Genomic DNA, 288358 nt, shown 5'->3' with positions numbered 1-288358 from the left:
CAGGCAGCATCTCTGTAGAAAATGGATAGGTGATGTTTCTGGTACGGACCCTTCTTCATATGTATCTAGAAATATATAAAGGAGGTAGTTCGAGGCATGCGGATGGTGCATGTTGGCCGGCATGGGCAAGTTGGGCTGAAAGCTCTGAATTCCACATTGTATGACTATGACTCTATGACCACCCATCTTCTCCTCGACTCCTTCCTGACACTCCCCAATCACCTTGTCAAAATTACTTCCATCCTACCCCGATCATCTACATGACTGCCTACGCAACCAACCTCACTATTGGAAAATCTGAGGTAAAGCTTAATCTGCAAATCCTTTATTTAAAGCATCAGCAAACACCAGTAACCTATATCTGGGCACAGATTTCTAACTTATGATAGATGGTCTTAAACATACCCTGAACCCACATATAAACTACATTGCTTGCCCTGGTACAGTGGCACGCACAGTGGTAGAGTTGGTGTCTCACAGCGCCAGAGATCTGGGTTCGATCCTGACTGCAGGTGCCATCTGTACGGAGTTTGCACGTTCTCCCTGTGACTGCGTGGGTTTCCTCCGGGCGCCCCCGTTTCCTCCCACATTCCAAAGACATGCAGTTAACCTACCTGCATACAGGTACTTCAGCTATAACATGATAGTGACATTCATAAGAAGCCTCGTGTTGTGGAAAATCATTTTATAAAAATAATTATAGAGGTGGGGAAGAGTTTCAGACTTGGAATAACAACGTTTTTTCTGACATGATTTTTAAAATAAATGAGCCCATTCCAGTGCTGTACTGTTCCATGTTTGTATTTGCCCGGTTGTACGTGGACAAGGCACATCTGGGCAATAGTCCATATTTTTGGATGGACTCCAGGGTTGTAACTGTACTGAAACAAGTTGGAGAGCAGGAGAGGAGTGAAGGTGAGAGGTCCATTTTAAATATCTGAACTGATCCCTGGCAGCTGTAACAATCTGCCACATGAAACCTGCCATAATCTCCCTTATGAGCGATTAACGTCACCATGAGTGGCAGATCAGGGAGGATTTGTGTTGCTGCTCTTGGCTGGAGTTCCTTCCGCATGCGCTGGGATCTTCGCTGGCATAGAGAACTCTGTCAGGAACTGAAACAATCAGAGGAGCAGAAATTATCAGCACTTGCAAAGCAGCTTTGGTCCACACCAAACAGATTGAGAGCAGCTTGGCCTTTCGGGACTCAGCTGCTCAGAAAACATCTCTGCTGGTGGAAACAGCAGGAAGTGGATGGTGGCCAGAGGGTGGTGAATCTGTGGAATTCATCACCACAGATAGCTGTGGAGGCCAAGACAATGTATTTTTTTTAAGCGTCAGATTCCTTGATTAATAAGGGTATCAAGGGTTGTGGGAAGAAGACAGGAGAATAGGGTTGAGAGTGAACCTCCCTATTATTCATTCATTTACAAACCTATATTGTTCAATCATAATTACCCCTGAACTGAAAAGGATGTTAAGAGTCAGTCACATTGATGGGAAGATGGGAAGAAAGTGCTTGAGAAACTCAGTGTGTCAGGCAGCATCTCTGGAGAAAATGGATTGCTGACTTTTTGGGTCAGGACCCTTCTTCAGACTGATTGTAAGGGGAGTAAAGAAAGCTTGGAGAAAGAAGGGGTAGGACAAAGCCCAGCAGATAATAGTTTTATACTGGGTAGCAAAGTGGCACAGCAGTAGAGTTGCTGCCTTACAGCACCAGAGCCCCAAGTTTGATCCTGACAACGGGTGCTCCAGTTTCCTCCCACATCCAAAGACAAGTTTGTAGGTTAATTGGCTTCTGTAAAATTGTAAATTGTCCCTAGTGTGTAAGATAGTGCTGGTGTATGGAGTAATCACTGGTCGGCGCAGATTTGGTGGGTCGAGGGGCAAGTTTCCGTGCTGTATCTCTAAAAGTCTAAAGTTTAGAGGTGAAGAGGGTCTTGATATTGATGGCAGACACAAATTGCTGGAGTAACTCAGCAGATCTTTGGAGAAAAGGAATAGGTGAAATTTCTGGTCGGAACCCTTCATCAGACTCCGTCTTGACAATATCTTGACATCGATGGGTTCATGGAAAGACTGTGCAAGAATAATAGATTCCCATACCTGAAGGTTTGGCTAAAATTCAACCGCAAAAAAAGCATTCTGCTGTTCAATTGATATTCCAGGTAGAGATAAATGAATGGTTTTATTATTTACTTTGATAGTTTATTGGACAATTGTTGGAGGCAGTGGAGAAAGCATTTCAGCTCTGGGTGGTTGGAGGTGGGAGGTTAAATGATGAAATCTCCACAGACATCCCACCAGAGAAGCCAACTTTATGCCAGAGGCAAATGATGAAGTAGGAGGCAATTTGCCCTGTCCATAATGATTATGGATGGATAGCTGCTATGTGTTCACAAAGGGGAAACCTTCCCGTAATCAGTCAGAGTGAATGTTTAAAACAAAATAAATCAAGATGAATTAAGTGCTTCAAGAATTAAATTGAGGAATTGATGATTAGTATTAAGTTTCAGGCTTTGATTTGTGTTAAACACTGACCAACATGGATGTGGAGAGGATGTTTCCACTAGTGGGAGAGTTTAGGACCAGAGGTCATAGCCTCAGAATTAAAGGACGTTCCTTGAGGAAGGCGCTGAGGAGGAATTTATTTAGTCAGAGGGTGGTGAATCGGTGGAATTATTTGCCACAGAAGGCTGTGGGAGGCAAGTCAATGGATATTTTTAAGGCATAAATAGATAGATTCGTGATTAGTATGGGTGTCATGGGTTATGGGGAGAGGGCAGGTGAATGGGGTTAGGAGGGAGAGAAAGATCAGCCATGATTGAATGGTAGAATAGACTTGATGGGCTGACTGGCCTATTCTGCTCCTCTCACTTTTGACCTCATGAGCACAATGAGGAAAAGGTCCAGGTTCTCTGATGCATTTTTGAACCGTGGAAAGCCACAGGATATTGACTATTTTAATTCAATTCCAGCTGTTCAATTGTTCATTTAGTTTAGAAATACAGCGTGGAAATAGGCCCTTTGACCCGCCAACCAGCAATCCCCGCACATTAGCACTATCCTACACACTCTAGGGTCAATCTTAAATTTATACCAAGCCAATTAACCTACAAACCTGTACATCTATGGTGTGTGGGAGGAAACCAAAGATATTGGAGAAAACCCATGCAGGTTACAGGGAGAAGATGCAAACTCCATGCAAACAAGCACCCGTAGTCAGGATTGAACCCGGGTCTCTGGTGCTGTATGGAAGTAGCTCTACCACCATGCCAACATGTCCCATAGAAACATAGAAAATAGGTGCAGGAGGAGGCCATTCGGCTCTTCGAGCCAGTACCGCCATTCATTGTGATCATGGCTGATCGTCCCCAATCAATAACTCGTGCCTGCCTTCTCCCCATATCCCTTGACTCCACTAGCCCCAAGAGCTCTATTTAACTCTCTCTTAAGTCCATCCAGTGATTTGGCCTCCACTGCCCTCTGTGGCGGGGAATTCCATAAATTCACACCTCTCTGGGTGAAATTTTATTTCTCACCTCAGTCTTAAATGACCTCCCCTTTATTCTAAGACTGAGGCCCCTGGTTCTGGACTCGCCCAACATTGGGAACATTTTTCCTGCATCTAGCTTGTCCAGTCCTTTTATAATTTTATATGGTTCTATAAGATACCCCCTCATCCTTCTAAACTCCAGTGAATACAAGCCTAGTCTTTCCAATCTTTCCTCATATGACAGTCCAGCCATCCCAGGGATCAATCTCGTGAACCTACGCTGCACTGCCTCAATCACAAGGATGTCCTTCCTCAAATTAAGAGGCCAAAACTGTACACAATACTCCAGATGTGGTCTCACCAGAGCCCTACACAACTGCAGAAGAACCTCTTTACTCCTATACTGAAATCCTGAACTCCTATACTGAAATCCTTAGTCCCCCGCCTAACATGTTTCTGCTTACTCTTTATAAAACTTTGCTTTTTTTTTGGTTTGGGTACGAGTTTAGTTTATTGTCATGTATACCGAGGTACAGTGAAGAGCTTGTGTTGCATTCTAACCAGTCAGTGAAAAGACTATACATAATTGCAATCAAGCTGTACACAGTGTACAGATACATGATAGAGTAATGTTTAGTGAGAGATCTAGTCCAGTAAAGTCCAATTAAAGTTGGTCTGAAGGTCTCCAGTGAGGTAGATAGTACTCTAGTTGTTGATAGATTGGTTCGGTTACCTGATAACAGCTAGGAAGAAACTGTCCTTGAATCTGGAGATGTACGTGTTTATGTAGGAGTAGGAGGTAAAGGGGGAGGTCAATGTTTTAAGACTGGGTGCGAAGAAGGAAGAAGACAATGGTTTAAAGTGTTAATGGAATAGCTTCTTCCCAACAACCACCAGGCTCTTGAACACTAAACACTAACTAAACAATGAACTATGGACTGTCTTTGATTATACTAAGGACTTTGGGGTTTTTGCACTGGTATTGGGGTTATTAATTTATTCTTTTTTGTTTATTATTTATTTTTTATGAGTATTTACAGGCGTGCAGTACTGCTGAAAATTAAGAATTTAATTGTTCTGTTATAGGTACATTTGACAGTTAAACACTCTTGGCTTGACTCTTGGGTTTGGTAGATTTGGCAAAAGTGGTCGAGGGGTAAAAATGTGGAGGTAGGAGGAGGTGAGAATTAAGAGTTGCTGGAGGGAAAGGTGGGCAAAGGGAAGGAAATGGATGAATGACATAGAGTAAAGGGTCAGGTAAAATGGGAAGAGAAACAAAATGTAAATATCATTAGGCTGGACCAAGATGTTACCAGGGACACAAGGGTTTGGTTTATGAGGAAACGTTGAAAAGTCTGGAACTTATATCACCGGGACATAAGAGGATGAGAAAGTGACCTTATAGAGGTACACAAAATCATGAGAAGCGTAGACTAGGTGAATGGTCATAACCTTTTTTACAGGGTAGAGCAGCCCAGAACTAGAGGTCATAGGTTGAAGGTGAGAGGGAAAGATTTAAAAGAGACCCCAGGGGCAATTTCTTCATGCAGAGGTTGGCGGGTATATGGAACAAGTTGTCATTGTTTAAAAGATATTTAACAGATGCATGGATAGGAAAGGTTTAGTGGAGTATAGGCAGGCAAATGAGACCAGCTCAGTTATAAAACCTGTTTGGCATGGACGCGTTGGGCCGAAGGGCCTTTCTCCGTGCTGTATTATTCCTCCATGACCCTAAATAAGGCCAAATCCCAACTAATATCATCTGTTGGAAATGCAGAAGGAAGTTCCCTGCAATGCCCTTCTCTGTCATTTTGTGGAGATTATTCGTGCACGGAAATCATTGTAGGTGAATTATTGAAGTCACGTACAGACACGATCTAACGTGACAAACAATGGAGGAGATTGTGTGCACCGGGAGAGAAGATCAAATATCAACATTTAGCTAAAATATAAGATAAGAAAGCTTGACTTTTTAAAGGAGGTCCTCCCACCTGTTTCTCAGTGGCTGCAGATGGCGTATCTGATGGAGGGTCAGGTTTTGTATTGTACAGAACAGCAGGCTCATGAGGAGAGAAATGTCAGCTTCTAAATCACAACAGCAATTACATCCTCCAAGGAATTATTCAAACCCATTTCAGCATGGTGCCTCGATGTGACTGTAACCTTTAAAATAAGCATCTCCAGATGTAAAAGTGTTTAACCCCTTTTCTCCCAGCATGCAATCTAACTCATCTTTAGGAGGGGAATCTACTTGTGTTCATTTTTGGTTTAGTTTACTTTAGAGATACAGCATGGAAACAGGTCCTTCGGGCCACTGAGTCCACATCAACCTGTGTGCTAATTCTATGTTATTCCACTTTCTCATCCACTCCCTATACATTCAGGGACAGTTTCTTCCCAGCTATTATCAGACAACTGAATAACTAGAGAGCAGTCCTGAGCTATTATCTACCTGATTATAAACCCTTGGACTACCTTTGATTTACTGGACTTTATCTTGCACTTAACATTATTCATGTTATTCCCTTTATCATGTATGTATCTGTACACTGTGGATGGCTCGACTGGAATCATGTATTGTCTTTCCGTCGAATGGTTAGCACACAATAAAACCTTTTCACTGTACACATGACAATAAACTAAACTCAAACTCAAAAGAACTCAATCAACCCACAAACATGCACGTCTTTGTAATGTGGAGGAAATCGGAGCCCTCGGAGAAAACCCATTCGGTCACAGGGATAACATGCAAACCCCATATTCAGGATTGAACACAGGTCTCTGTCGCTGTGAGGCAACAGCTCTACCTGCTGCGCCACTGTGCCAGGTGCAAGGTGGAAACATGGGTGAAATACTAGATTTCTCTTGGGTGGAAGAATTTCATTGCTCCAACCCCTAGCTCAGTTGGAATAAGCAGAGACACTCAGCAATTCCCAGCGAGCATGACGCACAGGGAATAGTGACATGTACCACGGAGCTCATGTTGGTAATAAACTAGGAAACTGCTAACACAAATGTAGGTTTTTGCTGCCTCTTGGGATTCGGATGTCTTCAAGGCTTCCTGCACAGTCACAGCCAATCAAGATGTAGACGAAAATCAAAGGCGTATAATTCACAACAAAATCTGATGGATGTAAACACTTCTTTTCAAAGCGGAGGCAGGGGAATTATTCCCAGGGCCGATTGTCCATACTTCTCCCTCAGCTAAGAATCACTAAAACAAACGACTTAAATAATCTTTGCCGTCTCCGTGCAAATCAGCTGCTGAATTCTTAGCAGAATTGCCATCATGTTTCAATCCACTCCTTAGATGTCCTGAAGTGATAGAAACTGCTGTGCAAATGGGAGAATTTTCCCTTTGAACCAAAATACAGACAACTAAAACATTTCCAAAGGCCACAATTACATCAACCGAAAGGTTAATTGAAAAGAGTGTTGCAGATAAGTGTGGCAGTAACGAGCAAAGCTTATTTTAGTTTAGAGAACAGTCATGGGACTGCCAAAGACTATTAGACTATTAAAACATGCTCAAGGACAGGTTGTAAAAGACTTGCGGAGAGGAGCTGAGATAATAAATGAGCATTTTACAACATCCTTCACTCTTCAAGTTAATGTTCAAGTGACAGAATTAAAGAGTGTTGTTAATAATAAAACTCGGAATGTTAAAATAGATGAATTAACAATTTTAGAAAATACTAGAAACCTTGACACAAATAGGGCTGCCAAGCTGAATGAAATATGCAATGAGAAATGGGGCACGTGCTCCATGAGGTTCCTGCCCAAACCTTAATAGCTCCTTGGAGTCTGGGCCTTTGCCCTCACACGGAAAGATGTTTCGTATAGTCAGTATCTTTAAAAGGGAAATTAAGAAGGGTCTGGGTGACCATAGGCTCATTATTCCAATGTCAGGTAAATGCGAGGTACATAAGCAAATGATCAGAGATGTAATCTAAATACAGGGAGAAGGACATAAGGGACACATAATCGGAAAGGTTATATCTTGCTAAATCGCTGGTGGTGGGGGGGGGAGGGGAGGGGAGGGGAGGGGAGGGGGGGGAGGAGGGGTGGGGGAAGCATTAAAAAGTCAAGCTTTCTTATCTTATATTTTAGCTAAATGTTGATATATGATCTTCTCTCCCGGTGCTCACGATCTCCTCCATCGTTTGTTACATTAGATTGTGTCTGTATGTGACCTCAATAATTCACCTACAAATGATTTCCGTGCACAAATCATCTACACAAAATGGCAGGGAAGGGCATTGCAGGGAACTTCCTTCTGCATTTCCAACACACATGATATTTGTTGGGATTAGGCCTTCTAAAGAAGGTATGCAAACAGGCTTCTCCGTGGATGGTCGCCTTGTCGTGGTGGAGAAGCTTGTGTGGTCCTGGGATCCTGAGAGCGATGCCGTCTGGAGCTATGCTCCTGGAAGGGCCACCCATGGCGGTAAGATCAAGGGAGAGGCCCCTGACAACGAGCAATCCAACCAAGACCTCAACGTTGGACAGGCGGAGGATGATGGCTGACTTTAGTGGAGCGTCACACCGGCTGGGAAGGCGGATGACGGCTGTAGCAGAAAAGGGTCTCCGGTCGTCTTGGACTCCATGCCATTGGATCCTGACCCAGATCTGTCAAGAACCGTGTGGTGGCTGTCTGTGCACCAGTCTCCCCACGATAAACAAAGTCACACACAGGCATCCTCCCAAAAGAGGACAGTCATACTTGTTTCGAGTGACTGCCAATGATGACGATGATGATGCAAACAGGAGAGGAAAGAAACCTGGATGTTTTTGAAAAGATATTACGCTGGACACTTCCAATACAAGAATGAAGCCTGTGGTACTGGAGGCAATCTTGTGCGCCTAATTTAGCATTGGCAGGACGCCACTGGTATAAGGTCAAGTTAAGCTTATTGTTGTTGGAACAAGTTCAGTGAGGTATAGGTACAATGAAATCTGGTGTGTGGATATGACTCCATCTAGAAGTTTGTATGGATTAATGATATATTTGCTGGATTTGGCATGGGAGGCCTGGTGCTCGGCTGGCCCGGGCACAGTTCCAAGAAGCCAAGCGTGTGGGCCACAGTATGGAGTCATACAGCATGGAAACATGTCCTTTGGCCCAACTTGCCCATGCTAACCAACATGCACCATCTTCACTAGCCCCATCTACACTAGTCCCACTGGCCTGTTTTCGGCCCTTATCCTTCTAAACCTATCGTTTCCATGTACCTGTCCAAATGTCTTTTAAACATTGTGATAGCAGCTGCCTCAACTACCTCCTCTGGCAGCTGGTTCCATACAGCCTTTTGTGTAAAAAGGGTTGCCCCCCAGGTTCCTATTAAATCCTTCCCCCTTCACCTTAATTAGTTTAACCAAGTATCATGTTCAGCACAGAAATGGTGGGCCAAAGGACCTGATCCTGTGCAGTACTTACTATGTTCCATATATCAAAGTTTGCCAATGATAGAGTGAAAGTTAGTAGCACAAAATATATAACTTTATAATGAGACAATGATGCAGAACTGTGGTAGATCAACCTCAAAACTGGTATTTGGGAGGTCATGCATTGTGGAATATGAAAGAATAGATCTAAGAACTTTCAAGAGATGCATCTGGTAGAACTGCTGCCTCACAATGCCAGCCACTTGGGTTCCATCCTGAACTCAAAGTGCTGTCTATGTTGAGTTTGCACGTTCTCCCTGTGACTGCTCTGGGTGCTCTGGTTTCCTCCCACATCCCAAAGACGTGTAGGTTTGTGGGTTAATTTGCCTCTGTAAAAAATGAATTTGTATGGAAGTGGATGAGAAAGTGGGATCAGATAGAACTAGTGCAATCAGGTGATCGATGGCCGCTGTCATCTGGTTGGACAGAATGGCCAGTTTCCATGCTATATCTCTAAACTAATCTAAACTAAATAAAAAAGCTGGAAGCAGAGATGGTCAAAGGAAATTATAGATCCATGTTCACACATCATTGAAATGTAGTAAGTTTAGTTTAGTTTAGTTTAGTTTAGTTTAGTTTAGTTTAGTTTTAGAGGTAAAGCATGGAAACAAGCCTTTCATTTCATATAAACATAGAAACAGAAAAATAGCTGCAGGAACAGGCCAAACGGCCCTTCGAGCCAGCACCACCATTCAATATGTTCATGGCTGATCATCTAAAATCAGTACCCTGTTCCTGCTTTTTTCCCCATATCCCTTGATTCCTTTAGCCCGAATATCTAACCCTCTTTCTTGAAAACATCCAATGTATTGGACTCCACCGGCTTCTGTGGCAGAGAATCCCACAGATTCACAATTGTCAGTCCCGCCATCCGGGGAATTAACCTGGTGAACCTACGCTGCACTCCCTCAATAGCAATAATGTCTTTCCTCAAATTAGGAGACCAAAACATGCACACAATACTCGAGGTGCAATCTCACCAGGGCCCTGTACAACTGGAGTAGGACCTCCTTGCTCCTAAACTCAAATCCTTTCGCAATGAATGCCAACATGCCATTAGCTTTCTTCACAGCCTGCTGTACCTGCATGCTCACTTTCAGTGTTTAAGAGTGAACTGATATACAGAAAAGCTGGAGAAACTCAGCGGGTGCAGCAGCATCTATGGAGCCAGGTGCCTCCTTCGCTGCATAGATGCTGCTGCACCCGCTGAGTTTTCCAGCCTAACTTTCAGTGACTGATATACAAGCACACCCAGGTCTCTTTGCATCTCCCCTTTTCCTAATCTGACACCATTCAGATAATAATCTACCTTCCTGTTCTCGCCACTAAAGTGGATAACCTCACATTTATCCACATTATACTGCATCTGCCATGCATCTGCCCACTCCCCCAACCTATCCAAGTCACCCTGCAGCCTCATAGCATCCTCCTCGCAACTCACACTGTCACCCAGTTTAGTGTCATCTGCAAACTTGGAGATGTCACATTTAATTTCTTTGTCTAAATTGTTAATATATTGTAAATAACTGGGGTCCCAGCACCGAGCCTTGCAACATCCCACTAGTCACTGCCTGCCATTCTGAAAAGGACCCATTAATTCACACTCTTAGCTTCCTGTCTGCCAACCAGTTCTCTATCCAAGATTAGTCAAGCATGATTTCCCCTTCATAAATCCATGATGGTTTTCAAAATGCACTGCTATAACATCTTTAATTATGGACTCAAGCATCTTCCCCACTACCAATGTAAGACTACGGTCTATAATTCCCCGTTTTCTCTCTCCCTACTTTCTTAAAAAATTGAGTTACATTGGCTACTCTCCAGTCCACAGGGACTGATCCAGAGTCGAGAGAACATTGGAAAATGATCACCAATGCATCCACAATTTCTAGGGCCACATCCTTGAGTACCCTGGCATATCAGACTGGTGTGTAGGCCCTGGAAATGTATCTCCCTCACTCCCAACAGTTTACCTAACACCATTTCCTGACTAATGTGGATTCCCTTCAGTTCCTTACTCCCATTTGATCCTTGCTCCCCTAGTATTTCTGGGAGATTGTTTGTGTCTTCCTTAGTGAAGACAGAGCCAAAGTACTTGTTTAACTGTTCTGCCATTACCTTGTTTCCCATTATAAATTCACCCGTCTCTGACTAAAAGGGACCTAATTTGTCCACTAATCTTTTCCTTATTACATATCTAAAGAAGTCTTTATATTCCCCGCAAGCTTTCTTTCATGCTCTTTTTTCTCTCTCTTAATTAACCCCTTTGTCCTCCTCTGTTGAGTTCTAAATTTCTCCCAGTACTCCAGTTTGCTGCTTCCTCTGGCCAATTATATGCCTTAACACTTGGATTTAACACTATCCTTGATTTCCCTCATTAGCCACGGTTGAGCCGTTCCCCGTTTTATTTTTTTGCCAGTCTGGGATGAACAATTTTTGGAGTTCGTCCATGCGGTCTTTAAATCTTTGTCATTGCATCTCCACCATCAACCCTTTAAGTATAATTTGCCAGTCTAACCTAATCAATTCCCGTCTCATACCTTCAAAGCCTCCTTCTTTAAGTTCAGGACCCCAGACTCTGTGTTAACCGTGTCACTCTCCATCTTAATGCAGAATTCCACCATATTATGATCACTGTTGCCAAAGGGGCTTTGCTCAACAAGATTGCTAACTAATCCTTCCTCATTACACAATACCCAGTCTAGGATGACCTGCCCTCTAGTCGGTTCCTCTACATATTGGTTTAAAAAACCTTCCCGTATACATTTAATGTCCATGCCAATCGTTGATGACCCATTGACACTAGTACGATGCTTTCCCACTTTTTCATCCACTCCCGACAAACTAGGGGCAATTTACAGTGGCCAACTGACCTGCAAACCTGCACATCATTGGCATGTGGGAGGATACTCATGCAGTCACAGGGAGAACGTGCAAACACTGCACAGACAGCACCCAAGGTCAGGATTGAACCCGAGTCTCTGGCGCTGCGAGCCAGCAGCTCGACCAGTTGCGCCATTGTGCCGCCCAAAATTCAAACACATTGTTATCCCTTACGAACAGAAGTTCTGCTCCTGTTATGTAAAGCCCTGTGTAAACCATATCTGTAACAATGGGGTTGCCAAGAATCCACAGGATAGATTATCAGTAGTGATTAGTTAAACAATAAATCTATCCCCTGGAATTTATATGGCTTGGATAATTTAGATGAAGCTGTAGCATTACAAGAGAAAATGACAGGATAAAGTAAGAAAACACAGTTTGCACTTGTCAAGGTGCTTCAGGCACAAGGTTATAGCCTTAATATCAGAGCTAAGATATTTAGTATAAAGTTAGGGATCATATTTTATACTGGTAGAATTGTAGAACACTTGCTCAGAAAATGTCAGCTGAATTAATCATTTAAAGACTGCGATTGATAGATATTTACAAGCCAAATGTTTTAAAGGGGATGGACGGGGATGAGTAAATTGTGTTAATATACAGATCAGTCATGATCTCATTGATGTGGAAAATAGGCTGCCAGGACTGCACAGTCTGCTCCTTGCGGCTATTTCCCAATGCAACGTACGAACCACCATCTTCCCCGTTGGCATCCTCAGAGCCTGTGTTCTGGGCTGGGCTTTTCCATTATTTTTCCATGCCATTGGGGAAAATCATTTAGAGTCATAGTGTCATACAGCATGGAAACAGCCCCTTCAGCCCAACTTGCCCACACCAATCAATATATCCCATCTACTCTACTCCCACATGCCAACGTTTGGATCATATCCCTCCAAACCTATCCTATCCATTTAGCTTTCTAAATGTTTCTTAAATGGTGTGATAGCATCTGTGTCAACTACCTCCTCCGGCAGCATGTTCCATACACCCACCACACTTTGTGTAAAATAGTTAGCCCTCGTTCCCATTAAATCCTCCCCCCCATCCCCTCTCCTTAAACCCATGTCCTCTGGTTCTCGATTCCCCTACTCTAGGCAAGAGACTCCACCGTTTATCTATTCCTCTCATGATTTTATACACCTCTATAAAATTGCCCCTCATCCTCCTGTGCTCCAAGGAATAGAGTCTTCGCCTGCTCAACCCCTCCCTATGTCTCAGGTCCTCAACTGACTCTATGGCTCCATGACTCTATGACTCTATAGCAGGGGTTCATGCCAGCTACCCTCACCTAGAGCCCTGCCACTGCAGACAATAGGGCAGTGGCTTGAGCCAACTTCCTGAGTCAGAGGCATCCCACCATTTAGAGTGACATACTGACCTCAACGAGTGCTTTCATTCCTGCAGGTTAGGAAAGGCACTAGAGCAACTGCTGATGCTGAAAACCTGACAGAAAGATTATAAATGCCGGAAATAACTCAGCAAGTCAGGCAGCATCCGAGGAGAGAGAAACAGAGTCAATGCTATATGTCAAAGACTTGACATTTTTATGTAGGAAGGAACTGGAAACACTGGTTTACACCGTAGATAGGCACAAAATGCGGGAGTAACCCAGCAGATCAGGTAGCATCTCTGGAGAAAAGGAATAGGTGACATTTCAGATTGAGACCCTTCCTCAGACCTTTTTGTACCTGGGCCAAGAAATAACATAGAACATAGAACAGTACAGCACAGGAAGAGGCCCATCATCTACAATGTCTGTGCCAAGCATGATGCCAGGACCAACTGTATCTGCCTGCACATAATCCATATCCCTCCATTCCCTGCATATGCGCGTGCCTATCCAAAGGTCTCTTAAATGCCACTGTCATATCTCCCCACCCCCCACCCCTACCGGCAGTGCATTCCAGGTCTCCCCTCAACTTCCAGTGTTCCAGAGAGAATAAATGCAATTCTGTCCAACCTCTCCCTAATATCCCCTATTCCAGGCAACATTTTGGTGAACCTTCTCTGCATCCTTTGCAAAGCCTCCATATCCTTCCTGTATTGCGGCGATCAGAACTGCACCCAATTCTCCAAATGCAGCCCAACCTAAGTCGTCTAAAGTTGTACCATGACTTCCTGACTTGGTGTCCCAACCTATGAAGTCAAGCATCTCATATGTCTTCTTTGCCATTCTAGCTACTTGCATTGCCTCGTTCATGGAGTTATGGACTGTTAGGGGATATGAGGAGAAGGCAGGAACGGGGTACTGATTGTGGATGATCAGCCATGATCACATTGAATGGACATCCAGCACCTATTGTCTATTGTCTATTGACCCCATAGAAATTTTTTTTTAAACGGTCAAGAAAGTTGAGCTCCCTCGTGTTACCCTGCCTATTTAGTTTAGTTCAGTTTACTTTGGCTTTGCTTAACTTAGCTTAGTCTAGCTTAGTTTAGTTTTATTTTGTTTTGTTTAGTTTAGTTTAGTTTAGTTTAGTTTAGTTTAGTTTAGTTTAGTTTAGTTTAGTTTAGTTTAGTTTAGTTTAGTTTAGCTTATTGGCATGTGTACCGAGGTACAATGAATGGCTTCTTGTTGCATGCTATCCAATCAGTGGAAAGTCTATACAAGATTACAATTGAGCCTTCCACAGTGTACAGGTAATCTCGATCCATTTCAATCACACTAACCTAACACCTCCCAAATAAATTGGTTGGTGTCATAATACTGAACATGCAGGATGACAAGATGTGTTTTGCTCTGTCTGCTGTACCATTGTGCCACCCTTAATGAATGGGCTTTATAGTTTTTATTGACCTTTGTCGAGGAATAGAGGAAATGAGGAATAGAGAAGGTTCATAGGATCGATGGCTAGGGTGATACTGATGAAAGACTGAAGCCCGGAGCAGCTAGTGATGGTGAAACAGTGGCTGTCAAACATTGCTTGCCTCAGAACCTAATCCTGGAGCTTGCGAGAGGCAACAAGTAACAAGGAGCTGGTGGAGCTTTCATTTAAAAAAGCTGTAAGGCCTTTGACAAGCTTCCCCAAACATTCAAACCACGTCCATGCACTGAATGCTCCTGTGGCTTCCATGGATATCAATCGCTGAGGAGAAAAGGGCATGAAAGATGGAATAGAGCTCCTTGAAGTAGATGTGAGAAGTGAGAAATGATTTTGACACAAAGGATTCTGAGTAATGAGAGGATTTGAGAGATCATGTAGAAAAGAAAACTTCACAGAGATATGAAGAAACTGCCCTTGGTAATAGAGTGACTATATTTTTAAATACTTTTTTCAGTTTCATTTTAGTTTAGTTTAGTTTAGGTTAGTTTAGTGATACAGCGCTGAAACAGGCCGTTCGGCCCACTGAGTCCGCCCTGTTCATTCGCACTAGCCTACACATTAGAGACACGTTACAATTTTTACCGAAGCCAATTAATCTACAAACCTGTGCGTCTTTGGAATACAGGAGGAAATCAGAGCTCCCGGAGAAAACCCACGGCGCCACAGCAAGAATATACAAACTCCGTACCGACAGCACCCATCGTCAGGATCGAACCAGGTCTCTGTAACTGTAAGGCATAAATTATAGCACTACGCCACCATACCGCCCTTTAGGGAGCCAATTCAAACTTGAAGAATATGAAGAACCAAGGAGCTGCAGATGCCAATTTACAAAAAAAGACAAAAAGTGCTGGAGTAACTCAGCAGGTCAGCAGCATCTCTGGAGAACATGGATAGGTAACGTTTCAGGTCAGGTCCCTTGTTCAGACTACTTATAGGGGGGACAGGGAGAAAGCTGGAAGAGAAGAGGGGCAGGACAAAGCCTGGCAGTTGACAGGCGGATAGGGGGTGGGGGGGGGAGTTGACTGGCAGATAGCTGGACAAAGGGTAGAGATTTAAAAAAAACCTGAAGATGTGAGCAAAAGAATTGCTGAGTAGTGAATTATGAATGCTGGGGGAAGGAATGTAGGTGAAAGAGGAGGAATATGTGCGAGTCCAGGTGGGGGACCTGGGAGATAGTGAAGAATGTGATGCTGTAAACCAAAATGGACTAAAGAAAACAAACAAACTCCTTCCTAAGCACAGTTTAATGTCTAAATTAATAGGGCAGCACAGTGGCGTACCTTACAATGCCAGAGACCTGGGTTTCGATCCTGACTATGGGTGCTGTCCATGGGAAGACCTCCCTGTGACCGTGTGGGTTTTCTCCAGGTGCTCTGGTTTCCTCTCACATTCCAAGGTCATGCAGGTTTGGAGGTTAATTAGCTTCTGTAAATTGTCCCTCGTGTGTAGGATAGAATTAGTGTAGGGGGATCGTGGGCGGCGCGGACTCGGAGGGGTGAATGACCTGTTTCCGTGCTGTATATCTAAAATTACATTAAAACAAAAGCATTTGGTGTGCTTTTTCTAGCGTAAGTAATGAAAGAGTTAAAGGATGTTGATGTTTCTCTGTGCAGTTTGTATTCTACCAGCAACCCATGTGCAGACATCCATCTGTGTGAGACACCTTCCCTGACTGAATTGATATCATCAGTAATCATTACCATAATTAGAATGGCAGGGGCACATATGTTTCAGATAGTGTGGATAATAAACGGGAGACGGCAATGCAAAGGCAGTTTAGTTGCAGTGCGACAAAAGTGTACCTTTGGGAGTCACTTGTCAATTCAAAATTGAAAAACTGGAGCAGGAACCAAGCTGAACTGCTCTGCTACATTATCATGCCAGAGATACACATTAAGCATCAAATTGCAGCCTAAAACTCAGAACTTTACTTCAAAAGCTACTGCCAAGATCATGCATCTGAGCATTGAAAATAAAGAACTGTTAAGACATTAAAAGATGAACACAAAAAGCTGGAGTAACTGGGCAGGTCAGGCAGCATCTCTGGAGGTATGGGTGACATTTGAGGACGAGACCCTTCTTCAGCCAGCCTGGAAATTCAGACGCATCATTCCTGTTTTTATGCACAATTGTAAAGCAAATGAGATTTTTGAAAGAAATTAGGACTTTATAACTCCTGTAGCGTTCAGTGAAACTTTGATTCAGGCAGACGAAAGACACAGAGCAGCAGCATGTGGCACGGTGGCGCAGTGGTAGAATTGCTGCTCTACATCACCAGAGACCCGGGTTCGATCCTGACTACAGGTGCTGTCTGTATGGAGTTTGCACATTCTCCCCATGACCGTGTGGGTCTTCTCCAGGTGCTCCGGTTTCCTTCCACATAGCAAAGATGCAGAGGTTTGTAGGTTAATTGGCTTCTGTAAAAAATAGTAAATAGTCATTGGTGTGTAGGGTAGTGCTAATGTGCGGGGTGATCGCAGGTCACGTGGACTCAGTGGATCGAAGGGCCTGTGTCACACTGTATCTCTAAAGTCTAAAGACTAAAGTAATTGACAATGAAGAACTGATAAGACATTAGCCTGGAGAGTCAGACACATCGTGCCTGTTTTCATGCACAATTATAAAGCAAATTTGACTGCTGAAAGTAATGAGGACTTTATAACTCGAGAAGTGCCCAGCGAAACTTTCATTCAGGCAGATGAAGGAAACAGAGCAGTAGGGACATTAGTCATTGCACAACATATCAAGTCAAGTCAAGTCAAGTCACGAGATGTGCAGTGAAATACAGGTGCTATATTAGAATACTAATTCCATGAGGTACAAATAAAATAATATAAATAGTTTAGTTTAGTTTATTATTGTCACGCATACCGAGGTACAGTGAAAAGCTTTTTGTTGCGAGCTATCCAGTCAGATGAAATACTATACATGATTACAATCAAGCCACACACAGTGTACAGATACAGGGTAAAGGATCAGTCTTAATATTTGTAGCTTTGTGGGCACCCTATGCGTGACGACTCCTTGCAGACTTGTGTATTGTACGCAAAACAAAGAATTTCACTGTACCAAGTACACGTGACAATAAAGCATTAATTATTCAATCAATCAATTCCCCCCCCCCCCCCACTTCACCTGTTGTATCCTGGTGTAAATGTGACCAAAGATGGTAAGGATTTGGAGTCATTCTCGGCAGCACTGGACCAAACTGAGTCAGGTTTTCATGGCTAATGTAGTGTGTGCTCGTAAGCGAGAATGAATTTCTTGCCCATTACACAATGCCCTAAAATTGCTTTTTATTTCCATGGTAGTAATCTCTTTATTACACTATTCACATAAGCACTTCCAATTCCCAAGCACAAAATTGCATTCTATGAAATAATAAAGTCAGAAACATACTGCGACAATTCGAGCAGCATTTTTGCCTGCTGAATCTCATTACGCATCAATTTTCGTGCATACTGACAACTAACGTTATTAACATCGCATTCTTCATCCAAATGGCTGCTGACATTTCAGGCTTATTGATCCCCAACTGTATCAGTATTGGCAGTATATTGACCTACTTAACAGATGGAGTGTCTACCTATTTAGCTTATCAGTGAAAAAAATGCAAAGAAAACAGATGAGCAAATCCATTATATTATACTTACTCAACCTTCCACACACTCCTAATGCACACAAATGTAAAAATACACATACAACACAAATGCAAATATACATGCATATGCACATACACAAACATGCAAACATGCAGATGGCAGACACGCAAATAAACATATAATGTGGGCACATGTACATCATCTCACACACATATTCCATATTCTTTTCTTTAGTCAGAGGGTGGTGAATCTGTGGGAATCATTGCCACGGTGGTTGTGGAGGCCAAGTCAATGGGTATTTTAAGGCGCAGATTGACAGATTCTTGATTAGTACTGGTGTCAACAGTTATGGGGAGAAAGCAGGAGAATGGAGTTGAGAGGGAAAGTGAGATCAGCCATGATTAAATGGTGGAGTAGACTTGATGGGCTGAATAGCCTAATTCTACTCCTATCACTTATGAACATGAACTTTTGTATCAGTGGTTTACAAAATAAATGAACAGATATGAAAGTACAGTAAACCCTCATCTCAATGGACCTCTATATAATGGTTAGAGCATGGAAACACAGAGTCTGCTGTGACCACCGATCACCTTTACACTTGCTCTATCCTACACTGCATAGTAGGAATGTGAGGTGTAATTTTTTCATACAAAGGGTTGCGTGTGTATGGAACAAGATGTCAGAGGAGGTAGTCGAGGCAGGGACTATCAGAACATTTAAGAAGCAATTGGATAGGTACATGGATAGGACAGGTTTAGAGGGATATGGGTCAAACGCAGGCAGATGGACCTAGTGTAGATTCAGATTCAGATTCAATTTTAATTGTAATTGTCAGATGAGACATGTTAGTCGATGTGGGCAAGTTGAGCCAAAGGGCCTGTTTCAAAGCTGTATGACTCTATGACTAAATCATCATCAAAACATATTGAAATGTCTGATTGTGGCCCAGTGCTGATTCTATGACTATATGGCACAATGTTTTGGATTTATCTTTCCTCCAACATTGCAAAGACAAAGCCATTGTGACAACCCTAGGGTAGGTTAAATCCAGTACACCTGGAGGAAACCCACGTAGCCACAGGGAGCACCCAAGGCCAGGATCCAACTTGAGTCACTAACACTGTAAGGTAGCAACACTGCCGTGGTACCACTGTGCCATCCCATGGTATCGTGTATTTTGTCTTTTACTGTTTATTGTGTCGTGTATGTTTAATGGCTTTTTTTCTAATCGTAGTGTACATATTAGGAATACTTTATTGTCACATGTGACTAGGCACAGTGAAATTATTTGCTTGCATACCCAATGTATACAATGTATACCCAATTTCAGTTACCGCGGACTTATTCAGTTATAGCAGATAATCAGCAATAACCATCTCTCCCTCCCCCCCCCCCCCCATATGTTTAGTTTAGCGAGGGTTTACTATATTATCATCATGCGACTATGGATCTCATGATTGCCCATTCTCCTAGATGTATTGTGTAGGTTAATTGCTGCTGTTTGGAGGATGTAAGGAACTTCACTTTAATCCAGTTAAGAGCAGCCTGCGAGCAAACTCTGTCCATTTACTTTTCAAATCATGAGTTAAGAAATTGAATGTGACATCTACAAACGCACACAAACACATACACGCACTGCACGCACACAAACATACACACACATTAATACACAGTCATATATCTACCTCTGGAGATTTCTGCTGCATGACTATTCAAACTGGGGCATGAGCATTAGGATGACATTGACAATCTCAGATCCATGCATGGGATGGGGTGCACACAGAAGCCCTGTGTAAGTTCTGGAAGGAGTGCACCACTCCACGAGCTAAGGGCAAAGCTACTGCCTCACAGCACCAGAGACCCAGGTTCGATCCTGATCCCAGGTGCTGTCTGTATGGAGTTTACACGTTCCCCCTTTGACCACTTAGGTTTTCTCCGGGTGCTGTGGTTTCCTCCCACATCCCAATTACGTGCAGGTTTGTAGGTTAATGTTAATGTTAATTGTCCCGAGTGTGTAGGGAGTTAATGAGAAGGTGGAATAACATGGAACTAGTGCGAACAGGTGATCAAGGATTGGCGTGACTCTGTGTACTGAAGGGCCTGTTTTCAAGCTGTATCTTTCCATCAGTTAATCCGTTGTGTACCATCTCTTGTCCCATCTGTGGAAGAGGCCGCAGGTTCCCTCTTTGGCCTCATCAGCCACCTCACGAACCCCTAACCAAAGTAGAAACAAATCATCATTTATCCCAAGAGATTTCCTCCAAAAAAAGAATAATGAGTTTTAAGAAATCCACTTCCTGACAATGGAACTTCAAGGGATTCAAGATTCAAGAGACATTTATTGTCACATGCACCAATTGGTGCAGTGAAATTTGTGGTCACCATACAGCCATACGAATAAAAAAAGAACACAGAACACGATAGTCTTTAAATTAAACATCCCCGCACAGCGGAATCAGTTTCCCACTGTGAGGGAAGGCCCAAAGTTCAGTCATCTTCCTCTTTGATGTTCACCCATGGTCGGGGCCTCCAGAGCCACCCGCAGTCGCTGCTACGGGCGGCTCGATGCTCAGGCTCTCTCGCCGGGATGATGGAATTCCGACCGGAACGGAAGAACACCCTCAGCGGCATGGACTTCCGAATTGGCCACTTCCTACCGGTAACCACGGCTTCCGAAGTCCTCAGGCCGAGCTGGGCGGAGATTCATGCAGGCGGCCCTCGACAAAGGGATCCCAGGACTCCACGGTGTTGAAGTCAGCGCCGCCCGCGCTGGAAGCTCTGCAAACCACAGCTACACGATGTTGAAGCAGCAGGCCCAACACTCTGGAGTTTCAAACGGCGATCCGGATAAGGCATCGCCTGCTCTGCAGTGAATCAAGTGCTGCGCCGCTGCTAAAGCTCTGGTCCGGTCTCCCGGCAGGAAAGGCCTCGCTAATCCAGTTGGTAGGCCATGGGGGGGGGGGGGGGGGGGGGGGGGGGGGGGGGGGGGGGGGGGGGCGAAGACGCGACTCGGAGAATAGTTGCATCCTCGCCAGGAAGTGACTAGGAAACGGTTTCCCCCTTACCCTACCCACCTCCCCCCACATAAAAATACTAGGAAACTCCAACACATACTTTTTAAACAAACTTTAAAAAATTTAAAAGATGGAAAAACAGACAGTCTGTAGGCAGAGGCTGCCATCATGTGGTGCCCCTAGTGTTGAAATTCAGAGGCTGCCATCATGCAACTTACCCTTGATGTTGAAATTCAATCACAAATGAAATAACTATTTTATCATCATTACTTATAAATAACTTGAAGATGAGGAAACTCTATAGGTTCTATTAATGATCAACTGTGCCAAATGTAATTGGATAAATTCTTGAGCAAAACAACAAACAGCTGGAGGAACTCAATGGGTCAGACAGCATCTGTGAAGGCAAATAAAAATGCAATGTTTTGGGTTGGGACCTTTCTTCAGTTTTTGCTCAGGTCGCATCTGCAGTCTCTCCAGGTGATAGAAAATTGGTTGGCAGTCAGGAAACAAAGAGTAGGGATTAACGAGTCCCTTTCAGAATGGTAGGCAGTGACGAGTGGGGTACCGCAAGGCTCGGTGCTGGGACCGCAGCTATTTACAATATAAATCAATGATTTGGATGAAGGGATTCAAAGTAACATTAGCAAATTTGCAGATGACGAAGCTGGGTGGCAGTGTGAACTGTGAGGAGGATGCTATGAGAATACAGGGTGACTTGGACAAGTTGGGGGAGTGGGCAGATGCATGGCAGATGAAGTTTAATGTGGATCAATGTGAGGTTATCCACTTTGGTGTCAAAAACAAGAAGGCAGATTACTATCTAAATGGCGTCAAGTTGGGAAAAGGGGAAGTACAACAGGATCTGGGGGTCCTTGTTCATCAGTCTATGAAAGTAAGCATGCAGATACAGCAGGCAGTGAAGAAAGCGAATGGCATGTTGGCCTTTATAACAAGAGGAGTCGAGTATAGGAGCGAAGAGGTCCTTCTGCCGTTGTACAGGGCCCTAGTGAGACCACACCTGGAGTATTGTGTGCAGTTTTGGTCCCCTAATTTGAGGAAGGACATTCTTGCTATTGAGGGAGTGCAGCGTAGGCTTACAAGGTTAATTCCCGGGATGGCGGGACTGTCGTACGCTAAGAGAATGGAGCAGCTAGGCTTGTATCTGGAGTTTAGAAGGATGAGAGGGGATCTTATTGAAACATATAAGATTGTTAAGGGTTTGGACAAGCTAGAGGCAGGAAACATGTTCCCAATGTTGGGGGAATCCAGAACCAGGGGGCCACAGTTTAAGAATAAGGGGTAAGCCATTTAGAACGTAGATGATGACACACTTTTTCACACAGTGGTGAGTGTGAAATTCTCTGCCTCAGAGAGCGGTGGAGGCCGGTTCTCTGGATACTTTCAAGCGAGAGCTAGATAGGGCTCTTAAAGATAGTGGAGTCAGGGGATATGGGGAGAAGGCAGGAACGGGGTACTGATTGGGGATGATCAGCCATGATAACATTGAATGGTGGTGCTAGCTCGAAGGGCCGAATGGCCTACTCCTGCACCTATTGTCTATTGTCTATTGTCTATTGTCTATTGTCTATTGTCTACTGTCCATTGCTCTGGTTTCCTCCCACATGCCAAAGACATGCAGCTTTGTTGGTTAATTGGCTTGTGTAAATTGGCTCTAGTGTGTAGGATGGAACTGGTGTACAGGTGATTTCTGGTCAGCATGGATTTGTTGGGCTAAAGGACTGTGTCCGCACTATATCTCTAAAAAACGTTTAAAAATCGGGCATCCCTTTGTGCTGACTGTGGAAGAGTCTTCAGTTCCTGCAGTGGCCTCATTAATCATCTCCAAATCCTCTAAACTAGTAAAAGCAACATTCTCAATCCCAAGGGACTGCTTAAGTAGAAAGTGCTTCAAAGGTGAGATGGGCAGAGGTTAAAGGAGCGTTTGCCGGTAAGTTTCTTTACACAGAAGGTGGTGGGTGCCTGGAACTGGATACTGGAACTGGGGTGGTGGTGGAGGCAGATATGATTGTGGCGTTTAAGAGACTCTTTCAGAAAGGCAATGGATATGCTGGGAATTGTGGGAAGGGGATCACCTGCTGGCAGAGGAGATTAGTTTATCTTGGCATTGTGATTGAACATAGACCATAGACCGTTCAGCACAGGATCAGGCCCTTTGGCCCACAGTGTTTGGGCTGAACATGATATCACTATTTGGCACAGACATTGTGGGCTGAGGGTCCTGTTCCTGTGCTGTACTTTTCTATATTCTATGGTCTATGTTATTGCACTGGAATGCAATATTTCATCAAGAGGTGATGATTTAGAACATAGAATAGAATTGTATAGCAGAAGAACAAACCCTATGGCCCATAATGTATTTCCAAACATCATGCCAAGACCATCACTTATTTACCTGAACATAACCCATATCACTCAATTCCCTGCATATGCATATCCCTTTCCAAAAGCCTGTTAAATGCCACTGTTAGATTTGTTTGTACTGCCATTTTAATCCAATGCATTGCCTGTTCACAGTGTTATTATCAAGACAAACACAGATGGGAGACATGTTCCCACTGAAGAACACGTCTGTTTTCAGTTGCCTGCCACGTTAACGATGTTGTTGCAGCAAAGCTCAGTGTAAGATCAACATAACGACATTTCATCTTCTGACAACACCTTAGTCTGAGCCCTCTACATCCAGCACTGACTTCAACAATCTGAGATAACAAGCAAACACAGATTTCACATTTCCAGTTTTCAGAGGTTTGATTTTGATAATCTCAAATAGAATTATTTTGCCTCACTCGTTTGCACCACCCCATGTTTTACCTTCCGTTATTTACTAATCTCCTTACTGCCTCCATTTGCCTTGGTCCATCATCCATTGTCCGTGTTTTCCACTCTATCGCAGAGCTTCCTACATGACAACCCCTTCCTTTGCCCTTCATTCTTCTGTGGGCGCACCAGAGGCACAGTGGTAGTTGCTGCCTTACAGCGCCAGAGATCTGGGTTCGATCCTGACCTTGGCTGCTGCCTTTATGGAGCTTGTACGTTCTCCCCATGACCACGCGGGTTTTCTCTGGGAGCTGCGGTTTCCTCCCACACTCCAAAGACGTACAGGTTTGTACATTAATAGTAAGATTAAATGAGAACTTACCAGTTTGAAGTTTGATCATTATTTTATGAGGAGTAACGTTGAGGGAATACGTGAAGAACCCCGCCAGGACACATGCGTGTCATTCTTCAAAGCAGCGGTGTGAAATCACAGATAACTGTAATGACTAAACATAGTAAGATTAGAGAAGAGATACCAGTTGAGTATATGATCAAGGGTGGGAGCGGAGGGCACGTATTCCCTCAACGTTACTCCTCATAAAATAACGATCAAACTTCAAACTGGTAAGTTCTCATTTAATTTTACTATTTTACTTCATGTGAGTGACTACGTGAAGATTTTAAAGCTCTGTGATTTCATGCTGTGGAAACGAGTCCATGCATCACATCTGCCTTGATTATGGGGAGAATAGAGTTAACATCATTAGACATCAATACGATATTGAGAACCCAACGATAAAAATATTAACACCAATTATTGCCCCTATTTATGGGGTAAATGATATTACAGAACTCAAATTTGTTTCTGCAAATGTTCCAGGTTCAATGATTGGTTTGTTATAAAGTCGTTGGAAAGATTCCTCCGTTGACCATCCTGCTGTCTTGAGGATTTGGTCCATAGGAACGTCCAACTTCATAGCTGCCGATGTAGCTGCAACCCTGGTGGAGTGAGAGTTAAAATGCCAGTGTCTACTCCAGCCTTTATTAGGACCTGTTTTAGCCATCTAGAGATGGTCTGGACCGTCACTGTTTTGAGTGGCTGTTTGTAGCTGATTAAAGTGACATATCTTCCCTCTGATGATCTCAGTATACTCCATATATAATAGTAAGTGTGTTGCAATAGAGACGACCATCTGTCGGGTAGGCCCTGAATTCTGTTTTTAGGCCTGCTGACCCCTGTCTGTTCTGTTTGACTATTTCATTGATGTGAAAAGTTAAATTTCCAGATGAATAATCATGTTGTCCAACCTTTGTTTCTGTTGTGAGTGGACCCTTTGTGCCGTGACCAAGGCCATCAGCATGACTGTTTTCATAGTCAGTTTCTGTAGGGACAGAGCTGTAGCTGAAGACCAGTTTCTTAACATTGTCAGTACAATGCTCACATCCCATATTTGGGAGTACCTGGTTCTTGGGGGATTAATATTAAAATGCCCGTCATGAATTTGGTTCCCAGGGTGTGTCCCAACAGAATGCCGCTCTGTTCCTTGCGACAGGTATGTTGACAGAGCACTTCTGACGCAGTTGATGGCACTATGACTGAGCCTCTCATCGTAATGGAGGCATGCCAGGAATTCCAGAACAGACGGGATGTTCATAGATCTGCGGGTGATGTTTATTGTTGTGACAGTACTTCCCATTTCTTGATGACACCAAGTACTGATTTTTTGGGGGACTGTCTGTGGCCCGCTGAAATAATTCCACATTCGGTCCGTCAGTCCCAGGTGTAGAAGAGGTGCTTTCAACTCTATAAATTAATAGGTTTATATATAATTATGACATGGGTAACTCCCCTTGTAGCGGGAAGAACCAGTAAATTAGGTCTATGATGGATGGTGATGCATGGTTCTAAAACCATGTCGATATCACCGGGACCCATGGTTGAGTAGGCCAATCAGGTACTATCAAAATACCAGACGCGGAGTCTACTGTCCCTAAATATCCCGACTGATGAGGCAGAAGGAGGGATGCATAAATGATCCCCCAAAGCAGCGAAGATGCATCTGTAGCCACTGCCCCAGGTTCTGGTTCCCAAGACATAATTCGATAACTGGTGAGAGCATGGATGTGAATAGGTCGTTATCTGGTGTTCCATACCGTGCTGTTCCAGCAATACATTTTTTATCCAACATCCATACAGTGTTCTAGACTTAGCGTGACCTGTTGTCTGCCACTAAATTCAGTTTACCTGGTAAGTTGGTAGCTGATATCCAAATATCTATCTGGATACACTATTGCCAAATTGTGTTGGCCAGATAGTCACATGATGTCGATATGTTTCCACCCATATGGTTGACATATGCTACCACGGTGGTGTCTAACATACTGGTGATATAACCCAGAACAATATGACTTAAAGCCATGGCATGCACTCACTTCCCCAGGTATTTATGCCCACCATTTGTAATGATGCCTCCTGTGCATTCCATCTCCCCCATAGCTGAAGATGGAATTAGTAGCATCCCAATCCAAGTGCCCATCAGTATGTAGATCCATAGACGGGTAGCTGTCAATGTTTGGATTGGAACAATGCCTAATGTTATGTTTCCACCATTTTAGTACCATAGTGGCCTCTGATGATAGCTTCATAGGTGTGTCAGAATGACCCCCATAATTTTTGAGTGCACACATGATTGCGCTCAGTAATTTGATAATGTAAAGGTCCGATTTATGTGGCTGGAACACAGCCACTAAATGCCAATTATTCTACTACCAGTCTGATGGATGGATTAGTTTACTGCAAGCCTCCATTAAGGCTGTACCCTTTCTTACGGCAAAGTCACTGACATGTGAACTGTGTTAAGGGTGAACCGCAGATGATCCATTGTGTTAAATACATCTGTGGTCCCCTCCAATGAGTACTGTATAGCAAGCATATTTTAATACGATGCTTGCCATGTAGTACCCTAGGATCAATACCTTTGCAGTAACAAAGGTTCCCATCTAGTAATGAATATAAAGTACGAAAGTATTCAAATTAGTCAAATCTATGATGTTGTGGTAACCCCCATCTGTATTATGATAAAGATTTTTGGACACAAATTCCTGTGATTCGTGTTGGTTGTCCTCCATTACTCCTATTTTATTTGGGCACTGTAGTTCAGCATGCGCTTTTGATTATTTCTTTGCCTGTAAGCATGAACATTCAGTTCGGTACATGCTGAACTGGAGGATTATGTTTTGAATAATTCTATGGTATACCCCTATACTTCTGAAATATAAGTGTCGGTGGTAATATATTCTATGCATCCAGATAGAACTGTAATCTCCCACCAACCTCGTAAGGAACCAGACCCACCTTCCTCCATGGTTACTATTAGTAGGATTGTTACTATTTCAGCATCCTCCGTGGTCATTGAGGTGCCGGTGTCTGGATCTGTAGTTGGGTCTGTGTTGAGGGTTAGCGCATTCCCCAGGAAGTAGTTTTTAGACGTTGCTTAATGTGCCCCAGCGTTTCCCTCTATGTCAAGTTCTTTACCTGTTAAGATAAGATGCCTCCAAATTTTAATATTGGAGGTATGGAGGTTCCAGGTTTGCATAGGCCTGCAAATTAGGGTCTAAATCCGCTTGGATGGTACTTCTTCCTAATGCTGTTACTCGTATTGGTAGTTTGCAAAATAAGGCCAGTGCATCCTGGTGATCTAGTGTCATGTCTTTTGTTTATTGTGCGGGCGAACCCGTCCCGCTGTTAGGATTTTAGAGCTTTCTTTCGTTTCAATTCCCTGCCCTGCCATGTTTTCAAATACACTGGTTGATACTGGGAACATCCAGTGTTTTGCAGTTCCCTGATGGTAAGTGTCTTCCAATAGGTTTTCTGCACCCAATGTGTACTATGGGTATGTTCTGCACCCCTGTTCAAGTGCAGCCCAGAATTGACACCCTATACTCCCCTCTGATGAGGGAGAACACTGTGCAGCCCTACAAGAGGTACTGCTGTAGGACTTACTAGCTGCCCCCCCTGTGACTAGTCTCCATCTCCCGGAGCCTGCCACTTACCTGCTCCAACAGCCGCTCCAGCTGGCTCCGATGCTCTCGGGCACCCAACCGGCTCCAATGCACATGGTCACTGGCCATCGCGGCTGCTCCTGAAGCCACTACTCCTGAGGCCGCTCCTGCTCCAGTTCCTGCAGCCAGCCCAGGATTGACCCTCGGTGTTCCCCTCTGATGAGGGAGAAACCCTACACTGTAGTTCAGCATGCGCCCTACACGAGGTACTGCTGTGGGGCTTACTACCTGCCCACTGTGGCTAGCCTCCATCTCCCGGTGCCTGCCACTTTGAGGTATTTCCTCCAGCAGCCGCTCCAACCGGCTCCAATGCTCTCGGGCACTGGCCGTCGCTGCTGCTTTGTTCCCCGATCCTAGCCACTCCAACCGGCTCCAGTGCGCACGGGCACTGGCCGCTCGCGGCTGCTCCTGAAGCCGCTCCAACTGGCCCCAATGCGCATGGGCACTGGACGCTCACGGCTATTCAGAGTCGGACTCCTCGGAGTCAATGACCCTGTTAGTTTTTGCTTCCCTCTCCCGCCCGGCTTGGCCGGTGCGGGAGCGAAGTCGGGAGCGAAGTCAGGCACAGCTGTTCCCATTACGGGAGCTTAGCGTGCCTTTGGCTGCTGCTGCCGCACTGCCCGCAACTCCGCGGTTCTCCCCAGCCAGCTTTCCCGCAGCCTTCGTGGATCCGGTCCATGTCTCCACCTAAAAGGTAAGTGGAAGGAATGCAGAGTCTTCTTACCAGCTGTTCCCGACTTTCAAATTCTAGAACGCAGAGTCTCCTTACCTGCTGTTCCCGGCATTCAAATTTTGCCGCTAATTTTGCCCCTGCTGTGACTCGTTGCAATGCGTGTAACAATATGACACGCATGCGTCCTGGCGGGGTTCTTCATGTAGTCACTCACGTGACTCCGAAGTAAAATTGGCTTCAGTAAAATTGTAAATTGTCCCTAGTGTGTAGGATAGTGTCAGTGTCAGTGTACAGTGATCACTAGTCCGCGTGGACTCGGTGGGTCGAAGGGCCTGTTTGTGACCTGTATCTCCAAACTAAACCAAACTTTCTTTAGTCTCATTTTCCCAGTTCTGGTGAAAACATTATCTCTTTCTCTGATGTCATTTAACATTGTATTGTGCTTCCTGTTTTATTTTACCTCCCTTTGATTCACCTCTGGGTAATGAAAGGTTTTCTCTTTAACCCGCCTTCTTTAATCCAGACAAAAGCGCTCTTGATATCCCCCCAAAAATGTGGCGCCTAGGCCGGGTGAGGTGGCCAATCTTGACCTTGTTGGGAATGGCACTGCCGATCGGCGAGTTGAATTTTCCCCCTGCAGCCGAAGCTTTGGAACTCCGGCCTGGCCAAAGCCGGCAGATACGTTCCCATAGGTGACGTCCTAGGAGGTCTTTGCGTGCCGGTATCTCGGACCCCACCCCGAGGCCGTTACCTCTGTCGGCCCAACAAAATGGGCAAAACGGCAAGATTCTGGAACCAAGGTGGACGGAAAATCGATGGTGTACATCAGGGGTCTCCAAACTATAGCCCGTGGGCCACATCCGGCTTGCCACAAGATTATATCCGGCCCACAGCAAGCTTTAACATGTTCCGTGAGGTGAGCTATTTAGCGGGTTCTGTGGTAATTAGTAGTACGTGACTAATACCCAGGGGTGCAGTACTGCCGGGGCTCACTGGAGCACCGCTCCAGCACCTCTGTAAAACTAAAGCCTAAATAAACAAGGGGAATTTTAACTAGCGGGTGTATGATCGGGGTAACCTGGTTAAAAGAGGGGGAAGGGGATGACCCATCACTAGTGAGGTTCCCTGTAGGAAGGGGGGAGCAGTGGGAGTGAGTGGGTGAGAGGGTGAGTGTGAGGGTGAATGAGTGGGTGGATGAGTGGGTGAGTGGGTGGGTGGGTGAGTGAGTGAGTGAGTGGGTGGGTGAGTGGGTGAGTGAGTGGGGTGAGTGAGTGAGTGAGTGAGTGAGTGAGTGAGTGAGTGAGTGAGTGAGTGAGTGAGTGAGTGAGTGAGTGAGTGAGTGGGTGGGTGAGAGGGTGGGTGAGTGGGTGAGTGGGTGAGTGAGTGAGTGAGTGGGTAGTGAGTGAGTGGGTGAGAGGGTGAGAGGGTGAGCGGGTGGGTGTGTGATTGAGTGAGTGGTTGACATTTCTTTATTTTTTCCTACGGCCCGCAACAATGTGCCAAATATATAATGTGACACTTGTGCTGAAATGTTTGTGGCCCCTGTTGTACATGTACCAATTTCTTCCAATCAAGTCCAAAGGCCTGTGCCCAACTGAAGTCCAACCAGGTCAGAAGGAAGAACTGCCACTGTGTGATGATTGCAAGACTCATTGTTAGTCATTTGGGTGGACTCTTTCATCCTTGTTTTTAATTTAATAAGGGGTCTTCACTAATTAAAGGGATGGATGGAGCTGACTCGGCAATAAACCCAATTCACTCTACAGGCTTCTGAGTGAACAGCTCAATACAAGGCAGGCTCGGTGACTTCTTTATAGCTCTTTGGTTTGCATATTCAAACCTTTCCAAATTCAATCTCCAGTAAGTGGGGAAAGTGCCAACCCTTCATAAAACTGCTATCAGTTTTGTTATTTGTTGCCTGGCTATCATTTTTTGACTGATTTAGATTATGTAGATCATCTCCGTGTGGATAATACAAAGTGCGGCATTAAAGGTGCTTCATAATTTCAGGATAACTCGGTAATAAATCTTTTACGTGAGCGCAATAATATAAAATTAGCTCATTGGAAATAAGTGACTTCAGTAGTGATTCAAATTCCAATTAGCAGCCTGGCAGATAATGGATTCTGCAATTCAGAAGTCTGGGATGGGATGCAGGGTGGCATTCCTGTGGAATGAGTGGCGAGATTCCTGAGGGGCCTAACTTCAGAGTAGATTATCAGAGGAGATGCTAGCCACAGGTCCATCACCGATTTTCCAGCAACTAGTGGTCAGGCACCTCCTTTAATCCGGACAAAATTTACGAGAGTGCGCTTGAAATGCCCCACGGAAGTCTCCCCGAAAATGTGGTGCCTAGGCCGGGTGAGGCAGCCAATCGCGACCTCATCTGGACTTCTGCAGCCAATTGGCAGGGTCGAATTTACCCCTGGCAGCTAGCCTGGGCCAGCAGATCTGTTCCCGTAGCCGACTTCCGAGGCGGACTTTGCGGGCTAGTATCCCACTTCCTCTCCGCCCTAGGTGGACTGTTCCAGTACTGTTGGCCTCTATGAATCCGACAAACTGGATAATCCAGAAAGGCTCTGGAACCAAGGATGACAGAAAATTGGTGGTTAACCTGTAATTGATAACTACTCAGGAACTCCTGAAAAGCACAGAGATATATTCATCCAGTGATCTAATCTCTAATGAAGAGAATTCCAGAGATTTATCATCCTCTGTGCGGATCTTCTATACGTCTTATGTTTATTGACCACACCTCTCATCTTGCCATCTCTTTGTCACCGTGCACTGCGGCATGGTGGTGCAGTGGTAGTGTTGCTGACTTACAGCGCCAGAGACCTGGGTTCAATCCTGACAATGGGTGCTTTCTGTTTGCATTCTATGCACGTGACCTCATGGGTATTTCCTGGGTGTTCCGGTTTCCTCTCTCACTCCAAAGACATACAGGTTTGTGGGTTAATTTGTCACAGAAAAGATCGTAAATTGTCCCTCATGTGTAGGATAGGGCTAGTGTGTGGAAATCGCTGGTCAACGTCGAATCTGTAGGCCGAAGGGACTGTTTCTCTTTCTCTAGAGACCAGAAATTTAAATTATCTTCCGTGGCAAATGGATATCGAAGTGAATAGATCCTGTCGCTCACAGCTATTGTGGCAAATCATATTATTCACAGCTGTGGGATTGCATCAATCATAATTATTGTGATATACCTTATCTGTTCGGTACCAAAGATTAGTATTTTCAAAGATGGATTCTCAGAAATGTATAAGCTTTCTTCATCACATGCCGTCTGCAATAAATTGTCTTAATAACTAATTTATAGTGAGTGCATTATTTTCCAAGTAGCGAGCTTTGTAATTCATGGGTAATAAGGCCAGCCACACACAGGTGAGTTAACGAGTACTATCAATGAGACTCAATAATAAGTACTGGCACTACAAACAAATTAAGTAATGAGCCCTATCCATTACAAGTAGTGAAAGTAATGAACCTTTGACATTGCTGTTGCATGCAACTGTTTATTGTTTTACAATCTTCTGGGTTCTGTCAAAGAGATGTAATAGGTCAGGCACAATAGATAATCCACAAAGGCTCTGAAACGAAGAGTGCTGGAAAATTGGTGGTTGACCTATATGCCATATATGCCAACTAATGTTTGTAAGGCAAACAAATCCTTGCAAGGCTCATGGTAAAGCCATTGTTAACAAATTGCTTTGGGGACTGTTAAGTGCAAGAGGTAGTCTCTTCCAAAGGTAGACACAAAATACTGGAGTAACTCAGCGGGCCAGGCAGCATCTCTGGAGAGAAGGAATGGGTGACGTTTCAGGTTGAGACCCTTCTTCTCGACTTGAAACGTCACCCATTCCTTCTCTCCAGAGATGCTGCCTTTCCCGCAGGGTTACTCCAGCATTTTATGTCTATCTTTGGTTTAAACCTACATCTGAAGTTCCTTCCTACAACGGTAGTCTCTACCAGCAGAATACAACTGCCTTTTAATTGCTGTGCACAAGAAACATTTTTAACAGATCCCTTTGGCCATCCGTTCAGTGGAGAACACATTTAACCAATGCAAATTTGAAGTATATGTTTTCGAAACATAATTAAACTTGGACATCTTTTGTGGGCAAAGTTGTAAATACTGGTTTTAAAAAAACCTCCCAAAGGATATCAAAATCAAGACAAATATTTTTTAAGTAGTTTGATGAAAACTGGAAAATCAGGAGCAGCAAGGCCTGAAAGAAGCAAACTTGGCCACACAGCCTTCAATTCCCTCATCAAAATCTTTGATATACACAGTGAAGAGTAGCGGCCCCATCACCAACCCCTGTGGAACACCCCTAGTCACTGGCAGCTGACCAGAAAAAGCCCCCTTTATTTGCCTCCTGCCATCCAGCCAACTTGCTATCCCTGATTGTATCTTCCATCTGATACCATGGGCTCTCATCTTCTTTAGCAGCCTCACATGCGGCACCTTATCAAAGTCTTCTGTAAATCCAGGTAAACCACATCCACTGACTCTCCTGTGTCTTGCCTGCTATTTACTTGCTCAAAGAAATCCAACAGGTTCATCAGGCAAAATCTCCCTTTCATAAAACCATATCTTCGGCCTATTTTAATGTGTGTTTCTAAGTACTCAGAAACCTCTTCTATTAAAAATCAACTCTAAATCTAATTTTACCAGTTCCACAGTTCTCCACGTTGTTTATCGAGATCACACCTTCCCTAGACCACAATGGACCGTTTGTGGTCAGCCCTGATTTGTCCTGGTCTTTTCACGCCCCTGGCTCTTCACCTTCCCCTCTTCACCCCCTACTTTCAGTCAAAAGAAGGACCCCAACCCAAATCGCTATTCATTCTTTTTCTCCAGAGATGCTGCCTGACCCACCCAGCACATTGTGTCTGAGTTACTCCAGCACATTGTGTCTATTATTGGTATAAACCAGCATCTGCAGTTTTTTGGTTCTCCAGAAATGTGAAAGGCAGATTTCTGGAGAAATCCTGTTCAAAGGGTACAGATAAGAGTCTATGCCAAAATATTTAACCTTGTCACCGTTGTTTAATTAAAAATTCAGTCAGCAAAACAAAATAAAAAGCTTGCAATCAACCCTTCCCTCTTATTTTGTGTTTAAACACTGTATTCCATGCAAACCGTCTAATTAAACACACATGAGAAGGTTGTTTATCACAGTTGTGGATACATCTTGGTTCAGCTTCTTAGTTGATATTAAACTAAACAATATTTGATACATGAGGTTATAACCTAAATAAGGAAGTGGGTCGTCCTCAGCAGATATTCTGCTGTCAACTGTTCACAGTTGACTGTGCCTGAACCCCTCCGTCCGTGGATCATCAACTTCCTGACAGACAGGAAGCAGCATGTGAGGCTGGGAAAGCACATCTCGGACCCGCAGACCCTCAGCATAGGAGCACTATTAAGGCTGCCTACTCTCCCCTCTCCTTTACTCTCTCTACACCAACGACTGCACCTTCACAGACTCCTCTGTCAAGCTTCTCAAGTTTGAGGAAGACACAACCCTGATTGGACTGATCCAGGATGGGGAGGAATCTGCCTACAGACAGGAAGTGACACAGCTGGCATCCTAGTGCCATCACAACGTCCTGGAGCTCAATGCTCTTAAGACAGTGGAATTCATTGGATACTTTAGGAGAGCTCCCCCTCCCCTACCACCACTCACCATCAACACACCACAGTCACAACTGTGGAGTTATTTAAGTTCCTTGGAACCATCATCTCCAAAGACCTTAAATGGGAGTGCACCATCGACTACACAGTCAAAAAGGCCCAACAGAGGATGACAGCTGAGAAAGCACAATCTGCCACAGGCAATGAAGGCCCAGTTTTATACTGCCATCGTGGAGTCTGTCCTCGCCTTCTCCATCATGGTCTGGTTTGGCTCAGCCACCAACCAAGACATCCGGAGGCTGCAGCGCATCATTCGATCAGCCAAGAAGGTTATTGGCTGCAACCTTCCCCCCCATCGACGAACTGTACAATGCAAGGGCCAGGAAGAGAGCGGGTAAGATCATCTCTGACCCCTCTCACCCTGGCCACAAACTCTTTGAAGTACTTCCCTCTGGAAGGCAACTCCGGACTGTCAAAGCTGCCACAGCCAGATATACTGTAAAAACTGCTTTTTTCCCAGAGCAGTAGCTCTACTCAACAGCCAAGTCTGTAGCCTCCTTTTGCTCTGGTATTTTATTTCATTCTTCACGTGTTTAAATAATATAATGTTTTATTATTTTTAATTGTCTATTGTATATTGTGTTGTTACTAGTGAGCAAAGCACCAAGGCAAATTCCTTGTGTGTATACATATTTGACTAATTAAATGTATTCAATTCAATTCAACAGTGTTTGAAGTGAAGGTACACAAAAATGCTGGAGAAATTCAGCGGGTGCAGCAGCATCTATGGAGCGAAGGAAATAGGCAACGTTTTGGGCTGAAACCCTTCTTCAGAATTATGACCTACAGATTTCCAAGGATATGAGGTATGAACATTAGATTGAATATCCTGCCATGACTAAGGTGGTTTTGCACCATAGTTCTCCACAAAAGGATCTGTTTGGGTCTTATTATAATTTCTACTGTGAGCAAAATCTAAATTGGCACAAATGGTTGGTTATATTAATTACCCTTTTACACCAGGAATCAAATAAGTTAGAAAATAAAGTTGAGATATTTGCTTATTATTGTAGATTCATGATTAACACTTACATTGAAACAGGTTACATATAAAGGATTGGCGGACTGAGTTAATTGCCAAAATAAATGGCAAGAGTCACAAAGCAAGTTCCTTGGTGTCCGAGTAATTCAGCATTAAATGCTTGTGGTTGTAAATTTACAGTTAAGGTCCATGTCTGACATTGATTTAAATTAGAATTTGACTCCTAATTTGCTGACAAGTTGAAAGCATTAGAAAGTTGGCCCATTAATGAGATTGAAATGCAAGGGTTGGCAGTTAGCAATGTTTCCTGAACTTGTGCAACTTTGGCTCTGAACACCAAGAAAACAAAAGAGCGCATTGTCGACTTCAGGAGGCACAGCACCGACTTACCCCCCTATACATCAACGGCGAGTGTGTGGAGAGGGTCTACACCTTCCGGTTTCTCGGCATCCTCATCTCCGCTGACATCTCCTGGACAGACAACACGACAGCGGTTATCAAGAAAACTCAGCAGCGGCTGCACTTCCTGAGGGTCCTCAGGAAGCACAACCTGGACTCCAACCTGCTGCTGACCTTCTACCGCTCGTCCATTGAGAGCCTGCTGACATACTGCATTACAGCATGGTATGGCAGCTGCACCATGGCAGACAGGGAGAGGCTTCAGAGGGTAGTTAGGGCAGCACAGAAGATCATTGGATGCCCTCTCCCCTCTCTGATGGACATTTACACCTCCCGCTGCCTCAGCAGGGCGAAGAACATCATCAAGGACAGCTTCCATCCTGCATTTGGCCTGTTCGACCTGCTGCCCTCAGGGAGGCGCTATAGGTGCATCAGAACAAGGACAAACAGATTCAAGAACAGTTGCTTTCCAAAAGCCATAACCTCCCTGAACTCACACATGTATTGACTTCACAGCCAAACCCCCGGACTTCCATCTATCCACCTACTGTAATTTGTACTGTAACTGTACCCATACTGTATATAGGAATCCTATTTATTCACTCTATTCATCCATTGTCTTTTTATAGATATGTATATAGCGCCGCAGAACTGTGCACCTTATCTCCCCCCCCCCCCCCCCCCCCCTTTTGTTTTTGTTTTTGATTAATTACATGTCTGCACTGAGTAGGAGCTGCTTTTAATCTCATTGTACATGTGTACAGTGACAATAAAATGGCATTCATTCATTCATAGTTCATAGAAATTGAGTCCTTCATCTGTTCTGGAATCGCAGACAGTATGTTATATCTTAATGGAGATATCTTAACGACAGTCCGCTATAGTTGAGGAGATGCTGGACATCCTAAGGTGTCTGTAAGTAGATAAATCTCCCAGGCCTGATCAGAAATATTCAAAGACACAGTGAAAAGTTAGAGGAGAAATTGCAGGTGCCCTGGCTGAGATATATGAATCATCGTTATTCATTAGACATGGGTGAGGTGCGAAAGACTGGAGGATGGCTAATGTTGTAGATAGACACAAAATGCTGGAGTAATTCAGTGGGTCAGGCAGCATCTCTGGAGAAAAAGGACGGGTGACATTTAGATGGGTACACAGATAGGAAATGTTTAGAGGGCAACATGCCCATGTGGGCAGGTGGGAAGTGAAGGTGGGGTGTATTGGGCGGCATGGCCAAATTGAGCCGAAGAGCTTATTTCTGTGCTGTATGATTCTATAACCATATAAGGCATGTTAAAGCATGCTGCTAGCAAAGCTTATTGGCAATTGAACATTTCGTGAAAGCAGAAATCACTAAGGAAATCAGACTTTAGTTCAGCGTTCAATACAATCATCCCTCAGCACGGTAAGCAAATTGGGTTCATTGGGCCTCAGCACCCCCTTGTGTAACTAGCTACTGGACTTCCTCACTGACAGACCCCAGTCAGTGCGGGTTGGAAACAACACCTCCAACATCATCTCTCTGAGCACCGGTTCCCCTCAGGGCTGCGTCCTGAGTCCACTGCTGTTTACCCTGATGACCCACGACTGTTGTGCCAGGTTTAGTACAAACCACATCATGAAGTACGCAGATGACGCAACAGTGGTGGGCATTATCCGGGACGACAATGAACTGGCTTACAGGGAGGAGGTGAAACAACTGGTGGACTGGTGCAACACTAAGAATCTGATCCTGAATGGTGACAAAAGAAAGGAGGTCATCGTTTATTTCAGGAGAAACTGGCACAGTCATACACCACTACACACTAATGACATCGATGTGGAGTTGGTCAGTAGGTACTAAGTTACTAGGGGTGCAGATCACGAACAGTCTGACCTGGTCACAAAACATCGCATCACTAGTTAAGAGAACGCAGCAGCGGTTGCACTTTCTGCGCCGGATGCGAAGAGCTCACCTCCCCCATCCCGTCCTCGCCACTTTCTACAGGGGCACCATAGAGAGCATTTTGATCAGCTGCATCACTGTCTGGTTTGGGGACTACAAAGCCTCCGACTGGAAGTCCGTGCAGAGAGTGGTGAGGACGGCTGAAAAAATCATTGTGACTTCTCTACCTTCAATCCGGGACATTGCGTGCCAACGTTGCTTGTCCAAGGCCAACAGCATTATAAAAGACCCCACACATCTCCATCATGGACTGTGCACCCGCTGAGTTTCTCCAGCTTTTCTGTGTAACCCTCCATCATGGACTGTTCACTCTGCTGCCCTCGGGCAAAAGGTATCGCAGTATAAGGAGCAGAACGGCCAGGTTTTGCAACAGCTTCTTCCCCGAGCCATCAGACTCGTGAATTCCATATAATGTGCTGCCACTATTATCTATTTTATCTTTTTATCTATTTTATCTTTTTATCTATTTTATCCTTTTGTTATTTTATGTTGCACAGTGAGCCAGATGCAACAAAATTTTGTTCAGATTTGCATTTGTTGGTGTATTTTTGAATGACAATAAAGTCTTTGATTGATTGATTGATCGAGACAGCATTAACAGAACTGAAATCTAACATTCTGATGAAGACGTGTGGTCTCATTACTATAAGCATTCTCCAGCACTCCTTGAGGTATCCATAATGAAGTCCTTTGCTGTTTACCCGGTAGACCAATCTATAAGGAGGAATGTGGATCTACAAATGCTGGTTTACAAAAGAAGAGACACAAAGTGCTGGAGTAACTCAGTAGCTTAGGCAGCATCTCTGGATAACATGGATAAGTGACGTTTCGAGTCAGGACCCTTCTTCAGACATGTCTTTGCCCTGCTGGGAGTGAATCTTTAGATTATCCATCCAAGGATTTTGTTTAGTTTAATTTAGTTTATTGTCACATGCAGGTACGGTGCAAAGCTTTTGTTACATGCTATCCAGTCAGCAGAAAGACTACACATGATTACAATTGAGCCACCAACTATGTACAGGTACACGATAAATTGAATAATGTTTAGTGCAAGATAAACTCCAGTAAACTCTGATTAAAGATAGTCCATGGGTCTCCAATGAGGTAGATAGTAGCTCAACACCGTTCTCTAGTTGGTAATAGGATGGTCCAGGGGCCTGATAACAGCTGGAAATAAACTCCCTGAATCTGGAGGTGTGTGTTTTCACACTTCTGTGAAAACTCAGCAGTTGAGTATATTTATAACAGATTGATAGATTTTCAGATTTGAAGACTGAAGATGGGTCCCAAACCAAAACGTCACCTATCCATGTTCTCCAGAGAAGCTGCCTGACCCGTTGAGTTCCTCCAGCTCATTGTGTCTCTTTTTATTGATGACTAATGTATAACTTAAATCCAATGCTAGTGATCACTCAGCAAGTTTTGCACAGAAGGAGATAATTCAGTCCATTGTGATGTATCTAACCCTTTGAAAGTGTTTGATTACGCTTACAACTCTGCTCTTTCCCACACATTCATTTTTCATTTTTCTATACTTATCCAATTTGCTTGTGCAATTCTAGGTTATATCTACTTCCACCACCCTTCCAGTTAGGTCATGCAAGGAGAAAGCCATTCCCCAGAGATATATATATTTTAAATCTAAATTATTCATATTAGTTTAGGACCTCTGCAAGCATGAAGACTTTTCATTTACCTATTTATTCATGGGCGACAATTTCTTGTAGAGAGCCTGGAGGGCAAAATAAATGGAGTCAATACAGAAGTAAAAACTGCTGGATAGTGAGAGTTGTGGAAAACAGATGAACTGCTCTGAAACTTGTGACAGGTAACATATCCTGAAGGTCAAATGCACATTGTCAAGGCTTAGTCCCACTAAAAATAACAAATGAATCCCCAACAGAGTAACCTCAAACCTCAGTCACAGCTAGCTGGGACATTTAGCACAAAGGTTCTCTTCCTGTACAAACTATGTACAGTAAAGGTGCAGTGGTGATACCAGTATTACTCTAAGCTACAACTTTTACACTAAGTTTCTTCTACTTAGGCAAAAAGGTACATTAGATTATTGAGTATACACCAACCACAGGGAATGGTGGGGTAAGGATCATTTGCAGGCAGATGAGATTGTCTTGAAGAAGGATCCCGACCTGAAATGTCACCTATCCATGTCCTCCAGAGATGCTACCCAACCCGCTGAGTTACTCCAGCACTTTGTGTGTTTTTCTTTGTGTAAGCTGGCATCTTCAATTCCTTATATTGCTCTTGATCAACTGTCGTTGACCCTGTTTTGTTCTGCCTTTTTCCTACACCCAGTTCCCCCCCACCCCCCTCCCCACCTTCATTCTGAAGAAGGGTTTTAAACCGAAATGTCACCCATCCTTTTTCTCCTGAGACTTGACCCACTACACAGGATTTGGATATTGTCTGATGCTGGTTAAGGTCTTTAGCTGTCCTAACTCAACCCATCACTCTGGATGTGTTCCATTACATGCTCTGTGCACTTTGACTACAGACAGTTAATAAACTAAAAAACCATAAAACAATTATGGGCTTGAAAGGGCCTGAGTTCTGACCAGAGGGAAGATCTGGTGTATATGAGGCACTCCTACTGTTCAAAGGTTTAAAGGTTCAAAGGTCTTTTATTGTCACATGTACCAATTAAGACACAGTGATATTTGTATTACCATACAGCCATAAAAAAAAAAGCAACAAGCCACACAACTACATAAAAGTTAACGTAAACATCCACCACAACGGATTCCACATTCCTCACTGTGACAGAAGGCAATAAAGTCTAATCTTCTTCCCTCATTTTTCTCCCACGGTCGGGGGAGTCGAACCATCCGTCCGGGAGGTCAAAGCCCCCGCGTCAGGGCGATCGAAGCTCCTGCAATTGGAGCTCCCGAAGTCAGTCTCCGGCAGAGGCCGCCAACTCCTCGATGTTAAGCTGCAGTGTGGCTGGAGGTACGATACGGACAAAAATCACATCTCTGTCGAGGTAAGAGATTTTGAAAAGGTTCCCCCAACCAGCCCCCCCACACACATAAAACGTTAAAGAACACAAAAACATACATTTAACACATACTGAAGAAACAACAAAGGAAGGGACAGGATGGTGGTCTGTCAATACAACATCTGCAGTTTTCCACTCAGATTAATATGATTGGAGAATATATGTGCCACAACTTTCCGTAAAGATGATAAAGATCATATTGTAAAAAATGCGACAGATAATTAAAGCAAAGCTACAAACAACATTGGTTACGTTTACTCTCTCCGGTATATAAAATCATGAGGGGAATAGATAATTTGAATGCACTGAGCCTTTTGCCCAGAGTAAGGAAATCAAGACCCAGAGGACTTTGCTTTAAGTTGAGAGGGGAAAAACTTAACAGGAGGGGCAACTTTTTTCACTCAGAGGGTGTTGGGTATATGGAACGGGTGCCAGAGAAGGTAGTTAAGACATGTACTATAACAACATGTACATTTTTTTGGATAGGTACAGGGATAGGAAAGGGATAGGAGTCAAACATAGGTAAATGGCGCTGTCTTAGATGAGCCATCTTGGTTGGCATGGACGAGTTGGGCTGAAGAACCCGTTTCCAGTATTCAGTGCGGCACAGTGGCACAGCAGTAGAGTTGGTGCCTCACAACACCACACACCGAGGTTCGATCCTGACTACAGTTGCTATCTGTGCAGAGTTTGTACGTTCTCCCTGTGACCAAGTGGGTTTTCTCTGGATGCTCTGGTTTCCTCCCACACTCCAAAGACGTGTAGGTTTGTAGGTTAAGTAGCTACTGTAAATTGTCCCTAGTGTGTCAGATAGAACTAGCGTTTGGGTGATCGTTGGTCAGTGCGGACCCGGTGTGCCGAGGGGACCTGTTTCCACACTGTATCTCTAAACTAATCTCAACTAAACTTATCCACAAAAAGGGAGCACCTTGACAATGAACAATGACCAAACCCTGTACAGCGAGCGGCCTAGCTCACTATTTTGTATTTGCCTTATATATAGGTCACAAATCAGGCTATTATTGTACTGCGCTCAAGGGAGGGCTCAAAGGCAGTAAAACCAATACCTTAGCTCAGCTCCTCAGAAACCAGCAACAATTATTTTGATCCTCTCTGACCCTTTCATTGCCCGGGTGACAGTAATGAGCCTTCGTTGGATTTCACTACTTCACAAATCTTTCAAGAAATAGCCCTGTTGCGAGGCAAAAAATGGTAGCAGGCTCTGATGAAGACCCCCAAGGCTTTATCGTTACCAAGGTAGAAATATTTTCTGGACACAAAGTCCTGAGGAATGTATACCATTCACAAACATTACTCCCATTACATCTAAACATAAAAATAAATTGCTAAGGCCTGAAGTACAAATAGGAAAACAAACAGTGCTGAAGTCACAGTGCTGTGAGATATAGATTATCTGATATTGCAAACAATATGTATGTACTGTAACTCTTGACGTTTAGGTTTGATCGCCGGGATTATTGCTGTTCCACTTCAGTGGAGGATCATGGGTCGGGTAGTTATTGAGAGCTGTCCTCTCCTCTTTCATTGTTGGTCTAGTTTAGTTTAGAGATGCAGCGCGGAAACAGGGCCTTCGGCCCACCGAGTCCACGTTGACCAGCGATCCCCGCACACCAACAGTATCCTGCACACACCAGGGACAATTTTCAATTTTACTGAAGCCAATTACGTCTTTGGAGTGTGGGAGAAAACCGGAGGCCCTGGAGAAAACCCATGTAGGTCACGGAGAGAACATACAAACACCGCACAGTCAGCACCTGTAGTCAGGATCGAATCCAGATCTCTGGTGCTGTAATGCCCCTGTCCCACGTGGGAAACTTAGGTAACCTCATGGAAACCTTGGGTCGCGGGCAAGGTCACCAGAGGTTTCCGTTCAGGTTTCCTAAGTGGGACAGGGGCATACGGATGCAACTCTACCACTGTGCCATCGTGCTATTACTGTTTGAGAAGGGATGGATGAATATTCCAGTACCCCGGTAGCTCTCCAATGTATCCCGTGAATCTTACATGATCACTGAGTATTGACTATGGATGTTTACATACAGGGACAATGCTTAGTTAAGGGCCCATCCCACTTTCCCGAGTTAACCATATAACCATATAACAATTCCAGCACGGAAACAGGCCATCTCGGCCCTACAAGTCCGTGCCGAACAACTTTTTTCCCTTAGTGCCACCTGCCTGCACTCATACCATGACCCTCCATTCCCTTCTCATCCATATGCCTATCCAATTTATTTTTAAATGATACCAACGAACCTGCCTCCACCACTTCCACTGGAAGCTCATTCCACACCGCTACCACTCTCTGAGTAAAGAAGTTCCCCCTCATATTACCCCTAAACTTCTGTCCCTTAATTCTGAAGTCATGTCCTCTTGTTTGAATCTTCCCTATTCTCAAAGGGAAAAGCTGGTCCACATCAACTCTGTCTATCCCTCTCATCATTTTAAAGACCTCTATCAAGTCCCCCCTTAACCTTCTGCGCTCCAGAGAATAAAGACCTAACTTATTCAACCTTTCTCTGTAACTTAGTTGTTGTTGAAACCCAGGCAACATTCTAGTAAATCTCCTCTGTACTCTCTCTATTTTGTTGACATCCTTCCTATAATTGGGCGACCAAAATTGTACACCATACTCCAGATTTTGTCTCACCAATGCCTTGTACAATTTTAACATTACATCCCAGCTTCTATACTCAATGCTCTGATTTATAAAGGCTACCATACCAAAAGCTTTCTTTACCACCCTATCTATATGAGATTCCACCTTCAAGGAACTATGCACGGTTATTCCCAGATCCCTCTGTTCAACTGTATTCTTCAATTCCCTACCATTTACCATGTACGTCCTATTTTGATTTGTCCTGCCAAGGTGTAGCACCTCACATTTATCAGCATTAAACTCCATCTGCCATCTTTCAGCCAATTCTTCCAAATGGCCTAAATCATTCTGTAGACTTTGGAAATCCTCTTTATTATCCACAACACCCCCTATCTTGGTATCATCTGCATACTTTCTAATCCAATTTACCACACCTTCATCCAGATCATTGATGTACATGACAAACAACAAAGGACCCAACACAGATCCCTGAGGCACCCCACTAGTCACCTGCCTCCAGCCCGATAAACAGCCATCCACCATTACCCTCTGGCTTCTCCCATTCAGCCGCTGTTGAATCCATCTTGCTATTCCTGCATTTATACCCAACAGTTGAACCTTCTTAACCAACCTTCCATGAGGAACCTTGTCAAAGACCTTACTAAAGTCCATATAGACAACATCCACTGCTTTACCCTCATCAATTGCCCTAGTAACCTCTTCAAAAAATTCAAGAAGATTAGTCAAACATGACCTTCCAGGCACAAATCCATTCTGACTGTTCCTAATCAGACCCTGTTTATCCAGATGCTTATATATATTATCTCTAAGTGTCTTTTCCATTAATTTGCCCACAACTGAAGTCAAACTAACAGGTCTATAATTGCTAGGTTTACTCTTAGAACCCTTTTTAGACAATGGAACAACATGCGCAGTACGCCAATCCTCGGGGACTATTCCCGTTTCTAATGACATTTGAAATATTTCTGTCATAGCCCCGGCTATTTCTACACTAACTTCCCTCAATGTCCTAGGGGATATCCTGTCAGGACCTGGAGACTTATCCACTTTTATATTTTTCAAAAGTGTCAGTACTTCTTTTACTTTGAAACTCATAGTATCCATAGCTACTCTACTAGTTTCCCTTACCTCACATAATTCAATATCCTTCTCCTTGGTGAATACCGAAGAAAATAAATTGTTCAATATCTCCCTCATCTCTTTTGGCTTTGCAGATAGCTGTCCACTCTGTCTCTCTAATGGACCAATTTTATCCCTCGTTATCCTTTTGCTATTAATATAGCTGTAGAAACCCTTTGGATTTACTTTCACCTTACTTGCCAAAGCAACCTCATATCTTCTTTTAGCTTTTCTAATTTATTTCTTAAGATTCTTTTTACATTCCTTATACTCCTCAAGCACCTCATTTACTTCATGCTGCCTATAATTATTGTAGATCTCCCTCTTTTTCTGAACAAGATGTCCAATTTCCCTTTGAAAACCAGGGCTCTTTCCAATTTTTACTGTTTCCTTTCAACCGAACAGGAACATAAAGATTCTGCACTCTTAAAATTTCCCCTTTAAATGTCCTCCATTTCTCTTCTACATCCTTCCCATAAAACAAAATGTCCCAGTTCATTCCTTTTAAATCATTTCGCATCTCATCAAAATTAGCCTTTCTCCAATCAAAAATCTCAACCCTAGGTCCAGTTCTGACCCTCTCCATAATTATATTGAAACTAATGGTATTGTGATCACTGGACCCGAAGTGCTCCCCAACGCATACCTCCGCCACCTGTCCCGTCTCATTTCCTAACAGGAGGTCCAGCACTGCCCCTCCTCTAGTAGGTACCTCAATGTATTGCTGCAAAAAACTATCCTGCACACATTTTACAAACTCCAAACCATCCAGCCCATTTACAGGATGTGTTTCCCAGTCTATGTGTGGAAAGTTGAAATCTCCAACAATCACTACCTTGTGCTTACTACTAATATCTGCTATCTACTTACATATTTGCTCTTCCAATTCTCGATCCCCATTTGGCGGTCTATAATACACCCCTATAAGTGTTGCTACACCTTTCCCAATTCTCAGTTCCACCCAAATAGCCTCCCTAGATGAGCCCTCCAATCTATCCTGCCAAAGCACTGCTGTAATATCTTCCCTGACTAGCAATGCAACACCTCCACCTCTTGCCCCTCCAATTCTATCACACCTGAAGCAACAAAATCCTGGAATATTTAGTTTCCAATCACAGCTCTCCTGCAACCATGTTTCACTGATCGCCACAACATCATACTTCCAGGTGTCTATCCAGACTCTAAACTCATCCACCTTTCTTACAATGCTCCTAGCATTAAAATATGCACATTTAAGAAACCCCCGCCTCTTATTCTCTGTTTATTTCCTTTTTTTTCTTTCTCCTCTTGTGTCCGAGTGCTTCCCTTTTCTGCTTCCTGCCTCCCATTCTGTCTACTAGCTTACTCTATTTTAGTCCCTCACCCCAACCATTCTAGTTTAAAGTCTCCCCAGTAGCCTTTGCAAATTTCCCTCCAGGATATTGGTCCCCCTCGGGTTCAAGTGCAACCCATCCTTTCTGTACAGGTCCCACCTTCCCCAAAAGACGTCCCAATGATCCAGAAACTTGAATCCCTGCCCTCTGCACCAGTCTTTCAGCCACGCATTTATCCTCCACCTCGCTCCATTCCTACTCTCACTGTCGCGTGGCACAGGCAGTAATCCTGAGATTGTTACCTTTTTGGTCCTTTTCCTTAACTCTCCTCCCAACTCCCTAAATCCTCCCTTCAGGACCTCTTCCCTTTTTTTACCTATGTCATTGGTACCTATATGTACCACGACCTCAGGCTCCTCTCCCTCTGATTTCAGGATATCTTGGACGCGTTGAGACACGTCTGAGACCTTGGCACCAGGGAGGCAGACCACCATCCTGGTCTCCCGACTGCGTCCACAGAATCGCCTATCCGACCCCCTAACAATAGAGTCCCCAATTACTATTGCCCTCTTCTTTTTGTCCCTACCTTTCGGAGCAACAGGGCCGGTCTCTGTGCTGGAGGCCCGTCCGCTGTCGCTACCCCCGGGCAGGCTGTCACCCCATCCGTACTCAAACAGGAGTGCTTATTTGTAAGTCATGAGAGTTTCTCATGAATTCTCCCAAGTTTTCCCCTTAATTCAAATTCGGAGAATATCCGTAACGAGTCCTTAGGAAGCTGGCATAACGAGCCGCTACAATATATCCACGGACACCTACGGCCTCCTACCGACTCGTTACGAACATTCTCCAAGTTTGAATCAAGGGGAAAACTCGGGAGAATTTGTGAGTAACTCGGGAAAGTGGGACAGGCCCTTTACTATGATACAGAACCAGCCACAGAATCACAAAGGAGCAGAATTAGGCCATTCGGCTCATCCACGTTTTCTCCGCCATTCATTGCTGGCTGACTTATCTTTCCCTCTCAACCCTTCTCCTGCATGGAAGGGGGGGGTCACCAGGAACAAAGAACATTGTGAACTGTAATTAATATTTTGTAACTTTGTCATTGCCCTATACATGGTGACTCTTTGCATACCTTGTGTATGGTATCCAAAATAAATAATTTCACTGTGACGTGTCATATGTGATAATAAAATGTCAGTCCATCCATGTATGTATGTGTGTATGTCCATGCATGTATGTATATATGTATGTATGTACTGTATGGATGTATGCATGTATATGTACTGTATGGATGTATGCATCACACTGGTGAACCAGCCTTCTGAAGAATGGTTCTGACTAAAAACTTCACCAATTTCTTGTCTCCAGAGATGCTCCTTGACCCATTGAGTTACTCCAGCATGTAGTGTCTACTTTCAGTATAAATCAGCATCTACAGTTCCTCTCTATACATCCCCCAGTTTCCTACTCCTTTCCCTTCCTTCGTAGGTTGCCGTCCATTTTAACTCCCCTTCCCATTCCTTTACCAAACTTTCTGTCCTTGGCCTCCACTGTTGTCAGACTCCTAACAAGGGGATCTCACCTTTTCTAACCATGCATGCGTTCCATTTTCAAAGCCAGTTTCTTTTTGCTGGTGAAACGTCAAGTGCATTGTTAAAGACATAATGGTTCAACGGTTCTTTTATTATCATCAAAGTCAAAGTAACCTTTATTGTCATTCAGACCTTGTGGTCTGAACGAAATGTTGTTGCCCTGCTACATATAGTAAAAATGACAAAAACACACAATAAACACAAATTAACATCCACCACAGTGAGTTCACCAGGCAGCTCCTCACTGTGATGGAAGGCAAAAGTCTTAAGTCTTTGTCATGTATCTTCATCCTTTTTTGCATACAGATCAGTAAGATTATTGCCATACATAAGTACAATCTCCAGTTAAGTACAGAATGCATAAAAACGTGGGCTCAGGTTCATAGACTCGGATTCGATTCTCGAGACCCAGGTTCGATCCTGACTATGTGTGCTGTCTGTACGGAGTTTGTACATTCTCCCCATGACCTCGTGGGTTTATCCTGTGTGCTTCAGCTTCCACCCACACACCAATGACGTACATGTTTGTAATTTAATTGAATTCAGTAAAGATTGTAAATTTTGCCTGGTGTGTGGGATAATGTTACTGTATGTGGATCGCTGGTCAGCGCAGACTCAGTGGCATGAAGAGCCTGTTTCCGCGCTGTATCTCTAAAAGCAGCCCATTAAGTCTATATGCAAGAGTGGCCAGGTTTTGGCACCATTGCAGCTGCAGCCGGCTATAAAGGCCCGTTGCAGGCGTCGCCTCCATTCAGTCGTCATGTGAACTGTCTCCCTGTATTATCAGCCTGTGTGCACAAGGTTGATAGTACTGAGCTAATTCTGCTCCCACCATCATCTATTGCTACAAGTGATGGCTCCCACTGATTGTTGCTGGAAGCTTGTGTCCTTTTCAGGAAGAAGAGGGAAGAAGGAAGAGGAAGAGGAAGAGGAAGAGGAAGAGGAAGAGGAAGAGGAAGAGGAAGAGGAAGAGGAAGAGGAAGAGGAAGGGGAAGAGGAAGAAGAAGAGGAAGAAGAAAATACCCCAACATCTTTCCCATGAAATTCCATCAATCACTGATTTTTTTTTTCTGTTGTGCAACAGCCCTGCCAATCATGGTATAAAAGAGAAGCTCCATCAGTGATTGTGAAAGATACACAACACAATCGTACTTTAATAAACATAGAAATATGGAAAATAGGTGTAGGATGAGGCCATTTGGCCCTTCGAACCTGCACCGCCATTTATTGTGATCTTGGCTGATCATCCATAATCAGTAACCCGTGCCTGCCTTCTACCCATATCCCTTGATTCCGCTAGCCCTTAGAGCTCTATCTAACTCGCTTTTAAACTCATCCAGTGAATTGGCTTCAACTGCCTTCTGTGGCAGAGAATTCCACAAATTCACAACTCTCTGGGTGAAAGTGACACTGTTTTGATTTTTGGAGCTTTGCACCAGGATAATTAATTGTAAATTAGAGGTTGATGGCTTTTGCCAGAAGGTTCTGCTCATGTTCAAATATGTTAATCAAAGGCTCCTAAACTTTCTCCTGAACAATTTGCTGGAATGGTCCCTTTTCCCCCCACTGGTGCCTTTAACTGTATAATCCCCAGTGCAAGGTACACAATTGGACGGGGCTGGTGTAATACTGAGCAAATTGCTTCCATCTGCCTTGCTCTTCAAATGCACCAAAAGAAAACAATTATGTTCACTTGGCATTGTTGCAAATTTCTCTCCTATTTCCCATGATAAGGTTTTCATTTAATGAAACTGGATGAGTGCCTGTGTAAAAGGTGCTAAAAGTTCACAACACTATTGCATACAAAGTCTTCCCGAAACTTGAATCTCAGATATGTCTATGCTTGCAATAATGAGGAACTGCAGATACTGGTATACCAAAGAAAGACAAAACATACTGGAGAAACTCAGCAGGTCAGGCAGCATCATAAAATGTCGCAGTAATTAACCCCGGCATTTTGTGACCATTGACATGCTTACTAATCAAGAACCTATCAATCTCCACTTTAAAAATACCTAATGACTTTACCCAATGATATTGCCTGTGGCAATGAATTCAACAGATTCACCTGCCTCTGGCTAAATAAATTCTTCCTCATCTCCATTCCAAAAGTGCACCCTTTTATTCTGAGGCTATGCCCTCTGGTCTTAGACTCTCTCACTACTGGAAGCAGTGCTTAGCAGGTCGGGACCCTTCCTCGGTAGTTGGCTCAAGATATCAGCATCTGTAGTTATTTGTGTCTTCAGTATTTCAGTTCCCTCTATTCAGCAGGAGGCATAGAGTGCAGTGAATAGTTATGCAGTGCAGTGATATTCATTTATTCTGCTGTTTCCACAGGATTCCTATCTGGAAGGTTAGTAACCTTTGAACCTGGAACTAAATGTTTCCCTTAGCAATATTTTTCCTGCTCCAAGAGTTAAGGGTGATTATAGTATATTCAATCATACATTTTGAAAGTTGTCATAATCAGCAACAAAATAAAATAATTTAACGTTGCTAGATGTATTATCAGACCACTGACCCGAGTTGTTCAGGCCTATTCATCACACTGGATAGCAGAGTATAGATGTTGCACTCTCCTCTTCTCCCGGCTTACTGCAGGCAATCTAAATGTAAAGCAACAGATTTCATGAGGAAGGTGGAACGTAGATGACATAACAGTATAGCACAAGAACAGGCCCTTCAGCCCACAGTCTGTGCTGTACATGATGCATAGACAATCTCTTATCAGCCTGCAAATAATCCATATCCATCCATTCCCTGCATATCCACAAGCCTATCCAAAAGTCTCTTAAATGCCACCATCATATCTGCCTCAACCACCACCACCTCAACCAGCACGTTCCAGGCACTCATCACCCTCTGTGTAAAAAAACTTGTCCCGCACATCTCCGTGAAACTTTCCCACTCTCGTCTTAAACCCATGCTCTCTCGGAATAAACTGGAGGTGAGAAAAGATCAGAAAAAAATCAGGGCCGACAACAGATGACCCCAGGAACGGTGGAGCCCGTAATGACCTGTTGTTGGCTAGGGAAGGTGTAATAACAAGAGGGATACAAGGATGTGACCAGTTGAACAGGTAGGACAACTAGGGTGGAGGAGGGGGGGGGGGGGGGGGGGAGCAGATGAACATGGATAGGTGATGTTTATGGTTGGGTCCATTCTTCAGACTGATTTGTGGGGGGGGGGGGGGAAGAAAACTGGAAGAGAGGAGAGTCAGGACAATGCCTGGCAAGTGATAGGAGGACACAGGTGAGGGGGGCTTTGATATGCAGATGGTTGGGCAAAGGCCAGAACAAAAAGAAACAGAAAGTGTGAGACAAAAGGATTGAAGAGTTGTATATTATGAAGCCATAGAAAGGAATGTAGATGGAAGGGGAGGGGGGGGGAAATAGGTGCAAGTCCAGTGGGGAGCAAGGGATGTGGTGGTGGAAGGTGCGCTGTGGGGGAGAATGGGAAGGATTGTTCGATGTTACCTAAAATTGGAGAATTCAACATTCATACCATTGGGTTGTGAGCTGCCCAAGTGGAATATGAGGTGCTGTTCCTCCAGTTTGCATGTGGCCTCAGGACTGAAAGGTCAGTATAGGAATGGGAAGTTAAGCTGGATTTATCCATATCCATATCCACATCTGCTGACTTTGGATTTCTTTATTGGCATTTGAATTACATGTGCACTATCACTCAAATCAGCAAATATTCACAAATCTGCTTGCAGGTTAAAAGTAAAAACCACAGATATTAGCATTGTGGCATTATGATATTGAATTGTTATATATCAGCATGATCCTCCAGACTTGTATCGAAGGGTTGTAATGACTTGCAGTAGTGTCAGTAATTCACCTGATAGACACAAAATGCTGGAGTAACTCAGCAGGACAGGCAGCAGACTGATCAGTCTGAAGAAGGGTCTCGACCCGAAACGTCACCCATTCCTTCTCTCCAGAGATGCTGCCTGTCCCGCTGAGTTACTCCAGCATTTTGTGTCTACCTTTGGTTTAAACCAGCATCTGCAGTTCATTCCTAAACATTCATTTCATGTTATCCCACGTTCTCATTCATTTCCCTGCACATTGGGGCAATTTTACAGAGGCCAATTAACCTACATACAATGCATGTCTTTTGAATGTGGGAGGAAACCGGAGCATCCACGCATTCATAGGGAACACATGCAAACTCCACACCAACAGCATCATGGTCAGGATCGAACCCAAGTCCCTGGCACTGTAAAGCATTAGCTGAAGATTTCTCCACTATTTCTCAGATTACTTCTTTTTCTGATTTGAAGGTCTAGTCACCGACCAACCATTCCGACATGCTAGCTGTACAACTATAACATTGAGCCACATTATAGTTACACAGTGAACAGCGCACATCAAAGCAGAATACTGCAGTTTTTTGGGGGGGGGGTTCAATTTTTTAGAGATTCAGCACGGAAACAGGCCCTTCCGCACACCGAGTCCGCACCAACCAGCGATACCAGCTCATTAACATTATCTTACACACACACTAGGGACAATTTACACTTATACCAAGCCAATTAACTTACAAACCTGTATGTCATTGTAGTGTGGGAGGATACTGAAGATCTCTGATAAAACCCACACAGGTCACAGGGAAAACGTATAAGCTCCATAAAGACTGTTAAGCACAAAGTGCTGGAGGAACTCAACGGGTCAGGCAGCACCTGTAGAGGGAATAGACAGATGATGCATCGAGTGTGAACCCTTCGTCAGAGTTCTTCCAGAACGTTGTGTTTTGCTCAAGAATCCAGCACCCACAGTTTCTTGTGTTTAGTTTAGTTTAGAGAGACAGCACTGTCAAAGAGCCTTCAGCCCACCGAGTCCACACTGACCAGCACTATCTTACACACTCCAGAATAGCACGGCACACTGGCGCAGAGCTAGAGTTGTCGCATTTATAGTGCCAGAGAATCGGGTTCAATCCTGACTACGAGTGCTGCCTGTATGAAGTTTGTGCGTTCTCAGTATTCTGGTATGAATTTGATTTCTCTAACTTCAAGTAACCCTTGCATTCCCTCTCTCTTTGTCCCTCCCCACCCTAGTCATCCTACTAGTTTCACCATCGTCCTGCTGAGTTTCACTGTTTGTATGCACTCATTATCACCTTCTCCACAGCCAACAATGGACCATCGTGGGCTCCACCTTTTCTTGATCATTGGTGCTGGCTTTGATTTGGTCTTTTCACACCTTTCATTTGATCTTTATACATTGTCATATCTCTAGTTTCCCTTTCCCCTGACTTTCAGTCTGAAGAAGGGTCTCAACCCAAAACATCACCTGTGTTTAAGAAGGAACTGCAGATGCTGGAAAATAGAAGGTACACAAAAATGCTGGAGAAACTCAGCGGGTGCAGCAGCATCTATGGAGCGAATGAGATAGGCAATGTTTCGGGTCGAAACCTGTCACCTATTCCTTTTCGCCAGAGATGCGGCCTGTCCCGCTGAGTATTTTGAGTCTATCTTCAGTGTTTTGTGTCTATCTTCAGTGTTAACCAGCATCTGCAGTCCTTTGCTACACACTCAATATTTATACCACTGGGTTTTGTGGCCACACTATGAGTTGTGTGTGTGTTCTGCAGTGGATTATCCATGCATTGCGAACCAGTACATACATTAGATGCCGGCAACATAATATCCAGGAAAAGGGGGGGGGGGGGGGGGGAGGGGGGGGGGGGGGGGGGGGGTGGGGTACATCAATGTTACACCTACAGTAAATCAAACCGATCGCACCCTGCTGTTTAATTCCCATATATTAACATTGCACCTAGAGTGAATTGTATAGACCACACTAACTCCTGCTGTTACACATAATGCATTAAAATTGCACTTACAGTGGATTCTACAGTCCCCACAGTTCCTGCCATGAAATTGTCGACATTCAACACTAAACCTGCGGTGACTCGTATAGAAAACACTGCCGCCCCCTGTTTCGCTTAATATATATTGTAAAGAGCACCTGCAGTAAAAAAAAGCACAAAGCACAACACTCCCTGCTGTTTAAATCACACACATTAACGTCGATTCTGCAGGGAATCATATATTTCTGCCGTTTAACAAAATACATCAGAGTACATCCGGCAGCCCCTTGCTGTTTATTCTGCATATGACAACATTGCTCCTAGAGTAAACGGAAAAGATCACGGCACGCCACTGCTCAATGTGCTAAGCCGCTTGCAGTATATAGAATGGAGCACACTGCCTCTACCATCGTATTCCCGTACAGAATCTTCACAGCTCCTGTGTATATTGCAGTCCGCATTGCCACCTGCTGTCCATTATTCCCTAATGTCATCCCTGCACCTCCAGTCAGGAGCACAGACCACACACGGTTCCCTTTGTTCCATCCCTAAACGGTGACGTTCCAATGCATGGACCACACCGCCCCCTTTTGTTCGGTCAAAGTTGTGCAGATATTTCTCCTGAAGCAAGATGCACAGTTTCATGCCCATATTAAATCGAGGACCAGAGGACATGGGTTTAAGGTGAAGGGGAAAATATTTAATAGGAATCTGAGGGGTGACCTTTTCACACAAAGGGTGGTGGGTGTATGGAACAAGCTGCCAGAGGAGGTAGTTGAGGCAGAGACTATCCCGACATAACAGTTAGACAGGTACATGGATAGAACAGGTTTGGAGGGATATGGGCCAAACATGGGCAGGTAGGACAGGTGTAGCTGGGACATGTTGGCCGGTGTGAGTAAGTTGGGCCGAAGGGCCTGTTTCCACACTGTATCACTCTGTGACTCTATGAGTGGTGCCTAGACTGGGTGAGGCGACCAATCTCGATCTCATTGTGACTTCCGCGGTTCATCAGCGATTCAAATTTGCACCCTACGGCCAGGACTTAGGAACTGGTAGGACGACTAGGGTGGGGGAGTAGAGGAGAGGGAATGCAGGGCTTGCGTGAAATTAGAGGAATCAACGTTCATACTGCTGGGTTGTAAGCTGCCCAAGCTTATTCTATTAATTTCTTGTTAAGCATGTTAATGTTGCAACTGAATTGAGTTGCACAGTGCAATGCTTCCTTTGGAAAAAGGGCAATGTTATAAAACAAATATTTGTACAAAATGCAATATCCCATTGATTATAAAGGTTCTATATTGATTGGGGTTAATCAACAGTATTCCCATCTTCTAACCATTATTGGGAAAGGATATATTAAAGTTTCAGGAATCAAGCAAATCACTTGCTCGCTGACTTTGACCAAAAGTGTTGTGTGCTTTTGCAAGGAGCTTGAAGGTCTATTGTATCCTCATCCATCGCTGTGATGTCCAGCATCAGACCTACGAGCTGCCCATTGAACCTCTCTGCTCTTCACTCGAAGCCACCAGTGACTCATGATGGCACTTGTATCTACACACTGCTGCGTCCAGGGATACTACCGCAATGTTAGAGGGCACAAGTTCAGTCGCTGATTTTAACTCTTGAGTGAGGTGGTCCATTGGTAGGAAATCTCCTGCTGGGATCCAGTAACCAGCTCAACCTCTGGTGTTCAGCAGAAGCTCACTGATGGAGAAACTTCAAAGGATGTTTTGTTTGAAGGAACTGCAGATGGTAGTTTAAACTGAAGATGGACACAAAAAGCAGGAGTAACTCAACGGGTCAACATATGTACTATGTGTACATATTCTGTTGTGCTGCAGCAAGTAAGAATTTCATTGTCCTATCTGGAACATATGACAATAAAACACTCTTGACTCTTGAGAAAGGGAATAGGTGATGCACCTCGTCAGAGATGCTGTCTGACCTGCTGAGTCCAAAGGGTGTTGCTTGATTGCAAAAAATACACCTATGTAAATCCTTCTCCGATACCACCTGAGCCATTTGTACACATTATTACCCACATAATAAGCCAAAAATGAATTACTGCCTTATGTTTTCCAAATAGTGAATCGCAGGATATTTTAAAAGCTGAAAGGACTTGGTAAGGTTTCCATTTTCTATGGCTCCAGTTCAGACGAATGAGTACGTGGCTTGGATCGTACACTGCCAGCAGATGCCAGCTCGCATGCTTACATTTCCACAAAATCCTCCCTCTGGGCTCCAATAAAAGTTAAATATTTAATAGCATTGACAGACAAAGCGTTGTAAAATTATATGTTTGATTCTGATCTTATAGAAACTTACAAAATTCTTAAGGGGATGGACAGGCTAGATGCAGGAAGATTGCTCCCGATGTTGGGGAAGTCCAGGACAAGGGGTCACAGCTTAAGGATAAGGGGGAAATCCTTTAGGACCGAGATGAGGAAAACATTTTTCCACACAGAGAGTGGTGAATCTCTGGAATTTTCTGCCACAGAAGGTAATTGAGGCCAGTTCATTGGCTATATTTAAGAGGGAGTTAGATGTGGCCCCTGTGGTTAAAGGGATCAGGGGGGTATGGAGAGAAGGCAGGTACAGGATACTGAGTTGGATGATCAGCCATGATCATATTGAATGGCGGTGCAGGCTCGAAGGGCCAAATGGCCTACTCCTGCACCTATTTTCTATGTTTCTATGTTTCTATGTCACATGTGCAACTGCATAGTAAAATTATTTTTACATATTTACACACGTAGGCGCCGCCATGTTTTGTTTCCACAAGTCAAGGACTAGTCAGCCCGCGAGCTTGGTCTACTGAAGTGGATCCCGATCTAGGTAAGCCCCAGGCTCCTACAGGGCCATCCTCTGTCGCCTTCAACTGGAACGGCACGCGAATCAATGTCCCTCTCCTCGCCCGGCCATGTTTGTGTCCCGGGGCGCCTCCTGCAGTCGACCTTGAAGGCATTGGAGGCCTTACCTCGGGGTTATCCTCCTAGCTGCCACCTTCCTCTCAGCTTCCACCCTCTTCACCTTACTTCTCCATTCGCCCTCTGTCTTTCTGCCGTTCTACTGCCCGGATAGCCCCTACTGTCAAGCTTCTAGCCATTAGCTCCCTCCTAGGTAGTACAACCCCATTCCCCCACGCAGTTGCTATCACTTGCCTCTTTAAGACCCTCTTTAAGTTGCCATCCCTCCACCTCAAGTTCAGAGTTGCCAAACTGCCCAAGCCTGTGGCCAATGGAAAGCTCCGAACCACTCCCAGAAAACCTTGGGAGTACTTTCAGTTGTCTACCTTATGATGTTCAACATTGCTAGCTCGCATCAACTCCTGGGGCCCTGCTGGTCGGTCACTGGGTTCCAGCGAATGGTTTCCCACCATGGAGAAGGGACCATCTCACTGAGAAGAGATAACCACATTGAAAACCTACAACGTCCATACACTGTGTCTCCAAACGCACCATCAAACCCACGTTGCAACGAACTGGACAAGAAGACCAGCATGGATGTGGTGGGCTCCTAGTACTTTATACTTCTGTACAACCCAAGACCATGCGTGCAGTTCGGGTCACCCCATTCCAGAAAAGATGTGGAAGCTTTGGAGAGGATACAGAGGAGGATTACCAGAATGCTGCCTGGATGAGAGGGTTTCAGCTACAGGGACAGGTTAGATAGACTTCTTCTCTAGAACATCAGAGGTTGAAGTGAGACAATAGAGGTGTTTAAAATTATGAGAGGCATAGATAGGGTAGACAGTCTGAGGTGGAAACACTAGAAGGCATAGCTATAAGATGAGAGGGGGAAAGTTTAATGGAGATGTGCGGAGCAAATGTTTTACATGGAGAGTTGGGGAGGTCTGGAACACATCGCCAGGGATGGTTGTGGAAGCAGATACAATAGTGGTGTTGAAGCAACTTTTAGATAGGCATATGGGAGTGCAGGGAATAGAGGGATATGGATCATGTGCAGGCAATTGAGATCGGTTTGTTAATCCTGGCTATATTGGAGCAGCTAGGACTTCAAAATGGGGTTAGTTTCAGGGAGATTTGGTCAATTTGTAGTTGCTCTTTGCAGAGCTGGGACAAGCTGGGAAGAGGTGCCAGAGTGTCTTAAGCAAAGAATGGGAAGATCTGCAAACCCTGTCAATTTGGTGCAAAATGCATAGAATGGATTGGATGGCAGCAGACCAGACATACACCTTGTAAATAGTTGTAAATAATGTTGCAGAGTTTGACTTTGCCAAGTGTTGATTGGATGAGGTGTTGAGCCTTGTCTGGGTTTTCTGTAAATCAGGGTAAATGTTTCCTCTCAAAGTCCGTTTTAAATACAATGTATTGAGCTGTTGTATCATTGGGTTAGGGGAATGCCTGTTATGTATGGGGTTAATCGATGTCTGTAATTGGGTTATTGAGAGACCACCCCCATGTGGTTCAGCCCCTCAAGGTCCCGGGACATATAAAAGTCTGTGATCACGAGGCTCAGTGTCGATCTTCTGGAAGAGCGCTCGGAACTGCGTAAACTTCGGGAGCGTCTCGGTCTGAGCGAGGCATAGAGGCCTTGAACAGGCAGACGCGAGGATCGAACCCGCAGTGGGATAGGTACAGTGTTTGAACTGTGACACGCTTTTGGTAAAATAAAATGTATTTGTTTCAAGTGCTTGATTCAGTGTTTTTACTGAAACTAGACTGGGGGGAAGCTTAGAAACGAGCAAATAGCAAGGTCAGCTAGGCATCATGTTCAGCACAAATATTATAGGCTAAATGGCCCGTTCCTATGCTGTGTTGTTCTATGTTTCCTCATCTCTTACTTCTCTAAATAAACAACAAACATGTTCCATAAAATCTCTCTGTTAGTATTATTTTTAATAAAAATCTGCCCTCTGTTGCCTCATCTTCTTCTTACTACAGCCATCTTGTCACCTTGTTTAAAATTATTAAAAAGTAATGAGTAATGTAGAGATTGCTGACCCAAAATTATTTCTAATTTCCTCAGTCTTAGAGTCATAGGCACACAGCACAGAAACAGGACCTTCGGCCCAATTCATCCATGCTAACCAAGATGCCCCAATTGCCAACTGGTCCCATTTCCCTGCATTTGGTCCATATTCCTCTAAACCTGCATCCATATACATGTACAAGTGTCTTAACTTCCACCCACAAAGCATCTCATTTTCATTCTTTGTAACACAATGGAAACTATACTCTTCCTATTCCTTGCATCCACCACGATTGGGATGGAAAAGTGGAAATAGTGATAACGGCGATATCAGTTCCACAAATTTCCTTTTGATTGTGGTCAAGGAAAATTGGGCAGAGTGTGCAGCAAAGCATTAGTTCTCTTACAAACCCACCCACACCAAGATATTTCCTTGTAAAATTTTAATAGCAATCAGAAAAGCAGATTCAGATGTTGATGACAAAGGGCTGGAATACAAAAGGAGACACATGAAACTATAGATGCTGGTTTACAAAAACATACGCAAATTGCTGGAGTAACTCAATGGATCAGGCAGCATCATTGGAGAACATGGATAAATAACGTTTTGGGTCAGGACACTTCTTCAGACTGAAGAATTATACTGAACCGAAACCTCACCTATCTATGTTCACCAGAGATGCTGCCTGACCCATTGAGTTACTCCAGCAGTTTGTGTCTTTCTTGTCTCGGGTATTAAATCTTATAGAGGTATATAAAATCATGAGAGGAATAGATCAGGTAGATGCACAGAGTCTCTTGCCCAGAGTTGGGGAATCAAGAACCAGAGGACATGGGTTTAAATGAAGGGGGAAAGATTTAATAGGGATCTGAGGAGTAACTTTTTCACAGAAAGGGTGGTGGGTGTATGGAACGAGCTGTCAGAGAAGGTAGTTGAGGCAATGTTTAAGAAACAATTAGAAAGGTACACGGAGAGCAGAGGTTTGGAGGGATAAGGGCCAAATGCAAGCAGCTGGGACTAGTATGGATGGGACATATTGGTGTGGGCAAGTTGGGCTCAAGGGCTTGTTTCCATGCTGTATGACTCTATGACTATTAACGATCAGTTAACTGGGGAAATAGTACAGGGGCTTTAAACAATTATTGTGCCAATGTATCCGTTCCTTTGTACACTTTTGTTTATTCAATATATAAAAGCATTAAAGATTGGATTCCTCAGACTGAAGAAGGGTCCCGACCCGAAAGGTCACCTTTCTATGTTTAGGAAGGAAGTGCAGATGCTGGTTTATACAGAGGATAGACACAAAGTGCTGGAGTAACTCAGCGGGTCAGGCAGCATCTCTGGAGAAAAAGGATGGGTGATATTTCGGGTGGGAATCCTTCTTCAGACTGGAGTTCTGATGGGAGTTCTGTGAGATCATCTCTCACTCCTCCCCCTCTGTGATTTCTTCTACTCTCTGGCTCCGTGACCAGGTCACCTATCTATGTTCTCCAGAGATGCTGCTGACCTGCTGAATGACTCCAGCACTCTGCCTCTTGTTTTTGGCTGGAATACCAAAGCAGGGAGTGTTGAATGGAGCCTTGGTGTGACTTCTTTGGAGCAGTGTGCTCTGCTCTGGACACTGAACTACAGGAAGCGCAGGTTCATTGGAATGCAATAATTTGTGGGCACTCTTTGCACAAACTTGGCTATGCTCCCTTCTTTATGAATGATTAGATGTGGTCTGATCCTGGCCTCAAAATGTTAGAATGGTTCCACAGGGTGAATCAGAGAAACCCGATGAAAGGAGCTGAAAGGAGAGTAACCCATTCAGGAACGAAGTCAGGAACTTTTTTTCAGGTAGAGATTCATGGAAACCCCACTCCATAAAAGCTATCGAAACGTTCAAAATACAGATCATTATTGTTGGATCGGAGTTTCCAGGTCAAGAGACTTAAGGGCCTGTCCCCCCACTTAGGTAATTTTTTAGGCGACTGCCGGCGATTGTCATAATCATAGCAGGTCGCCGGAAAACCAGTGACTGGACCCCCCCGACGACAATGTCTATGACAATCTCCAAACAACATACCTCCTAGTCGACGTAAAGCTACAGCAAGCACCCGATAACCGGCAACCCAAGCGTTACGACTTAGGGTGTCCACCTACGACCACACCTACGACAACTTACGACACGTGACAAGCTACGACCCTGTCGGCGACAACTGAAGACAATTCACGTCATTTTGGCCTCCAAAACAATGGAATCACCCAGTTTTGCTATAAAAGGGGTTGTAGGGTGCGGGTTCCAATCATTCTGCATCATGACTATCATGGAGCAACATTAGAGGGTATTACTCTCACAAGAAGAGGAAGCCTCGCTGCTTGCAGCAGCCCCCATTTTGCCAGGTAAAGCCCAAGAAGAGGTCCATGTGGTTGAAGCTCTTGCCCCTGAAGAGACCCAGGTTGGGCCAGTATGACAACCTGATGACTGAGCTCGAGCAAGAAGATGAGACTGCCTTCAGAAACTTCACTAGGCTCCCCCCTGAGCTGTTTCAGGAACAGAAGGCACAGGTGGGTGCTCTCCTGGAGAAAAAGTCCTTCATGAGGAAGACACTGGAACCAGGCCTGCGCCTAGCCATCACCTTCAGCTACCTGGCATCAGGAGACTCCTACAAGAGCCTCCCCTACAGCTCTCCTGTGGCCCACAACACCATCAGCAAGGTTGTCTGAGAGTTCTGTGAGGCCATCATCAATGCTTATGAAAATGAAGTCATGGACTGCCCTAGTACATCAGATGAGTGGAAGAGAGTGGTGCAGGGCTTTGATACCAGATGGAACATCCAGCACACATGTGGGGCAGTGGAAGTCAAACATGTGGCCATCAGGTGTCCACACAAGTTCAATCTACTTCAACTACAAGAAGTTCCATTCCATCGTACTCCTAGCTGTGGTGGAAACTACAACTTCCTGTCTGTGGATGTAGGCGCACCTGGCAGTGTCGCAGATGGTAGGATCTGGAGAGAGACCTCCCTTGGGCAACACTGGAAGAAGGGCAGGCTTTCCTGATGCAGCACCTCTGCCAGGAGAAGACCACCCTGACATCCAGTACACACTGGTTGCTGGTGATGCCTTCCCACTCAGGTCATGGATGATGAAGCCATACCCTCACAGGCAGATGTCAAGGGAGCAGAGGATGTTCAACTACAGGCTTCCAGGGCTATGAGCATCATGGAAAATGCCTTTGGCATTCTCGCCAGCAGATTCAGATGTTTGCTGACTATGATTGAGCAGGGTCCCAAGAATGTGGCGACCATTGTCTACGCAGCATGTCTCCTCCACAACCTGATCTGTACCAGAAGTGCATGGGTGGAAATCCGGGGGTGGGGGGGAACGGGCGCATCCCTTCATGTTTTGAGAGGTGGGGGACAACCCCCCCCCCCCCCCCCCCCCCCCCCCATTTTTTGTAATCTAGATTCCGAAATTCAGTGAAAAAATCTATTAAAATCTCCACTTTCTGGGAGACAGTGGGGGCGTCACTGTTAAGCGCTTGTTAAATGTCTCTATCAACATCGTATTAACATGATGTGTCACCAATTGTGTTCTGACCTTCAAGTATTACTGAAGGTATTCACAGAGAATTTCTTAAAGCTGTCTGATGCGGGTACAATTACCATTAGAACTAATTGGATGTATTGGTGGATGAGAAAGATTTGAACGAGTATCGGATTTAAACGGGACAGGTCATTAGGCTCCGTTCGATCGGGTTTCCTGGCGGCTTGCAGGTAAGTCCCTCATTCAGGTCACTCACATTATTTTGTGTGTTTTTTCAATCTCCCTCTCCCTCTCCCTCTCCCTCTCCCTCTCCCCTCTCCCTCTCCCTCTCCCTCTCCCTCTCCCTCTCCCTCTCCCTATCCCTATCCCTCTCCCTCTCCCTCCCCAACTCTCTACCTCCCTCCCCCTCTCCCTCCCTCCCCCCCTCCCACCCCCTCCCCCCCCCCCTCCCCCTCTCTCTCTCTCCTCCCCCCCCCCCCCCCCCCCCCCCCCCCTTGGTGGCCTTGGGTGTGCGCAGGGCCACCAAGGAATTGTGTCTCCTCCATGTTTTGATAACGATTTCTGCCCCTGGCCATGGTGGAGGGTGGTCACCCTGGAGTGGACAACCAGACAGGCAACATCAAACCAGGCTCATGGAGAACTGGAGGACAGGCTGCACCGATGGTGGCACTGGAAAGATTGCCAAGAAACACCTGCAACAAGAGAGCCAAGAACAAGAGAGACCATCTCTGCACTTACTGCAACTCCGAACTAGGCAGTGTACCATGGCAGAACAGCAAAATCTGAAGACCAGCAGCAAACAGCAAACAGCTCACACCTCAAACAGAAGTCCACCACTCCAGGAAGAGAGTCCACAACATACCACAAGAAAAGGCCCTTTTTCAGGGCCACCCACATCCTCCCAAAAGAGTTAGCTTTTCAATGCAGTACAATGCTTGTGTTTGTGTTTGTTTTATTAATCAAAATATATGAAATATAAATATTTGAAAGTGATGCCATGAGAAACTATTCTGAAATATAATATCTTCATATATCAATTTGCCGTCAAAATGTCAAGCATTTCTTTTATTGATATTGAAACAAACAAAAGTTTTCACAATGAAAGGTTGATAAGAACATACAACAGTGCATACAAAATATTATGATCACATAAAATTTGAAATTAGCCATAATAAATCTGTAAAAGAATCATCACTTTAACAACCAAAAAACCAAAGTCAGCACCGGCGACAACCTACGTCACCTGGCGACAACCTATGACAGCACCTACGTCAGGAGAAGTCAAGCTACGCTCATTGGCGTCAAACCCACTGTCGCCGACTGTCCCCGAAAAATGTTCAACATGTTGAAAATTCAGCGGCGACCAGAAAGACACTACGACTCTTTGGGCGACTGAGGAGACTACTCACGACCATACAGGCGACACCCCGGTGACCATGTGGCAACAGCATAGTTGCCTGTAGTCGCCTAAAAAATCAACTAAGTGGGACATGCCCATAAGAGTCACAAAGCTATCCAGATGGGAAACAGGCCCTTCTGCCCAAATTGCCCATGTTGACCACGTTGGCTAACCAAGCTAGTTCCACTTGCCCACTCCTGACCCATATTCCTCCAAACCCTTTCCTATACGTACCAAGTGTCTACCAATTTTCTAGCACCCTTAGTTCCAGAGCCTTTCTGGATTATCCATTTTGCCAGACCAACAGAGGACATGTCCTCTGAGGGGAGTCCAACGGAATCGGATTGGTCCGCCTAGATCGTCAGAGAGCCAAGATAGCGGACAGCAAAGTCTGCCTCGGAAGTCGGCTATGGGAGCGGATCTGCCGGCTCCGTCCGGACTAGAGTTCCAGAGCCTCGGCCGCAGGGGGGAAATTTGACCCGATGATCGGTCGTAGAAGTCCTGATGAGGTAGAGATCAACCTCACCCAGCCTGGGCACCACAATTTGGGGGGTGGGTGGAGGGGGATTTCAAGTGCACTCTTATAATTTTGTCCAGTTTAAAGAAGGTACCCAACTACCAGTTGACAGTGGACCTGTACATAACTAAATGTCGTGTAAATGTAATTACAACCACCTCTACCACTTCCTCTTGCAGCTTATTCCACACTTACGCACTACCCTCTGTGAGCGAATTACACCTTGGGTCCCTTTTAAATCTTTCTCCTTTCACATTAAACCTATAGATTTGGACTCTCCTATTCTAGAGAACAGACCATGGCTATTCACCTTATCGATGACCCTCAAAAATATATATACCTTTTAGCTTTATTTAGTTTAGTTTAGAGATACAGTGCGGAAACAAACCCTTCAGCCCACTGAGTCCATGCCGACCAGCGATCCCTGCACACTTAAGGGCCTGTCCCACTTGGGCGTCATTTGCACGTAATTTACACGTCACGACGCACAACGCACGCGCATGGTACGTTGTGACATAGGCAGTGACGCGCGATCGCACGCGGCAACCCAGGATTTTTGTATGTCCAAAATCTTCGCGTGCCATCTGCGTGACACCCAAGTGGGACAGGCCCTTAAAACTATCCTACATACACTAGAAACAATTTACAATTTTACAAAGCTAATTAGCCTACAAACCTGTACGTCTTTGGAGTACCTCTCTAGTTAGTTTAGTTTATTGTCATGTGTACCGAGGTAAAGTGAAAAGCTTTCTGTTGCTGCTATCCAGTCAGCGGTAAGACTATACATGATTACAATCAAGCCATCCGCAGTATACAGATAAGGTCGAGATCAGGATAAAGGGAGTAACGTTTAGTGCAAGATAAAGTCCAGTAAAGTCCGATTAAAGATAGCCCGAGTGTCTCCAAAGAGGTAGATGGTAGGTCAGGACTGCTCTCGAGTCTGTGATAGGATGGTTCAGTTGCCTAATGACAGCTGGGAAGAAATTGTCTCTGAATCTGGAGGTGTGCGTTTTCACACTTCTGTACCTGCAGCCTGATGCCAGAGAGGAGAAGAGGGAGTGGTCGAGGTGAGGCTTATCCTTGATTATACTGGTGGCCTTGCCAAGACAGCATAAGTGTAGATGATGTCAATGGAAGGGTGGGTGGTTCGTATGATGGTGTGGGCTGTGTCCACAATTCTGTGCAATTTATTGCGGTCTTGGTTGAAGTTGTTCCCAAACCATACTATGATTCAATGCTTTCTCCGGCGCATCTGTAGAAATTGCTGACAGTTGTTTGGGACACGCTGAACTCACTAAGCCCCTCAAACTCAGATGATCCCTGGAAATTAAAAAAAGACAGTCTATCCAGCCTCCCATATAACACAAACCCCCCCTCAGTCCCTGTAAAATCTCATGAATCTTTTTTGCAACATTTCCAATTTAACAAAATCAGAATATCACAGTATTCAGAATATGGCCTTACCAACTTCTTGCACAGCTGTTTATAGAGAAAGATCAGCAAATTAAATGGAGGTGCGGATTAGGTGCAGATCCTAGAGGATACGGTTTTAAGGTAACCAAAGAGAGATTTAAGACGGATCTCAAGGGCAACTTTTTTCACTCAGAAGGGTAGTCCGTATGTACAATGAGCTGCCAGATAAGGTCTAAAAACAGATACAATTATACCTTCTTTCTAGCAGCTCAACTGCTGGATGATTGGTTTGCTGAATGGTTGGTTGGTCTATGGATGGCTGATGGTCGGTGCAGACTCAGTGGGCCGATGGACATGTTCCCATACTGTACTTCACCTTGACTCTATAATCTGATTAAGGTGCAAGACCACATGGAAAAAAGGTTGAATGGGACTGATAGAGGTTGATCTGGGCTGAATGACTTTAGACTTTAGACTTTAGAGATACAATGCAGAAACAGGCCAGAAACAGCTCACCGTGTCCACAGCAACCGGCAATCACCCCATACTAGCACTACCCTACACACTGTGGGGTAGTGCTAGTATGGCACTGTACAAGTTTACCAAAGCCTAATTTACCTGTAGGTCTCTAGAATGTGGGAGGAAATCGAAGTACCCAGAGAAAACCCAGGAAGAATGTACTAACTCCATATAGATAGCACTCGTAGTCAGGATTGAACCCGGGTCTCAGGTGCTGTAAGGCAGAGATTCTACCGCTGTGCCATTGTGCTGCCTCAGACTTGGGCCGAATGTCCTCACTCTTAGTTGTAAACAGGCTTAAGGTCTCTGTGGGCTACTGTATATTTCACAGATACCTTGCACACATTTAATATCTCACTTTACAGTCTCCAATTATGCTATGTTATGACAAGCTTACGTTATGCCAACATAAGCTTGGCATAACTGTTCTATATTCACTTGATATTACCTTATTTGTGTGTTCGGACGACAAGCGAGAGCTCCAACATCGTGAGCCTTGATCACCTCGACGCAGCAGTTTGACTGCATGACCGCGGGGAGAAGAAGCAAGGAAAAGATAACTTTTTTTTACCTTCCATCACAGTGAGGAGTTGCCTGGAGGAGAGTCACTGTGATGGATGTTTGTGTTTAATTGTGTGTTTTGTTGCTTTTTTACTGTTATGCCTACATGGCAACAACATTTCGTTCAAACTAGTTTTTGAATGACAAATAAAGAAATTCAATTCAATTCAATTCAATATCACTCATATGTACAATCAAATCAAACTCTACCACAATAGGTAGAGCGAAGGCAAAGATACAGAGTGCAGAGTATAGTTCTCAGCATTGTAGCGCATCAGTTCCATTGACAAATTTCAATGTCTCCAATGGGGAAGAGAGTACCCTGGCTTTTGGAAGGACCATTCAGATCAGCCTGATAACGGAGGGGAAGAAGGTGTTCTATTCTCACAAAGAGTGGTTCAAAGACTCATGTAGAAACAAGGAACTGCTGATGCTGGTTTACAAAAAAGGACTCAAAGTGCTGGAATCGGTCGGATACAAAGTGGGTCGGATACTCAGCAGCATATCTGGAGAACATGGATAGACGATGTTTCGGGTCAGGAAACTTCAGACTGAAGTAGGGTCCCAATCCGAAACATCACCTAATCATGTTTTCCAGAAATGCTGCCTGACCCGTTGAGTTATTCCAGCACTTTATGTCCTTCAAAGATGAGTACTCATTTTCACATCAGAGGCAGTGTAGCATCTTGGTGAGCAGTCTTGACTGACTTGCCGGGGTTGTGAAAGCCTTGTGGTTTACAAATGCTGACTTCAGTCTGACTGACTGCAGCCGGCGCTGATCAGTCTGAGAGAGCGTTGTCAAACGGTGGCATCATGTGATTCCAGAAGTACAGAGCTGACTCCTTTTGCATCAACGCAAGAGAAATAGGACTGGGTGCATCTCATCTGCTGAAAAACCCAGACATGGAGTTTTTCACATGGGCTCTGTGGAAGGCTGAGTGTTTTATTAGCACCAGCAGTAGTCAGGGGAATACCACAGTAATTACTGGACATTATCAGTGCCAAAAAAAATCATCTTTTCATGCATTTGTATGCTTGAGAGCGTTTCAGTCACAAGACCAAAATCTTGCTTTTTGTTGCAACAAGGAACTGCAGATGCTAATTTACAAAAGTAGACACAGAGTGCTGGAGTAACTCCGCGGGTCAGGCAGCATCCCGGAAGTACGTGGATTGAGTATGTGGACAATAAGGCTCGAGTAGAAGAGCAGCAGGAAACACAGAGGGGGTGCAGTGAGAGAGGGTCCCACAGAACCTCCGTCAGAGAGAGAGGGTACATATACCTTGAGGAGATTTTACAGTTACGCAGCAGTAGAGTTGTTACCTTACAGCACCAGAGATGCAGGTTTAATCCTGACTATAGGTGTCCTTGAGGCTCTTGAAAGGCGCCCATAAATAAAATGCATTATTATTATTATTATGGGTGCTGTCTGTACAGAGTTTATATGTTCTCCCTGTGACCTCCTGGGTTTTCTCCAGACAGTCCGGTTTCCTCCCACACTCCAAAAACATACAAGTTTGTAGGTTAATTTACTTCTGTAAATTGTAATGTGTCCCTAATGTGTAGGATAGTGCTAGTGTACGGAGTGATCACTGGTTGGCAGGGACTCGGTGGGCCAAAGGGCCTGTTTCTGCGGTGTATCTCTAAATTCTAAAGTCAGTGAGTATAGCAAGAAGAACTACGGATTCGGATTCGTAATTACAACATGTATCTTCTCAAAAGAAACTAGACAAAATCAATTTGCATAGAGAACTATTATCTTAGTCAGTCATTAACAGGTCCTCCAAATCTATTAACCCTCCATTTTTACCTAATCCTACCATAACCTTCTTATTCTCACCACATTCTCACCAGCTGTTATCACCCACCTATACAAAAGGGCAATTAACCAACCAACCCACATAGTTTTAGTGCTGCAAGATTCTGCAGATGCTGGCTGAAACATTGAACAAAATATAAACTGCCAAAGGATCTTATCAGGTCAGTCAGCATCTGTGGAATGAATGAACAGGTGATGTTTTGGGTCCCACACTCCAAAGACGTACGGGTATGTAGGTAATTGGCTTGGTAAATGTAAACATTTTCCCTCAAATGTAAAATAGTGTTAATTTGCGGGGATCGCTGGTCAGCATGGACCCGGTAGGCCGAAGGGCCTGTCTCCACGCTGTATCTCTAAACTAATCTAAAACATACAAACTCGCACATCTGGGAGGACACCGGAGAACCTGGAGGAATCCCTCACGGTCACAGAAAGAGCGTGCAAGCTCCACACAGTCAGCACCCGAGGTCAGGATCAAACCTGGGTCTCTGGTGCTGAGGGGGGGAACCGTGCCGTGTGGAAACTGTGACATCTTTGACGTGGTTACCACCAGTTAGTCCCTCACTATTCACGGTCGGAATTAATCCATTTGGCATGTTGGAAGATTTCAGCTATTATAGGGTAATGATTAAACCAGTCAGTGGTTATGTATGATAAGTATCTCCATCCTTTGCCCGTGATCACTCTCATTCACAGCATTGAATGTCTTTGTGTGTAGCATTTACAATAAGCTCCTGCACCTTAGCTCTTTCTATTGACAGTTCATACATCACTAAGTTCAGCCATGTGTTCACGAATGCACTGAAATATTACTTCATCGCAATTTAATGCCCTTATATGATCCTAGAATGATCATCATAATTGGCAAGGTCCCCACAAGCACTGGTAACTACTAAGAAGTTGATGTGATCACTTCAAATTCAATAATATCACTGAACACTCTGACACAAATGCTCGACCTAAGATATAGACACAAAGAACTGCAAATGCCGGTTAATACACAAAAGGGCACTAAGTGCTCAAGCACCTCAACGGGTCAGGCAGCATCTCTGGAGAGGTGATGTTTCGGGTCGAGACCCTTCCTCAGACTGAAGAAGGGTCTTGAACCGAAATGTCACCTATCATCTGCCTGACCCGCTGCGTTACTCCAGCACTTTGTGTTATTTTGTGCTGGACCAAAGATTCCAAGCTTCACCACAAATATTTCTACCAATCTTAAACATATGGTGCAAGCAAAAGAATGTACCATCCAAGGTGGGTGGCCCTGGTTATAAAAAGCAGCTGAGAATCTTGATACGATATTGAAGGAAATTTTATTTGGGATAGGTTTGGAATGTTAGGGAAGACATTATGACAAATACCTCAGACACACTGCGGCAACACATACCTATCTCTCAAAGGGATCATTTCCAAAATGAGCATATCCAGGCATCTAAAACCACATGACAATTCAATGCCCCAGTGTATGGGAAGGCACAGTGGAGCAACGGTAGAGTTGGTGCTTTCCAGAGCCAGAGACCCGGGTTCGATCCTGACTACGGGTGTTGTCTGTACGGAGTTTGTACGTTCTCCCTGTGACCACGTGAGGTGGGGATGGGACAAAGCCCAGCAAGTGATCAATGGATACAAGTTAGATGGATATGTTAACCTGTTTGACACACCAACTTCACCTGCATTAAAAGTGGGTGTGGGCTGGATGGGGTCAGCTTTGAGATTTATTACAATTCTGGTCTTTAAGATTTAAAGTTATCATCTTGGGTTATGCTGTTATAGGTGCCCAGAATGTGATCTCGTTGTTTAGAGTTGGAACAGGAACATCAGCCCACCGAGACCATGCCGACCAGCGATCATTCGGTACACCAACACTATCCTACATGCTAGGGACAATTTACAATTCTTAGAAGCCAGTTAATCTACAAACCTGGTCATCTTTGTGGTGTGGGAGGAAACCGGAGCACCCGGAGAAAACTCATGCGGTCAAGGAGAGAACGTATAAACTCCGTACAGACATCACCTGAGATCAGGATCGAACCTGGGTCGGTGGAGCCACTGCTGCACCACTGTGCTGTCCCTCAATGCTGGAAGTGAGGGCTGAATAGCAAGGGTGTGACAGGACAGCAGATTAACACCAATGCTGGAAGTAAATCTCATCCATCAGACCCCAGTATATATGGTTTGACACCAACATCTGCACACAACAGTGTATTGTCACAAGGGGCTGTGCCAAGCAGAGATGGTGAATACAAAGAAAAATATACGTCATTCAAAGACAACCACTTTGTCAAATAGATCGATACAGAGAAGGATTTGACTACCCGTATGAAACAAACTCATTCAGGCGAAGATCAGCAAAGATCGCGAGGCACAATATTGCCATTCAAGGAAACATAACATTGGCCAGACCTTACAGCTGCTCCCTATAGCACTTTGTACTGAGTATTCACAGAGTCATAGTCATAGAGTCATACAGCACAGAAACAGGCCCTTCAGCCCAACTAGCCCATGCCAAACAAAATGCCCCTACACTCATCCCGTCCACCCGCGTTTGACCCATATCCTTCTAATCCTTTCCGTTCCATGTACTTGTCCAACTGTCTTTTAAATGTTGTTATTGTACCTGCCTCAACTACATCCTCATTCCTTATACCACCACCCTCTGTGTGAAAAAGTTGCCCCTCAGGTTCCCTATTAAATCTTGCCCCTCTCACCTTAAACTTACGCCCCTATTATTCTTGATTCCCCTACTCTGGGTAAAAGACTGAGCATTCACCCTGTCTATTCCCCTCATGACCCTATACACCTCCATATGAGGACCCCCTCAGCCTCCTGTGTCCCAAGAAATAAAGTTCTAGCCTCTCCAACCTCTCCCCATCCAAAACCATGTTAGCAATGGAACTGGTCTAGGTAGAAATTTAAGTCATTTTCACCAATGGCTGTGATATCTATTCCCCTGTCTAATTTTACAAAGACTTATCTGATTAATTTTATGTGACCACCAGGGGATTTTTGCAACAATAATAACATTTTAACAATCTGAAGAAGGAATCTGACTGGAATTGTTTCCTATCCACATCTTCCAGAGATGCTGCCTTACCCATTGAGTTGGGATCAAGGAAAGAGCATTCACGTCGCAGCCCTGTTTCCACTAATCTTTCCACCACCACGCACAAGAAACGCAAGACAGACACCATTGTGCAGATGCCGAGAAATGTGTTCAGCTCTGGTTGAACAACTTCTAATCTTGTGTGTGGACTCGATAAGAAGAAGAGGACCCATTGAGTTACTCCAGCAGTTTGTGTTCTATGCAAGATGTGCAGTTCCTTGTGACTCCTGTCAACATTTTAACAATGTATTTTCGATTAAATCGATGGATGAAACTGGGGAAACTTGACAAGGATCCATTGTTTTTGGCTACATTTTTTCCTGCCACAAGATTAAATTGTGGCATTATAAAAGAGTTACATCCCAAAGAGAATCACAGGCAGTTCTATTATCTCCAAAAGACTAAATGAATGGAACAACTTTTCTTTTGTAGTCTCTTCAATGTGTTCAGGAAAAAAAGTAGGAATAGTGTAGGGAAAACAGGAACATTAACTTGGAAAAGGCTAACTTGAGGGAGACAGCTTTATAACAATAAGGATCCACAATTTACACGAAGAGTACTCTTGGAATAAATTATCATCCCACTTCAGGATCAAGGAGAAGCAAGACTGCTAACGTGGCTGATTTGACTCACTAAACAATAGGTTTACGACGATGGGGGGGAAAGATTTAACAGGAACCTGAAGGGCAACATTTTTTTACACAAAGGGTGGTCGGTATATGGAACGAGCTGTAGAGGAGCTAGTTGAGGCAGGCAATCACAACGTTCAAGAAAAATAGGTTTAGAGGGATATGGGCCAAACACAGGTGGGTGGGACTAGTGTGGATGAGGCATGTTGGTCGGCATTGTGAAGTTAGGCCGAAGGTTTACACGTTGTATGACTCTATGATTCTATACCAAAGTTATGGGCAAAACAGCAAGTGCTGGAAGAGCTGAGTGGGTCAGGCGGCATCTGGGGAGGAAATATTTTGAGTTGGGCTATCTCTCTTTTTTGGCTTTCTCTCCTCTACTGCAGTCAGTCTGGAGATGGGCACTGATCCAAAACGTCACCAGTCCATTCCCTCCACCGATGCTGCCAGACCCCTGAGTTTCTCCAGCACTTTGTGCTTTGCTTAAGATTCAAATTCCTTTGTGCACACCAAGGTTGTGTTTCTGTCACAGTACCTGTTGATCTCTCTGTTCACCACTGAGGGTGGACTTAGACTTAAAAATTTGAAATGACTTTTGTTTAATTATGTTTAAGTATTTTCACCTGTGTGTCATTATCATTTGTGTTACCTACTGAGCTCGCTATTTAAGTCCTGATGTTGGTCTCTTCATGAGTTCATAGGCCTAGGATCAGAATTAGGCCATTCAGCCCGACAAGTCTACGCTACTGTTCAATCATGGCTGATCTATCTTTCCCTCCCAACCTCATTCTTCTGTCTTCACCCCATAACTCCTGACACCCATACTAATCAATAATCTGTCAATTTCCGATTTAAATATATCTATTGACGTCCTCCACAGCCGTCGGCGGCAATTAATTTCAATGTCTTCTCTCTATCTTTGGTCAGTCTTGGATTTTCTCATGCTGAATCTTGTACCCTTGTTGTTGAGGATGTGTCATTCTGTGGATGGACACAAAGAACTGGAATAACTCAGCGGGCCAGGCAGCATCTTTGGAGAAAAAGGATACATGATGTTTCAGAGTCTTCCTCGTATCCATTCACGCTAGGGTTTTTTAAGCATAATCTGCAGAAGGACCTTTGCACTTTGATAACCAGTTTCACGTTTATCAAAGTCTTTATTTGTCAAGTTTGTTTGCACAGCAATGCAAACAGTTTAATCAAACAACAATTGGTATTAAACTAATATGCTCAGTAGGGAGGTGAATGAAGACAACAAAATAGAAAAGTCCAGTGCCAACACAAGCTGCTCATTTGCCGATGTAGAAAGCTTCCACAGTGCAGTGGGTTTTCTATGAACCAAATATGCATCCTTGTGCACACTGTGAGTAGGTTCTCCTTGTGTGCACATTGGAGATTATTTGTCCCAGCGAGCTGCGTGCTGGTAGTTGAGCCAAGTCGAGAGAGTTTTATTGTCATATGTCCCAAATCGAACTATGAAATTGCAGCAACACAGCAGAATATGTAAACACAGTACTCTAAACAATATAATAAACAAGAAAAAAAGTTCAGTGTGTGTATATACACACATATACATACATACACACAAATACATGTATATATTATATACATTTACACATACACATTAAAACAAATAATTGTCCTGGCAAACAGGCCTATCTCGCCCTTGCGGGCCAACGATGGAGGACCCACCCGCCGCCGACCGAGGACTCTCTCGCCGCAGTCAGAGGACAGAGGATCGCCTTCCGCGGACCGACGACAAAGGACTCACCGATAGACCCAGCTTGCCCACTGTGGACTCTGAACTCGGCCCTGAACCACTGGTGTTGATACCGCACCGCTGAGAGCGAGGGGAGACCCGGGAGTAAGGTAGACCGTCGAGAGTGAGGTGCACCAACGAGGACAATGGGGGGACCCGGCAGGGGGCTGCCGAGAATGAAGGGGTACACGGTGGGGTGGGGTGAGGGGGGAGGCAGTACATAGGGCTGTTTGGTGAACTTTTGTAATTTTGACAGCACCAGTAACGTGGCGACTCGTGATACCATCTCGGTGAGATCAGCTGCACGATTTTACCAGGCTGTATGCAAAACGAAAGTATTTGACTGCACCTAGGTACATGTGACAACACTGTATCATTAAATTAAATAATCATTGAATCAGCAGTGAGAAGGCCTCCAAGCCTGTTGACTGAAGGGCAATAAATACCATGCCGTGAAACCATTATGCCAAAGGTTAACAATAATAGTCAGACTCATCTGTAAGGTAATGACACAGATGCAGCAAAACAGTGACATATTGAAGGCACTTAGGAAAAATAATACATTTCTAGTCTATGCCCAGCAATTTAAACACATTACTCAGAACATTACTTTCATACCATCTATTAATCTGCCAGCTTCTTCGAGAAGTGCCCTTCGCAGATTATTCCCTGCAATATCTTCATTAGTTAGGGCAGAGTTCCTGTCTAGTTTATCAATCACGGCTGACTCCATTGAAACCAAGCCTACACATAGGAACGGTAGCCCTTCACAGCAAAATAAATGTATCTACCAAGACCACAAGCAGTTGCAGAGAGGTGTCGATGTAGCCCAGCCCATCACCACCTACACTTCATGAAAAGCAGCCAACATCATCGAAGAGTTGTCCCACCCCGGTCATTCCTTCTTCTCCCTGCTCCAGTCTGGCAGATGTTGCAGAAACTTGAATGTGTGCACACCACCAGACTCAGGAACAATTTCTTCACCCCTGATATCAGGCTTCTGAACAGCCTTACCATAACCTAGGGTACTGTCTGATTCACCTCTACCCCAATGTGGACATTGGGCTTTGTCTATGGAACTGATGCACTACAATATTAATAACTATATTCTGCACTGTATCTTGATTGACGTTTGACTTGATTGTATTTATGTCTAATATTATCTGATCTGTTTAGAAGCATGCAAAATAAAACAATTTTACTGCACCTCAACACACGACAATAATAAACCAAAACCCAAATGTTTGCATAGTGTGTTTAATTTTGAGCCATTAAATATCACCCTTTCAGAATGAATGGATCACTATTGCAGATAATTAACTTATCTGATTCCTAACATCCTCAGAAGTTTAAAAAGATTTGGTATATTTCCGAATAGTCTAACAAACATTTACAGATGCACTACAGACAACATGCTGACTGGATGCGTCAAGGCCGAGAAGGGCAATTCCAAGTCACAGAAAAGTAAGAAGCTGCAGAGAGTGGTAGACTCAGCCCAGTCCATCACAGGCACAGACCTGCCCAACATTGCAAGCACCGACATGAGACATTAGCTCAAGAAGGCGGAATCTACCATCAAAAATCTTCTCTATCAGGGTCAAGACCTCTTCTCGCTGTTACGATTGGGCAAGAGATACAGAAGCCTGAAGTCCCCAACCACTAGGTTCAGAAACAGCTACTTTCCCACAACTATCAATTTCTTGATCCAACATGCACAACTCTTTCCCTACCTCGACTATACAACAATGAGGAGGCTCATCTCTTCAGCTTCTATGGGCATGGAGCAGGCCTGTCTCGCCCACCGCTGCACCGGGAAACCTGCCTGAAGATGGAAGCTGCCGAGCCCGGCCCCAGCTCGCTCGCGAGGACCCGGGAACCGGATAGTGGAGGGAGGCAGCGACGGGCGAACGCAAGACTTGGGCAGCACGGTGGTACTGCTGTAGCTTTGCTGCCTGACAGCACCAGAGACCCAGGTTCGATCCTGAATACAGGCGCTGTTTGGACGGTATTTGTACACTCTCCCTGTGACGTACGTGGGTTTTCTCCGGTGCTCTGGTTTCATCCCTCACTTCAAAGCCGAACTCAGTGGTCCTAAGGGCCTGTTTCCGTGTTGTAACTCTAAACTAAACTAAACTAAAACTAAACTAAACTAAAAAAAGAACAAAAATCTGAGAAGAGAATGAACTTGGGTCTTACCTTCTGCACCCTCAAAGTCAGCTGTGGGAGGCGTCCCCAGGGCACAAAGGCTGAATGGTGGCCGGGCGCGGAGAGGGACAATGGTTCGATGGCTGATCTGGTTGGAGGAGATGGTGCAACAGGCCCTTATGGCCAGCTGCGGCTTGGATTTTGATCTCAGTGGGCTATTTCTATACACTTTGTACTTAATTTGGGATTATATTTATGTATAGTAATAATTTACTGAACTGTGTGCTAAAACCAATTTCACTGTAACTCGGTACATGTGATAATACAGGAATCGTTGACCATTGAGTAAGTGTCAAGAGTCAAGAGTGATTTATTGTTACATGTACCGAAATGGATCAGTGGAGTGCAAAAGAGCAATAGGAGTGTAAAACAAGTAAAGGATTCTGGAGAAGCGCAGTGGGTCAGGCAGTATCTGTGGAGCAATGTAGACAATCGACTTTTCCTGGACCCTTCATTGAGACTGACTAGATGGCCTCAACCCAACACGTTGACTGTCCATGTCACTTCATAGATGCTTGCTGACCCACTGAGTTCCTCCACATATACTTCTTTATGTGCTACAGATTCCAGCATCTGCAATCTCTTGTGACACCAGGTGAATTACTCCAACTTCAATTCACTACTAATAGGATGCTGCATGTTGGAGGTGGCAGGTTTCAGTAGAAAGATTAAACTGATACTCTAACTAGCCACAGAGAGATGTAACATTTCCCAAGCATTAAACGAATAACAGTCATGGAATTGCACAGCATTCAGCTTAACTCCTCCATACTGACGACATTGCCAATCTACGCTGATCCCATTTGCCCGCAATAGGACACATCCTTTTTCTATCAAAGCACCTGTCCAAATGCCTTATAATTATAGGCAGTTGTAATTATATCTGCCTCTATCACTTCCCCTGGCAGCTCATTCTATATAACAAATTCATAGCAAAAGGATTTGAGTATAGGAGCAGGGAGGTTTTACTGCAGTTGTACAGGGTCTTAGTGAGATCACACCTGGAGTATTGCATACAGTTTTGGTCTCCTAATCTGAGGAAAGACATTCTTGCCATAGAGGGAGTACAGAGAAGGTTCGCCAGACTGATTCCTGGGATGTCAGGACTTTCATATGAAGAAAGACTGGATAGACTCGGTTTGTACTCGCTAGAATTTAGAAGATTGAGGGGGGATCTTATAGAAACTTGCAAAATTCTTAAGGGGTTGGACGGGCTAGATGCAGGAAGCTTGTTCCCGATGTTGGGGAAGTCCAGAACAAGGGGTCACAGTTTAAGGATAAGGGGGAAATCTTTTAGGACTAAGATGAGGAAAACATTTTTCACACAGAGAGTGGTGAATCTCTGGAATTCTCTGCCACAGAAGGTAGTTGAGGCCAGTTCATTGGCTATATTTAAGAGGGAGTTAGATGTGGCCCTTGTGGCTAAAGGGATCAGGGGATATGGAGAGAAGGCAGGTACAGGATACTGAGTTGGATGATCAGCCATGATCATATTGAATGGCGGTGCAGGCTCGAAGGGCCGAATGCCTACTCCTGCACCTATTTTCTATGTTTCTATGTAACCACTATCCTAAAAATGAAGAAGGGTCCTGACCCAAAACATTATCTGTCTATTTCCTCCACAGATGTCACCAGACCCGCTGAATTCTTCCATGTGTTTTGATCGTCACTAACATTTGTGGTTTCTTGCTCCAAGCACATTTTTTAAATCTTTTTAATTAAAATGAAGAAGAGAAATGTGCAGGCCAGCTGAGAAAGTACATGTCAGTCAATTTATTTAAAGCTGTTACATCGAAGAAACAGCAGAATAATTTTGGACAACTGCCTCCCACTAATTGGTCTGAATGAAAAGTTTCACATTGTAACTTCCATCTGTTTCTACTGTACCTGAGAGAGAAAATCTGAATCCAATGGCTCTTGAATAAAACCAGTTATTTAGTTTTTAGTTTTAAAGATACAGCACGGAACCCATTTGTATTCAGCCCACCCAGTCCGTGCCGACCAACCATCTCCCATACACTAATTCTATCCTACATACTAGGGGCAATTTACAGAACTGTCAATTGTCATTGTCAATTGTCAATTTACAGAAGTCAATTAACCTATAAACCCGCACGTGCTTGGAATGTGGGAGGATACCACGCGGTCACGGTAAAGAACGCACAAATTCCGTACAGACAGCACCCTCAGACAGGATTGAACCCGGGTCTCTAGCGCTGTAAGGCAGAAACTTTATTGCTGTGCCACTTCGCCACCCATATATATATATATATATATATACAATTAAGCTGTCCACAGCGCACAGTTAAAGGATAAATGGTACAATATTTAGTGCAAGATATAACAAGAAAAACAGTTGTTCTTATCAGGCACCACATGGCTCGCAGAGCTGTCTGAAATAAGTCATCTTTGACCCTGAGGGATTGTTTGAGAAGAGTTAAGCAAGAGATAAAGTGGGAGCTGGTTTCAGTAAGAATGATATGAACTGTCACTGTGTATCCTATTTTTTAAAGGCTTTCCTAAGGTTGAAGTCCCATTCTACAATGCACACACACACACATTGATGCACATGGATACATATACATGCATATATATAACTTGCAACTGCAAACTTGTGTAATTTTAGCATGCAAAAGAGGTTACCAGAATACCAACAGAATTGCAGGGTGTTACCTATATTCTTAAAGCGAAGAAACAGGCCCTTCGGCCGTCCGAGTCCACGCCGACTAGCGATCACCGCATACATTATCATTATCCTACACACTAGGGACAATTTACAAATTTACCAAAGCCAATTAATCTACAAACCTGTGGAGAAAGGAACTGCAGATGCTGGTTTATACTGATGATAGACACAAAATGCTGGAGTAACTCAGAGAATACCGATAGGTGAATTTTCAGGTCGTGACCTTCTTCAGACTTACAAACCTGTACGTCTTAGGAGTGTGGGAGAAAACTAGAGCACCCAGAGAAAACCCACACAGTCACAGGGAGAACGTAAAAACTCCATACAGACACCACCCTTAGTCAGGATCGAACTTGGGTCTGTGGTGCGCAGAGGAAGCAACTCAACCGCTGCGGCACTGTGCCATCCACTGAATGGACATGCAGGAAATAGAGAGATATTGATCATGTGCACGTGGTGGGAATGATTTGACAGCGTCATGTTCACCATGTACATTGTGGGCTAAAGGGCCTGTTCCTGTGTTGTACTAAGCTTATGTCTATGTTCCTTGTTCTATGCCTGTCCTCTCCTAGGCCTGGGAGCTGTTGTGTCATCTATTAAAAATGAATAGAGAGCTTGTATTTAATATGTTGAGCATTATAAATGTAACAGGAAGAAAAGATCTGCATCAGTTAGCATTGGGATGTTAGTCTTGGATCAACATATCTAAACTCCAAAGGCATCTGGTATAAGCATGTGGACATTTGGAATCTGCGCTTGGATCAGTTTGGCACTGGGGTCAACTGTGACATTGTGAGAAATACTGGCTTTTATTGAATCATGTGTCTAAAATCATGAAGGGAATAGATAATAGATGAGGTGAATGCACTGCGTCTTTTACGGTACGATATGATACAATAGGATAGAACTTTATTTATCCCAAGAGGGAAATTGATCTGCCAACAGTCATAAAAACACATGAAACATGAAATTAAAGTGACGAGCGGAAAGGATTGGGGATTTAGTGCTGACAAATAAAGAACTGGCAAACATAAGGTGAGCAACCTTTTCACATTGAGGGAGGTAAGTATATGGTACAGGCTTCTAGAAGTAGTTGTAGCAGGAACTATAACAACATTCAAAAGACATTTGAACTGGTACATGGATAGGAATGATTTAGAGGCATATCGGCCAAATGTGGGCAGGTGGGACTAGTGTAGATGGGGCATCTTGGTCTGCAAGGTCAAGTTGGGCTGAAGCGCCAGTTTCTGTGCTGTATGGCTGTATGACTCTATGTCTTTGTCTAACTATTAATATTAATCTGCCGATGATTAGTCTCCTAATGACTGTCAGATTGTTTCATGTTTTTACATGTTTTACATGTTTTACATAGAATAGTGAATGCAAGAACAATGTGACCCACAATATCTGTGTCGAACCTGATGCCACGACCATCACTTATCTGTGTCGGAATGAACTGCAGATGCTGGATTATACCGAAGATAGACACAAAATGCTAGAGTAACAGCTTTGCTCTTTCGAGCCTTGTTTAACACTATCAGGAAAACACACTTATGGATATCATATACAGACACTCACCAACTCGGGTAAAGGTTATGTCCAGAGGACCCCTGCGTTAGTCACATCATAAGTTGGAAGACCATGTGGGAACTCCAAGGTGGATACCACAGGGGAGCTCCAACACGGAGACCACGGGGGAGCTCCAACACGGAGACCACGGGGGAGCTCCAACACAGAGACACGGGGGAGCTCCAACACAGAGACCACGGGGGAGCTCCAACACGGAGACCACAGGGGAGCTCCGACACAGAGACCACGGGGGAGCTCCGATGAAGATACCAATGGGGGGGAGCTCTGACATAGAGACCACGAGATAACACCATCATGGACACCACATGGGAGCTCCGACGCGGAGACCATGGGTAGGATCCGACATAGAGACCCAATGGGAGCATCCATGAGTACAGCAGAAATGGCCGCGTGCAACGGCATTAGCACAACACTACCGAGATTACCAAGACACGCAACTCATAAATAAATCAGTGGCCTTAAAGAATTGTTTATATTAGTGGGAGTTTATGTAAATCGCCTATGTCAGGGAGTGCCTGTACCAAACTCCGTTTACCAGTTCCAATTAACTTTATTTCATATGACAGTGTGAAGCAAAGTAAATCATAGTGCATTGCATTGTGAAGTAAAGTTCATTCATCTTGGAGCAATCTCTCACTCACAGAGTCATGCTCTCTAACTCCAAACAGTCTCTTTGCTATCCCAAATGCAAAATCTCATCCATCTGAATGCCTTTAAATAATTTTACCACCATGGATGTTAGGCTCACTGGCCTGTTGTTCCCTGACTTATCCCTGGTAGCAACTTTATGTTGCAGGGAAAAAAAGGGACCGCGACTAGGGTGCTTGGTTTAAGTATAGTTGCGAATACTAATGAACACCAAAGAATATATAACCATATAACCATATAACAATTGCAGCACGGAAACAGGCCATCTCGGCCCTACAAGTCCGTGCCGAACAACTTTTTTTTCCCCTTAGTCCCACCTGCCTGCACTCATACCATAACCCTCCATTCCCTTCTCATCCATATGCCTATCCAATTTATTTTTAAATGATACCAATGAACCTGCCTCCACCACTTCCACTGGAAGCTCATTCCACACCGCTACCACTCTCTGAGTAAAGATGTTCCCCCTCATATTACCCCTAAACTTCTGTCCCTTAATTCTGAAGTCATGTCCTGTTGTTTGAATCTTCCCTATTCTCAAAGGGAAAAGCTTGTCCACATCAACTCTGTCTATCCCTCTCATCATTTTAAAGACCTGTATCAGGTCCCCCCTTAACCTTCTGCGCTCCAGAGAATAAAGACCTAACTTATTAAACCTATCTCTGTAGATATAGATGCTGAAAATGTCAGAAGAGTTGTGTACTTTGTATAGAAATTTGGGTACATTTCTTATTCTCAATAAACTATTCTCATTTAGGGGTGGCGCAGTGGCACGATGGCCAGCGGTAATGTTGCTGCCTTACAGCGCCGGAAACCGCTGACTTTGGGTGCTGTCTGCACGGAGTTTATACGTTCTTTCAGTGACCATGTGGATTTCTCCCACACTCCAAAGACATACAGGTTTGTAGGTTGATTGGCTTTAGTAAAGATTGTGATTGTTCCTAGTGTTGGATTATGCCACTGTTGGGGGATTGCTTGTCGGCATGGACTCGGTGGGCCAAAGTTCATTTTTCACATTGTATCTCAAAAAGTCTAAAAAGTCTAAGAAAAAAAAAGGAAAATATCCTCACTGTTAGCTCACAGAGATGCAAAACTCACTGCCGAGACCCCAACAAAAATGCATTGCAGGAAATCTGAAATAAAAACAGAAAATTTTGAAAATTCTGAAAAAATGCAGCAGTTCAGGCAGCAGCTGTGGAGAGAAACAGCATCAATATATTCAGAAAAACATTAATTCTGTTTATCTTCCCACCAATGTTGTCTGACCTATTAAGTGCTTCCATTTTCTGTTATCAATTATGTTTCTACCAATGCCAGCTCACAATTTCTTACTTTTTTTGCAGAGTAATGCTTAATATTTTATGCTCTGTATTTGATAGTTTCTTGCACAATATCTTTTATTTGCCATATACCACTGGCAAATGAAATATGAGGTGCTGGTCCTCCAATTTGTGTTTGGCCTCACTCTGACAGTGGAGGAGGCTCAGGGCAGAAGGTTTCCCTCCCCCCTAACTCTCGGTCAGAAGAAAGGTCTCAACCCGAAATGTCACCTATTCCTTTTCTCCAGAGATGCTGCCTGACCTGCTGAATTTCTCCAGCAGTGTGTGTCTGTCTTTTATTTTAAGTTTGATCTTGTGTTGAGTTAATTAGCTCCAATGGAATCATTGTCATTTGGTTCTTGGCACTCAATAAGAACATATAATTATCGATCAAAACCTGCATACACCCATTTTCGTCCTTGCTCTACTCTCATCCATGAAATTTTCTCCCTGGGAGTTAACTTTAAATACATTTTTTCAATCATTGAATAAATTCTAGGGTTGGCTGCATTGAAAAGCCTTGTTCATTGATACTTCAGGGCAAGGTGACAAATTGTCACCATGTAAATTAAATCTGTGGCAGGCATTTCTGACTGCTGAAATCTGGCCACATGACCATGGTTTCTCGTGCCAAATTTACAACTCAAATTGGGAAGACGATTTTTAATTGCAGTGAGAAATCTCCGTTACTGGACAGAGAGAGTATGTGGCTTGATTTTTGGTGTGGGTTGGTTTTCTACGGATTCAATATCAAATATTCAAATTGAGGCTTTTCCCAGGGTGGTTTTGTGAGTGAGAATGGTGATAGATGGCTGAAGGCTTTCATCAAAATATCACTTCAAATAGATCACCCTCGTATGTCATGATAGATTAGAGCATGGTATCTTGTCACTTTAAAAACCCTGATTGAATCTTAGCCAGGCTGATGAAAACCATTGGCATGTGGCATTTGTAAGCATCCGAGAGGAAATGATGTTGGGTATGTTCAATTCATGTGGGCGTGGATCCAAAGGACAGATACAGTATATTAAGATGTCAAACATTGAATGAAGAGAACTGAACTGGAAAATTAAAATCTCTCACTGGGACCTGAAGGCCTCATTTGCTTTTGGCTCATGTTGAAGGGTCCTAGTCAAGCAGTTTGAAGAGACATTTACTTCTTGCACTTCATGACTTTCAAATCCTTAATAATGACTTTGGTGGCAACATTTAGAAAATCATTTGATTTTCTGTCGTGTTGGTGACATGGTAAAGTTTAGTTGATGTTGCCCTGATATCTTACTATAATTTTCCTGAATAAAAAATTGGGTAAACGATACCATTCTTCAGATTAATTCATGGGTGTTTTGGGGGATTTGTTCCAATGGGTTACAAAGATCATCAGGGAAGTTTGTAGAAGAGACAGGAATGTCTTCATTACCTGAAACACGTTTACTGATTCACTTTGGCTCCCCGATCAATAGTTTGGGTCCATGGCATCAATAATAGGGCAGCACAGTGGCGCAGCAGTAGAGTTGTAGCCTTACAGCGCCAGAGGCCCAGGTTCAATCCTGACTATGGGTCCCGTCTGCTCGGAGTTTGTACGTTTTCCCAGTGACCGCGTGGGTTTTCTCCTGGTGCTCCGGTTTCCTCCCCCCACACTCCAAAGACCTGCAGGTTTGTAGGTTAATTGGCTTCTGCAAATTATCTCTAGTGTATATGATAGAACTATTATATAGGTGATCGCTGTTCGGCATGGACTCAATGAAACTAAACCAAACTAGTGTGAACAGGTCGGCATGGACTTGTTGAGCTGAAGGACATGTTTCCACCTGTTTCCATGCTGTATCTCTAAACCAAACTAAACAAAACTAAACACTGTGGACACGATTGGCGTGTACTCGGTGGGCTGAAGAACATATTGCCATGTACTATCTCTGAACAAAAAATCTAAACAATACCATTCCGGGCGGGATTGATATGTGGTGAACTTGCACTGTCGACATGAGTCGTTGCCCACGTGCAATGATTTTTTGCACAATGTGAGTGTGGTACGATGCAAACGCCCGAGATCAGAAAGTCAGCCTCAGACCATCCCCAGAGCAAGTATTTCCATTCGAAACAGCCAATCACTCGAATACGCAGTTCAATGCCTTGAGGCAATGAAACATTAAAGAACAGGTGAGGGAATTGAATTCCCTCATTTTTTTTGTTACAGTGCAGCCATGACAAGTTAAAAATTAGCTATATTCATGAGCATGACCCCAGTCAGGTCATGATGAACAGTGGCACTTTGTCCTCTCAGGACTGATCCTTGTCCCTTTTGGGCACTTTTCTTTGCAACCAAGTACAAATAATACCATAATATTATATTAAACAGAGCCTTAACACACACTCTTAGCATATGGCTGAGGAGGCCAAGTCATTAAGGCACAGATTGACAGATTCTCCATTAATAAGGGTGTCAGTGTTTACTGGGAGAAGGCAGGAGAATTGGTTTTGGAGGGAAAGATAGATCAGCCATGATTGAATGGCGGAGTCGACTTAATGGGCCAAATGGCCTAATTCTGCTCCTATAACTTGTGAACATGAACATTGAATTATTACATATTTTCGTCTCAAACGTCCCTTTCCCTTTGATTAATTCACTCTGCTTCTCCATTAATATTTTGACTGAATTATACATGGTCTTTACAATGCATTGATCATTTATTTGGCAACCAGGAAAGGGTAGAAAAGATAGACACAAAATGCTGGTGTAACTCAACGGATCAGACAACATCAGATGCTGCCTGACCCACTGATTTACTCCAGCATTTTGTGTCTAACTTTCGTATAAACCAGCATCAGTGGTTCCTTTTTAATCTATTACTAGAGCAAGTGGGACCCTTTGGGTCCCCACCCTCAACACACGGTTGCAGGGGGGGGGGGGGGGGGGGTGTGGTTACCTGCAGCGTCACACACACACTAACCATCCCCCTTGATATTATATTAATATTATTCATTCACTCCTTCTACCTCATCCCCCACCCTATCCACTTGCGCATACTCCAACTCGCAGGCGCAGCTAGTGAGGGAGAGAGAGAGAGGGAGCGGGCAGAGAGAGAGAGGGGGCAGAGAGAGAGGGCAGAGAGAGAGAGGGAGGGGGCAGAGAGAGAGAGAGAGAGGGAGGGCAGAGAGAGGGAGGGCAGAGAGAGAGGACCCCGAGACCCGAGGACACGACCCGAGGGACCTCAGAGAAAGGACCCGACCCGAGGACCCAACCCGAAAGACACGCCCCCCGAGAACCCGAAAGCTTGGTTCCGTCCCCTCAACGAGGGCAGAGAGGGGGGACGTGGACGGCGAGCGGGGCGAGCGGGACGAGCAGGGCCAGCGTGGCGGCCGGCGAGCGGGGCGGGCCCAACTTGCTCGTTCTTTCTTCATCTTTTAGAGCGGGGGGGGGGGCGGGCAGAGTCTTGAATAATGGGGGGGGAGGAGGGAGAGGTCGGGGGTGACGTCACTCGCAGTGCAAGGAAGAAGGGCATGCAGACCCATCAGCGAAAGACAGTCGTTTTTAAATTCAAAGTTTTGTCCGATTTTTGAACATTTTCAGTAATAACTCGAGAAATAAAGCATGATATTTTTGGGTAAGGCGATTTCGGACTCCACGGGAAATATTTCAACCGGAATATGTAAAGGTTTTACTGTTAGCGCGCCGTTTTTTTGCGAATGTGTGATTATACACAAACACACAAACACACAAATAAATACACATCCAAGATCAAACTTTTAAGTATAATGATAGTCATAGTCATACAGCGTGGAAACAGACCCTTTAACCCAACTTGCCCACCAAGCATGTCCCATCTGCACTAGTCCCACTTGCCTGCATTTGGTCCATATCCCTCTAAACCTAACGTATTTATGTACCTGTCTAAATATTTCTTAAGCACTGTGATAGTACCAGCCTCAACGACATCCTCCAGCTGCCCATTCCTTACACCCATCGCCCATTGTGTAAAAAGATTACCCCTCAGGTTCTTATTAAATCTTCCCCCTATCAGCTTAAACCTGTGTCCCCTTGTTCTCAATTCCCCTCCTCTGAGCAAGAGACTCTGTGCGGTTTCCCGATCTATTCCTCTCACAATTTTGTACACAATGGTAGAAAAGATACAATTATGAAAATAATTAAGTTATGGGATTGAAGACCATCTTGGGGTATATTTGAATGATCAATTCTAGAACACTGTGTCATGGTTGTCAGCAGCACATAAACTTAGATAGGCAAAGGTGAGCATTGCAAGCCATGCCTATGTACAAGATGGGACTATATGTAAGATGGTGCAAGATCGTGGTAACTCTTGGTGTGCTGGTCCCAGAGTAGGATCTACTATCAACCGATACAGTCGCTCTACTATTTCACTTGAGTTTGGCTTGATTAGATTTAAGTATAGCATTTTCTTTTGGGCAGCAGTAGAGTTGTTGCCTCACAGTACCAGGGACCCGGGTTCGATACTGACCTCAGGTGCTGCCTACACGGAGTTTGTACCTTCTCCCTGTGACCGCAGGAGGTTTGTTGGTTAATTGGCATCTATAAATTGCCCCTAGTGTGCAGGATGCAAAACAGGGATAAAATAGAACCAGCGTACTGGTGATAGATGGTTGGCACTGACTCAGTGGGACAAAGTGCATGTTTCACTCTGTATCTCTATAACTAAAAACAAAGACCTAAATTTAAACTAATTTACTTTGTTTCTTTGTCTTCATAGGTCTTGAGCAATATAAATTGACTGCAATTCCTGTAGGATTTTCAGCAGTACCATAGATTTGGTCCTGAGCAATACGCACAGGCAGCCAATGCTTCATCTCCACCTCACGTCAGTCCCATAATGTTAGGCCATGGAATGAAACAATCTGCCCTGTGTCTCTTTGCCAAAACACAGTCTTTCAATTATTTACCTCTAGAAGGCCGCAATGCTTATATCTCTCCCGTTCAAAAGAAACCATTAGACCATTTTTGATATTAAATCATAATCCATACTGCCTCTTTCTGTTTAAAGCTGTATACTTTACGTAGCAGGATCTCCCATGGTCCAGGATAAACCACACTTTGCAAACGTCACAGTTACTGTCCTGGTGGGACGTTAAGTTAAGAAGCTAACCTTTCTTTAGTTTAGTTTAGAGGTAAAGTGTGGAAAGAGGCCCTTTGACCCACTGAGTCCGCACTGACTAGGGATCACCCCTACACTCGTTTTATCCTACACAATAGGGACAATTTACAGAAGTCAATTAACCTAAAAATTTGCACGTTTGGAATGTGGTAGGTAACCGGAGCACTAGGAATTTATTTGTAATAATATATATATATATATATATATATATACAAAACAGGCAATAAATGATACTTTAGCAGAGCTGAGGCTGCTCGGTGCTGGAATCTTACACAAATAGCAAACTGCTGGAGTAACTCAGCAGTTCAGTATGGATACGAACAGTGGAACAGGCAGGTCGGCTAGGGCAGTGGAGGGGTGGTGAGAAGGAAATGCAGGAGTTACTTGAAATTAGATAAATCAATGTTCATACCACTGGGTTGTAAGCTGCCCAAGCGAAATAGGAGGTGATGTTCCTCCAATTTTTGTGTTGCCTCACAAAGGATAGTGGGGATAGCATTTAGTGCAAGATATAGCATTGAAATCCCCAGAGGCAAGATATAGCATTGAAATCCACAGAAGTTAAGGATGTGAGTGAAATGGCTAAACGTGTAGGAAGGAGGTTCATACCGAAGATAGACACGGAATGCTGAAGTAACTCAGCATACAGGCAGCATCTCTGGAGAAAAGGGAATAGGTGAATTGGCTACTGGAATGCTATTGGCAAATGTGCAATACACCCTCACGCCGTGCACAGCGCCGCAGCAGAGCCGTGCAGAGGTCCTTATTACCACTGATAACATTATTTGCTTTGTGCACATGATCTACTCTGGGCGGGATTGTGGTATTTGAAGCTCGCTCCTCCCTTTGTGTCCCGCACGTACACACACACACACACACAGTGTCAAAGATCCTATAGCTCTGCTATAGGATCTTTGCACAGTGTTGTTTCACTTCGCTTTCAGAGCTGCTCGGCCATGCAGCCGCGCTGGGATGCGGCGCTGTTGGTGACAGCGGCTATCTGCTTCCTTCCAGCGGGGTCCGGCATCGGACTTTACTCGCAGAGCGACCAGGTCGCCATCCTCAACCATGCCAATCTGGACGGCATCCTGTACAACTCCAGCACTGCATGGGCAGTGGAGTTCTACGCCTCTTGGTGCGGGCACTGCATAAGCTTCGCCCCGGTGTGGAAAGCGCTGGCGAATGATATCAAAGGTGTGTATTGTTATTTTTGTTTTGATCTAACCCGAAAGCGTGTGAGTGTATGTATGTGAGACAACTGAACTTCCATAGTGAGGGACTTCTGGGTCTCTGCTTGCGCTGTGCGAGCTCTGTGTGAAGAAGGGTCCCAACGCGAAACATCAGCTCTAGACACAAAAAGCTGGAGGAACTCAGCAGGTCAGACAGCATCGCTGGAGAAAGGGAATCGGCGACGTTTCGGGCCGAGACCCTTCAGACTGAGAGGGGAACGGGAAACGGGAGATACAGACGGCGTTGGAGAGACACATAGAGAAACATCCCTCCTCGGATGCTGCCTGTCCCGCTGAGTTCCATCAAAGCAACGTGGGTACCCTCTTCCAACCTCATCCCTCTCCCCATCTTCCTAACTCTGCCCCACCCAACCCCCATGTTTTCCCTCCCCAACCTGTAAGATCTTCAGAACATTTAAGTTTTTTAAAAAGTGGTGTGTTTTACAGCCGCTGCCTCACAGTTCGACCCTGACCTCGGATGCTGTCTTCGTAGAGTTAGCACGTTCTCCCAGGGTTTCCTCCAGGTGTTCCGGTTTCCCCTCACATCCCCAAAATGTGTAGGTTAATTGCCCTCTGCATAATTACCCCGAGTGTGTAGGGAGTGGATGACAAAATGGGATAACGTAGAACTAGTGTAAATGGGTGATCAGCCGTCGGCATTGACTCGGTGGGCAGAAGGGCCTGTTTCCATGTTGAAACAAAGAACTGCTGTTGGTGAACACACAAAAATATAGATGCTAATGGTCTGCAAAGTGCTGGAATAACTCAGCAGACCAAGCAGCATCTCTGGAGAACATGGATCTGGAGAGAAGCGTCTCAACCTGAAACCTCACCTATCCGTGTTCTCCAGAGATACTGCCTGACCCCTGAGGCGCTCCAGCACTTTGCGTCCTGTTTCCATGCTGTAAGTCTCAACTAAACCCAATGAGTCAGGCAGCATCTGTGCAGGGAAATTTACTTTCAAGTTTCGTCAGGTTTTACCGTCTATTTTCTATGTTTCTATTGGTGTTTGTTATTACTCCTGTCCGTAGCCTTTTAGTTGTTTACTTACTCTTGAAGGAAGGCGATGGCTGGAGACCTGCAGCAGTCTGAGACTTGCCTGAAACTGGCAAGAGCTGGAGAGTGGTCTTTGAAAATGGCAGCAACACATGATGCCTCCTGCATGTAGGCTCAGTAGACTGTTTCTATACACTATTTCTGGGGTATGGCAGTACTACTGGACTGTTTGTAAGAAAAATAATTTCACTGTGTTAGCACTGTGCACATACGACAACAAAAGTGCCAGTGAACCATTGACTTGTCATACTGACCAATGATGGATTGACCTAACAGTGTATTTTGCACCGCTTTGTTCCACCACGCTGTGAGCATAGGGGAAAGGATAAAATAAAAGGTAACGTCAGAGGCTCGGATAATTTTCAGAGATGAACTGTCGAGGGATGTCCAATTATTGTTAGTTCAGGAGAGGTTGGGGAGGAAGAAAGGAAATGGTACTCAATTTCCGGTGACTAAGCAACACTGCAAGATGTGAGCACCATTGGGATTTTGTTGCCTCGCTCGTGTGCATTAAAGCCAACACAATAACATCGACTGTTCCAGAGGCTGATATTACAACAACTGTCAGCAAAAACTCATTAGCTGCACTAGCATTGTCCAGAAAGGTCTACATTGTGATGCCACTGCAACATCGGATGACTTCTAGAGTCAATAGTCAAGAGAGTCTGAGAGATAGTTTAGAGATACAGAATGGAAATAGGCCCTTTGGCCCACCGAGTCCGCACTGACCATCGATCACCCGTTCACGCTAGTTCTATCCTACCCACTAGGAACAATTTACAAAGGCCAGTAAGAGAGTTCAGTATTCTGAAAAACACAAGGAATCATGGGATTTGTCAAAGGTCACTTGCTATGAAGAAAAAGCAAACAAAGCGCTGACTGTATAAACTGCGTATAAATTCTTATCTTTATTCATGATTTATGTATAAAAAGACATTGAATCTGAAGAACGGGGATGCCAGGTAGTGGGTAGTGGGGTGTAAGGAAGCGGGAGGGACCAGATGCAAAGGGGGAGAGACTGGACCGGCAGAGAGACATTCTCAGCAGCTGCACTGACACAGACCCACGCCTCATCAGCAGTCGGGATCGAACCCGGGTCCCGGGCGCTGCAAGCGCTGCCGAACCACCACTGGACCGTCCGTGTGTGGCCCCGCCCCCGTAGTGTCCCATCCCCATCCAGGGGGCAGCCAGAGAGGGAGCAGAGGACCCCAGTCTCACAGCCATCACGGAGAAGTGGCAACTCCGCATGCCCTGCCGAGCCAACCGACGGCCCTAGTGGACGGGACAGTGGACCTGAGGAGCGGCGGAGCCAACTCTAGCCCAACCCTGCTCCAACTCCCAAGGAACCTGCTCCCCGACTGCCCAGAAACCGCCAGCCGCTCCCCCAGCCCCACCCTCAGCCGCACCCAGTGGCCACCGGCACGTCTTTGAAGTGTGGGAAGATACTGAAGCACCCGGAGAAAGCCAATGTTGTCACAGAGACAACATACAAACTCCATACAGACAGCACCTGTAGTGACGATTGAACCTGGTTCTCCGGAGCTGTAAGGCAGCAACTCTACTGCTGTGCCACTGGGATTAATTGTCTTATGTACTGTCATTGGAACACAACTAGTACACAACCTCTATAGTCCTTAGTGCAACCAAGACAGTCAATAGAGATTCATATGTAATGAAAAGTACCTGCAGATGCTGGTTAATTTCAATGATAGACACAAATGCTGGAGTAACTCAACGGATCAGGCAGCATCAAGTACATAGTTGAGGTCTGTGTTGTGCAGTGTTGAAGAGCCAGGTGGTTGTTAGAGAGAGGCTATTCTTGAACCTGGTGCACATGGTTTTCAGACCCCTATACTTTCTACCTGATGGCAGGAGTGAAATGAGAGGGTGGCCTGGCTGGTGTAGGGCTTTGATGATATTGGCTACCTTTTTGAGGCAGATTCTCTTATAATTCCTTTCCATGTTGGAGAGGTCAATACCTGTGATGGACTGGGTTGTGGTGCTGTTGAGTTTTCCCAAGCTGTGGGAGGGAAGAAGGGGAACGGAGAGCTCGCTTTAATCTCCTGGGAATTTTAGGAATGTAAATCAATGGTTTTAACACCTTGTGAATGAGACACCAACATATCTTGTGGTATCGTGAGCAAAAAAACAAAGTGCTGGAGCAACTCAGTGGGTCATGCAACAACTGTGGATGGAAAGGGATGAACATTGTTTTAGGTCGGGACCCTTCTTCAGGGTTGGAGTAGGGGGAAGCTGGAAAATAGTGGTTGGAGTGGAAGTGGGGAGGCTGTTCATTGGTATCATTTAAAAATAAATTGGTGGTAGGAATGGAGGTCAAGGCAGGTGGGAAGGGGAAAAAAAATTTGTTCTGCACGGACTTGTAGGGCCGAGATGGCCTGTTTCTGTGCTGTAATTGTTATATGGTTATATGGATGGGTCAAAGCAAGAAGTAACTACAGGTGAGAGGAATGATTGACAATGGTTTGGATTTAGTTTTGTTTGAAGATATAGAGTAGAAACAGGCCCTTCAGCCCATTGTGTTGAGGCCCACCATAGATCACCTGTAGTTCTACGTTATCCCGGTTTCTCATCCTACACACTAGGGACAAATTACAGTAGCCAATTCACCTGCAAACCTGTACGTCTTAGGAATGTGGGTGGAAACTGGAGAAAACCCACACTGTCAGGGGGAGAACGTACAAATTCTGCACAGGTGGTACCCATAGTCAGGATTGAACTTGGGTCGTCGGTGCTTTGAGGCAGCAGCTCTACCGCTGCACCATTGAGCCATGGTGCACAGCTGGGTGGAAATGGTGACAAAGGCTAGAGAGATAAGGAAAGAGGATAAGTGAAATGTAAATCCGTCGGGAGGAATATAGGTGGAAGGGTACGATGAGGAGGGGAAAGAAGGGAGCATAGAAGGGAAATATGGGATTTGGGGGTGAGAGACAAGTGTACAGGGAAGGGGAATGTAGCATGTGACTTGGGTGGTGGTATCGATTGTTAGATAGGAACACTGAGCCCTGTCCATTATACAAATCAACTGAAGGAGCAGGATTCAGTAAGTGCATATGTGCATCCTACAGAAATGGGAAGAGTATCTAGGCATAGAGAGATGTGCTCAGATTCTGGGGTTAGAATTAAATTTACCACTTTGTAATCAGAGAGCAGAAAGTAACAGGATTTTTTATGTAACAACCTTCATAACCTTGGGGCATCTGAATATTTTTGAGTTGCAGTCACAGTTTTGTGCCTGATGATATCTTGGACAAATCGTTCTTACATGGTCTGCTAAACATGAAATAATTCAGAGTTTAATGGCCACACGCTTTCCCTTGAGCCTGTGCATCAGTTAGTAAGATCGTGACTGGTACTGTCTAATAGATTTACTGTCTAATTCCCATGTAAATATATGAAGTAGAAGCAGGAGTTGACCCCTGGAATCTACTCCACCATTCAGTGAGATTGTGGCAGATTATAGGAAAGATGTTGTTAAGCTCGAAAGGGTGCAGAAAAAAATTACAAAGAAATTTCCAGGACTCGAGGACCTGAGCTATAGGGAGAGGTTGAGCAGGTTAGGATTCCATTCCTTGGTGTGCAGAAGGATGCGGGGTGATCTTAGAGAGGAGTACAAGATCTTGAGAGGAATAGATGGGTAAATGCACAGAGTCTTTTACCCAGGATAAGGGGATTGAGAACCCAAGGACATGGGTTTGTGAATGGAGAAATAATTAATAGAAGGGATTTAATAAGTACCTGAGGGGTATCCATATACACTAGTCCTACCTGCCTACGTTAAGCCCATATCCCTCTAAACGTATCCTATCCATGCACCTGTCTAAATGTTTCTTAAACATTGCGATAGTCCCTGCCTCAACTACCTCAAACTTGATTTTTTTTTACATGAAGGGTGGATGGTGTGTGGAATGAGCTGCCGAAGGAGGTAGTTTAGACAGGTATCATCACAACAGGTTTACCTGATTAGACAGGTTTACATGGATAGAATAGGTTTAGTGATATATGGGCCAAATGCAGGCAGGTGGGACATGCCAGATGGGGCATGTTGGATGACAGGAGCAAATTGGGCCAAAGGGCCTGTTTCCACACTATGACGATCTGATTGTAACTTCAATTCTGTATTGCCACCTACCCTCTGTAACCTCCCGGCTCTCAGCCTATCAAGAATATTGTTTCTGCCTTAAAATATGCAAAGGCTCTACTTCCACCAGCTGTGGAGAAAGAGAGATCAAAGCCTCTGGCTGTATCTTAATTGGGGAGTCCTTTCAATTCCCTTTATTTAAAAAAATCCGTCCATCTCTGAAAATATGCAACAATTGACCATCCACAGTTCTATCGAACTAAGTTCCAAAGGTTGAAGTGAAGTTTTTTTTCTTATCTACATTACTAAAAGTCTGATTTTGAACACTTCCTGTTGTTCTGTATATTGATTTTAGAAGAAAGGCTGCCACTTACGGCAGTGATTTTTGGCCATCTTACTCAGAGTCCCCCTCCTCTGCGCAGGACAAGAGGATTTTTCCCATTGATGAAAAATAAAAAAGTTATTAGTGTTTTAAAAATGTTTGAGATTCTCTTTCCTGAAGGCCACACCCCTTCCAGAGGGACTATAAAACCCAGAAGTGTTGAGTGCCTCAGTCTTTGCACGATGGGAGAACGAGAGGGTCATGTCTCTCACTCTGAGCTGTGAATAACACTGAACACATGTCTACTAAACTGTGTGGTTTTATTGACCTGTCATTGCTCTTAATGTGATTTGAAAATATAGTTTGGAAATGCTAAAGCTGTGTTGCCTGTGGTTTGGAAATGCTAAAGCTGTGTTGCCTAATTAAAGTTGCACAGAGTCCAGGGGATATAAGTCCAATTTCACATAGAATGTATTGAAAAGTATTAGCACTGATATGTAGTCAGACACAGTAGCCTAACTTTTACAAAGTTATGTTCAGTAAAATAAGTTGAAGTGAAGTTATACAAGTGGAGATTTAATGAATCGGATGTATTGAAGTAAAACAGTTGTCTCAGGTACCAACAAATATATTCTTCAAGGAACACAAAGTGCTGGAGTAACAAGGGTCAGGCAGCATCTCTATAAAAACGTACAAAATTATTAAGGGGTTGGACAGGCTAGATGCAGGAAGATTGTTCCCGATGTTGGCAAGTCCAGAACAAGGGATCACAGTTTAAGGATAAGGGGGAAGTCTTTTAGGACCGAGATGAGAAAAACATTTTTCACACGGAGAGTGGTGAATCTCTGGAATTCTCTGCCACAGCAGGTAGTTGAGGCCAGTTCATTGGCTATATTTAAGAGGGTGGTAGATGTGGCCCTTGTGGCTTAGGGTATCAGGGGGTATGGAGAGAAGGCAGGTACGGGATACTGAGTTGGATGATCAGCCATGATCATATTGAATGACGGGGCAGGCTCGAAGGGCCGAATGCCTACTCCTGCACCTATTTTCTATGTTCTATGTTTCTATCATGATAGGAGATGTTTTGGGTCGGTACCTTTCTTCAGACTGAGTGGGGAGTGGGTGGGGAAGAGAGAGAGAAAGCTGGAAGAAGGGAACCTTGTTCATCTGAAATGATTGACAGACCATTGGTTTGCTTTCTCATCCAATAGTGCCTTTCCTGACAAGGGAACTATTCACTGCTGTGGATGTGAAACACACAAAAAAGTTGGATGATATCCTCAATTCATCACTTCATGTGTCTTTATACAGAAGATAGACACAAAATATTGGAGTAACTCAGCAGGTCAGATAGCATCTCTGGAGAAGATGGATAAGAAACATTTTAGACAATAGACAATAGGTGCAGGAATAGGCCGTTCCTGCCTTCTCCCCATATCCCTTGACTCCGCTATCTTTATCTCTAAGAGCTCTATCTAACTCTCTCTTGAAAGCATCCAGAGAATTGGCCTCCACTGCTTTCTGAGGCAGAGAATTCCACAGATTCACAACTCTCTGGTGAAAAAGGTTTTCCTCATCTCCATTCTGAATGGACTACCCCTTATTCTTAAACTGTGGCCCCTGGTTCTAGACTCCCCCTACATCGGGAACATGTTTCCTGCCTCTAGCGTGTCCAAACCCTTAATAATATTATATCTTTCAATAAGATTGCCTCTCATCCTTCTAAATTCCAGTGTATACAAGCCCAGTCGCTCCATTATTTCAACATATGAAAGTCCCGCCATCTCGGGAATGAACCTCGTGAACCTACGCTGCACTCCCTCAATAGCAAGAATGTCCTTCCTCAAATTTGGAGACCAAAACTGCACACAATACTTCAGGTGTGGTCTCACTACAGCCCTGTACAACTGCCCACAACAGCCCACTACAGCCCAACTGTAGACGTTCCTCTTTGCTCCTATACTTTTGGGTCAGGACCCTTCTTCATACAGCATTTGGCCAAGTCAACAGCAACCTCACAGTGACAATTAAAAGCTTTCTCTGAAGGATGCCTTGGGTACACACCATCAATGTGCATGTGTAGGAAGGAATTGCAGATGCTGTTAGACGCAAAATGCTGGAGTAACTCAGCAGGGCATGTAGCATCTTTGGAGAAAAGGAACAGGTGACATTTCAGGTCGGAACTTGAAACATCTGAAGAAGGGTTCTGACCCGCAATGTGATGCTGCCTGACCCTTACTTCAGCACTTGTGTCTACCAAGGATATGCATATTTAACGAGTTAAAGGGTAGGTATCACTTATCAACTGTATAATATTCACGAGCTAAGTTGCACGTTCACTATCATCTTTAAGAAATGCTTCTGTAAAGGATGAACAAACAGTGCAGTGTGTACTTAGATTATAGGCTGTATTTGATATCAACATTGGGAGCATGATCTTGATAATTATTGCACAGAGATTAAGTAAATTTAGGTCAAGATGGACACAAAATGCTGGAGTAACTGAGTGGATCAGGCAAAATCTCTGGAGAAAAGGAATAGGTGGCGTTTTGGGTTGAGACCCTTCTTCAGACTGAGAGTCAGGCGAGAGGGAAACGAGAGGTATGAAAAGGTACAGAACAAATCAAATCCGGCACCTCTCAGTCTGAAAAAGGGTCTCGTCCTGAAACGTCGCACATTATTTTTCTCCAGAGATGCTGCCTGACCCGCTGAGTTACTCCAGCATTTTGTGTCTTATCCGTGTATGCTAACATGTGCAGTTCCTACCCACACATCAAATCAGATCAAACCAAGTTTATTGCCATATGCACAAGGATAGAGAGGCACGGGTGTCAAGAAAACTGTGTTTGCAGCAGTATCACAGGCACATCAACTCAGATACATATACCAAAATGAATTATACATAAATTGCCCACAACGCTTCTTAAAGAAAGAAATCTGTGCAAAAGAAACAAGTCATTAGTGCAAAAATAGAAACAAAACCATGTCCATGGTAGTGCAAGAGGTGGGCTGTAGTGTCGCATTGACAAGTTAGGATTAGTATTTTGCAGAAAAAAGGAACGGCAGATGCCTGATTACATTAAAAGACGTAAAGTGCTGGAGTAACTCATTGGGTAGGAGAACTCATCTCTCGAGAACGTGGAAAGGTGATGATTTGGGTTGGGACCCTTCTTCAGAAGTCTGGTTCTGGTAACTGGAAGAGAAGTGGGGACAGACCAAAGTCTGGTAAGTGATAGGTGGACACAAAACGCTGGAGTAACTCAGCGGATCAGGTAGCATCTCTGGAGAGAAGGAATGGGCGACGTTTTGGGTCGAGACCCTTCTTCAGACTGATGTCAGAGGCAGAGGCGGGAGAAAGATAGAATGTAGTTGGAGACAGTAAGACTAGTGGGAGAACTGGGAAGGGGGAGGGGATGGAGAGAGAAAGCAGGGCTATTTGAAGTTAGAGAACTTAATGTTCATACCATTGGGGTGTCAACTACCCAAGCGAAATATGAGATGCTGTTCCTCCAATTTGCGCTGGGCCTCACTAACAATGGAGGAGGCCCAGGACAGAAAGGTCAGATTGGGAATGGGAGTGGGAGTTGAATTTCTGAGCCACCAGGAGATCAGGTAGGTTAAGACGGACTGAGCAGAGGTGTTCAGCTAAACGATCGCTGAGCCTGCGCTTGGTCTCGCCGATGTAGAGAAGTTGACACCTGGAACAGCGGATACAGTAGATGAGGTTGGAGGAGGTGCAGGTGAACCTCTGCCTTACCTGGAAAGACTGTTCGGGTCCTTGGATGATCGAGGGGGGAGGTAAAGGGACAGGCGTTGCATCTACTGCGGTTGCAGGGGAAAGTACCTGGGGAGGGGGTGGTTTGGGTGGGAAGGGACAAGTTGACCAGGGAGTTTTGGAGGGAACGGTCTCTGCGGAAAGCAAAAAGGGGTGGAGATGGGAAGAAATGGCCCGTAGTGGGATCCCGTTGGAGGTGGCAAAAATGTTGGAGAATTATTTGCTTTATGTGATGGCTGATGGGGTGGAAGGTGAGGACAAGGGGGTCTGTCCTTGTTACGAATGGGGGGAGGGGGAGCAAGAGCGGCGCGGCGGGATATCGAGGAGACCCTAGTGAGAGCCTCATCTATAATGGAAGAGGAGAACCCCCGTTTCGTAAAGAATGAGGACATCTCCGATGCCCTGGTATGGAACACCTCATCCTGGGCACAGATGCAGCGAAGACGGAGGAATTGGGAGTAGGAAATAGTCTTTACAGGAAGCAGGGAGGGAATAAGTGTAGTCAAAATAGCTATTGGAGTCAGTGGGTTTGTAGCAGATGTCGGTCAATAGTCTGTTTCCTGTGATTGAGACTGTGAGATCTAGAAACGGTAGGGATATGTCGGAGATGGTCCAAGTGAATTTGAGTGCAGGATGGATATTAGTGGTGAAGTTGATGAAGTCGGTGCGTTCTGCATGGGTGCAGGAGGTAGCACCAATGTAGGTGTCAATGTAGCGGAGGTAGAGTTCAGGGATAGGGCCAGTGTACACCTGCAACAGGGATTGTTCGACATACCCTACAAAGAGTCAGGCATAGCCAGGGCCCATGCCAGTGCCCATTGCTATGCCTTGGATTTGGAGGATGTGGGAGGAGCTGAAAGAGAAGGTGCTGAGGGTAAGGACCAGCTCTGCTAGACGGGAAGAGTATTGGTAGACGAAAATTGGCTGGTTCTGCGTTTTAGGAAGAAACTGTTTTAAGACCCTCCTGGTGGGGGATGGAGGTGTAGAGTGACTGGACATCCATGGTAAAGATGAGGGAGTGGGGGCCTGGAAAACGGAAGTCATTGAGGATGCAGGTGGAAATGGGGAGGTGAGGGGGTGGGGAGAAGAAGGGGAAAGGGAGAATCAATGTCGGACACAGAGAAGAGAGGGGAGTGGGGGAGAGGCAAGGGCGTTGTTTGTAGGTTAGTTGCCTGAAATTTGAGAATTTAATGTTCATATGGTTCATGATTTGAATCTTAAGTTCTAAAGCAGGCTTGCAGGTGCCATATATAGGATTTGTTTGACACTCCGGGGAGAAGTTGCATAGACGTAAATGCTTTGGAAAAGTTATTTGCCACCTATGTGTGGTATTTGACAGCAACAAACGATGACAACCTTGTGATTCGCAGCGTGTTATCACCTCTCAGCCTCAGTTAACTGCAAGCAGAAGACTCTGAAAGCTTCTGTCTCCCATTAACCACCAAACAAATGCCGTCACAACACATTCCAGTCTTCATTTTAATCCCTGCACAAGTCGTGTTGGCTTACGGCAAAATTTGTTTGCCAAAGAGATTCAGAACCAGAAATTCTCCCAGCTGTGTAAATAGCTGAAGCTCCAGAACAGAACCTAACAATTTTTTCAGAATTAGGGACTCAGAGATAGCACTGTCTTTGTTTTACTTAAAATCTGTGATTGTACATAATGCAGAAAATTCTGATATTGCCAATTTCAGGGCAATTTTTATGCGTCACTCCATCTACATTATGTCAGGAGGTCATCTGTTTTGTTTTAGATACATTCCTTGAGTAAACAGTCCGAGGGGTTTGTACACAGGTTCCTCGTGGTTGCGAGGTTAGCTGGCTCTGACTGAAGCTACTTTTGTTCAGATGCGTACAGAAATTGAAACATAGAAAAATAGTTGCAGGAGTAGGCCATTCGGCCTTTCAAGCCTGCACCGCCATTCAATATGATCATGGCTGATCATCGAAAATCAGTACCCCGTTCCTGCTTTTTCCCCATATCCCTTGATTCCTTTAGCCCCAAGAGTTAAATCTAACTTTCTCTTGAAAACATCCAGTGAATTGACCTCCACTGCCTTCTGTGGCAGAGAATTCCACCGATTCACAACTCTCTGGGTGAAAATTTGGTTTCCTCATCTCAGTCCTAAATGGCCTACCCCTTATTCTTAAACTGTGACCCCTGGTTCTGGATTCCCCCAACATCGGTAATTTTTTTCCTGCATCCAGCCTGATCAATCCTTTAAGAATTTTGTTTCTATGCGATGCCCTCTCATCCTTCTAAATTCCAGTGAATACAAGCCCAGTCGACCCATTCTGTCATCATATTGTCAATTTGGTCTACATTTGCTCCAGTTTTCAGAGATGTTTTAGTTTATTCTTATTGTCATGTGCTACAGTGAAATGGGACTACATGATTAATTAGAGTCATAGATAGAGTTATGCAGTGTGGAAACAGGCCCTTCGGCTCAACTTGCCCACATCAACCAATGTGTCCCATCTACACTATTCCCACCATTCTGCATTTATTCAATATCCCCTTAAATCTGTCCTATTCGTGTGCCTGTCTAAATGTTTCTTAAACGTTGTGATAATACCTGCCTCAACTATCTATTCCGGCAGCTCGTTCCATACACCCACCACCCTTTGTGTGAAAAGATTATTCCAAGGGTTCCTATTAAATGTTTTCCCCCCTCATCATAAACATGTCCTCTTGTATTTGATTCCCCTACTCTGGGCAAGAGATTCAGTGGGTGTACCCAATCTATTCCTCTTGTGCTTTTGTAAACCTCTATAAATTCACCCCTCATCTACCTGTGCTCCAAGGAGTCCTAGCCTGCTCAACGTCTCCCTATACCTCAGGCCTTCGAGTCCTGGCAACATCCTCATAACTCTTTTTTGCAGCCTTTCCAGCTTGACAAGTTTAACATCATTAATTGAACGATACAGCAGGTCCTTGATCCACGTTGACTGTCAACCACCCATTCACACTAGTTCTATGTCATTGCATTTTCTCATCCATTCTCTACTCACTAGCAGCAATTAACCTAGAAATCTACATTGAGATGTTGGAGGAAACACTTGGATATGGATAGGATAGGTTTGGTATATGGATAGGATGGGTTTAGAGTCCATCCCTAGGCAAGTGGGACTAGTGTAGATGGGACATATTGGTTGGAGTAGGCAGGTTGGGCAGAAGAGCCTGTTTCCACACAGTACGACTCAATGTCTCTAAGAAACAGGAGCACCCAAAGGAAACACTCCGCTCTCTAGTCTTGTTTAATGCACTTTGTGCAAATTAAACAAGAATAATTCAGCATCTGCCCTTTTGTCCAAACTCCTATTAAAAGCTCTATTTCATCTTAATTTCCCTGTCTTTGTTCAAGCATGTCATTAATAATGATGTGTGTGTGTGTGCGTCCATGTGTATGACCATGTAGAGGAATATTCTCCAATTGCTCTTGGCTGTCACTACCAAGTACAACCAAGTTACTCACAAGGACTTGCAGATGCTGGTAACTTGAGTAAAACCCAGAGTGCTGGCATAACTCAGCATTTCTGTCTCGACCTGAAACGTCACCCATTCTTTCTCCTCAGAGATGCTGCCTGTTCCATTGAGTTACTCCAGCTTTTTGTGTGTATCTTGGGTCAAGTAACATCTATGGAAGGAATCCACAGCCAGATCTGGCTCTATTATTTTTGCACACCTTATTGTGACTCCACAAAGTAAGAGGAGAATGAGACAGAAAATCGCTAACCACTGTAATCTAATGAGCCTCCATTATCACACAAATAATAATGCTATTGGACTCATTCAGCAATACAATCTGTCTGTCAAGGGTACAGAAGTCAAGTATGAAGGCAAGTTGCAAATGGTGCTATCTTGGTTGGGGCATCTTGGCTGGGGCATCTTGGCTGGCATGGACAAGTTGCAAATGGTGCTATCTTGGTTGCGGCATCTTGGCTGGCATGGACAAGTTGAGCCAAAGGGCCTGTTTCTACACTTTACGATTTTGTGACTCTAAATGAAATCAAGAATGTTTGTTACTTGCACTGGGGCCAGTACAATGCAATTCTTACTTCAGTTTTAAAGGCCCATTAAATACAACACAAAAAATAAATATACAATAAACTATAATACAATGAAATGACTATTATTCCAGCGAAAGTAAGGACAGGACATGTCCGGATGGTGAATATCTGAATCTTACTGACCAGCTAGTACTAAATCACAAACTCCATGAATTAATGAAATGTCTAAATTAGGCATTCTGGGCAGACAAGTTAATGGTTCTTGTCGGCAGCTCCTGCAGAGAATACTGTGATAGATTAGTTCACACTGAGGGTGGTGGGTAACATGCAACGAGCTGCTAGAGGAAGTGGTTGAGGCAGGCACAATAACAACATTTTAATGTTTTTCTCCAGAGATGATGCCTGACCCGTTGAGTTACTTCTGCACTTTGTGTCTATCTTCGGTATAAACTAGCATCTGCAGTTCCTTCGTACATATTTAAAAGACACTTGGAAAGGTACATAGATAGGGAAGGTTTAGAGGGATATAGACCAAACCTGGGCAGCTGGGACTAGCTTACACTGACCCGTTCACACTGGTTTTACATTATCCCACATGTTCACCGACTCCCTCCATACAGGATGGCAATTTACACAGACCAGTCAACCTACACGCCCCTACGACTTTGGTATGTGGGAAGAAACCAAAGCGCCTTGAAGAAACCCATGTCATCGCAGGGAGTTCATGCAAACTCCATACAGACAGCACCCATAGTCAGGGTCGAACCTGGGTCTCTGGCGCTGTGAGGTGGCGGTTTTACCAGCAGTGCCTCTGAGCTGCCTTTAAGCTGAAGGGTGAAATAATATATCTCAACATTAAAACATGTCATCAGATCTTGGATATGGTTTTAATAAGCATCAGAACAGAGGAAACACTCTGTTTTTCAATTGGAACTTTAAGCCACAGCAATGATCAGAAATGGAAGTTACCATCATGCAAACTAAGTTCCTTAATTCTCAGTTTTGACCTAACCAAACTTCTTCCTGTTTTAAAATAGTTTTCAAGAGAGAGTTAGATTTAGTTCTTAGGGCTAAGGGAATCAAGGGATATGGGGGGGGGGGGAAAGCCAGAACGGGGTACTGATTTTGGATGATCAGCCATGATCATATTGAATGGCGGGGCTGGCTCAAAGAGCCGAATGGCCTACATTGCAGCTATTTTCTATGTTTGTCTATGTAGCTCTGAAAATTAATGTTATAACAGATATTTTCCATGTTTCTATGTAACCTTGCAGCTGTTCTCATTTCTGCAATTTGCACGTTTTCTTATGAGAGACTTCCTGCTGTTGTGATTGTGGCTTTAGCTGCGTGTGTCCTTTTGCTGCTGCTTGCTTCTAAAATAAATGGCTCTTAAATGATTTTTTTGCGCCTGGTTTAGCATAACCTGATTGTTACTAATGGCACTGTTGCTAGATTTACAAGGCTGAGAAGTAGGGAGATAGGATTGAATCGAACTGAAAGATACAACATGGAAACTGGCCCTTCGGCCAACTCAGTCTATGCTGGCCATCAATCACCTGTTCACACTAGTTCCGCGTTCACATCCACTCTCTACACACTAGGGGCAATTTACAAAGGCCAATTAACCTGCAAACCCGTACGTGTTTGGTATGTGGAAGGAAGCCGGAGCACCCAGGAGGAAACTCAGTCATGCAGTCAGTTTAGTTTACCTTCGGTACAGTTTAGTTTATTGTCACATGTACTGAGGTACAGTGAAAAGCTTTTGTTGGGTGTTAACCAATCAGCAGAAAGACATTACATGAATAGAATCAGGCCATTCACACGGAGAACGTTCATACTCTCCATAAACAGCACCCAAGGTCAGGATCGAACCAGGATCTCTGAAGTTGTGAGGCAGCAGCTACACCCACAACTCTGCAATTTTGTGCAGCTTTGGACAAAACAGTTGCCAAATAAAGTTGTGATGCATCATGACAGAATGCTTTCTACTGTGTTTAGTTTAGTTTAGAGATCCAGTGTGGAAACTCCCCCTGGCCCATCGAGTCCGCTCTATGCTGTTCCATCCTGCACACTAGGGACAATTTACAGAAGCCAAGTAAACTACAAAAGTTTTTGGAGTGTTGGATGAAATTGGAGCACCCGGAGAAAGCCCATGTGGTCACAGTGAAAATGTTCAAACTCCGTACGGACAGCACCTGTGGTCAGGATTGAACCTGCCTCTCTGGCGCTATAAAGGGGCTGTCCCATTGTACGAGCTAATTCAAGAACTCTCCTGAGTTTAAAAAAAAAATCAGACTCGTAGAAGCAGGAAGAATGTACGTAGCGGGTACGTCGGAGCTCTGGACGTCTCTTAGCGGCTCGTATCGCTAACGGCAGGTACTTGGGGAAACGCGGTAAGCTTGTGAAGACTCGTGAAGATTTTTCAACATGTTGAAAAATGTTCACGAGAGCCCAGAGTACCTACGAGCGGTTATTACCATAATTCTCTGAGTTCGAATCAGGGGAAACACGTGAGAACTCTTGAATTAGCTTGTACAGTGGGACAGCCCCTTAAGGCAGCAAATCTACCGCTGCTCCACTGCGCCACGGTGCACTGGAGATGAGAGGAGATAGTGACAAAGGCTAGAGGTGAAAAGAAGACAAGATAAAAAAGAGGAGTGAAATGTAAAGCTGGATGGAGGGATATAGGTGGAAGGGTACAATGAGGGTACATGGACAATGTACAAACTCCGTACAGACAGCGCCCGTAGTCGGAATTGAACCCAGGTCTCTGCTGCTGTTTCATAGTCACGTACCACTTTCCCATTATAACCAGATGCCGTTGAGTCATGTCCTGTGTTATAATCATACATCCGCAAATAGATTGATTTACAAACTGTAACAGAGAAATAAATTGATCTAAACCAGGCTCAAATTAGTTGAATTCTATTTTAAACTGCTGGAGGACATTTTATTACATTGTCCTGCTAATCATATGATAAGCATTGAAGGCTGAAAAGATAAGGGGAGATGTCGGAATAAATGCAATGTTAGTTTTGGTAGTTGACTAGGAAGCCTGTAAACAACAAGAAATATTGCCTATTGCTATTCCTTTCATTTTTAGGCCATAATTGATCTTTAAATATTGCACAATGCATTTTTTGTTTTACCTCCTTCTGGAGTTTGAGTTGATAGGCACATCAACTAACTACGCAATAGTAGCGGGGTGCAGTTGTGGAGTTGCTGCATTGGAGCACCAGAGACCTGGGTTCAATCTAGACTATGGGTGCTGTCCGTGTGGAGTTTGTGCATTCTCCCTGTGACCGTGTGGGTTTTCTCTGGGTGATTCACGGATAGGTGACGCTTTCGGTCCAGACCCTTCTTCAGATTGATTGTAGGGTGGGGAGAGAAGGCTGGAAGATTGGAGGGCTGGAGCAAAGCCTGGCAGGTAATACATTGATACAGGTGAGGAATGGTTTTAGATAGACAGATGGTTTGGCAATAGCTAGAGATGAAAAGACAGAAGCTGTGAGACAAAGGGGTTAAAAATATACAAATTGTGAGGCTGGAGGAAGAAATGTAGGTGGAAGGGGAGGAGGCAAATGTAATATTAAGACCAGTGATGCATATTATCTTCCCAGAAATCCATGGGGTTACAATCCAATTGGGTTACAACGGTGAAATTATGTTTTAAATGCATGTTGAAAGCTACAAAAATTGTATCTCCAACTATTCAAATTGCCTTTGGTGTGACAGAATATCTCACTTCATTAGCAGAGATGTGGCCAATATTGGTCACATATAGGAAGGAACTGCAGATGCTGGTTTACACCAAAGATTGAAACAAAATGCTGGAGAAGCTCAATGGCCAGGCAGCATCTCTGGAGAAAAGGAATAGGCAATATTTCTTTAGAACTGAGAGTCGGGCAAGGAAAACTCGAAGTATAAAAAGGTACAGAACAAAGTGGAGAGGGATGGAGAGAGAGGGAATGCAATTTGGGGGAACACCACCTCATATTTCACTTGGGCAGCTATATGAATTGTGATTTCTCTAATTTCAAGTATCTCTCCCCTCTCCCCCTCCTCACCCCCTCTCCCTCTCCCCTCCTTCCCCCTCTCCTCCCCCTCCCCCTCCCCCTTCCTCTCCCCCTTCCCCTTCTCCCCCCCCCCTTCTCCCCCCCCCCCTCCCTCCCCCCTTCTCCCCCCCCCTTCTCCCTCCCCCCCTTCTCCCTCCCCCCTTCTCCCTCCCCCTTCTCCCTCCCCCCCTCTCCCTCCCCCCTCTCCCTCCCCCCTTCTCCCTCCCCCCCCCTCTCTCCCCCCTTCTCCCTCCCCCCTTCTCCCTCCCCCCCCCTTCTCCCCCCCCTTCTCCCCTCCCCCCTTCTCCCCCCCCCTTCTCCCTCCCCCCCTTCTCTCCCTCCCCCCTTCTCCCTCCCCCCCTTCTCCCTCCCCCCCTTCTCCCTCCCCCCTTCTCCCTCCCCCCTTCTCCCTCCCCCCCTCCCCTCTTTCCCTCCTTCCCTCCCTCCCCCCTCTCCCTCCCTCCCCCCCTTCTCCCTCCCCTCCCTCTCCCCCCCCCCCCCTCCCTCCCCCCCTTCCCCCCCCCTTCTCCCCCCCCCACCCTTCTCCCTGCTACCCTCTCCCTCCCCCCCTTCTCCCTCCCTCCCCCCCTTGCCCTCCCTCTCTTCTCCCCCCAAGTTTTAGTCCCTCTCTAAACAGAACTGACACTTATCACATGATTAACTGAACAATGTAAAAAAAAGTCTTAAAAATAGAATTTGACTCAATTTGACTTTTATGTTCCTTGTTTATTTGCATAGATTAGGACATTTCCTCCCAATGGCAGTGGAATATGAACATAGAGCATAGAACATTGAGACACAGGAACAGTCTCTTCAGCCCAAACTGTGCTGAACATGATACCAAGATAACCTAATCTCCTCAGCCTGCACGTGATCCATATCCCTCTATTCCCAGTATATAATATATAATAATAATAATAATAATAATAATAATAATAATAATAATAATAATAATAATAATAATAAATACTTTATTGATCCCCTCAGGGAAATTCAGATCCATGTGCCGATCTAAAAGCTTGTTGAATGTCACTAATTTTTCTGCCTTGACCACCACCCCTGGCAGTACGTTCCAGGCACCCACCTCTCTCTCTCTGTTTAAAAAAAAATGCCCCGCATATCTCCTTTAAACTTTGCCCTTCACATCCTAAAGCTATGCCTTCTAGTCTTTGATATTTTCACCCTTGAAAAAGGTTCTGACTGTTTATCTATGCTTCTCATAATATTATATACTTCTGATTCCCTTCAACCTCCACCGTTCCAGAGGAAATAATCCAAGTTGGTCAACCTCGCCTTGTAACAAGTAACCCCAAATCCATTCTGGTAAAGCTCTTCTGAATCCTCTCCAAAGCCTCCGCATTCTTCATGTAATGGAGCCAACGGAACAGCACACAATTAAAATGTTCTGACGAATTGTCCTTGTGCAAACCTCTCTAATATAAGTTCAGAACTTGCAGGCCTTCTGCCTCTGTATTGAGCAACTTCCCCTTTGATAGCCCTAATAATCGAACAATCCTAAATCCCACTGGCTTCCCAGGTTTTGAAAGTTTTTCTATTGAAGCTGATTTGCTGGTGGACTGTGGTTTTGCTTTCTTCAGAGAAACGCTGTCACTTCCGCTCCAAAGTTTCTTCGCGGCTTTCCTGTTCATTGAGCTTTAAGCAAGGGTGGGTTTTTTTAGGGAGCTTGATGCAAGAGTTTGTATGGGCAGATGGAAGGAAACTGGGATTTTTGAGGTTGAGTAGATGGTGTGATGGCCAGGACAAGATGTCCTTGCAAAGAATAATGGCAAAAATGGATGCATTATGCCCCTGTCCCACTTAGGAAACCTGAACAGAAACCTCTGGAGACTTTGCGCCCCACCCAAGGTTTCCGTGCGGTTCCCGGAGGTTGCAGGTGGTTGCCGGAGGTTGCAGGTAGGGAGACTGACAAAAACCTCCGGGAATCGCACGGAAACCTTGGGTGGGGCACAAAGTCTCCCGAGGTTTCCGTTCAGGTTTCCTAAGTGTGACGGGCATGAACGTCATAACCATGCTGCTGCTGGAGATTAGCTCCCAGGGTTCCATCCTGACTTCAGGGACAGTGCATGGAGTTTCCATCTTGGTTTAGTTTAAAGGTACAGTGTGGAAACAGGCCCTTCGGCCCATCCAGACCGAGCCGATGAACGATCATCCATTCTATCCCACACGCTAGGGACAACTCACAGAAGCCAATTAACCTACAAACTTGTACATATTTGGAATGCGGAAGTTACCGGAGCAACCGGAGAAAACCCACCCGGTCACATTTCTGACATTAATAATATTCACAGTAAAAGAACCTTGCAGTATCCTGGGGAGAATAATATTTAACTATTATTGCTGAGACGACTGATAAACAATCATCAATATTCCAAGTAGGATCTAGAGACACTGGGGTAACTACATGAAAGATTGGGGAGGATACCGGAATGATAACCAGATTAGAGGATAGTAGCGATGATGAGAGGCTGGACATACTTGAATGGTTTACTCTGCAATGCCAGAGGTTGAGGGGAAAACTGATAGAAGTATATGAAATGATTAGAGGAGGAGTAGAGAGGGTAGACAATCAGAATCCTTTTCCCAGGGTGGAAATATCAAATACTGGAGGGCATAATTCTAAGGTGAGAGGGATAGGTCTTTTTTGCCTGGAATTTGCTGCCAGCGGTGGTGGTGGAGGAGGCAGATACGATCCATGTGCTTTTGGATAGGCACATGGATATACAGGGAATAACGGGACAGGCAGATAGGATCGATTTATCTTGGTATCATGTTCAGTGCAGGTATTGTGGGCCTGTTCCTGTGCGGCACTCTTCTATGTTCCATGTTCTATGATGAAACCAGAACTCAGACATTCAGAAGACACTGAACAAATTGGTTCTTTTTCCTCCAGACAACTAAATATGGAAGAGTGACCCAGTATTTGTTTGCATGACTATCACTAGGCTTCACAGCCAAGCTAGAAAGGATGTCTTGTCAGCTCTATAGCAGTACTGAAGGAAATAATGATGCCAAAGAGTGACAATTGCAAAGGTCAATGTGGGTTTTATAGGAAGTAGCTGATAACACAGATGAATCTGTTTCAGAAATTGTTTCTATCGATTGGAAAAATATTGTAGCTATTTATGGAAAAATGGAGATGCAAATGAGACATTTTGGAGCTGAAAAGGATAGGAAAGAGTAATTTTTAATTAGGAAGAGATGAGAACAGTGGATGTCCAAAGACGGGTAGAGGTCCAAGTATATACATCTTTGAGATGTCCTGGACTAGTACACAGGGCGATCAGAAAGACAAATGGGATTCTAGCCTCTATATTTGCAGGGTTTATTCTTAAGAATCTGGAGCTAGCGAGGAATCTGAAGAGGAATGTTAAATCGGTGGAATCCAGCAGAACATATTGAATGGCAGTGCAGGTTTGAGATGCCTGGCAGCATACTCCTGCTCCTATTTTCTCGTGCACTCGTGTGTATTTAGTTTCTCAGTCTCTTTTTTCTCTCTTTTCTAGTACGATGCTTCTCATTTAAAATACAATTGTTTAAAATTTGGGTTCTTTGCCAACACCAGGTGGAGAGAGGTCTACATTTGGACTACAAGCAAGTCAAAGAGTTATGGGAGCTGATGGGACAATGGACATGAGGCCATGATCGTATTGAAAGGCGGAGCAGGCTCTAGAGGCCGAGTGTTTAAGAAGGAACTGCAGATGCTGGAAAATCGAAGGTAGACAAAAGTGCTGGAGAAACTCAGTGGCCTGAAACGTTGCCTAATTTCCTTCGCTCCATAGATGCTGCTGCACCCGCTGAGTTTCTCCAGCACTTTTGTCTACCTTCGAGTGGCCTGCTCCTGCTACAAATAGTTTAGCAATGCAGAATAGAAATAGGACCTTTGGACCACTAACTCCACGCCAACCATCGATCACCTGTTTGCACTCGTTCTATGTTATCCCACTGACGCATCCATTCCCTACACATTAGGGGCAATTTTACAGAGGTCAACTAATCTACAAACTCGCACATCTTTGGGATATGGAAACCGGAGCACCCAGGAGAAATGCACGTGGTCATAACAAGAATGTACAAACAGAGGTCTGAGGTCAGGTTCGAACCCAGGTGTTGATGCCACCTCTGGCATGCCACTTCCCCCGTTGCTTCAGCTCCAGCTGTCCATGCCACCTCCTCATGTGCCACTCCCAGGCCAGCCCTTCTGCCATCTCCGCTGGCCCACACAGCTTCTTTGGCCGCTTTCAGGCCGTGCCTGCCACTGCTACCACCTCCACCGCAGGCCTTTACCTGCACTCTAGTCGCCCGCAGGGCGTGACCACTGACTCCGCCGATCTTCGCCACTCACCCAGTCACCAGCAGGCCAGGTCCATCAACTCACCTGGATTCCAGGCCTAGTTCTAGACCAAGTGTCTGAAGAAGAGGCCCAACCTGAAACATCACGTATCCACATTCTCCAGGGAAGCTGCCTGACCTGCTGAGTTGCTCCAGCACTTTGTGTCTTTCTTTTTCTAAACCAACATCTGTAGTTCCTTGCTTCTGCAATTCCTTGTTCCTTTTTTATGAACGCAGAATGTATTGACTAGAGAATTCTGCGCTGGTTGTACAAAAAAGAGTGATGGTGTTGTATACCTAAACATAAACTAAACTAAGAGCTCCACCGTGTGGTATTTTACATTTATTCTTTTAAATGTGCTTGAAGCTATCCATGTAGACATCCAGAACCTTTTCCCCTGGATGGAAGTATCAAATACAAGAAGGCATAGCTTTAAATTGAGAGGGACAAAGTTTAAAGGAGATGTGCGGGGAAATAGTTTTTACACACAGGGTGGTGATTGTCTGGAATGCATTGCCGGAGATGATGTTGGAGGCAGATACAACAGTGGCATTCAAGAGACATTTGCATAGGCACATGGATATGCAGGGAATGGAGGGATATGGGTTATGTGCAGGCATATAAGATATGGTCTTGGCTTCATGTTTGGCACAGACATTGTGGGCCAAACGGCCAGTGTATGTGTGGGCCTGTTCTATGTTGTATTCGGCCCTTCAATATCTGCTCTGCCATTTTTTATACATCTTTTACCTCAGTACTATCCTTCACTAAGTCCTTTAATATCTACAGATCTTCACTACTATGCAGTAACTGATCTTTTAGTGATAGATCACGTCTGTCCTTACAACTACAAGCGGCACCAATACTTCACCAACAATTTCCATTTATATAGCATAAACATTCCAAAGAATGACATTAAGCAAAGTAGATTTGACACTGAGCAGCTCAAGGCAATAACGGAGCAGAATATCAAAAGGATGGGCAAAGAGGGGCGTCTAAAAGAGGATAGTGATGAAGATGTTTAAGAACAAAAGACCAGGGCTTAAGACTGGTGAAACCATGGCTACCATTGGTGAACAATTAGTTTAAATTAGTTTAGTTAGAGATACAGAATGGAAACATTGAACATCCACTGAACCCACACTGACCATCAATCACACGTTCACACAAGTTCTCTGTTATTCCACTTTCCCACATGCCACACACTAGGGACAATTTACACAGGTTGGCTAACCAACGCACCCGGGCATATTTTGGATGTGGGAGGAAACCAGAGCCCCTGGAGGAAATCCATGCATTCACAGGGTGAATGTGCAAACTTCACACACACAGACAGCACCCATAGTCAGGATTGTACTTGGGTCTCCGGCACCATGAGGCAGCAGCTCCACCGAACCATCAGAGATAAGAAGTGACAACTTATCATGTGATAGTTAAACCATGGGATGCTTAAGAGACTAAAACAAAGCCATGGGTGAAACAAATGGGACAGCCTAGCTTTTGCCTGGCAGATTTTACATGCATCGTGCTTCGACTGGTTGGAAAGAGCAAGTAACCAGACCTCAAACACTGACTGATCGCATCTGCCTCTCTGCCTCATCATCCATGGGGAAGATGAAAGAGAGAATCTTGCATTTGATTGCCTCATGAAATAAAGTTTCAGGCATAAAAGACCTACAAGGCATATTGTGCTGGGCAGCAATGTGCTGGTGAGATAGGAACTGAGATTAACTCAATGGAGCAGCCATTTTACCTTGGTCTTACATACTAATGCCCTTCATTTGCCCTTGTTCCTCTGAAAACCTGTTCATCCGAGTGTTCTCAAAGGATCTATAAGACAATGAACAATAGGTGCTGGAGTAGGCCATTCGGCCCTTCGAGCCAACAATGCCATTCAATTGGATCATGGCTGATCATCTCCAATCTGTACCCCAATCCTGCCATCTCCCCGTAATCCCTATCTTTAAGAGTCCTCTCTTGAAAATATCCAGAGAACTGGCCTCCATCGCCCACTGAGGCAGATAATTCCACAAACTCACAACTCTCTGTGAGAAAATGTGTTTCCTCGTCTCCGTTCTAAATGTCGCTGCCTCAAAAAGGCAGCCAGCATCATCAGAGTCCCACACCACCCTGGTCATACACTAATTTCCCTCCTTCCATTGGTAAGAAGGTAAAGGAGCCTGTACACTGCAACATCCAGGGACAGCTTCTTCCCTACAACCGTCAGGCTATTCAAGCACTACAACCTCCAAATCGGCTCTGAATTATATAGACATAGTTTAGATATACAGTGCAGGAACAGGCCTTTCAGCCCACTCGGTCCAAGCCGACCAGTGATCACTTGCACTATACAACACGCTAGGTACAATTTACTATTTTTTTACCGAAGCTAATTACCTATAAAAATATGAATGTCTTTGGAGTGTTAGAGGAAACCGGAGCACCCCTTGTGGTCACGAGGTGAACATACAAACTCCGTACAGATGGTACCCATAGCCAGAAGCGAGCCTGGGTATCTGGCGCTATAATGCAGCAACTCTACCACAGTGCCGCCCTGGGGCATTATTTTTGCACTATTATTGTCTATTTATTTTTTGTATTTTTAGAAAAATATATATAGTGAACTTTTTAAAATTGTTTATTGGTTTTATATCTGTTGTGCTGCAGCAAGTAAGAATTTCATTGTTCTATTTTGGGACATATGACAGTAAAACACTCTTGACTCTTTTATCAGAGTGGAGGCCGGCGGTGGGCCTAGCTGTCGTCAACTGCGCCAACGTGAGGAATAGGCAACTGTGTCTGAGGTTTGATGTGAAGTCGTATCCCACGATAAAGGTACGTTTGTTGCAGTATCGATTTACAAGCATTGTTATTAATAGAAAGTAAAAGGGGATATGATTCTGCAAGTGTCAGAGGAATTGATGTCGTAGGTTTGAGTCCAAACATTCTTCAGTTAAACTAAACTTGTTGATAATGACCCATAAACCCAATGTAAAAACTGGTGCTAAATTAGTCATAGACTTGCACAGTACGGAAATAGACCCTTCGCCTAACCGACCAAGATGCCCCATCTAAGCCAGTTCCATTTGCCTCATTTGGCCCATATATCTCAAAACCTTTCTTATTCATGTACCTGTCCAAGTGACTTTTAAATGCTGTTAAAGTACCTGCCTAACGACCTCCACCGGCAGCTCATCCCACATACACACCACCCACTGAGTGAAAAAGTTGCCCTTCAGATTCCTATTACATTTCTCAACTTAAACATATGGTCTCTGGTTTTTGATTCCCCTATTCTGGGTAAAAGACTGTGCCTTCACTTTATCTATTCCCCTCATTATTTTATACCTTTGTAAGTTTACCCCTCAGCCTCCTGTTCTGCAGGGAATAAAAACCTAGCCTGCCCAACCACTCCCTATATCTCAGCCGCTCAAGTCCTGGCAATATCCTTGTAAATCATCTCATACACTCTTTCCAGCTTAAATGTATCCTTCTTATAGCAGGATGAGCAAAAACTGAATGCAGCACTCCAAATGCAGCCTCATCAACATCTTGTATAACTGTCACCTAATGTCCCAACTTCTATACTCAGTAGATGGATACAAAGTGCTGGAGTAACTTAGTGGGTCAGGCAGCATCTCTGGAGAAAAAGATTGGGTGATGTTTTGAGTCGGGACCCTTCTGAGTCTGTAGAAGTGTCCCAACCCAAAACGTCACCCATCCTTTTTCTCGAGAGATGCTACCTGACCTGTTGAGTTACTCCAATACTTTGTATCTATCTTTGGTGTAAACCTGCATCTGCAATTTTTTGTTTTTAGAGTATATATGACTGATGAAGGACAATGTACCAAATGCTTCCTTTACCACAGCATTTACCTGTGACACCACATACAGAGAATAGTGCTAAAATGTGTAGGAAGGGACTGCAGATGCTGGTTTACACAAAAGAGAGACACAAAATGCTGGAGTAACTCAGCAGGTCAGGCAGCATCTCTGGAGAAAAGGAACCGATGAGCCTTCAGGCAGTTTCCAGGTCCCAATGAGCCTTTGGGCAAGGTCCCGCTGTCTTTGGGCTGCAGCGACGGTGTGCATTGAAGGGTGCTACAACCCTGCTGTGGTGATCAAGGATAAGGACAAGATTACTACAACCATCACTATCTCCTCAGTTGCCAGCAGGAGAGTTTTCAACTATGCAGATACATGCTTCACACACAGCGCAAAAGGCTCAGTTTGACTTCTGAAACTCAGCCAACCCCATATTTCCACTCAGTAGGGATAGAGCAATGCTAAACCTTCAATGCTCAGCAGTTAAAATATTGCCTTGAATTTACTCTGTTTATCACCTCATTCCGTCACTCTTCCAGCTTTCCCCATTAGTAATTTGACTGCTAGTGATTATTCTGAATAATGACCATTTTGTTTTTATTACTTAAATCCAGCAAAGTAATGAGCAAATGTTCTGAATAGTTCCTGCAGAGCGCCCTGTTGTGCTGGAATGAAAATTTGGCTGCAACTTGAGAATCTCACCGAACCTCTTGCTCTTGTATGGTCTGTGAATTGTGTGTTTGCAGATTTAAAAATTGACAGAACAGGTTTCCACCTGGAAGTACAAGTATATTGTACAAGGGCAACACAATGGCGCAGTGGTAGAGTTGTTACCTTGCAGAGCCATAGACCCGGGTGATTCTGACTACGGGTGCTGCCTGTAAGGAGTTTGTACGTTCTCCCTGTGACCACATGGGTTTTCTCCAGGTGCTCTGGTTTCCTCCCACGCTCCAAATTCATACCAGTTTGTAGGTTAATTGACTTCAGTAAAAATTGTAAATTGTCCCTAGTGTGTAGGATAGTGCTAGTGAGCGGGGATCGCTGGTGGGTGCGGACTCAGTGGGCTGAAGTGCCTGTTTCTTTGCTGCATCCATCATTCAGTAAAACGGCACATTCAGTACCGGCAGGTAGTATAGGATGCACCAGTCCTAATGTGACAAATCTCATCTTTACTGTTGTTTCATCCATGAGGGTAAGTTGAGCTAGTATTTAACTCAGGATGTCACCAGACCTTTGGGAAATGACCTGACATTCAACAATGCATTGCTTTTGTTTACAGTTGAGTTGCTATGCTGTAACAGTTTGCTACTGATATAGTACTGTTTCATTGCTTCCAGTCACTGCCTTTGTTACAGTTTTGTTTCATCTTTCTTTCAGCTGTTCAAAGCATTTTCTGCACCGTTTTTCAAAGGAGATCCTTACAAAGGTTAGTAACTTTGCATCATCATCTTTTTTCACACTTCACTCCTGCTGCAGTGATTATGACCCATTGCTATGTTGCAAACTTTGCCTGCTTCCTATCAGCTGTTTTTTATGAACCTCCCAACAGTACTTTTACTTGACTTACTAAATAGTGAAAGGCCTGGATAGAGTGGATGTGGAGAGGATGTTTCCACTAGTGAAGAGTCTAGGACCAGAGGCCATAGCCTCAGAATGAAAGGAATGAGGCAGGCAATTCTGAAGAGGACTTATAATGCCCAGATAGAGTGGACGTGGAAAGGAACCTTCCAGTAAAGGGGAAAGTCTTAGACCAGAGGGCACAGCCTCAAAATAAAAGGACGTAACTTTAGAATGGAAATGAGGACAAATTTCTTCAGCCAGTGGGTGGTGAATCTATAGAAACATAGAAACTAGGTGTAGGAATAAAAAAGGAACACAACACATAATGGAATTTAACATAGACATCTCCACACAGCAGAATCAACGTTTCCCACTGTGAGGGAAGGCAATAAAGTCCAGTCATCTTCCTCTTTGCTCACCCATGGACATTCGGCCCTTCGAGCCAGCACCGCCATTCAATATGATCATAGCTGATCATCCAAAATCCAAAATCAGTACCCCATTCCTGCTTTCTCTCCATATCCCTTGATTCCGTTAGTCCTAAGAATTAGCCTGAAGAAGGGTCTTGACCCGAAATGTCACCCATTCCTACTCTCCAGAGATGCTGCCTGTCCCGCTACTCCAGCATTTTGTGTCTACCAGTCCTAAGAGCTATATCTAAATCTCTCTTGAATACATCCAGTGAATTTGCCTCCACTGCCTTCTGTGGCAGAGAATTCCACCACAGATGACCATGGAGGCCAAGACGTCTGATATTTTTATAGCAAAGATTGATAGGCTCTGGATCCGATGAGCGCACCTAGAGTCTGGACATTGCCACTTCATCTCCAGAGTGTGGAAGCTTATTGGGGAGAAGTGAGAAACATGTCTTGAAAATGAGCTGTAAGTGTTCAAGATGTAGGACTAAGCAAAGATGGCTGCATACACCCGGAGCTGTGTTGAGATAGTCATGCAGCCCAGGTTGTTTGGACAACTGAGTCCACACTGACTAACAACCACCCTTGCACATTTATCCTACGCTCCCATTTTATTCCCATCAACCCCCTCAGCTTCTACCACACTTGGGACAATTTACAGAGATCTATTAACCTACTAACCCACATAGCTTGGGTATAGGGAGGAAACCTGCATGGGCGGAAATCCTGAGGGGGGGGGCAGGGGGGGCACGTCCCCTCCATGCTTTGAGAGGTGGGGGACAATCCCCCCCATGTTTTGTAATCTGGATTTTATCAGCCGCTTTCTAAGGGCTGAATCGACCCGTTCGCGGGGCCCTTCAATGCCCGGCGCAGTTTAATATGAAACTGCTGCATCTAGGCGATCGAGGCTTCCGATGTTGAAGCCCCCGCCAGCCGATAAAAACCCCGCGAACGGGCCGATTCAAGCGGACAAAGCTACTGTTACTGGAGTTCGGAGTCAGTCACCAACCAGGTCAGCTTCCAATGTTACCGTCCCCAGGGCCCACGGCCGAAGCCTCACTTGTGCTCGCATGCGAGCACGTGCGTGTGTGTAATGTGCGCATGCGCCTGCGGCCGATCCAAGAAATTGTGCCCCCCCCCCCCCCCATGTTTTGATAGTGATTTCCATGCCTGGAAACCTGGGCACCTGGAGGGAATCCGTAGACTTGACTAGACTCTAGAGATATGGAGCAGAAACAGGCCCTTCAGCCTGAAGAAGGGTCCTGACCCAAAATGTCACCTATCCATTTTCTCCAGAGATGCTACCCCACCCGCTGAGTTCCTCCAGCACTTTGTGTCTTTACTTGTAAACCAGAAATTGCTGTTCCTTGTATCTCCACGATACTTTATTATTCCAAAGGATACATGTACCAAGGCACATCAACAACATTAGGGCAAGGACTATGTTAATGTGTTGCAAATAAAGAAGAATATTTTAAGTATGGTTCATTTTATTAAGTTCAATCCTCTGGCAAAGATAGAATACCTGTGAAGTACGTAACTGGAAAATAAATCCCTCTCAGCCTTCCTTGAAGTAGAGCAGATGTACTAATAGAGAACTGAGTTGGTTTACAAATCTAGCACTTGCCTTCCCATTAGAATCATATTCCTTTGAAATGCCTGCACTGCTAGGGCTGTATGGTCGTGCAGCGGTAGAGTTGCTGCCTTACAGCGCCAGAGACCCAAATTTGTTCTTGACTATGGGTGCTGTCTGTACAGAGTTTGTACGTTCTCCCTGTGACCCGCGTGGGTTTTCTCCGAGGGCTCCGGTTTCCTCCCACACTCCAAAGACGTACATGTTTGTAGGTTACTTGGCTTCAGTGAAGATTGTAAATTGTCCCTAGTGTGTGTAGGATAGTGTTTGTGCATGGGGTGATCGCTGGTCGCATGGACTGGGTGGGCCGAAGGGCCAGTTTCCTCACTGTATACCGAAACAAAATGAAACTGTCATTACCGGGCCTAGTTCACAAGCGCTTGCCTAACTCCAGCTTGTGTGTGTCTGATTCCCAACAGGTTCTGAACGCGGTGTGTTAGAGCTGCGACACAATTTAATTAATTACCTGGAGAATCACGGAGAGAATGAATGGCCCCCATCATGTCCTCCATTGGAGCCAGCCAGGTATGTGCATGATGTCATGGAGTCTGGTAACAGACCCTTCAACCCAACTTGCCCATGCCGACCAACATCTCTAGCTTGAGTCGGCATCTAGTCCATCTAAACTAATCCCACCTGCCTGCATTTGGTCCATATCCCTCCAAACCTAAATGTTTCTTAAATGTTGCAATAGTGCCTGCCTCAACTACCTCCTGTGGCAGCTCTTTCCATACACTCACCACCTCATTCCTTGTTTTTTACCAGGGAAATTCTATCCTTGTTTTATCCCAGGCAGGGGATGAGAGCAGAGGTGTGAGAAATGGATTAAATATTGTCAGTCGTTCTTGTCAATGGCAGAGGGAAACAATGGATCATTGATGACATTTCACCTGTATGGAAAATCTTGTCATTGAAGTTATGTGTTGCTAATAGCAGGACTAAGGGCATACACAAGAGGACAGACCTTATAAACAGAAAGAGAAAATCTGAGCTAAAATCATGGATGAAATGGCCAGATCTGATGCAGATGGGAAAAAAACGACGAGTTGCATAAAATTGGAGAATTTGATATTGAGTCCATAGGGTGTAATGTGTTCAGACAGGAGAGGAAGTTTAGATAGAGAGATACATCATGGCTCACCAAATCCACACTAACCATCACCCATCCATTGACAGTAATCCTTTAATAATCTAATCCAACTTTATTCTCTCCATTAGAACACAAAGTGCTGGAATAACTCAGTGGGTCAGGCAGCATTTCTGGAGGACGTGGAATAGATTTAGATCTGACAACACCCAAGGTTAGGGTCATACCTGGGTCTCTGGCGCTGTGAGGCAGCAGCTCTACCAGCTGTGCCATTGTGTCGCCCTGTGCATGTACAAAAATATATATATATTTTTAATTAAACTCCTCAAGATTGGGGCAGCACAGCGGCTCAGCGATAGAATTGCTGCCTTACAGTGCCAGAGACCTGGGTTCAAACCTGACTACGGTTGCTATCTGTACGGAGTTTGTACATTCTGCGGTGACCGCATGGGTTTTTTCCGGGTGCTCCGGATTCCTCCAACATTCCAAAGACGTGCCGGTTTGTAGGTTAATTGGTTTGCTAAAAAATGTAAATTATCCCTCGTGTATAAGATAGTACTAGTGTACGGGGATTGCAGGTTGGCGCAGACTCGGTGGGCTGAAGGGCCTGTTTCCACACTGTATCTCTAAACTAAACTAAACTAAACTGAAACAAAAATTAGTGGCAAATTAGATTAGCAGTCTGAAGTAAGTTTCCAACTGGTATCGTTGCTTATCCAGCACCTCCAGAAATGTTGCCTGACCCACTGAGTTATCTAGCACTTTGTGTTCTGGGCAAGTTTCCAGAATCTGCACTTCCTTGTATATCTGGATTAGTACCTTTACCACTTCAATGTTCTTGCGACGTCAATTGTCTTTGAAGTATCTTTAATGTCGTGATCAATTACTCACACTTATATTTTCCGATCTTCAAATGCAGTTTGGCAGAGATTCAGAGCTTCTTTGTTGCCAATGACGTCCAGTATCTGGCACTTATCTTTGAAGAGGAGACATCGTACATTGGCCGAGAGGTAAGACGTGTGCCTTTGTCTTTCGACTAGCATACAGTGGCGTAGCGGTAGAGTTGCTGCCTCACAGCGACATAAAGACCTGACTACGGGTGCTGTCTATGCAGTTTGTACATTCTCCTGTGACCATGTGGGTTTTCTCCAGTTGCTCAGGTGTTCTCCAGCATTCTAAAGAAGTGGGGGGTTTGCAGGTTAATTGGCTTCTGTAAATCAGCCCTGGTGTGTAAGATGCAAAAGTGGGATTACATGGAACTGTGCAGGAAGAAACTGCAGATGCTGGTTTATATCAAAGATAGACACAAATTGTTGGAGTAACGCAGCGGGTCAGGCAGCATCGCTGGAGATAAAGAATAGGTGACTATCGGGTCAGAACCATTTGTCATACTGGTAACATGTAACTACTGTGTGGGTAATCAACGTTTGGCCTGGGCTAGGTGGGCTTGAGGGCATGTTTCCATAAAGAAAACCAGACTGCTCCCCACATAATATAAAATAGACACTCCCCGCAATGCGGAGGCTAAGTCATTGGGTATTTTTAAAACAGAAACCATTTGTGTAAAAAAAGGTTGCCCCTCGGGTTCCTACTCAGTCTTTGCCCTCTCACCTTAAACCTATGTCCTCCGGTTCCTGATTCCCCAACTCTGGGTAAAAGACTGTTCATTTACCTTGTCTATTCCTCTCATGATCTTGTACACTCTGTAAGATCACCCTTCATCCTCCTGCGCTTTAAGGAACAGAGACTGAACCTGCTCAACCTCTCCCTATAGCTGTCCCTCGAGTCCCAGCAAAATCCTTGTAAATCCTTCTCTGCACCCGTTCCAGAACAACATCTTTCCAATAACAAGGAGAACAAAACAAAACACAATACTGACAAGTGTTTAAGAAGGAACTGTAGATGTTGGAAAAATCAAAGGTAGACAAAAATGCTGGAGAAACTCAGCGGGTGAGGCAGCATCTATGGAGCGATGGAACAGGTGACGTTTCGGGTCGAGTCCCTTCTTCAGACTGATGGACGTTTCGGGTCTGATCAGTCTGAAGAAGGGTCTCGACCCAAAACACCACCTATTCCTTCGCTCCATAGATGCTGCCTCACCCACTGAGTTTCTCCAGCATTTTTGTCTATCTTCAATGCTGGCAAGTGTCAGACATGTATGACTAGATGGTGCGGTATAGTACAGATAATAATATTTGAAATATTCCATGTATGGGGAATATTACACTTAGCCAGGACTGGTGATTCATCTGCACCAGTTGCTGACTCTAATGCAAACACCCGGTGATGTAATTGTGAACATAGAAACATGCATAGAAACAAACCCCGTTCCTTCTTGAAACACAGAACCTCAAACAGGTTCCCACCTTCACAGATTGGATGATTTTGCTCTTCATTTCATGCAGCAACAGTATTCTTGTTATTTTTCCAGCAATGTAAAAAACAATTAATAGCAAAGGTACACACTATGTATCCACTTAAGCCAAACCACAATAGTCATCACTTAAGCCAAAGTCATATTCACCTCAAATTTATTTCACCTCACCTAGCGCTAATGAGTTGTGAAACCACAAATACCTAATCTAATTTCAGTATCCTGTTTCACAGTACGATGGAACTGTCTTCCTTCCATGCAAGAAAGATTGGTTGTAATTAGACCCCTGTTCTCTACTGCAATGATTTAACAGGACATATCCCCAACAAAAGGACTCAACGTCACTTTGAGAAATGCATTAATTCCCAAAATCAGACAGATTTTGTTTGAAAGTACGTTTTAATCTTTCACATTATATCCAAAACCACTGGAAGATTGCCTCCTGATAACACTAAGCTCAATTGGTGACAGAATTATTTTGCAATGGAGCACGTTAACCTACTATCACTCCGGATGAGGAGAAATGGAACAGCAGCATTTTTCTGTATGATGATACAACCACATGAAGATGCAAGGGAGGTGGGGAAGAATTCGGGAGAAAGAAATTCAGGAGTTTAGCTATTGGAAGAGTGGTCACAGATGGGAACAGACCATAAGACATAGGAGCAGAATTGCGCCCTTTGTCCCATCGCGTCTGCTCCGATATCGATTGTTTTTGGGTCGGGACTCTTCTTAAGACTGATTAACTTAGGGAAGCACAATGGCGCAGCGGTAGATTTGCTGCCTTACAATGTCAGGGATGGGTTCGATCCTGATTACGAGTGCTGTCTGTACGGAGTTTGTCCGTTCTGCCCGCGCCTGTGTGGGTTTTCTCTGGGTGCTCTGGTTTCCTCCCACACTCCAAAGACGTACAGATTGTTAGGTAACTGGCTTCTGTACATTGTAAACTATCCCTAGTGTGTAGGATGGTGCCGGTATACAGGGCTTTTGCTAGCTGGCATAGACTCAGTGGGCTGAAGGACCTGTTTCTACGCTGAATCCAAAGTTCAGAGTAGGTTTACTTTGAGGAAATGTTGCAATGGGGCAGTAAAATGGAGACACAATGGACTGCAGATGCTGGAATCTACAGCAATAAACAAAGCTGTGGAGGGATTCAGAGGGTCAGGCAGAATTGTTGGAGGGAAATGGACAGATGACCCTTCTCACATTGCTGAGAGTGTTCTTTCCCCATGTCACCTGAGTACGCCAGTCAAAACCTACCCAGAGCATTCACATGTGTACCTTGGCCTTGGGGCAGATTGTGCTGTGTATCTTGTGGTGAATGATTCACCACTTGGCTCATCCAAACCTTTCCATCTTCCACAAGTCGCTGGTCAGGGATGTGATGGAACCCTGACATCTGCATGAATAAAGCTCCAATGTCACCGGAGAAGCAGAATACTTAAATATTTTATGTTAATTGTGATTTGTATTTAAATATTGGGGCAGCTAGTCGATCAAAGTAGATTAATTGGCCACTGTAAATTGTCCCAAATGTGTAGGGAGTGGATGTGAAAGTGGGATACCAGAACTACTGTGAATAAATAGGTGATCGATGGTCGGCACGAACATGGTGGGCCGAAGGGCCTGTTTCAATGCTGCATCTCCAGACAGACATGTTGAAACTTGCTGCATTCTATTTGCGGCCCAAGACCCGACACGAGAAAAAATGCTCCAGGCATTCAAAAAGCCCCCCCCCCCTCCCACCCCACCCCCGCCCCCCCCACACACACACCCCAACATAAAATAACAAAAACTACATAAAAACACAGACAGCATGCTCTGGGACTGTGAAAAAAGTGGGCCGAAGGGCCTGTTTCAATGCTGCATCTCCAGACAGACATGTTGAAACTTGCTGCATTCTATTTCCCAAGACCGACACAAAATGCTGGCATAGCTCAGTCGGTCAGGCAGCATCTCTGGAGAAAAAGGATGGGTGGCGTTTTGGGCCGGGACCCTTCCTCACTCTGAAGAAGTGTCCTACATTCTATTTCGTTCTCCCTTCAAACTCACCAGAGGTATATTTCGCACTCCAATTTAACTAAGATGTTGGGGGGGACAAAAACAGAATTTAATTGCATTTGGGTGTTAAACGAAGTAACACCCACAGGTTTGGAAAACCTGATAGCTTGGTACCACCAAAGCTTAAAGGGAGTTGCAATTCATGTTCTCTAGAAATGATGCCTGACCCGCTGAGTTACTCCAGCACTTTGTGTCTATCTAAGCTTCTGACTGATGTCTGCTTGCCCCCACAGGTGACCTTGGACATGCTGCAGTTTGAGAGCATTGCCGTGCGAAGGGTCTTGCCAAGTGAAGAGAGCCTCATGCAGCTGTTGGGTGTACACACACTTCCATCTCTCTACCTGTACTTCAAAGATAACACGCACCAAGCGATCTCCGTGTATGTATAACTCTACTGTCATAAACACAGAACATGCTCTGTATGTCATTGTCCTTGAAAACCTGCGACCATTAAAGGGCCTGTCCCACTTGGCCGTCATTTACGCGACAGGCCGGTAGTGACTGTCGGGTGCGTCATCATGTGTCCGCACAGCCGGCTGGAGCGCGTGACGTCATTTGAAGATAGACTCAAAATGCAGGAGTAACTCAGCGGGAACGGCAGCACCGCCATTCATTGCGATCATGGCTGATTGGCCCCAAACAATAACCCGTGCCTGCCTTCTCCCCATCGATTCCACTAGCCCCTAGAGCTCTATCTAACTCTCTCTTAAATCCATTCGGTGATTTGGCCTCCACTGCCATCTGTGGCAGGGAATTCCACAAATTCACAACTCTCTGGGTGAAAAAGTTTTTCTCACCACAGTCTTAAATGGCCTCTCCTTTATTCTAAGGCTGTGGCCCCTGGTTCTGGACTCGCCCAACATTGGGAACATTTTTCCTGCATCTAGCTTGTCCAGTCCTTTTATAATTTTATATGTTTCTATAAGATCCCCCCTCATCCTTCTAAACTCCAGTGAATACAATCCCAGTCTTTTCAATCTCTCCTCATATGACAGTCCCGCCATCCCAGGGATCAATCTCATGAACCGAAACATCACCCATTGCTTCTCTCCAGAGATGCTGCCGGTCCCGCTGAGTTACTCCTGAATTTTGTGTCTATCTCTAATCGTCTTGGCCTCATTCTGGGAGTAGGAATGGGAGTAGGATTAATGCTAAAGAGCTAAGCGGTAGGGCAGCACAGGGACCAGTGGGCCAATGCGCAGTGTTGAGGTAAACGGGGCTTGTCAGGGTGAATTTGATCAGAGCCAAAGGGACGTATGTGCAAAGAAGCTAAAGTCAAGTGTAAGCTGGTCCCAGGCTGTAGTTTCCCTCTCTGCTGTCTACTGCCACAGATGTCAGGGATAATTGGATAGTGCTGATGATTATCAGAGTGCCAGCCCTTCTGCAGAGCTAGTGGAGTGGAAACTTATTTGGGATTGAGTACGAAACCATCATCCGCACACAGTTGAGCGGAGATCCATAGCCCAGCATATGCCTTTAAGAGGCATATAGATAGCTGGTCCCTGTGTAGATAGTGGGTGGTCTTCAAGATTTCAAAGTTGCAGTGTTCAAACATGTCCCGGTCATAACTAATACGTGACCACGCTGCAAAACTTACTGCTCTGTTAATCCCCTTGGCCAAATCTCCCAAGGAGACAGGTGCCAGGATGTGTTTGACAACAGGCTGCATTTCACCACCACCTCGAAGGGGAGAAAACATTGCCCTCAGCTGTACGCCAGCCCCAGGGGAATCAGGAACCGATGGTGCAAAGGGCTAGCGGCAGTATTCCGTGTCTTACTAACTGTTTAACAAGTTGCCAGTATATTGCTAGCACCGAAAACACTCAGCAGAATCGACTGCAGTGTTTAAACGCTTTCTGTGAATTGATGACTGTACAATGGAAGGTTGCTGGCCTTGTGGCCACCACCTGTGCTGGCAGTGACATCTGCTGATCGGAGGGAGCAGGGCAGAACAGGAAAAAATTGCACTCAGAATTGACCCCATTGGTATTTGCACTGGTCACCAGACGGGGGAGTCAGAGACGGGATCATGGTTTAGTTCAGCTTGGAGATACAGCGTGGAAACAGGCCCTTCAGCCCACCGAGTCAGCGCCGACCAATGATCCCCCTACACTAACACTATCCTACCCACCAGAGGCAGTTTATAATTTGTCCAAGCCGATTAACCTACAAATCTGTATGTCTTTGGAATGTGGGAGGAAACTGGAGCACCCGGATAAATCCCACACGGTTACAGGGAGAACATACAAACTCCATACAGTCAGCGCCTGCAGTCAGGATCGAGCTCTGGTCTCTGGCGCTGTAAGGCAGCAACTCTACCGCTGAGCCACTGTGGATGTTCCAGACTGTTGCATAAAAACAATAGCGATTTCCAGGGTGACTGAATAAGGGAACTTGGTGCGATTGGTGAGCTGAGTGACGAGCAGATGAGATGTTTGCTTTGTGAATGGAGGATTAATGCCAAAGAACTGAGTGGTAGCGCAGCACAGGGGCCAGTGCGCAGTGTTGGGGTAAACGGGGCTTGCCAGGATGAGTTTGATCAGAGCCAAAGGGACGTATGTGCAAAGAAGCTAAAGTCAAGTGTAAGCTGGTCCCAGGCCGTAGTTTCCCTCTCCGCTGTCTCCTGCCACAGATGCCAAGGATAATTGGATAATGCTGATGATTATCAGAGTGCCAGCCCTTCTGCAGAGCTAGTGGAGGGGAAACTTATTTGGGATTGAGTACAAAACCATCATCTGCTCGCAGTTGAGCAGAGATCCATAGCCCAGCATATGCCTTTAAGAGGCATATAGATAGCTGGTCCCTGTAACAGAGCAGTATGTTTTGCAGCGTGGTCACGTATTAGTTATGACCGGGACATGTTTGAGCATTGCATCTTTGCAATCTTGAAGACCACCCAGCTATCTACCTCCTCCCATTGCATCTTAACCCTTTCCACCTATACTTATCTGTTCCTCTCTGGTTCTTTCACCTCTACTTCCTGTTTTCACCATCTTGTATTTCCCTGCATTTTCCTTTTATTTTTTTCCTATCATTTTATTATTTTATAAACTTGTTCTCTTTCTCACACTCAGTTCCAATTAAACATTTTTCATTCCTTCCAGTTCGTTTCTACCAGAGGTCACAGTCTCAGAATAAAAGGACGTGCCTTGATAAAGGAGATAAGGAGTAATTTCTTTAGCCAGAGGGTGGTGAATCTGTGGAATTCATTGCCAAAGACAGCTGTGGAGGTCAGGTCATTGGGTATTTTTAAAGTGGAGATTGATAGGTTCTTGACTAGTGAAGTCTTCAAAGGTTACGGAGAGAGGGCAATATATTGTTGAGAGGAAAAAAATCGATCAACCATGATTGAATGACAGAGTAGATCGATGGGTCGAATGGCCTAAGTCTGCTTCCATGTCTTATAATTGATCCAGAAAAAAATCAGTATACTGTAGTCATAGAGTCATATGTTACACAGCTTAGAAACAGGCCCTTTGGCCCATTGTGAACACGTTGACTAAGAAGTGCCCATGTATACAGATCTCATATACCAATGCTTGTTGCTTGGTCCGCTATGCCTTGGTGAATCAAGTGCCTCTTCCAAATATTTATAAATGCAGTGAGAATACCTGCCCCCATTGGGCGGCGCAGGTGGCAGAGTTGCTGACTCACAGCGCCAGAGAGCCGGGTTCGATCCTGACCTCTGGTGCCGTCAATGTGGAGTTTGCATGTTCTCCCTGTGACCGCATGGGTTTCCTCTGGGTGCTCCAGTTTCCATCCACAGAGCAAAGACATGCCATTTTGTAGGTTAATTGGCCCTCTGTAAATTGCCCCCAGTGTCTAAGGAGTGGATGCATAACTGGGGTAACGTAGAACCAGTATGAATGGGTGATCGATGGTCGGCGTGGCCTCGGTGGGCCATAGGACCCGTTTCCATTATATATCTTACCATTCATTTCCAGACCAATTCACTTCATTCCACTCCACTCCAACCTGCTGAGTGTGTCCAGCACCTCTAGTTTTTATTTCAGATTTTCAACCTCTGCAGCCTTTTATCTCTGTCAGCACTACTATCGACAGGTGGACTTTGCCAGCAGAACAGAGCGGAGAACGGCCCATTGCAAGCTAAAGGACTTGCTTTGTACTGGTGAAGACAAGGGACAAAACTAAATGCTTCTGCCCCTCGGGCTGGTGAGGTGAGATGGTAAATGTTCTTCATGTGACGTTGGCTTTATCTTGAACCATAGGAAAATGGAGACGCGCATCTTCTACACATACTACCTCCGCCGGCTGCCGGGAGTGACGCGAGGAGCTTACAAGCTGATGGTGAACAACTCGGCTGACCAGGCCACAATGGAGCCATGGAAAGACTTCAACAGGTCAGGCCTTTCCAACAAATGTTATGGGGAACTACTGTGGCTACCTCTCAGCAATTTGCCCCAACCACACCAAACCCACACCTTATTCTGTTCCCACTGGGAGAAATTCCAGAATCGTAGTCATACCGCATGGAAATGGGTCCCTCAGCCCACCAAATGGAGGCTGAGGGGTGACCTTACTGAGGTGTACAAGATCATGAGGGTCAGTCTCAGTCTACCCCACGACAGAAGGGGGACGGGTTGTACCGTTACGACAGAAGGCGGAGAAGTTGTACAATTTCGACAGAAGGGGGAGGAGTTATACAGTTGCATAGGAAACATTTACAGAGCTATTGACCAAATGCTGGCAAAAGGGACTCGCCCAATATGCCAATTTAGCCGACATGGTCAAGGTGGGCCGAAGGGTCTGGTTTGGTGCTGTAAAGCTCTATGACTCTAAATCCATGTCATCAAACACCTAATTTACTGTCACTCTACATAAATCCCATTTTATTCTCCCCACATTCTCATTCAGTCAACCCCCTTTGCCCAGATTCTGCCATTTACTTACACACAGAAACATAGAAACCAGGGGTAATCTACTAATTTACTTTTGTAGACCAGAGCATTCTAAGCAAAACCCAAGGTGTTCCAGGGAGAAACTTAACAGAAACAGCAGTAGAGGTCAGGATTGAACCCAGGTTATTGGAGCTGTGAGGCAGTTGTCTCTACCAGTTGTACCATTGCATCATCTGAATGTTAGGGAAGTGAACTGTCAATGGTCAATGATGGTGAGAGCGGAGAAACAGAATTGTAGTATTATAGAGGGTAGCCGGTGGAGGTCATTAGTGGGGAAGATTAATTAACAATGGACATAGAGTGCGAGAGTCATTCAGAGGGCCAGGCAGCATCTCGAGAGAACATGGATTTGGGTTGTGACCCTTCTTCAATTGCAATGGCTGTGCTGTACTGCTCTTTTTGAGCACCAGAGGGAGCTGGTGGACAGTCTCATTTCCACCAGGGGCCACAAGCTGGGTTCTCCCCCCTCTCAGGCCTGCCGTGTCCAGGTTTCATCCTGACTGCGGTGCTGTCTGTACGGCATTCAGATGTTCTCCCTGTGACCACGTGGGTCTCCTTTGCATGCTCCAGTTTCCTCCCACTTCCCAAAGACTGGCGGGTTTGTAAGTTAAATTGGTTCTGTCATCCACTCCCAGTATGTAGGGAGTGGATGAAGTGGGAAAGCATGGAGCTAGTGTGAATGAGTGATTGCTGGTTGGCATGGACTCAGTGGGCCAAAGGGCCTGTTTTGGTGCGATACAGTGTGACTAAATCTATGCCAACCATCAAACATCCCATTTACGCTCGCTGTACACATATCTCATTGTATTCTCTCCACATTCTCATCAAACCCAGATTCAGCCATTTGCTTACGCACCAGGGGCAATTTACAGTACCCGGTCCCTTACCCCCCTCGCTTTCCCCCCCCCCTCAACACGTAACTATGTCCCTCTCTCAGTACAAGATTTAGCTTTATCCGTCCCTCTGTTGCAGAATTGAACTGTACGCCCTTCCACCACTATAAATGGATAACACCCTTCCCACTATTAATGAGCAGCTGCATCTCTCTACACTCTCATGATCTCCGGCTGCACCCTTATCTCCAAGTTGAGCGGGAACTGATTCCTTCGCGGGTGAGGTGATGATGCAGCCTGTTTTGGGGCCATAATAAGATTTTGCTATATTAATATATTTTTGTCTGTGTTCCTCTCTGCAGCTCCAGAGTGTACATGAGTGACCTAGAGTCTGCACTTTACTACTCCCTCAGGATGGAAGTGGGGAAACATCAGAAGCTATCGGGAGACACCCTTACTGCATTGCAACACTTCATCGCTGTTCTCACTAAGGTTGGTCCATCAGTGTTTAGTTTGGTTTAGTTTAGAGATGCAGCCTGGAAGTGGGCCCTTCGACCCACCAAGTCCATGCCGACCAGCGATCACTTGTACACTAGTTCTATCCTACATTGGTTTACACAAAGGACATTGGCCGAGATTAATGTGTTTTGTATGCTGGTGAAGTGAACCGTTTAAAAGGACAAGGCAAACGCCCCCTGAAGGAGTGGATAGAAGGATCCCTCTCTTCTGGAAGGTCCAATACATCTCACCAATAAATCCCTACAAGCCACAGATTAAAACTTCAGTTTGACAATGAAAAGAAAAGGAAGTCATACATTAGAAACATAGAAACATAGAAATTAGGTGCAGGAGTAGGCCATTCGGCCCTTCGAGCCTGCACCGCCATTCAATATGATCATGGCTGATCATCCAACTCAGTATCCCGTACCTGCCTTCTCTCCATACCCTCTGATCCCCTTAGCCACAAGGGCCACATCTAACTCCCTCTTAAATATAGCCAATGAACTGGCCTCAACTACCCTCTGTGGCAGAGAGTTCCAGAGATTCACCACTCTCTGTGTGAAAAAAGTTCTTCTCATCTCGGTTTTAAAGGATTTCCCCTTATCCTTAAGCTGTGACCCCTTGTCCTGGACTTCCCTAACATCGGGAACAATCTTCCTGCATCTAGCCTGTCCAACCCCTTAAGAATTTTGTAAATTTCTATAAGATCCCCTCTCAATCTTCTAAATTCTAGAGAGTATAAACCAAGTCTATCAGTCTTTCTTCATAAGACAGTCCTGCCATCCCAGGAATCAGTCTGGTGAACCGTCTCTGCACTCCCTCTATGGCAATAATGTCCTTCCTCAGATTTGGAGACCAAAACTGTACGCAATACTCCAGGTGTGGTCTCACCAAGACCCTGTACAACTGCAGTAGTACCTCCCTGCTCCTATACTCAAATCCTTTTGCAATGAAAGCTAACATACCATTCGCTTTCTTTACTGCCTGCTGCACCTGCATGCCTACCTTCAATGACTGGTGTACCATGACACCTAGGTCTCGCTGCATCTCCCCCTTTCCCAATCGGCCACCATTTAGATAATAGTCTGCTTTCCCGTTTTTGCCACCAAAATGGATAACCTCACATTTATCCACATTATACTGCATCTGCCAAACATTTGCCCACTCACCCAGCCTATCAAAGTCACCTTGCAGTCTCCTAGCATCCTCTTCACAGCTAACACTGCCCCCCAGCTTAGTGTCATCCGCAAACTTGGAGATATTGCCTTCAATTCCCTCATCCAGATCATTAATATATATTGTAAATAGCTGGGGTCCCAGCACTGAGCCTTGCAGTACCCCACTAGTCACTGACTGCCATTGTGAAAAGGACCCGTTTACTCCTACTCTTTGCTTCCTGTTTGCCAGCCAGTTCTCTATCCACATCAATACTGAACCCCCAATGCCGTGTGCTTTAAGTTTGTATACTAATCTCTTATGTGGGACCATGTCGAAAGCCTTCTGGAAGTCCAGATACACCACATCCACTGGTTCTCCCCTATCCACGCTACTAGTTATGTCCTCTAAATATTCTATAAGATTCGTCATTGCACAGATTACATTGTGTTTAATATCATGTTGAAAGTCAGTATTTGTACCGTTTGAAAGGATTATTTTTATACCTGTATCATCAGATCCATTGTAATGAAAAAGGCAGCATGGTGGTGCAGCGATAGAGTTGCTGCCTCACAGTGCCAGAGAAACGGGTTTGATCCTGAGTACCGATGCTATCTATATGGAGTTTGTACGCTCTCCCTGTGAACGTGTGGGTTTCCTCCGAGTGCTCTGAGTTCCTCCCACGTTCCAAAGACGAGCAGGTTTTGTATGTTAATTGGCTTCGGTAAAAATTGTAAGTTGTACGGGGGGCATCGATGGTCGGCGTGGACCCAGCGGGCGGAAGGGCCTGTTTCAACGCTGCATCTACAATCAAAACTAAACTAAAAAGCTGGACAGACTTGGAGTGTTTTCTCAGGAATGCCAGAGGTTGAGAGGAGACCCAATAGAAACAAATAAAATGAGAGACACAGATGGGGTACAGTCAGAGCGGTTTTCCCAGGGTAGAAAATTTAAATACTGAAGACGCAGCTTTAAGGTAGAAAGGGGCAAAGTTTAAAAGAGATATGCGGGGCAATTTATTTTACACGGAGGGTAGTGAGTGCCTGAAACGCGCAGCCAGGGGTGGTGGCGGAGTGACATCAAATTCAGTTTGAAGAAGGGTTCCGACCCAAAACGTCACCCCATCCTTTTTCTCCAGAGATGCTGCCTGACCTGCTGAGTTACTCCAGCATCTACAGTTCCTTCTTAACCGTGATAAGGGCTTCTCTTTTTGGAAAGATCAGCCTGGATGTTCTTCATTGTTATTTATTGGATAAAGCTGAGAACTCGAGGCAAAAACATGCTTGTTCTGAATTGTTGACAAAATTATGATTTTTTTTATTTTTTTCTCCCTAGCTCTTTCCTGGGCGACCGTTCATTATGAAGGTGCTTCAGATCACCGACACCTGGCTGGCAAATGTTGGCACAGAGAACATCACCTTTCGTGCCCTTACAGATGTGCTGGACAACAAGAATGAAGTAAGCTACCCATCCATGGATCGTATCTGCTCTTGTGATACAGAGAGAGTGGTTGGAAAGTGAAACGCATTCTCACAAGGAGGACTTGTGACAAAAATTATACATGCATGGATTATTCAAATGTCAATATTGCCTTCATTATGAGGCCTTGTATGAGTATGAATTTCATTGCTCATCGGCCACACACTAGGCCTGAACTTGCTGGAGTTTAGAAGGATGAGGGAAGGGGGAGGGGGGGGGGGGGTACACCTCATTGAAACATGGAATAGTGAAAAGCCTGGATAGAGTGGATGCAGAGAAAAATTTTCCAGGAGATTCTAGGATCAGAGGGCACTGCCTTAGAATAAAAGGATGTTTTGTTATCAGATCAGTATTATGTACAATACATGATATATTATAGTGAAAGTGTACATCAGGTAATACTATACATCAATTAGGGCAGGCATTCACAGCGCCAGGGATCTGGGTTTAATCCAGACTTCTAGTGCTGTCCGTGTGGAGTTCTCCCTGTGATGGCGTGGGTTTCCTCCGGGTGCTCCGAATTTTCCCTTCACATCCCAAAAGACCCGTGGGTTTGGATGTTAATTGGCCTTTGTAAATTGCCCCTAATGTGTAGGGAAAGTGGGATAACATAGAACTAGTGTGAAGGACCAGTGGTCAGTGGGCCAAAAGCCTGCTTCCATGCTGTATCTCTAAACTTAACTCAACTTAAGTACAGAAGTGAAGTACAAAAGTGCAGATGTGAACTACAGAACTATGGGGAGAGGGCAGGGGAATGGGGTTGAGAAAGAAAGAAAGACCAGCCATGATTGAATAAATTGAATTTGAGTAAATTTGGTGGGCCTAATTTTGCTCCTAAGACTTATGAACATAAATAGAATCAAGTCAAACTCGTGTACAATAGGTAAAGCAAAGAGGGAGATAGAGTTCAGAATATAGTTCCCACATTGCATTGCACCAGTTCCATATATTGTATATGTTCTGAACGTGTGCAGATCACATTCATTCTTTGCTTGCTTTGCTTTCTAGACATCTGGAGCCATCTTGCCTGACAGAGTGAGTTGGGTGGGTTGCCAAGGCAGTAGACCACACTTCCGAGGATACCCTTGTTCCGTATGGACTCTGTTCCACCTCCTAACAGTGCAGGCTGCAAAGCAGAATGAATCAATGGTACTTGCAGGACAAAGTAAGACTTCATATTTCTTTGTTTAATAGCATCTATCTCTTCTTTTGAAGATGAAGGTGATTGTTGGATTGATTATCACCCTGACAGGTTCATCAGAATAGTTTAGTTTAGAAATACAGTATGGAAATGGGTCCTTCAGCCACTGTCCATTGATCACCTGTTCACACCAGTTCTATGATATTCCACTTTCTTGTCCACTCCGTACACACTAGAGGCCTCAGTGGGCCAAAGGGCCTGTTTCCATGAGGAATGGGGTTGCTCTACAAGCTGGCAAAGACTCGATAGGCCCCTCATATTCCAAAGACGGCAGTTTTGCAGGTTAATTGGCTTCTGTAAATTGACCCTTCTGTGTAGGATAGAACTAGTGTACGGGTGATCATTGGTCGGTGTGGGCTGAATAGCCTGTTTTCACGCAGTATCTCTGAATTAAACTTAAATCTGAAGGTGTGTGTGTGTCTGTCTGTCTGTCTGTCTGTCTGTCTGTCTGTCTGTCTGTCTGTCTGTCTGTCTCTCAGGTTGTTTCCATTGAAATGAGCTCTGCTTGGTTTCCATAGTTGAATGAGAGAGTAACAGAAGAGTGACCATCGGACGGTGGGGGAGTGGGCTACTTGCACCAGGAAACAGGGGAAATTAGACCTTTAAATGAGGAGCCATGGGAATAAGTGAGTGCTCCCAATCTTCTAATACTAACAGAGATAATCTTTCTGAAACCCTACCTCCCCAGGTGTTGAGACTGATCCTCTGGAGGTCCTGCATGCCTTGAGGCAGTACGTCAAGCATTTCTTTGGATGCAGGGTGTGCGCCAGCCATTTTGAAGCCATGGCAGCGGAATCCATGGACCGCGTCAACAGCTTCAACCAGGCTGTCCTGTGGCTGTGGTCTCGTCACAATCATGTCAACAACAGGCTGGCAGGTGAGGAAGAGTCGGCTGGATGGCCAAGCAGGTGATGTTATTATGGACACAAGGGACTACAGATGCTGGTTTACCAAAACAGACACAATGTGCTGGAGTAACTCAGCAGGTCGGACAGCATCTCTGGAGAACAAAGATAGAGTCATACAGGGTGGAGAAATGCTCCGGCCCAACTTGCCAACCAACATGCCCCATCTACCCTAGACCCACTGACCTGCTTTTGGCCCATATTCCTCTAAACGTGTCCTAGTCATATACCTGTCCAATTGCTTCTTAAACGTTGCAATAGTCCCTACCTCAACTACCTCCTCTGGCCGCTCGTTCCATACACCCACCATCCATTGTGTGGAAAAAAAAAGTTACCCTCGGGTTCCTATTAAATCTTTCCCCCTTCACCTTAAACCTATGCCCTCTTAGAAACATAGAAACATAGAAATTAGGTGCAGGAGTAGGCCATTCGGCCCTTCGAGCCTGCACCACCATTCAATATGATCATGGCTGATCATCCAACTCAGTATCCCGTACCTGCCTTCTCTCCATACCCCCTGATCCCCTTAGCCACAAGGGCCACATCTAACTCCCTCTTAAATATAGCCAATGGACTGGCCTCAACTACCCTCTGTGGCAGAGGGTTCCAGAGATTCACCACTCTCTGTGTGAAAAAAGTTCTTCGCATCTCGGTTTTAAAGGATTTCCCCCTTATCCTTAAGCTGTGACCCCTTGTCCTGGACTTCCCCAACATCGGGAACAATCTTCCTGCATCTAGCCTGTCCAACCCCTTAAGAATTTTGTAAGTTTCTATAAGATCCCCTCTCAATCTTCTAAATTCTAGAGAGTATAAACCAAGTCTATCCAGTCCTTCTTCATAAGACAGTCCTGACATCCCAGGAATCAGTCTGGTGAACCGTCTCTGCACTCCCTCTATGGCAATAATGTCCTTCCTCAGATTTGGAGACCAAAACTGTACGCAATACTCCAGGTCTTGTTCCCGATTCCTCCGCTGGTGACGTTTCGGGTCGGGACCCTTCTTCAGACTTGCTGTGTCTCACATTTCTGTCCGTCTGTGCCACCACTGTAGTGAAGGAAGGAAAATCTGTAATTGTACAATCAGTGTCGAACACCTTCAAATACCACAGTGTCACGCAGAGTGCTCCCGGGCCAACTAAACACCTTTGAAGAAAACATGAAGTGTTTGGAGGAACTCGGCAATCTGGCAGCATCTGGGGAGGAAATGGACAGGCGACGTTTCAGCTCGCCACACTTCTTCTGACTTGCATCCAAACAGTTCAATCTGAAAAAGGGTCCCGACCCGAAATGTTGCCTGTCCATTTCCCTCCTCAGGTGCTGCCTCACCTGCTAGGTTACTCCAGCATTTTGTGTTTTGCGCAAGTTTCTCTAGCATCTGCAGTTTTTTGTGTCTCCAGAGTACTCTTGAACCATGCAGATTGTTTGAAAATGCAGCTGCTAATTCATGCACCCAGGAAGAGGCTGGTGTGGGCATCACAAGGCATTTGATTTCCAGTTGGCTTCATGAATGAATATTGAAAGGGTTTTATCAGGATGCACAGGAAACTGCTTGGTGAAAGATCTGAGCCATGTCGGTCAAGTGGAACAGTTTTAACTAAACCCTTGGTAAACTGTTTCATTTGGTGTGTAATCTGCTCCATATTTGGTGCCTGGAATAAAAGGGTTGAGAACAGCTCCCTCAGAAGACTATTCTGGCTAATAAAACCCTCAAATATCCTATTCGTCTTTAAAGAGTTTTCCAAAGATGGGGACCAAATTAATTGTCCTGGCACTTTACAAATGGTGGGATTTCATCCTTCATTGACTCTGAAGCAGTGAAATGGCATCAAACGCCGTCCCTGGGCAGGCTTAGCCTCCACGTGTCATTTAAAACAACTGCCCCTCCCCTCTCTAAACACCAGGTTGAGGGGGCTGAATTAAATGAGCTGTATTCGGGACCCTACACCAGCTACCTGCTGTCTTGCTAAAGCTGTGCTAATCCCCCCACTCTGCAAAGAGTAGACTTGATGGGCTGAATGGCCTAATTCTGCTCCTATAACCTATGAGTAGCTGGAAGATCCCATTGCAAATCGTCACCTATCCTAGGCTTTCAGAAATGCTGCCTGAGCCGCTGAGTAACTCCAGCACTTTGTGTTCTACCACCTAGTGCTGCATAGAAACCATCATAGCAAGCCTTGTATCCGAATACAAATGTGTAAAATGAAGCCTCTGAATCTTGCGTTGCTGAATTGTTTAGTATATTGTTACGTTACCGAGGTACAGTGAAAAGCATTTTTTTTTTTCTTGCATGCAATTCAGTCAGCAGAAAGACTATGCATGATTACAATCAAACAATCAAGTACAGAAGTTGCGAGGTCATGTTGCAATTATATAAGACATTGGTGAGGCTGCATTTGGAGTATTGTGTTCAGTTCTGGGTACCATGTTATATGTAAGATATTGTCGTTGCAAAGGGTGCAGAGAAGATTTAAGAGGATGTTGCCAGGAGTTGAGGGTCTGAGCTATAGGGAAAGGTAGAGCAGGCATGGACTATATTCCTTGGAGCGCAGGGGGATGAGGGGCAAATCTTCTCGAGGTGTATAAAATCATGAGATAAATAGATCAGGTAAACGCACAGAGTCTCTTGCCCAGAGTAGGGGAATAGAGGACCAGAGGACATAGGTTTAAAGTGAAGGGGGAATAGGAATCCAAGGGGTAACTTTTAAGAAATCTCAACATTTAAGAAACAATTCGATAGGTGCATAAATAGGACAAGTTTAGAGGGATATGGACCAAACATAGGCAGGTGGAACTAGTGTAAATGGGACACGTCGGTCGGTGTGGGCAACTGGGGCCGAAGGTCCTGTTTACATGCTGTATGACTAAGCCATCCACAGGATGCGGATACAGGATGAAGGCTATAACTTTTAGTGCAAAGTAAAGTCTGATTAAAGTTCAAGAGTTCTCCAGTGCTTTGCTCTTACATGTACCTATATACAGTGAAATATGTTTTGCTTACATTCCAGTAAAATCATACTGTACCCAACCGCAATTATATGTTAGCAAAAGAATGCAAAGATTCTCATGTAAAAACAGTGAAATTAATCTTAAAGAACGCAAAGAGTCGCCATGTTTGTGGTGTCCGCTTGTATCTTTCAAGTATCAAGTTCTTAAAATTGAATACTGTATATACAATTGAAGTTTTCTTATCCTCGTATTTCCTCAGGTGCTTTAAGTGAGGATCCAAAGTTCCCAAAGCTTCAATGGCCACCTCCTGACATGTGTGTGGAATGTCACATTGATGCCAATGGACACCATATGTGGGCCAAAGATGCGCTGCTGAACTTCCTCCATGGGTATTACTCTCCAGATAACATAGACTACAGTTATCTGGAAGAAGAGGAGGCACTCCTGGAGAGGCAGAAGGCAAGGGAAGGTACTTGGAAGGACCAAGTGAAGCCTGACCCAGAAGAAGAGGAGGAGAAGAAGGAGAAAGGAAAAGACCCAGGCAAGGAAGAAGGAGAAAGCAAGGAGCCACCTACGATGCGTGAAGAACAACGGGTCAACCACACAGTAGTGAGGAGGATCAGGAGTCAGAAGAGGACTTTTGTCAAGTGGAAACGTACAACTAGGATGGAAGTAGATGACATACTTGACCTGGACTCAATCGTGAATGAACAATACAAAAATCAAGCTAAGTCCAGGACTGAAAACAAGAGAACTAACCTGGAGAACAACCGATACCATGGACCCAAATTGCATCTGCAGTCCATTGATGACTCTGATTTTTACGATGTACCTGTGTTTAGAGAGAGGTTGCAGAATTGGGTGGTGGGGAGTAGGCAGCTCTGGGACCAAGTCAGTCCTAAGAAGAAATGGATGAATATGATGGGAGTGAACCTCTCCCACGTGGATACAGGCCTGTGTGTGCTGTTATACTGCTTGTCCGCCCTATGTCTCCTCTCCATGTACCTCTACTTTAGAGTGAAGTTCCGCTGGTGGAAATGGAAATATTGGTTCACTTCTGTCCCTGCTGGTGTACAACATAGCAAGGAAAGGAAGTGGTGAAGTAACGATCCTACAGGCCACAGGGAGTGCAATGATAGATATTTCTGCTGAGATTAATAGATACAGAAGATCTTGCATTAGAAATAATTTAGAATATCAGTAACCTAGCTGGAAAAACACCATTACATTAGGGTCACCTGCGAATTAATTATCATGACGACACTTGATCACAAAATAAGGAATTTCAAATCTAGACGATTTACTAAGTAAAACTTAAAATGGTGGAGTAACCCGGTGGGTCAGGGAATGGATAGGCGACATTTTGGCTCGGGATCCTTCTTCACACTGAGTCTTTCGTTTCTGTCGCTCACATATTCCACCCTGACTTGCTCACTCTAGAAAGGTAAAATACTGAGATTCCAATCTATCTCCCTATGACAATTCTCCATTGATTTTGCAAGGGGCTTCTTTTTGGTAAGGCACTTTGGGACATTTGCACGCCTTAACTCTGAGAATACCACCAAACTCTGCAAAGGGAGACCTAAAATTTGTGCATCTATACCAAATTTATTTTTGAAAGTCTTTGGGCCATATTTAGCTGTTCCCATATTAAGGCACATTGGATCACCCCAGCAAGAGTTGGTGAGAAAAGTAGGCAAGGGGACAGAATCACTGAGATTATCTTTACAGGAGCAGATAGGCTTTAAGGGTGGCACAGTGGTGCAGCGGTAGACCTGCTCTGACTGATGAAGGCCAATGTGCCAAAGGCCTTTTTGACCGCCCTATCTACCTGTGACGCCACCTTCAAGGAACTATGTACCTGCACTACTAGATCCCAGAGCTATACCATCCACGTTGTAGGTCCTACTCTTATTAGTCTTTCCAAAATGCAACACCTCATATTTCACTAATATCAAAAGGAATGCCGATGAAATTACACGTGATAGACACAAAATGCTGGAGTAACTCAGGTCAGGCAGCATCTCTGGAGAGAAGGAATGGGTGAGATCCTTCTTCAGACTCTTCAGCAGAATAATATAATATCTTTTGAGCTGTTAGAACAAGATCCTGGTTCTCATCTCAGGTAAACTTAAAATATTCCTTTGCAATACTCAAAGAAGAAGTCATCATTTCCCACCAACCAATAGATTCTTTTTTTTACATGTGGCCTTTGTTTATTGCCCAATCCTAAATATCCCAGAAATACCACAGACCAAAATACCCCAGAAATACCACACGCATACGGATTTGTAGGTTAATTAGCTGTGTAAAATGGGCGGCATGGACTCAGTAGGCTGATGGGCCTGTTTCCGTGCTGTATCTCCAAAACTAAAACTAAACCTGAGGTTTTTTTTTACAATAATCCAGAAGTTTCACGGCCAAGGCGGATTCCTTACTTACTCTTATCAACTTGTCCTCACCCTCAACAACATCTCTTTTGACTCTTCTCACTTTGTTCAACATGTTCTCCACCCCCATGCCACCCTTGTACCTCTATTCTTCATTTACTATCTCATTACTATTTTGTGAGGAAATTAGTTATCATATCACCACTTCAGAAAGGAGCTTAGTTTAGTTTTAGTTTAGAGATACAACGCAGAAGCAGGCCCGTCAACCCTCTAAAACTAAATGAATCACAACTTCTCTTTCTGGAAGAGAAATTAACCTGTAGTCTCAGTTTGAACTTCAGTACTATTTATTGAATTAATAGTATTATTGTATTAATAGTCTTTCAAGTTCACTTTTACCTTTGGAGTCATAGTCATGCAGCGAGGAAACAGGTAATTTTTGTCCAACTTGCCCAAGCTGACCGACATGCCGCATCTACATTCGTCCCATCTGCTTGCATTTGGCCCGTATCTCTCCAAACCTTTCCTATTCATCTACCTGTCCAAATGTCGTTTTAAAGGTTGGGACTGCATCTGCCTGCACTAATCCTCTGGCAGCACGTTCCACATACCTACCAACCTTTGTGTAAAAAAAAAAAGTCGACCCTCGGATTCCTACTGATTCATTCCCCCATCACCTTAAACTTATGCTCCCTTGTTCTTGATTCCTCTACTCTGGGTAACAGACTCTGTGTTCACCTAATCTATTCCTCTCAGGACCTTATACACATGTGGCACAGTAGGGCAGCGGTAGAGCTTCTGCCTTACAGCGCCAAAGATCCTGGTTCGATCCTGTACGGTTGTCTGTACGGAGTTTATACATTCTCCTCATGACCTGCATTGTTTTCTCCGAGTTCTTTGCTTTTCTCCCACACTCCAACTAGGTTAATTGGCGATATCAATGTAAAATTGTCCCTAGTTTGTGTAGGGTAGTGTTAATGGGTGGGGATCGATGGATTCGGTGGGCCGAAGGGCCTGTTTCCACGTTGTATCTCTAAACTAAACTAAAAACCTTTGTAAACATAGAAACATAGAAAATAGGTGCAGGAGTAGGCCATTCGGCCCTTCAAGCCTGCACCGCCATTTGATATGACCATGGCAGATCATCCAACTCAGTATCCCATCCCTGCCTTCTCTCCATACCCCCTGATCCCTTTAGCCACAAGGGCCACATGAGGAAAATTACCCCTCATCTTCCGATGCTCCAAGGAATCAAATCGTAGCCTGCGCAACCTCTCCCTAAAGCTCAGGCCCTCAAGTCCTACCAACACCCTTGTGAATCTTCTCTGCACTCTGTCCTGCTTTACAACATCCTTCCTATAGCAGGGTGACCAAAACTGAACACAATACACCAAATGTGGCCTCACTAACATCTTGTACAATGGTAACATAACATCCCAATTAGAATAGTCAATAACCTGACTGATGAAGGCCAATGTACCGAAAGCCGACTTCACCATCTTTTCATATTGTTCACATCCAGTATTGAATCTGAATTGTGATGGTATTCTCGCACAAAGCCAACTGAAAATGTTTATAGAGAGCACAGTTGAATATATTAGAGATTCAGAAAGAGCTATGACATTACTGAAGAAATTCAAAACACTATTTGATTACCTACATAAAGGCAGACTTGTTTCATGCCATGTTTAAGTTAAGATACAGTAGTATATAGATGGTCGGTGCATGGCCCAAAATTTGTTTTGAGATATGTTAGTAGCATTTGGCCGACAATTTTGCCTCACTGGCATCTCAAATTATTGTAAGAAAGATAATATTCCCTTTTTGCATTTGAATACAAGTCCTGGAAGGGTGCAATAGCTTGAATGAGCTGGTTGTTTTAGAAATCCTTGAGTGCCATAGAAATAATTAAAATAAAATTATAAATTTTTAACAAGGATCCCAAGGCATGATTATCACTCTATTTTAGAAATGTGAAGAGCTTTATGCCTGCTTTAGGAGCCTCATGGCTTATATGTTATTTGGCAGATATTTGTTTTAATTCTCTTGGTGTATGTAATCAAATTTCCCTATCCTAATGTGGTCAATGAGCTCTTAAACTCTTTAAAATGGCCCCGGTTGTATGTGCTTTTTTTCCTTGCGTTGGCGGCTGTAAAGATAACCGCGGGTTGGGTTTCTAGATGTGATTTCTCTGTCTGTAAAGTAGAATGCAATCAAAAATCAGATGCCAGTATATCCAGTACCTCACTTTTGTCCCGTAATCGGCAATCAGCCCTGGCAAATTCTGCTCATTCTGAACTGTGGGGCAGGGTACATTTCATTTACGACAGGTCTCTATATTGATGCATTATTCATTTTCATTGAGCCATTAGCCTTCCATATAAAGGTATGTTCAGCTATTTTTTTGTCTCTTTATTTGATTATATATTGGTAGTTAATAACAGATATATCTGCCTTTATGTCTTCAATGGTTTTTAATCAATTTTTAATATCTTGAAAAAGTCAATATTTTTACTGGTCTGTGAGAGGAGCTAACAAACCCTTTGCCACGAGTCATCAGAAAACCATACAAGTGGTCCTACCACCTGAGGCATAGTTACTTGTTTAGGAACTGTTTCAGTTCACTGCTTAACCTTGTTGGTAAGTCCGTGCAGCTGTCAGGAAGCATAAAAGATGACCGCGGGTCTGGTAACAGCTGGGGATGAAGGGATTGTGGGGGCTTATTCAAGTCAGTGATCACGACTATTGGTTCATTTATAAAGAAAAATATTGTTTATCCAGGCTGTTTACAGATAATCAGTCTGAAATACATACAGTAGCCGGCATAGGATGAAGTTGAACAAAATGATATTTGAAGTGATCTACCTCATTGTGGAGGAAGGTGAAGAAAATTATACATATGAGCAACAAAATGGGACTTTAATACCTTTAAACAGGAGAGCTTTTGATTATTGAATTAAGCATATTTTCTCGATTGTCTCTTCACCATTCTGCCCACCCTCCTTTTCCTACCACCAGCACCCCCCTCCCCCCCTCCCCCCTCCCTCTACCCCTCTGAAAGCATTGAGTAGTTTTATAGGTGTTGCATGCCTTTAGATACCTCATTGAAATAAACAATTGTTCACAAAGCAAAATACTACAGAAGCAATGGAGTCATGCAGGGAATATGCAGCTGACGAGCCAAATCTGTAGAGAGGAACAATTTAAACATTTCAGGCTGATCTTTCGGCTTTCATTTGGGTTGGCTAACTGCATTAAACATGACACTTAAAGCAAGTTAATGGATCCAGCCTGTCCAACCTAGTGAGTATTTCCAGCATCTTCTGCTTTTACAGCTCTTTTATTTAAAGAATTAGTTCTGGTGTGTCTGTGAAAAGATGTCCTAATTGTGGCACATTCAATTGGCAAGCTGAAAGTCTCCATGTGCAAAGTAACTTCCAACAGTATTCTTTGAGAGTGCTAATACTCATAATGGAACAATTTAAAAAAAACCTGGGGATGCTGGAAGCCTGCAATAAATCAGAAAAAGCTGGAAATATTCAGCATGTCAAGCTTCTAAGGGGAGAATGAGATGACCCTGGCTGACAGGAAAAGCATAAAAGCATAATATTGGAAGGATTAGTGGGAAGCTAGACTGGGAAGCTTTATAAAACCAACAAAAGGCAATAAGGGGAGAAAAGATGAAATATCAAGGTAAGCTAGCCAATAATATAAACACTATCAAATCTGGGTCTCTGGTGCCGCAAGGCAGCAACTCTACCTGTGCCACTCTGCAGCTTAATTATCACAACTAACCTATTACAACAGGATATAGCGATCTGCTTAAATAATGGCAATTCAATATAAAAGAACTCGTCCACTGGAAACAATTCACAATTAAACCAAGCCAATTAACTTACAAACCTGTACGTCTTTGGAGTGTTGGAGGAAACGAGATCCCAGTGAAAACCCGCGCAGAGTTTTGGGGAGAATGTACAAGTTCCGTACAGACAGCATCGAACCTGGGTCTCTGGCATTGTAATGCACCAATCCTACCAATGAACCAACTCGATCAGTGCACTGATCAATACTGCATTTCTTTGTTTTAAAGTGTTACGGTCTGTATGATTGGTTTCTTGTGCAGCATCGGGCAGCACTGCATAGAAATACAGGCCTGAGTCCATTTGAAGTTGTTACTGGCATGCCTGTGTCCTTGCTAGGAACCATTGATTTGCTAAACGCTGACTGCTACACGATGAGTAAAGCTTGATTAAAACATTAAAGTCTAACAAAGGTTGTCCGTTCTGCTGCCCAATAGTCTTTGGCAAAAGGTGGACACAATATCATTTCCGGAGTTTGAGCTTCAAGTGGTTGCTACTGACCACCCATGCATCAGTCAAGGTGCAAAGAAAAACGGCCGGGATACACACCTTCCAAGTTAAACGTGCACACCAAGATTAAGATTCCTATCCCCTAAAAGGACAATTATTATTTGCCAATATATTCAATTAGTTGCTTACGTTTTAATTTTTTGCATTCTGTGGGAAGTCATATTTTTTGGCTACACTATGAATTTAAACGTTCAGTGCTTAGAGTCGTTGTAATACCAAGGGATCAAACCAGGTGGCGCACTACAGCTGAGAATAATAATAATAATAATAATAATAATAATAATAATAATAATAATAATAATAATAATAATAATATCTTTTATTGTCATTGCACATATGTGCAACGAGATTTGGTATGCAGCTTCCATCCGATGTCATAACTTGAACAACTAAGACATTTAGATTTAGATACCCCGAGAAACATGATTTATAAAAAAAACAGTCAAACAGTAAAGCAGTCAAAACAGTCTAAAGTGCAAATGTGTCTGTGCTGGGTCGATGTGCGACGTGACCATCCGAGGGAGACAGTTCATGGGGAGGGGGGACTCAGCAGGGCTGGTTCAGAGCAGCTATAGCTCTGGGGATTAAGCAGTTCCTGAGTCTGGAAGTGCGGGCGTAGAAGGCCTTGTATCGTCTGCTGGAAGGTAGGAGTTCGAACAGTCCATTACAAGGGTGTGAGGGGTCTTTGTGGATGCTGACGACCTTCCTGAGGCACCGTGTGTAGTAAATGCCCTGCAAGGCTGGTAGTTGTGTCCCAATAATCTTCTGCGTACTGTGGACGACACGCTGAAGATAAGGTTGTAATAATGTGTTTTGTATGTGGTAAGGGAAACCTAATTTAATTGGTACCTCACACTTTCACAGTACCAATCTGTTGTGAAAATTGGTGAAATCATGAATAAAATGAAGATTTTGAGTAGAGAGGCCGGGTTGAAAGAAAACTTGAAGGAAGTGTGGAACATTATGTTTAGCCTCACTCCAGGTACTTGTCCCTGTGTGTGGCACAAAGGAGGAGCCACATCTCCTGGGAAGAAATATGCTGAAAAATAAAAATAAAATCTATTCAATTGTTGGTGTATAATAGTGGAAATGGAGGGGTAGTTTTAATGTAGGGTACATTGGACAGCAGAGCATTTGGAAAGTCTATCTAATGTCACCAGAGGGAGGCGGTACAATACCTTTTATTAGTTGGGCCTCGCTTGCATTTCTGAGAAGAAGTTCCAGTGTGATCTCAACATTTTAGGATGGAGGAGGGGGTTGAGAGCTAGCAGTGATGGACAGAAAGTGCTACTGATCTGGAAGCTGAAGGGGAAACAGTAAGTCTAAAAATTTTCAGCAATGATGACTGAGATGGCGACTTAGAGGGATGCTGATTCTTGTCATTTCGTGCTCTTTGCAGTGGTCAGTGGGGTGCCAACCCCCGACAGCGAATTGGCATTGTCATAAGACCTCAAATGGCATGAAATAAAGAGGTCCCTGCCTTTTTTTCTCAGATTGCTGGCTGCAGGATTTGCCCTGCTCTAAGATGGCATAGGGCTCAGCAGTGAATGGTAAGAAGTTTATCATTTTAATTTCACCGAATAATTAGGTGGCAAGTTTAACTTTTTGCCCATAGTATGAGAGGTGCATGTAATATTCTAACATGATGACATGATCTAAAGCTGTGAATCAGATTAATTGAACTATCCAGAGTATGAAAGTACTGTACAATCAAACATTTTTAGGTGTTCCATGCTATTTTTAAACAATTCTCATCAACAATTAAATGCTTTATGAAATACAATAGGAGCTCAGATCATCTCTTCCCACACAGCATGACACCCTATGATGGAATTGGAAATCTTACTTCATATTTGCTCACTTGCTCATACTCAAACTTGCTCACCAATGAATAAAGATCACAGCTCCCTTTCACACTAGGACAAAACTGGCAAAGAACAGCTCCCACCACAAATTGAGCTTCAGGTCCAATGGCTACTGTGACATCCTTCACTCTGCATTGCACCAAGCCCGGTGTGGATGTTGCCACCTACACATTCAGCCCATTCACCCAGAAAGATAGCCCCAGCAATTCCATTGCCTTCCGAATAATGGAATTTATTGACGGAAATTTCGTATTTTGTTGACATGCGATGCTTGTTTTAATGACACTTGTGCAAAAATTGTGCAGGTGAAGCCAGTGCACAACAGATGGTGAGCAAATGGTTGCAGGGCATGGTCAAGGACATTTATTGCTCTCGGGGGAGGGGGAGGGGGGGGGGGGGGGGGGGGGGGGGGGGGGGGGATTGGAGAGCTGTCATTGGCCAGGTACCCAAAATAATTTTCTTTTCTAGCCATGTCTGGTGTGTGGGAGGGGGGTCTGAATCTGAATGATTCTAGATGAACAGAAAAAGGGACATCCTTTCCCAGTGATGGAGGAATTGATCTCGCTCATGGCAGCTATGCTGAGCATTGAATCTTCAGCTCCCTGGGGAATAACTCTTCTTGTTTTGGAAATTAAAACGTGCTTGCGTGGGACAGGATGGGGATAGTTTCATTTGAACAGGAATAAAAATCACCAATTTGTCCTGGACCAGCCACGTCAAAGCAATGGTTCTACTTCTTTAAAAGGTTCAGGATGATTGGCAAGTCCCCAACAACCCTCATCAACTTCTACAGATGCGCCTTAGAATGGATTTTATTGGAATGCATCACTGCATGGTTTGGGAACAGCTCCATCCAAGACTGCAATAAATTGCAGAGACTTGTGGACGCAGCCCAGACCGTTACACAAACCAACTTCCCTTCCATTGACTCCATCTACACTTCACACTGCCTTGGCAAGGCCAACAGCATAATCAAGGACTAGTCTCACCCCAGCCACTCCCTCGTCGCCCTTCTCTGTTTCTTCCCAGCTGTTATCAGGCAACAAAACCATCCTATCACCGTCTAGAGATGATCCTGACCTCCCATCTACCTCACTTTAAACTGTCATTAATCGGACTTTATTGCACTGAACATTATACCATTTATCCTATATCTGTACAATGTGGGCTGCTTGATTGTAAACATGTATAGTCTTCTCGCAGACAAAAATTAAATCTCCCTGTGCCTTGGTATACGTGACAATAATAAACTAAACTAAACTAAGCTAATGTCTCCACAATCTCTAAAGTTACCTTTTTCAGAATCCTGGGGTGTGGTCCACGTGGTCCACATGATATATCCACCTTCAGGCCCTTCAACTTCCCAAACACCTTTTCCTTAATAATACCAACTCCACTAACTTCTCCCCCCTGACTCTCTTGGATTTCTGACACATAGAGCTGGTGTTTTCCGCTGTGAAGACTGATGCAAAAAGCTTATTCAATTTGGCCATCGTTTCTTTATTTCCCATTCGACATCTCCAGTGTCATCATCGAGCAGTAAAATGACAACTTCTCTCACATTGGCATTACTGTCAATAGTCAATAGTCTATTTATTTGTCATTTGGACCCCTGGAAGTCCAAATGAAATGCCGTTTCTGCAGCCATACATTACACACAACTAGACCCCAGACACAACATAATTACATTTTACATAAACATCCATCACATAGCTGTGATGGAAGGCCAAATAAACTTATCTCTCCACTGCACTCGCCCCACCCCGAGGTCAGAGTCAAAGTCAAAGCCCCCGGCTGGCGATGGCGATTGTCCCGCGGCCATTAAAGCCACGCCGGGTGGTGCGAGGTCGCACACCGGGTCTTGGTGTTAAAGACCCCGGTGTGCGTTCGCAGAGTCCCGCGGCCATTCCAAGCCGCGCGGGGCAGTGGTGTTAGGCCCCGCTCCAGGAGCTCTTCGACCCCGCAACTCGGGCGGGAGAAGTCGCCGTTGCAGGAGCCCCGAAAAGCGGTCTCCCTCCAGGGATCCGCGGGCTCCCGGTGCCGCCGTCCACAGACCTGTCGTTGGAGCCTCCGCATCAGCAGCAGCAGCGGCAGCAGCAGCGGCAGCGCTCCTCCACCGCTCCACCCGCTCCGGTCTCGGCCAGCTCCGCGACGGCGACGGTGGAGCGGTCGGAGCACCAGAGTTCCCCGGTCTCTTCCTGTTGGAGGCCGCTCCTCGTTGAGACTGAGAAAAAGTTGGGTCTCATTGGAGAGATCAAAAGTTTCCCCCCCCCTTTATCCCCCCCACCCCTACACACACCCCAACATAAAATAACAAAAACTACATAAAAACACAGACAAAAAATAATAAAAATGCGGACAGGCTGCAGTGGCCGCTGCTGACCAGAGTCGCGCCGCCTACCGTTGAGTAAACATAACTACAGGGGAATGAGGGAGGAGCATCCAAGTTGATTGGAAGGTGACCCTAGCAGGAATCACAGTGGACCACCAAAGGAAAGAGATTGTGGGAGAAATTCGGAACACACAAGAATTATTGATCGCATGGAGGAAAAAAATATGCTATGGGAAGCATTAGGCCACCATGGTTGACAACGGTGGCGTAAAAGCAAAAGAGAAGGTATATAATATGACAATGATTAGTGGAAAGCTAGAAGATTGGGAAGCTTTTAAAATTCAACAGAAAGCAACTAAAAAAGCAATATGAGGGGAAATGACCAAATATGAAGGTAAACTAGCCAATACTATTAAAGAGGATACCTAAAGTTCTTTCAGATATACAAGAAGTAAATGAGAGGCAACGGTGGACATTGGACCGCTGGAAAATGATGCTGGAGAAGTAGTAATGGCGAACAAAAAATGGTGGACAAACTGAATGAGTTTTTTGCGTCAGTCTTCACAATGGAAGACACCAGTAATGTGCCAGAAATTCAAGAGTAGATCAAGCTTTGCCCTCTCCCTTGTAGGCCCCTCTACATACTGCATATATATATATATATATATATATATATATTTATATTTATATTTTTATTTTTATATTTATATTTACATTTATATTTATGAATTTATGAATCTATATAAATACTTGTGTATATATATAAATATATAATATATAAATATTTATATATATAAATACTTATATTTATATATATACATATATATATATATATATACACATATATATATATATATATATATATATATACATATATATATAAATATTAAAATGTATATTTATATTTATTTATATATATATATTATTCATATTTATATCTATCTATTTATATATTTATTTATATATATATATATATATACTCATTATATATGTATTTATATATATTTATTGTATTTTTTTAATATACTTATATATATATTTATGTATATTTATATATATATGTGTGTGTGTGTGTGTGTGTGTATATGTATGTACACGCGCGCGCGCACACACGCACACACATATATATATATATGTAATTTTAAAAAGGATGATTGATATTTTAATATTAGTAGGAAAGAGAGGAAAATTCCGACTACTGTTGGCAAAAGTCTGGAACTTTTAAAATCTTTGTTATTTACCTATGTCATATAATTTACATTTGTAGTTAACCTCAATTAGAAACCAATCACATCCAAACAGAAATAAAGAACTGCAGATGCTGGTTAATGCACAAAGGACACAAAGTGCTGGAGTACTGTAGCTCAGCAGGTCAGGCAGCATCCCTGGAGAATATGGATAAGTGACATTTCTAGTCAAGCCTCTTCTGCAGACTGATTCCCATACATGGTTTCCTGTGATATAACATAAATTCATGCTCTGACATGTGGTCAGTCTTTATTCTATTGAAATTGCAAGAATTACTTTTTGCGATATTTCTTTTGTCCACAAAAGAAGACATTTTATGAAATGATAATGTCTTCTGGTATTTATTGCCTGCAGCTATGCTGATGTGTCACGCATGTTTTCTTAAGGTAAGCATATTTAATTTTGCCTGTGCCCAGCTCATGATGAAGCTTAAGAAATTACGCATAATCTTGCAAATCCTAGCTGCTACTGCACCCGCCAGATTCAAAGTCTAAATCTGTTACTAAGGCTGCAACTGAACACTGTCCGAAAGCAGATGGAAAAGCAGATTGAAGCTGTTCGTGTGGGAGGAGTAAATGGTGCATCTGTTATTAAATAGGTTCCTCACATGACGTTGAAGCATGCCTGCTCCAGCTTGTTAATGAATTCAAAGGCAGGGCTCTACAAGGCATTTTTATGCCAGAATCTTTGTGTTCCCATGAAAGTGGTATAAAGAACGACGTTATGTTTGGTTCCTGAGATGTTTCCAGCCAGCCGGGCATAACTCAATTAAATTGTAAACTGTAATCCATCGATCAAAGCCTGAAATTGGAACATGGTTACAGTTTTCAAAAATATTGAGTTTCTGGTGACAAATGTTTGGATTCCAAATGTCTGGTTTGGGGATAAAACCTGAACCTGTGTTTAGGATGGTGGTATATTTTTTGTTTGTCACTATGGAATATCCATAACTTGCTTAGATTGGCACATTGTGGAAACATAATATCTATTTAATATGATAACCAACTCTCAACTAAACAGTGAAGCTTGCTATTTGTAATATTGGACAATCATAATGCAGTAGCAACTGACCCATTTAGCAGCTAATCTAGTCAGAGTCATACAGCAGAGAAACAGACCTGCACGTCCTTGGAATGTGTGAGGAAACCGGAGCACCCAGAGAAAACACACATGGTCACAGGGAGAACGTGCAAGCTGTATAAAGACAGCATCTGTAGTCAGGATCGAACCCGGGTCTCTGAATGAATGAAGTTTATTGGCCAAGTATTCACATACAAGGAATTTGCCTTGGGGCTCCGCCCGCAAGTGACATCATGACATACAGTGACAGTTAGAAGTGATACATAAAACATTGAACATTAATAATAAAACATTATTGATTAAACATGTTAATTAAATAAAATACCAGAGCAAAAGGAGGCTACAGATTTTGGGTTATTGAGTTGAAAAAAAGCTGTTTTTATGTCTGGCTGTGGCAGCTTTGACCAAAGATCTTATAGTGGAGCAAGATAGACCACTCCTGCTAAATGCAATGGGCTGACGTGTAGTACACAACGGAACGGAACGTGGGTCTTTTTTTCATCCATTTCCGTAACCCGACCCGACCCGACCCGACTCACAGTGTAATCAACGTTGCAGGGGAACAGTTTGTGTTAATAAATTAAAATTCTGAAAATGAGAAGATTTTTACCAAATAACTTTTATTTTTATTTTCACGAGGATGTTTCCTATGGGATCTTTGGTGTGGAGAAGGAAGCCGGTTACGGATATGGGGCCTAAAAGTACCCTTGAATCGTGCCCATGACCGTACTACGTCTTTTTCGTCGAGTGGACTATCTTGCTTGCTATAGGATCTTTGGCTTTGACAGTCCGGATTCGCCTTCCAGAGGGAAGTGATTCAAAGAGTTTGTGTCCAGGGTGAGAGGGGTCAGAGATGATCTTACCCGCTCGCTTCCTGGCCCATGCAGTGTACAGTTCATCAATGGAGGGAAGGATGTGACTGTGGTGTTGTTGATGGTGAGTGGGGTGAGGGGAGGGGGAACTCTCCTAAAGTCTATTATCAATTCAACTGTCTTAACTGTCCTCTGGCGCTGTAAGGCAGCAACTCTACCACTGTGCCACTCTGCCACACTGAAAAAAAGAATTTCAAAGGTTTGTAGGATCATTGGCTTCTATAAATTGTCTCTAGTTTGTCGAACAAAACTTGTATATGGGTGATCACTGGTTGGCATGGACTCAGTGAGCATAGGGGCCTGTTTCCATGCTGTAACTCTAAACTAAACTAAATTAAATTAAACTAAATAAACTAAGCTAAACATACAGTTCAGTAAAGTATGACTATACAAAAGCACAATCTTAGATTAAGTACAAAGTTTATAGAAATTATCTACTGTGACATTAGATAAGATTCACCAGGTTTTGGTGCCTTTTTCAAAGCCCAAGTGCGCAGATGGCCATACAGGCCCGTTGCCCTGGCAACATTGCAGGGTTCGCTGACTAACCAAAGTTGTAGGCACTCTCCACCACTGCTCCACACTCTGTGCTGCTGCAAGCCGTGTCCTGTCCATGCCCTCGTGTTTTGGAGCAGTGCCCGATCTAGTCGAGCCCCAGGCTGCTGTAGGGCCTCCAGCCATCGTCTCGGTGTAGATCCTCACATCGTCCAGTAAACCATCATCTCTCTCCTCGCCTGGCCACCGTTCAACCTTTCCATCACAGCTAACTATCATCTGTTATTTTTTGTAATTATACATGGTTTAATGTTACACACATTTCAAAAACCAAATGAAATCTGGGTTAGCAGGTATAATTTTCACCTACTGTGGATGTGATCAGAATTTATAACCACAGGCCCGGATGATCATTCTCACAGTAGAAGAAAAATTCCTATTACTCAATTGTTTGCAATTACCTTTCCTTGGTTAAGTGATTGCTCGGATAATTCTCCTTCCCTAATATTATGTTGGCTGTACAGCAAAACAAGAGGAATTTGTTCCATTACCACATGATGTTAATGAAGATCCAAATCCTAATGAAATATTTTACTGAGGAGGACAGGTAAAGGGAAACTCGACTGCCAACAGCACCCGCCTTGTTATCATTTTTACTGATCTATTTTTTTTAATTGAATATATAATTTTTTAAACTATTTTTCCACACGTATAGGTTTGCCTCACCTGCCAACGCATAAACTTAAAAATCTGCAGGTTTTCAGATAAGTTCACAATCAATTCACACACAGATTTGAACAGGTTTAGCATTGTCATGATTTCAAAATGGTTAGGCAGAAATGTAAAGGATATGGTTACATTGACATGGAAAAATGGAAGATGAAATGCTCTGAAAAAAAATCTGTCTGTGTTATTCAGTAGGAGACATCTGTGTCCGTCAGCTGCCAATATTCTCTCTTTATGCATACACGATAATTTATTCAGTTTCCCACTGTGTTCTGCCGTTATAGGTAAAAGCTGTTTAGTCACACAGATTCCGAACACAGATTCTTGTGCTTACGCTGATTATTTTTCCTTTTGATATCGGGTTCCTTCATGACATACTGTTTCCAAGTTTCTCGCTACGCAGGCTGGGAGGATTTTATTTCTCTCCATAATCCTTCTGGGGATAATTGTTTATGACGTGACGTCAACAGGATTGATTCCTCTTCAATGGCATAGAGAGCATGCAAGGGAGAGAGAGAGAGAGAGAGGATAGAGAGTGAGAGAGAGAGAGAGAGCGAGAGAGCAGAGAGAGAGAGAGAGAGAGAGGATAGAGATAGAGAGCGAGAGCAGGAGAGAGAGTGAGAGACAGAGAGAGAGAGAGAGAGAGAGAGAGAGAGAGAGAGAAACAAGCAGCAATGTGCACCAGCTTTCTGACAAAAGGACGCAAGGATTAACTGGCTGAATAACACAAGAAATGTGCTGTAACCTAGTTGTTGACATGTAGCCTTGGGAGCGATATGAATGATTAAGTGAAAAAAGCTTTTTACTTAAATTTTTTGGATGCTTGGCCGTTGCCAGCTAGCAGCAAAGGATTCTTTGTTAATCTTACAGTATTAATTTTAACTGCCTGGCTACCAAGTAGGATTATAAAACGGCAAAGTGCGTCACAGGTATGTTTCTGTGTGTGTGTGTCTGTCTGTCTCTCTTTCTGTTTGAATGTTTGTGTCCATGTGTGTGCAATACCAGAGAAAGGTGGGGAGGTGGCTTTTCCCAAGGGGTATTGTGTCAGTTAATGGCAACCATGTGATTAGCAATGGAGCAAAAGCAATTGGCTGAACTAGCAGTTGTGTTGAGCACAGCCAGCTTCCTCTCCCTGCCTTTTTATCAGCATCATTCTGTGATCCTGCAGCTGACAGCAACCGTGGCATCCATGGCCTACACCTGCACCATTTCCGTTCTGTTTTGGCATCTAGAATAGCGAGGGGTTGATGCTGATCTACATTAATTCCTGTTGAATTTATATGTGGTAATTGGCCCCTGCTTTCCTGTGTCTTTCAGGATCTTTCGAGATTGAGGAATGCAATTCTGCCACCATGATGGAAGGTAAGCTTCAGCCTCTTATAATATTTTAAGCCGTCCTTCTAAATTTGCCGACCAGAAGTAAGCAAATGAAGTGTTTTCATTCAAATGCAATTGTATCATGCTGTGAAAAATCAAGCATTTATATTTCAAATTATTTTTATTGTCGTGCGTTGCTTCCTATTATGCTTTGGGCAGCAACTAAAAGCAAATGACCCTTATAGGTCCTTGAAAGACTTGATGTCCTCAGTTTTTTAATGTATCCAATTCTGATGGATATTTATTGCCTACAGGGAAGTTTAACAAGGCTGTTTCAACAGTAGCATTATTAAAACTTCAAAATTGTAGAGATTCCTGTGTGATAATACGTTTCTGGATGAAAATAGTCTGGGCGGTGAATAGTTTAATTACAGATCATACCTCTGATTTAAACAAAGAGCACCAGTAGTTCCATATTCAAATAGGTCTCACAATGAATTAGAAGCTGTGTAAGTATGTAGCGAGGTGATACTTGCAGTAATGTACAGGATATTTATATGCCATTTGTGCAGACAATCAGGCTTGTGTGGCAATAATATATTCTGTTGCATAAGGTGCATTTACTTCATGCCTCCTATGTTCTGTTTGCTAGCTGTCTAAAATCATACATGTTATATGAATTTGAACCATCTGATTGTGTTAATTTGAAGTAGTGAAAAGGATGCAACCTATGAGATTACTTTTTAATTAGGCCTGCTTAGTTTCAGCTTAGTTTCCTTTAAGAATAGTAAGTAAGTAAGTAAGTTTATTGGCCAAGTATTCACATACAAGGAAGTTGCCTTGGTGCTCCGCCCACAAGTAACAACATGACATACAGTGACAGTTACGAATGACTCAGAAAACACTAAACATTAATAATAATAAAACATTAATGATAAAACACCATTGATCAAGCATGTGAACCAACAAAATGCCAGATCAAAGTCACCATAGCCACAGTGGAATAACAGAAATGAAGGTCCCCGAATCCTCTGTATAAGGGCAGTTTGAATGTTTGAAATTTAATGGCCATCTCTGCATGGTTCAGTGAGGTTTAGCAGGCTGACCTCTACCATGCTGAGACCAGGTGCCAACACTCGGACACCTCCTCATACCTCTTTCTCCTTCCCAAAATCTACAAACAGACCCTCTGGTTCTGCCTGTTCCTGCCCATAGAACTCATTTTCAAAATACCTTAGAGTGATACAGCGTGGAAGCAGACCCTTTGGTCCAACTTGCCCTCACCGATCAACGTGTCCCAGCTACATTAGTCCCACCCGCCCGCGTTTGGCCGATATCCCTCTAGACCTGTCCTACCCATGTACCGTGATTCCATCTAATCCCTCCCTTGTCCACTGCCTTCCAGACCACATCTGTGACACCTCACACACCCTTCAACCCTTAATGTCTTTCTGTTTTCAGCCCTCCCCCCTTCTGTTCTCCCTTTAGACAGAGACCCAACCAATTTCCCTCTACTAACACCCTCCCTTGCCTTGTGGATCTTGGCCTCACCCTCAACAACTTGTTATTTGACTCCTCTCACTTTCTCCGTTATAAAGGTGTAACCATGGGCACCCACATGGGCCCAGCTATGCCGGTCCCTTTGTCAGTTATGTTGAACAGTATTTGTTCCACGCATACATTGACACCAGCCCCCCAACTCTTTCTCCATTATGTCAACAACTGCCTCTCGCCCCGACAAATCTCCTTGATTTCATTAACTTTACCACTAACTTCCATACTGCCCTCAAATTCACTTGGACTATCTCTGACTACCTCGCTCCTCTTTCTTGTTCTCACTGTCTCCATCACAGCAACAGACTATCGACTGCCATCTACTACAAACCTATCGACTCCCACAGTTATCTCGTCTACACTTCCTCCTACTCTGCCTCTTGCAAAGACACTGCCCCCACTGCTCTCAATTTCTCCCTCCGCCGCAACTACTCCCTAGATACGACTATCCATACGAGACCATCTGAGATGTCCTCTTTCATTACTAAATGTGCTTTCCCCTTCTCCCCCACCCTCACCCCTCCTCCCCCTCCCCTCCACCCCTCCCCTCTCCCCCCCTCCCCTATCCCCTTCTTCCACTCCCACTCCCTCTCCCCCCTTCCCCCCTATATTTTGCCTTCCCCCTCTCCCCTCTATTTTCCCCCTCCTCTACTCTCCCCCTATCTTCCCTCTCCCCCTTTCCCCTCCTTCTCCCCCTCCCATTTCTTCCCTCATTTCCCACCAGCTCCCCCTCTTTTCTCCCCCTCCTTCCTACCCTCTCCCTTCATCCGTCATCTCCCCTCTCTCTACCCCTCCCCCTCCCTCTTTCCCCCCCTTTCCTGCTCTTCCAATCCCAACCCTCACTTACCCCTTCTTCCCACCTTTCCCATCTCCCCCTCCCCCCTTTACACCTTTCCTATCTCACCTCTGCCTCCCTCCCCCCCCCCCCCCCCCCCCCCACCATTGTGTATGTCCTATAATGAGATTTTCACTAAAGACAGCACCACTGTCAATGGCCTGATGTGGAAAAGAGGCTTTTCCCTGCTTAAAATTAAAATCAAATTAACTAATATAGAAAATATTGTGTGAGGGAAAAAAAATGAGCTTTCAATAGAGGGATAATAAACTGCTCTGTTAGTCCAATAAGATGAACCATTGACAGACAAAATGCTGGAGTAACTCAGCGGGTCAAGCAGCATCTCTGGAGAAAAGGAATTGGTTTCGGGTCGAGATCCTTCTTCAGACTGAGAGTCAGGGGAAAGGGAAACAAGAGATATATACGGTGATATAGAGAGAGAGATAGGCAAATTAATGAAAGATGTGCAAAAAAAGTAAAGATGGTCCATTGTTGGCTGGGGGCTAGGTGATACTGACATGACAATGAAACTCACCAAAGGTCAGTGAAACTAGTACAATGAACAGGGTGGGGGAGGGACGGAGACAGAGGGGATGCAAGGGTCATTTGATATTAGAGAAATCAATATTCATACTGCTGGACTGTAAGTTGCCCAAGCGAAATGTGAGATGCTGTTCCTCCAATTTGCATTTGGCCTCACTCTGACAATGGAGGAGGCCCAGGATATAAAAGTCAGTGTGGGAATGGGATGGGGGGGTTAAAGTGTTTGCCAATCGGGAGATCGCGTAGGCCAAGGCAAACTGAGCTGAACCATTGCATAGTTAGTGTCTTTTCTATGCCATCTGTAATGTAATAAATAAATGTGTGTTTGTTTAATTAAACATTCCGATATTTTAGAATTAAGTAAAAAGTAGTTAAAATATTTCCATGTAACAGTGTTATGGTGGAATTAATCACTTGTTCCTTTTCCACAATTCAGAGGGGTTCTGCAATGCATGAGTGATCTACCTTGTACGATTGTTGTCCAGTAGGTGAAACTGCAAGTTTTACACATTGAGACAAAAAAAATCAATTTTTTTTGGTATTAGTGACATTACCAAAATATTCAATTGCGAAAATGATCCTTTTTCAATGTAATTCTTAATTTTTCAAGATAGCATTTTGGAAGAGAATGGGGTAATTTGGGATAGCCAGCATGGTTTGTGTGTGGCAGGTTGTGTCTCAAGAACTTGATTGGGTGAGGAGGTGACAAAGGAGATTGATGAAGGTAGATATTGTGTGTATGGATTTTAGTAAGGTTTTTAAAGTCCCACATGGTAGGCTGATCCAGAAGATTAAGATGTATAGCATTCGGGATGACTTTGTCATATGGATTTGGAACTGACACACGGAGGGTTGTGGTGGAAGGTAGCTGGAAGTCTGTGACCAGTGAAGTTCTGCAGGGATTTGTTCTGGGACATCTGCTATTTGTGATATCTATATATGGGTGTTTCCGTAAATACACACTCAATTGTTAAACTGAAGGTCTCCAAATTTCCAGGTTATTTTCCTGTTTTTTATGTAATATTCCCATTGTTTCATATCCTGTATTTTAAGTAGTATAGATCATGGTGTATAGCCAAAATAATTAAATGAAGCAAAAATAAATAAATCTGTTTTTACAAAGAAAAATGTGAGATATGTCCCTGTGTTTTCTTGTCTTTTTTGGTGACATTTTTCAAGCAGAATTTCATCAAATACTCAGGCTAATTTATACCTGAAAGATTATATTAATTTTGCAATTAAATAACTCTATATAAGCCAAATTTTGATTATGCTTATGATTTTTCTCATTTATCACCCGATTAGATGGTTTTCTGATGTCCCAATTTTTTGGAGCAGAACGTGAGCAGTGATGCCCTTTTGGTTACGTGTGTAATGTGTCACATGTGAACCGTTTTTATATTCATTGTTTCTTTTTTTTATTGTTTATATTTTGTGTTTAAGGTTTCCTTTGAAATACTTAATAATGAATAGAAGTTACAATCATGAAATAAATATCTAATTTGCTCATCTATTTTAGTGATATCTCATTCTGTAGTCTCTCCCGTTGTCAATGCTATTTATAGCGCTATAACGAGTTTTTTTTTGCACTCGTCATGATATTTTTTATTAATTCAAACAACATGATTACAATGACCCTGGCATGAACTATAGGCCACGTGATGGGTTAGGTGCCGACATTTTGTAAGGCAGCTTTGAAATCAGTAAGTGAGAAATCAGAAATCAGACATATGTCTTATATGTTTTTTTTTTTTTTTCCTTTTTTTTTTTAAATTTGAAAGTATTAAGTTTTGGTCTAAAATTGGTTGATTTTGATCACAAATTAGCTCAAAAGGATCAAAGGTAGGCCCATTTTGAATCCTGTGGTATTTCATTATGATTTAATACATTTCATATTTTGACCACCCATGTCACAGGTTGATGTGAATGGCCTGGTTGTTGCTGTAGATGGATTGGAGAGTAGTTTGCTGACAATACCAAAATTGAAGGAGTTGTAGACAGTGGGGAAGGTTGCCAGAAGATACAGCGGGATATATATCAGCTGCAGAAATGTGTGGAGAAATAGCAAACGCAGTTTAACCAGAGCAAGTGTGAGGTGTTGCACTTTGGGAGGTTGAATGAAAGGAGAGATTATACAGTTACTGGCAAGACCCCAACAGCATTGATGTGCAGCGGGTTCTTAAAGTCCAAGTTCATAGCTCACTAAAGGTGGCAGCACAAGTAGGTAGGGTGGTAGAGAAGGCATATGGTATGCTTGCCTTCTTTGCTAGGAACATTGAATATAAGAGTCAGGAATGCATGTCTATAGGATTTTAGTTAGGCCACATTTAGATTATTATGCACAGTTCTGGTTGCCCCATAACAGGAAAGATGTGGAGGCTTTGGAGAGGGTGCAGAGGAGATTTACGAGAATGCTGCCTAAATTAAAGGGTTTCAACTGCAGGTAGAGGTTGGATAGACTTGGATTGTTTTCTCTGGAATGTCAGAGGTTGAAGAGGCATAGAAAGGGTAGACAGTCAACACCATATTCCCAGGATGGAAATGTCCAGGAGGGCATAGCTGTAAGGTGAGAGGGGAAAAGTTAAATGGAAATATGTGGGGCAGGTTTTATACAGAGGATGACGGGGGCCTGGAACGCAATGTCAGGGGTGGTAGTGGAGGCAGATACAATAGTCACATTTAGAGGCTTTTAAATAGGAACATGGAAGTGCAGGGAATATGGATCATTTGCAGGCAGATGAGATCAGTTCATTTAGACATTATGTTCAGCACAAACATTGTGGGCAGAGGAGCCTGTTTCTGTGGTGCACCGTTCTATGTCCTATCGTGCAGCTTGTTTATGAATTCCATCAGCAATGTGGAGTTTCTATTGAAAAGATCATGCTTAAATTGCATTCCTTTTTTCTGTCCACTTTTGTTTATTCGGCATCTTGGTAGAATTAGCATATGTCCATTATTCCAGTTGAAGTAGATCATCGGACCTCTCGGCTGCATCTGATATGATTTTAGCAGCAGTAGGCCATTCATCCCCTCGACTCCGTTCAACCATATAATACCTTCATTACTGATCAAAATCTGACTGTCCTTCCAGTTTGTCTCAATAATCCGACCATACCATTGGCTTGTAAAAAACTGTTGATTATCATTTCAAATTTATGAATTAAGTGAGTATCTACTGCTTTTTGTGGAAAGACCCTGACATCTGCACCTCCACCATCTTTTGTGTCAAATGCAGCACATTTTGATAAGGTAAGTGCTGCATGCACCTCTTTTCATTGCGGTGAGCAGTGACTAAACACTCCACATTGGAGAGAGACTCAAAAAACTGGAGTAACTCAGCGGGACAGGCAACATCTCTGGAGAGAAGGAATGGGTGACCCTTCGTCAGACTGTGTTTGAAGAAGGGCCTCGACACAAAACGTCACGCACTCCTTCTCACCAGAGATGCTACCTGCCCCGTTGAGTTACTTCAGCTTTTTGCGCATATCTTCGGTTTAAACCAGCATCTGCAGTTCCTTCCTACACATCTCCACATTGGAGACACATTGACTGTAGGAGTAAAAACAGGCCACTGAGACAGGCCCATGAGATGAGGTTACATCTATACCCCATCTCTATTTGCTACCTTAAACTACAGGTCCTTTAACATCATAGCGATGCTAAATAAAATACACGTCTCAGATTTAAGGTTATTAATTAAATTAGCATCAACTGCTATTTGTAGAGAAAACGTACCAGAGTTCCACCATCCATTGTTTAGTTTAGTTTAGAGATACAGCCTGGAAACAGGTCCTTCGGCCCACCGCATCCGCGCTGACCAGTGATCCCCTGACACTAACACTATCCTACACATACTAGGAACAATTTTACCAAGCCAATTAACCTGCAAACCTATACATCTTTGGAATGTGAGAGCTTACCGGAGCACCCGGAGTAAACCCACGCTGGTCAAGGGGACAATGTACAAACGTGCCACACCCTTCTTTGCATGATAGTAAATTTTAATTTTATGAGCATGTCCCCTTGTACAAAGCAACCTCACCAACAGAAAAATAAAAAGAGAACCCTTGCTCAGAAACTCCCTTAAATTACCGTGTAGAATTATTTAATCTAGGGAAATGCAGTGCTAGTTTACATAATCTCTCTTGGAAATCTTGAGCTGATAATATTTTCATCACCATTGCTGCATATCTTCCAGGCCTGTTGATTAGTTGAATCCAAAGATTCCAATGTCATTTCAGGAAGAGTCTGTAAAACAGAATTGTCATTTGGTGGCTTTATATTTGGTGGCAGCTGTTGGCAAATTGATGTTGGTTTGAGAGATGAGATTCAATCATCAATTGAGAGATGATTGAACACCATCGTCATCCTACATGATTACGGAGAATCAATACGCAAACATGTTCCATCTGGCAAATGTAATCCCCATGATATTATTAGATGAGGAAATGTGTAAGGATAGATAATCCGCTCTCCCAATTCAGAAAGAAAATTAAAAGGAAAAGGTCTTTTTGATTATGTCATAGAGCAAGAAAGCAGAGCCTTTCTTCCAATTCATCCAAACTAATCAAAATGCCCGTCTAAGATAGTCCCATTTGGACCATATGTCTCCAAACCTTTCCTATATATATGTACCTGCCCAATAGTTTTTAAATGCTGTTTTTTTTTTTACCTACCTCAATTACCTCCCCTGGCAACACATTCCATAAAGCCACCAACCTCTGAGTGAAAAAGTTTCTCTCAGGTTCCTTAAATCTTTACCTTCTCACCTTAATCCTATGTCCTCTAGTGCTTAATTTCCTTATGCTGGGTAAAAGACTGTGCATTCACCCTATCTATTCCCATGCTCTCTAGAGATCACCCTTGAGCCTCCTGTTCTCCAGAGAAATGAAGTCCTAGCCTGCCCAACCTTTCCATATAGTTCAGGCACTTGAGTCCTGGCAAGATCCTCGTGAATCTTCTCTTTCCAGCTTAATGACATCCTCCTTATAGCAGGGTGACCAAAACTGCTCAAAACTCCAAATGCAGCCTCACCACTGTCTTGTACAACTGTAATATAACCTTCCAACTTCTATATTCAGTACTCTGACTGTTTAAGGCCGATGTACCACAAGCCTTCTTTATCACCCTATCTATCAGTGATGTCTCTTTCAGGGAGCTTTGTACCTGTACTCTTAGATCCCTCTGCTTTACCACATTACCTATTCACTATGAAGGTCCTGCCCTGGTTTGGCCCCCCAACCTCACACCTATCTGCATTAAACTCCATTAGCCATTCCTCAGTCCATTTACCCAGCTGATCAAGACCCTACAATAATTTTTGATAACGATCTTCACTGTCTATAATATCACATACTATAGATGCATCTGCAAAATTACTAACCATGCCTTATCCAAGTTCCGTATCCTCATCCATCCTTATCCTAGTACCGATCACTGAGACACACCACCAGTCATAGGTCTCCAGTCCGATAAATAGCCTTCCACCAACTCAGTTTCCTTGCATGGTCTATTCTGTATCCAGTTAGCTATCTCATGATCCCATGAAGTCTAACCTTCCAGAAGAGCCTACCTACCATGTAGAACTTCATCAAAGGCCTTGCTTAAGTCTATTTTGACAATGTTTATGGCCTTGCCCATCTTGTACATCATGACTATCCAAATGTGTTTTTTATATCCTATCCCTCAGAAAAATAGGATATATTTATTGAGGAAATTACATCATGTATCTGACCAGATCCTCTGGTGTGTGAATTATGCTGAGGGCATAACATCAGGCCTCAGGTGAATCAGAAATGTGCAATCGAATTTCCCAATGCTGTCATCAGAAAATTGTACAAGCATGTTAAAGTTTCAGAGAAATTATTTCTATTAACATTTTACGCTTGAAAAGCGAGCATAAATGGCTCCAATTTCTCAGCAAAAAGGTTTACATCCTGGAAAAAGTAGTGTATTTTCATTCATAAGCTTCTGAGAAACAAATCTGGGAACACATTAAGCATGGTTATCTAACTTCAAACTAGTGTTAAGGGCATTGGAACAATGGGGTAAGGCCATCTTTGGTAGCAACTTGCTCAAGTTGATTGGAGCATGTTGTTAGCAGCAAAATGAATGTCCGGAGAGTGGGCTAATCATTTTTCAAAGTTTGATGATAGAAACATAGAAACATAGAAAATAGGTGCAGGAGTTGGCCATTCCGTCCTTCGAGCCTGCACCGCCATTCAATATGATCATGACTGATCATCCAACTCAGTATCCTGTACCTGCCTTCTCTCCATACCCCCTGATCCCTTTAGCCACAAGGGCCACATCTAACTCCCTCTTAAATATAGCCAATGAACTGGCCTCAACTACCTTCTGCGGGAGAGAATTCCAGAGATTCACCACTCTCTGTGTGAAAAATGTTTTCCTCATCTCGGTCCTAAAAGATTTCCATCTTATCCTTAAACTGTGACCCTTTGTTCTGGACTTCCCCAACATCGGGAACAATCTTCCTGCATCTAGCCTGTCCAACCCCTTAAGAATTTTGTAAGTTTCTATAAGATTCCCCCTCAATTTTCTAAATTCTAGCGAGTACAAACCGAGTCTATCCAGTCTCTCTTCATATGAAAGTCCTGACATCCCAGGAATCAGTCTGGTGAACCTTCTCTGTACTCCCTCTATGGCAAGAATGTCTTTCCTCAGATTAGGAGACCAAAACTATACGCAATACTCCAGGTGTGGTCTCACCAAGACCCTGTACAACTGCAGTAGAACCTCCCTGCTCCTATACTCAAATCCTTTTGCTATGAATATATGATAATTCAGGACATGCCTGTTCCTGTCAGATATGTATTTCTCCTTTACCGTGGAGAAAGGCATGAGGACAGGTGAACTTCAGGAAGTTGATTGAAGTGCCCTGAGGGTAGACAGTATTGCAGAAAGAAATAGAAAAATTGGAATGATTGTACCTTTGAGTTTAGACAGTAAAGTGATTAAAATATTATATCTCCAATATGTAATACTTACTTTAGAGCAGTGAATGAATCAGAGGTGCAACGATTTAAAAAAAGCCAGAGTGGGTTTATGATAGAAAACCTGATAGTGAATATGTTTTATTCTGATGACTAATATCTTTGCACACATCACATGTGAATTAAACTCTGGAGCAAAATTAATCTCGGATGTCTCAGTGCCAGCATGACTTCTAAATCTGGAATCTCTATATCCTGGAAAGTAATCCAACAAGCTTAATTTTACATGTCAATACAGATACTACTAAGTTTGATGTCAGTTGTACCTGATATCATGCTGTTCCTATCTGTTCACTGCAGCACAATTACAGTATGTACGATCAGAGCAGCCCCGCTGAGTCATTAGCCTAACTAAGGTAAGCTCTACAGATCTCACTCATCCCCCAGAGCGAGGGTTCTGAAATCTCCTTGGACACCAATGCAATTATTGCACTTAAAATTTATGGCGAGTTAAATTACAAAAATTGTAATTCTTCCAAGAGATTGATTTCTGTTGAGATTTCAGATTATTGGTAATTCTGATAAATAGTCTTCGACCTGGAAATGTAGCTATTTCTCTTTGCAAATGTGGTCTCTGACCTGCTGAGTGTTTTATACGTTTTCAGTTGTATTACTGATTTCCAGCAGTTTTTTTTAGTTTTAGTAATTTCTTTATTACCCACTGAATTTTGTGTTTATGTCTCTAAAGGACCTGTGTCTATTTTTGCAAATCTATCCTTTGTAAATACTTGAGCATTGGTGCCGGATGTAGAGCGCAGATTGTGTTAGAGGGAACATGAGTGCCCAAGGCATCAGCCTTAAAAAGAGTCATTATAACATATGTGCAGAGAGAAATATGCATTACTGTCAGTGGTACAATGCGGGAATCTGTCATGAAGCTTTGCCTTCCACTCAGAATCACTCCACAGTTCACTCTGCAGAGGCTGTCTCTGCAGGACTGGTATTGGATGAGCCAGTGCAGGCAATGCAGCGCTGAAATGCATGGTTCAGCTCTGCACTCTGGCTGGCAGAGTGAGTTTGGACTATTGTTGACAGCTGGCTGCTTTTGCTCCATGTGTTGACAGTAATCCAGGTCCTACGGTGTCTAGTGTCACAGATGCGCACAACCCACAGCAAGGGTATGTACTTATTAGGCTGGAAAAGCAAGAACACCTATTGTAGTGTATTTTGGGTACTTGGAACTGACTCAAAAGAACTCTCAGATACAGGAGTAAACTAACAAGCTTCTTTATTGCAGGACGCCACCATGAGTCTCCCCTAGCGCATGTGTACCCTCGCACCAGACATAACATATGCTAATTATATTACATACATCACACTTATCATCACTCTGAGGACAACACTACATGGAGCTCCTTTAAAACCTCTCCATGCAGACTGTTTGCTGGAGGTACTCAGCAGGTCGGGCAGCATCTGTGGTTGGAAAGTAATGGTCAACATTTCAGTTCATAGCCCTACATCAGGACTGAGAGTGAGGAGGAGGTGTACAGTATCTCTCATCCCCTCATCTCCACCCCCCTCTTTCTACTCTCAGTCCTGATACAAGATTTTGACCTGAAATGTCGACTATTCTTTTTTACCCACGGATGCTGCACAATCTGTCGAGTTTCTCCAGCAGATTGCTTGTTGATTCCATCAATTGCAGTCTCTCCCAATCTGTTTAAAGTTCTTGTCAGTTTGTTTTCAAATTTTATTTTCTCCCCTTTGTCAACGTCTTATTCACCTGTTTCTGATTTTTAGAATTCTCACACTATTTTTGATACTATTAGCTTCTTTTCAAAGTGACACTATATGTATTTTTCACATTAGCCATCACTATGCTGCCCTCCCTGTATATTTTTTATCCCTCAATAATTGTTAGTGACAGGAGGTTTACTCAACCAAATTGACCCATTGTATCACCAACTGATAACTATATAATTAAAAGTCTCATTTTGACCACTTCTGCGCTGTATATTGATTTTAGAAAAAACGCTACCATATATCGCTAAGAATTTTGACCATCTTACTCACAGTCCTCTTCTGCTGAGCAAGCCCTGAGGGTTTTTCCCCATCAATACAAAAAAGGTTATGAGTGTTTAAAAAAACCTTGAGATCCTCTTGCATGTCAATCACCACGATGAAGCCCTGTCTGTGCTTGAAACTGCAAAGCTTTATTAGGTCTGACTTGTGTTTGGAAGGTATAAATGCTTTATGAGGTCCTACTGTGTTTGGTTCAAAAGTCCCGCACATTTCGAGACTGTGTGTGTGTGTGTGTGTGTGTGTGTGTGTGTGTGTGTGTGTGTGTGTGTGTGTGTGTGTGTGTGTGTGTGTGTGTGTGTGTGTGTGTGTGTGTGCGTGTGTGTGTTTGTGTGTGTGTGTGTGTATAGCTGCCAGCCCAAGAATCCATTCGGCCCACAATGTCCATACTAGCCCTCTGAAAACCAGTCCCTTTGGCCCACAACACCATGCTAGCGCTCCCAAAGCTGGCCAGCAATATTGGAATTGGTGGCGAGGTGGAATATTGCGTTGGGGGACCAGCCCTGTGAAGCTGGGATCCAACGGGTCCCACTTAGTCTAGTTGAGTAATAAAAATGTGAACGATAGAAATTACATGGTGATGGAAAATTAGAAATATTAAACATGGTCTTAGATGGTTAGTTCCTTAAAATACTGTTTTAAAAACTCTCCTGTATGTATTCCATATGCTGAATGGTAGATATTTTTAGTCTGTCACTATGCTGTGTGACATTACAAAATATATTTCATAAATTAAAATTCCAAGCTACTTTTGACAATTTGTGTTGGCAATTGAATGTGTAGTTTCACAATATAACCCATTTTGCATTCTTTTTTTGGATGAGAATGTACTAGAAATTCTCAGTATGTTTGCAGATGACACTAAAGTGGGTGTATCGTAGATAGTGAAGATGATTATCATAAATTACAGCAGGATCTTGATCATTTGGGAAAGTGGGCTGAGGAATGGTTGATGGAATTTAATGCTGCCTGCCCTGTATCTTTTGCTTTTATTGATTTTATTCCACATATTTGAAAGATGCTTTCTTTCAATGTTAACGTGTCATTTTCAAAAGTTTCATGCTTCAACTACATTAAATGTTTGTCATTCATATAACTCTGCGTTAATCTACGTGGTTGAGTGAAATAAACATCCCTTTGATTAGTTTCCTCCCATTTCTACAGTAGATTTTCTCTGCATAAAGCCACTTGAAGCAAAATTGCGAGGCACTATTTGGTTTTCCTTTGCAAAAGTAATAATTAAGTACATATATGCAGTGTGAAATGGGAAAATGCAGGTTATTAAAGCTAAATTTTCAACAGTGTGTAAGAACCATCTCTGGCTGCTTTCTAGGCAGAAAGGCAAAAAATCTAACTCTTCTGCAGGTCTCATTCAAAATGTCAGTGATGATAGTAGGACCATGCCCACCACAGGAAATTTAGCCTTAATCAACAGAGGGAGGAAGGGAGGGGAATTTTTCAGGTTTTACCCTGCTAATCATTATCCAACGAAAGGCCGTTGAGTTCGTGTGAGGGCAGTTTATGTGCCAGCACTCACTGTCGAGAAGAAGTTACTTGGAAAAAGATGGGAGCCGAAAGGAAATATTGTAGAGTTTAAAAAAAGAGTTCTATTTAAGTTTCTGAAGAAGGTAGTTATCAAACTATAAAACGAGCAGCACAGTCGCACAGCTAGTAGAGCTGCTGCCTCACAGTGCCAAAGACCCCGGTTCAATCCTGACCCTGGGTGTGGTCTTTGTGGAGTTTGCACGTTCTCCCTGTGACCTGGAAACTTCCTCCGGGTGCTCCAGTTTCCTTCCACTTACCAAAGACATTGGGTGTGTAGGTTAATTGGCCCATGTAAATTGCCCCTGGAAGTGTATAGAATAGTGTAGAACAGACGATTGGCGGTCAGCGTAGACTCAGCGGGTCGAAGGGCCTGTTTCCATGCTGCATCTCTAAAGTAATCAAACTTATTTATCTGACGTTTAAATTATCATTGATCTTTTTAATTTCCGTTTAATGTCAAGCTTACTTTCTTTGTGTTTAATTAACAGGATTGAAAAAACGTACAAGGAAAGCTTTTGGTATACGGAAGAAAGAAAAAGACACTGATTCAACGCAAGTATTTGGTCTAAACCAATTGTCTTTTGGCAGATTGGGTTGATCCCTCGTGGGATAAACAAGGTGTCACTGCCGGGTTTGTCCCAGCAATGAATTATCACTAGAATCTTGTCAATTTGAGAAAAGCTGTAAAGACATTCACCAGTATTCTTCAGTCTTATTATAATGTGTCTCTGGGCAGCCTAATTGGAGTTCTTGATACGCTATTACCATTAAGTTCAGCAATCGTATTGTAAATAGAGGTGGTGGTTTTGTTGTTTGCCTTATTTTTCTGCTTCAAAGCTATCTTAAAAATGTATTAATTTACCTATGAAAGCTGAGGGGTAATGGGTATTTTATTCAGCACTGCTCACAAAATATCAATGGTCAGAAGTCGAGAACATTGTTTCATTGGAGTGCTTTGAATGGTAGGACTTTGTTACACAATTTACTCAAGTTATTAGTGATGGGTATTTCATGTGATAGGTATGGTCCTGCCATCATCATTTTAAAAGGCAAGTCAGTGGACAGGCTTGGGCAAGTCAACGTCAAGTCAGAGCAGGAGCGGCAGCTTTGAGCGGCAAACCCATTGATTATTTGCGGCATCCAAATTGGTTAACTGAGTAGCTAATTACAAGATGTAATAGGTAGAAAATTGGCTTCATGGAAGGAAGCAGAGAGTGATGGTGGAAGGTTGTTTTGCAGACTGAAGGCCTGTGACTAGTGGTGTGTCTCTCAGGGTTTGGTGCTGGGCCAATTTGGCATCACTATCATTGATTTGGATGAGAACGTATTAGGCATGATGAGTAAGTTTGCAGATGACATTAAAGTGGGTGGTATTGTAGATAGTGAAGATGGTTGTCAAAAAATGCAGCAGGATCTTGATCATTTGGGCAGGTGGGCTGAGGAACAGTTGATGGAATTGAATGCAGAGCAATGTGAGGTGTTACATTTTCGGAAGTCTAACAGGAGCAGGACCTACACAGTGAATGGTAAGGCTCTGGGGGGGGGGGGGGGGGTGTTGTAGAGTAGTGGGATCTAGGAGTGGAGGTACATAGTTCATTGAAAGTGGCATCACAGGTAGGTAGAGTAGTCAAAACGGTTTTTGGCACATTATCCTTCATCAGTCACAGTATTGAATATAAACGTTGGGAGGTCAGTTACAGTTTTATAAGACATTGGTGAAGCCACATTTAAGAGTATTGTGTTCAGTGTTTGGTCACAATGTTATAGGAAAGATGTTGTCAAGCTGGAAAGGGTACATAGAAGATTTACGAGGATGTTGCAAGAACTACGGCCTGAGCTGTAGGGAGAGGTTGAGTAGGCTAGGACTCTATTCCTTGGAGGGCAGGAGGATGATGGTTGATCTTACAGAGGTGTACAAAATCATGCGAGGATTAGATCAGGTAAATGCAGTCTTTTGCCCAGAATAGGGGAATCAAGAACCGGAGGACATTGGATTAAGTTGAGGGGGCAAAGATTTAATAGGATCCTGAGAGATAACTTTTTTTACACAATGGATGGTGGGTATATAGAACAAGCTGCCAGAGGAGATAGTTGAGGCTGGTACCATCATAACATTTAAGAAACATTTGGACATCTACATGGATAGGGTAGATTTAGATGGTTATGTGCCAAGCTCGGGAAGGTGGGCGTAATGTAGGTGGGGCATGTTGATCGGTGTGGCACCTTGGGCCACAGTCCCTGTTTCCAGACTCTATGACTGCTCATCAACACTCCACAGTGCCCAACAGTGAAGGTCCTGCCCCAGTTTGCCTTCCCTAAATGCAGCTGCCTGCAATCTCCTGGCATATTCCCATTGACTAATGGAGTCTAGAGCACAATCTCAACATGATCATCCCTTTTTCTTTCTCTGCTCCATCCATACAGCCTCACTGGATGAAGCATCAGTAATATAGAAGCAAAGAGCTGCAGATACTGGTTTATGTCAATAAGATGGAAACTAAGTGCTGGAGTACACAGCGGGTCAGGCAGCACCTCTGGAGAAAAATAATGGATGGCTTTCGGGTTGAGACCCTTTTTGAGACTGAAAGTTGGGTGTGGGGTGAGGGAGTTTATAGAGCTGGAGGTGAGAAAAGACCAGGACCAATTAGCGCTGGTCAGAAATGATCTCAGGCAGGGGGTGCCTTGTAGGTCTATTGTTGGCTTGGTCAGGTGTGATCTCAGGCAGGAAACAAAGTGCAGAACTGTGGAACTGGTAAAATGACTACAGTAGAGGAAGGGGGCAAGGGGGAAGGGACAGGGCAGTGTAAGTAGAAGTTACTTAGATAATTCAAAGTTCATAATACTGGGTTGGGAAGGGGTTGAAACAGTTTGCAACTGGGAGATCCCATAGGCCGAGGCCGAGGTCTTTAGTGAATCTACCAGGAATGTCATCTTGAAATACTGCGTGGCATTCTCCATAACCAATAAAGCAACACCCTCTGCCTCTTTTATCCCAACTTTATCTTGCCTGTTGCACCTGTGCCCTTGAATGTTAAGTTGCCAGATCTACCCCTCTCTTTGCCAAGTATCCGTAAAGGCTACAACGTCCAAGTCACACATACCTATCCACACCCTGAGGTCTCTGCCTTGTAAATTACAGTAAAATGGTGCAGCTGATAGAGCCATTGCCTCAGTGCTAGAGGCCCAGGCTCGTGTTTGTAGGTTAATTAGCTCTCTAAATTGCCCTTAATGTTTATTGAGTGGATGTGAAGGTGGGATAACATAGAACTAGTGTGAACAGATGAACAATGGTCAGTGTGAACTCCATGGGCCAAACATAGATTGAAGGTGAGAGGGGAAGTTTGGTTCTGGCTTCACAACTGTCACAAATGTTTCCCAGAAATGCCGGGGCACCAAGAATCTAATTAAAATTGGAAATGGAAAGAAATTAATATTAGTAAACAGTGATGGAGAAAATTAATTACATTGAATGCTAATAGATTACTAGAGCCTGATAATCTGCATCCTGGAATACTAACAGAGGCAGCTCCGAATATAGTGCATGCATAACTTCTAAAGTCCGAGAGATTAAGCAATAAAGCTACTTCTTCTCGACCAACAAAACATCACCTATTCCTTTTCTGCAGAGATGCTGGCTGTCATCCTGAGACTCCAGCTTTTTGTGTCTGTTTTCAGTTTAAACCATTATCTGCAGTTCTTCTGTCTACATAGAAAACAACTGAATTTTTGGAAGGTCATATGGGTTCAAGCATATGGGTTTGGGATTAAAAAAAACTCACATGAACTGAAAAGTAAATAAAAGACCAAGTGCAGAGGATAGGAATAAATACAACTTTCTTGTTGTGGCAAGCAAAGACCAGCGGGGTACCACTGGAATCATTACTTATGTTCCAGCTGTTCATAATGTACATCTGTGATTCAGATGAGGGAATCAAATGTAATATTCTTATGTTTCCCAATAACAGGAAATTGGATGGAATTGCGACTTGTAAAAGAATTGCAAAGGGTTTCAAATGGATTTAGACAAGTGTAATATGTGGAAAATACATGTGGATATGGTATAATGTGAATTACCAACTTTGCTAAGAGAAGCAGAAAGGCAGATATTATTAAAATGGTGATCCAAAAAATTGCAGGTTGAAAGCTTGAGAACAACAGAAATTACTGGAGAAACACAGCAGAGAGAAGTCTGAAGAAGGATCCCCACCCAAAATGTTGCATATCTGTTTCCTCCACAAATGCTGCTGACCCGCTGAGTTTAATTTTAATTTTTGTTTACTCCAGCATTTTCTATTATTAAAGTAGTGATAGATTAGAAAATATTAATCTGGTCATATAAGGAAAGATTCAGTTAGCTAGCCACATATTCACTTGAATGAGAAGAGCAGGTAGATAAGGTGGTCAAAGGCTTTTGGCAATGTGGTCTTCATCAGTCAGAGTATTGTATAGGAGTTGGGAGGTCATGTTACAGTTGTACAAGACGTTGGTGAGACCGCATTTAGAATATTGTGTTCAGTTCTGGGCACCATGTTATTAAAGATATTGTCAAGCTTGAAAAGGTTCAGAAAGGATTTACGAGGATGTTACCAGGACTAGAGGGTGTGAGCTTTCGAGAGAGGTTGAGTAGGCTGGGTCTCTATTCCCTGTGTACGAGGATGAAGGGAGATCTTATAGAGGTGTACAAAAGCATCAGAGGAATAGATCGGGCACAGTCTTTTACCCGGAGTTGGGGAATCGAGAACCAGAGGTCATAGGTTCAAGGTGAAGGGGAAAGGATTTAATAGGAATCCGAGGGGTAACTTTTTCACACAGAAGGTGGTGGGTGTATGGAACAAACTGCCAGAGGAGGTAGTTGAGGCTGGGACTATCCCATAATTTAAGAAACAGTTGGACAGGTACATGGATAGGACAGGTTTGGAGGGATATGGATCAAGAGCAAGCATGGGATGAAGGGCCTGTTTCCACACTGTTTATCTTTAGTTTTGTATTGGTGGGGGGGAGGGGGAAACTTTTTTTATCTCTTATCTCGACGGAGATGCAACTTTTTCCATGTCGTATCTCCGTCCACAATGCGGCCTAAGCTTTTCTCACTGAGAGTAGGGAAGATTCAAACAAGGGGACATGACTTACAGAGGAGATTTACTAGAATGTTGCCTGGGTTTCAACAACTAAGTTATAGAGATAGGTTGAATAAGTTAGGTCTTTATTCTCTGGAGCGCAGAAGGTTAAGGGGGGACTTGATAGAGGTCTTTAAAATGATGAGAGGGATAGACAGAGGTGATGTGGACAAGCTTTTCCCTTTGAGAATATGGAAGATTCAAACAAGAGGACATGACTTCAGAATTAAGGGACAGAAGTTTAGGGGTAATATGAGGGGGAACTTCTTTACTCAGAGAGTGGTGGCTGTGTGGAATGAGCTTCCAGTGAAGGTGGTGGAGGCAGGTTTGTTTTTATCATTTAAAAATAAATTGGATAGTTATATGGATGGGAAGGGAATGGAGGGTTATGGTCTGAGCGCAGGTATATGGGACTAGGGGAGATTATGTGTTCGGCATGGACTAGAAGGGTCGAGATGACCTGTTTCCGTGCTGTAATTGTTATATGGTTATATTATATGGTTATAAGCAAGTTGGACTAGTGTAGCTGGCACATTGTTGGCCGGTGTGGGCGAGTTGAGATGAATGGCCTGTTTCCACACTGTTTATCTTTAGTTTTGTGTTGGTGGGGGGTAGGGGGAAACGTTTTTATCTCTTATCTCGACGGAGATGCGACTTTTTCCATGTTGTATCTCCGTCCACACTGCGGCCTAACATCGTGGAGTTGGCGGCCACTTGCTGGGACTTCTAGAGTTCCAACGCAGAGCCTGCAAACTTTAACATCTTGGAGCGGATTATCCCTTTGTCAGGGGACAGCCTTTAGTGCTCCAACATGCGGGAGTTGTGGACTTTAACATCATAGAGCTCGCAGTCCCTGGTTAGCGGCCGACTTCGGGGACTCCAAGCTGCAGGAGTTTCGCCCACCCTGATGCTGGAGCTTAGGCCCCACTGATGCCTTCCATCAGTGGGGAATGTGGAGGAGCTACTGTGGTGGATGTTTATTTCAAAGTTTTATGTAATTGTGTGTCTTGGTACTTTTTTGGTAGAACTGTATGGCAAACCAAATTCCTCAAATGTTGCAAAACATACTTGGTTAATAAATTATGATTATGATTGTGATTATGATGAGAGCAAGACCAAGTCTTAGCAATGGCTCTAAATCCAGTCCTCATTTAATGATTGTTTTTGTCAAATTTAACTAAATTGCAGATTGAGGCAGAATGTTTACCAAGACTTTATATTGAAGACAGACACAAAAGTCTATCTTCGGTGTAAACCAGAATCTTCAGTTCCTTGGTGACTTGGTAGTTGGCCTTAACACCAAGGAAGGTTGGTGTCAGGAGAGGTGGTGGGCGGGCATTCCTCAGAGCAGCCTACAACTGGTTGGACTGATGTGTGAGTTTATGTTGTTTTTGTGATTGAATTTAACAAGTAATCATTGACTGTCACCTTGAATCCAGCTGCGAAAATCAAACAAAATTTGGGCTAAAATAAGTAGGGCATGAATGTTAAATCAGTGAAAATAACACGACTTGTACTTTACTGCCTGGCAATTGGCATCTCCTTAAATTCAGTTGGCACTTGGTCTCTGTAGGTTAATCAACATTTTCTCCAATTATGTGGAGCCATTAAACACCAATGTTGCACAACCAGAACAGATTATTTTCATCTGCTGTGGATGTTTAATGGCTGTGACACAGAGGTGTGAAAGGAGCAAGATCACAAGAGTGCTAGTGCCGGTCTTTTTTTGTACTTGCGAACTGACTGAAGTTTCATAAAATTGTTCACAGTAAAATCACATGGTAGGCAGGCACAACATTTGATGAAAGTTTGTTTATCTCGAGTTTATTGGAAGGTGTTAAAAATTAATCCCCCTGCGAACCCACACTATTACCTAATCTTCCTCCTTTCTTTCTGCTCCAGAGTTAATTATAATGTAACTTCCAAATTAATGCAACTTTTGCCCAGAGTTCCTTGTTTAAATTAGGTTTCCATCCTTGCAGCTGCTGGGGACAACAGAGACATTCTACCCCTCATTGCCTGCTATCTATCCTTTGACATGGTTGACCACACCGTCCTGTTCTATTGTCGTTCAGCTTGATGAGACCACGCTCCCTGACTATGATCTTACCCATCAAGTCTCAGCAATTAGCAACTATGCTCTCAGCTGCCACACCCCGTGGCAATTCTATCTATGTACCTTGCTTGTCCCAGGTATTTCCCAAAACCTTCTCCTTGACCAAATTTTCCTCTGTCTGAGTTCCTGCGAGGTACATAGCATTACTTTAAATGCACCGTATAGATGGACTTCTTGCAGGTGGAAACTATAGCAATCCATATCACAACAGTTCCTCGTTCCCATGTTTCTTTGTTCAAAGACAGTTGGCCAAAGTCAAATGCAAGTAATTACAATAACACTTTGTTCAAAGCGAAGATGTGGAGGTGTCTATACTGCAACTTTTCCACATAATGAATGCCCAAATATCTAGTTTTTCCTAAACCCTCAGAAGCCAGCAAACTGTCAGTATCTACTACTATATATGTTGATATATACTAATATTATAACATCAAACATCAATAATTCTATTTTGAATATGGCACTTTTTGCTTAAAAATACAATGTTCTCTCTTTCCATACAGTGGTTCACCAGACAGAGATGGAAATGTAAGTATTCATTATTGGTTAATGTGTATATTAAATAATCACACCAATATTTGTAACATTGCATTAATAATACAGGTGTCTCTTGGTACATTTGCTGCTCTGTTTCAAATCCAGCCAAAGGTCTCAGCAACAGCAGACTCACTAGATTACAGATTTGTTTCAACAGAAACATTGTTCACTATGAACTTTCCATTGGAAACGAGGCAGCATTTGTGGGAAGAGATAAATATTTCAGAACAATTATTGGGTTTTAAATCTTTTTCCCTTTGACCTGCTTGAGCTTTCCTGTTTTAATTTCAAATTTCCAATATTCGCAATATCACACAAGACGTCAACTCATCCTGTCCCACCCCTCTTCCTAATCTTTATTAAGTATTGACAATCTGCTCTCTACTTTTTCAATCCAGATGAAGGGTCTTAATTCAATATCTTGACTCCCCATTGCCCTCCATAGATGCTGCCTAACTCGTTGAATTTCTCCAGATTTTAGCATCTGCAGTTGGCTTTTATCTCCATTAGGGTGCAAATAAACTGTACCTTACATATGTCCTCTGGTTCTTGATTCCCCTACTCTGGGCAAGAGACTCTGTGCATCTACCCCATCTATTACCCCATCTGCGAGATCAGTGTGGGGAATACTAATATATGTAGTAATTTTCAAATTGAGAAGGTGCTGAGGCTCTTGAACCTCAGGATGAGGTATATGGAGTACTTAGAAGTTCATGATAAAATAGGCCGAAGTCAGCATGGTTTTGTGAAGTGGAGATCTTGCCTGACGAATCTGCTGGAATTTTTGATGAAGTAAATAGGAGGACAGACAAAGGAGAGCCAATGGCTTCAGTTTACCGAGATTTTCAGAAAGCCTTTGATTAGGTGCCACACGTGAAGATGAGAGCCCAAGGTATCAAAGGGCAGATACTAGCATGGATAGCAGGTTGGCCACATGGCAGAAGGCAAGAGTGGCAATAAAGTCAGTCACTCTTTAGTCAGATGGTAGTTAATCTGTGGAACATTACCACAGAGGGCAATGGAGGGCAAGTCAGTGGATATTTTTAAGGCAGAGATAGACAAATTCTTGATCAGAACAGGTGTCAAGGGTTACGGGGAGAAGGCAGGAAAATGGGATAAGGAGACGGAGATCACCCATGATTGAATGGCGGAGTGGACTTGATGGTCCGAATGGTCTAATTCTACTCCTATAACTTGTGAACTTGTGAAAGGGGGCTTTTTCTGGTTGGCTGCCAATGCGGAGTTCAACAGGGATTGGTGCTCAGACTGCTACTCTTCACATTGTATATTAATGATTTGGATGAGGGGATTGAAGGTTTTGTGGCCAGGCTTGCAAATGATATGAAAATAGGTGGAGGGGCAAATAGCGCAGAGAAAAGCAGAGACTCTGCAGAAGGACTTGGACAAGTTGGGAGAGTGGGCAGAGAAGTGGCAGATGAAGTATAAGGTAGCAAAGTGTGTTTGGTAGAAGGAATAAAAGTGTAGACTATTTTCTAAATGGGGAGAGAATCCAGAAATCAGAGGTGCAAAGGGACTTTGGAGTGCTGCTGCAGGATTCCTAAAAAGTTAATTTGCAAGTCAAATCTGTAGTAAAGAATGCAAATTGCTAGCATTTATTTCAAGAGGGCGAAAATACAAAAACAGGGATGTAATGCTGAGGTTCTATAAGGCGCTGGCCAGGCCATATTTGGAGTATTATGAGCAATTTTGGGCCACATATCTGAGGAAGGATTTGTTGGCCCTGGGTTAACATATGATGAGCATTTGACAGCACTGGGCCAGTACTCGCTGGAGTTTAGAAGAATGAAGGGGGACCTCATTGAAACACTGAATAGTGACTGGCTGGGATAGAGTGGATGTGGAGAGGATGTTTTTCACTAGTGGTAGAGTCTAGGACTAGACGTCATAGCCTCAGTATTAGATGTTCCTTTAGGAAGGAGTTGAGGAGGAATTTATTTAGTCAGAGGGTGGTGAATCTGTGGAATTCGTTGCCACATAAGGCTCTGGAGGACGTCAATGGATATTTTTAAGGCAGAGATAGATAGATCCGTGATTAGTACAGGTGTCAAGGGTTATGGGGAGAAGGCAGGTGAATGGGGTTAGGAGGGAGAGATAGATCAGCCATGATTGAATGGCTTAGTAGACGTGATGAACCAAATGGCCTAATTCTGCTCCTATCACTTGTGACCTTGTGACCAAGGCCTGATGGGATCTATCGCAACTTATTGAGGGAGACAAGAGAGGAGATTGCGAGGGCCTTGATGGAAATCTTTTTTTTTTCTCTCACTATAGGCAAGAACCCAGAGGACTGAAAAGTGGCTAATGTTAGATAAATAGAATGTTAGAATACTTTATTGTCACATGTGACAAGTCACAGTGAAATTCTTTGCTTGCATATCTTGCCAAGGTATGTAAATAGTCACCTATAAAGGGCGTTTACAAAGTTATAAACCCCCCCCCCCCCCCCCCTGTGCAAGTTTCCCCTTTGTTCTTCCCCCCTCGCGCACGGTGGTCCCCCCACACCGTGTCCCCCATTGTCCGTTGCTCTTCCCACCACCCTCACGACAGTCCCCCCACGTTGAGTCCTCCTTTGTTCCTTCCCTCGGCAGCGGCGTCCTCACTTCCACGTATCCGTCCTCGTCCATCAGTCGACGCCATCATTGGACCTCTCCACCAATGCCGGGTTCTCTCCGGACGCCTCTGTAGTGCCAACCCAGGCCCAGCTGCTTGCTCCGCCGACCCAGGCAACGATGGCCGCGGGATTGGCCAACCCGCAAGGCGCAGGTAGATAAGGTGGTCAAAAAGTCTTCTGGCACATTGGCCTTCATCAGTCAGTATTGATTATAGAAGTTGGGAGGTTTTGTTGCAGTTGTATAAGACGTTGGTGAGACTGCATTTAGAATATTGTGCTAAGTTCTGGGCACCATGTTATAGGAAAGATAGTTAAGTTTGAAAGGGTTCAGAGAAGATTTATGAGGATGTTGCCAGGACTAGAGGGTGTGAGCTATAGGGAGAGGTTGAGTAGGCTGGGTCTCTATTTGTTGGAGCGCAGGAGGATGAAGGGTGATCCAATAGAGGTGTATAAAATCATGAGGGGAATAGATCGGGTAGATACACAGAGTCTCTTGCCCAGAGAAGGGTAATCGAGGACCAGAGGACATAGGTTCAAAGTGAAGGGAAAAAGGAATCTGAAGGGTAACTTTTTCACACAAAGGGTGGTGCTGTATGGAACAAGCTGCCAGGTGAGGTAGTTGAGGCTGGGACTATCCAAATGTTTAAAACACACAGTTGGACAGGTACATGGATAGGACAAGTTTGGAGGGATATGAACCAAGTAACAGCAGGTGGGACTAGTGAAGCTGGGACATGTTGGCCGGGATGGGCAAGTTGGGCCGAAGGGCCTGTTTCCACACTGTATCACTCTATGACTATATGCCAGAGCTATCTCCTGTCTAAAATGTTCTTCCTCCTTCCTCCAAGCCAATTTTTAATTCCAATTGACTAGCTCACCATCAATTCCATGTGATCTAACCTTCCAGTAGCCTACAATGCTGGATATTGTCAAAGGCCTTGCGAAAGTCCATATCGACAACATTCTCTGCCATGCCCTCCTGATGACCTATTTAAAAACTCCATGAGATTTGTGAAGAATGATTTCCCATGCACAAAGCCATGTTGCCTATCCCCAATCAATCCATGCCTCTCCAAATGTTGATACATCATGTCCCTCCCTCCGAATCCCCTCCAACAATGGGCCGCACGGTGGTGCAGTGGTAGAGTTGCTGCCTTACAGCGGCAGAGACCCGGGTTAGATCCTGCCCATGGGTGCTGCCTGCACAGAGTTTGTACGCTCTCCCCATGACCTGTGTGAGTTTTCTTTGGGATTGCTGGTTTCCGCCCACATTCCAAAGACGTACAGGCTTGTAGTGTTAGGGATCGCTGGTCAGCGTGGACTTAATGGGCTGAAGGGCCTGTTTCCACGTTGTATCTCTAAGTTAAACTAAACTTTCCCAGTACTGACGTAGCTCAATGATGCTGAACTTTAAACTAAAGAATAATAATAAAGATACCAGATCGCAAAAGTTGAAGCAGCTGCATTTCCATCACCCATGATATAATATGTAAGAAAATATATCAGATATATGATATTTTGCACACATCTTCTAATTCCAACCTTCCCTAGACAATAGACAATAGGTGCAGGAGTAGGCCATTCGGCCCTTCGAGCTAGCACCGCCATTCACTGTGATCATGGCTGATCATCCCCAATCAGTACCCCGTTCCTGCCTTCTCCCCATATCCCCTGACTCCGCTATCTTTAAGAGTCTTTAAGCGGATCATTGCTGGAAGGATAGCGTCCAGGATTTATTAGTGAATATACACATCCATGCTGGATAGAGTATGAGAAAACCTATGGACTCGTATGAGTGTCAGATTGAACACAAATCTCACCTGACAGTAACTGTACAGGCAGCTGACCAGTCTTCATTAGTACACCCATGTATGATCCCAAAGCAGTAAATTACAATAGTAAATAAGGAATCACGGTGAATTCAGCAAGCATTTTGAAAAGTATAGCATTCATGAGACAGTATACGCACACCACCCAACAATTAAAAAGACAAATTGAAGCCTTTCCCAATAACCCACCGCATGACAATTAATTGCAAAAATTAAACCAAGTCCACTACTATTTGGTCTTTCTAGTAAACCATAAAGGGCAATGTCTCACACCATTGGATGACAGAACATTTGCTTGTGCCAAAGTTTAAAATACTGAGGCACTCTTCCAATTATCATCAAGTAAGTTGTTCCTCATGAATATAAATTATGCCTGTATTCTGAAAGGCTCTATGAATATTATTCTGTGCTGTGGAGCAAGACTGTACAGTTACTGTAAAATTTGCAATACAGAAAGTACTAATAACTTTTTTATTTCTAATCTCCAACAGAAGAAAACCAACGGTGCTCCAAATGGATTCTATACAGAAATTGACTGGGAGCGATATGTAAGTGTAAACGTCCTTGTTTTGTGCAGCTTTTTTTTTTTTCAAATGCCTTAATTTACTTAAAGGTAAGCATCATCAAAGTGCATTGATTAATCCAATATTATCACCAGCAGCATGGAATCAAAGTGATCTTATATTTTAAATGGTTTTAACAGTGTACACAGTCCAATGTACAAAGTAACACAGACACTTTGAAAGTGTGAAGTTTCAGATCATCTTATTTTTGGGTCTGTGAGAACATAAGAAGGAGATTTATAAATGGAGTGGGAGTGAAATCAGTTTCAAGCTGTTCAAAATGCTACTCTACTTCAGCGCTATCTTATCTTGGGCCTTCTGCTCGGCAGAAGTTGCCTGAACTGCTCCAGTTGAACTCTGTTAGAAGGCTGTTTTCAAGAAAGATTAAGGTAATAACGAGGAACTGCCGATGCTAGTTTATACCAAAAATGGACACAAAATGCTTGAGTAACTCAGCAGGTCAAGCAGCAGCATCTCTAGAGAACATGGATAGGAGATGTTTCGGGTTGGAACCCTCCTATTGTAGGGAGGTGGAAAAGAAAGTTGGAAGAGAGGAGGGTCAGAACGGAGCATGGTCGGTGATGGGTGAACACAGGTGAGGGAGTTATTTAATAGACAGATTGTTGGACAAAGGCCAGAGATAAAGAGACAGGTGTGACCCAAGAGGATAAAGAGTTATGAATTGTTAAGATCAGGGATTGAAAAGTTGTGAATTGTGTATCCATTGCAAATGGTATAATTGGAGGAGGAGGGGAGAAGCAGGTGCAAGGTCAGCCTGCTTTCAGGGGAGGGGAAGGAGTGTTGTGGGTGGGTGGTAGGTGGGGGGAGAAAAGAAGTGCGAAGGGTTCTTAGGGGATAAAGGGAAAGGGTATGGAGGCTGTTGTGTTACTTCAAATTGGAAGATTCAATGTTCTTGCCGTTGGATTGTGAGCTACCCAAGAGGAATGAGAGTCCCTTGCAACCTGTTTCTCTTGCGGTTCACAGACTCGCCAGCCGCCTGCCACTTTTGCAGGCTGGAAGAGTCTGTGTACCACGTGTATATGGAGTGTGTGAGGTTGCAGCCCCTGTTCCATCATCTATAAAGGGGCTGGTCCTGGCTGCACTTCTCACCCACCATCCTCATCTTCAGACACCCTGTGCGAAGGGGAGAGGGTGGGGCCAAGGATGTCCTGGTTGATTTGCTCCTGGGCCTGGCCAAGCTGGCCATCCACGAGTCACGGCACCAGGAAGAAGAGGCCTCTGCCCGAGCCGGCTGCCTGCCCCTTTTCCAGGGTTATGTCCGTGACTGGGTGGTATTAGAGAGGGACTATTTGCTGTCCACGGGCTCCCTGGGGGATTTCCAGGGGGTTGAATGCATCTTCAACAAGGATTGTAAGATAGTTGTATAATAGTTTATCATTTGTCGTGTATTATGGCGGTACTGTATATATTATGTTCATATTTTTAGAAATATTTTTGATTTTAAAAAGAGGAATACGAGATGCTTTTCCTCCAGTTTGCATGTGGCCTCACTCTGACAATGGAGGAGGACCAGGATAGAAAGGTCAGTATGGGAATGGGAAAAGTAGTTAAAATAGTTGGGGGCTGCACTGTGGTGCAGCGGTAAAGTTGCTGCCATACAGCGCCAGAGATCCGGGTTCGATCCTGACTATGGGTGCTCTGGTTTCCTCCCACACTCCAAAGACGTATAGATATGTAGATTAATTGGCTTTGGTAAAGTTGTAAAATTGTCCCTGGGGTGTAGGTTAGTGTTAATGTACAGGGTGATCGTTGGTCAGTGCAGACTCGGTGGGCCGACGGGCCTGTTTCCACACTGAATCTTTAAAATCTAAAGCAACCGGAAGATCCGCTAGGCATTGTCCTTTTAGATATAGAGATACAGCGTGGAAACAGGCCCATTGGCCCACCGAGTCCACAGGTCATTGATCACCCATATGCTAGTTCTATGTTATCTCACTTTTGTATCCAACACATTAAGGGCAATTTTCAAAAGCCAATTAACATACACACATGCACCTCTTTGGAATGTGGGAGGAAACCGGAGCACCGGGAGGAAGTCCAGGCGGTCATAGGGGAGGTACAAACGCCATTCAGACAGCACACATAGTCATGATCAAACACGGGTCTCTGGCGCTATAAGGTAGCAACTCTACCACTGTGCCACTGTATTGAATAGTGAGAGGCTTGGATAAAGTGGATGTGAAGTGGATGTTGCTACTAGTGGGAGAGTCTAGATCTAGAGGTCATATCCTCAGAATTAAAGGATAATCCTTTAGGAAGTAATGAGGAGGAATTTCTTTAGTCAGAGGGTGATGAATCTGTGGAATTCTTTGCCACAGAAAGCTGTGTTAGCCGTCAATGGATATTTTTAAGGCAGAGATAGATTCTTGATTAGTACTGATGTCTGGGGTTATGGGGAGAAGGCAGTGGAATGAGGTTAGGAGGGAAAGATAGATCATCCATGATTGAATGGCGGAGTGGACTTGATGGGCCAAATGGCCTAATTCTGCTCCTATCACTTATGAGAGTCCATGCCAGCCATCAATCACCCGATCATACCAGTTCTATGTCATCCCACTTTCTTTTATTGTCACATGTACCAATTAAAATACAGTGAAATGTGAATTACCATACCATTAACCTAACAACCTGCAGTTCATTTTATTGTGGTAGGAAACCAGAGCACCTGGAAGAAACCCACAGGGAGAACGTACAACCTCCACACCTAGAGTCATAAATTCATACGGCACAGAAACAGGCCCTTCAGCCCAACATATCCTGTCGACAAGATGCCCCAACTACAATAGTTCCACCCGCCCTCATTTAGCAACACTAAAAAGACATTTAGCTGGTACATTGCCTATGCATGTACCTGTCTAAATGTCTTTTTAGTGTTGCTATAGTATCAAAAGTTTCTTGAGCATTAAATGTTGTTATAGTACCATGCTCTTCTAACATGTCAATTTGGTGGAAATGCTTTCAATTATAACTAGCAATTGAATTTAATAACATTTAACAAGGCATGTTTATGGGTAAAGAAAAAAGTAGTATCATACATAGTTTCATGATGAGTCAAACGGTTTAATTCTATATTGTAACATCCTGTGACTTTTGTGATGGTAGTGTAATCGTCACCTGGACGATAATAGATTAATTAAAGGAAGTAAGGATTGACTTAAGGTTTAGGGACAATGTGAGACAGTAAAATTAATCAGCCAAATTAGCTGATTAAATAGCAAATAAAAGTAAGGCTGTGGCGTAGCAGCCTATTGAGAGAGGCTGTGTGGAGGGTAAGTGCTGTGGGGAGGTTAAGTGTGAGTCTTTGGCTCAGAAGTCCTCAGCACAGAGCACAGTGTCTCTTGCCCAGAGTAAGAGAATCAAGAACCAGAGGACATAGGTTTAAGGTGAGGGGGGGAAAGATTTAATAGGAACTGAGGGGTAACCTTTACATACAGAGGATGGTGGTTGTATGGAACGAGCTGCCCGAGAAGTTGGTGAGGCTGATAGTATCACAGGAAGCATTTGAACAGATACATGGATAGGTCAGGTTTAGAGGGATATGGGCCAAACACAGGCAGGTGGGACTAGTGTAGATGGGACATGTTGGTTGGTTTTGTCAAGTTGGGCTGAATGGCCTGTTTCCACACTGTATCACTATGATTCTACGATGTTAAATATTCATAAAGGACCTTGCCTATCTCCTGCGACTCCACAGAGCTGACCACTTTGATTCCTGAGGGGCCTTGTTCTCCCCCATTTTCCCTTTTTCTCAATGAATATAAAATCTTTTGGGATTTTTTTGCTTTTTTGCTTTCCTTTGATTGCCCATCTACTTTTCTTTCTCCTGAGTTTCCGAAACTCCTCCAGGGATGCATTTGATACCAGCTGTCTATACCTACCCTATGTCCCTTTCTTATTCTTGACCAGTGCCTCAAACTTGCTTATACCACCCGCTCTGCCCCTCACTCCAATCGGAACATACAGGTCCTGGACTCTTGTCAGCACCCTTTGTAAATTGCGATGAGAAAGTAACTGAAGTGTCCATGGTGAACCTTTTGGAATGAGTGACTATTGTTCTAATAACTTTAAAATAGTCCGGACGTTCCTTTTCCTTCAAACAACCATCAACTTGCGTCAATCAACTTGAGAGCGTTCCTGTCTAATACCTTCAAAGTTGGCCTTGCCCCAATTTATAATTTAAACTGTGGGCAATCCTGTTTCCAACCATAACTATCTGAAACCTAACAAAACATTGTTTGCTGGTCCCAAAAGACTCATCCACAAACACTTGGGCATCCACAGTGGTGCAGCGGCAGGGTTGGGTACAATCCTGACTTCGGGTGCTGTCTGTACAGAGTTTGTACGTTCTGCCGGTGACCGCGGGGGGTTTTCTCCGAGATCTTCGGTTTCCTCCTACACTCCAAAGACGTACAGGTATGTAGGTTAATTGGCTTGGTGTATGTGTATAATTGGCCCTAGTGTGTGTAGGATTATGTTAATGTGCGGGGATCACTGGTTGGTGTAGACTAGGTGGGCCGAAGTGCCTGTTTCTGTGCTGCATCGCTAAACTAAACTAAAGTAGACTTGCCCCAGCCAAAGTTCCAAGATTAGATTAAGTGTTACCCTCTCCCATATGTAGGGCCCTCTACCATATAACCATATAACAATTACAGCACGGAAATAGGCCATCTCGGCCCTACAAGTCCGTGCCGAACAACTTTTTTTCCCTTAGTCCCACCTGCCTGCACTCATACCATAACCCTCCATTCCCTTCTCATCCATATGCCTATCCAATTTATTTTTAAATGATACCAACGAACCTGCCTCCACCACTTCCACTGGAAGCTCATTCCACACCGCTACCACTCTCTGAGTAAAGAAGTTCCCCCTCATATTACCCCTAAACTTCTGTCCCTTCATTCTGAAGTCATGTCCTCTTGTTTGAATCTTCCCTATTCTCAAAGGGAAAAGCTTGTCCACATCAACTCTGTCTATCTCTCTCATCATTTTAAAGACATCTATCAAGTCCCCCTTTAATCTTCTGCGCTCCAGAGAATAAAGACCTGACTTATTCAACCTATCTCTGTAACTTAGTTGTTGAAACCCAGGCAACATTCTAGTAAATCTCCTCTGTACTCTCTCTATTTTGTTGACATCCTTCCTATAATTGGGCAACCAAAATTGTACACCATACTCCAGATTTGGTCTCACCAATGCCTTGTACAATTTTAACATTACATCCCAGCTTCTATACTCAATGCTCTGATTTATAAAGGCTAGCATAGCAAAAGCTTTCTTTACCACCCTATCTGTATGAGATTCCACCTTCAAGGAACTATGCACGGTTATACCCAGATCCCTCTGTTCAACTGTATTCTTCAATTCCCTACCATTTACCATGTACGTCCTATTTTGATTTGTCCTGCCAAGGTGTAGCACCTCACATTTATCAGCATTAAACTCCATCTGCCATCTTTCAGCCCATTTTTCCAAATGGCCTAAATCACTCTGTAGACTTTGGAAATCCTCTTCATTATCCACAACACCCCCTATCTTGGTATCATCTGCATACTTACTAATCCAATTTACCACACCTTCATCCAGATCATTGATGTACATGACAAACAACAAAGGACCCAACACAGATCCCTGAGGCACCCCACTAGTCACCTGCCTCCAACCCGATAAACAGCCATCCACCATTACCCTCTGGCTTCTACCATTCAGCCACTGTTCTACGTACTCTTTGAGAAAACTTTCCTGAACAATTTGACAAATTCTGCTCCATCTGAACCTTTTTCACTATGACATTCCCAGTCAATATTGGGAAAGTAAAAATCCCCTGCTATAACAACTTTGTTAGCCCTGCAGCTTTTCCTGGCATATTTGCTCTTCTAATTCCCATTGACTATCTGGGGGTCTGTAGTAGATGTGATCATTCATTTCTTATTTCTCAGCTCCACCCATATAGCCTAGCTCGATGAACCACCAGCAATGTCATTTATAACATTGGACCAGAACATTGAATGATTCCAAGAGGAAACCAATCAGAAATTTGGGTGAATAATTGTTTTCCCTTGATGTCATCACAAAGTATGTGAGCAGCAGTACATGAAATGATTTTACCACAGGGTATGACGTAATGCTAAAGGAATGAAGAAAAAGATGTGAGTTCACATTAATACATTGTGGATTTCAGACTGACACCAGGACGTTCTTCACACATTCAAACAACATATGGATTGCTCTAATAAACAGATTGGTGGATGAGAACTTTGTTAGTAATTGTCACATGCATTTCATATTTAATTCCCAAGCATGACATAAGGGAAAATATGTTCGTATATTTTGGGGGGTTTCTGTCTGATAGAATTATTCAGTGTTATTAGCACAGAAATGAGCAAAATCCAAATCTGTGACTGTTTCTGTTATGAATCAACTGATCTGCTCAGTCTCCATGTCCAGTAATGTTATTCTTTTTTAAACAAGTATATAATTATCTTGGAAAAGAGGTCGTAGCCATTAATTTTGATTTGGTAGGTAAAAGGAATAATTTCAAAAATGTGATGACAGCACATGTATGGCTGTTGATGTTGAACAGGATAAGAGACCTAAAGGGTGCAGCAATAGGAAGAATTTATGTAGATTTGGAACAAATCAGCACAAAATTCTTCAATAGAAAGCCTAAAAGTTCCCTATGGTAGGCTGTTCCAGAAGATTAAGATGTGTGGGAATAATAGTGACTTGGTCATATGGATTCAGAACTGGCTTACTTATAGATGAAAGATGGGTTGTGGTTGAAGGACAATATTCTGGCTGGAGGTCAGTTTAAGGATAAGGGGGAAATATTTTAGGACAGAGATGAGAAAAACATTTTTCACACAGAGAGTGGTGATTCTGTGGAATTCTCTGCCACAGAAGGTAGTTGAGGCCAGTTCATTGGCTATATTTAAGAGGGAGTTAGATGTGGCCCTTGTGGCTAAAGGAATCAGGGGGTATGGAGAGAAGGCAGGTACAGGATACTGAGTTGGATGATCAGCCATGATCATATTGAATGGCGGTGCAGCCTCGAAGGGCCGAATGGCCTACTCCTGCAACCTATTTTCTATGTTTCTATCTTTCTATTTCAAACCTTCAGTAAAGAGTCTCCGGTTATTCATCTCCGAGGAATGCAACATTATAGAGTTATGCCTCTGTCCCACTTAGGAAACCTGAACGGAAACCTCTGGAGACTTTGCGCTGCACCCAAGGTTTCCGTGCGGTTCCCGGAGGTTTTTGTCAGTCTCCCTACCTGCTTCCACCACCTGCAACCTCCTGATATATCAACCATATCGAGTGCAATATGATGCTCTTGTATGACATTCAGAGAGAAGTTGCTTGGTTATACCTTCCTGTGCTGTACTCTTCTATATTCTGTTCTGTGATATGTGATATGTGCCTATACATAGAAACATAGAAAATAGGTGCAGGAGTAGGCCATTTGTCCCTTCGAGCTTGATCATCCAGAATCAATACCCCGTTCCTGCTTTCCCCCCATATCCATTGGTTAGTCCTACTCTTTCATGAAATCATCCAGTGAATTGGCCTCCACTGCCTTCTGTGGCAAAGAATTCCACAGATTCACAACTCTCTGGCTGAAAAATCGTTTTCCTCATCTCAGTCCAAAAATGGCCTTCCTTTTATTCCTAAACTGTGACCTCTGGTTCTGGACTCCCCCAACATCGGGAACATTTTTCTTGCATCTAGCCTATCCAATCCCTTAAGAATTTTATATGTTTCTATAGGATCCCCTATCCTATACATATCCAGAAATAAGGGCAGCACAGTGGCACAGTAGTAGTATTGTTGCCTTACAACACCAGAGACCTGGGTTGAACCTGACTACGGGTGCTGTCTATATGGAGTTTGTACATGCACCCTGTGACTGCATGGGTTTTCTCCAAGCGCTCCAGTTTCCTCCTATATTCCAAAGATGTGCAGGTTTGTAGGCTAATTGACTTCTGTAAATTATCTCTCGCATGTACAATAGATCATTGGTCGGCAAAGAATCAGTGGGCCGTAGGGTCTGTCTCCACGCTGTATCTTTAAAAGTAAATCTGAAACTAAAGCTATGGAAAAGATTAACAGGCAAGGTCTCTTTTCTCTGGAAAAATGGAACCCTAAAGGGTAACCATGCAATATATTTTAAATTGGCAACAATTTTGATTGGATGGATAGAGAGAGAATATTCCAGTTGTGGGGGAAAAGTATAATAAGAAGCCATCAATTTAAGCAATCAATTTAAGACAGTTATCAAGCAATCCAGTAGGAAATTCGAAGGGAATGCATTTATCGAATGGGTGGTGATAATGTGCAGCTGGCTACCACAGGAAATAGTTGAGAATATCGACTTAAGTAGAAACTGGACATGCATAAAAGGAGAAATAAACTATTTAAAGTACACCAATTGACAGTAATTGTCCAGATTTGATTAGGTCTGGTTTTGTGAATGATGTTTGTTCGTAATTATTCACATAATCATCGGCTTGAAAAGAGACAATAAACATCCAGCAATGTAAATATTCTTGAATGTTGCCCTGCCTTGTGACCTACCTGAAATATCTATTTCAGTCATACATTTCTTCACATCCCATAAAGTCAATAATATAGGTGAGTTATTTTGCTAATTAAAAATTGTACCTGACAATCTAACTACAAACTTGAAGTAAATATAAAAGTTTGGGAAGTGGAGCCTCCATTGAAATTTCAGTGAAATTAAATATATGGGGAGAGGGGAAATTGAAGAAACTTCCACACATGGACGTGGCCGATGAGGGGGTAGTGGTGGATGTTATCTGCATGGATTTTAGTGAAGCATTTGATAAAGTCCCCATGCTAGGCTGATCCTGAAGATGCACAGGATTAACAGTGACCTGGTCATATGGATTCGGAACTGGCTTACTGACAGAAGACAGAGGATTGTGGAGAAAGGACAAGATTAAAGCCGGAGGTTCGTGAGTTCCGGTCGCCCCATTGCAGGAAAGATGTGGAGGCTTTGGAGCAGGTACAGAGTAGGTTTACAAGTATGTAGCCTGGATTAGGGGTATTAGTGCTAGGAAGAGGTTGGATGCTTGGATTGTTTTCTCTTGAACGTTGGAGGTTGCGGGGAAATCTGATAGAGGTGTATAACATTTTGACTTTGGAAATAGTGCTGAGAGGTTTTACCCAAATGTCACCTGGATTAGTGGGTATTCGCCACAGGAAGAGGTTGGACAGACTTGGATTGTTTTGAATAGAATGCTGGAGGTGTCGGGAGACGTGGTAGAAGTATATATAATTTATGAGAAATATAGTTAGGATGGACAGTCAGAATCTTTTTCCTGGGACGGAAATTCAAATACCAGAGGGCATAGTTTTAGAGTAAGGGCAAAGTTTAAAGGAGACATTTAAAAGTTAAAGTGCGGGGCAACTTTTTAACACAGAGGGTGGAGAGTGACTGGAACACATTGCCAGGATTGGTGGTTCAGGCAGATACAATAATGGCATGTAAGAGGCGTTTAGATAGGCATATAAATATGCAGGGATTGGAGAGATGTACACAGGTAGATAAGAGATATGTCTTGGCATCATGTTCGGCTTAGACATTGTGGGCAGAAGGACCTGTTCTTGTGCTGTACAGTTCTATTGTCTACATGTGACTTCTGCGGACTAGAAAGTAAAAGACGTCAGAAACAGCATTATCTACAAATTCCCTTTCAAGTTTCATGACATTGACTTGGAAATGTATGTCTCTTCCATTATCACCATCATTTTGATTTTCATCCAAATATTGTAACTTGTATTGCTACTGGTATTGACACTAAAATAACATTTAAAAGACATTAGAACAGGTACATGGATAGGAAAGGTTTAGTGGGATAAATGCTAAATGTGGGATAGGTGGGATTAGTGTAAATGGGGCATCACAGACATTGTGGGCCGAAGGGCCTGTCTTTGTGCAGAATTACCCTACTATGGCAGACCATTCACTATGAAGATTACTGCAGTTCAAGGAGAGACATCACCCCACTTCATGAGACAAATAGTAACGGGTATTCAGCGTGGACCCTGGCATCCTGTGAGAGTTTCAAGCAAGAGGCTGAAGCCATGCACTATTGGTAGCTCGTGTTAAAGTTACAGCTACTTTGGTCCACTCATTTTAAATAATGAACAAAACTTGTCCTTCAGCAAAATTACAGGAAATTACCGATAGTTGAATATCTTCCTTACTTTTCATTCTGTTCTTTGTCTGATTTTTCAGAATTCCCCAGAGGTTGACGATGAAGGCTACAGTATCAGGCCAGATGATAAATCAGGTTATATCCTTTAGATTCTTCTGACATCATGTGGCACAGGTGCTGCGTGGTCCACAGCTTGCTTTGACATTTTCCCATTTTTTATCATGGATTTTGGGGATTTGAGATTGTTGAGGGTCACTTGCGATCTTTTTTCCGTTTCATTGAACAAAATGCATTGGAAGATATTATAGTTTTGTTCAACACTTCTGAAGACATTCCATTACAGGTGGACCATCTGTGAAAGTAATTCCAGTTGGAGACTGGCACTGCTTTAAATGCCCAGCCTTGCAATGAAATGTATGATATCAACATTTTAAATATAACATGTGTAGGAAGGAACTGCAAACGCTGGTTTACACTGAAGACAGACACAAAATGCTGGGGTAACTCAGTGGGAGAGGCAGCATCTCTGGAGAGATGGAATGGGTGACATTTTGGGTTGAGACCCTTCTTCAGACTTAAATATAACAGTTTTCTTGTAAGGGTACTATGACAACTTCTTAACATTGGTTATTTTAACACTCCAGCTTATTTTCCCCTTCTGACCTGAAGATATTGATTAAGCATTACACAATATAAGCCCTCGCCAGTAACCTTTCGTATTTATGCCCACAAAAGAACATCATAGGAAAGAGATGTGAAAAAAAACTAAAACGGCCTGAAGCCTATTCTTTCATTCATAGTTAATCCTGTACTTTAAGTCACATCCTCTGATTTATTAAGCTCATATACTGAAAAGTACCTTAATCCCTGCCCATAAAAGTATTGCAGTGTGCTGTTGCCTCCCAGTTGATATCCATCTCAATGCAGTTTCAATCCCTCCATTCAGTTTTCATCCCTCCATTCAGTTTTCCACACCTTAAAGGAACATGGTGTGATACTCTGGATCTGATCATGTTTACTGACTGTAGTATTAACTTATATTGTTATACATGGTTGACCAATCCATTCTCTTCACAAAAAAATGACATCAAGTACAGGAGCACTTTAAGATACATGACATGCTTTAAGAGACATGACATTTTAACATTTCCAGTTTTGTCCAGGACATTTAAAACACCTTCCCTCCTACAGTGTAACATCAAGCAAGTGATCTATTTAGGATCCATTCGTACTCTGCTTCTCTGTATGATCCCTCTTACCCACATTGTCTCTGAGCATGTCGTTTACTCCCACATATACAGTGCATTCAGAAAGTATTCAGACCCCTTCACTTTTTCCACATTTTACTACTTTACAGCCTTATTCTAAAATGGATTAAATTTATTTTTTTAAATCATCAATCTACACACAATGCCCCATAATAAAAAAGCGAAAACAGGTGTTTAGAAATGTTTTCAAAGTAATTAAAAAGATAGAACTGAAATATCTCATTTACATAAGCACAGTGAAGAAGTGAATGGCATGTTTACCTTCATAACAAGAGGAGTTGAGTATCGGAACAAAGAGGTCCTTCTGCAGTTGTACAGGGCCCTGGAGAAACCACACCTGGAGTATTCTGTGCAGTTTTGGTCTCCAAATTTGAGGAAGGACATTCTTGCTATTGAGTGAGTGCTGCGTAGGTTCACGAGCCCTATCTAGCTCTCTCTTGAAAGTATCCAGAGAACCGGCCTCCACTGCCCTCTGGATAGGGCTCTTGAAGATAGCGGAATCAGGGAATATAGGGAGAAGGCATGAAGGGGGTACTGATTGTGAATGTTCAGCCATGATCACATTGAATGGCAGTGCTGGGTTGAAGGGTCGAATGGCCTGCTCTTGCACCTATTGTCTATTATGTTCAAATCCTTTATTCAGTACTTTGTTGAGTACTTTGCCAGCGATTACAGCCTCAAGTCTTCTTGGGTACCACGTTACAATCTTGGCGCACCTGTATTTGGGTAATTTCTCCCATTCTTCTCTGCAGATCCTCTCAAGCTCTGTCAGGTTGGATGGGGACCGTCAATGCACAGCTATTTTCAGGCCCCTCCAGTGATGTTCGATCGGGTTCAAGTCCGGGCTCTGGCTGCGCCACTCAAGAACATTCACAGACTTGTCATGAACCCACTCCTGCATTGTCTTGGTTGTGTGCTTAGGGTCGTTGTCCTGTTGGAAGGTGAACCTCTGCCCCAGTCTGAGGTCCAGAACACTCTGGAGCAGGTTTTCATCAAGGATCTCTGTACTTTGCTGCATTCATCTTTCCCTCGATCCTGACTAGTCTCCCAGTTCCTGCCATTGAAAAACATTCCATCCTTCCGTCTGGCCACTCTACCATAAAGGCCTGATTGGTGGAGTGCTGCAGATATAGTTGTCCTTCTGGAAGGTTCTCCCATCTCCATAGAGAAACTCTGGAGCTCTGTCAGAGTGACCATCGGGTTCTTGGTCACTTCCCTGACCAAGGCCCTTCTTCCTGATTGCTCAGTTTGGCTGGGCAGCCAGCTCTATGAAGAGTCCTGGTGGTTCCAAAGTTCTTCCATTTAAGAATGACGGAGGCCAATATGCTCTTCGGGACCTGCAATGCTGCAGAAATAGTTTTATACCCTTCCCCAGATCTCTGTCTCGCCACAATCCTGTCTTTGAGGTTTACAGACAATTCCTTTGTCTTCATGGCTTGGTTTTTGCTCTGGCATGCATTGTCAACTGTGGGACCTTATATAGACAGGTGTGTGCCTTTCCAGATCATGTACAATCAATTTAATTTACCACTGGTGGACTCCAATCAAGTTGTAGAAACATTTCAAGGATAATCAATGGAAACAGGATGAACCTAAGCTCAATTTTGAGTGTCGTAGCAAGGGGTCTGAATACTTATGTAAATGTGATATTTCAGGGTTTTTTTTAATTACTTTGCAAAAATTTCTAAACACCTGTTTTCGCTTCTTCATTCTGTGGTATTGTGTGTAGATTGATGACAAAACAAAATTAATTTAATCCATTTTAAAATAAGGCTGTAACATTACAAAATGTGGAAAAAGTGAAGGGGTCTGAATACTTTCTGAATGCACTGATCGTGGATGGCAACTAGTTTACCCGGATCAACAAAAAACAATGTGTCGACTGAACTCATGGGGCCAGGCAGCATTTGTGGAAGGAATAGACAAATGACACCAAGGGGAAGGAAAGGTTTAGAGGGTTATGGGTGAAACACGGGCAGGTGGGACTGCTGTGGATGACGCAAAGATGGACACAAAATAACTCACTGGGTCAGGCAGCAATCTCTGGGAAAACAGATAACAGATAGGTGACTGATTGTAGGGTGGGTGGGGGAAGGTTGGTTGGGATGAGCAAGTAATGTCATCTCAGACTGCTGCCATCGTGTTCTTCTTAACCACTAATGCGACTCCCCCCCCCCCCCCCCCCTACTCTTTCACCCCCATCTTTATCTCACCAGTAGCACCTGTACCCTGGAACATTAAGCCGCCCAGCCTGTCCAACCCTTAGCCAGGTTTCCGTTAAGGGTGTAACTTCATTGTCACATGAAGTTATCCCAGTCGTGAGTTACCTTACCCATCAGGCTTATAGCATTGTAATAAATGCAATTGAATCTAAGCCGGGCAAATTGGGCTGAAGGACCTGTTTCCGACTCTGTGAAACAGCATCACAGATTTTAAAAGCATATTTAGCTGTGTAACTGTTCCACTTTGTTTCTATTACAAAAATAATCCTTAACGGCATTTCACCTACCAAAGGGAAACACTTTTACTCATCAAGTGAGTCTGAGTCGGATGAAGACACACGCCGAAAATTTAACATAAAAATTCGTCCGCTCCAGGCTAAAGATGCTGTGACATTGATGGCAGCTTCAGTGGATGAGCTAAAGGTCTCTGTCTGCAACATTTCTCTATCTCCTTCACCATTGGTAAGTACTCTAACTTGTTTCTATCAATCAGCAAAATAGGAAGCTAATCAGAAAAATTCTTAATGTCTGGCTGCATGATTTAGTTAAGTACAAAGTCAACATTTTTATCATTACAATATATTTTCAAAATGTTCAATTTTTATTTTAGACAATGAACATTCATTCTTATTGTTGTCAATTATCTTGAATAAAGCAGTTTGAAACAGGGTTTCTGAGGCTGCTCACTGAACTCAAATAATTGATATCCTAACATTAGAAACATTATATTGATACACATTGAAGAAATGTTAATGACAGGAAAACCATACAACCCTCTCCATGGTGATGATTTTTCATCAGTAAAATACCTTCTCTGATGTACAGAAGTCATATGAGTGGTAGAGACTCCATAAGGTATGCTTGCCTTCATTGGTCAGGTTATTGACTATAAGAGTCAGTCTCTCGTGATTGGTCAAAGACATATGTCAGTATGTCATGATAGGATGCATTTGGAGTGTTGCATGCAGTTCTAGTCTCCCGAACATGGGAAGAATGTGGAGAGGGTGCCGAGGAGGATTAACCTGGTGCCTGGATTAGGTGGGGTATTAGCTGCAAGGAGAGGTTGGATAGATTTGGATTGTTTTCTCTGGAACGCCGGAGGTTGAGGGGGACCTGATAGAAGCATATAAAATTATGAGAGGCATAGATAGGATAGACAGTCTGAACCTTTTACTCAGAATAGTATTATCAAATACTATAGGGCATAGTTTTAAGGTGAGAGGGGAAAAGTTTAAAGGAGATGTGTGGGGCAATTTATTTTTACACACTGGGCGGTGGGGATCAAAGATCCTATAGGATCTTTGGTGGGGATGATGGTGGAGGCAGATATGTGTCCATTTAGAGGCTTTGGATAGGCACATGGATGTGCAGAGAATGGAGGGATATAGATTATAGAAGATAGACACAAAATGCTGGAGACTGGCAGCATCTCTGGAGAGAAGGGTAGGGTGACGTTTCGATTCGAGAACCTTCTTCAGATTTTGTCCAGGCAGATGAGAGTTGGTCTTGGTATTATGTTCAGCACAGACATTGTGGGCCAAAGTTCCTATGCTGTACTGTTCTATTCAATGTATTCAATATATTCAAAGGCATTTGAATAGAAAATCATTCAATTTCAGTTCATTTAATATAAATTGTAACACATTTTCTATTCAAATTTCATGAGCTATTTTGTAAAATGTTTCAGCAGAAAGGCTACATTGAGATTTCATGCAGTGAATTCCACAGTATTCTGCCTCCATGAAGTTTTATAATTGTTGAAACATGAGGCATAAAACATGTTCGTCATGCAAAGCCTGGTATACCAATTTAATTAGATTCTGACCAACCCTTTGACCAAAATCCATTTTCTCCTCCAATCTCCTATTCGACTGCCCAAAAGTCTGCTGATCTTACTCTTAAATAGATTCGGCAACTAAGCACCCACCCACAGCCCCGATAGGTTAAGAATCACAAAGATTCACGACACTCTGCTTTTAAAAAAATCATGGATTCTCTTTTTCCCTCCACTAGGCTGTCTAGAACTATAGATCTACATCCAGTCAGATCCTCAAAACTTTATTGTGTAACTTTAAACTTTATTGTTTAGGTTAACTATTGCCATGGCAACATGATTCTGATTGTATTGCCTTGTTTACAGATTAGAGTTTCACAAATTAAATTATACAGGACCTACAAAACCTACTCTGGATATTGTTTTAGATATAAAGGCAGCTCTCTTGCTTTGAACGTCCCCATTGATTAAAATCCACATTAAAGTGATATTTTGGCGGGTTGAGACGCGAGTCAATTTCCAAAATCAGTTTTATTAACAAAATGACTAAATCAATGGAGTAACACAACCAACACAGCCAATACAAAGGTCATACCACAACGGTGGTCGAGAACGATTGAAGGGGCATCGCCCAGAAAGCTCGCAAACACAAACCTCTCCCCATAGTCACGCGACAGAAACACCTGACCGCAGGGTTCCATTACTTGCGGGCACCAGCAGGTGCCCCTACAATATATTACATGATTTAGTTTGGAACAAAATATAGGTTGTGGAAAAGCTTATAGCCAATACATGTCATAACTAGTGTTGGTATACTATATTTATATTGCACTAGTGCTGTAGAAGCTTCTCCTTGTGTTGGAGGTTCACGTTACAATTTTCCACTGCATGTTTACCTTCAGCTGCTTAATAACTGAGAAAATGATATTTGTGACATGGCATGACATTTATATCGCTCATAAATTTGTGCACCAATACATCGAGTAACAGTTACAATTTTATTTGGCCTTTTATTTGTCGTATGCCTTATTTTTCTTTTGGTTATCCAAAAAAATTATCTCACTATATCATTTTTAAAAAGAAACGGATCTGATAGCTAACTGGATGTCATACAATTTTAATATGACATAAACTATTAGGAATTTTATAAGATAAAGTACCTGTAATTCATTTTTAAAAGCTTTCTTTGTACACAATTTATTCATTTCAAGGGACTAATAAATTGCTGCTGCTCAATGATTGTTCTGGAATGCAGCAGAAAATTGTTTCATTGCATGGACATAGTGAGAAGATATTTTTAAGGCAGATATAGATACTGTAGATGCTTGATTAGTACAGATGTCAGGGGTTATGGGGAGAAGGCAGGAGAATGAGGTTAGGAGGGAGAGATAGATCAGCCATGTTTGAATGGTAGAGTAAATGTTATGGGCCAAATGGCCTAATTCTGCTCCTATCACTTATGACCTTAAGATGGGTAAAAGCATAGCTTACCATCTGATATGCGGAAAAGGTACACAGTCAGTAATTGCCAGATGGCAATGTAAAGGAGTAAATATATTTTATAATTCATCAAACCATTTGATAACATTTTCCTCTATCATTCTTTGGCTGGGTTAATCAAACATAATTCTGAACCATCTTAGCATGTACAATATCTGGCAAATTCACAGATCTTACAAAACTACCCACATTCCAATACATTATTGTTGCTAAGTGGATTAGTGCTATAATATACAAACTCTACTAATGATTATTCAGTATTAATGTCTGAACATGGCTGAATATAGAAGAATATATACTGTATTACTGTTACTGTACTAATATGAGAAGGTTTACTCATGTAGAATAACTGATAATTAATCAAAAACAAAGATATTGACCTTTAATTAAATCATGTTGCTGGAAATGAATGAGTGATTTTTAAATACTGTTTTTAATCAATTATTGAATAGATTACAAAGTAATGTGATTCATATCGCTCATACATCTTAAATCTGTGCACCAATACATTGAGCAACATTTACAATTTAATTTGGCCTTTTATTTGTCATACGCCTTATTTTCCTTTTGGTTATCCAAAATCATTTCACGATATCATTTTTATAAAGGAATCACAATGCTGAGACGGATCTGATAGTTAACTGGATGTCATATAATTATAATCTAAAATATAAAAAATATCTTATAAAATATAAAAAAATAATTACAAATTAACGTTCAATTTATCTTCTTTAAAGTCACGTAATGAGATCTATTTGTGGTTTAACTAAAGGCAGACACCATAATGTCCTGAACTGATATTTTTAAGATTCTCTCATGAAATGTTCATGTGAGCAAATATCATAGCATTTGACAAAACATATTTTCACAAGAATCTAACTCACAGTTATGCCACATGCATTGACACAGTCATGATTTTTATCATGTCGTAAATGGATTGTCTTATCTTTGCATTGTTAGAATGTGAAAACATTTTATAAGACAAAATCTACCATTACTGTTTTATTTTTCTAATAAATGCTTCAATCTTTAGAGGAAAAGTCCGGTAAGAGCAGTTTTCTGTTTTTTTCTAAGTAAACATGCAGGAAAGATTATTTTAATTCTCTTTCATCCACTTTCTATCCACTTTCATGGATCATTTTCAGTTCCGTTGATGAAATATTGATATGAATAAAGTTACTTATAACTGTTCAATCAATATTAATTACCAAGTGATGAGAAGATCCCACGGAATCGAAGCACATCACTGTGCCACATTAAAAGGCTGTTTGATAACATTTCTGGTTTAGGGGTATAAAGAGGATAGTTTTAAGATGAGAGGGGAAATTTTTAAAGGAGAGGGGGGAGGTTTAGTGGTTGAGGTAGATATGATAGTTAAGAACCTTTTTAAGATTGGAATATAGATATTTAATATTTAGATATTTATATCGATAGAATATATAAATATTTAAGAAACGTTTAGATTGGAATATAGATATGCAGGTAATTGAGGGATATGGATTATATGCAGGCAAATAGGATTTTGTCGGTATCATAATTGACATCACTGTCATCATTATCCTGTGGGACACCTCCACCTGTGCAGGTTCTTCATTCAATATTCCCTGTCCTACAATTACCAATTGCACTCTGCATTCCTTGGTGATTAAGGCATCTGTCCCTATCTAGATGGGCACCAGATGTAGAGGCTGCGGGCGCCCGTGTCTTAGCTCTAGGGATCATGGAGCCAAGAGATAATAAACATGCAACTCAGCTGAAACCTTGACATTGCTAAATTTCATCATTGGCTCTTACAGTGAGCCACCCCTCCTTCTATATGTACTAATTCACACTCCCACATTAACATGCCTACATTATATTTAATCCACCACTGTTTAGACTATAAATTGATCTTTTCACATGTGCTGCTTAGATAAAGAATTTTAAAGTAGTGCAGCAGATTTATCTGCATCCTGCTGTACCTGGCCCAGCCTGCTCCAGACAAGAGTTGATTCTCTGTAATGTGAGAGGTGCCACAAGGGGGAGTGTCAAAGTCCGACACCCCATCGCAAGAAATATCTGATGGCCTTTGGCAGCCAGACACCGTCAAAAAGCTTTTGAACAGTTTTTTAATTGTCTTTGATAATCAGGAACACAAAGTCAGCACAGACATATGCAAGTAATTTAAGACTCAAAATTATTTAAAAAGCAACGGCCAGTGACCCTGTTAAAATGAATGGGTTTGTGGTTCGTATGCCAGCCATGGCCAGCTTAAAGCAGTAAAACAAAATGCAAAGTGTGTTTGTCCCTCTGCCTCAGTGTGTCAATGCTCTGCAGCTAGATAGTGGTGCATCCAGTAGTAGTTAGAGGTCAAGTCTGCAGGGATCTGATCTTCAGCTTGTCTCAGACAGCTGTGCAGCGAGGGCAGTGGTGTAACTCCAATGCAAGCTCAGCAGTCAGCAGAAGTTGACCAATGTTTCCCACTGGAACCATGAGTGAAAGGTAAGCACAATTCAGTTCAATGGTTAAAATAGCAAAATATCCATAAAATAGCTAATTACATCCATTGATATTAATTGTATTAAATGCCAACTGGAACTCAATATCTTGTTCATATCAAAATTAGATATAAAATAGTGTTGGTCCCCTGGTGCTTTGCAGAAACGCATCACTTGGCAAATGAGCAAGAAACTTACACCTACCATCTTTTTTAAATTGGGGAAAAAAACTAACCATCCAATTTAAACCTGTCCTTTCTCAACCTATCAAACTAAAATGACATGAATAAGAACACAATCTGCTCTTTTCAGGCACTTTGAATGCAGATGTCAATACATGTGGATTTCTCTGTCCACAGTCATGCAGATTACAAGCAAAACTCTAAACCAAGAATGCAGGAACATAGTAATAACTTTCTATTTAGTAGTTTAAGAGTAGATGTTTTTTCTCCAATACATATCATTAGGATAGAATGTCGTAGGCTAGTAAGTGCAAAAATACATGATCAGTTCTGCATACTAAACACAGACAAGTTGATTAGTAAGTTTGCAAATGAACACCAAGATTGCTGAGATTACGGACTGTGAGGAAAGCTGTCAAGGTACACAGCAGGATATAGATCAGCTAAAGAAATGGGTGGAGAAATGCCAGATAGTGTTTAATCTGAGCAAATGTGAGGTGTTTGCACTTTGGGAGGTCATATGGGAGGGGAAAATGAACAATTAATGGCCCTCAACAGCATTAATGTACAGATTGATCATGGAGTCCAAGTCCACAACTCCCTGGAAGTGGTAACTCAAGTAGATCAAATGGTAAAGAAGACGTCTGGTATGCTTGCCTTCATAGGTCAGGCCATTGAGTATGTCAGGATGTTGTGGTGCAGCTTCATAGAACTTTAGTTGGGACACATTTGGAATATTGCATGCAGTTCTATTGCATGCAATATTGCAGGAAAGATGTGGAGGCTTTGGAAAGGGTGCAGAGGAAATTTGCCAGAATGTTGCCTGGATTAGGGGGGTATTAGCTCTAAGAAGAGGTTGAACAGATGGATTGTTTTCTCTGAAATGCTGGAATTGCAGGGAGATCTGATAGAAAAGTGTATAACATTTGGAGAGACAGAGATAGGGTAGACAATCAGAATTTTTGTTTCTCGGGATGGAAATATCAAATTTTCGAGGACATAATTTTAAGGTGAGATAGGAAAACTTTAAAGAAGGTGTGCGGGGAACCTTTTTACACAAAGGATGGTGAGGGCTTGGAACTTGCTACCATGGTTCATGGTTGAGGCAGATATGATAGTGACTTGTAGGAGGCTTCTGGGTAGGCATATGGGTATAGGATATGTAGGGAATGGATGGTTGTACATTGTGCGCAGGTAGATAAGAGATGGTCATGGTTTCATGTTTGACATGGACATTGTGGGCCAAAGGATCTGTTCTTGCGCTGTACCCTATGCTCTATGTATCAAAATCCATTTTATTGGTATATAAATATTTGGTGTTTTTCAAATAAATTATGACAATGAAGATGTACTAAATTCAACTTGTTCCGCATGTATTTTCTACCATCTGTCCAGCTGATGCATCTGTATGGGAATTCTGTGAGCACCTCAGAAAAATTAAAGTGGAAAGCATGTGATGAGTAGAGGAATGATTCTCCGCCTAGACTCAATGACCAATAGTCAGGAACAATTTTCCTCTCCAACTGACAAAGGGTGCAGTGTTTGTACCTGATCTCAAATTAGCTTGTCAAGAATTAGAGGCTTGTCTTGTACTCTGGTGATTAAATTCATGCCTGTTCTCTTTAATCTTCGACTACAAAAGGTTTGTTCACAAATCTATCACTTTCTGACCAGGTATCTGTTCTCTCTTCCTTTTTGCTGATCACAGAGGCGCAGCCCAGTAAGTACTTCCTTATGTTGTATTTCAGTAACCACAATCCTTCTCATTTTTGTCCATTATTCAGTTTCTTAAGAAACTTGAGAAATCTATTTAATTTGTAAAATGTTGATGTTGAGAAATTCAGTTCTCTCGAGATATTTTAGTTTGAACAAATATTAAAAATATTTACGTAAGTTATCATGCAATAGAAATATTATATTGCTTATTAATGTTTAAAAAGACTATATGAGAGAACTCTCATTTCTTAACATGAGGTGAAATATACAATTATCCAATATGAAAATCTTGCCTATGGAGTTATCAATTAAGTTTTAATCTTAGTGTTCTTTAGTTCTGGATTTCAGTTTGAAAAGTTACTGGTAGATTTGTTCATACAGCATGGAAATATGACTTTCAGCCCATCACAACCGTGCCGACCAACATGCTCCATCTACGCTAGTCCAATTTGCCAACATTTGGCCTGTTCTCTCCATGTACCTGTCCAAATGTTAAATGTTGTCCTTGTATCTGCCTCAACTACTTCCTTGGGCAGCTTGTTCCTTATACCCATCACTCTCAGTGTGGAAAAAAATCCCCTTCAGATTCCCTTTCATTATGCTCTCTTGTTCTTGATTCTCCTACCCTGGGACAAAGACTGTGCAATCACCCTATATTTTCCCCTTATGATTTTACATATTGCCATAAGATTACCCCTCAACTTCCAGCGCCCCAAGGAATAAATTTTTAGCCGAGCCAACTCTCTCACTATATATCAGGTCGTCAAGTCCTGGCAATATCTTCATACAGTATGTCTTCTCTGCACTCATTCCAGCTTAATGCATCTTTCCAATAGCAGGGTGACCAATACTGAATACAATACTCCAAGTGTGGCCTTACCCAACTCCTATACTCAATTCCTTAACCTGAAAGAACTACTTTCCTGCATCCCTAGGTCTATAGTTCCATGAAAGTGGTGACATAGGTAGATAGGGTGGTGAAGAAGACTTTGGTACGCTTGTCTTCTTCAGTCCATGTATTAAATACAAGAGTTAGGCATGATATTACAGTTGCACAAGAAGTTGGTAAGGTTATATTTGGAGTACTGTGTACAGTTCTGCGATCACTCTGCTAATAGAAAGATGTTACTAAACTGGTAAGTGTGCAAAAATGATTACAAGGATGTTACTGGGTCTGGATGGTTTGATTTACAAGGAGAGATTGGATAGGTTAAAACATTTTTCCTTGGGGATAAAAAGGAAATTTTAAGGAAACTGTGATTAAGAGGTGGAAAGGTTTGTGTTGAGAATTCTGGTGTTTTGGTCTTAGTAGCTGAATGGCTGCATGTGGTGGAGCAGTGATGCCCAAGAGGCCAGATATGAAAAAGCACAGATAAATCAGTGGGATGTGGGGATGGAGGTTATGGCACAGATGAGGATGTGGGGTGAGGAAAGATTTCCATGTCCCACCGAGCGATGGGCCTTCGAGCGCACTCTGACAAGCCTTTGGGCGGGTTCCTGGTCACGCTGACCAACAAGCCTTCATCGGGTTCTTGGTCCCGCCAGAGACCAGGGCGGACAAACCGGGCCTACCAGGTGGGTCCTCCATCCAGGGCAGGTGAGTCCTCTCTGGGTAGAAAATCCGAAGGAGTCACAAATCTTTCTCATATTCATCTGAAATGGGCTTGGCCTTATTCAAAAATACTATGCCCTTCTGGTTCTATATAGTTCTCCCTGGAGAGACATTCTCTTAGTATCTACCCTGTCAATCCCCAGCACAAAATCTTGTACTTAAATAAGATGACATCATTGTTATATATACTATTCAGTATAGGCTCTGTCTGTCCAACCGTTCTTCATATGTTTAGCCCCTTCATCACAGAATTTAACCTAACCAACTTTCTCCACACCAACTCCAATGCAAGCACATACATCCTTTACTATGGAAACCCAAACCCCGTTTATTCACCTCATCGCTCCCCAGCCACTGCCATCACCACGCCTCTCCATAACGTTCCACCAAGACTTTTGTACTTTCAAAATCGACATCTCGTACAAAACCCCCTGCAATAAAGACAAATATTCCATTCATCACACTTAGAGTCATAGAGTGATACAATGTGGAAACAGACCCTTCGGCCCAACTTGCCCACACCACCCAACAAATTCCCAGCTACACTAGTCCCACATGCCTGCGCTTGGTCCATATCCCTCCAAACTTGTCCTATCCATCTACCTGTCTAACTGTTTATAAACAATGGGATAGTCCCAGCCTCAACTACCTCCTCTGGCAGCTTGTTCCATACACCCACCACCCTTTGCGTGATATAGTTACCCCTAGGATTCCTATTACTCTGGTCCTCGATTCCCCTACTCTGGGCAAGAGACTGTGCATCTACCCGATCTATTCCTTTCATGATTTTGTAAACTTCTATAAGACCCCCCCCCTCATTCTCCTGCGCTCCAAGGAATAGAGACCCAGCCTACTCAACCTCTCCCTATAATTCACACCCTCTGGTCCTGGCAACATCCTTGTAAATCTTTTCTGGACCCTTTCAAGCTTGACAATATCTTTCCTATAACATGGTGCCCAGAACTGAACACAATATTCTAAATGCGGTCTCACCAACGTCTTATACAACTGCAACATGACATCCCAACTTCTATAATCAATACTCTGACTGATGAAGGCCAAAGTGCCGAAAGCCTTTTTGACCACCTTATCTTCCTGCGACTCGACCTTCAAGGTATCATGCACCTGTACTCCTCGATCTCTCTGCTCTACAACACTACGCAGAGGCCTACCATTTACTGTGTAGGTCCTGCCCTTGTTCGACGTCCCAAAATGCAACACCTCACACCTCTCTGTATTAGATTCCATCAACCATTCCTCTGCCCACCTGGCCAATCGATCCAGATCCTGCTGCAAAACCACTTACTTTTGTATCATCAGCAAACTTGCTAATCTTGCCCTGTATGTTCTCATCCAAATCATTGATGTAGATGACAAACAGTAACGGGTCCAGCACCGAACCCTGAGGCACATCACTAGTCACAGGCCTCCAGTCTGAGAAGCAACCTTCCACCATCACCCTCTGATTCCTCGAATTACTTGCTGGAACTTTATGCACTTCTCGTACTAATTCGCCAGATTTCTCTGTATTACAACATTTTGCAGTCTCATACAGTTTCAATAATACATTGTTTCTTTATTACTCAAAAGTAAATAACCATCATTCATCAAACATTTTCTATCCTATTCTCCTTCTACTAACTTTTGGCCCACTCAGTTAATCTATCTCTACCCTCTACACTACTTGCTAACTCACCCGTCTTTGTATCATCTAAAAAAATATGGCCACAGTACACTTGGCCCTTTCATCCATTCCATTATAGAACATATCTGCAGGAAAGACACAAAACGCTGGAGTAACTCAGCGGGACAGGCAGCATCTCTGGAGAGAAGGAATGGGTGACATTTCAGGTCGAGACCCTTCTTGAGACTGAATGTTATGGGCAAGGGAAACAATGGATATAGACGATGATGTAGAGATATATGGAACAAATGAATGAAAGATATGCAAAATAGTAACAATGATATAGAAAACAGGTCATTGTTAGCTGTAGCTGGGTGTGAATGAAAAGCTGGTGTGACTAGGGTGGGGAAGGGATGGAGAGAGAGGGAATGCCGGGGTTACTTGAAGTTAGAGAAATCAATATTCATATCCCTGTGTTGTAAGTTGCCCAAGTGAAATATGAGATGCTGTTCCTCCAATTTGTGTTCAGCCTCACTCTGACAATGGAGGAGGCCTAAGACAGAAATGTCAGCATGGGAAGGGGAAATTAAAGTGTTCAGCAAGCGGGAGATCAGGTAGGTCCAGGCGGACTGAGAGAAAGTGTTCAGCAAAACGCTCGCCCAGTCTACATTTGGTCTCGCCGATGTATAAGAGTCAACATCTTGAACAATGGATACAGTAGATGAGGTTGGAGGAGGTGCAAGTGAACCTCTGCCTAACCTGAAAGGACTGTTGGGGTCCCTGGACAGAGTCGAGGGGGGGAGGTATAGGAACAGGCGTTGCATCTCCTGTGGTTTCAAGAGAAGGTCTGCAGGACCCGAAGGGTGATAACCTCTGGATTACAACCAATGTCACGTGCTGGTGAGGGTAGCAATAGGATGAAAGGACAGATGATTACGTGGCTGAGGATTTGGTGCAGGGGACAGGGAATCTGAGTTTTGGTTCATTGGGATCTCTTCTGGGGTAGAGGTGACCTGAACGAGAGGGTGGGTTGCATCTAAACTAGAAAGGCACCAACATCCTGCAGGGAAGTTTGCTAGTGCTACTCTGGAGGTTTAATTGGGAGTGGCAGGTGGGTGAGGACCAGAGCAGCAGATCAGTAAATGGTAGGGCTGATGAGAAAGTGGCTACGGCAAGTAAATCTCAATGAAAGGACAATCGGGGAGAGGTTTATGAATATAGAGATAATGAAGAGCTGGTGTGTTTACTTCAATGCATGGAGTGTTGTGGGTAAAGCTGATTTAGAGTTTACATTGGTTCTTGGAATTATGATGCGGCCATAACAGAAACTTGGGTGCAGGGGGGGGACACAACTGGCAGCTCAACTTGCCAGGGTTTCAATGTTTCAGCCATTATAGAGAAGGAGGTAAAGGAAGTGGAAGAGTTGCTTTACTAATCTGGCAGAATATAACGACATACAATCACTTCCTGATCTGTAAATTCTAAATCATGAACAAAGAGAGGGTATGTGTCATGGATATTCTTATCACTAATAACCTGTGCAGTGATGTTTAATTTAGATTCATCCAAGACCACCTGTCTGCATATCTCATTTACATCCTTGGTCCAAACAGAGCTGATCTCCTGAGGTGAGAGTGATTGCTTTTGGTATCAATACAACATTGGCACACCATTGTTTGGGAAAACATTTGGTGGCTGGAGCTGTACCTAACAAGAAAGACGACCAATGTGGTTGTGAAGGCCCATTAGCTCAGCTCTAGTTATTGATGAGGGTTTTCTTGAGACCCATGACTTAGTCCACTGTATGGTCAGGGCACGGTTACACAGACTTCTGTTCCAGTTTTGAACCCTTAGATTCAACCTTCAGCTGCTGTCTGTGGAGTCTGCATGTCTGTTCTCCTCATGATTGTGTGGGTTTTTGCTACTTTCCTTCCACATTGCAGAGATATGCTGGTTGCTAGGTAAACTGATTGCTGCTAATTGCCCCTAATGTAGCGAGGAAGAGGAATCAAGGGGAGGTGATGGTCATGTCAAAGTATGGTTGCCAACTTTCTCACTCCCAAATAAGGGACAAAAGGTCAAAATAATGGACAAATTCCCAATGTCAATTCATTGACCGACTCGGCCATGGCTGGGTGAATGATGAGTTGGCCCAGGTGTTGGACTACACACAAAGTCCAGCCGACAGGCTAACTGGGGAGTTTTAGCCCGGGCACCGGACTTTGCGCCTCCTTAAAACTCCTCAGCTGGCCCGCCGGCTGTACTTTGTGTTCTGCTGCACGCAAAATCCAGCACCCCATCCAAATCATGAACCAATGAACGGCCATGAGAAGGAGGAGTGGTGGTGTCAACGGTAAGCGAAGGTCCAAAGGACGGACAGCTGGCCGGGCTGCCGACCAACAGGTCCACGGGCGAGGCACTGCTGCTGCACTCCATGGGCTGCACTACGTTGGGATGGGTGAGGCCGCGCTCCAACCCGACTGTACCCATATGGACAGTGCCAGTGCCCCTGACAGTACCCGACAAGGGAAGTCCCATATGGGGCAAACCAATTTAGCCCAATATACGGGATGTCCCGACTAATACGAGACAGTTGGCAACCCTATGTGAAACAGAATGTGTTACTGGGAAACAAATGGAATTGACAGAATTGATCTGAGGACCACACAGTGAGCTGAATGCTGTCCTATAGGTTTTGAGAAATACATGAATTTTATGAAACGCCCAATGCCCACATGCAGAACGACATTGGCAACATTCATACATGAGTCAATACGTACTAGGAACGTTCCCATCAAACAAGTTCTAGGCAATGACTTAGAGTCATAGAGATATACAATGTCGAAATAGGCCCTTTGGCACAACTTACCCACACCAACACCAACATGTTCCATCTACACTAGTTCCACCTGCCTGCATTTGGCCCATATCCTTCTAAGCCTATCCTATCCATGTGCCTGTCTAAATGACTTATCAACGTTGTAATAATGATACCTGACTCAACTATCTCCTCTGGCAGCTCATTCCATATACCCACCACCCTTTGTGTAAAATAGGTTGTCCATCAGGTTCTTATTAAATCTATCTCCCTCGCCTTAAACCGATGCCCTCTGGCTCTTGATTCCCCTAGCCTGGGTTAACGACTGTGCATCTGGTCTATTTATTCCTCTCATGATCTTATTCACCTCTATAAGATCACTTTGCATCCTCCTGCACTCCAAGGCATGAAATCCTAGCCTGCTCAACCTCTCCTATAGTTCAGGCCCTTGAGTCCTGGCAACATCCTTGTTAATCTTCCCTGCACCCTTTTCCCGCGTAACAGTATCTTTCCTATAACAGGGTGACCAAAATTGAACACAATACTCCCAATGTGGCTTCACCAAAGGCAACCATGAAATACTAACTACAAAACATTTCTCCAAAAACTTAATCCACAATCTCCTGGAAGGAAAGGAGAATTGGGGAAATCAGAAATCCTCAAGGAATCTGTGCCGACCAATGGTCACCCATACAATAGTTCTATTCTACACACTTTACAGAAGCCAATTTACCTACAAACCTGCACGTCTTTGGAATCGGAGGAGGAAACCGGAGCTCTCAGAGAAAACCCATGGGGTCACAGGGAGAACGGACAAAGTCTGTACAGACAGCACCCGTAGTCAGGGTCGAACCAGGGTCTCTGATGCTGTAAGGCAGCAACTCTACCGCTGCACGACTGTGCTGCCCATTGGGAATCTCTTATCCTGCTCCCAGTGTCTCCACTTAAGCTCTGTTCATGGCCACCAGATCAGTTGATTCCAAATGGAATTTAGCAGGCCTATCTATCGTTTATGTAAGGGGTCAACCAGGTCAATACCTTTTTTCTATTTCTTTCCAGGCAATTATCAAAAGGAACTTATCATGTAAGTATTCATGTTCATTGTCAATAATAATTGAAATTAAATTATGAAAAAGTTAAGTCATGAAGGCAGAACGCATACTGCACTTGCTGAACAGTGGTGAGGGTACTCCTTTGAGAACTTTGGTTTTGAAAGTAGAAGGAAATGCTGAGGAAGTTGTAGAAATCCTAGTAAAAACATAGGGATGTTAAGAGGAGGATCTATATATAGAATGGCATCCTTATATTGGCTGCCTTGTATTAACTTGAAACAAACTAGTTTGGAAGTTCGGGATAAGGGGAGGATCGTTAATTAGAAACACACTTTCATTTTCCTGAGGTACTTTGTTTATTGTTAGTACTTTTGCCTTAAAGTATTTTTTCTATATGGCACGAGCACTACAATAATAAGCAGAATTCTGTATTAGGCTTCTTTCATATTACGTACGATGGAGGATGATTAATTGTTCTTTGCAGCCATGATATGAATAACTGAAGAAAGTCGCAAAGTGAAAATTTTCAAATAGATTGTTCTGTTGTTTATTCAGGTGAAGAAATAGCTCGTCCGAGACGGTCAACGCCTACAACAGAAGTTGTCAGGTATTTTTAGCCAACTGCTTATTCCACTGAGTATTAAACACTAATCATTACCATATATTCATGTGGTCAATTTTAGGTGGTGTGAATGAGAATCCAATTAAGAGGTCCATGAGTTGATAATAAAATTCCATACTCTCTATTCTACAGTCCTTTCAACAAAAATTCACAATACAGAAATAATGATCATAATTTATTAATAGTTCATTTGATCAAATTTCAGAAATGACTCTGTTTTGTCATCATACTAGATATTTTTTCCAGTTAATTTGCAGGGTAAATTTTCAATACTGAATGACCTGAGAATGACACTCTTTTATTTAAACTTTTGTTACCCTTAGTGTTTTGTCTACTGCAGTTTAATGGTACTCATAATCTTACCTGGGTTCTCTTCCCATTGCTCCTGAATTTATATGTGTTCGATAAATTGCTCTTTTTCCTTATGGATTTGTATTGATAAGACCTTTCCTATGTTGATATTTGATTTTATTCATCTCCTCATCTCTAATTTGGGGAAGTCATAGACTGCTGTTAGCAACCAAGCATACCTGAGCAACAAACAAAAGGCTTTAAATAAGGGTGAAGTTCTTAGAGCTTTAATTAAATCTATCCCCTGCAGTTTTGCCTTTCTTCTCTTTGGGGAGATGTCTAGTCTTCACTTCATGACTGCGTAATGTGACATGTTACAGTTACAGTAACTTGTGAACAAACAATATGCAACTAATTACAAATCTAAGACCATCATTCCTTGTAACAGTGTGTCTTGACATAACTCTCACCAGCATACTGCAAGATCCGCATTGGCACTGTGATTTTCAGCAAGATATTATTAGATCTATCTATCTATCTATCTGCCAGAGATTTGCCAGATTGCTGCTAGAATAGAGAGTATTAGGCATAAGGAAAGGTTGGACAAATTGGATTATTTTCTCTGGAGCATCGGGTGGCAGTGGGGACATCTGATAGAAGTACTATATAAAAAATTATAAGAGGTATAACTAGGGTAGACATTTACCCAGTCTTTTACAGAGGGTGGAAATTTCAAATACTAGATGCAAATCTTTATGATGAGAGGGGGAAAGTTTAAAGGAGATGTTGGGATGTTTTTTTTACACTGAGTATGCGAGGTGCCTGGAAAGTGCTGCAAGACATGGCGTGGAAACAGATATGATAGTCCCATTTAAGAGGTTTTTAGATAGGATTATGAATTATGAATGTACAGGGAATGGAGGGATACTTCTGAGTACTTAGAAGCACATGATAAAATGGGTTAAAGTCAGCATGGTTTTGTGCAGGCGAGATCTTGCCTGATCAATCTGTTGGGTTTCTTTGAGAAAGTTAATAGCAGGAAAGACAAAGGAGAGTCACTAGATGGTATTTGCCTGGATTTTTGGAAAGGTGCCACAAGTGAGGCTGCTAAAAAAAGTCCATAGTATTAGAGGGAAGATGCTAGCATGGATAGAAGCTTGGCTTAATGGCAGAAGGCAAAGAGTGGGGGGGAAAAGGAGCTGTTTCTGGTTGGCTGTCAGAGACTAGTGGTGTTCTTCAGAGGGCGGTGCCATTACCCTTCACGTTGTATATCAATAATTTGGATGAGGGAATTGAATGCTTTGTGGTCAAGTTTGCAGATTGCAGATGATATGAAGATAGGCTAAGGGGCATGTAGTGTAGAGAAAGCATGTCTCTGCCGTTTTGGGCCCAATTTATGAGGATGGATGTGCTGCCGTTCGAGAGGGTCCAGAGGATGTTTACGAGAACGATCCTGGGATGATTGGGTTAACATATGATGAGCATTTGACGGCATTGAACCTGCACTCATTGGAGTTTAGACGGATAAGGGGGACCTCATTGAAACTTACTGAATAATGAAAGGTCTGGATAGAGTAGATGTGGGGAGGATGTTCTTACTAGTGGGAGAGTCTTAAACCAGAGAGCAGGGCCTCATAATAAAAGGATGGAGCTTTAGAAAGATGAGGAGAAATTTCTGAAGAATGGTCTCAACCCAAAACGTCACCCATTCCTTCTCTCCAGAAATGCTGCCTGACTAGCTGAGTTACTCAAGCATTTTGTGTCTACTGAGGAATTTCTTTAGTCAGAGGGTGGTGAAGCTGTGGAATTCATTGCCACAAATGGCTGTGGAGGCCAAGTAATTGGATATTTTTAAAGTGGACATTGACAGATTATTTATTAGTAAGAGTGTGAAGGGTTAATGGGAGAAGGCAGAAGAATGGGGTTGAGAGCTAAAGATAGATCAGTCATAACTCAATGGGCCGAATGGCCTACTTTGCTCCTATAAATTATGAACTTGTAAATTTATGATATGGACCATGTGTATGCAGAAGGGATTAGTTTAATTTGGCATCATGTTCAGCACAGACATTGTAGATATTAAAGCCCTATTCATGTGCTAAAAATGAACTGGCGGAGGATGCTGCCTGACCTGTTGAGTTCCCCCAAAAAGTTTTTTTTTGTTGTTCAAGATTCCAGCACCTGTAGTCTCTTTAGTCTCCTCTTCCTGTGCTACACTGTTCTATGTTCCATGTTCCAGATTGAGCAAGATGTGCTGAATCTTTGCTGAGCTGACTTGTATTTCTTCCACTAACCATTTATTTCTTATTTCTTTCCCCTTTTTATTCTCTTCACTTTTCTTTCCCAGTAATACGAAGGGACTAGAGGATGCAGCGTCTCTGATACCTCTCTTTGGCCCACCACTGGAGTCCGCATTTGAAGGCATGAAATCAGAAGGTACTTCTCACACATGCCTGACCTACATTGATTACATGATAATAAAGAACATGGTGGTTATGTTACTGCAGACAGCAGCCTGGTCTATTAATCCAAAGATCAGTCTGAGTTTGACTCCCATTCAACTGTTCCCGATGTTAGGGAAGTCCAGAACAAGGGGTCACAGATTGAGCATAAGGGGGAAATCATTTAGGACCGAGATGAGAAAAACATTTTTCACACAGAGAGTGGTGAATCTCTGGAATTCTCTGCCACAGAAGGTAGTTGCGGCCAGTTCATTGGCTATATTTAAGAGGGAGTTAAATGTGGCCCTTGTGGCTAAATCAGGATCAGGGGGTATGGAGAGAAGGCAGGTACAGGATACTGAGTTGGATGATCAGCCGTGATCATATTGAATGGCGGTGCAGGCTCGAAGGGCCGAATAGCCTACTCCTGCACCTATTTTCTATGTTTCTATATAACTGTTGTTGAATTCAAGTAATTGGTTAAAAACTAGAATAAAATGTTGCACTTGTCATTGATGACCATGAAGCTACTGAATTGTTCCTCAACCTCCTTTGATTCTATAATCAAGGCAAACGGCCTGGGCTGCTGCTAACTAGTATCAACTATTTAACAAAATTGAATATGGGTTTCCTTGCCTGGGGTTTTAAAGCAACAACAATCGCTGATGTGAGAAGCCTGAGCAGTCAGATATTCCCAGCAGATAAGGAGAGGTGGGTTATTAGGAATATTTGAGTCACTCAAATATGTGCATTCTGGAACAATGCAGGGATAACTGCAGGAATCACAACTCGAGGAATTTTGGGGCAACAGACCTGCAACAAAATATAGTTCCTGCAATCTAATGTTTAAAAGCTATATTGTTCATGCTGTATATTTATGCCTTGTGTTATATTTTTTTTGGCTGACTTTGTCCATGCCTTAAAGTTGCAATTGATCAGCCTGAGATCTGGGGGCCATTTCAAGCCACTGAGTCCAAGAGACAATCACCTTTGCCATCACGATCCTTTCCTACAGGAGGTAAGATCATTGTAATCGCATTAATTTTGCATCAAAATCATTGGAACTTGAAAAAAGTATTTGCACTGAATGTATAATTAAACAAATAGACGTAATAAGGAAGAGAACAAGACATGACGGCCCCACTTTTTGATAGTTTTCTTTTACATAGCTGGCATATATGTACTTTGCATCCAAACCGTGCTATGCTGGCTTCAGTTTGGGGACCTGAGAGGTTTTTGGCACCCGACAACATTACCTAGTCACATGGAGAATGCCTCCAAGAAGGGTTTTGTCTCAGGAAATAGGCATTATGAAGCCTATAGTGTGGTGCTAGCTTGTTGCAAAACATGCAAATGATTGATGTGGAAGCAGAATCAAGAATGTTTATGACATTCATGTTTTGCCACCTGACTCCTCAGATTTGAGTGGTCGATTACAAGCCGCAATGGCACAACTGCTCCTTTAAGCGTCTATAGAAATTGAACTTCCCGTCTTCTACACATAGGGAAATGACGGAGAAAGGAGAGGATGACTCCAGTATTTAATTTTCAGCCCTGCCATAATATGAGAAACTCCAGGAAAATGGCTCTGTAAAAGGACAGAACGTTTAACGCAATTGGTGTGAATGAAACCTTCACAGGGAGAATGAGAAAGATATCTGGATCTATACACTCTGCCATAATAATCCAATAAGTGCCTGAACATTATTCAATAAGTAAAGGAGAAACAGAAAAAGAACCAAGTAGTCTTGATCTCAGAAGAAGCCTTTGGTTTCTTCAATCCTCCTCTATATCTTGGCCTTTGAATCTAAATTTGAAGATCTGAACACTCAACAGGAGATGGGGTTTAATAGTTATCAGCCCTTCAATAAGTGGAACTCAATCTGTTCATTAGGTGATGCAAATTTTCACCTCTTGTTTCATCTAAACAATGGAAATCCATATTTAAATCTCCGCTTTTGTTAGTACTTGCTCTTCGGAGTCAAAAGGTGCAGTAAAACTACATTTCCAGGCTTGAACGCTGCGATCTTGTGGATCACGCAATAATTTCCATTTACTTGCTCCAGTGGGTGCAAGACTTTGTTCAGCTCAATAGAATGTCTTGTTTTCCTGAGAACGTGGATATTTTGTATTGATTGTAAATATATTAATATAAATATAAATTCTCTTCAAATGGTGTAAAACTCTGCAAATAATTTTACTTTCATTTCATAAATTGACTTTTATAATTCCGCTTCTAGTACCTCCTCCTTTGCCTCCGAAAAATGTTCCAGCCACACCGCCTCGCACAGGATCCCCCTCAGCAGAGGGTTCAGGTAGGGTTTTGTAGTTCAAGGAATACTGGGCAGCTTGTCATTTACCTATAATGCAGCCACTTCAGTGGAATAGGCATATAGAACAGAAACATCAGCAAATTGGATTGAATACTTATTTCTGTGTTGTAGACGAGGTAACTATAAAATAATAAACAATCAATATGGAAAAAGTTGCTCGGATCAGGGACTGGATCTTTAATTCCAACCTTTTTATGTTTTTCACACTATTTCCAAATCTTTTGACACTTAATCAAGAGTGGCTTCTTTGTATGTTTAATAATTAGCATTGAAGTTTTTTTTTAATTTAATTTAAAGTGACAACCCCTCCTCCCAAGTCCTCATTCAGAAATGTGCTGCTTAGTTTAGAACTTTGTTCTACAGCCCAATACTCCCAGGTTCAGCCGCAGACCTGTTGTGAAGTAGACCTCAGCCAATGCACCAGGGATGCATTCGAGGAGATACTGTCTGTTGAGGACAGATCGGTCGAATAACCTACTGATGCTCAACCTCTTGACTCAGACATCAAGGATGGTCACATGAGCGAATATCACGGGACAGCTAGCAAGGTCCATTAAAGGGAGCATGGTGGGTTTTGTAAGGGAATTATTTTCTTCATTGGAAAGGTGTTTGAGAATTGTCTCATTAGTAATAGGAATTTTGTAGTTGTTTAACATTGAATGTGCATTCTTCAGTTTTATTTTGTGTTTAATCTTGAATACTTTTGACTTCTGCTTTTCTTTTTACTCTTGAATTTTGAACTTAAGACCACGTTAGTCTGAAAGGCACCAAGTCAGACCTTGATGCATCAACGCAGCAACCTTTACCGAACACATCTCATGGGACTATAGGGAATGACCGGGGTGAAGCAGATCCCCAGCCTGACAAACTGTTGTCTATCAGTGACCTGGATGATATTTTTGGCCCAGTTGTGTTTCCCAGATCCGGGGTCGACCTGTCGAAGAACAAGTGGATCAATTTTTCTGATCGACCTCCCAGAGACGATGTTTCACCTACAGTTCCAAGCGAAAAGAGGCCCACCTCGGCCCTGCAGCCAGAGGATGTCCAGAGCGACCTACAGTCCACCGATGCCCCTCCAAGTATTTCTGTGCCCTTCGACCATGATGGGAGTGAGAAAATGAGTTCTGAGCTGGCACTGGTCAAGAGCGAAAAGAGCGAGTCATCCTCCTCCCTGAAAGAGCTCGCTATGGGGCAAAAGAATGTGCCCCCTCCCCCTCCACCTCCTACCTACAGGACAGTGGTATCTTCTCCAGGACCCATTTCAGGCAGTGGAGTATCCGGTGGCAGTGGTACGTGGTGTTTGGCTAAACACTGCACTAGCCAGTCACCAGCAAGAAGCCTTAGTAGCAGCACAAAGGCTTCTCCCTGCTTCTGTCCTGTTGTATTTGTGCTCTTCCATTTTGTGCTAAGCTCTGCTATTTTGTGTTCTTTTGAAAGTGTGCATCTGTAGTGACATTCTCAGAACATCCCCCCGGCATCCATTCTCTCTCCACAACAAGCTTTTACCCTTTTCTTGAAACTGGCCGACAGGTTCTTATGTTGTATACAGAATAAGACACAGTCAGCAGTGTTTTCCAATCTAGCGGCATCACTGAACCAAGAGGAACAAAATAAACCATGTAATTGTATTGAATGGTTCTTTCTAAACCTTAGCTCAAGACTCCTTTTGATCCAAACAACAAATGAGTCGTGGCTGGTCTGGATAAGTGCTACAATTGAACACAATCCCTCTCTCCACTCCACAAGTCATGGATGGGGTTTATTGTTCAAAGATTCCAGCTCCATTATTTTACCCAGTCACCCACACTAACCTGACCCCCTGCCATCTGCTGGGAAACACATCCCCCCCCCCCCCCGCATTGAACCCAACTGAAACACAAGGACAACACCTTGACTAAGATTGAATGTATTGATGAAGAACACAAAGAGCAGATCTCTGTTCAGTATCAAATCAATATTCCAACCATCCCATTGGTATATTGCTGCAATATCAGCAGGAAAACATGGTTGATGTGTTGTATTGTAGGATCATCTGGGCATCAATGGAGATGAAAGATTGCTGATTTATCAATTAAGCTAAAATAGTCAGGTTACATGGAATCATGCAGTCATACAGCATGGAATGGGCCCTTTGGCCCAAATTGTCCATGCCAATGAAGCTGCCCCATCTACACTAGTCCAACCTGTCTGCTTTGGCCCATATCCCTCTAAACCTTTCCTGTCCATTAACCTGTCCAAATGGGTTTTAAATGTTGTTATAGTATCTGCCTCAACAACCTCCTCTGGAAGCTCATTGCATGCACCCATCACCCACTGTGGGAAGAAGCTGCCACTCAGATTCTTATTAAATCATTCCCCTCTCACCTTAAACCTATGTCCTCTGGTTCTTGACTGCCCTAATCTGAGTAAAAGACTATGCATCTACTCTATCTAATCTCCTAATGTTCTCATACAACTCTAAAAGATCTCCCCTCATCCTTCTGCACTCCAAGGAATAAAGTCCTAGCCTGCCCAACCTCTCCCCATAGCTCATGCCCTCAAGTCTTGTTGACATCCCGGTAAATCTACTCTGCATCCTATCCATCTTAACAATATCTTTCCCATAGCAGGGTGAACAATACTGAACACAATACTCCATATATGGCCTTACCAACGTCTTGTACAACTGTAACATATCACATCGGCGTCTATGCTCAATACCTTGCCTGGTGAAGGCTAATGTGCTGAAAGCCTTCTTGACCATCCTATCTACCTGTGACACCACTTTCAAGTAACTATCTATCTACATTCCTAGATCTATCTGCTCTGCAATCTTTACTTATTGGATCACCATCAATATAAGTAGAACATAAGAATCAGAGTACAGCTGAACTTCCTTAAACGCTTGGTGTACAACTGAAATATACCAGCAACGAAAGCTGGGTACCATAGTCAAAGCATTAGCAATACTGTCAATCTGAGAGAGCAGCGAAGATTTTTAAGCGCAAATACTTCACCGTGAAATGACTGTGAATTCTTCAATGAAACATGAGCCGTGCTGACAATGTTATTGTTTTGTCACTCCAATTCAACTCCCTGTCAGCCAATTTCCACCATCTCTTGCAGATCTTTCCTATTGTGTAGTTAGATCACTTATGTATTCAGCTGAGTGCACATTGTTATCATTAGTTTATAACCATAACAAGAGTTATGGCTATAATGCTTTTCGTCCCAATGTTGCTGCTTCCATTTGCCTATATTTGTTTGTATTAATCCAATACTATCAGCCTTCTTTATACAATGCTGAAGGGAAGGGGGAAAAAAATGATGGATCCCTTAGTGAAAAGTTATGAACCATGGATGATAAAATGACCAGTAAATTTATTTGGGTTGAGTTAGCTGTTTGAGTTATTGTACAATTGATTATGGTTTCCTTTAACTGAGAGTGGAAGTCTCAGACACGAGTCTATTTGCTATCCAGTGAATCCTCCCAGAATGATAATGTGGCAATTTTAACCCAGGACATAAATCAAGATTACATTGAGTTAACTGCCTATTATATAGCTCCCGCTTCCACTGGGCAGCTTGAGAAAAAATAACAGGCACAATCATACAGCAAATTCATCTGATTCAGTGCCATTTGTTTTATAATGTCACCTGTAACTCCCTCTGTGCCCCAGTTACAAGTGTGGACAATGGGATTGATGGTGATGCAGTCCACAGTCTGCCAATACTCTGTTTATCTCTCATTGGGAGAGGAGTCTGAGTTTATGACTATTGATATGAGAGATGTGTCCGAGTCACCGCAGTCTAACCTATTCAGGCAGAGTCAGACTCCCAGAGTCAGATGGGCAATTGGGGACTTGTTTTACATTGATGAGATTCAGCTCACAATGTCAGGTTCTAGACTTTGGACCAATATCCGCTGTCAAACTAAGCAGGAAGTTTCTAAGTGGCCAAGAAGAGGCCAAGAAGAGTTCCTTGGAATTCTTGTGGGATGGGAGGAGTAAGAGTTCCTAATTGCCATTATACAATCACTCATTCTATAATCCAATCAGGACTCCTTGGGTCACCACATCTATAGTCTGGACTCTGCCTTCCTATACATGTCCTCTGTCCTGTGTTGACCATATTCCATGCACCTTCTCCTTTGATTCGTAGTTCCTTGTTCTGATTTTAACCCCCTGAAATTTGTAAAATTTTCAAACAATGTCTCCTTATTTTTAGGTTCTTCATCTCCTGCTCGTCCAGCAACACCATCAGGCATAACCTGTAACACTCCTCCCCCTCCACCACCTCGCCCACCATCACGGCCTAAACTGCCTCCTGGAAAGCCTGGAGTAAGTGATATGGTATGTGCTGAAGTGTCACTGGTATTCATTGCAATTGGAATATTACTGAAATGTATCACATCGAGGAAACCACAGAGAGAAGCATAGTTGCTTCATCTAGGGCGGCACGGTGGCGCAGCAGTAGAGTTGCTGCCTTACAGCGCCAGAGGCCTGCGCTCGATCCAGACTATGGGTACTGCCTGTACGGAGTTTGTACGTTTTCTCCCACACTCCAAAGACATACAGGTTTGTGGGCTAATTGGCTTGGTGTAATTGTAAATTGTCCATAGTGTGTCTATGATAGTGTTAATGAGCCGGGATCGTTGGTTGGTGCGGACTCGTGGGCTGAAGGGCCTGTTTCCACACTGTATCTCTGAACTAAACTGTTTAGTCCCTGTCAAAGTCAGACCTATGGAGTCCCGAGGCCTGGACAATAATGCTGTCAAAACTAGGAACTTGTTTAACATTCAACAAGAAAGGTTGGATTATCAATTTCACACAAGAACGTGAACAAAACTCCAATCGAGCTGTCATCTCTGCATTGAGATTGTGCATGCAAGTTTATCTTTGGCATAATTGCCAGTTAAGCTTAGATGAGGTCAGTCTCTGAAATCACGCGTGTCCAAACAGAAATAGCTTTTCATAAACTATGTCGAATTGCTCACATTCACTCACAATTGGCAATTTACTAAGTTTTAGAAAATCACATACTAAAGACCATTAATCAATGGCGCTAGAGAGTTTCAGACTCACAATGACAAAGTTACATATTCCTTACACGATTTTCAAAACTAAACGTATTTTTAATAGCTGTAAGTTAATTTATGTTACTGTAACCCAAAAATACTAAAGCTGTATGCAGCACTGTTTAATATAGTATGATTTATATATAATATAGTATAATAGCACAAGCAATCGCATGTCAATTTCCATGGTGTCCTCCAGTGAAAGTAGCAACTGTTTACTGCAGGGAGGTTGTGTGCAAACAATTTTTTTTGTTACCTATACTGTTTAAATCCAAGACTGCATTTTTTCTACTTGCTAATTTCCAAAGTAACTTTTAAGTGGTTCTCTAGTTCACGATCAAAATTATGATATAAACAATTTGCACAATACAAATAGTAGTCCCTAATTCATTGATTGTGTTATAGACAATTTGCAATGTGGATACATGTGTTATAGCAGAACTACCTGTGCTTTATTTTGTGTTTTCTAATTACAACTTAAAAGACTCACTTAAAATAACAAAAAACAATATATTTGTGACCCAAAAAACTATTTCCTACCCTCTGAGTTCAAATCATGATTATGTAAACTGTCAGGAAAAATTCCTCTTGGATGATGGTGTGGATCAGGCACTATCACATCTGTCACAATCATATTGGCTGTTTCATTGAACAATACAACTGAATATGAGGCAAGGCTGAATGACCACATGAGTCCAGGAATACTTCATCATATTAGGAATCTGGAACGAGATGGATATCACAAATAAAATGGAGCATTGAATACATTTTATTCTGCATTAAAAATGAACCATTTTATTTCTACACTTTATTGAGACACTAAGTGTCTCAAATCCCGACATTTTTAAGTGACTTTTGTAAAACACCATGGCACTGATTTTGTGGTTCGTGACTTGGGACCTCCATGGCCTCATCCTCCATCATTGCAATCTTTTCCCACCGTGGCAATTGTTTCTTCTCCAGTCATGTACTCTGGGCCATTTGCACTTTTAATTTCTCCATTCCCTAGGTGTTTCACTTTCTTTAACTACTCAGAACCAAGCTTTGTGACCAACATGTCTCTTACCCATTCTAAGAGGTTCATCTATGTTTAGGTGTCAACTTATGTTTGTTGCGCTCTTGAAGAGTCTCACAAGACCTTTTACGAGGCTAAAGACCGTACATAAATATTCCTCTGCGCCCGATTGCCCAATTTCAGCCCAGGCAGCAATAGAGGTGTCAGGGGTTACGGGGAGAAGGCAAGAGAATGGGGTTAGGAGGTAGAGATAGATCAGCCATGATTGAATGGCAGAGTAGACTTGATGGGCAGAATGGCCTAGTTTTGCTCCTATCACTTAAGACCTTATGAATAGGAGAGAAAATTGCCCACGTGCTCGTCAATTCAGGGAGGAAAATACTGTCAACATTTTGGTTGTTGTGTCCAGTGATTCCTTGCTTAAAAAAGATGATATTAGGTAAAGATTGAATTTGTTTTTTTATGCCTACTTAAGTGTCATGCAATCTCCCTCTTCCTTGACTCAAAGAAAAAATGCCCTCAATGAAACCTTGGGAGGCAACTAGCATCACAGAGCTGCAGTGTGCTATAAACTATCACCTTCAGGATAGAAAGCAAAATAGAAAACGAATCTAATTTCAAACTAGATTGCGAAGTTCCTAAAATGGATGGTGAATTGTTTATTTTGAAATGTGAAATGATGGTGGTTTACCTGATTTGATTTCTAATCGGCTTTCTTTTGTTTCATGTTTTGCAGTCCAGGTCTTTTAGCCCACCAATCCATTCCTCTAGCCCTCCACCAACAGCACCATTAGCTCGAGCGGAAAGCACTTCCTCCATATCTTCAACTAATTCGCTGAGCGCCGCCACCACGCCTACCGTCGGTAAAGTACTATTCTTAACATTTGATTCCATGTCAGTAGAGCATTAAAGGGTAATATGAGGTGCTGTTCCTCCACTTTGCGCTGGGCCTCACTCTGACAATGGAGGAGGCCCAGGACAGAAAGGTCAGTGTGGAAATGGGAGGGGGAGTTCGGATCCAGCATCTTATACATCCAGCATTTATATAAAGATAAACACGTGACATATCTTTAGCAGAGTCTCAGTAGGATTCCAAGCAAACAATTGAAGTTAGTAGTTACCAAGAAAATCACTCTAATGTGATATCCTGAGCCTCCTCAGACACTGGTGTTCAGATGTGTCAAGGAAGGTCTGGCTGCAACTGCAAATCCTATACTCCCTCTTGCAAACCAGATTTATTGCCCGATCTGTCATATTGTGCAACTGTAGATAAATGACAAATATTCTGCTGCTGTTCCGTAGATTCTCACAGTCCACCTTCATGTCCCACAGTATCAGAGTTAGTAACATCCACGGTTTTATTGGTGAGGAGAACTGTAGAACGTATTAGACTAGTGGGCACTTTCAAAGTTTGGAAAGTGAACAACAGAGGTTACAATCAAAGCTTAACTTTCAGAAAACTTTATTTACAAGTTTGATAAGCATTATCCTAAAATAAATCTTTTTGAAGACTCAAATAGGAATGCAGCTGTGAGGCTGCAGTATTTAGACGTTAGAGATACAGCATGGAAAGTGGCCCTTTTGCCCACCGGGTCCATGCCAACCACCGATAACCCCATGCACTACCACTATCCTACGCACAAGGGACATTTTTCAATTAACAGAAGCCAATTAGCCTACAAACCTATACGTCTTTGGAGTGTGGAAGGGAATCAGAGCACCCAGATTAAACCCATACGGTCACAGGGAGAATGTACAAACTCTCTCCAGATAATACCAGTAGTCAGAATTGAACACAGATCTCTGGCGCCGTAAGGCAGCAACTCTACTGCTGTGCCACTGTGCTGCCAATCTGCATCTCTAACCCTTTTATGCAGCCACCTCGAAGACAGGCAAGTTGGAGGAAGCAGCAGAAATCCATGTGCTGTCTTTATCACTCTTAATCAGTGAACACTATGTTAACATTATCAAATCCTTTCTCATGAGTCTGATAGTCTGACTTTCATGAGTTAAAGGTGGAATTCAAGGATCGGCTTCATGTCAACACAGAATTAATTGAACACAATTCCCAATCCCATTCCCACCTACCCCTATTTCCAATATGAGCTGGGCAAAATGGTCAAAATATCTACCTCACACCTTCTGTGAATAATGGAGTAACAGCGGTCACTGTATTCATTTTTGCTTATTATAAGATGAGACCAAAATGAGCAAATTCATGATTTACAGTAAATTAAACCTTGAAACCATGAAACACTTTGTCTGCTCCTTTACTTAATTATATTTCACTAATATCATCCCAAGTTTGCAACTTACACTAAAATGGAATGTATCGTAGATGACAAAGAGGGTAATCCAAAATTACAGCAGGATATTGATCAGTTGGGTAAGTGAGCAGAGGGGCGGTTCATGGAGTTTAATACAGATAGGTGCGAGGTGTTGGGAAGTCAAACCAGGGTAGGACCTTCACAGTGAATGGTAAAGATCTGGGAAGTGTTGTAGAGCAGAGGGATCTAGGAGTGCAGGTAGATAATTGCTTGAAAATGGCGCCAGGGAGATAGGTGGTTAAGAAGGCGTTTGCCACGTTGTTCTTCATCGGACAGGATTATGAGTAATGAAGTTGGAAAGTTATGTTACAGATGTAAAGGATATTGGTGGGGCTGCGTTTGGAGTATTGTGTTCTGTATTGTGTTCAGTGCAGCTGATAGAGTTGCTGCCTCAAAGTGCCAGGAACACGGGTTCGATCCTGACCTCGGGTGCTGTTTGGGTGGAGTTCTCATATTCTCCCTCTCACCGTCTGGGTTTTATCCTTTGGTTTCCTCCCACATCCCAAAGACGTGCGGATTTCTAGATTAATTGACCCTCTGTAAATTGCCCGAATGTGTAGGAAGTGGATGAGAGTGAGAGAGCATTAAATTAGTGTGAACAGGTGATATATGGTCAGTGTGATATCAGTGGGCTGAAGGGCCTGTTTTCATGCTGCATCCCTAAACTAAACTAAACTAAACTAAGAAGATTTATGAGGATATTGCCTTGCCTGAGCTATAATGAGAGATCGGGAATGATGGGACTTTTTTTGTTGGCGAGCAGGAGGATGAGGGGTGATCTTATTGAGGTGTAGAAGATCATGAGGGGAATAGATAAAATAGATGTACAGTCTTTTCCCCAGAGTTGGGGAATCAAGAACCAGACAACAAGGTTTAAGTTGAGAGAGAATGATTTATCAAGAACCTTGGGGGTAACTTTTTCACCGAACGAGTGGTGTGTATATGAAAGGAGCTGCCAGAAGAGGTAGTTGATGCAGGTACTAGAGCAACATTCGAAAGACATTTGGACTAGTACATGGATAGGAAAGGTTTAGAGGGATGTGAGCCAAACGCAGGCAGGAGGGACTAGTATAGATGGCGCATCTTGGTCGGCATGGGCAAGTTGGGCTGAAGGGCCTATATCCAGTCTGCATGACTCTATGACTCCTTTCTGTTCTGCACTGTCCAATTCTTTCAAGTTGAAAATGTACTCTTCTGTATTAATGTAAATTTGAGATAATTCTCTGTTATCTTTTCATGCTCTCTCCACTCACAGGATAAAATAGGCACAGAAATTCATGTCAAAGTCCATATTTAATTAATTCTGTACTGAGAAAATGATGGCATTATGGAGACTTGAGAAATGGAATTCTTTAGTGTTTCAAATAATCAAACCCAGGACATTGTTGATATATTTAAAGGCAGAATACAGCTTTCTCAATTCAACTGCACAGGTGTAATTTATTTTCCATTTTGAGTCCGGCTTTCATGTGGTCTTTTGAAAAAAAATCCTCAGATAATGGTAAATGCAGCAAACCCTGTCAATGTCATGACTGAACAAGCGATTTCATGTCGAAATCACAGAATTACCTCTCACTCACTTGACCATGAACTGATGAGGAATAGAACTCAATGTTAATCTGTTAAAGTTAGTGGACTGTGAAACAAGATTTACACTTGATCCCATCAGTTTCCTAATGGTTGAGTTACGTGAGAAGCTTTTTTCCTGTATTCAAGAGTAAGGATGGAGAAAAGAGCAGAAAATGGACCTCACCAACTGACATTTAGCTCAAGCTCTTCAAACTGTTTGTAATATGTCTAATTTTAGCTTATCAGCATTATAAAATTAGAATTCCACTCACGGTCATATGGCCATAAACTGGATGGTCAAATCTGTATCAGCAACAATAATTTTGTCTTCGTTCATGATAATGGGAAACTATCAACGTCATTATTATTTTGTTAGGGATTTGTTTTAGTGTTATCATGTGCATGGAGATGTCGTGAAAAAACATTGTTTTGTGTGTTATTCAAGCAAATCATACTATACATGAAAACAATCAAACCATGCATCATGTCGTGCCAAAGATAAAATAAACATTATGCAGGACATAGTGTTACTGTAAAGAATGGATCGACTGGGCTTACATTCACTGGAATTTAGAAGGATGAGAGAGGATCTTATAGAAACATATAAAAATCGTAAGGAATTGGACAGGCTAGATGCAGGATGTTCCCGATGTTGGGGGAGTCCAGAACCAGGGATCACAGTCTAAGAATAAGGGATAGGCCATTTAAGACTGAGATGAGGAAAAACTTTATCACCCAGAGAGTCATGAATCTGTGGAATTCTCTGTTACAGAAGTCAGTGGAGGCCAATTCACTGGTTGTATTCAAGAGGCAGTTAGACATAAAGTAGCTCTTATGGCAAACGGAATCAAGGGATATTGGGATAGCAGGAACGAGGTACTGATTTTGGATGATCAGCCATGATCATATTGAATGACGGTGCTGGCTCAAAGGGCTGAATGACCTACTCCTGCACCTATTTTCTATATTTCTATGTTTCTATCTACTGCTAAAGAGAAAGTGCAGGTTTAATAAATAATCTGGGTTTAATAATCTGGATTTAATAAATAATCTTTCCTCTTCTTTGGTGTCATCTGCAAACATATAAGTGCAGATGTCACCAAAGCAGAATCTGGCTTCCTGTATAAGGAATATAATGAGAGGCTGAGAATGGAGCTTTGCAGGGTACTGGTGTAAAGAATTATAATGGAGGATGTTTTGTTGCCGAACCCTTGCTGATAGCGATTGATGGGCCAGGGAGTTCAGCTACAGAGAATAATTTGTATTATTTATTCTTGGCCTTATACGTACAGTACATGGCATAGTCATGTTTTTCCAGAATTACCCTTCAGTTTCTTAAGAGATTTAACTAATAGAATCTAGATATATTACATAATTTCAACAATTTGTCCATAAATATAATCTACAATAAAAAGTGAAATGCAGTAATGAATTTCAATGAGGTCCACCCTCATCCTTCTAAACTATAGCGAGTACAGGCCCAGTGCCATCAAATGCTCATCATATGTTAACCCACTCATTCCTGGCATTATTCTCGTCAACCTTCTTTAGACCCTCTCCAATACAAGCACATCCTTCCTCAGATATGGGGTCCAAAATGCTCACAATAATCCAAGTACGGTCTGACCAGTATCTTATAAAGCCTCAACATTACAGCCATGTTTTTATATTCTAGTCCTCTTGAAATTTAATGCGAACATTGCATTTGCTTTCCTTACTACTGAAGCAACTGGTAAATTAACCTTTTGGGAATCCTACATCAGCACGTCTGGGTAGTTTCTGATATTCTGTTCAATTTCTCATTGACGAAGCAAACTCCAACAATAGTCATTCACAAAGTAATTACTGCCATAACCATTGTTTCCTTGCAACTCTTCCAACCCATTATGCAGATTACAGGTTTCTAGTAGCTGTCTAAATGAACAAAATGAATAAGCCTGTACTGGCTCAAATCCACTTGACCGTTAACTGATGAGAGTAGAGCTGAGAAGCTCACAAAGTACTTAAAGACAACCTTGTCAATTCAATAACATTGTAGATTCTCTCCTCTTTGCACAGTGATGGGTTGAGTGGTTTGATATCCCCGCTCTGGTTTCCCATATGTTATGAGCGATGGACTTTCTGTGTGACTCACACTATGTCCTTCTCTCTCCCTTGCCTTCAATCCTCCTCTCCCGCTTCATCTCCTAACCATTCAGAGAATGATCAACCCTCCTTGGTATGGTTTGATAGAGGAAAGTTTTATTTGACTTTTGATGGTAAGTAATGTACAATTTATGTCACTTTGCTTTTCCTGGTTTTTCTTCCCTCCTTTTCTGGGGAAGTTGCCTGTCTGTTCCTTTCCTAAGTATCATTCACAAACTATTTAGCATTTTTGTTCTACTAACAGAGCTTAATTATCACTTTTTGGTTTGTGCATTGCAGTGAATGTTTAGAGTTTTAATATTCTTCTGTGAAATACTTATTCATATTCAACAAATAAATCGTGATGAATATTAAGCATATCATTGTTCTGCAGTTAAACATGTCAGTATTAGAATTGGTAGTCTAGTTTTCCTATTCTATAATTAAATCAATGAGGCAGCCTGTACAATTTTTTTCCCTTCCCTCCTTTCATCAAAAGCTATTAAATACTGTATTATTCAAATTAACCTGATTGAACCCAGTGATGATGTCATTTCCTAACAAGCCAATTTCTTAACTGAGCTGCCAACCAGAACATTGACCGACAGAAGGGTGGCACTGTGGTGCAGCGGTAGATTTGCTGCCTTACAGCACCTGCAGCGCCAGAGACTAGGGTTCGATCCCGACTATGGGTTCACTCAGTATGGAGTTTGTACGTTCTCTCCGTGACCACATGGGTTTTTCTCTAAGATCTTCAGTTTCCTCCCTCTCTCCAAAGACTTGGGTTTGTATACTTGGTATAAGTGTAAATTGTCCCTAGTGTGCGTAGGCTTGTGTTAGTGTGCAGACTCGGTGGACCCAAGGGCCTGTTTCTGCGCTGTATCTCTAAACTAAGAAGTGTTCGGAAATTACAAGTGTGATCGTGATGGATATTAAGCTATAGGCTCACCCATGATTTTCTAATGTGCACAACATAGGTTTAAGTTGTGAGGGGCAAGGTTTAATAGGAACCTGAGGGGCAACTGCCAGAGGTGGTAATTGAGGCAGGAACTATAACGGTATAGTTGGACAGGTCTGTGGACGACACTTGGACAGGTCTGTGGACAGGAAAGGTTTCGAGGGATATGGGTCAAACTTGGGCAAATGGACTAGCCTAGGGGCATTTTGGTAAGCATGGATGAGTTGGGCCGAAGGGCCTGTTTTGTGCTGCATGACTGTATAACAGACAGTTCTCACAAAATTGGTTGGGTGTATTGGAGAGTGTTTCAGAGTAGGCATTAAAACCCACTCTAATCATAATTTCAAACAATGGAAATTTATTCAAGAAAGTTCCAAGATCTGCTGTGTTTTATTTTATCTTGCTTCCTGCCGGCCTGTCAGGTTTTTAGAAGCCAATGGTAATTCTGCCATCAGTTCCTCTTCTAGGTATCCAGCATTGTCAGTAAACCCTACATTCTGCCAGCTGGTACACAGTATGATCTCTGGGTATATCCCAGGTGAGCCACACTCTCTCTTGCCTGTGGAAGATGATCAGGAAAATGAATCACAAACACTTTAGTTTTAGAGTTACAGCATGGAAACTGATCCTTCAGCCCACTGAGTCCTCACTGACCATCGATTACTTAGATGTACAAGTTCTATGTTATCCCACTTTCTGATCCACTCCCTACACACTTGGGGCAATTTATGGAGGCCAATTAATCTACAAACACGCACATCTTTCAGATGTGGGTGAAAACCGGAGCGCTTGGAGGAAACCCATGTGGTCACAGGGAGAATGTTGAAATTCCACCCAGACAGCATCTGATCTCAGGCTTGAACTCAGATCTTTGGTGCTGAAACACAGCAGCTCGACCAGCTGCACCACTGTGATCATTTAAAAACTTAGCTCTGATGTTCTGAAGTTTGAGAAGAGGCAAGTCAGCACATGGCAAAGATTACCTGTTGTGATTGTTGTTATTCAGTATTACACTGGTAATCCATCAGCAGAGCTCCTAATACGTTTCATTTTGCTCAAAGTATCCGCTCCAATAGTCAAAGTTGCTTTCACTACAGCAAAGTAAGTTAATGTATATGCCTGATCAATACATACAGCATTATGACCTTTCCTGCTATATTTTATGTTTGATTAATGGAGGAACAACAAAGGTTATCATGGAAAGAAATGTGATTAATTAATTAATTTACTGAATATTCCTGCAAATAGAATTTGCTTGATAAGATTATAAAATTCTTAACTTGAGAATATATATCATAAAATAAATTAATGAAATAAGCACAATTTCAATTATTTATAATTTAATACTCTCGGAAGCCAACTCAAGAATATGAAGTTCAGTATTTTGACTCCTTTCAGTGTTAGTGTTTAATTTTAGTTTTAGAGATACAGCCTAGAAACAGGCCCTTCAGCCCACTGAATCCGCGCGACCAACAATCACCCGTACGCTATTTCTCACACACACACACACACACACACACACACACACACACACACACACACACACACACACACACACACACACACACACACACACACACACACACACACACACACACACACACACACACACACACACACGAGATAATTTACAGAAGCCAATAAACCTATGAACCTGCATGTCTTTGGAATGTGGGAGGAAACCGGAGCACCTGGAGTAAACCCACTCGGTAACAGGGAGAATGTACAGACTCCAGAATGCACAGTACCGATGACAGCATGCACAGGCAGAATGTACAAACACTGTAAAGTCAGCACCCCTATTCAGGATCGAACCCAGATCTCTGCCGTTGTAAAGCAGCAACTCTACCACTGTGTCACACCTGTTTAGTAAAATCTGATTATAAAATAATTTGCATTTATGGTTTATGTACTTACAGCTCCATAGTATTCAGATGTCAATAGAATCTATGGAAAATGAACCATAATGCGTGATCTGTAAAGGAAGGAACTGCAGATGCTGATTTAAAACCGAAGATAGACAGAAAAAGCTGGAGTAGCTCAGCAGGACAGGCAACATCTCTGGAAGCATCTCGACCCAAAATGTCACCCATTCCTTCTCTCCAGAGATGCTGTCTGTCCCGCCAAGTTACTCTGGCATTTTATGTCTATCTTAATGTGTGATAATCGGTCAGCGTGGACTTTGTGAGCCGAAGTCTGGGGTATTTTTTGAACACATGCACGTTTACAGTTGATCATTAGTAAGTATTCAACCGTAGGGATTTTCACACCCAAATCCTTACCCAAAACAAGTAAATGCACAGTTTTAAGATGGAGTTATTGGGTATAAGATTTCTCCAGGATGTTAAAAATGTCTGGAAAGGTTATAATTCCACTGAAATAAAGACATTGAAATTAAGAAATTACACCTATTTTCAGATAATATTTCAGTCAACTTAGAAGTATGAGGGGTTGTAAATTTTCCACTTGACTTCCCTCTCCCTACCAATTCCCCCCACTCTGCAACTCTCTCATCCAACTCTCCCCCCCCCCCTCCCCCCTCACTCTACACCACCTTACCTTACCTTACCTTTCCACCACTGTGGGTGGCATAGCAGTAGATTTGCTGCCTTACAGCTTCAGAGACCTGGGTTCAATTCTGACTATGGGTGCAGTCTGTACGGAGTTTGTATGTTCTCCCTGTGACCGCATAGGTTTCCTCCAGGCACTCTGGTTTTCCCTTACATTCAAAGGATGTGCATGTTTACAGATAAATTGGCTTCTGAAATATTTCCCTAGTGTGTAGGATAGAATTAGTATTCGGCTGATCATTGGTCGGCACAGACTTGAGGGGCCCAAGGGCCTGTTTTCACGCTCTATCTCTAAACTAAACTAAACTAAACATAACACAATGCTTATTGGAGTTGCATGATGTGTTTCTGAGATTATAAATTAAACAAAACTTTGGTCTGTGCTGTTATGTATAAATTGATCAAGCAGAGTCTAGTTGCTCAATTTACACAGCACAGAGCAAAGTTTTGTTTAATTTATAATTTTGTTTAATTTATAGTTACTAGACCATTAAGGTGAGAGGGGCAAAGTTTAAAGGAGATGTGCATGGCAGGTTTTGGACACAGATGGTGAATGCCTGGAACACGCTGCCAGGGGTAGTGATTGAAGTAGATACGTTTGTGGCATTTAAAAGACTTTTGGATAAGCATATGGATAGGCAGGGAATGGAGGGATATGGGTAATGTACAGTTAGATAATTAATGGCCTTGGCATCATGTTTGACACAGACATTGTGGGCCTAAGGTCCTGTACTTGTGCTGTACTGGTCCATATTTTATATTCAATTAAGGGGGCCGCTTTTGCCTACAGTGGTCTTTGAATTACGGAAGATAAATATTTTGGAAGGAACTGCAAATGCTGGTTTACACCGAAGATAGACAAAAAATGCTGGAGTGACTCGATGGACAGGCAGCAGCATCTCAGGATAGAAGGAATGGGTGACGTTTCGGATCGAGACGATTCTTCAGACTTCAGTCCCGCTGAGTTACTCCAGCATTTTGTTCTATCTCAGGGCAATATTGAACATGGCTTCTTAGTCCATTTGGAATTCCAGAAACCCTAGTAGGAAGTAAATGCTAGTATGAAAATGGATGAAGACAGATTGAAATGTGTTGTGTGTAGCCTCACAGATCTGGAGTTACCAATGCCGTTCGAGGTAACAGTTATAGCCGCACAGTTCAAACATTACCCACCGTAAATCAATGACTTTATGAGAGTGAGGCAAGAAAGTAAAGGTTCATTTTTTAAATGAAACTACCTTATTCAATGACATCATCAAAGGGTTTGTTCAGAATGACTGAAGTTCTGTTATTTCCCCATCCAAATCCCTAGTTGGATAAAAAGTAAATGAAAATTGATTTTGGCAACATAATTTCAATTTACACCAGTTTTATTTTACTGTTTGCAAGGCAGTTGATATGCGGATATTAAAACAATATGTTTACATCCTCAGATTCTTAAGGTTTTACAGAAGGAGTATTCAAAGGAATGATTCACTCTCTTTTTCAAATAACTTCACTAATTTTATGTTCTCCCCTATTTTTTAAACCACCCGCATGATTACAGCTACATCAAACTATCTCACTTGTGTGCTGCTCTTTTGCTGTAACTCTGTTTAAATTTGTACCATATAAAGCAAATGGGTTGTAATTGAAAATAAACCAATGCATTTGCTTCCATTGCAGGTGCTTCCCGGGGCCCCAGTCCCCTGACCATGGGTGCACAGGATACACTTCCAGTTGCTGCAGCCTTTACAGAAACTGTCAATGCGTATTTCAAAGGAGCGGATCCAAGCAAGTGAGTGAAATGCTCAAGACTAATTGGTATAAATGTTCAGTAATTGACCACGAGTTACAGCATTGACCAACCAAATATGTAAAAGCAAGATGCGTACTCAAATATTTAATTGTAGCCAATTCAATAATAAACATTGTCCAATAGGTCTCAGTGTTTCTTCATGCAGGAGGATAAAAATCACCAAATGTTAGTACTTGTACAGTAAACCCTCGTTATAACGGACGATAGATGTTGGAATGATGTCCATTATTGCCAATTGTCTGCTATAACTGAGTAAGGTATTATCATTGTATCGTAGTAGAAACAAATAACTGCAGTTGCTGGTTAATACACAAAAGGACACAAAGGAATAACTCAGCAGGTTCGGGAGCATCTCTGGACAACATGGATGGGTGATATTTCGGGTCGAGACCCTTCTTCAGACTTGGTCCAGAACTAGGCCTGGAATCCAGCTGGCAGCCAGGGAAGAGGTGAGGATCAGCGGAGTCAACGGTCAGGGCCCGTGGGCAGCCAGAGTGCAGGCAATGGTTGGCGGTGGTGACGGTGGCTGCTGTGGGCTGGAGGTGGCCAAAGAAGCAGTGTGAGCTGGCAGTGGCAGAAGTAGCTCTGGCCTGGAAGTGGTACGAGCAAGGGGTTGCCGGGGCTGCAAGTGGCCAGTGAGGTGGTGCACGTCAGGAAGCGGCGTGGGGAATATCTAAAAGTGATTAAATAATGCACAAAATCTAACTAGCTTTAAATAATATTAAAAGGCGGTCATCACAAAATATGTTATCAATGCTAACTGTATGAAATTAGATGAGTGTGCATTTCTTGACATGTAACTCATCGCTGAACTCTGCTTGTAAACGATTGGGAGCACATCTCATCTTCACAATGGACCAGATTCTGGATTAGGAGATGGTGTTGAAAGACACTCAGTGCCTTAGAGCTACATCCTGAATCACAGTGGATACTTTCCACCTTCAGGCACAGTGGGCATCATCTCCACCATGTATTGACCCCTGGAGAAATGCAACGAGCATTACCAACCACAACTCGTGGTCTTTTTTTCTTTGACCCCATTAAAGCCAACCAACTGGGAAAGACTGTGGAGTAACATTTTACAAATTTGTCTTGCCACAGAAATGTATCCCCAGATTATGTTTGCATTAAGATGGCATGCATGCAATGATAACGAACAACAGATTCACAACAGAGCTAATTTCAATGCAGATCGGTATTAAGCAAGGTTGTGTTATTACCACACATGTGTTATTTCCCATCCTATTGCTGCACATTCACCAAAGGCTTCCTGCTGGAATACAACTAATCTATAGAGCTAAGGGGACAATGTTCAGACTACATTGCATACTCCAGAACTAAGAGACCACAGCAGTATGCTGTAGATGCTTGTGTTTGCTCACATTTGAGTCATCGTGAGTCCTCTCATGAATCACGAGAGGACTTCCTTTACACTGAATGCCCACAAAAGAAAGGTCCTCTACCAATATTCCTCATTGCACAATATTTTTGAATACTATACTTCCCACCCTTGAACAACCTCTTGCCAAAGTGAGATATTAATGATGAAATTCACCATTGCTCGAGGTGCACCAGCAAACTGTAGTAAAGGATATTTGAAGATTGTTCTCAAACCCAAAACTTATGTTTGACAGGGTAGGGTTCACTGACATAGAAACATAGAAAATAGGTGCAGGAGTAGGTCATTCGGCCCTTCGAGCCTGCACCGCCATTCAATATGATCATGGCTGATCATCCAGCTCAGTATCCCGTACTTGCCTTCTCTCCATACCCCCAAATCCCTTTAGCCACAAGGGCCACATCTAACTCCCTCGTAAATATAGCCAATGAACTGGCCTCAACTACCTTTTGTGGCAGAGAGTTCCAGAGATTCACCACTCTCTGTGTGAAAAATGTTTTTCTCATATCGGTCCTAAAGGATTTCCCCTCTATACTTAAGCTGTGACCCCTTGTCCTGGACTTCCCCAACATCGGGAACAATCTTCCTGCACCTAGCCTGTCCAACCCCTTAAGAATTTTGTTCTATAAGATCCCCCCTCAATCTCCTAAATTCTAACGAGCCGAGTCTATCCAGTCTTTCTTCATAAGACATTCCTGACATCCCAGGAATCAGTCTGGTGAACCTTCTCTGCACTCCCTCTATGGCAATAATGTCCTTCCTCAGATTTGGAGACCAAAACTGTACGCAATACTCCTGGTGTGGTCTCACCAAGACCCTGTACAACTGCAGTAGAACCTTCCTGCTCCTATACTCAAATCCTTTTGCTATGAATGCTAACATACCATTCGCTTTCTTCACTGCCTGCTGCACCTGCATGCCTACTTTCAATGACTGGTGTACCATGACACCCAGGTCTCGTTGCATCTCAGTCAGGTACTGACTACAGGTGCTGACTGTGTAGAGTTTATACATTCTCCTTGTGACCGCGTGGTTTTCTTCGGGTGCTCCGGTTTCCTCCCATATTTCAAGTCAAGTCAAGTCAAGTTTATACACATACGAGATGAAAAGTGAAATGAAAAGTGGCAATGCTCATGGGCTTTGTGCAAAAAGACAAACAAACAAACAACCAAACAAACTACAAACAGAATGGAACAGAATCACATATTCTTTTACATATTAAATATTGTGGGCGGAAGGAAAAAGGGAAAAAAACAGCAATTAAAAAAAAAAGCAGTAGAGTGGTCCAGTAAAGTTAGTCCCTGGAGAGATATTAGTTTACAGTCCTAATGGCCTCTGGGAAGAAACTCCTTCTCAACCTCCCCGTTCTCCAGCATGGCAACGGAGGCGTTTGCCTGAACGTAGCAGCTGGAACAGTCCGTTGCTGGGGTGGAAGGGGTCTCCCATGATTTTATTGGCTCTGGAGTTGGACCTCCTGATGTATAGTTCCTGCAGAGGAGCGAGTGATGTTCCCATAGTGCGTTCGGCCGAGCGCACTACTCTCTGCAGAGCCTTCTTGTCCTGGGCAGAGCAATACCCAAACCAGATTGTAATATTTCCGGACAAGATGCTTTCCACCGCCGCTGAGTTTCTAGAAGCACTGGAGGATCCTCAGAGACACTCTGAATTTCCCCAATTGCCTGAGGTGGTAAAGGCGCTGCCTTGCCTTACTCACCAGTGCTGCAGCGTGTGATGTCCATGTCATATCCTCAGAGATGTGGACTTCCAGGTATTTATAACAGCTCACCCTATCCACAGGATCCCCATTTATCCTCAATGGTGTGTACGTCCTCGGATGATGTGCCCTCCTAAAGACTTGCAGTTTTGTAGGTTAATTGGCTTCTGCAAAATTGCCTCTCATGTGTAGCATGCAACAGTGGAATAACATACAACGTGTGAACGGGTGATCGACATGGACTTGGTGAGCCAAAGGGCTTGCTTCCACACAGTGCCTCTAAAAATTAAATATAGGACAAAAAAAGATACAGAAGCCTGGAGGTTCAAAGATAAAATACTGGTTTTGGAACTTAGCAGCCAAAGCCACAATCGTCAATTACAGCACAATTGATTATAGGGCTGAATAAGGTGTCAACATTGGAAGAATAATCTTGGAAGATTGTAGGGCTGGAGGGTATGAATGGCCACAAGGCTATGTAGGGATTTAAATACAATCTTCTTCTTCTTGCATATGGCGTGCACAGCCTAACGTTGTAGGACAACTTGCTCTATTTCAACCTCCTCCATCCTCATCTATTGCATCCGCTGCGCTAGATGTCAGCTGCTCTACATCGGTGAGACCAAGCGCAGGCTTGGCGATCGCTTCGCCAAACACCTCCACTCGGTTCGCAATAACCAACCTGATCTCCCGGTGGCTCAGCACTTCAACTCCTCCTCCCATTCTGAATCCGACCTTTCAGTCCTGGGCCTCCTCCATGGCCACCGTAAATTGGAGGAGCAGCACCTCATATTTCGCTTGGGCAGTTTGCACCCCAGCGGTATGAACATTAACTTCTCTAATTTCATGTAGTCCTTACCTTCTCCTCCCCTTCGTAGCTCTACCTCTTCCTTTCTTCCTCCACTCCCCCACCCCCCCACCCTTACATCAGTCGGAAGAAGGGTTTCGACCCAAAACGTTGCCTATTTCCTTCGCTCCATAGATGCTGCCTCACCCGCTGAGTTTCTCCAGCATTTTTGTCTTCCTTTGTTCTATTTGATCTTATTTGATTGTGCATGCCGGGTTGATTGCATTCATTGAAACAGGGCGGACCACGTGAAGGTTGCAATCTTCCACCCCTCAAACACAATGAATAAGGATTTTAAAGCTAAGGTATTGCATTAACAAGAGCCTTGTAGGTCACTATGCACTGTCTACCCTATCCATGCTTCTAGTGCTTAGTTTTCCTGCAAAAAACAGCTGACTGGTGTGCACGTTGTTCATGTTAGTGTTCAGCCGTTGGTTTGTTGTGCTGAATGGTCTTCTGTTCTGAAGCATTGATTCAATTTTAGTAAACTGCTTATAACATTATCTAACGAATTATCAATGAGTCAAAAGCGTTGTTTTATTCCACGACTCAAGATTGTCTCTCGTGTTTGCAGCTATTTTTAGTCATTGGATCTTTCAATCATGTTCTCTATCTCGATCCTGTTAATGGATATTTTTTGCACAACTGTTTTATTTTTTGCTTCATTTTGACATCGAGTCTTGTGTTTTAATTAACAGGTGTATTGTGAAGATAACAGGAGAAATGGTTCTGTCATTTCCAGCTGGTATCACAAGGCATTTTGCCAATAACCAGTGCCCCGCAGTTCTCACTTTCTGCATAACAAACTGCAGCAGATTGGAGCATATCTTGCCGAATCCCCAGCTTCTCTGCAGGTAATTTCAGTACAACCCTATTTTCTATCCAGATCAGAAAGCAACTGATTTGTGTACATTAGTACATTGAAACTATTTGTACAAATGATCTATGAGATCCCTTCAATTGATCGATGGTTTGACCAGCATCAAGAAGATCAGTCTTCCCTGTGACTTTGTTTAGTTTAGTTTAGAGATACATCGCGGAAACAGGCCCTTCGTCCCACTGAGTCCGCACCCACCAGCGATCCCCGCACAGTAACACTATCCTACACACACTAGGGAAAATTTTACACATACACCAAGCCAATTAACCTACAAATCTGTACGTCTTTGGAGTGTGGGAGGAAACTGAACATCTCGGAGAAAATCCACGCCGTCACGGGGAGAACGTACAAACGCTGCATAGACAGCACCCGTAGTTGGGATCGAACCCGGGCCTTGGCACTGAATGCGCTGTAAGGCAGCAACACTACCTCTGCGCCACTGTGGCTGCCCTTGTATCATCAAAAAAAACACCACAAATTATTTCTGATTCAGTCAGCCACTGATCTCAATTCCTGATCACAGCTAGAGACCTTCTGCAAGCAATAGACAATAGACAAAAGCAATTGCATTTGCATGAATATTGAATGAAGACAGAAGTAAGATGCCGTCCATTGCCCAGATTTGTGGAAATAGGAATTATCATAGTACAATACAATACAATACAATACAATTTATTTGTCACTTGAACCTCATAGAGGCTCAAGTGAAATGTTGTTTCTGCAGTCATACATACAAGAAAAAAAAGACCCAAGACACAACACAATTTACACAGACATCCATCACAGCGCATCTCCACCTCGCTGTGATGGAAGGCAAAAAAAACGTATCTCTCCCCTGCACTTCCCTCTCCCCCCGATATCAGAGTCAAAGTCAGAGCCCCCGGCGGGCGATAACAATTGTCCCGCGGCCATTAACGCTGCGCCGGGTGATGCAAGGCCGCGCTCCGGGTCTTGTTGTTGGAGCCCCGGGCGGGCGCTAGCAAAGTCCCGCAGCCGTTGAAGCCACGCCGGGCAATGATGTAAGGCCCTGCTCCAGGTCATCCTCGACCCCGCTACTCGGGCGGGAGAAGTCACTGTTGCGGAAGCCCCGAAAAGCGGTCTCCCAGCAGGGACCCACGGGCTCCCGGTGTCACCGTCCACCAGACCTGCGGTTGGAGCCTCCGAATCCCCGGGGTCGGGTCGCAGCAGCTCGCCACCACCGCTCCTCCCGCTCCGGACTCGGCCAGCTCCGTGATGGTGAGTAGGTCCGCAGCTCCGTGACTGGAGCCCCAGGACGTTCCTGCTGGAGGCCGCTCCACAGTGCAGCCCCAATGACAACGAAGACCCGACAGGGAAAGGTCGGGTTCTCCATGCAGGGGAAAAATTTTAAAAGTTTCCCCCCCCACCACCCGCCCCCCCCCACCACACACACACACATACATACACAAAAAAAAAAATAAAAACTACATTCAAACGGGACAAAAAATAACAAAAAGACAGACGGACTGCAGAGGCCGCTGCGACGTGAGTCGCGCCGCCCACCGGAATATTGGGGATATTTAAAGCTATCTTGATTGTAAACGCTAATCCCTAAAAATGAGACGGTAGCCACAAATTGTTTGCCAAATAAAACTGTGTGAAAATGTCAGGGCCTTTTAAACAGTTGTGCACATTAAGTTGCATAACATTAGGAGACATGGGCAAACCATGAACTGCAACGTAATTTATACAATGCTTCATCATGGCTGCGCCCCTAATAGTTTCCATTTCTTTCTTCTATAATTTTGCTGGCAAACTATTATTTTTCTTTCTCTTGTCCAGCAACACTTCTCAACCTGATGCCAAAACAAAAGAATTCTGGGTAAACATGCCGAATCTTATGACTCATTTAAAAAAGGTAGCTGAGCAAAAACCACAGGCTACTTATTACAACGTGGATATGTTAAAGTATCAGGTGAGTGGATACCTGGACATATGGTTTGTCAGATTAAACTCCTGCATTTATCACATTTATTTGTAATTTAAATGATGACCAGCAGTATTTCTGTTCTGCCATCTGCACTACCTTACACATTCTGTCATCACACTCTGCACCAATGATAAAAAGGTTCAAATGTTATCTCTTGCAGACAGTAACTGCCCTGCTGAAGCATTGGTACCTTGAGATTAAGAAGCATGGAAGGTAGAATGAATCCATCCAGTGGTAGTTTTAGGATTCCATGCCTGCAACACATCCTACATACTGTAGATGGAGTTACAATCTGATGCCTTGCAGTCTGTGAAATGCAGGTCCTGTTGTAGCAATGGGCGAACTCTGGGTTCTGTGACCCATGCCATCGGCAGGTGTCTGTAAACTGAACATGGAACATAGAACAATGCAGCACAGGAACGAGCCCTTAAGCCCGAACATGATGCCAAGTTAAACGGATCTCATGTGCCAATACGTGCTCGATATCCCTCTATTCCCTGCACTTCCATGTGACTATCTTTAGACTTCAGAGAAAAAGCGTGGAAACAGGCTCTTCGGCCATCCGAGCCCATGCCAACCGGCAATCACCCCATACACTAGCACAATCCTACACGCTAGGTACAATTTACAATTTACAGAAGCCAATTAACCTACACATCTGTACGTCTTTAGAGTGTTGGAAGAAACCAGGGCACCCGGAGAAAACCCATGCGGTCTCAGGGAGAACGTACAAACTTCATACAGAAAGCACCCATAGTCAAGATCGAACCCAGGTCTCTGGCGCTGTAAAGCAGCAACTCAACCGCTGTGCCGCTCCAAATAGCCTATTGTATCTGCCACCCCTGGCTATATGTTGCAGGCACCCACCACTTGGAATTTAAAAAAGTACCTGGCACATCTGTATTAAAATTTCCCCCTCTCACTGTATAGCTATGCCCTCTAGTGTTGGACATTTACTCCCCTGGGAAAAAGGTTCTAACTCTCTACCTTATCCATGCTTTTCATAATTTTAAATACTTCTACTATGTTGCCCCTCTACCTCTGTGGTTCCAGTGAAAACAATCCAAGTCCATCCAAGTTCTCCGTAGCTGAAAACCTCTAAACCAGGCAGCATTGTGATAAACCTCCTCTGCACCCTTTCCAAAGCCTCCACAACCCTCTCTTAATTGGACGTCCAGAACTGTTCACAATATTCCAAATGCAGCCCAACCAAGTCTGATAAAGCTACATCATGAATTCCTGACATAATCAATAGCCCAAGCAATAAAGACAAGCATAACATATGTCTCCTTTACTGCTCCATCTACATGTGCTACCGCCTTCAATGAGCTATGATTCAATGATCCCTCTGCAAATTAATGCTGTTAAGGGTCTTGCCATTATCTGCATACTCTCCCCTTACATCAACCTCCCAAAGTGCAGGTTTGGGCACTTGGACACAATACCTCACACTTGCTTGGGTTAAACACCATCTGCCATTTCTCCACCCATTTCTGCAGCTGGTCTATATCCCGCTTTATCTTTTAGCAGCATTCCTCATTGACCGCAACTCCACCAATTTTGGGGTTGTCAGCAAACTTACTCACACACCCATCTATATTTACATCAAGGTCATTTATATATCTCACAAACTGCAGAGGTCCCAGCATGGATCCCTGCAGAACTCCACTAGTCACAGACCTCCAGCCAGAATATCTACCTTCCACCACAGCCCTCTGTCTCATATGAATAAGCAAGTTCTAAATCCATACGACCAACTCATTGTGAAATAGACAATAGACAATCGGTGCAGGAGTAGGCCATTCGGCCCTTCGAGCCAGCACCGCCATTCAATGTGATCATGGCTGATCATCCACAATCAGTACCCCGTTCCTGCCTTCTCCCTGTATCCCCTGACTCCGCTATTTTTAAGAGCCCTATCTAGCTCTCTTGAAAGCATGCAGAGAACCTGCCTCCACCACCCTCGAAGGCAAAGAATTCCACAGACTCACCACTCTCTGTGAGAAAAAATGTTTCCTCGTCTCCATTCTAAATGGCTTACTCCTTATTCTTAAACTGTGGCCCCTGGTTCTGGACTCCCCCAATATCGGGAACATGTTTCCTGCCCCTAGCGTGTCCAAACCCCTTAACAATCTTCTATGTTTCAATGAGATACCCTCTCATCCTTCTAAACTCCAAAGTGAACAAGCCCAGCTGCTCCATCTCAAACATCTTCATCTTCTGGATCAGCTTGCCATGAGGGACCTTATCAAAAGCCTTACTAAAATCCATGTACAACATCCACCACCCTACCTTCATCAATCTCCTTCATCACCTCCTCAAAAAACTCAGTCAATTTATTGAGGCACGACCTGTGTGTACAAAGCCATGCTGCCTATCCCTAATCAGCCCATTCTCTTCCAAAAGGGAATAAATCCCACCCTGAAAAATTCTCTCCAATAGTTTCCCTTCCACTGATATGAGGCTCTCCAGCTTAACGTTCCCTGAATTCTCCCTACTTTCCTTCGTAAACAAAGGAACAACATTGGCCACTGTCCAGTTCTCCAGAACCTGGTGCAGTCCAGTCAGACAACTCCTCGATCCAGACACATTGACCCGAGACCTGGCTGTACCGCTCAGTCTTTGTGCCCTGGGGCGCCTTTCATAGCTATTCGCTGCACACTGAGAACCCGCTAAGGGACGGGAAGTTAGACCTCAGTCAGCTCACGACATTGCTGTTTTCCTCCATGTGCCGAATGATGAAGGTCGACGTGCCAAAAGTCTTATTCACTACCCTATCTACCAGTGACGCCACTTTCAGGGAATTATGTACTTGTACTCCAAGATCCCTCTGCTCTAAACATTTCCCAGAACCTGTGTTTGTGAAGTGACCTTCACTGTGAATGTCCTGTCCTGCTTTGACTTCCCAAAATGCAACACCTCACATTTATCTGCATTGAATTCCATTAGCCATTCCTCAGCCCAATAAGCCAGCTGATCAAGATCGTGCCTTAGCATACCAATTGCAGAAATGTAAGTAGAAATGCACTGAATGGTGTCACCAAGTGTTGGTGAATTCTGTGAATTAGTTGATTTATATATCAACAACCAGTGGAGTTATTTTCAGGAAATATCTAGTCTGTTACAATGGAAGGGTTTAAAAGAAAATCAGAAATATTGCATATAAGGTAACTGAATTGATTAATATCTATTTTACACTATTGACATTGGTTTATTATTGTCACGTGTACCGAGATACAATGAAAAACATTAATTTTCATGCTATCCAGGCAAATGTGGTGTCAGTGTGTTCGAACCAGGACAAATTGTTGGTGACATTTCTGCCTGGGAACTTGAAGCTCTCAGACATCTCTATTTCAGCACCATTGATGCTGACTGGAGCATATCACCCATTTCCAATAATCACTAACTGGTCTCTTCATTTTGCTGATATTGAGAGAGAGGTGCTGCCTTGACACCATCATACGAGGTTCCTTATCTCCTTCCTATACTCCATCTCACCGTTGTTTGAAATCTAGCCCACCAGTGGTTTCATCTGTAAACTTGTACATGGTGTTAGAGCAGAATTTGGGTAGACCTGGAGTCAAAATTATCACTATTTGCCTCATTAGCACAATAGCAATTGCATCACAACAACCCGGACAGTTGATGCTGTGCCCTCATCTTTTTGCATTAAACTAGAACCTAGGTGATCAGTAAGGAGGCTGATGTATGCATTTCCAATAAATACGAGCTGTACAATTTATCATATCAGAATGGCAACAAAAGATTGTCGAGGACCTTCTCCAGAAGCCAGGTACAAGATGTTCAAGAAGGAACTGCAGATGCTCAAAAATCGAAGGTAGACAAGAATGTTGGAGAAACTCAGCAAGTGAGGCAACATCTATGGAGCGAAGGAAATAGGCAACGTTTCGGGCCGAAACCCTTCTTCAGACTGATCAGTTATAGATGCTGCCTCACCCACTGAGTTTCTCCAGCATTTTTTTCTACAAACAGGTACAAGATGCTGCGTATGTGGGAAAAAATGAAACTAAAACCTGATCGTTGCCACCTTTGCAAAGTTTGGGTTGGTTGGATTCAGGAAATGCATTCCATCTCAAACCAAAAAGGCAGTCTTTAAAGAATTCAATTAGGACAAAACCTTCAACCTGATCTTTTGATCCAGTGAATAGTCTTGAAACTGAACCTGCATAGATGTTAGAAAATGTTCCCTCCAATTGGCCCATTGACTCTGTGTGTCAGGTTTCTGGTACCGAACGATTACTTGGACAAGAAACAAAAATCTGGGTCTGTGTCACAGTGTTCAAGTGAATACCTTGGGTAAAGAAAGGCGGACATTTGAAAGAGACATTTAATGAGATATAAATACTGAAAATCACATAGAATTAATAACGTCTTTCTTTTCTGAAGGTGTCTTCCCAAGGCCTTCAGTCCACACCGTTGAATCTAGCAGTTAGCTGGCGCTGTGAACCTACTTGCACCGATCTTCGAATAGATTATAAGTATAACGCCGAGGCAATGATCATGCCTGTAGCTCTCAACAATGTCCAGTTCCTCATTCCTGTGGATGGGGGAGTTGCCAAAGTTCAGGCAGTGCTTCCGCCTGCCACCTGGTAAGAGATTTTCTCTGTTCAATCATTGAGTTTGTGTGGGGGATTTGTTGGAAACTTGATTTCCTTATCTAGGCAGAGCATCCTGAGCCTGGAAATTCTTCCCGACAACACAAACCCATGGAAAGCCCTGTCACCACTTCCCATTCCCCAGTGTTGCTCATGTGTGATTCAGATCCTTCCTCTCTAACTGTTCCCAGTCAACCATGCCATTCTCTACCTTTCCTTTTAGATGCTCCACCTTTCCAGCTGATCACTGCTCAACACAGTCTACTAATGCTTGCTCACTCCTTACACTTCCTAACTTGATTATCTCTCCACAATGTCTATTCACCCTGTTCCATATTTACTTCTTCCCACCCTCATCTACAATCCTTCCTTTCTTGTTTGATTTGTTGCACTCTCATCTTACCAAATAAATCTATCGCATGAAACCTTACTTTCCTTGCAACTATTCCACATCCAAAGTTCTATCCAATTAATGTCACTCCTTTGCTTTTCCCTATACCCTGTAACTTCTTCTCCAAAAATAAATTACCCAGTTTCTAGTTTCTAGTTCCGTTATCCCGCTTTCCCATCCACTCCCCACATATTAAGGATAATTGTAATGAGGCCAATTAGCTTACAACCCCGTACATCTTTAGGATGTGAGAGGAAAGCCATGTGGTCACAGGATGACTCAAACTCCACATAGACAGCACCCAGGGTCAGAATCAAACCCAGTTCCCTGGCGCTGTAAAACTTCATCCTTCTAAACTCCAGTGTCTACAGACCCAGACCTTCCTCATATTTTAGCCCAATCATTCTCATAAACTTCCTCTGGACCCTCTCCGACATCAGCACATCCTTACTCAGATAAGGGGCCCAAAACTACTTACAATTATCCAATGCCGCTTCACCAGTGCCTTATGAAGCCTCAGCATTACATCCCTCAAAATGAATGCTCGCATTGCATTTGCCTTCCTTACTGCCAATTGAAACTGCAAATTAACTTTAGGGAGTCCTGCACCAACACTTCCAAGTCCCTTTGCACCTCTGATGTATTGAATCCTTTCCCCATTTGGAACATAGTCAATGCCCGCAATACGTGATGTTCGCAAATACCTTACTCCATGTTGACAACATCCACCACCATACCCTTGCTGATCACTTTCTTCGCCTCCTCAAAAAACTTGATCAAGTTAGTTTGACATGGCCTGCAGCTTGCAATTCTTTGAAAGCCTCAAGGTATCCCTCCTTTGAAGAAACTTCAAGGTGTACAAAGCCATCCTGATCTCTCCTCCTCACAGCATGCCGGTCCTGAACTTTGATCAACATCAGAGAGGTTGGACAATCTTGGGTTGTTTTCTCTCGAGCATCAGAGGCTGAGGGGAGATCTGATAAAAGTATATAAAATGAGGAACATGGAGAGGGCAAATAGACAGACTCTTTTACCCAGGGTGGAAATGTCAAATACTGGAGGGCATACTTTAATGTTCTGTGTTCTATCCAAGAAAGCTGAAATATTAAGAAAATACTGGAAACACTCAACAGGATAGATAGCATCTAAAAAAAAATTAAGACTTCAGGTTGAAATCTTCATCAGAATTGAAAAAGAAAGGAAACTAATTAGTTTTAATGTGCTGAGTGGGTGGTGGTGGAATGGACAGGACAAAAGAAATATCTTTGAATGGATGAGGTCAGAATTACCATACGGTGAAGAATAAATGAAAATGCAGACCACGTCAGATTTAAGATAAATGAGTTGGTGTCTTGCAGAGACAGATGAGGAGCATACATGTGCCAAAACAGCATGGATCTCAACATCTGTGATGAGGACAGTGCCTTGACTATGAACAATCCCAGATGAAGTCTATCCATCCATATCACCTGCTCTGCAACTTAAAACCAATACTTCCTGTTCTGAGGATGGTCTTTGTCCTGAAACATTACCTCTGCTCTCTGTCCATGGATAGTCCCTCACCAGCTGAACATTTAGACAGTTGATGTTTATATCAATGGTATGAGAATAAAATTGTGTCTAACATTTGCTTTTCAAGGAATACCGAACAACATAGGATACTCTGGAAGATCCCAGATTTATCTCAAAAATCTGAAAATGGAGGTATCTTTTTTTAAACTTTTATTAAACATTTTTAAAATATTAATTACAGACTATTTCTGCTCCCAGTGGCCATAGTCATATAGCTATACAGCATAGAAACAGGATATATGGCCCCACTTGTCCATGCTGATCAAATTGGCATTCAGGGCTAGTCCCTTTTGTTCGTATTTAGTTTTAAAATCTTTAAAATCTTCCCATCCATATACAGTAGCTGTCCAAATGTTTTTGTCAGTCATAATTGTGTCACCTGCTACAGCTTCACTGGCTGCTCATTGCAGATACAGACCACCCTCTGACTGAAAAGGTTGCCTCCGAGATCTCTCTTAAATAGAATCGGTGGGCTCTAAACCAAACTAATGAAAATATAATAGAATAGAGTTACCCTTATTTTCAGAAAGTAAGTTTGGCAAATCCATAATTTGAATCAAGAGAAGCCAAAATCTTCTCCTATACTTTACAGGGAGGATCTGAAGTATTCCTCATTCATCACAGATGCTGTGGAATTTAGATTTTTGTTTAGTTTAAAGATACAGCATGGAAACAGGCCCTTCGGCCCACTGATTGATGCTGACCATTTTGCCCTAGTTCTATGTTATCCCACTTACTCATCTATTCCCAACACAATATGGACAATTTTGCAGAAACCATTTAACCTACATCCCAAATGTCTCTGGGATGTGAGAGGAAACCAGAGCACCTGGAGGAAACCCACTTGGTCAAACTCCACACAGAGAGAACCCGGGTGCAGGATTGAACCTGCATCTCCGGCACTGGCACTACCAGCTGTGCTACTGTGTCAACCAGGTGTGTCACTGTCCAGATATGTCAAATAAATTCATAATTACGCTTCACACAATTACAACATTTTTAACTTTATTTCTTCGCAATTTGTTTTTCTTTCCCGCATTTTTATGTATTATCCCCCATGCTAGCTGTGTGTATTGGGAAGGCTATTGATGTGACTCAAGCCTTCACCTGAGTAGAGTGTAAAGTGCAGTTTAGCTGGCCCTTCCTAATGTGTTTGAGTGCTAAGTTCCAGACTTCCCTGTACACAGATTCTTCCATTGTTTCTTTTAGGTGTTGGATCTCTCTTGGCCAGATTTCAGCTGTCAGAAGGCCCAAGTAAACCTGCAACATTGGCTGTCCAGTTCACCAGCGAAGGAAGCACACTCTCTGGTGCTGATATTGAATTGGTTGGAGCAGGTTACAGGTTTTCACTTATCAAAAAGAGATTTGCAGCAGGTAATTTTCAAGATCATTGTATCTTAGAAAAAAAGTAGAATATTGGAACATGGAGCAGTACAGCCCAGAAGGAGCCCATTCAACCCTCGTTCAAGAATTTGGTTCAGTAAGTTAATCTCACACGTGGCCCAAAAATCCACCTGCTGGACTTTTTCAGAGTTCTGCTGGGATTGCGCCCATCTGATTTTTCAGAATCAAAAATAATTCCTCCATTTTTCTCTCGATGCTGTTGCCCGACCTCATTAGAAAATTTGTGTAAGGTCACAGGTGCAGACACGAGTGGCACAGTAGCGGAGCGGTGGAGTTCAGCGCCAATGACTCGGGTTCAATCCTTACTAAGGCTGTTGTCTGTATGGAGTTTGTACATTCTCCCTGCGACTGCGTGGGATTTCTCCAGGGAATTTCAGTTTCCTCCAACATTCCAAAGACGTGCATGTTTGCAGTTTAATTGGCTTCTGTAAATCGTCATAGTGAATAGTATAGGTCGCTGGTCGCCGTGGATTCAGTGGGCCCAGAGGCCTGCTCCTACGTTGTATCTCTAAAACGAAAACAACTCGCTTTCAAATAAAATCCGTAGAAGTGAATCATTTGAAAAGTTAATGTCAGAAAAGACTCCGTAAATCCAATCAGTGAGTAGTGATATATTATTGGAGCACCTGTACCCCATATGGCATGTGGCCACATGAGACTTGGGGTGATGTGCGAAGAAGGGTTTCGGCCCGAAACGTTGCCTATTTCCTTCGCTCCTTAGATGCTGCTGCACCCGCTGCGTTTCTCCAGAACCTTTGTCTACCTTTGATTTTCCAGCATCTGCAGTTCCTTCTTGAGGACTTGGGGTGATATTCTCCAATTTGGATTCATTGTCAACCTTTGCCAAACAAGTTTACAATATTGGAGGGTGGGTGAGTTGAGACGGGAATCTTGGAAGAAAATCCAAGCATCGTGGAGGCTAAGTACGTTTTCTCTGCACCTTCTGGGCCAGCTTAATGCTGAAGTTTACTGTAGGAAGGAGCTGCAGATGCTGGTTTAAACCGAAGATAGACACAAAGCTGGAGTAATTCAGCGGGACTGGCAGTATCTCTCGAGAAAAGGATTGGGTGATGTTTCGGGTCCGGACCCTTCTTCAGACTTGTGGTCTGACAGACAGCACTAGTCTGAAGAAGGGTCTTGACCCAAAACGTCACCCCTTCTCTCCAGTGATGCTGCCAGTCCCGCTGAGTTACTCCAGCTTTTTGTGTCAGTTCTTAATGCTGAAGTTCCTACGGATGGTAATTAATGTGCTGGCAACTAGCTGGTTGGTGCATAGTGAACCACTTACAAGCAGTATTATGTACCTCAGCATGTTTCAACCCCTGTACTGTACAGCACTGGAGGTCAGATAACATTGCTCCTGACCCCTTGTATTGCCACTGGACTCACCCCCACGTCCAAGATGATTCGACAATGTACTGAGCTGAGGAAGCTAAAAACAGTTTTCACCTAGTCCCAGTCTAGCTAGTGTATTGGACAGCTTTGAATTTGACTTAACTTTAGCTGTGGCCTCCAAAACCAGGCCAATATGTAAGTTCCCTCTGCCCTATCAGCTTCCACGGATGAAAATAAAAGATTATACCCAATATTATTTCTAAAATAGATGTGATTTATATTGTACCTGCTTACCTTTTAGAAAATATACATTATTTTAAGGTTTAGAGATGGAAAGGTATTGTATTGGTGTTTGATCGTGGCACTTTTGCTGTATTGATTTATTTGTGCCACATTCCTTTAATTGCATATCAATACTCTTCACTGCTTGTAACTTACTCAAAAATATTAGATAAAGTTGATCCACAATTGGTGGCCAAGGATGGCAGAGCCAGGTACATTCCATCACCGACTCCACTATTAAGCACCAGCCTCTTTCCACCTCGGAAAACCCAGCTTTAGAACAAGAATAATATAATTTGCTGATGGACAGCATAGTGGCGCAGCATAGAGTTGCTGCCTTACAGCGCTTACAGCGCCAGAAACACGGGTTCTATCCCAACTATGGGTGCTGTCTGTACGGAGTTTGTACTTTCTCCCCGTGACAGCGTGGGTTTTTTCCAAGATCTTTGGTTTCCTCCCACACTCCAAAGAAGTACAGGTTTGTAGGTTAATTGGCTTGGTAAATGTAAATTGTCCCTAGTGTGTGCAGGATAGTGTTAATGTGCGGGGATTGCTGGGCAGTGCGGACTCGTTGGGCCGCGCTGTATCTCTAAACTAAATAAGACCCGGACTGGCATTTTAAGTCGGACATGGGCAAATACATGGGGGATTGGACCAAAGATCCTAGCAGAGAGGCGTTCACTCTCTTGCTACGCCTCTCCCTGAAATGTACCATGCTGCCAGCTACCTCAAGTTGAATACTTGTCACTTCGACAGCACATCTGCCTGAATCACATGAGATAGAGACTCCAGTACATCATCCCTTCACCACTGGAACAGGTAGGATAAGTGAAATTAGTACCTCAAAAATGTCAAAGCCGTCATTTCATTGAGACTTCTCTCAATCTCCGAGGTGGCTTCTGAGATTGATAGTCCAAAACAAAACATCAATCCAGAGTTTGCACTAAATTTAGGGAAATCAGTCCAGTGAACTCGCCAGGAGATTCCAAGGCTAAGTGTCGACCCCATGCCCCCTCATCTATATCTAACTATTGGTGCTGTATGTGCGGAGTTTGTACCTTACAAGGTTTCCTCTGGGTTCTCTGGTTTCCAACATTCAAAAAATGTGCAAGTTTGTAGGTTAATTAGCTTCTGTAAATAGGACATAGAACTAGTGAATGGGGTGATCAATAGTCAGCATGGATTTGATGGGTCAAAGGGCCTGTTTCCACGCAGTATCTGTAAACTAAACTATATATCCCTTCCATCTGTGTGGAAACCAGTCATTTTTAACTTAGCTTATTCTCTTCTAAAGGGAAATACATGGCTGACAACTGAAGTCCGCACCTCTGTTTGATGTTACTTACCGGATGGTTTTTAAACACAACTAGGAGTCATGAAGGACTGAACACGCAAAACAAACTTTTATTTTCTAATTTCAAACTGAAGTTCCATGCGGCTAGAACATTTCCAACAACAACTGGAAGTTGGAGTAACACCAGAAGACCTGAACAGTTCTGCAGTATTATTATATGATTGATGTAGCATTGGTAACATTTCGTATTTTACAGTGTAACAAATGTATTTGTAATTTGGTAACCACCTCCCCGTACACTCTTAACTCCAAATGTCTGTATTTCAGCTGCTATAGACATTTCAGAGTCATCATTATTAACCTGTAGGTTATGCCTCTTCAAACATATAGCATTGTATTTGAGTAGAACTGTCTAAGAAAATATACTGTATTCTCTGAATCTTTAGCCCCTGAACTTACCAGTATTGATGCCAGTTGTATCAGCTTTTTTTTGAAATTTTGATTTTGGAAATCTGTCCATCTTGGTATGTCTCAGATAGTGGACAGAGAACAATTTTGCAAACAATGCTACGTTTTAGAGGAATAATGGTAAAGAGAGGGGACCTGTGCAATAATACTGTATAGATCTTTTGTTTCCCCAAACAGAGTCAGGCCAGCTAACCTTTCAGAGAGCAAAATCCAATAACACTGAATTTTATATCATAAAAAAATGAAAAGGGGGTCAGTTAAGGTTGACTTTTCATATGGGACCGAGAAAATGGGTTTTAAGATCATGTATCTTTCAGCTGAAGATTAGTTTATTGTGCAATTCCAGTGTTAACTTTCCAGTCTGGAATGTTATGTCAAGTTTCATGTCAGTGCAAAAAGTTACAACATTCAAACGTGAATAATAGTTCCAGCAGCTTCTTTTGAAAATTGCTTTGGTGATGTGGTTGCAATTTTTACAAGAAAAATACAAAATGATTTGAATGTAAAAAAAATGTTGTAATGTGAAAATAGTGGACATATTATCCACCTTGGGTTTATTTTTAGCCCTCACGTGCACCCAGAAGTGTTTTTCCAATTAATCATGAAATTAATGTACATTTACACATTTGCCAATAATGCATTGTTTTAAAGACCAAGTTCTGCCTCAATACAAAGAAGGTGTGGACCACATACAATAGCTATAAATGTGTAAGTGAACATTTTCTCCCCATGCTCTTGACCGAGCCAAAGAAGATTTGCATAACTTAAATTTAGTACATGGTGGCACCTGAATCTAAGATGGAGTACTATACAGTGTCTGAATATTTATAAAGACAATCATTTCGCATGTACTCCACTAATATATCTTCATCTTTGGTCGCTGAATGACTCTGAAAGAAATATTAATCAAACTGAAATATTTTGAAGAGCAGGGTCAGTACAAAGTTCACTGCCTAAAGGTGGTAAAATGGTGATAGTTTAAATAATTTTTGTGAGCTGGGAACTACATTTTTGGTGGCAACTTCACCCTGCCATTGGGGGCAGCAAGATGCAACAAAGACCTGTTTTGCCCCAAGTCTCAGATGGTAACCTCACTTCAGTTGGCAGCTTGAATACAAGAGACAACATCTCAGAGGCTAGCTAATGTATGGTCACTGGCACACAGAGCAGCAGCAGTGTTGCACTCTCCCTGAACAGGCCAGTAAACCAATTGAGGTCTTGGTGACCTGTGAAGACTACCTGCAGCAGCACCAAAACACAGTCAGCATTCCCAGCACTGGAAGCAGCTGCGTGCATCTACATATTGGATATTCAGCCCACCTACTGAAGATGGTATAAGCTAAACGGTTCTGCTGCTATACTTGAGGCTGAGAACGGGTTTTAAAGGAAACATTTTAATGTTCCCTCAGCATTGATAAGGAAACATTACACACATTGTGGGTATATTTTGGCTGTGAAAGAGAAAGTGGTTGTTCTTTGTATTTTTTTTGCCCATTGGAACACTATTTTGCACAGTTGTGCACTGTGAATGCACTGCTGAGCATTCAAGAAAAATAATCAGACCTGACCATTAATGGCTGTCTTTTGAATTATTGACTTGAATAGTTATTTAGGCACATCAAAGATCTCCCTGGATAAAGGAACTAGTTGCTATAACAGTGCAGATTAGAAGTTTGGATTCTTGGTCTGCGTCAGTCAATCTCAGCAGGACAAAAATGGAAGTGCTAAATTAAGCAGGGAAACATTGGTTAGGGACCTCATGCATGTTTACTATGCAGTGGTATTTATTGGAAAGAGCACATCTACAGATATTGATTGGATCGGGATCATGCTTACTGAATGGTTCTGGTTGTGACGAGAGGTCACTGACCTAAATCATTAATTCTGTTTCTCTCCCTGCAGAGTATTTCCACCATTAAATGCTTTTATCTCATGCTCACTGCCGTACCTCTCATGGTTTAACAGCTTGTCAACATTGATTGTTTGGTCATCCATACTGAAGCACACACACTGAATGGCTACCAGGGGTGTGATACCTTTGGGCCTGTGGAAACATATTCACCTTCAGAAGAAAACTGAAACAAAAATAAGAATAGCTCCATCGATGTTGCGTGCTATTTTGTAAATACTGATTTTTAAAATATAAATATATATACAAATATATATGTCATTTCTTCAGTGGCTGTTTCCCCTGTTGGTCATTGCACATAAATATGAATATGCAATCATGTTTTAATGTATTATGTATTAAACAAATGGTCTGGCCATTTATAAATCAAAAAAATCTAAATTCTATACAGTATGGAAATTGTACTGTAATAATTGTTTAAAATGTTGAATGTCACTTTTTTTGAAACTGAAATAAAGTTTAAAAAATTGTATTGCAGTCCAGGTACAATTTTATTTTTCTTTCGAAAACTGTGTCTGTGCTCAGTGTCAACATAATGCATTCCTGGCTATGGTGGTCGAAGCTTGAGAAAGCCACATGTGTGCAACCTATCAAAGGCTTCTCCTGAAGAAGTCATCATAACTGCACTTTAGCTGAATGGCAAATTCTTGAACATTTAATGCACAATAATATTTTGCAGACAGGTACCAAATAGTGATTCATTGAGTGATTTGCCAAATAGGAAATAGTTTAAATTGTGAACACCATTATTACATTAATTGAGTTAACATTGCTGATCACCTTTTAATGCTTTCCTCGCAGATTCACAAGTGGAGAGGGCTCCAGACAGGTCTGCTCAGTACTTTGGAGGTGAATTATCTGGAAGACAGTTACGGCCTTGGTGTAGAACAGTAGCTGAAAGTAACATGAAAGGCCAGCAATACATAACGTATCCTCAACTTCTGGGGAGGTGAAACTGTCAATAATAAGAGGAATTTGAATGGGCTTACATGCAAATCACAAGCATTTGCAGATGAAGCAATTAACAAAGGAAGCAAAACTACATGTCGTCCTTCATTACAAGAGGATTTGTGTTCAACAGAAAATACATATTTCTGCCAATACATAGAACCCCGCTGAGACAACACCTGAAATATTGTATAGAGGTCTGGTCTCGTTGCTTAAGCAACAAGCTTGATGGAGGAACTGCAGCAAACAGATTGATTCTAGGGATGAGAAGATGGTTCAGTGAAAATAAATTAAGAAGACTGAGCCTTTACTATTCAGGTTTAGAAGAATGATAAGTGATCTCATTGAAAAGCGCAACAATTCTTACAGGGCTTGGGATGATAAATATGGGGAAGATCTTACTTCTGGCTGGCATTTATATAACCAAGGCTTATAGTCTCAAAATGAGGGGTTAGCCATTCTGGACAAAGGAGAGAAGCAATTTATTTAATTATTTGTAATTCTATACCCAAGGAGTAGTAGAGCTCTGCTACTGAGCACATTCAAACCAATAGATGTTTAGATCTTAAGGGGTTACATTGTTTGTGCAGGAAAGCGGCACTAAATTAATAGTTCTGCCATAACTTTATTGAATGGTGGAACAGGAATGAGGGATAAATGACCTACTCCTGCACTGATTTCTTATTTTCTTCTGATACCTGTTGAATATCTGCCAATAACATTGCCATGAATTATTCAGTGATATTTTTGCACAATTAATCAATATATTTTCTTCCAGATGAAACTGGGTTAAAAGCTGAGGGGTAATGGCGAAATTATAAACAGCAGGGGGGCGGGGAGGGGGGGGGAGACTTCAGACGGAATCAAGTTTACATTTATTGTCTGTTCAAAGCAATACTCATTCTCCCCTCGTCAAGGTGATGATCAAAGTTGGATCCAGAATTTGGAAGCAGAGCCCTGAAAGTAAAATCAGGAGTGCATTACAGGTCAATATCATAAAAAACAATTAAATCAAACCACAAAATATAGCGATAGACAATGACTGTTTGAAAATCCTACCTTCTTCAAGAACCATGAGTTCTTCTAAATTCATGATCTTAGATTACAGACATTGTATGGCCAAGAGATTATTTTAAAAAAAAAGGTGAAAACGTACTAAAAAAATGCCCAGCCCTTTTAAGTAACAGGTCCACAGCACTTGCAATTTTACTAGCCCTAACCTTAACTGTGGACACCTGGACAACGAGGATTCCTACGTTAGACTGCTATTTATCGACTGTAGCTCCATCTTCAGAACCATAATCCCATCCTACATGTTTAAGAAAGAACTGCAGATGCTGAAAAATCGAAGGTAGACAAAAAATGCTGGAGAAACTCAGCGGGTGAGGCAGCATCTATGGAGAGAAGGAATAGGTGACGTTTCGGGGCGAGAGGAAGGATCTCGACCCGAAATGTCACATATTCCTTCTCTCCATAGCTGCCTCGCCCGTTGAGTTTCTCCAGCCTTTTTTGTCTACATTCCATCCTACATGGTCAGCCTACATGATTGTGCAAAAGTCTCTAGATTGGGCAGTGAATCCGGAATCCTCAAACTAAGGAGCATCAGATTAAAGAAAAAGAGAATCTTACAATCACATTGGTAATTGCGCGACAAAATACCGCTTTAAGGCGACTACGATCAGCTAAGAGGGCGGGCGTAGACATGGTTGGTTACTATTCATTCATCTCACCATTTCCAGGCGCTGGGATTGGTTGGGTGATGAGAGTCTGTTTTGTTCCGGCAATTGAGATCGCAGCGCGTTGCTAGGGATAGGTGTGGACGAACAATCAACAGTTGCAAACTCTTCTTAACTTCTTGTAAGTTGCTTCTGATGACAAAATTTGCACAAAAGTGCGGTGGTTGGTATTTTTTTTCCTGAACGGTATTAAAGCTAGAGGCAGCCGGTTTCAATATCAAGAATGGATGTTGTACACCTGCGCCTAGCAACTAGGGCAGCGAAAGTGAATTGTGCAGCGGTTGTGTAACATGATGGAACTGCAATCGACTTCAACCACAACTTTAGACCGCCGGCGAGAAATTCGGGGTAGCGCTTGCGTGCGGCTGGTCTACCACTGTTTTATGCAGGAAGGAACTGCCAGTGTGAAGAAGGGTCTCGACCCGAAACGTCACCCATTCCTTCTCTCCAGAGATGCTGCCTGTCCCGTCGAGTGATTCCAGCATTTTGTGTCTGCCCAATGTTTTAGTCTCAACGTTTGCGCTCAACGTCTGTTGTGCTTGTTCGCTTTCACAGGCCGACATTCACAATGGCTCACTGACCCAAACATCCTGAACGACTTTTAACCTAATGGAAGTTTGTACTTGAATTAAAAGTTTTGATCCTGATTTTCTTTTCTCTGTTATGTAGGTTTAAATAGTTGGGGGTCCCTGCGGGGTTCCGTTACCACAGTTATCTCCAATATACTTCCTTGCATCCCGCTTCCTGCGAAGAGTTCATTGCAGTCTCAAAGGTTTATCATTCTCAGTTGCATTTGCTTCATTATCAGTACTTTCCTTGCGCTTGGCTCTGGGATCCCTCTTCCTCAACCATCTTCCTCACTCCATGCCAGGTTGACAGAGCCTGGATCTATTTGCTCTCGGCTCCCTGCTCTGGAATCGAGTTCCCCAGTGCGCGCTCTCCAACCCAGTAACTGCATACTTCACATTTTCCCTCGGCTTCGTTGAGATTCCGCCACCAGACACGTTCCCCTAAACCCTTTCAACATTGCAAGGGACCATACAGTCCACAGCCACTCCCCCTATGATTCGTGCATATAAATCATGACCTGCGATGCCAGTTATTTAGCTCTTCCCTTCTCGCCACTTGAAATCCTCAAGGTCCTTGCAAGTAAAGTCGTTTTTGGCGTGTACATCTGCCACACTGTTGTTGCAGATTGTGAGTTCAATTTGTGTTCAGTCTGTGGAGGTGACCTTGAAGCTTCCGCTTGTCTGCCACTGTATTTTGCCAGGTACACAAAAATGCTGGAGAAACTCAGCGGGTGCAGCAGCATCTATGGAGCGGAGGAAATAGGCAACGTTTCGGCCCGAAACGTTGCCTATTTCCTTCGCTCCATAGATGCTGCTGCACCCGCTGAGTTTCTCCAGCATTTTTGTGTACCTTCGATTTTCCAGCATCTGCAGTTCCTTCTTAAACACTGTATTTTTGCCATCTCACTCCCACTCTGATCTATGTGTCTGTGGCCTCTTGCATTGTGTGATAAGGCAAAAACAAGCTTGAAGATCAGAACCTCGTATTCCATCCTGGGGTACCGTAATCTTCTGAACTCAATTAAATTTTACAACTTCAGCCAAATTGCTTTCCTAAAGACAGACACGAAATGCTGGAGTAACTCAGCGGGACAGGCAGCATCTCTGGAGAAACGGAATGGGTGACGTTTCGGGTCGAGAGCTTTCTTCAGACTTCAATATCTGAATTATCCAATTATTTTATGTTTCCTATCTATAATATTAACTGTTCCCTTGTTCGTATAGCTGGCCTGAACTGAACATATAATGCAACTGCATTTTAGAATCTTTATGTTTATTTATTTATTGTCTCTCTAATTTACCGCATGAATCCATTCATCACATGACATTCTCTCAACAGCCTTGGCCTCCTGCAGGGGGTATTCTCTTTGTTTCATCCACCCCTCCCCCAAGCTTCTGACAATTTAAAACTAACTTGTTTTCTCGCTATCCTAGTTCTGAAGAACTGCTTTTAACTTGAAACCACAACTCTCTTTCTCCTCCCATTTCTCTTTATTCAGGAGAACTACAGATAACAAAGGGTCATGGGCCTGAAACATCAACTCAGTCCCTGACCTGCTTTCCAATATTTTTTATTTCAATTTCAAATGTTCAGCATCTGCTATATTTGTTATTTCAACTGCAGATACTATGCTCATGCAGTCAGCTAGCCGCTCAAATAAACATGACAGATTTATTTGAACTTGTGAGTCCCCTTAGTAGCCCGTATTAAGTGTTTTTACATGAAGCCTAGCTAGTGAAACTTCTAGCTAGTTAACTTCTCTTGGAATTTGTTTTATTTTGTTTCATGATGCAAATTTAAACAACAGATCTTCATTTAATTACTCTTTCTTTTATTTCCCATGTGAGCCTAGAGAATTGCCAGCATTCTATTGTAATACGTTACCTCGGAGCTGAATGCTCTATTTGCTAACAACGCTGCCTATTGTATTCCAAAATACACTAATTTCTGTTATCTCAAATTATTTAATTGGGCTCAATCCTATGTTAGTAGTGTATAGATTCCTAAAATGTCTCAACAGAATTGATACTTTTTGATATCAATGTGTATGTGTTATGTTTGCAGGTGAATATCATCATGTCTGACATTGCAAAAGATAAGGCAGCTCGTTTACTGAAAAGGCGAGGCAGTTTGTCATCACTGAGCAGCCATGGCCTCATTGCAAAGGAGAAAGTGGAGAAGCAAAAGGAGTAAGTCAGATCTTTACATAATTTACTATGGCTCATTAGCTTTTTATGTTACTTTTTCTATTTACTCCAACTTTATTTCGGTTTTCATTGATTCACACAACGAGATGAATAATGTTCATTCAGCATTTAATATTAAACTACTGATACAGTCATAGAGTTTGTGCAACCTGTCACTGGCACATCGGCGACTACTTCCTGAGAAGATTACGGAGATTTGGCATCTACCCCCATTGTTGGCCGTGGGGGTAGATGATAACGAGTTAAACAGACAGTGAAACTAGTAGAGGTCCCAGCACAAATCCCTGTGGAACGCCACTGATCACAGCCTTCCAGCCAGAATATCAACCTTTGACCTTTGCCTTCTATGAATAATCCACTTAGACTATCCCTAACAATCCCGTATTGCCATAAAAATTACAGAAAAAAGACCTACAGCTATTATACTTTGAGAAAGGCCAGTTTATTCAATAGGTTATTATGATCTTATTTGGAACATTGCCATGATAAGTGCAGGGGTAAAATACCTGAAGGGCAATTACTGCCTGGATGTATGGAAATATCTAGTTGTAAATGTTTGTAAATATTTGCCAAGATAGATAAGTACAGTGCAAAGTACAATTAGATGAGTGAGTTAATGTTCTGGAGAAATGAACCTATAAGCGCCAATTTACCTTTACTCCATCCAGATGTTTTTTCTTGTATTCAATGTTTCCGAACAGCAGATAAAATGTCAACTGCGGTGCAATATGCCCTTCATTTCCTCAATCCATTTCACCATTATCTTCTGCATGGGTAAATCCAAATTATATTTGAAAACATTTTTTAAAACATTGTTTAAAACATGGAAATTGTTTATAAAATACGTCCTGTAACTTTGGGCCCCATATTGAGTTGGGCTTACAACAAAAAAAGACAGAGTGCTGGAGTAACTCAATGGGTCATGCAATGTCTCTGGAGGATATGAATAGGCAATGGTTTGGGGTCAGGATTGTTATTCAGACTGATTATAGTAGGGGATAGAAAGTTGGAGGAGCGGTGGCGATGGGGCAAAGCAAGGCAAACGATAGGTTGATAGATGTGAGGGGGGATTGATTGGAAGATGGTTGGACAAAGGTTAGAGATGAAATGGTAAAGGCTATGAGAGAAGAGGCATGATAAAGGAAGAGCCACCCATGTCCCTTCCTCTTGCTGCACACATTTCATGCTCTCTGCACAAGCACTCAAAAGAAGAGGTTCACATCTCCCAAAAGGGATAATCATTATTTGCAACCTGGAGTATGTATGGTAGGCTGCCCTGGTTTCCCCTTTACAGCAGCACCTTTATTCGCAGCATGTATTAGGATTCATGGCTGACCATTTAGCTCATTAATAAGCTTACACAGTCAGTGTTTCTAGCACTGTTGAATTTCCCACATTTATCTCTTCCAACGTAATGCTTGTGCATCAGTGTTCCCAAAGCACAATGATCCCGAAATAATTCTTGTGGTTAAGTTCCTCAAAAAAAATTCAATTTGTATTTGTGCATTATATATTTTTTAAATGTACACATTTTGTTGATATGTATATTTTCCTCCCACATTGCCACCGTGTACACAGCTGCATGAGTACAGTGTCGTATATGGATGATCCGGGCCATCATGATGACAATCCACGGTTGGCACTGCAAATGGAAAATACATATCAGTTAGGTGAGTTCAAGCCTTTCATAAGTTAATCTTGCAAAAACCAGTAAGGCATCAAAGTACAGATTTTAGATGTGTCCTAGCATCATACAGCATTGAAACAGGCCCTTCAGCCCAACTTGTCCATATCGACCAAGATGCCCCATATAAGTTGTCCCATATGCCTGCATTTAACCCATATTCAACAGACCCTTTCCTATACATGTACCTGTAAAATGTCTTTGAAATGATCTTTTAGTACCTACCTTAACTACCTCCTCTGGCAGCTTGTTCCATAAACTCATCATCCTTTAAATGGAAAAAGCAGTCCCTCGGGTTTGTATTAAATCTTGTCCCTCTCATCTTAAACATATCCTCTTTTTTGATTCCCCTATTCTGGGTAAAATACTCTGTGCATTCACCCTATATATTCCTTGCATGATTTAACAGACCTCTATAAGATCATCTCTCAGCCTCCTGTGCTCCAAGGAATACAGTCCTAGCCTGCCAAATCTCTCCCTTTTGACTTCCAAAAAGCAACACCTCGCACTTATCTGCAATGAACTCCATTAGACATTTTTCAACCCACTTGCCCAACAGATCGAGTCTACTGTAATTTTTATTAACTATCTTCACTATCTATGATACCACCTACTTTATTATCATCTGCAAATTTACTAATCATTCCTGTTGTCCCTTCAGTGTTAACTGGGATTTCAGTTTTGACTTGGTTCCCATTAGATAACACAATCTATCCAGCAACAAAGTGGTTCAAAAATAAAGATAATGAGGGAATATGCTTAAAAGTGTAGATTATTACTGATGATTGCACATTCTGAATATTGAATGCAGGCAGTCGGTGCAGGAATGCTTCAACAGTATTTTACAATTTGAAGCTATTGTTCTATTAGTCATTTAGAAGATCAGGAAACATGAAAAGTCACAAAAATGATTGTGGCTATTCACTCGGCATGTGTTCTTCTTTAGTTCAGAATGAAAGTTCTAACACACTTCAACATTGTATCTTGGTCCAAAACAGAATTGCCAATTTGTGCAAGCAATTTTAATTCACGATGGTCTAAAAGCTTCATGGTCTAAAATCAAAAATGTAACTTCCACCCATTTTATGATGCATTAAATAGGAGGAGATGGGAGATTTATTACAGCAATTTCAGGTTCTTTAGCAAAATTATGCTGATTTCAAATCAGCAATACATAAAAGCTCATCTCCAGTCTATCTTGCTTATTCTTAATCTTTCTTTTCTTTGCAGAACCATCAATATATTTTCCAGAGACCATTGTGAGCAATATTCTCAAAGATGTCCTGATGAGCTACTTGCAAGAGGAAAAATACGAACCTGAACTCTGCAGACAAATGACCAAAACTATCTCTGAAGTAAGGGGAATTTAACACTCTGCCTCCCGATCAAACATCTCCTGCCCCTTTACCAATACAACCGTTTACCTCAACTTAAGACACAGTGCTGGAGTAGCTGGACAACGGGTCAAAACATGGATAGGTGATATTTCGGGTTGGAACTTTCCTTCAGACTAATTGCAGGGGGGTTGGGTTGGAGGGGGAAGAAAGCTGGAAGAGAGGTAGGTTAGAAAACGCGCTGCAGGTAATAAGTGAACATAGGCAACGGGGGGACGGGGGAGGGGGGGACGGGTGCTATTGATAAGTAGATTGATGACAAATGTTACAGTTGAGAAAAAGGTGCCACACAAAAGGATTGTAGAGTTGGGAATTGTGAAGCCAGAGGAAGGAATGTAGGTGGAGGGAGAGAGAAGAAATAGGTGCAAATCTAGGTGGTGAACAGGGGATAAGGGGGTGAAAGAAAGGGGATTGAGAGGGCAGGCCCAGGATGAAAAGGTCAGTATGTGAATTGGAAGAGTTCAAATGGTCAGCAACCTGGAGTTTGGTACTGGGCCGACTGAGCACAAGTGTTCGATGAAACTTTGACTCCATAAGATGAACATGGAGGACAGGGAATCACTGGAGAGTACTAATATGCAAGGGCAGTTTGAGATTAAGAAGGAGGAGGTAATAGAGAGAGACATATAGCATGGAAACAAGAGCTGTAACCACTTGCCATGCTGACCGAGATGTCCCAGCTACACTTGTCCCACCTACCCACATTTGGTCCATATTTCTCTAAACATTTCCTAATCCATTTACATGTTCAAATGTCTTCTACATGTTGTTGTGGTACCTACTTCATACCTCCTCTGCAGCTCGTTCCATATACCTACCGCCCTCTGTGAAAAAGTTGCCTCTCGGGTTCTTATTAAACCTTGCCCGTTTTACCTTAAGCCCATATCCTCTGGTTGTTGATTCCTTTGCTCTGAGTAAAACACCCTGTGCACTCACCCTGTCTATTCCCCTCATGATTTTGTACACCTCTGAGATCACCCCTCGGCCTCCTGTACTCCAAGGAATAAAGTACTTGCATGCCCGCCCTCGCCCTATACCTCAGGCCTTCAGGTCACAGTCATAGAATGATACAGTGTGGAAACAGGCCCTTCGGCCCAACTCACCCACACCGGCCAACAATGTCCCAGCTACACTAGTCCCACTTGCCTGCGCTTGGTCCATATCTCTCCAAACCTGTCCTATCCATGTACCTGTCTAATTGTTTCTTAAATGATGGGAAAGTCCCAGCCTCAACTACCTCATCTAGCAGCTTGTTCCACACACCCACCTCCCTTTGTGTGAAAAAGGTTACCCCACGGATTCCTATTAAATCTTTTCCCTTTCACCTTGAACCTATGTCCTCTGGTCCTCGATTCTCCTGCTTTAGGCAAAAGACTCTTTGCATCTACCCTGTGCAAGTCCTGGCAACACCCTCGTAATTCTTCTCAGTATTTTTTAGCTTAACAACAATCCTTCCTATAGAAGGGTGAGCAAAGCCAAACACAATACACCAATGTGGTCCCACCAACATCTTGTACAATTGTAACATAACATCCCCACTTCTATATTTGGTACATTGGGCTTCATCAGTCAGGGTACTGAGAGCCTTTTGGACCACCCAATCAACCAGTGATACCACTTTCAAGGAACCAGGAGTACCTGCACTCCTAGATCCCTCTCCTCTCCAACACTCCCCAGGGCCCTGTCAGTCATTGTGTAAGTCCTGCCCTGATTTGACTTCACAAAGTACAACACCTCACACTTGTCTGCATTAAACTCCATTAACCATTCCTCAACCCATTTGCCCAACTCTTGATCAAGATCTTGCTGTAATTTTTAATAACTATATTTGCTATTTATGACACAAACCAATTCTGCATCATCTACAAACTTACAGTGAATGCTTTGTACATTCTCATTCAAATTATTGATATTAACCACAAACAGCAATGGGCCCAGCATCGATCTCCGAGGCACACATCGTTGTTCACAGGCCTTCAGTCCAAAAAACAACCGTTCGCCATCATCACCCTCTGTTTCCTTCCATGAAGACAATTCTTTATCCAGTCGGCTTGCTCTCCCTGCGTCCCACATGATCTAACCTTCCAGAGCAGACTGTAATGCGGAATATAATCAGATGCCTTGCTGAAGTCCATGTAGAGAACATGTATGGCTTTTCCCTCATCAAAGTTATTTCAAAAAATTCAATCAGACATGATCTCACAAGTAAAAACAACCACGCTGACTATAGAAACATAGAAACATAGAAATTAGGTGCAGGAGTAGGTCATTCGGCCCTTCGAGCCTGCACCACCATTCAATATGATCATGGCTGATCATCCAACTCAGTATCCCGTACCTGCCTTCTCTCCATACCCTCTGGTCCCCTGGCCACAAGGGCCACATCTAACTCCCTCTTAAATATAGCCAATGAACTGGCCTCAACTACCCTCTGTGGCAGAGAGTTCCAGAGATTCACCACTCTCTGCGTGAAAAAAGTTCTCCTCATCTTGGTTTTAAAGGATTTCCCCCCCTTATCCTTAAGCTGTGACCCCTTGTCCTGGACTTCCCCAACATCGGGAACAATCTTCCTGCATCTAGCCTGTCCAACCCCTTAAGAATTTTGTAAGTTTCTATAAGATCCCCTCTCAATCTCCTAAATTCTAGAGAGTATAAACCAAGTCTATCCAGTCTTTCTTCATAAGACAGTCCTGACATCCCAGGAATCAGTCTGGTGAACCTTCTCTGCACTCCCTCTATGGCAATAATGTCCTTCCTCAGATTTGGAGACCAAAACTGCACGCAATACTCCAGGTGTGGTCTCACCAAGACCCTGTACAACTGCAGTAGAACCTCCCTGCTCCTATACTCAAATCCTCTTGCTATGAAAGCCAACATACCATTCGCTTTCTTTACTGCCTGCAGCACCTGCATGCCTACCTTCAATGACTGGTGTATCATGACACCCAGGTCTCGCTGCATCTCCCCCTTTCCCAATCGGCCACCATTTAGATAATAGTCTGCTTTCCCGTTTTTGCCACCAAAATGGATAAACTCACATTTATCCACATTATACTGCATCTGCCAAACATTTGCCCACTCATCAGCCTAAACAAGTAACCTTGCAGTCTCCTAGCATCCTCGACTATCCCAAATCAGCCACTGTCTATTGAAATGCACACATCATATCCTTCAGATCCTTTCCAGTGGCTTGCCTACCACCATTATTAGCTCATTGGTCTGTGGTTCCCAGGCTTCGAGGTGTTTGGGCTGTTGGAGAGCATGAAGGTGGATAAATCCACAGAACCTGATGGGATTTATGTTGGAGTAACTCAGCGGGACATGCAGCATCCCTGGATAGAAGGAATTTCGGGTCGAGACCAGTGTTCAAAAGAAAGTCTCGACCCGAAACGTCACCCATTCTTTTTATTCAGAGATGCTGCCCGTCAGTCCTGCTGAGTTACTCCAGCATTTTGTGTTTACCTTTGGTGTAAACTAGCATCTGCAGTTCCTTCCTACACACTGATGGGATTTATCCCAGGTTAGTGAGAGAAGCAAAAGAGGAGATTCTGGTCTTTGAAAGTAATGACCATCACAGGGGCCTCGGTGTCTGGGTCCAAAGACCCCTGAAGATAGCAGTTCTCGTAGATAAAGTAGTTAAAGAAGGCAGCCGACAGGCAAACCCGCTGAGGTCCTGTAGCTGGTATTTTGCTGCAGATTTAATTGATATTTTACACTAGGATTGGATGAACACCTGTGGTTGAGAGGATTGATCAATGTGGAGGGGCCACTGGTTCAATGGGTACTTAACAAATCACTTTTGTTGCTTATTGTGTTTAGGTTATAAAAGCTCGAGTAAAGGACCTCATGATTCCACGGTACAAGATTATTGTTCTAATCCACATTGGACAGCTGAATGAACAGAGCATGCGGATTGGCAGTCGTTGTCTCTGGAACGCCAACACAGACACATTTTCTTCTTTCTCTTTCAGTAACCGATCGCTTTTTGCTGTTGCTAATGTTTATGCCGTGTACTTTGAGTGAAATACATCTGTGCAATGCAACGGAAACTTCAGTCAGAGAAAATATAAAACTCATAGAACAACAATTTGGGAAAAATAAATATGCCATTTGACATCATTGGTACTTAACATATCAAGACCATTTGCTGCCTACATATCCTTCATTTTAAAACTTCTTGAATACAGCACAAGAACAGACCCTACAGCACACAATGTTTGTGCCAAACATGATGCATGGCTGAAATTATCTGTGTGCACATGATTTGCATTCCCTGCATTTGCATGTGCCTACCCAAAAGCCTCTTAAAAACCACTATTGTACCTGTGTTAACCATCACCCCCTGGCAATGCTTTCCAAGCCCCCACCATTCTCTGTGTATAAAAAGAAAAGAAAATTGCCCGGGCACATCACCATTAAGCATTCGCCCTCTCACTTTATAACTCTGCCCTCTAGGGTTGTACATTTCCACTCTGGTTGAAAAAGGGTAGACAGTCTCTCGTAATGTTTTATACCTCTTATCTCCCCTCAACTGCTGATGCTCCAGAGAAAACAATCCATCTATTCAAGCACTCCCTGTAGCTGCAACCCTCAAATCTAGGCAGCTTTCCCATCTGCACCCTATAAAGCTTTCACATCTTTCCTGGAATATTGCTACCAGAACATATCCAAATGTGGCCAAACCAAAGTTCTCTCAACTTCCTTTTGTAAACAAAGGAACAACATTGACCATTCTCCAATCCTCTGGTACATCACCTGTGGCTAGAGAAGAAACATAGATCCTTGTCAAGCCCCCACAATCTTCTCACTTGCCTCCACAATAACCTGGGATAGATCCCATCCTCCTTGATCTCAAACTGCTCTAGCGTATTTGTATTCTCCATATTGATCGCACTGTCCTCCAAGTCCTTATTGTATTCAAATGTACCGTATTCGTGTAGTATCTCACTTATATCCACTGACTCCAATCATTGATTGTGATCTGCAATTCCAACCAATCTCTTCTTTGATAGTGCTTTGGCCAAGAGTAACTATTAGTATGCTGGCAACCAAAACTGTGCCTGAGATTCCTAACATGATGTTGTTTTTTTTTTAATAATACAAGGAAATTCAAGATGGGCTAATTTCTAATATGAATGAATACGTTTATTGGCCAAGTATATACACATACAAGGAATTTGCTTTGGTGCTCCACTCGCAAGTAACAACATGACATACAGTAAACCATTAAGACTAAATCAAAACATTAAAACATTAAGAATAAAACATTATAGTTTAAACATGTGAATTAAATAAAATACCAGAGCAAAAGGAGGCTACAGACTTTTGGTTGTTGAGCGGAGCTACTGCCCGTGGAAAAAAGCTGTTCACATGTCCGACTGTGGCGGCTTTGACAGTCTGGAGTCGCTTCCAGTTTTTCAAAGAGTTTGTGGCCAGGATGAGAGAGGTCAGAGATGATTTTACCAGCTCGCCTCTTGGCCCTTGCAGTGTACAGTTCGTCAATGGAGGGAAGGTTGCAGCCAACAACCTTCTCAGCTGATCGAACGATTCGCTGCAGGCTCTGGATGTCGTGCTTGGTGGCTGAGCCAAACCAGACCATGATGGAGAAGGTGAGGACAGACTCTACGATGGCTGTATAGTATTGGACCATCATTGCCTGTGGCAGATTATGTTTCCTCAGCTGCCGCAGGAAATACATCCTCTGCTGGGCCTTTTTCACTGTGAAGTCCATGGTGGATCCCCATTTAAGGTCTTTGGAGATGATGGTTCCAAGGAACTTAAAAGACTCCAGAGATGTGACTGTGGTGTTGTTGATGGTGAGTGGGGGGAAGGGGAGCATTTGTCATCAATCTACTTATCAATAGCATCCCGCCCCCCCATCCCCCCGTTGCCTATGTTCACTTATTACCTGCAGCGCGTTATCTAACCTACCTCTCTTCCAGCTTTCTTCCCCCTCCAACCCAACCCCCCTGCAATTAGTCTGAAGGAAAGTTCCAACCCGAAATATCACCTATCCATGTTTTGACCCGTTGTCCAGCTACTCCAGCACTGTGTCTTAAGTTGAGGTAAACGGTTGTATTGGTAAAGGGGCAGGAGATGTTTGATCGGGAGGCAGAGTGTTAAATTCCCCTTACTTCAGAGATAGTTTTGGTCATTTGTCTGCAGAGTTCAGGTTCATATTTCCTTGTATATAAAGTGAACTCAAATTCAGAGCAATTTGATTGCAATATTGTGGGATTATTTTTTTGGGTGACTGAGCGCTCTGAACCAAATGGTTTAGTATCTTTGCTCTGAACCCGAGCACCAAGGTGTAAGCAGCCGAAGGAGCGCATCCCTCGGGACAGCCCCCACTCCCCCCCCCCCCCGGGATCAGCACCGTCCGACCACGGCCGCCCTCCATCCCCTCTCCCCCTGTGGGCCGCACTGTCACTGGCTGTGGGTCGGCAGCGCCCACACACAGGGCCGGGTGGAGCGGGGCCGCGGCTCCAGGCAACATCAGCTGCAGCAGAGTTGGGGATGGTCCGCGCCCTCCGCCCACCCCACCCAGAGTCACTGACCATGCTGCACCAGCACCCCGACCTCCCCCCCACCCCCGGCCGCAGGGATAGATGGCCCGGGATCCACGAGTGTGCAACCAGTCCGGATGCTGGGCTGGAAGATGGGCCTGCTGTGCTGGCAGCCATATAAATGCTTACCTGCAGTTCATCGCTGGTACTCCAGTTGGCGTTGCGAGGCAACAGTACGGGTCACGGGTCGTGACCTCGACTATGTGCAACCTCCCTATACACGGTGAGCTGTTGCTCGCATCCCTGCGCAAAGCCATCCGACAGCTCCCAACTTTGCTAAAGTTTTGTCCGTATGGCACCTGTTGATCAAGTAGAAAGGAAATCCGTATTTTAGAGTCCACAGCTGAGCTTCGTGTTAAGTGTCAACAACGGAAATAAAAGTTAGTCTAAAACTTGAGTTTATTTGCGTAATTAAAACATTAAAATCGCACAAACACTTACCAGAAAGATAAGATGATAACACTTAAAACACAATTTCCACGATTCCAACGTTTTGGAAATTAGCGCTCAGCAACTTCCTAAATCACCGTGAATGGGTGAGGAATGTCGTAACAACATAGTAGATGGGGAAATGACATCCAGGGTGTTGGCATTGTCATACAACAGTACCGCGCAAGAATAAGCCCTTTGGCCCACCATGTCTGTGCCGAACATGATGCCAAGACCAACTCTTATCTCCCTGCATATAATCCATTTCCTTCCATTGCTGCATATCCATCTGCCTATCCAAAAGACTCTGAATTATCTGATTTGTTAAGTCCAGTGGAAACATTTTAAGACTTTCATTCAAGCATAATTGTTATAGGGCATCAGAGCAGAACATAAAAATATCTGCAGATCTTAACTAAAAACTGAACAAAACAAAGAAATTGTGGAACTCTAACTAAAGGACTGAACACGCCGACGTTGAAGTTAAACAAACTTCCTTATCTATATGATGAACGAATGGGTGACTGACATAAGAGGTGAGAATGGGTCGACAAGGCTTGTATTCACTGGAATTTAGAATGATGAGAGGGGATCTTATAGAAACCTATAAACTTCTTAAAGGATTGGACAAGCTAGATGCAGGAAAAATGTTCCTGATGTTGGAGGAGTCCAGAACCAGGGGGTCACAGTTTAAGAATAAGGGGTCGCCCATTTAGAACTGAGATGAGGAAAATCTTCACCCAGAGAGTTGGGAATCTGTGGAATTCTCTGCCACAGATGGCAGTGGAGGCCAATTTACTGGATGTTTTCAAGAGAGAGTCAGATTTAGTTCTTAGCGATAAAGGAATCAAGGGATATGGGGAACAAGCAGGAACGGGATTCTGATTTTAGATGATCAGCCATGATCATATTGAATGGTGGTGTTGGCTCGAAGGGCCGAATGGCCTACTCCTGCACCTATTTTTCTAAGTTTCTATATAGTGTTATTGAATACAGCTATCCAGGATGAAAGCTGCAGGGATTAAATTGCTGTGCGGCCAGCTGGCAATGCACTGTAGACATAGCTTTTGCTGCCCTATCTTATCAGAAACACCAATCATGTAAGTCGGTTGTACCGAGGTCCACAGAATAATGTCTCCACTCAAAGATACCAATCATAGTGAACTTCAATCCATTCTCTGCAAGACACTAATTCTATCAATAATATGCAAGCTCCCACACCCTCGGTTGTAAAAGACCGAGTTCCACAGGGGAATGGAGATGTCTCCACTGGAGCAAAGACAGACCGATAATGCATAGGCAAACAGAAGTAGTAGAGGGATGGACTATAGGCAGATGAAATCCACTTCTCAGGTTTGCAATGACTGAACTCCAATTGTAGATGGTGAACAGGTAGAGAGAGGGAGGACCATCCATCCCCTGTGTGGGGCCCCTGTGTTGCAAGCTCGAGACACAGTTCTGTAGCCTACTCTGGGTAAAAGACTCTGAGTATTTACCCTTTCTATTCCTAGACGGTGAGAGGGGTAAAATTTAATGGAGATGTGCGGGGCAAGTTTTTTTACACAGAGAGTGGTGGGGGCCTGGAACACGCTGCCAGGGATGGCGGTGGAGAATCTGATGGGGACGAAGGGGGAGGGTGGGCAGAGACCTCTCCATCAAATCTGTTAAAAAACAGGTTTTAGTTCATAGGCCCAGTCAGGGGGATTGAGAGAGAGAATCTGATTGCGTGCACTCTGCAGGCCACTGGTCATCTTGTAGCCTGGAATGCTCTTCATACCGCTCCCCACATCCCTCATATTGTTCTGCTGAAGTTTCAGCTCCAGCTTCCTCCTGTAGTCATCCTTGTCCTGTCTTTGTCTCACCTTCAGATCTTTCTGTAGCCGTTTCACCTTCTCCCTGTCACCATTCCTGAAGGCCCTCTTCATCTGGTTGAGAAAGGCCTTGATGTCACTGTTGACCCAGGGCTTGTTGTTGGGGAAACAGTGTACAGTCTCCTCAGGGACAACGTTATCCACATATAAACGTATGTAACTGGTAACACAGTCCATGCCACAGGAGTAATGGAACTCCATCCTTGTTCCATGTGGGGGGAGGGAAAGCAAGAGCAAACAATGGGACATAGAGGAGATACGGACGAGAGATCCGTATCTCTCCATATATGATGGCAGGGGAGAAACCATGTTACCATGTTGACTAATGAAAGATGACATCTTGGATGTCCTAGAATAGAAAGCCTCATCTTGGGAACAGATGCAGAAGAGTCTGAGAAATTGAGAGTAGAGGGAAGCAGTCTTTGCAAGATAACTGTGTGAGAGTCAGTGGGTTTGTAGTAGACATCAACAATAGTCTGTCCCCTGTGATGGAAACAGAGAAATCAAGAAAGTGGAGAGAGGTGTCAGATAGAGTCCAAGTGAATTTGAGGGCAGGGTGGAAGTTGCAGGTAAAGTTAATATAACAACAAGTTCTGCATGGGTACAGGAGGCAGCCCCATTGCTGACTATGCTGTTACAACGTCCCACACCATGGAAGGAAGCAGAGGGTGATGGTGGAAGGTTGCTTCTCAGAATTTCTTGTCTGTCTTCCACATTTCAAATGTTGACATCGCTGTCATCGTCCATCCTAACAAGGACGCAAGCTTCCGACGGCAATCAGTGGGAGCCGTCACTTGTTGCAATAGATGATGGTGGTAGCAGAATTAGCTCGGGTTACTTCCAGTTTCCAGCTCCGCGACGTGGACGCTTCTGCTAAGGGACCGCTTCTCATACTGGAGGCCTGTAACTAGTGCTGTGCCTCAGGGTTCGGTGCTGGGCTCATTACTGTTTGTCATCCACATCAATGATTTGGATGAGAAAATACAGGGCAAGTTTAGCAAGTTTGCTGCTGATACTAAAGTGAGTGGTTTGCAGATAGTGAAGATGGTTGTGAAAGATTGCAGCAGGATCTGGATCGATAGGCCAGGTGGGTGGAGGAATAGATGATGGAATTTAATACAGAGAAGTGTTAGATGTTGCATTTTGGGACGTCGAACAAGGGCAGGACCTACACAGTAAATGGTAGGCCTCTGGGTAGTGTTGTAGAGCAGAGGGATCTAGGAATACAGGTGCATGGTTCTTTGAAGGTCGAGTCGCAGGAAGATAAGGTGGTCAAAAAGGCTTTTGGCACTTTGGCCTTCATCAGTCAGAGTATTGAGTATAGAAGTTGGGAGATCATGTTGCAGTTGTATAAGACCTTGGTGAGACTGCATTTAGAATATTGTGTACAGTTCTGGGCTCCATGTTATAGGAAATATATTGTCAAGCTTGAAAGGGTTCAGAAAAGATTTACGAGGATGTTGCCATGACTATGGCATGAGGCATGAGGCTGTGAGCTATAGGGAGAGGTTGAGTCGGCTGGGTCTCTATTCCCTGGAGTGCAGGAGGATGAGGGGGTATCTATAGAGGTGTACAAAATCATGAGAGGAATAGATCGGGTAGGTGCACAGTCTTGCGCAGAGTAGGGGAATCGAGGACCAGAGGACGTAGGTTCAAGATGAAGGGGAAAAGATTTAATAGGAATCCGAGGGGTAACTTTTTCACACAAAAGGTGTATGGGTGTATGGAACAAGCTGCCAGAGGAGGTAGTTGAGGCTGGGACTATCCCATCGTTTAAGAAACATTTAGACAGGTACATGTATAGGACAAGTTTGGAGGGATATGGACCAAACTCAGGCAAGTGGGACTAGTGTAGCTGGGACATTGTTGGCCGGTGTTGGCAAGTTGGAACGAAGGGCCTGTTTCCACACTGTATCACTCTATGACTGAATGCTGCTCATCCATCCACGTTGATTTAGGAAGTTGCTGAGCGCTAATTTCCCAACGTTGATATCGTGCAAAACGGTCATTAAGTTATCTTTCTGGTAGGGTGTTTGTGCGATTTTGAAGTTTTAATAATGCAAAGTAACTCAAGTTTTAGACTAATATTTATTATGTTGTCGGCACTTAACACAAAGCGGAGCCGTGCACTCTAAAATACCAAGTTCGCTGCTTCAGCAGAAAGACATAATTTGGTCAATGCTGCAGCCTACCTGACAGCAATGATGCAGTAGGGCAGTCAATGATTTTTTACAAATATATGTCTTGTTACTCAAATCTCCCCCCTCGATGAAATTCGTTTTGCAAGTAGAGATCCCAGGAAAGATGACTTCTCATTGTCTGCCGGTACCACAATAAAAAAAAAAGGATTTGAGATTTAGTGGCCAAAGTATGTCAACAGCAAACTTAATTCATGAATGCAATATAGTCCGAACAATTCAAAGCCACCACAATCACATTATAGTGTAGTTATAAATTATTAGGATTTTAATTAAAGTTAGATCTACAAAGCTAACTGTGATGTTGCTTATCGAAAATTTTGTGGATATGCTAAACAGTATCTATGTTTCTATGTTTCTATGTTTCTATCCCATGTTCTGTCGTACGGTCCATTGGAGAGACAGAGTGGACAGCTATCTGCAGAGCCAAAAGAGATGGGGGAGATATTGAGCTATTTATTTTCGTCGGTATTCACCAAGGAGAAGGATATATTTGATTATGTGAGAGTAATCATTCTCTGCGAAACTAGTAAAGTAGCTATGGGATACTATGAGCCCACCATTCTCAAAGTGAAGGAAGAAGTACTGCCCACAGCCCACTTTTGAAAAATATAAAAGTGGATAGTGGGCCTGGGGGTCTCCAGGTCCTGACTGTGGGTGAACTGCCATTCCCTAGCGGGACGGGGAGCGGCTTTGGAGTCCTGGAGCTCCTTAGTGTAGAAATAGACCCAGGGGCTATGACAGACAAGTGGCAGTTCGCCCAATCGAGCTTTCAAATGTCATTAGAAAGTTGCTGCTGGCTGTGAGTCTCTGGGATCTCCGTGCTTGCAATAGTCCCCGAGGATTGGCTGAGTACTGCGCATGTTGTGCAAACAACCCCACAGTTTGTTTACAAAAGCCCGGGTTCTAAGAGTAAGCTTTTGGCCTAGCGTGCAATTATAGGCCTGTTAGTTTGACTTCAGTGGTGGGCAAATTAATGGAAAAGATACTTAGAGATAATATATATAAGCATCTGGATAAACAGGGTCTGATTAGGAACAGTCAGCATGGATTTGTGCCTGGAAGGTCATGTTTGACTAATCTTCTTGAATATTTTGAAGAGGTTACTAGGGAAATTGACAAGGGTAAAGCAGTGGATGTTGTCTATATTTACTTTAGTAAGGCCTTTGACAAGGTTCCTCATGGAAGGTTGGTTAAGAAGGTTAAACTGTTGGGTATAAATGCAGGAGTAGCAAAATGGATTCAACAGTGGCTGAATGGAAGAGAAGCCAGAGGGTAATGGTGGATGGTTGTTTGTCGGGTTGGAGGCAGGTGGCTAGTGGGGTGCCTCAGGGATCGGTGTTGGGTCCTTTGTTGTTTGTCATGTACATCAATGATCTGGATGAAGGTGTGGTAAATTGGATTAGTAAGTATGCAGATGATACCAAGATCGGGGGTGTTGTGGATAATGAAGAGGATTTCCAAAGTCTACAGAGTGATTTAGGCCATTTGGAAGAATGGGCTGAAAGATGGCAGATGGAGTTTAATGCTGATAAATGTGAGGTGCTACACCTTGGCAGGACAAATCAAAATAGGACGTACATGGTAAATGGTAGGGAATTGAAGAATACTGATGAACAGAGGGATCTGGGAATAACCGTGCATAGTTCCTTGAAGGTGGAATCTCATATATATAGGGTGGTAAAGAAAGCTTTTGGTATGCTAGCCTATATAAATCAAAGCATTGAGTATAGAAGCTGGGATGTAATGTTAAAATTGTACAAGGCATTGGTGAGACCAAATCTGGAGTATGGTGTACAATTTTGGTTGCCCAATTATAGGAAGGATGTCAACAAAATAGAGAGAGTACAGAGGAGATTTACTAGAATGTTGCCTGGGTTTCAACAACTAAGTTACAGAGAAAGGTTGAATAAGTTGGGTCTTTATTCTCTGGAGCGCAGAAGGTTAAGGGGGGACTTGATAGAGGTCTTTAAAATGATGAGAGGGATAGACAGAGTTGATGTGGATCAGCTTTTCCCTTTGAGAATAGGGAAGATTCAAACAAGAGGACATGACTTCAGAATTAAGGGACAGAAGTTTAGGGGTAACATGAGGGGGAACTTCTTTACTCAGAGAGTGGTAGCGGTGTGGAATGAGCTCCCAGTGGAAGTGGTGGAGGCTGGTTCGTTGGTACCATTTAAAAATAAATTGGATAGGCATATGGATGAGAAGGGAATGGAAGGTTATGGTATGAGTGCAGGCAGGTGGGACTAAGGGAAAAGAGTTGTTCGGCATGGACTTGTAGGGCCGAGATGGCCTGTTTCCGTGCTGTAATTGTTATATAGTTAAGTAGTTTTATTTTCCGCAGTGTTCAAAATCAAATGACAATGGTTGTAAGAAAATGTTTACTTATATCAGAGGGGAACAAAATAACCCCATCACATTGAAGTTGGGTGCAAAACTTGCTTAATAGCAACCCCGATCAGAGAGTTTCCATTGCAAGTGCTCCAGTATTTATGGGACAAAGCTTTGGCAAATGTTGGGAGCTGTAAGATGGCTTTGTGCGGGATTGCGAGCACCAACCAGCTCACCGTGTATAGCGCTGGCCCCAGGCGCCGCCTCTGCACCTGTCTCCATCTCTCCCTTACAGACTGAAGCGCTACACGAGTAGACGAGTAGGCATTCTTCAGGTCAACGTTGCACAGCTTCATCGGGGTTGGTGTTCCCAGGCTGACCCGGGACATGGCCAATAACGCTAGCAGGTGTGGTAGGAACAGCTTGGTGAACCGCATGCTCTTTCTAACCTCGAGCGCCTCTAACACGCCAGCCAGGTGAACACCGCTCGATGTGGGGAAAGCCACTCTTTTAAAGCGAGCTGCTGCCCACTCCCCTCCAATGCAGACGTGGAAGAAGCCACTCCCCTCTCTGGACGCGACCGGGAGAAAGAGAGAGTGAATGGAAACAAGGTTGAAGTTTCACTGTCTTCCTGGTGAGTTTCATTGTCTGCATTGCTCGTTATCACCAAGCCCACAGCCAACAATGGGCCGCTTCCTTGATCATCGTTACTTTTTTGCATATCTTTCATTCATTTGTTCTATGTCTCTCTATTTCACCGTCTTTATGTCTCTCTCTCGTTTCCCTTTCCCCTGACTCTCAATCTGAAGAAGGGTAGATAATGTAACCAATTTTTAAGGGTCGCTTTTACTTTACTTTTTAAGAAAGGAGGGGAAGAGAAAACAGGGAATGATAGACCAGTTAGACTTAAGGGGCTGTCCCACTTGGGCGACCAAATCCACGAGTTCTGGCGAGTTTGCCCATGACTCATACTCGCAGCATGGTCGACACGAGGTCGTAGGAGGTCTTTGTAACTCTCCTTCATGCTCAACAGTAGTCCTAGTGTAATTGAGGCCTCAGCTAGGTCGCGGTGTATTTTTCAACATGTTGAAAATTGCCTGCGAATAAAAGCGTTCATGGAAAAAAAAACTTTTTTAACTCGTAGGTTTAGTCGTAGTAGGTCGTAGTAGGTCGGCATGTTAGTAGTAGGTAATCGAGGGTAGTCGAAGGTAATCGAAGGTAGTCGTAGATAATCTTCATCATAGTCGAAGGGAGGTCGAAGGAGATCGAAGCAGGTCGTCTTCACTCTCCACTATTCGGTGTCCAATTTTCCCGAAGATAATCATAGCTAGTCGTAGATAGTAGTCAAAGCGAAGGAGGTCGAAGGAGGTCTTCTACATAATCGAAGGAGGTCTTCAACATAAAAAAATTTCAAACTCTCCTAAACTCTTCTAAACTCGCCAATTAGGTCACCCAAGTGGGACAGCCCCATTACATCGGTAATGGGGAAGATGCTTGAGTCGATTATTAAAGATGTTATAGCAGCTCATTTGGAAAGCAGTGACAGGATCTGTTAGTCAGCATGGATTTATGAAGGGGAAATCATGCTTGACCAATCTTCTGGAATTTTTTGAGGATGTAACAAGTAGCATGGACAAGGGAGAGCCAGTGGATGTGGTGTATCTGCACTTTCAAAATGCCTTTGTCAAGGTCCCACACAAGACATTAGTGTGCAAAATTAGAGCACATGATATTGAGGGTATGGTATTGACATGGATAGAGAACTGGTTGGTAGGAGTAGGATATAGTCACCACCGGGTGGCGGCTGTAATGGCTGCCTCGCCAGCAGTCTGTCTTGTCCCTTCTCTGTTTTTATTATTTTAAATATGTCTGGAATGTTTGTGTTTTTTTTTTGTTTTTTTTTTGTTTATTTTATTAGATGTTAATACAGCACAAAACAGTACAGTAACAGTAATTTTAGGTGCCAACTATGTAATACCGTAATCCATTCTATGTACAACCTCTAGTTTTATGTTATAAGAAGGAAGGAAGCAGGACAAGAAAAAGAAAACAATAGAAAGGGGAAAAAGTGGAAAAATAGATGGTAGAGAGTAGAAAAACGTGAAGTGTGTATATAAAAAATTAAAAAAAGGAAGAGAGAAAGTGGAAAGTAGAAATAGAAGAGAAGGCCCCTTAAAAGAGAATTTTTCAAATCTGTATTCGGAGGTGTAGCTCTATCCGCGTCATGAACTGAAATCAGCAATCCTTACGGTACCGCTGCATCACATGATTCCAAAAAGTTGATGAAAGGAGACCAACTCCTTAAGAATTGGTCATATTTATCTATTAGTCGGAGTCTCATTTCTTCAAGGCGTGCTATGTCCATCATATTCCTAATCCACATTTTAACAGTTGGTGTGGTTGTATTTTTCCAAAATTTAAGTATCAATTTCTTTCCAATTATTAACCCATAATTAAAAAAAACAGTTTGATCTTTATTTAAATTGGTATCTTCTCCTATTATTCCAAATATAATCCATTCCGTTTTGGGTTCTATTCTTGACTTGAAAATCTTTGTAAATATATCAAATATATCACTCCAAAATTTATTCAACTTTGTACATCCAACAAATGAGTGTGTTATATTAGCGTTTTGAAACAAACATTTATCGCATCTGGGAGAGACGTTTGGATAAAATTTATTCAACCTCGTTTTTGAATAATATAGTCTATGTAATAATTTGAATTGAATTAAATTATGTCTTGCATTAATAGAACAGTTATGTGTATTCATCAAATACTTTTCCCATCTATCCTTCGAGATCTTTATCATTAGCTCTTGTTCCCAATCTTCCCTTAATGCTTCTGTTGAGGGTGATTCTCTATTTAATATATTATTATAAAAGTATGATATTAATTTTTGTGAATCAGCCTTAATATTCATTGCTTCTTCTAAAGGATCTAAAAATATAGTTTGAAATCTATGTGTATATTTCTTCATAAAGTCACATACCTGTATATATTTAAAATATTGATTATCCTTCAATTTAAATTTTAATTTTAATTGTTGAAATGATAACAGTTTGCCCACTTCATACATGTCCCCTACTTTCCTAATCCCCAGTCTATCCCATTGTTGATATGTGTTGTCGATGAGAGAAGGTTTGAATGCGGGGTTGTTCAATAGTGGGGTTAGTACTGATAAATTATTTAATTTCAAGGATACTTTTATTAGTTTCCAAATTCTTATTATATTGTGAATAATTGGGTTCTTCTTATATATTATACTATTCAATTTTATCGGTGAAAGCAGGATCGTTCCTATATCGTGCGGATAGCACTCCTCTTTCTCCATTCTTATCCACTCCAACTGCTGAGTGGAACTATCCAGCCAGTATATTATGTTCTTAATATGCACTGCCCAGTAGTAATATATAAAGTTAGGTAATGATAAACCCCCAACTTCTTTAGATTTGCACAAATGCTTTCGTTGAATTCTATGTGTTCTGTAGTCCCATATAAAATTAGTGATAGTGGAATCTAATTTTTTGAAAAAATATTTTGGAATATATATTGGGATCGCTTGAAACAAATATATTAATTGTGGTAAGAAAGTCATTTTTTATAGCGTTAATTCTACCTATCAATGAGAGTGGAAGCGTTTTCCAAAATTTAATCGTATCATTCAGTTTATTTAATAGTGGTATAAAATTGGCACTAAATAATGATTTGTGTCTTCTCGTAATTTGAATACCCAGGTACTTGAATTTTTCTGTTGCAATTTTGAAGGGGAATTTTAGTAAGTGTCTCGAATCCTGTGGTTTTAAAGACATAATTTCGCTTTTATTCCAATTTATTCTATATGGAATGTTTGTTTTAATGTCACTTGGTATGTTTTATGTGGGGGGGGGGGTGGAATCGGGGGGAAACCTTTTTCAGTCACTTACCTCGACGGAGATGCAATTTTTCTCCATGTTACATCTCCAACCCCCCTTTGCGGCCTACAACGTGGAGTGGTGCGGCCTTTCCTGGAGACCAGCATGGAGCTTCAACCCACGGGTGCGGCGCGGACTTACCATCGCGGAGCCTGGGATCTTTTGCCGAGGACCGCCAGTGTTGGAGCTCCAACTGCGGGGCCTGTGGACTTTAACACCATGAAACAGCAGTCTCCAATAAGAAGTGGGGTTTCGATCATCCCGAAGAGAGGACATGAACAGCAGACCGTCGGCAACGGCCCTGTTCAAAGCCCCGACCACGGGTGAACAAAGGAGGAAGGTGACTAAACGTTATTGCTTTCCATCACAGTTAGGAACGTAGATTCCACTGTGGTGGATGTTTATGTTAAACATTATTTTATGCGTTGTGAGTATTTTTGCTTTTTTCTTGGTATGGCTGTATGGTATTCAAATTTCACTGTACCTTAATTGGTACATGTGACAATTAAATTGAATCTTGAGCTTGAATCTTCACGGGTCCTTTTCAGAATGGCAGGCAGTGACTAGTGGGGTGGCGCAAGGCTCAGTGTTGGGACCCCTATTATTTACAATATATATTAATGATTTAGACAAGGGAATTAAATGTAACACCTCCAAGTTTGCGGATGGCACAAAGCTGGATGCAGGGTGAGCTGCGAGGAGGATGCTATGAGGCTGCAGGGTGACTTAGATAGATTGGGGGACTGGGCAGATGCTTGGCAGATGCAGTATAATGTGGATAAATGTGAGGTTATCCACTTTGGTGACAAGAACAGGAAGGCCGATTATTTACTGAATGGTGTCAGATTAGGAAAATGGGAGGTGTAACGACACCTGGGTGTGCTTGTACATCACTGAAAGTAAGCATGCAGGTACAGCAGGCAGTGAAGAAAGCTAATGGCATGTTGGCGTTCATTGCAAGAGGATTTGAGTTTAGGAGCTAGGAGGTCCTACTGCAGTTATACAGGGCCCTGGTGAGACCGCACCTGGAGTATTGTGTGCAATTTTGGTCCCCTAATTTGAGGAAGGACGTTATTGCTATTGAGAGAGTGCAGCGTAAGGTTCACCAGGTTAATTCCCGGGATGGCGGGACTGACATCTGATGAAAGAATGGGTCGACTGGGCTTGTATTTACTGGAATTTAGAAGGATGAGAGGAGTTCTTATAAAAACATATACAATTCTTAAAGGATTGGACAGGCTAGTTGCAGGAAAAATGTTCCCGATGTTGGGGGAGCCTAGAACCAGGGGTCACTGTTTAAGAATAAGCGGTAGCCCATTTAGGACTGAGATGAGGAAAAGCTTTTTCACCTAGAGAGTTGTGAATCTGTGGAATTCTCTGCCACAGAAGGCAGTGGAGGCCAATTCACTGGATGTTTTCAAGAGAGAGTTAGATTTAGCTCTTAGGGCTAAAGGAATCAAGCGATATGGGGGAAAAACAGGAATGGGGTACTGATTTTAGATGATCAGCCATGATCATATTGAATTGAGGTGCTGGCTCGAAGACCATAATACTCTTGCACCTATTTTTCTATGTTTCTATGACCGGAAACGTTACCTATTCCTTTTCTCCAATGATGCTGCCTGACCTGCTGAGTTCCTCCAAGTTTTTGGGTCTATCTTCGGCTTAAACCAGCATCTGCAGTCCCTTCCCACATATGATAGAGAACAGATGGGAGATCTAAACGAGCATAGGGGTTCATGTGAAAAAGGAGATTCATGTGAAAAAATAGTGTGCGGGGACCCTTAAATGAAAAATATATATTTCCTGCATTCGCAGTAATCTGCTATCATAAAGGATGTGGAGAAGAGAGAGGAGGCGATCATATAGAAAAATAAATATTTATTTATGTATCATCTTCTTGCGACCTGAACAGTTCTCGGAGGACTTGGCGATGAATTTGAGTTGTAAGGAAGGCCACACACAAATTTCCCAGCCATTCACTACTTCATCCTTCCAATGACTCAGTGTTGGCAACTACCCCGGAGTACAACACAGCACTCCCTTTGGAGTGAGCAGAAAGGATTGAGCTGCAACAGATAGACAGGATGTGGGAATGGGTGAGGGGTTGAAGAGACTCAACTGGGAGAGGGGGTGGGAGATTGCAACCTTCACATGGTCCGCCCTGTTTCGACGAATGCAATCAACCTGGCGTGCACAATCAAATAAGATCTAATAGAACAAGTTGTCCTACAACTTTAGGCTGTGCACGCCATACATTAGAAGAAGAAGAACTGGGAGAGAAGGAGGGCAAAGGAAATGGAGAAGTGAGAGTCTCAGAGTCCCAGAGTTACGGAGTACGATCACTCGGGGCAAAATGCAGAATAAGAGCGAATCTCGCTGGAAGAAAAGGAGACATCAAGTCATGCAGCGTGGACACAGGCTCTTCGGCCCTACATCAATTCGGACAAAGATGCCACATCTAAGCTAGTCCCTTTTTACCCACATTTGGCCCATATCCCTCTAAGCCTTTCCTGTCCATGTAGCTGTCCAAATGTTTTTTTAAATCATGTGATGAATGAATACTTCCTTGCATGTCGATATACCTTTCCAAAAGTCTCTTCAATGCACTCCCGTTTCTGCCTCAAGCACCAACCCCGGCAGTGAATTCCAGCCACTCGCCACCCTCTGTGTTCATGAGGAATAGGGGTAGAATTAGGCCATTCTGACTACTCTGCCATTCAATCATGGTTGATCACTCTCCCTCCTAACTCCATTCTCCTCCCTTCACCCCATAACCTCTGACACCTGTACTAATCAAAATGTTGACTCACACATCTCCATTATACTTTGCTCCTCTCACCTTAAAGCTCTAGTAATTGCTTTTTCCATCCTGAGAAAGAGGTTATGATGGTCTATTATGCTCTTCATAATTTTATATACTTTTATCTCTGCAACCTCCAGCATTCCAGAGATAACAGTCCAAGTCTGTTCAACCTCTCCCTGTGGCTAATATCGCCTGATCCACACAACACCTTGGTAAACCTCCACCACAACCTTCTTGTAATGGGGTGAATGGGGTGATCAGAACTGCATGCAATATTCCAAATGTTGCTTAACCAATCTCCTATAAAGCTGCATCAATACATCCTGACTCTTATACTCAATGCCCTAACCTATGAAGGCAAGCATACCATATGTCTTCCATACCACACTATCTACTTGTGTTGCCACTTTCAGAGAGCTATGGACTTGGACCCCTAGATCTCTCTGCACATCAATGCTGTCGAGAGTTATGCCATTAATTATAGCAGTTTCGAGCACTATATTTGAGAAAAGACGTGCTGGCATTGGAGAGGGTCCAGAGGAGATTTACGAGCATGATCCCAGATTTGATTAGTTAAAGTATGAGGAGCATTTAATGGCTCTGGCCTGAACTCACTGGAGTTTAAAAGGATGAGGAAACACCTCATTGAAACCTACCGAATAATGAAAAACCTATATAGAGTGGACATGGAAAGGATGTTTCCAGTAATAATGAGAGTCTAGAACCAGAGGGCACAGCCTCAGAATGACATCGCTTTAGAATGGAGATCAGGAGGAACTTATTTAGCCAGTGGGTGGTGAATCTGTGGAATTCATTGCCACAGACACTGGGGAGGCCAAGACATTGGGTATTTTTAAAGCAGAGATGGATAGGCTCCTAATTAGTATGGGTGTCGCAGGTTAATGGGAGATGGCAGGAGAATGAGGTGGAAAGGGGAAATAGATCAGCCATGATCAAATATCAGAGTAGACTTGATGGGCTGAATGGCCTCTGTCATGCTCTTGAAGAGCATCAAGGTGGATAAAGGACACACAAAAGTGCAAGGTGTGGTCTCACCAAGGCTCTGTATAATTGTAAACACATATATATTTGCTCCTGTATTCAAAATGTTTTTGCAATGTAAGCCAATATTTCATTTGATTCATTGTGACCCTCAATGAGTCACACAGAGACTGCAACTGAAGATGTAACAAATCTTCAGTAGACAGGCAGAGAGCTGGTGGAGGATTCTCACCTAGCTGAATCACAGGAGAATAATCTCAAACTCAAAAAAACATGTTTTTTGATGGTTTTAAGAACATAAATAATAGCAACGATTTAATATAATTTCAGTAATTACAATTGTATATTTTACTTCAACATTTTGCATGTAGACATTAAATTACACATTTACAATGGGAGCACATTATCATTTGCAGGTCACGTTTAAATGATCTGGTGGGACAATGTCATTCACATGGATAGTCGAGCACAGAACATCCAGTCGCTCAAAATTATTATTGGGGGAGATGACTCTCTGTGTACACAAATACCCCCAGTCATTGATTCATGGAACAAAATGTATTTGACTGTTTTGATATGTGACAGATAATTCCTTGATCTCTGGTCCAGGAAACTTCAGTTCACACGAACTGATGCCCAGTGTGATGAGGTGCAATTAACATTGCCCCATCGTCTGTACATTTGAACAATGCATACAAGATTATGTTAGTTTTCAAATCATATCGCTTAAGCAGCCACCTGCTGAGAGTCAGGAGCCTGTGGTCTGCAGATACTACTGTGTGGTTACATGGCTATTGTTTTAAAGTGAGCACTGATTAATGCTTATACTGTAAAACCTCACAATAACAGACATGGGGAGGGGGGGGGGGGGGGGGGGGGGGGGGGGGGGGGGGGTGGAGGATGGTGTCCGATATAACCAAGTGAGGGGATAAAGTGTAATCCAGAGCTGGGTGGAAAGAAACGCAGTGTTGGTGGGAGGGGTTAAATTAGCAGGAATTCACAGGCCACAGAGACCCTGGCCCCATATGCAGTGCACCAGTGATGGGTCCGGTCTTCATGCTGATCGCCCTCTCCACGCCCACAACCCAAAGTACATCACGTGCTGCCATTGGGTCATCTGACAGAAGTGGGGAGAGTGTAACGGGAGGCTTGGTCCACTATCAAGCCACATCCCAAATCAGCTCCCAAATCAGCTCCTGCCTATCTTATGCTTCACAATCTTCTCTGATAACTTGTCTACCACAGATGTTACGCTCACTGGTCTTTAGTTCCCAGGTTTTTCCGTGCAGTCCTACGTAAGTAGAGGCACGCTCATTTTACAGCACAAAACACATGTCTAATGATTCATTTATCTCAGCCAGGGTGCCTGTAATTTCTTCTCTAGCTTCCCACATTGTCCTCAGATCTATCTGATTAGGCCTTGAAGACTTATCTACCTTTATATGCCTTAGACGTTCAATACCACCTATATCATGATATGGACTGTCCTCAAGACATTTCCATGGGGAACTTGTCTTATCTTTCTCCACAGTAAAAACAGAAGATAAATTCTCTTTGGGGACCTTACCCATCTCCTGTGGCTCCACATGGAGATGACCACTGCAGATGGAACTGCAGATGCAATGGAACCCGATTCTCTCTCAAATTAGCCTCTTTCCTTTAAGGAACATAAAATCTCTTTGGATATTTAGTAATATCCAAAGTTATAATATCCAGAGCTATTTCCTGTCCCCTTTTGCCCTCCTGATTTCCTTCTTTAGTGAACTCCTCAGTTCCCGAAAGTCCTTCAGGGATACATTTGATCCCAGCTACTATACCCATCCCATGCCTCCTTTTTCCTGACCAGAGCCTCAATTTCGCTCATCATCGAAGCTTCGTTACTCCCACCTGCATTGCCCTTCACTGTAACAGGAACATGCATGCCCTTAACTATTGTCATCATTTTAAAAGTATCCCACTTCCTGGACCTTCCTTTGCCCATAAACAACCTCCAGTCAACTTTTGAAAGTTACTTTCTAATGCCATCAAGTTGGCTTTGCTCCAGTAATGACATCGGGGGCAGCACAAGGGTGTGGCTGAAAGAGGATCAGAGCTGAGAGTTGATCATCTGAGGATACAGATCCTATAAAAAAGACAGGCATGTGGGCAGTGCGGGCGGGGTAACTGTTGGTAATTAAATTCTTAACAAGATATGACATAGAATCAGATGTAGAAACCTTGTGGGTAGTGTTAAGAAACTGCCAGGGTAAAAATAACTAGATGGGAGTTTTTCACAGGTGTCCGAATAGTAGCCAGGATGTAGGGTACAGATTAAATAAAGAGATAGAAAAGGCATGTAAAAAGGGCAATGTTGAAATCGCCATGAGGGATTTCTACATTCAGATAGACTGGAAATATCAGGATGGGAGAGAAGAAATTTGTAGAAAGGCTTTGAAATGGCATTTTAGAGCAGCTCATGGTTGAGTCCACCAGGAAAAAAAACAATTCTGGATTTGGCGTTGTGTAATGAACCAGATTCAATTAGGATGCAGAAAGAAAGATAACCCCTAGGATCCAGTGATCACAATATGATAGAGTTCAACCTGCAATTTGAGAGGGAGAAGTTGAAATTGGATGTTTCGGTATCGCTGCTAAGAAAAGGTACTTAGAGCATTGAACAGTACAGCACAGGAATGGCCTTTTGGCCCACAGTGTTTGTGCTGAAACATGATGCCAAGTGAAACTGATCTCATCTGCTGCACATGTCCCATATCCCTCTATTCCCTGCACTTCCATGTGCCCATATAAAAGCCTTTTAAATGCCACTATCATATCTGCCTCCATCACCATTCTGGGAAATCTGTTCCAGGCTCCCAACAATCTCTGAGTAAAATATCTGTCCTGCACATCTCCATTAAATGTTCCTCCTCTCACCTTATAACTATGCGCTCTTGTGTTGGGTATTTACACCTTGGGGGGAAATAAGTTCTGATTGTCTACCCTATCCTTGTCTTTCCTAATTTTGTATACTTCTATCACGTCTACCCGAACCTCTGACGTTTGCAAGATGCAAACCACTGGTTAGCTGCAAAAATAGGATGTCCAGGATACAATTTGTCAAGAAGTACTTAAAAGAGCAACCACAGTTCTGGGAAAAGGTCTTGTGGACAAATGAGGCGAAGATTAACTTATATCAGTGTGATGGCAAGAGCAAAGTAGAGAGGAGAGAAGGAACTGCCCAAGATCCAAAGCATACCACCTCATCTGTGAAACACGGTGGTGGGGGTGTTATGGCCTTGGTATGTTTGGGTGCTAAAAGTACTGGCTCACTTATCGTCATTGATGATACAACTGCTGATGGTAGTAGCACAATGAATTCTGAATTCTGCTCCAATCTGCAAGTTCAAACAAATGCCTCAAAACTCATTGGCCGTCAGTTCATTTTACAGCAAGACAATAATCCCAAACATACTGCTAAAGCAACAAAGGAGTTTTTCAAAGCTAAAAAATGGTCAATTCTTGAGTGGCCAAGTCAATCACCCGATCTGAACTCAATTGAGCATGCCTTTTATATGCTGAAGAGAAAACTGAAGGGTACTAGCCCCCAAAACAAGCATAAACTAAAGATGGCTCTAATACAGGCCTGGCAGAGCATCAATGGAGAAGACACCCAGCAACTGGTGATGTCCATGAGTCACAGACTTCAAGCAGTCATTGCATGCAAAGGATATGCAACAAAATACTAAACATGACTACTTTCATTTACATGACATTGCTGTGTTCCAAACATTATTGTGCCCTGAAATGGGGGGACTCTGTATAAACACTGCTGTAATTTCTACATGGTGAAACCAAAATGTATAAAAATAGCCTTTATTAAAATCTGACAAAGTGCACTTTAACCACGTGATTTTTTTCTATTACAAATCTCAAATTGTGAAGTACAGAGGCAAATATAAATGATGGGTCTTTGTCCCGAACATTATGGAGGGCACTGTAATATGGCAAAGATTAGCGAAATAGTAGGGAAGCTTTTAAAAACCAACAGAAGGCAACTAAAAAAGCAATAAGCATAGAAAAGATCAAATATGAAGGAGTATGTGTGTCATATTCAAGTATGTTATGATTACAGGATATGGAATTTCCCAACAGACTTGTCCAGATATAGAAGTGATGTTCAAAAATGTTCTCTCCTCAACCTAGCACATCTATGTGTGGGCTGCCCATTCACCTGTCAGTTTTGTGTCCTTGTTTGCCTGGATCCACTGTCCTGAGCCTCAGTGTACTACGTGTGGAAACAACACATGCAGTAGAAAGTGGATACAGGGAACTGCTGATGCTGAGTAGCTCAAAGAGTCAGGCAGCATCTCTGGAGAACATGGATCGGTGACATTTCAGGACATGGACCATCTTTAGACTGATCTCACCTCATAATAACCATTAGTTGTTCACATATCTGCCATACTTTTAATTGTAGCAGCACTATTTTAAAATTAAACATAGCCATAAATTCATCCTATAAAAATAAAGGAAGTATAGATTTCAGCGAAGCTACAGATTAAATAAAACAAAATAGCCAGTCGTATTTCTGCTCTTAAGTGCTAAACAGTGATGTCTGTTGGACAGATTGCTTGTGATAACTGCTTGAGAAAATGACGTACAATTATCTCTCCTTCTGCTGAAACCAATTTTATTCAGTTATTATTTACCAATTTTATGAAAATGGTTTTATTCACGCATAATCGCAACAGAAAATATCAACAGGTAGCTCACCACCACCTTCTTGTGGACAGTTATGTATGGTGATAAATGCTGGGGTTTTAGCAGTACCAATATATCAAAAAGGAACATCACAGACAATCCTATTCTGCACTCTCCTGTGAACGTTGTAAAACAAAGAACTGCAGATGCTGGTTAATATACATAAGGACACAAAGTGCTGGAGTAACTCAACAGGTCAGGCAGTGTCTGTGGAGAATATGAATATGTGTCATTTCAAAATGAGACCCTCAAACTGAATTCTGAAGAAGGGCCTCAACCTGAAATGCTACCAATCCATGTTGTCCAGAGATGCTGCCTGACCTGCTGAGTTACTCTAGCATTTAATGTCCTATCGTGCAATTTTTATTTGTGTTTGCCGTACAGTGATGAGGTGTAGGAACACAACATTTCCACTTCCTCAGGAGAATTAGTCAAATCATTTAGTCTTATGCGATTGCCTATATTTATATCTCCACTGAGAGCATAGGCCAGTTAGAACCGTTTGACCAGTTCATCATTATTTCATACTGGTTAAACTGGCTTATTCAATATTAGTTTATAGATACAGCGTGGAAACAGGCCCTTTGACGTTACGAGTCGCTAAGTTATGTCCACGAGCTCCGACGTTCCCGCTACGTTCATTCTATGCGATTACCACGAGTTTGATTTGTTTTTAACTCGGGATAATTCATGGGTGGACTCGCACCGTGCAACAGGAGTTTAAGGACAATTCATAAAAGCGAATTAACCTACAAACCTGCATCTGGAGAAATCCCACACGGTCACTGGGAGAATGTACAAACTCCGTACAGACAGCATCCATAGTCAAGATTGAACCTGGGTCTCTCCCACAGTAAGGCAGTGTATCGCTGAGCCACTGAGCCACCCCTTCATTTAATCTCACTTTAGACCACGTGCCTTTAAACTCAAGCCAACATGGGTGTAGAGTATAAATTTATAACGTCTGGCCACAGGTTTTCAGAAGCTCTTTAACTATGTTTGGAATATACCACCGGGTGGCACTTTGATGGCAGCCTTGCCAACAATCTGTCTGTCCTTTTCGTCTTTTTATGTTATTTTTAGTGTGTTTAAAAAGTTTACGTTAATGTTCTCTGGTTTGTTTTATGTGAGGGGTGGGCGGGGGGGAAACTTTTTTTCAATCTCTTACCTTGCTGGAGATGCGATTGGTTTCCGGATCGTATCTCCGGTCGCTCTGCGGCCTAACATCGTGGAGAAGGAGGCCTGCTCGGGACTGACTTTGAGCCCCACTGCGGGGCGTGGACTTACCATTGGAGCCTACGGACTTTAAGATCAAAGAGCTCGCAGTCTCGGGTTGACACCTACGTCGTGAAGCTCCAAAAGCCGCACAACGTTCGACTTTCCTCGACCCGGGGTCAGATCGCCCGGCACCGTGGAGCTGAGATGCCCTCCCCCCCGATGCAGGAGCTTGATCGCCCCGACGAGAAGGCCCGCCGCCAACAACAGGAGTAAGGTCGTCCCATCAATGGAAGGTTAGAGGCCCCCAACCGCTGGAGGACAAAGAAGGGAGAATTTGAACTTTTATTCGCCTTCCATCACTGAGGTTTGTGGAGGAGTCGCTGTGGAGGATGTTCATGTTCAAATGTATTTTGTGTGTTCTGTTGCTTTTTATTGTATAACTGTATGGCAAATCAAATTCCTCCTATGTTGCAAAACATACTTTGCTAATAAAGTATGATTATGATTACTGCCTAACTTTACAAAACTTTGGTTTCATTTACTCAAGCAAACATCATTTTGATTTATAACTTAATCCAAAATTAATCTTTGCTAAAAATATTGTGGAACTATTTTCCATTTATACAATCTGAATGATAATCTCAAATGGTGATCACTTGTAGAATCCAGATGATTTTCAGTCTTTTGAAGTAATTACAATGAGTAAAGTGATCCATTATGCCAAGCAGTGCAGATGAATATTTATCCATTGTTTCTCAGATGCCAACATTGAATCGATTTAAATCTTTCAGCACTTAGAATCAAACAGCACATAAACATGCCCTTCAGATCAACTTGCCCATGCCCACCAAGATGGCCAATCCACCCGAGTCCCAGCCTGTGTTTTCCCATATCCCTCTTAACCTTTCTTACCCATGAACCTGTCCAGATGTCTTTTAAATGTTGCTATAGTATCTGCCTGAACTATCACCTCGGGCCTGCTCCACATACCCACCATTCTATGTGTGCAAAGGTTTTCGCTCTGGTTCCTATTAAATCTTTCCCCTCTCACCTTAAGCTATGACCTCTGGTTCCCGATTCCCTACTCTGGGTAAAACACTCTGTGCATTACTTTATCTATTCCTGTAATGATCATCTTATCCACCTCTAAAAGATCACCACTCATCTTCCTACTACCTAAGGAATATAGTCCTAGCCTGGCCAACTTCGTGCTATAGTTCAGTCTCTCAATTCATGACCACATCCTCGTACTTTAGGCAAAT

General features: G+C 43.2%; 3 protein-coding genes across 9 annotated transcripts; all 3 read left to right on the top strand.

Annotated features, from left to right (window-relative positions):
* Nucleotides 1-87925: 87925 nt before the first annotated feature.
* qsox1 (quiescin Q6 sulfhydryl oxidase 1) lies at nt 87926-141660 on the top strand. The gene is made up of 12 exons (XM_055641952.1): nt 87926-88273; nt 112712-112812; nt 115180-115228; nt 117831-117936; nt 119418-119508; nt 123167-123312; nt 127163-127294; nt 129048-129177; nt 131677-131799; nt 132829-132985; nt 133710-133898; nt 137131-141660. Exons 1-12 carry the CDS (start codon nt 88036-88038, stop codon nt 137970-137972), a joined length of 2304 nt encoding a protein of 767 aa, XP_055497927.1. The 5' UTR covers nt 87926-88035; the 3' UTR covers nt 137973-141660.
* A 9906-nt stretch (nt 141661-151566) lies between these two features.
* On the top strand, nt 151567-251949 carry sgip1a (SH3GL interacting endocytic adaptor 1a). 6 transcript variants are annotated; one of them, XM_055641947.1, is made up of 24 exons: nt 151567-153178; nt 153567-153611; nt 167564-167627; nt 174812-174836; nt 179798-179854; nt 190149-190206; nt 193842-194020; nt 201200-201211; nt 208321-208345; nt 208869-208920; nt 211574-211662; nt 212593-212685; nt 213908-213982; nt 214747-215289; nt 218207-218331; nt 220808-220934; nt 226166-226225; nt 231285-231396; nt 236076-236231; nt 238058-238190; nt 242616-242818; nt 244855-244919; nt 245997-246161; nt 249103-251949. In XM_055641947.1, exons 2-24 carry the CDS (start codon nt 153602-153604, stop codon nt 249123-249125), a joined length of 2451 nt encoding a protein of 816 aa, XP_055497922.1. In that variant the 5' UTR covers nt 151567-153178; nt 153567-153601; the 3' UTR covers nt 249126-251949. The 6 variants fall into 6 exon arrangements, with proteins under 6 accessions (XP_055497922.1, XP_055497923.1, XP_055497926.1 ...); XM_055641948.1 differs by lacking the exon at nt 151567-153178 and having other exon boundaries at nt 153232-153611; nt 218207-218319; XM_055641946.1 differs by lacking the exon at nt 151567-153178 and having other exon boundaries at nt 153233-153611.
* A 2196-nt stretch (nt 251950-254145) lies between these two features.
* Nucleotides 254146-264151, top strand: dynlt5 (dynein light chain Tctex-type family member 5). 2 transcript variants are annotated; one of them, XM_055641945.1, is made up of 5 exons: nt 254146-254284; nt 256798-256922; nt 258519-258610; nt 259855-259979; nt 263838-264151. In XM_055641945.1, exons 2-5 carry the CDS (start codon nt 256810-256812, stop codon nt 264039-264041), a joined length of 534 nt encoding a protein of 177 aa, XP_055497920.1. In that variant the 5' UTR covers nt 254146-254284; nt 256798-256809; the 3' UTR covers nt 264042-264151. The 2 variants fall into 2 exon arrangements, with proteins under 2 accessions (XP_055497920.1, XP_055497919.1); XM_055641944.1 differs by lacking the exon at nt 254146-254284 and adding an exon at nt 256272-256416.
* Nucleotides 264152-288358: the final 24207 nt, after the last annotated feature.

The sequence above is a fragment of the Leucoraja erinacea genome, chromosome 10 (assembly GCF_028641065.1).
Source record: "Leucoraja erinacea ecotype New England chromosome 10, Leri_hhj_1, whole genome shotgun sequence".
NCBI lineage: Eukaryota > Metazoa > Chordata > Chondrichthyes > Rajiformes > Rajidae > Leucoraja > Leucoraja erinaceus.
The sequence above is the reverse complement of the archived record's forward strand: the minus strand, read 5'-3'. Positions and strand labels throughout refer to the sequence as shown.

What these genes read in the sequence shown, in the direction of transcription:
- sgip1a (XM_055641947.1), top strand. An exon ending in AAAGGAGCGGATCCAAGCAA is followed by an intron (nt 231,397 to 236,075) that starts GTGAGTGAAATG and finishes TTTAATTAACAG; the next exon opens with GTGTATTGTGAAGATAACAG. An exon ending in TGGATATGTTAAAGTATCAG is followed by an intron (nt 238,191 to 242,615) that starts GTGAGTGGATAC and finishes TCTTTTCTGAAG; the next exon opens with GTGTCTTCCCAAGGCCTTCA.
- qsox1 (XM_055641952.1), top strand. Translation starts at nt 88,036, where the DNA reads ATGCAGCCGCGCTGGGATGCGGCGCTGTTGGTGACAGCGGCTATCTGC. An exon ending in GCTGGCGAATGATATCAAAG is followed by an intron (nt 88,274 to 112,711) that starts GTGTGTATTGTT and finishes CTCTTTTATCAG; the next exon opens with AGTGGAGGCCGGCGGTGGGC. An exon ending in TGTCAACAACAGGCTGGCAG is followed by an intron (nt 133,899 to 137,130) that starts GTGAGGAAGAGT and finishes GTATTTCCTCAG; the next exon opens with GTGCTTTAAGTGAGGATCCA.
- dynlt5 (XM_055641944.1), top strand. Translation starts at nt 256,396, where the DNA reads ATGACAGATTTATTTGAACTT. An exon ending in TGACAGATTTATTTGAACTT is followed by an intron (nt 256,417 to 256,797) that starts GTGAGTCCCCTT and finishes TTATGTTTGCAG; the next exon opens with GTGAATATCATCATGTCTGA. An exon ending in AAAGTGGAGAAGCAAAAGGA is followed by an intron (nt 256,923 to 258,518) that starts GTAAGTCAGATC and finishes CCGTGTACACAG; the next exon opens with CTGCATGAGTACAGTGTCGT.